This window comes from Rattus norvegicus, chromosome 7, assembly GCF_021556685.1.
Source record: "Rattus norvegicus strain SHRSP/BbbUtx chromosome 7, alternate assembly SHRSP_T2T, whole genome shotgun sequence".
Lineage (NCBI taxonomy): Eukaryota > Metazoa > Chordata > Mammalia > Rodentia > Muridae > Rattus > Rattus norvegicus.
The window spans coordinates 107,020,267-107,264,059 of NC_141540.1; the positions used below are offsets into that span (position 1 = coordinate 107,020,267).

A 243,793-nucleotide genomic window follows, 5' to 3' on the forward strand; every position below is an offset into this window, starting at 1 on the left:
GCATTGGCAAAGAAATTCTCAAAAAAGCCCAGCAGAAACTTCTTTTTGTGGTGTAATTTTATGAACAGCATTTTGATCAGGCATATAAAGCTTCAAAATAAAAAGTACAAAATGTATGGGTCAAAGAATCAAGGGGCATGAAGAAATAGAATGAAGCTGAATACTATGTCGAAGGAGATAAGCAGATTAAGAGACTGGTGACCTCAGTGCAAAGATTCACCCAGCCTAGCTTATTGTTTATTCATTTGCATTGAACAGGGAATAATTATATCCTTGATCCACTTGAACTTCATCATTGTACAAGGTGAAAAGAATGGATCGATTTGCATTCTTCTACATGCTGACCTCCAGTTCAACCAGCACCATTTGCTGAAAATGCTGTCTTTTGTTCGCTGGATGGTTTCAGCCCCTTTGTAAAGGATTAAGTGACCATAGGTGTGTGGGTTCATTTCTGGGTCTTCAATTCTATTCCATTGATCTACCTGCTTGTCTCTGTACCAGCATCATGCCGTTTTTATCACTATTGCTCTGTAATACAGCTTGAGGTCAGAGATGGTGATTCGACCAGAAGTTCTATTACTGTTGAAAACCGTTTTCACTCTCCTAGGTTTTTGCTTATTCCAAATGAATCTGCAAATTGCTCTTTCTAACTCGGTGAAGAATTGAGTGGGTATCCTTAGTCATCAGGGAAATGCAAATCAAAACCTGAGATTACACCTCACACCAGTTAGAATGGCTAAGATCAAAAACTCAGGTAACAGTAGGTCCTGGCAAGGTTGTGAAGAAGGAGGAACACTCCACCATTGTGGGTGTATTGTAAGCTGATACAACCACTGGGGAATTCAGTCTGGAGGTTCCTCAGAAAATTGGACATAGTATTACCTGAAGACCCAGCTATACCACTCCTGGACTTATACCCAAAAGATACTACAACATATAACAAGGACACATGCTCCACTATGTTCATAGAAGCCTTATTTATAATAGCCAGAAGCTGAAAAGAACCCAGATGTAGTTCAAGAGAGAAATGGATACAGAAAATGTGGTACATTTACACAATGGAGTACTACTCAACTATTAAAAACAATGGCTTTATGAAATTCTTAGGCAAATGGATGGAACTAGAAAATATCATCCTGAGTGAGGTAAACCCAATCACAAAAGAACACACATGGTATGCACTCATTGATAAGTGGATATTAGCCCAAAAGCTCAGAAGACTCAAGATAAAATTCAGAGACCACATGAAGCTCAAGAAAAAGAAAGAACAAAGTATGGATCCTTCAGCCCTTCTTAGAAGGGGGAACAAAATATTCACAGAAGGAAATATGGGAACAAAGTGTGCACAGAGACTGAAGGAAAGGCCATCCAGAGACTGCCCCAACTGGGGATCCTTCCCATATACAGTCACCAAACCCAGTCACTATTGCTGATGCCAAGAAGTGCTTGTTGAGAGGAGCCTGATATAGCTGTCTCCTGAGAGGCTCTGCCAGAGCCTGACAAATACAGAGGCAGATGCTCACAGCCAACCATTGGACTGAGCATGGGATTCCCAATGGAGGAGTTAGAGAAAGGACTGAAGGAGCTAAAGGGGTTTGCAACAGCAATATCAACCAACCAGACCTACCAGAGTTCCCAGGAATTAAACCACCAACCAAAGAGTACACATGGAGGGAGCCATAGCTCCAGCCATATATGTAGCAGAGGATGGCCTTATCAGGCATCAAACAGAAGAGAGGCCCTTGGTCCTGTGAAGGCTCAATGCTCCAGTGTAGGGGCATGCCATGGTGGGGAGGAGGGAGGAAGGGAGTGGGTGAGTAGATAGGGAAACACCCTCATAGAAGCAGGAGTAGTGGGGGATGGTATAGGGAGTTCCAGAGGGGAAAACAGGAAAGAAGATAACATTTGAAATATAGATAAAGAAAATATCTAATAAAAAATAAAAAGAAAAATTTTAATGTCCAAAAAGGAATAGTTATGTCTAGGCATTATTATTATTATCTGGTTATTGCTTTCACTTGAACTTTTCATCTGAAATGAAGTACAAACCAGAAATGGAGAATGTATGGTTTTGATGCAGATCTTAAGAAATAGTGGCCATGAAAAGCTTTGACCCAGGCATGGTGGTACACATCTTTAATCCCAGCATTCAAGAGACAGCCTTATAGATCTCTGAGTTCCAGGTCAATCTACAGAGCAAGTTTCAGGACAGCCAAGCTTAGGCAATGAAGGAGTTGAAAAATAGAAAGCTGGTGACAATGTAATAGAACAATGGGGTATGTTCCATCCCCAGCAAGCAACAGAACTCAGCAGATTTGGCCGTGTGGTCCTGGCTTAAGTGTTTAGAACTGAAGAGGTTACTAGGATAATTGGTGGTGGTTACCTCCAGCTAAGAAATTAGTGGTAATTAAAAAGAGACTAGCATCACTGAGATGAAATCCTGTGGGAAGTGTTTTCTGAGACCACAAAGAAACTGAGTTCCAGAGATAACCATGATTGCACCTTATGCTACAGCTAGACTTGGTAATGTGTAAGAATTACCTGGGGTTGGGGATTTAGCTCAGTGGTAGAGCACTTGCCTAGGAAGCGCAAGGCCCTGGGTTTGGTCCCCAGCTCCAAAAAAAAAAGAACCAAAAAAAAAAAAAAAAAAGAATTACCTAAGTTGTGAAGGCATGAAAGAGTCGTGGGAGCAGCTGAGAATTGGACCAAGGAAGGTCATTGAAGAAGGTGCAGCTTCATTTGCCATTGATGGCCCAGAACTGAAGGGGCCAAGTAAAGAAGATGAGACTTGGCACCATGAGGAGACCCCATGAAAGGCTATTGGTAAAGCCTAGTTGCAGCAGAAGACCCCAGTATATTGGAGATGCCAGTACTGTGGGATGACCACCAAGAATAACAGCTCAAGTGGAGTGAATCAACCTGAGCTTAGAGTAATACAGAGGGCAGAGCTGGAGAAGTGACCCAAGCTTTTTGTAGGTGCCCAGAAGATCAAGTATGAGTCTTAGACATTGGAACAAGACTCTGTAAAGTTGAAGTTGCCTTGGATATGGCAAGTTTTTAGAGATGTCAGAACCATGGAATGAATGCCTGCCAAGGAAAGCTGCTAACAGTGAGTGTAGCCATCCTCAGAGAATGAAGTTTGTTGCTTCTGAATGCCAGATCTGCCAACAGCAGTCAACTCTATGAAAGGAGTTGGAGATCTAAAGATCACTTTGACATAGGACAGGGAGATGTGCTATTTGGTGTTTGACCAGTTGGCTTTTGCTCTTGTTTTGGTCCAGTATTTCCTTGCTATTACATTTGGAAGGGCAATGTATTTACTATGCCATGAGATGTTAGAGGTATGTGATCTGCTTTTTCTATTTTGATTTTATAGAGGATTACAGTTAAGAGATTGGATGAATCTCAGGAGAAACTATGATCTTTGGATTTTTAAACATTGTTGAGACTGTGATAGACTATAGGAACTTTTGAAGTTGGACTAAACATATTTTTGATTATGCTACCGGTAGGTATGGCTCCTGTAGACTCATGTGTTGAAAGGGTATGGAGTACCCTTGAAGGGTATGGAGTAGAATGTGATGTTTTGAATATGCTTGGCCCAGGGAGTGGCACTATTAGGAAGCATGGCCTTATTGGAGTAGGTGAGGCCTTGTTGGAGGACACTGTGGGGATGAGCTTTGAGACCATCCTTTAAGTCACATGAGAGTCAGTCTTCTCTAGTTTGCCTTCAGAACATGATGTAGAACTCTCAGCTCCTCCAGTGCCATGCCTGCCTGGGTGCTGCCAACCTTCTTACCTTGATGATAATGCACTGAACCTCTGAACCTATAAACTATCCCCAATTAAATGTTGTCCTTTATAAGAGTTGCCTTGGTCATGGTATCCCTGCATCACAATGGAAACCCTAACACACACACACACACACACACACACACACACACACACACACACTAATCAGGGAACATCATATAAGAGTTGAAGGAGATGAGATAAAGGAGTGCTGAGAAAAGTTCTTCTGGAGATGACATAGCCATTGACTCATGGACTCACAACAGCTGCATAAGACCAATGCAAGATGGGACTCCCAACATTTTATCACTGATAGGGAAAGAATGCATAAGGTTCCATACTTTCCTGATGAGATTTTGACCAATAACTGTTGCTGGGAGGGAGGGGGAGGTAGATTTTCATCAGTATCTTGCTAAGTCCACTGCTAGGTTACTCATACACACAAATAATAACCCCACCCATGCTCACACAAGCAACTTTAGTTAAATGAGTTATAAAAAAGACTTAAAAGGAGGAGGACTTTCTAAGAAGGAGGAGTTCCAGAGGGTGTTAGAGGGATTACAGACAGTATGGAGGTAAATATGATCAAAATAATATACATATATATGCATGTATATACATATGTATGTATGTATGAAATAGTGAAGCAATAAATGCCAATTGTCTGTTCATTTCTTATGATGAATGATGAGAGTTCTGTTTTTCTCCCTCTTACATCTGATCTATTTGTGTCACTGACTCCCCTCAGCACTCCCACTACAGAGACACTTGCCTCTCCTGTCCCATCCACATGTCTGCATCAGTCAAATCACTGTCCCAGTTTTCAACCATAAAGCCAATGTAAGCATCCTTTAATATTAAAAAACAACAAAACATTTAGAGCTATTTGACTTTGTTTCCTCTTTTTTGTATGCTGGATCATATGGTAAAATGTCTAATTAATAGGCATGGAAAATAAGTTTCCTCACTTTTTCAGCAGCTCCAGTACACCAGAGCATCTTTGTTCTCTGCCTGTGCTCTCTGATCCAATCTAGACAAATTGCCTTCTACATCCTTTTTATCCTGTCCTTCTGGGCAGTAACCATATCAACCCAGGGACTCTGCTTCTCATTATACTGGATCCTGTTTGCTCAACTGTTTATTGCTTTAACGTTTGGGTTACCTCCTTATATGTGGGAAGCTAATCCTCCTTTCACAGCTTTGAGAGCGAACTTGAGATTTCACAGACTGAATTTCTTGAAGTCTTTTCTCCGTTTTTTCTATTAATTGGTAGGGTTTTTGTTTTGTTTTGTTTTGTTCTGCTGAGTACAAAATTCTCTGTTGAGAATGGCTCTCTTTTGGACCTTTTGAAAATATTTCCTACCAGTTTTAGGTCATGAGGCTGAAAATACTGCCTGCCTGCTAATACTATAGACTTTGTATGTAAACCCTTGATAATTGGGACAGGGATTGTTTGCCTGGATAGTTTTCCATCTGTTTGGAAGGTTCTAGATTTATTCACTGTTTCTTATCTCTTTTAGTCTGCAAATGACCTTTGATCATTTCATTTTGTAATTCTGTTTTTAAATTTTCAATTATATCACTTTTTAATTACATCATTTTTTAAATTTATTTTATTAAAAAATTTTCCTGTCTGCAAGGAGATGCTCCCACACACACTGCACCAGGCCTCCCCAGTTCCCAGGGCTTCAAGTCTCTCAAGAGTTAGGTGCATCATCTCTCACTGAGGCCAGACCAGGCAGTCCTCTGCTATATATGTGTCCTGGGCCTCAGACCAGGAGGTGTATGCTGCCTGGTTAATGACTCAGTGTCTTTGAGATCTTTGAGGTCCATCTTACTTGAGACTGATGATCTTCCTATGGGGTTGCCCTCCTCCTCAGCTTCTTCCAGCCTTTCCTAATTTTTCCTAATTCAACCACAGGGGTTCCCAACTTAGTCCATTGATTTGGTGTAAGTGTATGCATCTGTCTCAGTCAGTTGCTTGTTGGGCCTCTCCGAGGGCAGCCATGCTAGGCTCCAGTCTGTAAGTACAGCATAGTATCAGTGCCAAGCCTTGGAGCCTCACCTTGAGATGTATCCCCTTGAGATGGGCTGGTCACTAGACCTTCTTTCCCTCAGTCTCTTCTGCAATTTTCGCCCTTGTAGTTATTTTACACAGGAACAATTCTGGGTCAGAGTTTTTGACTGTGAGATGGCAAACCCATCACCCCACTTGAAGCCCTGTTCTCCTGGAGGTGGATCTACAAGCTCCCTCTCCCCATTGTTGGGCATTTCATCGAAGGTCCATCCCTTTGAGTTCTGAGAGTCTCTCCCCTCCCAGGTCTCTGGTATATTCAAGAATAATGTTCCACTCCCCTGTCTTCCCTACAGTCTCTCATGACCCCTTCCTCCAATTTCTGCTATGTCTCTCTCCCCCTGTCAAATTGATGGATTCTTTTTATTATTGCTGTAGTCATATTAATATATAAATATATTAAATGCTAAATCTCATTAATGTGGCTTCTATGTATATAATTTCAGAGCTAACTAACTGGGGCACATCTATGGAAGAGACTAATTCTCTCTCTCCTGGCAGTCATTTGTTGACTATAGTTTTTTGTCTAGGGGTAGAACTCTGTAAAATTTTACCCTTATATGTTAGCATGCCTATTGATATAGACAAATAACAACCTTATTTAGATTAAGTTAGGCAGCCATAGTATTGTGATATCACAGGAATAGTTTTCATTCATTTCTAGGAGACATGTTTTCTCACAGACTTTCTCATCCTCTGAGTCTTACATTCTTTCTTTTCCCTCTTCCATGATGTTCTCTGCGCCTTAGGTACAGACTGTTTTGTAAATGTATACATTAGAGCCAGGTTAAACACAATCTGTTGATCTCGTCACTCTGGTCTCTTGTGGTGTTTTTGAATTGGTCTCCAGCAAACAGAGATCATTAATTGTTTCTTACATGAGTTATGGAAGGTTAAATTGAGAAAAGATGAATTTCTAAACTTCAGCACTTAGGGTGTGACCCCTTGAACAGTTTATAAACTGAGTTATGTCATCTTTACTCAAATAAAGTTATTTTAAATAAAAAGTACCTCAAATGACACTTTTTGAGTTACTAGCAGAAAAGTTAGTAACTATTAGATGGCAGAACTATTTTTTTTTCTCCATCTTTATTAACTTGGGTATTTCTTATTTAAATTTCGATTGTTATTCCCTTTCCCAGTTTCCAGGCCAACATCCCCCTAACTCCTCCCCCTCCCCTTTTATATAGGTGTTCCCCTCCCCATCCTCCCCCCATTACCGCCCTCCCCCCAACAATCACGTTCACTGGGGGTTCAGTCTTGGCAGGACCAAGTGCTTCCCTTTCCACTGGTGCTCTTACTAGGCTATTCATTGCTACCTATGAATTTGGAACCCAGGGTCAGTCCATGTATAGTCTTTGGGTAGTGGCTTAGTCCCTGGAAGCTCTGGTTGGTTGGCATTGTTGTTCATATGGGGTCTCGAGCCCCTTCAAGCTCTTTCAGTCCTTTCTCTGATTCCTTCAACTGGGGTCCCGTTCTCTGTTCAGTGGTTTGCTGCTGGCATTCGCCTATGTATTTGCTGTATTCTGGCTGTGTCTCTCAGGACAGATCTACATCCGGTTCCTGTCAGCCTGTTCTTCTTTGCTTCATCCATCTTATCTAGTTTGGTGGCTGTATATGTATGGGCCACATGTGGGGCAGGCTCTGAATAGGTGCTCCTTCTGAGATGGCAGAACTATTAAGCTGAAGAAGATTTGATTCTCTAATATAATGTATGCATGTACCACAGATAGGAAACCACGATATGTTGTCAAATATTGATTCATACCTGGCATTGTAATTGCATAACAAATAGGAAGTGTAGATTCAATAGATGTCACATTCTTTCAATGATATGGTTGCATTTAATTCTCATGATTTTATAAAATGTGTTTTAATCTTATTTTTACAGGGAAAAAAATTAAGCTCAGGAAGGGAGAAGTATGTCTAATGCCATATTGTTACAGGTGGAGATAGCAGGAATAGAGTTTGAACTTGTGATTCCAAATGATCAGAATGTTAGGCACTAAATAGAGAAGTCTCTGCAGGGAGGATGCTTCTTTGCACATGAAGAGAGCCAATAGTATGAGAAAATTCAACAAACACACACACACACACACACACACACACACACAAATGGGTTCTGCCACCAATTTAGAATGCATCTAAAAGGTTCTTCTGGTATAGCTCAGAAAATAATCAGTCACAAACACTGGCTCTGGGGAATGTGATCTGACTCACCTAAAGTCATTCAGTAACTATGTACTTTGGCAAGAACAATAATATGTTCCATGACTCTTAAATTTACTGCTTCATTTTGTTTAACTTTTCCCATTATATTGTAATTTTTTAAATAGCAGCCAAAATGTAATTACCTGTGTGACCTTGCACAAAGACCTACCACTGAGCCAGCAGAAGAATAATATTTTACCTAACATAATGAACCAGGAAAGTGATTTCAAAGTTGAAGCAAAAGGGTAGGTGATAATGTTGTTAAATATTATGTGGATAGAAAGATAGAAGTAGAAAGGTGATAGATGATATAGATGGAAAATAATTGATTGATGCCTAGATGTTAGTGAGATAGATTGATTATTGATGGATGGGGCAATTATGTATTTAGAGGGTAGAATTGTCGGGGGGGGGGGGGGGGGGATTCTGACAGTCAGTGCCCTCCTCTTGGTTCATATGTTAAAAACATAATCACCATTTTAATAGTATCGGTAAAAAGGACCTCTAAGAGATGAGTTGCCTCATTTACCTCTGTAAAGGGGCCTTAGAAAGTTGCCTTGCCTTTTCTACCATGTGAAGCTTGCAGCAAGAAGGCATCATCCAAGAACAAGAGAGAGGAAACTCACTACACACTAAATTTAACAGTAACTAGATCTTGGACTTCTCAGTAGGTAAAACTGTGAGAAATAATTTTCTTTTCTATTTGAGACACATATTTAGATCATTTTCCTATAAGAGCTTAAATGTATTAAGAAAAAAGAGCAGAAGGCAGATGCAGTAAGAAGAGTAAATCAGTTTTATACACACACACACACACACACACACACACACACACACACACACATTTTCTTCTTGCTTCCCCTAGATAACTAATATCAGTCTGTCCAGGGAGCTGTTGGTATCTGATCCAACCATATTTACAACATCATAACCTAGATATGATATAAGCCAAAGAGGTCATAATGCTGAATCTACTCGGAGTACTGACATGCTGCTAAATTAAAACACTTTTGAGTGTCATAACTTCTCACCTCCTCCACCACCTTTGCATACTAGAAGAAAACACACATTGAGTTTGTGCTTTTCTTGAATAGCTTTCCTTAACGCTAGGGAGTAACTACATTTCTCAAGAAGGTCCAGCACCCTGTAAGCTGCCTTGCTCCCGATTGGTCCTTCAGGAGCCTAGCAGAACTCTGATTCAACTCCTTGAGAGTTAGTATATAAATTCTACATTTCTTTACTTTGGTTTCTCTTAGAGATAATCTTGCCAAATTCTTCGAGCTATTTAACTTTTATTTCATCATTTATTTATGGTTTTCATTTCTGAGTTACAGATATAGTTATATCAGCTTACTTTAACTTAATTTTCATGATTTTTTTTCATACAATTTGTCTCATTCCTGGTGAAATAATTGCTCATGTATTCCTTTAATAATGTGCCTTAAATGACATTTTGTATTTCTCAATAACTACAAAGATGGTTTATTTTAAACAGTATTTAAATAGCATGTAAAATTTGCCCAAATAGCATTACTTTATAAGCTTCCAAATTGTCTTAGGCCACATGTAAAAACTGACATGTAATGAAATATTGAAACTGAATTTTAATTTATAAGTATGGCTATTGGGTATTCCAATATGCCATACTGAAACAGAGTTAGAAATACAAGGAGTTTATTAAAAGTAACAGTTGTAAAATATTAAAGAGGTAGAGAGAGCAGTGTGGGAGACAGGGTGCTAGAATTCATGATAGAAATCTAATAGTCTCAAGACAGACGTGGAAGTTTCCTAGCAAAGGAAAGGCTCGGCCTCATATGTCATTGGCTGTGGCTGCCTACAAAGAAGGTAGCCTTGGCTGCATTCCTAATACAGATAGATGCTAAGCACATTGACAGTGTTACGCAGCAGTAGCAGCAGCAGCAGCAGCACGCATGGCATGGCATGGCATGGCATAGGATATGAATCCAGGTGTGATTTACGACCTAGTTGGCCCTCCACAGCTGCAGACTCCACATCAACAACCTGAGCCAAATTCAAATGACCAATGTCCAAAAGGAAATCTTTCCTTTGCATGACGAATGTGCAGAGAATCCAGGCACAAGAAAATGGCTGCACCTCCAATATCTGCAGAATATAGATTCACTCACAGGTGGAGCACATGGGCCTTAATGCTACATGGTCTCCAAGAGGTTCCCTAAGTGCAGTGAAGGCCCAAACAGTCTTTCTTTGGAATTAGCAATTCGAAAGTTACATTAAGAGAAATTACATGTTTTTCGCTAAACAATAGAAAAATAAATCCCTTAGCAAGAGCCTTAGAAAAGCTTATTACTTTCGGAAAAATAATATATTTCTTTCCTCTTCAGTGCTTAGTGAAGATTAAAACCAGAAGAAAAATTGCACATCATTGCTTGGTTTTATATGCATTAACAAAAAAAAATCTGTGAAGATTCCATTTAAATCAATAAAGTTTCTGGAAAATTTGTATAATATGAAGTTGCCTGGTATAGCCTCACCATTTACATGGAGAGGAATCTATAGAATTACTAATTAAATAAATCAATTCAGAAGCATCAAGTCTAGATGGTCAGAACAGGGACGTGAGAGACTCAGAAAACTCAGGAAAAAAAATGCTGTATTGTGTGGATGCACCACCTGTCTATTTAAAAGCCTATGGCCTGTGCCTTAGGCAGGAAATGGAAGCTGGAACATCTGGGAGGTAGAAAGAATTCTGGGACAGATCCAGGCACAGGAAGAGCTGCCCTAGAAGCTATGAGGAGACAGATGCATGGTATGTGAGCACAGGTAACCAACCACACAACATAATATAGATTAAAATGAATGGGTTATCTTAAGTTACGATTCTATAGCCGAGCTATATGGCCAAGGTATTGTCTATGTATTTTGAGTCTGAGTCTTATTTCTGGGAGCATGGCTAGAAGAACCAGAACCTACCTCTCCAGTACATCCTCTTCCATAACCCTCTGGAAAATAAAAGAGCTTTTCTCCTCTCTTGATAGTCCAACTCAGCAGTCAATCAAGTCTGCTGATCATCCAGTTCAATATTAATTGACAGCGATTGTTAACATGATTGGGCAAGCACAAGAGTTGAAGCATTCTAGTATATCAGCCTGGTAGGTTTTAGAATGAAGACCTAGATGTACCCATTTTTATTGCTTATTATCCTGAATTTCCTCAGTAATTTGAAGAAAAAGATACTCTTGACTTCACAATGTCCAGTTGTTATGAGAAGATTACAGAAAGAACAGAGGCTTCAAGTTCAAACACCCTTGACCAGGATTTAAAATCTAGCTTACCCTTTTCATTGTGATAACTGTCAATTTTTTTAATACTCTGCTCATTTTCCTAACTGAAAAATGACAGAGAGAAATACCATAATGAGAGATTGTGAAAATTTAAAAATAATCTATGAAATATAAAAGTCACTAGCCTAATAAATGAGACAGTGCTGTCTTGAAAGTGAACTATAAGGTTCTGCATAAGTTTTGAGAATTCTTCTCGCTATTGAAAGCCTCTGTTGTAATATCCTGGAGTTGGTCTATTGAATTGTCCTAATGTGGCTGCACATAAGTATAGCTGTGTTCTTACCATCACTGTTCTTCCTCAGTGCTCACTACCAAAGGCTCGTCTCAAAGCCACGGTGGCTTGTTTGTCTGTCCTCGCTGCTAAAGCCTGGTTATGGTGAGGAGGAATTACCTCCTACTTTTATGAACCAAACAGGGAAACATAAGTCAATCTCTCCACCTACCCTCTGTCAGGACATTCTTGTCACCTACTCAGTTGGGCTCAGACAATTAAATCAACTGATGCGGTCAGTAAGCAGAGTCTAACCAGAGCGCCTACCCTTCCCTTTTTCATCACCTCTGCTTCTGTGAGTTTTCTCAAAGCCTCTACAACCTGGACTTGTGGTAGGAGCAGTGGACACTCCAGCACAAATGCACACACACACACACACACACACACACACACACACACACACACACACACCAAGAAACCCATAAACCTCATTGATATGGAGGTTACACTCAGTTCATCTTCAATAAAATTGAGAGTGTCAAAGACCCCTTCATCCCATCACCGTATGTACAGGGTAAGATCATGAGATCATGAGAGGAACAGTGGCTGAAGAACCACCTCAGTTTGAGCCACAACTTAATAAGCCAGAGAAAGATGTCCTCACCCACAGTCTATTGACTCCCTACTGCTGTCTGGTCCTTTACACTTTCCTTTGTTCTCCTCTTTAGATTGTAGCTAGCCATCAGCTTATCATCCTATGATGCTTGACTCACCATGAATGCTCTCAGAAAATGTCAGCTGTGTCAAAGGGATGCAAAATTTCAAGACAGCAGTAGTATCAACATCCCACTAAGGAAACACAAGACAGATGGAAATAAAATGGAACTAACTCAAGAACTCTTATACTTATTTTGGCCAGAAGTATAAAGTAAAATTTCCTCTTCTTCCAGCTAAACAATACATTGGGAGTTAAGACATATTTGTCTCCACCTCCACACAAAAACTTGACTTCTTTCCCACTGTCTATCTTGGGTAAGATTTTATAAATTTTGGTTGTGAAGTCCATTCTTATTGCCAGGCATGAAAACACATGCTTTGCCAAATACCAGTTCATTTCTGTCTTCACAATCACTCTGTGAAGTAATTATTTTTCCTTTTTTTCTAATTTTTTTAATTATTCACTATACACCCCACTCACTGTCCCCCTTCTAGTCATCTCCTCCCACAATCTTTCCCCTTCCCCTTTTCCTCTGAGTGGGCAGGGGGGCAGGGCTAGGTATGCTCACCAACCCTGGCACGTCAAGTCTCTTCAAAAGGCTAGATGCTTCCTTTCCTACTGAAACCAGACAAAGCAGCTGCGCTAGAAGAACATATCCCATGAACAGGCAACAACAGCCTTTAGGGATAACCCCCATTCCAGATGTGCAAATCAAGCTGCACCTTTGCTACATCTGAGCAGGGAGGCCTCGGTCCAGCCTGTGTAAATTCTTTGGTTGATCAGACTTGATGAGCCCCAGGGGTCCAGGTTAGTTGACTTTGTCATTGTTCCTGTGGAATTTCTATACCCTTGCAGGCCCACAATCCTTCCTCCTATTCTTCCATAAGAGTCCCCAAACTCTGTCCACTGTTGCTGGGAGTGTCTGCATCTGAGTCAGCTGAGCCAGCTATTGGTTGGCCATTCCCTCAGTCTCTGTTCCCTCTGCCATGCCTGCATTTCTTAAAGACAGGATAAATTTTGAGTTCAAAGTTTTGTGGGTCGGTTGGTGTCAATATTGCTCCACTTAGAGTTCCTGTCTGGACACAAGAGGTGGTCTCTTCAGGTTCCACATCCCCTCATAGTAAGTCACAGCTAAGGTCACCCCCTATGATTCTTGGGTGCTTCCCCTTGTCTTTCCTCCAGATGCTCCTACCTTCTCATTCCCATTAATTGCAGATTTCCATTCACTTTCATGGCCATCTAGTCATCTCTCCTGTCCTTCCCCATACCGGATCCTGAATGCCCCATTCCCCTGACCATCACTCTCCCTCCATCTGCCTCTTATGACTGTTTTATTTTCCTTTCTAAATGGGATTCAAGCTTCCTCACTTGGGCCTTCCTTATGTAGCTTCTTTGAGTCTGTGGAGTGTAACACGGTACCTGCATTGTATGACTAATATCCACTTCTATGTGAGTACATACCATGCATGTTATTTTGAGACTGGGTGACCTCATTAACGATGATGTTCTCAAGATACATCCATTTGCCTGCAAAATTTATGATGTCATGGTTTTTAATTGCTGACTTGTGTAGATGTACCATATTTTCTTTATCCATTCTTCAGTTGAGGAACATCTAGGCTTTTCCAGTTTCTAGCTATTATGAATAAAACTGCTATGAACATTTGTTGAGCAAGTATCTTTGTGAGTTGTTGGGGCATCTTTTGGGTATATGCCCAGGAGTGGTATAGCTGGGTCTTGAGGTAGAACTATTCCCAGTTTTCTGGGAAAAGGCCAAATTGATTTTGAAAATAGTTGTACTAGTTTGCACTGTCACCATCAATGGAAGAGTGTTCCCCTTGCTTCACATCTCCAACAGCATATGCTATCTCCTGAGTTTTTTATCTTAGCCACTTTGATGGGTGTAAGATTGAACCTCAGAGTTGTTTTGATAAAGAAGTATGGCCTGTGGGAAATTTGAAACCTGGGTAATTGCTTATCTCCTGTGCAAATACAACTTTTCCCACTCCATCTTTTAAATTCCTTCTAGATCCCGGTGTGCTGCCTTAAATATACTTACAGCTACTTCGCAAAGGCTGCTTTCTTGAGACACTGGAAGAGGAATTTCTGCAGGGTCTTTGGTTAATAAAGGGTGTATCACCAGTTCCAGTATAGAAACCAGTGATTTCTCTGAATCTGTATCTTTATTGTAAAGAGAACCAGGGTGGTGCCTTCTTGAGAATTGCCAAAATCAAATGCAATTCTGAATCTGAAAGGTGCTGTATGAGCAGCAAAGATCTCTATGGAAGTTAAGTACCTACTTCTTCACTGTCATGTCTTGGTGTTGCCTATTTTACCTTTCTGTGTCATCTACACTGTATCTAACAAAACCTTCATTCTCTCCCCATCCTGATCAGTCATTGTAGACATACATGCGCGCGCGCGCGCACACACACACACACACACACACACACACACATGCACACGTATGTATGTCTCTATGTATGTATGTATGTATTATGTGTGTGTATGTATGTATGTATGTATGTATGTATAATCTCTGTCTCTGAAAAAAAACTTCAAGGTTCTTGAAAACAATCAATAAAAAGAAACCAGGTTTTCTTGTGCATGTGGAACCCCTTCAGATTGCTTGAATTCTATCTCCCTTCCTTTAATTTCCTCTCCATGGTCCCTTGTATGTTTCCTGAATTCCAAGAGCACTGCAATTAAAACACACACCTCTAAAGATTGAAAGCCAGCATCCACCTGTGAGCAAGCACATGAAGCATTTGTCTTTCAGGACATGGGTTACTGCAGTCAGAATAATTGTTTCTAGTTCCATCCATTTAGCTACACATTTCATAATTTCAGTAAGTCAGAACACTTGTAAAAAATAATGAGGCTGGAGTTCATGGGAATGGGGAATATAAATCATGTGGTATGAAGGCAGAAAGGAAATAATAAGATAGAAAGGGTTAAATGGGGTCAGAAATGGAAGGGCAAAGTAAAGAGAATTGGAAGTGATGTCTAACATTAAATCATTGGAAATATTATATGAAAACCTACTACTCTGGAAGCTTCCTAAAATATATGCATGCAACTACACCATAATAAGGACAATTCCTCTCCCAGACACCATATGCTATAAAATAAAATCCCAAATAAAAGTTATGGCTTATTTCTTTTGGAGTTTTTGGCCAACAGGTTTCCATAGGAACCCCTGCCCCTAAAAGAAAAGTGTTAGGTATCTTAGTTTGGAATAGCAAGGGAGGAAAACAATCAACACTATTCAGCTATGAATACTGTGCATTATAACAATTACTGGTCTGGTAGAATGATCCTACTGGTATTCAACAGTAGCACAGTGTTATGAGAAAAACCATCCATTTTCTTATTGTTTAAACCCAGTCCACAGGACAGAACACATGTTTGGCACTGTTAATGGGGCCTAGAACTTCTGTCTACATTGGCCATAAGCCCCAGAGGAATACGGAATACTATTACTCTCCTAAATGAACATAGTACTGAATTGCCTATGTTCTTATCTTTTATCCACAGGTTAAAGCTTCTCTCAACCCTAATCAGAGGAGCTTCCTTTTGTAGTATATGGCTGTTACTACAGAGATCTGCAACAGTGCATCCTGCAGAGAAAAATACCATGAAATGCTTAGCTCTAAACGGTATTATCAGTATCACATTTCTTTTCTTCAAAACAAGAACCATTGCACAAGCAGTGGTGACACACACCTTTAATTCCAGCACCTAGGTGGCAAAGGCAGATAGATTTCTGAGTTCAAGGTCAGCCTGGTCAACAGAGTAAGTTCCAGGACAGCTGTGGTTACATAGAAAACACCTGACTTGGAGGAGGGGAAAGGTATTTGAAGAATAAGTAAAAATAATTCATTGCAAAGGAAGAAGTGGGTGAAGATTGTAAAAGTCAGAAATAACAGACATCTGTAACAAAATAGTATGTGCAGGATGTGGCAGTGCCAATACACACAGGCACTCATAGCAACTATGACTGTGCAATATCAATCACACCAAAATCCTAAAATGGATATAAGAGGTCTCATTAAGTCCATTTCTGATAAGGAACTACTGACCAGTGATGTTCTCTGTGGGTGGGTAGCATCAGTTTCCTTCAGGAATGTGAGTCCTGAGAAGCTACTCATGCTGCAGATGGCTCTGCTTCCATGTATATATAGACATCACTATGTGGACCTGTTTGTTTGTTTGTTTGTTTGTTTGAGTACATTAAATTGGAAAGGAAACTGGATAAAGAAAACAGGAAAAACTGGAAGTTTATCCCAAAAAAGTAGGATATTGATCAAAACACATTATATGCACATATAAAATTCACAAACACAAAGTTTTAAAAAAGTAAAGAGCTTGTGTGTGTGTGTGTGTGTGTGTGTGTGTGTGTGTGTGTACGTGCGCGCATGCGTGCACGCACACATGCATGCACATATGTATTAAGTAGGAACCAGAAGTCTGTCACTCTCGGCTTTAATTTTTAGACTGGGTTTCTCACTGAACGGATCAGTAATCTACTGGCTATATAAGCCCTCCCCCTCATGCACTCTACAAGCACACTTCATCACACCCAGCTTTTTATGTGAGTGTTGAGATCCAAACTCAGATAACATATCAGATAACATATTGTATGGCAAGCATTTTATCTGTTGAGCCATCACTTCAATCCCTGGAAGTTACATTGTTTTTTGTTTGGTTGGTTGGTTGGGTTTTTTCCACTTATATTTATTTATTTTCTATTAGTTTAAAACTGGGAAATCTAAGGCATCCCACAGATTGTGCATCCAATGACGCTTGCAGGAAGGTTGCTTCAGAATTTGGCAGGAACCATGACACTGTTTCCATGGGCCCGATTTACTTTCCTCCAGATCACTCTGCTTTTGTTTGGTTTGCCTCCAGGAGCCACTGTATTGTTTTTTGCTTTATACACACAAGCACATCTCTTGCTTAAGTAGAACTCAGTTTCGTCTCAGGCATAAACACCTTCAATTTTAAGAAGAGCTGTATATTCTCTTTGGTTTTCGAGACCCCGGCATGCAGCCAGCAAAAATGGCCTTGCACCGCAGACTTTCAGACATATTGGCGTTTTTAGAAGTCCTGTTCCCAGCAGTCCTCCACAGGCACCAAGATGTCGGAAAGAGAGCTACATTGTCTTTAATTAAAGACTTCTTACAGCATAAAAAATAAATATGCAGTAAAGATACCCATCAGTCCCCATTTCTCCTGGACTGTTGATGCCTTGGATACAGTAACTATTCAAGCAGCTACAGCCTGAGTCATTATGAAACAGAAATGTAGATATAGAGACCAGTGTGGATAGCAAAATATACACACTTACATTTTTCACACTGATATCCTCAGTTAATGTATTCATCCACATGTCTTGTATAATTTCTGCAAACTGGATGGTTCTACTACAACATAATGCCTGGACAAACATTTCTTGGTTAATTTTAAAATACAATATTATTTTCTTTTATTTTTTATAAAGCAAGGGAAAACACATTAGATGGTAGAAAAGACTTATATCTACAGAATCATTTCTTTAATTCTGTAAAAACTTATATATACTTTTATATTTGTGGGTGTGCTTGCTCCTTTCTATGTATATTACATCTGTGAAAGTTTCGAGGGAGGCAGAAGAGGGCATTGGATATGTTGTAAGTAAAGATATGTGCAGTTTTGAAGTACCCAGTATGAGTGCTGGGAACCAAACCCAGGTCCTCTTCAAGAGTGGCAAATGGTCTTAGTGGCTGAGTCATATCTCCAGCCCTAAGAATTGTTTCTTATAGATTGTCTCAGGAATTTGTAGGACTGCAATGACAATGAGTTAACCACATCTGGAACAATACTGTCTCCTGGTGTATATGGTTCTATTGTTGTTTGCTTTATTTTGTTTCTCTTTTAATAACTATTCTTAATTTCTTGGACATGTCTTTAGATCTGCAGGTGATCTGGAGGTGGAAGAAAATCTAAATATAAGCATATAGTCATGAGCCTTAGTAGACACAAATGGATACAACTGTCAGCTGATAGTCAAAGGAATGGTCCATAGTGAACAATGCCTTAGGAAACTGTGAAAGAGGCACCAGGAAAAAAGGCAAACGTGCATTTTGTTCCCTGGATTGTGATTCTGTGCCTCCAATGACAAACATTTATATTCAATTTATGAGTTCATTCTTGTTGGATATCAGATCATAGCTATAGAATCTAATCTGGTCAGTGTGCCCTGAATTTAGCTATAGCCTTCTTTCTTATTCTCATGACTTCCTAGATATAATCTACGGTATGTATCAGATAATTGTGCTTAAATTGGTCTATGCTGAGAAAGTTCTGGAAAGGGCTGCTCTGTTAATGTTTAGTATGTGCTTACTGGTATTCACATGATTTTCCGATCATGTTTTCTTGAAATCAAATTGTCCTTGGATCATTGAGGTTTTCTGCCACATTCATATATAAAAGCACAGTGAAGTTGAAGTAAGGTTGTCTACAGCTTTAAACTAGAGGCTGCCCCATCTTTCAGGTCCTCAGATCTCAGGCCCAGTAACAAGGGCTGCATGGGTGGGCTGAAAAGTCAACAGCATCTTCCAGAGCTACTCTCTCTAATCCTGTATTTTGCAGTCCTAGAAGTCACAGCTACTTAAAGTCCCTCACAGACACCATACTCATCATGTTTCAAAATTCTTAGTGTCTAATGTTCTCCCTGCCTTCCACAGCTCCCTCTGACCTACTTTCCAGGGAAAGGCAAAGGACTCTATTTGTCCTCATCACTGAACTTGAACCTCATTTCTTTCAGAAAGACTTCTCTGATTCCTGAAATAACAGTCATCCCCTGGTTGGTGGTCTTACAGCAACTGTATGTCTGCATGGAAAATATATAAGTCCTCGACATAAACTAGAAATCTTGAGTACAGAGCTCCTGGGTTTTTTTATTTGGTTAGTTGGGTTTTTTTTTCTTGTTGTTGTTCTTTGTTTTTGCGATTTTTGTTGTTTTCTCATTTGCTTGCTTTATCTCCGCATCCCAAGAATTGTAAATATCTAACATATTAGAGGTACTCAATCAGTTCTTACTGCGTTTTATTGATATGACTAGCTAACAGAAATCCATAGCAGGAAACACAAATGCAACTTATAATCTATTAACAAGGCAAAGAATTGAGTGTTAGAAGATACAGCATAAGGATGTTTTTCTATTGTTTAACATAAAAAGGGGCCTACCCTATGAAATGGGTATATCGTAGTGTTTACTTGAACACATCCACAACAGTTCTATCCTTGCAGTTAACTGGAACTCTCTCAGAGAAAATGTCACTCTGAGCTAAAACTGACTTTGGACATGGGGTTCTGTACTGAAACACTGGATCATTCTGAGTAGTATTCATTCTCTACGATTTAGCTTGTTTCTGACTAATAATGACTTTGTTGCCTATTCCTAGAGAAATGTATTTGTACTAAAACCTAAGAGAATTGTTTAGGTAAAGCATGGCAGAGTGGGGAGTCCCTGAGGCAGAGGGGTAGGCAATTTCCCGTCTTGAATTAGCTCAGCGCATAGAACTGATCAGACACCTAGAAAGCTATCTGAACAATCTTCTCTTTCAAGTGAAGAAGCATAGCAGGTACCAATCTTTGGTGAACTTTTGGTGAGTTTGTGACCACCCACAAAAGGACATCAAAACAGGGAGAGTCAGAGTATGGTGGAGTGCAGAGGGTTTGCTCGTACACACACACACACACACACACACACACACACACACACACACACACACGGAAAAAAAACAATCTCAGTGTCTCCCAAAAAATACTGTATGGGGTGAAATTTGAATCACATGGGAGTTTTATAATAGTTTATGAAAGAAGCAAAAATACTCCTGAGAGACACAGCCAGAATACAGCAAATATAGAGGCGAATGCCAGCAGCAAACCACTGAACTGAGAATAGGTCCCCTATTGAAGGAATCAGAGAAAGAACTGGAAGAGCTTGAAGGGGCTCGAGACCCCAAAAGTACAACAATGCCAAGCAACCAGAGCTTCCAGGGACTAAGCCACTACCTAAAGACTATACATGGACTGACCCTGGACTCTGACCCCATAGGTAGCAATGAATATCCTAGTAAGAGCACCAGTGGAAGGGGAAGCCCTGGGTCCTGCTAAGACTGAACCCACAGTGAACTAGTGTATGGGGGGAGGGCGGCAATGGGGGGAGGGTTGGGAGGGGAACACCCATAAGGAAGGGGAGGAGGGAGGGGGATGTTTGCCCGGAAACCGGGAAAGGGAATAACACTCGAAATGTATATAAGAAATACTCAAGTTAATAAAAAAAAAATAAATAAAAAAAAATTTAAACATTCAAAAAAAAAAAAAAGAAGCAAAAATATACCTTTTTATTAATGGTTAAATGCAGTTTTTCTCCTGCTGAGTTTATTTGTAATTGCTTACATGAATATGAATGGTGGTTGTTTACTGAAACACAGGCATCTTATTAGTTGACTGTTAAAAAAAATGACTCTTCTTCCCTCAGCACTGATTAACCACCTACAGTTCCACAGAAAAGGGTGTGGCCTCCTGACTTCTTTCTGCATACACGATGACATGCTGACAGGTACCAACCATCTTGTGCAGGTAACAAAAAGCTGCACTGGGTTAAGAAAATTCTATTTTTAATTGTTCTGTTATGTATCTATGCAGGGAAATCTTACTTATGGTTTAAGTAGAACATATTTTTAATAAGCAAAGTCGATTCTATTGAACATCAAATTGGGATATTACAATCACGCATGATAATTTGAAATGATTCACTTGGAAACTTGGAGGAGGTGGTCAAAATCCATGATGGGGCAATTTACAATCCATTCCCATCAAAGAAGAGAAATGATAGTATGTCATTTATGGATTCCTCCCCATGTCATGCTGTAACACAAACAAACAAACCAAATATCTCTCCAGAAATCAATTCCTAAGCAGCCATAAGAGCACAGGGTTCTGGGTAAAAAACAGCAGGGCTTTGAACAAAATCAATAGCATCAAACTAGTCTGTTTGCCTTCTGTGACAGAGTGATGGGAAAATTGAAACACAATATATTTCGACTTTGCTTTTGATTTTCCTCAATGAGAATTTCTTTTCAACAAAGAGGATCATTTGCTAGATATTTTTGAGTGCTTAGTGTGTATGCTAGCAGGTAATCTGATAACTGTCCTCCATTGTTGAGAGGAGATTAACGGAGGGACCAAAAGACATATGGGTAGATTAACAAAAATCAGGGTTAAGAGCACTTAACACAATTAGGAGCAAAACATTGTGGTTGCATACTTGTAAAGCTTCTGATCCTCTGAAGCTTCGTCAAATATGGAAAGGCTTCAAAAATGGCTGGAGGGATAATAAAAGAGCATGAGCTAAAGACTTACAAGAAAAATGAGTCTCTTACAACTTAGGACACTCACACACAAAAGATGCCAAAAGTTTCCCCTGGAAATAGTTGCCATTTTCCTTCAGGTTCTAATAAGTCAGTTTATATTTAGATTGCTTTCCACCTCCAGACCCTGAAGATATGCATTTGTCTCCAAGGAATTTTCCAAAAGAAAGTTCTATAACCCTAACTACATGCCACATAAACAAAAGACAATGAATTCCTTTGACTTAGTAAAATACTTGCAAGTAAAGATAGATATTCAACAGAGACACATTCTCTGTTACATTCCTTGACACTTGGTGACTCTCCTTCCAGGTCCTTTATATCATTGTTATATGCCATTGATAGTTCCACATCCGTACCCCAGAATACTACCAGGAAAGGAACATACATACCTGCTGAAGGCTTTGTGATGACAGTCATGCCAATATGCCATCTCTGGCCCAGGGTGACTTCAATAGCTTTCATATTTGGTCAGATTCCTCATGTGTTTAAGTTTAAAAGACTATCCCTCAAAGCAGCATCTGGCCACTTATTAAATACACCATGTTTTCTTCATTCCTATGATAATACAAACATAATGATGTAAGAACACCCAATATATTAGAACTGACTAAACACCAAAACAGAAACCAACTCAGTGGATTTGTAGCATTCATAATTACTTTACATGCAGACTTCAGCATCCAGCATTTTGTCCCTCATGGTCATTCATGTATCCATGATCTATCTAAGCAATTTTTCTCCCTTTTTTAAATGTGTATTAATTTTACAAAATAATGGATTTCAGAGATCACTCTTAAAAGTTCTGTAGAAGGGAAAAGACAAAGAAAGTTCCATGGTAAATCTGGGTACTTGCTTAGGAATGACATGTATCTCTCATGCATGTATTCCTATGTCAAGAGTTTAGTCACAAAACCTTAAATTAAGTACTAGAGAACCTTAACGATAAAGGTATTCTGTGTGCTCATCTAAAAAAATGACATAAATAAGGGTAGACATCTGATATTACTTCAGACACATGAGTGAAGAAAAAGCTAGGGCTGAACATATTTTTTCAGTATAGATCAAAAACTATAGAGTCATTGCCCATAGTATTTTTGTGATGAATAGCAGGCCATTTCTTTTTGATAACTTCAGAGTGGGTATGATATCTTGTACATTAAGAAATACTAATACAGAGGTTGGGGATTTAGCTCAGTGGTAGAGCCCTTGCCTAGCAAGTGCAAGGCCCTGGGTTCGGTCCCCAGCTCCAAAAAAAAAAAAAAAGGAAATACTAATACAAACGTCTGTACCTCTAGACCTAGATACATAAGTATGTGACAGCTAAATATTTCTAAGACTTGCAAGGCACTACACAGACCAGAGGGAAGATGATATTTGTAGGTGGTAAGGGTCTGCATCCTACTGATAAGAACTATACTCTGAGAAAAAGGCCTTAGCATATTCTCTCTAATCTATATCATTTAAGGATCCTAACAAAATTTTCCAGATAACACATATAACATTATATCTAGCAATTATCATTTCCACAAACTATTCCTCATTGGCCATTGCTACAGTAAAATCAAATCAAATTTAGGAGAGAAAATGTAACTTTGCCTCCTCCAAGAGCAAATATCTACCAAATGGCAGGCCTCACCTGACATTTGCACGTAAACCTAAAATATGAGGATCTTGGGAGAATGATAGTAAATGGCCAAGGTCGTGATGAGTCATTACATCAGGTTTCTTACACAGCTTTGCAAGCTTCTGAGCTAATTTACATGTCTATATTTATTATTTTATTGCTTACACAGATTTATAGAGTTGGCCTTCTTTATTAGGTCACCAAAAATGTCACAACACATTTTATGAGGCTTTAGATGTTATGTGGGAATAGAAAGCAAATAGTTTATGTAGAGAAAATACACCTCAAAAGTAATTTTATATGTTCTCTTATTGCAAAAATGGCATCTGTAAGTTAAAGTCATTTGAGATATCTTCACTTTAGAAAAGATTCAGAGAGGAATTCCTGGAAGTCTGGATAAAATGATCAATGTTGAAGCAGACTAATAATAAAATGCATAACATATTGTATAACTAAACATGAGATTTTAAAGGTAAAGTTGGGGAGACTGACAAAGAAGGAGCTCAGACCATGAGACCAAGGTACAGGAATTTGGGGATGAATAGAAATTGATGAGGGTGAGACCCAGTTAAGTATAGGCCAGAACCATGAAATGTGTCATTTTTAATCCGCAATTAAACTCTAATTCAAGCAGAACATCATTTCCTTATTGTCATCACTAAGACTCAGGAAAGGAAGAGAAACGCAATGGGAAGTGAGAGTGGGCTTATCCCTGACAAAGTAGAAACTTCTGGGCATTTCAGTTCTTACTCTGCATTCACTAGAACTACTTCCAGATCTTTCTACTAAAATTGGGTTAACGGAAGCTTGAATATTGGTTATTTAAATCTGTTATTTTACTTTTGGGACCTTGCTGGTCTTGTGAGGTATAGAACTCTGTTTTGAGCCATCTTTCTCTTGAAGAGTCATATAAACTTTCCATTTTCTCTCTCCTCCCACAGTCATCAAGTGTCCTTCATAACACATCTGCCATCCACCCTCTCTATGTCAGTTAGCATCTTACTTGGAAGATTGACAGTTGCTATGTCGACTCTGTGGTTAACTCAACCACGGTTCACATGCTGTCCTTCTCCCTGCTTCAGCCAGCCAATGATCTGCATTTTATTGAAGACAATTTGTATGTGAGATACAACACAGAAAGATTTATCAATTTCATATGTATTAATTACTATTGTGGAGGCCAGAATGGAAGATACTTTATATTTGTGGGTTGACACTTTTAACACTATCCTTATGACACGCATTCCTTTACCATCCTCAGTCAGTTACCAGTAAATGCCTATCTTATAGACTCTAATAGCTGAGATTGGGTTGGTTTTTTTTTTTTTTTTTATCTTTCTACTTGCCTATTTGTCTTAGTTAGGGTTTCACTACCATGAACAGACACCATGACCAAAGAAACTCTTATAAGGACAACATTTAATTGGGGCTGGCTTACAGGTTCAGAGGTTCAGTTTATTATCATCAAGGCAGGAGCACAGCAGTATCCAAGCAGGCATGGTGTAGGAGGAGCTGAGAGTTCTACATCTTTATCTGAAAGTTCCTAGGAGAAGACTAGCTCCCAGGCAGCTAGGACAAGGGTCTTAAAGCCCATGCCCATAGTGACACACCTACTCCAACAAGACCACACTTTCCAATAGTGCCACTCCCTGGGCTGAGCATATATGAACCATCACACTATTGACACTTTGTTTTGCAAAGTAAAATTCAGATACATTGGTTCTCCAGATCGGTTATGGTTTTGTTTTCTGACCTTGCCTCCACGTCCAGAAACTGTCTGAATAAGCCCAAGACATACTTTTCTTCTTCACTCACCTTCAGCCAGATAAAAGTTGTCACAAGATAACGAGTAAAATGGCATGTCACTACAGAAGTTCACAGAATTCAGACCTGTTTTTAAACAATTGTTTTAATGTTTTTAATTAATTTTAAAAGTAACAGTTTACAGATGAGATTATCAAACATATTTCATTTCAGTTGACTCCCCTGATGACCACTCAGTTCTTATCTCTCATTTCTCACCTCCTCCCACCCCTTCTTCGATGTAACTTTTCACCTCCATAGTTCTTCCACTTTGCTTTACTGTGTTTTGAATCTTCTGTTCGGCTGCCTTTGCTCAACTATCTTGAATAGTAATTGGCGTGTGAAGGATAGATGTGCAAAACCAACAGGATAGAAGTGAGAGTGCTTACAGAAGCTTTTCAGTTTCATGAGGTTCTATTTACTAACTGTTGATCTTATTGCCTGAGCCATTAATGTCCTGTTCTCAATAGGACAAAATGATAGCCTACAGATTGGGAAAAGATCTTTACTAACCCTACATCTGACAGAGGGCCAATATCCAAAATATATAAACAATTCAAAGTTAGACACCAACAACACAAATAACCCTATTAGAAAATGGGGTACAGTGCTAAACAGAATTCTATTATATTTTTGGTTGTGAGCCTAACCTTTAACAGCTGAGCCATCTCTCCAGCCCCTAAACAGAATTCTCAACAGAGGAATCTGGAATGACTGAGAAACACTTTAAATAAAAAATGTTCAACATCCTTAGTCATCATGTAAAGGCAAATAAAATGACTAAAAGATTCTACCTTACAACCATCAGAATGGGAATAAAATAACTCAAGGGATTAAAAAAAAACTCAATGGCCAGCACATGCTGTTGAGGATGTGGAGCAAGGGAAACACTCCTCCATTGCTAAGTGGGAGTGCGAACTTGTACAACCACTCTGGAAATCAATCTGGCAGCTTCTCAGAAAAATGGAAACAGTTCTACCTCAAGACCCTGGGCGTAAACCCAAAAGATGCTCCACCATCCCACAAAGACACTTGCTCAACTATGTTCATAGCAGCTTTATTTGTAACAGCCAGAAACTGGAAATAGCCTGGATGTCCTTCAACTGAGAAATGCATAAAGAAAATGTGGTTTATTTGCAGAGTGGAATATTACTTGGCTATTAAGAACAAGGACATCATGAATTTTTCACGCAAATGGTTGGAACTAGATAATATCATTCTAAGTGAAGAAACCCACACCTAAAAGCATATGTATGGTATATACTCAACTTATAAGTAAATATTAGTCATAAAGTACAGAATAACCACGCTGTGCAATCTGTAGAAACAAAGAAGACAAATAGCAAGGAGGGTCCAAGGGAGGATGGTTGAATCCTTCTCAGAAGGGGAAATAAAATAGATATTGAAGGTGGAGAGAAATGAGTAGGAGTAGAGAGGGATATGGGAGAAGGGAGAAGAGAAAAGAGAGAAGGGAGGGGGTATCATGTGTAGGAAGAGCAGGGGACAAAGAACAGAAATCAGTGGTGGGGCTCCGTGCATCTCATGGACATGTTAGAGACTTGTGATGGTGGATGGGGGGAGGCCCCAGGATGCTATGAGGTTGACTCTAGCTGAGACTTCTAGCAATGGGGAATACAGATCTTGGAGTGGTCAGTTCCTGCAGCTAGGATTCCCAGAGGAAGGTTAAGGGCAGCAACCCACCCACAAAACCTTCTACCCAAAATGTGTCCTACCTTCAAGAGTTGAGAGAAGGATTGAGGGACCTGGAGGGGATAGGAACTCTACAGATAGACCAACAGAGTCAACTAACCTGAACCCTTAGGGGCTCCCAGAAACTGAATCACCAACCAAAGAGTGAACACAGGTTGGACCTAGGTCCCTTACTCACATGCAGCAGATATGCAGCTTGGTCTTCATGAGGGCTCCCAACAATGAAAGCAAGACTGTCCTTGAAGTTGTTACCTGACTATGAATCATGTTCACCTATGTCTGGCCTCAATGGGAGAGGATGCACCTAGTCCTGCAGTGACTTGATGTGCCAGAGTGGGGAGGGGGCAAGGAGACTCCCCTTTTTCAGAGGAGAAGAGGAAGGGAATGAAGAAAAGATCTGTGTGAGGGAGTACTGGGAGGATGAGGCTGACATTGGGATGTAAAGTGGATAAATAAGTAAATAAAAATATTTTTAAGATATTTGGATTTAAAAGAAGAAGAAGAAGTTAATAGTACATAGAAATGAGCCCTTACCTTCCCAGTCAGTTTTTGTCAAGGTTGCCCACATAACTGAAGTGGTGGAAGAAGGGTATGCTGAGTAATCCGGCAAGGGAGTACCACATTCACAAAGAGAAAAGGAGCATCCCAAATATGTACTATGAAAAAGCCAACTGAATATGGATCAAATACATAGGAACTAAAACTGTGACTCTCAGGAGAAAACAAAATGGTAAGTCTTCATAGCCTCATATTTGCAAATAATTCTTTTAGACATGACCCTAAATAATGATATGAAGAAGAAGGAGGAGGAGGAGGGGGAGGGGAGGGGGGAGGAGGGAGGAGGAGGAGAAGGAGGAGGAGGAGGAGAAGGAGGAGGAGGAGGAGAAGGAGGAGGAGGAGGAGGAGGAGGAGGAGGAGGAGGAGGAGGAGGAGGAGGAGGAGGAGAAGAAGAAGAAGAAGAAGAAGAAGAAGAAGAAGAAGAAGAAGAAGAAGAAGAAGAAGAAGAAGAAGAAGAAGAAGAAGAAGAAGAAGAAGACAACGACTGGATACATTAGACTTTATCAAAAATAAATCTTTGTGTTTCAAAAGAGAAATCTAGGAAGTGATATAGAGCCCATCGAATGAGAAGAAACATTTGTAAATCACATACCTAACAAAATGAGGAGAATCTAAAATACTGCAAGAACTCTTAAAACTCAGTTATTCAAAGACAACCTGACTTAAAAATGGAACTAAAAGATATGGGGAGTAGGCTCAATAGGTAAATGCACTTTCCTCTAAGTCTGGTAATCTGAGTTCAATCCCCAGGTCCCATATGGCAGAAGAAACTGACTCTGCAAGTTGATCTATCTATCTATCTATCTACCTATCTATCTATCTATCTATCTATCTATCTATCTATCCATCCATCTATCTATCTATCCATCCATCTATCTCTCACACAGAGAGAGACAGAGAGTGAGAAAGAGAGAAAGAGAGCATATTGTACAAAGCTAGGCCAATTGTTTTCTATTGTTTTGGTTTATATATGTGCTCTTTTCAAAGATGAACACTTGCATGATGACATATGACACCTTCTTTATGGCCTATCAGTAGGTGTTCCTCAGTGTCTGTTCCTTATATATTGGGCTTTGCCATGAAAGCCTTCTTCATGATGCACAAGCTATTCCTATCACAGAAAGGTTCACAGGAGGCTACAGAGCTCAATTTCTTGACTCTCAGTTTGGTTGAAAAAATGCAGGTTTTCTCCTTGTCCTTGGATGCTTCTTTTAGAACCCAGCCACTATGCTGAAAGGCATGGCCACATAGATGACCAGTTGACAATCTCAGCTCAGCACAGCTGCTGAGTCACACTTGTGAATGAAGACACCTCCAGATAATTCAGTCTTCAGCTGGCTGAGTCACCCAAGTAAAGGACTCAGATACCAGAAAGAAGTCAAGTTCAAGGCATTCTGTCTGAACTCTTGAAAGTTGGTTAGTATAATCAAATGATTGTTACTGTCAGCCGGTATGTTGTTGTCAATATAACTGTAACTAAGATGGTCTCCATTTTACAAAGGCACACTGACTGACTGCTGTGAAACATGTTTGTAGAAATCTAAGTCTGCACAAAGCAGACAGAAAGAAGCAAACATAGAAAATAACACTTCCTGTAAGTGAAATAGAGTCACTCCTCTTAGAGTATGAGTCCATAATCACTGTAGTAAAGAACACAGAAGCAAGCATGCAGGAATGGAGCTTAGAGGTTACATCCTGATCTACGTGCAGTAGGCAGAGGGAGAGATACTAGACCTGGTATGGGCTTTTGAAACCTCAAAGCTGCACCCACCTCCAGTAATACACAGTAATTCTCCAACAAGGCCACATCTACCACAACAAGTCCACAATCCTAATCCTTCTCAAACAGTGCCATGCCCTGGTGACTAAGCATTCAAAGATATGAGCTTATGGAGGCCATTCTTACTCAAACCACCACACCTCCAGGAACAAAATTCAGAAGCATGGCCTAACACAGAAGTCTAGAGGTAAGGAGAAGCAGAAAGCCTGCCGCAGACTGTAAGACAAAGGCTTAGCCTGGCAGGTGAGTTCAGCTTGCATTGGAGAAGAAACTAAAGGATAGTACAGAAGTAATGATGATTGTTTCATGTTCAGTTAAGACCAAAAAGATAGGATGTTGTCCCTGAGATATCAGTACTTTACAGTGGAATCTACCAGATTATGTTACCTCTGTGCTGTCTATCTGAGACACTTTTCAAAGTCTATCCCCACTCTAATACCAAGAGACAGTAAAGCACGTGTACTACTGAATGATTCCCAGCTCCCTGGTTTTGATTCCCACCAGCCATTGACTGTGATTCCCACTTTCTGGCTGTGAATTGATGAGCCTCATTTATCATCTCCAAAACTTATGTCCACATTGATAAGAAAAAAAATTTAATAGCGGCTGCCTTATGAGATGCTTTGTAAGGCTGTATGAATTGAGCAGTGTCTGGAACACACTGATTCCTAATTTGTTCTATTGACCCAGTCAGTGAACTACCTGTGACCATCACATTCTTGACAATGCTTCTGATGTGTGCTCTCTTCTCATTCTTTTTGCTTCTCCTTGTCTAACTCACTATCCACTATCACTCTGGTATTCTCCATCTATCAAACAGCTCACCATCACCCATATTGAAAGCAAGCAAACATTCCCGTCATTGCCCGTTAGAGCCATAAGCACCTTCCTAGTTTTCTGACCTCTGTGTCTCTCATTTTGTCTCCTTCCACTGGGATGCCTCTGGCGTTTCTTCTGTTATCTGCACTGATCTGTTCTAATGTACTTATTTCCTTTCCCAGAAATGCCCTTGGCCTCACTTTCCTCCATCTACCTCGGTCACCTCTGAGGGACTATGTTTGGAAAGCATACTGCAATCTTAATGAGAACCCACTGACAGAAATTCTCAGAATTTTTTCTGCTCAATTCTGAAGCAGAAAGTGGAAAGGGGGAATAGAGATAAGCTCAGGCACATCAGCGAGACTGCTTCTAATGAGTGGTGTTGGAGTTCCTTTCCAGGAGCAGTTGAGCTAAACAACCTGCTGTAGGGCCACACTGCCCACTATTTTGGACCTCAATCTCACACCATAGGGCTGTGAAGAAAATGCTTAGCCACTGCTGCAGAACTGCAGTATTTTCCAACCCTCTGGAAGGAAGAAAATATGGAAGGATGTAGACAGCAGTTGAGCAAAAGCAATCATGATGTTAAAGAAGCCCATAACTTTATGATTGTGGTGCAAGTGCTTAGCTTGCCTGTGTTTATCTTGACACTCACCCAAGACAACGCACGCATAAAAGGAATGTGTACACACACACACACCAGAACGATGTGCTCTCTTGACAAGTTAAACTGTTTTCAGACTGTTCACTGTCTGCTTTCCTTCCCTCCTGTCATTAAAGCACAAACCCCTCCCTCCCACCGAGAGATGTAGTATTTTGCTGACTGTAATAGTTAAGTGCTTAGCACAGCAGCAACATAGATAGCATGTACCCAAAAACATGGATGAAAAAAATAATAAATGATAGAATGGCAGAATAAAAAGCATTAGGCTGAGTAGAAGTTTCACTACTTAATTTCACAATCTTAGGTCAGGCTCCCAAAGTCCAAGAATCAATTTTGGAATAAAAAGGGTCTTAGAGTAAATAAAACACTCTCAATGGATGTAGCATGGCCCAGCTCCACACATCCCTATGGAGAAGTCATCTGTTCCTGCCAACAGTATCAGGATCATCTTCCACTGGCTTATCTGAATTGTCTCTAGACTTGCTACAGATCTTCATTGCTATCTTTGCTACTGATTGATAATTGATTTCCAGGAATGTGCTTTTAAAGACTAAGAACCGTAGAAGAAAGCCAGAAATATACCAGAGTGTACCACAAGGGCTCCTTAACAATAATTTCAAAATCCACCAGGAAAAACAGAGAAAGTAACAAGAAAAAGAAAAGATAGATGTGGTCCTAACCTTCAAATATTGGACTGTCATGATGCAAGCAGCCAATATTTATATAACATGTATGATGCTGAGAGCAACTGCTAGCTCCAGGTATGTTAGATCATCCTAGAAAAGGCCACAGGGGCATCATCCATTCCATCAAGACAAAGAAGGAGATGCTGTCATGTCAGTGAGTCACCTTTGTCCCACCAGGCATACTTAATTTCACCAGGGCTCAAGCTAAGGTCTTAGCAATCTTGGAATGGTCCCTCTGAATGGATGTCCTCTTGGAAGGGAAATAGTGCCACCCAGTGTCCTTATCTTACACTTGTACACCCCATCACATTTTTCACAAATCAAAGAACATGAGGATTTTTTTTTTCTTTCTACTAAGACAGTGGCTCTCAATCTGTGGGTCTCAATCCATTTGAGGTCAAATGATCTTTTCAAATGATGAGAAGAGACCAGAGACAAGAAAGCCCCTCCAGGGCGAATCCCATGACCCACTTCTCCGAGTTAGGCTCTGCCTTCTAATAGTCTCTTCAACTGTAAACTCACCAGTGAATTGATGAAGTTAATGCCCTCATGACTAATCCTCTCTTAATAGTGTCAAGAAATGAAAACCAAGCCTCCAATGAATGAGCCTTTGGAAGGGCCACTTCATATGTAACCTATTTCCTCTAGTCAAGTAGAGACATTGATAATGAGTGCTCCATATTGCAAGAAAGATTAAAGTTGTATGCCAGAAAGAGTCTAACACAATACCTAAGACAATTGGAAAACAAAGATATTTATTATTCATAACAGCTACAAAATTACAGCTATGAAGCAGCAACAAAAATGATTTTATGGTTGGGGGTTGCCACAACATGAGGAGCCATATTAAAGGGTCCCAGCATTAGGAAAGGTAAGAATCATGTACTAAGGCATATCACCAATATAGTAAAAGCTCTTGGCTCATAGCCAAGTAGCATGGAGGAAATCATTCATTTTATACTTTGGGAAAATTGGAAAAGGAAATCAAGATGATGTTGTGGAATCTATTAGGCCTGATAGGGTAGCCCTGCAGGAACTCCAAGGAAAAGGAACTGATACAGAAAACACTGCTCAAAGGGGCCTAATTTTGAAGGCTGTCTCTTAAATGAACAAGGGCAAATAGAACGTATGCACTGAAATCCTTACTACACTAAAGTATAGTTAAAGGGGATCTGGGGAGGGGGGAAGCTATATAATAAGCTACCCACTGAAAATGAATGTTAAGGTCTTTAGGACCAGAAGGTGGTGAGATTAATTTGACATGTATAATAGGGAAAAATAAAATGCTAGTCAGAATCCTGATTCTGGTTATACCATTTTCTCAATGCTGGTCTTAAAACAAATTACCTTAAATCTCACTGCTCATAATTTCTTACTACTGTGACAAAATACAACACATGAACAACTTAAAAGAAGAAAAAATGTGTTTTGAGCCACAATTTCAGCTCATGGCTATTGGCCTCATTGTTTATGGGCTGTGATAGGCTGGAACATCGTAGTATAAATGTATGATAGAGCAAATGTGCTCATGCTCATCTCATGGCTGTCAAGAAGCAAAGAGAGATGAGAAGAGACCAGAGACAAGAAAAGCCCTTCTAGTGCATATCCCATGACCCATTTCTCCCAGTTAGTTAAGCTTTTCCAATAATCTATTCAACTGTAAACTCACCAGTGAATTGATGAAGTTAATGCCCTCATGATTAATCATCTCTCAATAGTGTCAACAAATGAAAATCAAGCCTCCAATGAATGAGCCTTTAGGAAGGCCACTTCATATGTAACCTGTTTCCTCTAATCAAGTAGAGATGTTGATACTGAGTGATCCACATTGCAAGAAAGATTAAAGTTGTATGCCAGAAAGAGCCTAACACAGTACCTATGTCTTGTAAACTCTTCAGGAAATATTGGTCTTTCTATCAAGGAAGCTTGAAGGAATGTGTCACTAGAAGAATGAGTTTTGAACTAAAGTCTGAAGAATAAGAGCTTGCCTTTCCTTTGCTGAAGAATTCTCACTCCTTACTAGGCAGGGTAGTACAGGAGGAAGAGACAGCTTGTCCCTCTAGCTAGAAAGGTCAAATAATGCATTCTATAGTGATGGTGGTCAAAGACTGTCACAAGAAGGCTGCCCAAACACCCACAAAGAACATATAGAGAGTCATCCAACTAACAAACCCTCTTTCTGTGGGCCGCAGTTAAAGCATAGAGTATGCAAACTGGGGTGCTTTCTTTACAGACTTATGAGCTATAACTGAAAACAGCAGATCTGGAAGATACTTGTTAAAGTCATCCAGGAAGTTTATTCTTGTAATTCATGAGTTTGACCTGCTGTTTTCCACCTGTAATGGAGTCAGAAGACTTTGTTGCTAGAGAACATTAGGTTTATTATATTCTGATTCTCAGAAATGCCTTTTCCCTGGCTGGAGAGCAATATATATTTAAATATTTCTCAGCCCAACACTGGAATTTGCAGATTCTTTCAATTCCTGATCAACACTCACAGCACCACCTAAGGAGAGAGAAAGCAAGCTCTACTGTGAAAAGGCATTTCTCCACACAGCAAAGTCTAAGAAAATACTATGGTCTCCATGCCTCGCCTGCACCGCCATCTTCTGGTCAGCAGCATGAACTTCCCCGTGCCTGTTTCTTCAGAATAGATGCTGTTACTTTAAACAAGCCATTCAAGAAAAATAGAGCTAAGTGCTTTATTAGACACAGGAATGTGTCAAAAGGAGTGGAGGAGTTACGTACAATCTAAATGTCATTTTTTATTCTATTTTGAAGGCAAAAAGAGACATCAGTGTACAGAAGTAAATTTGTGGAATGCCACAGTTAAAAAGAATTCAAAATGTGAAAGTAACAGCTGGAACAACTACTGGAAGCTTAGAATTGCAAGGTGCTGGTGGTACTGTTCTGCCAAAGAGGACACTAGTTGCGCCTACCAAAAAAAGTTAACTTCAATACAGAGCATTCAAGATAGATGATGACTAAGTGTGGAGTCGTTACAAGCTGGCTACTTAGGGACTTAGATACTGTACTTGCTCAATGTCTGATGTGAGAGGGTCCAGACCAACAGACAGGGTGCCACCACCAACAGACAGGACTGTGTAAGAAATCAGACTGACTAACTCAGAAAAACACACTCCATTCCATTAGTCAGATTTTTCTCTCTGACAAATACCCTGAAGAAACAATTCAAAGGAGGGAGGATTCCTTTTGTTTGCCCTCTTCAGTCAGTCTAAGGTCAGTTGTTTGGGTCTGAAATGGCATTATGGTGATAGAAGCATAGTAAAGCAGAAAGGGTTAACTCATTGTAGCTGGAGAGTAGAGGAGACCGGGAGGCCAGGAAAAAGATTTGCCCTTCCAGATGGAAAGAGCTGAAGGGGGTTGCAACCCCATAAGAACAACAATGCCAACCAACCAGAGCTTCCAGGGACTAAACCACTACCGAAAGACTATACATGGACTGACCCAGGGCTCCAACTGTATATGTAGCAGAGAATAGCCTTGTTGGGGCACCAGTGGAAGGGGAAGCCCTTGGTCCTGCCAAAGTTGGACCCCCAGTGCAGGGGAATGGTGTGGTAATGGGGGATGGATGGGGGAACACCCTTATGGAGGAGGGGGAGAGGAGAGGGAGCTTATGAACAGGAAACTGGGAAAGGGAATAACATTTGAAATGTAAGTAAAGAAAGAAAGAAAGAAAGAAAGAAAGAAAGAAAGAAAGAAAGAAAGAAAGAAAGAAAGAAAGAAAGAAAGAAAGATAGGTAGATAGATAGATATGCCAAAAAAAAGATTTGCCTTTCTAAATTACTCCTCAAGGAACCTGCTCTGCCCACAACTAGGTCCCACCTCTCTCTCAACATCAGATTGAACTACTAATCTATCATGTGATTAAAGCATAGATGAAACAGGAGACTTCACAATCTCATCACTCACCAAAGGCTGCATCTCTGGGCACTGATGGAGTGAGAACCAACCTTCAACTTGTAAACCTTTTAGATATCTCCTCCACTAGCCATAAGGTAATGACATAAGAACAGTCATGGGAGTCTGAAATGAGCTTTTAAACAGGTAAGTGCAGAAAGAGAAGAGGAAGTCTTCAGATTATAGGGGTTAGTGGATATATTCGGGGGTTTCAGTCAAACCTTGAATGATCAAGAGCTGCCTAGACTCTGGTGAGGTTCTATCCCCTGTTGAGTTATATCCTCCCTCCTATGACCACAACTCTTCCCACTACCTCTGAATGGAACAGTGTTTCAAGGTAACTCTAGCAGAGAACACACGTGGATACTCCTAAGGCTCAATAGAAAGCCTGCTTGTGGTTGTGTGGAACTTGCCTAAATCACACTATTCTTTGTCTTTTATACACAAAGCCCATATCTTGGTTGGCACACTTCAGTTAGCAAGAATAGTTGGTGAGAAGTGAAACTACAGAAACCAGAAAGCAAGGCTATTATAGTCTAAGACTTTCCTGAGTCCTGGAGCTATGCACTAGGTCTTTGAAAAAATAGCACTTTGTTCTGGTTTTGGCAGGTGTTGAGAGCTATGTGCTAGGTTCTAAGGCCAGAATGGTGCCCCAAACATGGTGTCAGTTGTGCTAAGGTCTGGGGGCCTATTACATAAGGATGACTAACCTGATCCAGCTTAACCGACCTGATCCCAGAATGCAGACCAGAGGTCCCACAACCTTTGCACAAGAATGGAAAAATTTGAATGAAAGGCTATCTTGAATCATAGTAACAGAATTGTATCCCATTTTCCTTGGTAATTTTATGAATTTGACACAATCTAGAATCACCTGAGAAGAGAAAACCTAAATTGGAAAAAAGTAGGGGGTGGGATCTTAATCAAATTGCTCTGTATGTGAGTCTGTGAGACACTTTCCTAATGACTGATATGGAAAGGCCCCAGACCAGTGGAGAGGTGGTGCCACCCTGGACAGATGACCCTGGATTATATAAGAAAGCAAGCTGAGCAAGCCACAAGGAGCAAGTCTGTAAACAACATTCCTCCAAGATTCTGCTTTAGATTATGCTTTCAGTTTCCTGCATTGAGTCCCTACTCTGTCTTTCCTCAGTGGTAGATTATAACCTAAGAACTGTAAGAAGAAGTAAAGCTTTGTTCTCACCAAAGAGTCACGAGTGCTTCACCACAACAACATAAAAAACAACAGGACATCCTCCAACAAATCTCTACCTTTGAATGAAGGGAAGACCAGCTCCCATTTTGGAAGGGCTATTCTATCTTACTGAAATTTCACTATTTACCTCTTTCCCAAAGGGAAACTATGGCCCTTCATTAGGGTAACTGTAAACTGAGGTAAAGGCAATAATCAGATGGAGATGGGCTACTAGATAATGGCTCTAAATTGACACCAATTATAGTACACCCTAATGAGCATCATGGCCCTCCAGTTAAAGTAGCAGCTTATAAAGATCGGTGTTCAGTGGAATTTCAGCCCAAGTCCGACCCACAGTAGGTTCAGTGAGCCCAGTGGGTCCCAAATTCATCCTGTAGTTATCTCCCAAGTTCCAGAATGCATAATTAGGATAGAAATTCATAGAATTTTTTCTGGGGTCTAATTTTCTGATGCCTCATCACCACCTCCTTTGTCATCCCATCTAGTGTCCCTGACTTTGCTGCTGTGATTCAAACTTGATACTCAGAATCTTTGCATATGTTGTTCCCCAGCATTGATTCCCCTCATCTAACAAACCTTCCTTCCTTATATTGCTTTTGTCATGCATTTTTGTCACATTAAAAAGAAAAGTATCTTCCCTCATTTGGAGTTTGTGATGGTTTGCTTATGCTTGTTCCAGGGAGTGGCATTATTTGGAGATGTGGCCTGATTGGAGTAGGTGTGTCACTGTGGGTGTGGGCTTTAAGACCTTCATCCTAGCTGCCTGGAAGTCAATCAGCAGCCTTCAGATGAAGATGTAGAACTCTCAGCTCCTCTTGCACCGTGCCTGCCTGGATGCTGCCATGTTCCCACCTTGATAATAATGGACTGAACCACTGAACCTGTAAGCCAGCCCCAAATATATGTTCTCTTTATAAGAGTTGTCTTGGTCATGGTGTCTGTTCACAGGAGTAAAACTATAAAACATAGTTTGCCTAAATGTCAACTTTTTTTCATTTGTTTTTATTCTTTGGTGATTTCATAGATGTGCACAATGTATCTTTTTTTCCATCTTTATTAACTTGAGTATTTCTTATTTACATTTCTATTGTTATTCCCTTTCCTGGTTTCCGGGCCAACATCCTCCTAGCCCCTCCCCCTCCCTTCTCTATGGATGTTCCCCTCCCCATTTTCCCCCATTACCGCCCTCCCCCCAACAATCACGTTCACTGGGGATTCAGTCTTGGCAGGACCAAGGGCTTCCCCTTCCACTGGTGCTCTTACTAGGCTATTCATTGCTACCTATGAGGTTGGAGCCCAGCATCAATCCATGTATAGTCTTTGGGTAGTGACTTAGTCCCTGGAAGCTCTGGTTGGTTGGCATTGTTGTTCATATGGGGTCTCGAGCACCTTCAAGCTCTTCCCGTCCTTTCTCTGATTCCTGCAACGGGGGTCCCGGTCTCAGTTCAGTGGTTTGCTGCTGGCATTCGCCTATGTACTTGCTGTATTCTGGCTGTGTCTCTCTCAGGAGAGATCTACATCCGGTGCCTGTCGGCCTGCACTTCTTTGCTTCATCCATCTTATCTAATTGGGTGGCTGTATATCACAATGTATCTTAATTGTCCCTGCCCCCATCTTTTCTTCCACCTCTCTCTGTCTTCATCCCCATTGTAGCTCTCTGTTTCAAGTTCTTTCCAGATTGTTCAGCTATAAATTAAAACACTGTGCATTATAGAATTCTCTACCATTCATTTTCACTTTATCTTTCTCCACAGATTATACAGTCATTCAACATTCTGCCTATTTTCATTATGCATTATTTGGTTTTTGTCTACTTTTGTCTCTACAGAACCTGACACTGACACTGTAAAATACTTCAATTAACTAACTAGCTAAAGGTGAAAAGATGTGTACTCTAAGAAGTCCTGAAGACTGGGTTCTGGTTCTGGAAGCTATTTTGGTTCCTAGTTCTAGACTCGTCATAACATCTACCAGCCACTGAGCTATTTGTGATGATTTGAGTGAACCCCCTACCCCCATAGTCTCATAGAGAGTAGCATTATTGGGGGTGTGGCCCTGTTGGAGATAATGTACCTCTGAGGGGGTGTGCTTTGAGATTTTAGCTCAAGCCATGCTGAAGGTGCCTCTCTCTTCATGCTGATTCAGATGTAGAACTCTCAGCTACTCTCCAACACCAAGTTGGTCTGTGTGCCAGCATGATTCCAAACCATGCTAATGAATGGCTTTATAAAATCTCCCTCTGTGACTGAGGAAAGCTACTGAGACCAGACATGTGTCATGGGTGTCCCTGCATGGAGGCTTAAAGAAGCCATTTTGTGATACTATGAAGATAAAACCTGCATTTCCTTGAAAATCACAAAATCCAGGAATTGCTCCACAAATCATGCAAACACCAATCTCAGTCAGACAGGGATGGTTTATTGAACACATACCCTAAGACAGATTGATCAAAGCCATAGATCAGCATTCAGGAGCTGAGGCTATGATCACAACATTTTTCTATGTCAGCTTATAAATGCTAAACTGCAAAAAATGCAGTGACCTTATACACAAGTAATGGAAGTGACTCAAGCCATTTTAGACATAACAGTTCATATTGACCTTTAATTTAATGGGTCCTTCATGAAGCCTATAGTTGTGAAATTTCTTAAGATTAATAAACCTCATAACAAACAGAATATAAGAGTGTGTGGGGGCAGCATGACCCTTGTATGTTTTGTAAAATGCAGTATGATACTGTGGGAGGGGGTGCTTTAGTGGGCCCAATCTGAGGCATCTCCCCCTGAGGTACTAGTGGGCATGGAAAAGTGAGATTGAGAAGGGAATAGAAGCAGAGAAAGAGAGGGAACAGAGAAGAAGAAGAAGAAGAAGAAGAAGAAGAAGAAGAAGAAGAAGAAGAAGAAGAAGAAGAAGAAGAAGAAGAAGAAGAAGAAGAAGAGGAGGAGGAGGAGGAGGAGGAGGAAGAAGAGGAGGAGGAGGAGGAGGAGGAGGGGGGAGGGGGAGGAGGGGGAGGAGGGGGAGGAGGAGGAGGGGGAGGAGGGGGAGGGGGAGGGGAGGGGGAGGGGAGGGGAGGGGGAGGGGAGGGGAGAAGGGAGGGGGGAGGGGAGGGGAGGGGAGAAGGGAGGGGAGGGGAGGGGGAGGGGAGGGAGGGGAGGGGGAGGGGGAGGGGGAGGGGGAGAAGGGAGGGGGAGAGAGAGACTGACTAGTAAGAGGGAGAGGTCAGAGAGCAAGAGAGGCTCAAAATCCTTGTATAGCAAGTACCAAACTAGGCTTGTACCTGGCTGTTGCTAGGTAACTGTTTGGCAGAACCTAGAAGAAATGCTAACATTCTTCTATTTGGGTTTAATTAAAAAATGAGAAACTAGAAAGTGGTGATGGGGGAGCAGGAATAGTCTCATGGTGATCTTTAGTTGCTTCCTGCTGAATTTAGGACAAGGTGTCTCTAAGAAACCTAAGAAAATGAATGGAGATGTTGGTGTTTCATTCCTGTCCAGGGTTTGTGGGACCATCTGTGTTGGAAGGTGCAAGAGCAGTAGATGCATCTGGGAGAATACACTGCAGCATCTGTGGGTTGCTTCTCTGGAAATGTCCTGGATGTAGATTTTGAATAAATGTCTGGATTTGGCAAGATACTGAAACATACATACACACACATACACACACACACACACACACACACACACACACACACACACACACACACACACACTGTGTACAATTGAAGCCCTTAGGTCTTGGTGGTTGAGGTGAGGAAAGTCCCAAAAGCAGGGAAGAGGGGAAGAATGACACCCTATAGAAGAGGCAACAGAGAGGAACTTAAGCTATGGATTGGCAAGTGTACTTATCTGAATGGAGTATATTTGGTCCATGAGAGGTAAATCGAAGTGGGTTTCCTGAAGCTTATAAGTTTACAAAAGAGATAAAATCATTAACGTCATGAACAGTCTTTAAGTTGAGCTTAGGAAAGACAAAAAAATTTTTGGAGTAGAAGGGGCAAGAGGGGTATTTTCTCACTGTCTAGAAGTCTGAATGTACATTAATTTAGCAAAATGAGTAATATTTTTACATTTTCATTTTAAAGTAATTAAAGGAAACTCAAATTTGTGACCTTGGGAATATGATAGTTGGTCATATAAATTTAGTTTGAGAAACACTTTAAGTTTATAGTTAAAAGACAACCAAAGGAAATTTAAATTTTGAACTTGTGATTATAAAAGCATATCATATACTAGAAGGTTTTATTAGGGTTAGGCTAGTTTATAAGAACTCCATCGATTAATATTAGGATTTTGAACCTTTGAAGTCTCAATATATCATTGGCATAGCAAGGGGAAGAAAATGAAGCATTTAGTCGCTGAAAACTAAGGATTTTATAGATAAAGAACTAGCAGAAAGCTACATTTGTGAAAAGTTTCATCTGAACTTGTGTATCCTTCATCATTAAGCCTATGAGAAAGATAAACATGTCTGTCTTTTTGATAAGAAATCTGATAGTCTTAACTAGTTACCTAATTAACTAATGAGTTAATAGGGTGGTGGATTACCTTGCGCTAAGAAGCTAGTTGTCTGTTTCCTAGCTGCCAAGCTGCAGTTAGTTTAGCTATCAATCTAATGAGAAATCTGGGAAGAATAAATTATAATCTAGATGTCAAATATTAATTAAAATGACAGAGGTTAGTCTATAGTTCACTACATAAACAGTTTTCGCAGGACCCTGTGGTCTCCAATGAAACTTGAGCGGAGGCACTCTGGCCATCGGGTGCAGAAGATGAAAGGCACATGTTTGTTTGTTTGTTTGTTTGTTTGTTTGTTTGTTTGTTTTTCTAGGATGAGAAACATGAGAAATGACTCACCTTGTTTAAGGCAATATGTGATAGACAATTCTCCAGGTATCCGCTGTCCACAGGTTAGATCAAGCTGTGGCAACAGGCAAGGCAGTGGAGGAATCTTTCTCAGTGGTTATTGTACCACAATCCAGGTAGAGTTCTTTGTCTCTGTGCATCATCTTCTTGGAGACCTTGAGGGATTACTGTTAGGACTTGGGAGTATCTGTCATAGTAAGCTTAAACATTTAATCTTATATTTAGCAGATTAAGACAAGATTGAGAGCTAGAATCTATTAAGCATATATATGTTAGACAATTTGTGTCTGTTTTTATTTGCTCTAGACTGGATTTAGCAAAGATGTTACATTGTAACTTAATAACATAGTAAAAAAGCCAAACAAACCTTTAAGGTAGTGATCTTTAACCTTTTTAATGTAAATATTTAAAGTAATATTAAAATTACTATTTGCTGAAGCACTATAGAAAAACCTTATCTTAGTTGAGACATGCCTTTGGAGACTTTTTCTTAAGTCAGGTTTTTCTCCTCAAGTAAAACAGCAGTGAAGTGTGGATTGCCCATAACAAAGATGGCTGACAGTCACATAATTGTCTTAACCAAGATGGCATTGATGCTACAGCCAGCCATGTGACTGCCCTTAGCTAAGATGGCCCTGAAACTGTAGGCCTGCCTGTCATATTTATTATATCTTTGAGTGGAACAGCATTTATTTACATTGATGTGGCTATTTATCAGCAAAGAGACAAATAGTTAAACATACTAAGAGACACATTTTGCCTGATGGGTAGGGCATTATACAAATGTGAGGAGATCTCTCCCTGTCATTCCAGGCAACCTCTGCTGGAGGGCAGGTCCAAGCAGCACATAGTGAGGTTCAGCTGCTTTTGTATGCAGGGATATAGTAACTGCCTAGCCCTTCTCCCACCACAGCTGTCTTAAAGCTAGTGTGGATCAGAGTGGAAAGAAATCAGAGAGAAAAATTTTCAGAAAGTAGAAATTTATGACTGCCTGCTGGAGCAAATGGATGGCAGCTGTGGTTTGCAGAGTAGGGCATCAGGCAGGGAGCGAGAACAAGAGTGAGTTCAACAAAATCTTGAGAGCATTTTTAGAGTCTAAAGAACAGGGACTGAGAATGAGAGACCAAGCTAGCAGCATCAAGGATAGGAACTGAGTTGGATAATAGGAGGAATAAAGAGGTTTTGAGAGAAGGGAAGGGAAAGCCTGCACATAGGAAACCGTCCATATTCTAGATGGCTGGCAAGAGTTGTAAAAGTTTCAAAAGTATCATTAAGTGGTGTTTTAGAGTTATTATCTAATTGGATATTGGGGCCAAATTTAGGGTGTAAATTTGGAAGGCTTTAAGTTGAGGTGGCATCCTAGTAGGGAGCCTGGAAGTAGCTGGAAAGAGGACATACCCACTGGGTAAGATAAAGTTATTATTCCTATTGCTAGTGGTAACCCAACACTAAATTAATAACTGAGCAAGCAACACAGGGTAGATTACCAGGTCACCATGTGGCAACTAGAGTCTGGGGCCAGTGCCTGAGAGAAACTAGATCACCCAGTATTAGATTTTCTAGCAAAAAGAGAGGAACCATGTCTTGAGAAGAGAGAGATCTCACCCATGGGAAAATGTCCTAAGGTATCGGGTGTGGGGGGGATCAACAAGAAGGGCGAACCATGAAGACTATGAATACCTTGGGTCCCCAATGGCCAGAAGCTCAACAGCACTCCCTTAGGACCAGTGGCCATTTATACCAACCAGTGGGGTAGCTTATCAAATCTCTGATGTTTGAATGAGATGTCTAGTGATCCAGTGGCTGGAATGTCCATGAGGAGGAAAGACCATGAATCTTCAAGTTTATGAGTCTGATTAAAGACACCATCAATATGTTTTGTAAAATGCTGTAGGATGTGACCAGAGGGGATGCTGTAGCAGATCCATGCTAAGGCATCTCTCCCATCCCCTGAAATGGGTCTAGTATAAAATGAAAATGATGTTTATTTGGGGGCATGAGAAAGTGGGATAGAGAAGGGAGTAGAGGGAGTAGAGGGAGAGAAAGAGAGGGGAGAGAGAATGACAGAGAAAGAGAGACAGAGACAGAGACAGAGAGACAGAGACAGAGACTAGGGAGAGGCCATAAAGAAAGAGAGAGAGGGATCAGAGAAAGCAATGGGAGTAGAATATGGTAGATTGAATGAAAATGGCTCCCATAGACTCATAGGAAGTGGCAGTATTGAAGGTATGGCATTGTTGGACGAATTATGTCACTGGAGTCAAGTTTTGGTGTTATACAAGCTCAAGCTGAGCCCAGTATAACTCTCTCTTCCTGCTGTCTGTCATCCAGATATAGAACTCTTAGTTTCCCTCCAGCACCATGTCTGCCTGTATGCTATCATGCTTCTCACCATGCTGATTACTGTAAGCCAGCCCTAATATTAATTAATATGTATATATGAGTTAATGTGGTCATGGTTTCTTTTCATACCAATAAAACCCTAAGACACTATGGGAAATAGTCCTGTATCATTTTCAGTAATATTTCTGTGCCTTAAAATAATATCAGTTCATTTTTTGTTGTATTTTCCAACTAAAAATTACTAGCTGACACAACGGAGGAACAGTCTTTGAATCTGAACTATTTATAGTAACATATCCTTAAGGCTTGCTTGCATAACTGCAGTTTTTACCCTTTTGTTTGTTGCAGAAGTCTTCTCTGATCACCCTATCTGCAGGAGCCTCTCTTGACCCAATCACACTCTGTTTGTCTTTGTACTTTTATTCTCTTCATCCCACAAATGACTAGCCTGCTACCTTTTTATCCTTTCATGGTTTAGAGCCACCACTGGAAGACCAACTCCATAAGGAATGGAATTCTGGTTTTTTAAAACACCATTATCTTCAGTGTTTAGAACAGTTCAACATGTGATGGGTACCAGATTAATGTGTAGTCATGTGCTCAAAAATACCTGTTTGTAATGCTTATTATTATCAACTGGACAGGTTCTAGAATCACCAAGGAAACAAACCTCTGAACACATCTGTGAGGAAGTTGTTAGGTTAGCTGAGGTGGGAAGACCCATCTTAACAGCATCCAACACCAATTCATGAGCTGGGGTCTGGCACCGAGTGAAAATCAAGCTAAGCTTTCATCTAATTTGCTTCCTGTCAGATGTCACCATGTGTCCAACTGCCTTATGGTCTTACTACTTTGCCCTCATTGACAAGATGGACTCTATTCCTTCAAACCTTGAACTAAAATAAACCCTTCCTCCCTTAAATTATTTCCTGTAATGTACTTTGTCACATAGAGGAGAAAAGTGACTAATATATACTGCCAGCCACATTCCAAGTGCAGGGAAAGGAGTTTCCTGGAACCTACACTCTAATGGACAAGTTTTTTCACTATGAGTTCAGTGAACTCAGAGGTGAGAGACAGTATCTTTGAAAGGCATCACTAAAACATGAAGACAGAGGTAGGAATTAAAGACTGCCACTGAAGTCCTAGTGAGTTGCAGGCTTCTGTTACTGGTTTCACCTGTATTTAGGCTCCCTGTTTCAAATACATGAACTTTGCTTTGAAGAATCACCTGTCCCTCACTTTCAGCAGCACAGTTCGGACAATATCAATTTCAACTTTACTGTAAGCAATCAGCAAAGTTATGCTTTGCTTTCTGACTTTTGCCTCCCAGAGAGGAAAATAAAAAAGGCAGGAAGGAAGTGGGAATGAAATGTTAGAGGAAGAAATGGTCTACTTTCCCCTAGAAGCCTCCCTTCATGGATTAAACTTCTTTTATGTTTTTCAAGCCATAAAATTAGTACATGGCTGTTGCAATATGAGAAATAACAAAATTTCATATAAGGTAAAGCTACTAGCCTCTCCCATATCCCTTTTCATTCTGTCCCCTGGATATTGAATGTTAAGAGGTGGGCATTGTTATGGATGGATTATGTCTTCCAAAATTTCACACACTGGAATCCTTGCCACCAGAATACACAGTGTGGCTGTGTTCAGGGTCAAAAGGTGATTACCATGCAAACTAGACAGAATAGCCTATGAGGCCTCAACCCTGGACAAATAACTGTAGGCCACTGAGGAAAATGGAGAGTGGGAGAGGCTGTTCTCCCTAGGAAGAGTGCACCAACTGGTTGTCCAATACAAAATAGTGAGCCCTGAAAATGTGTGTGTGTGTGTGTGTGTGTGTGTGTGTGTGTGTGTGTGTGTGTGTGTAACATTATATAAACTGAGAATGTTATATTTAGGAATATATGGGTATACATATACACATACACATTCAGATATACATGCAATAACAATCAGTGAAAAAAAGAGCCCATGAGTTTGAAGGAGAGTAGGGTGGGACATGTAAGGGTTTGAAGGAAGGAAAGAAAGAAAATGTTATTAAATTATAATCTCAGTAAGTATTTTAAAGGTGATTAGGGTGATGTGGACTTGATCTTTAACTTGTATAATCTAGAACTAAGAAAATAAATTCCTACCACATAAGCTATTTACTGAAGTTTGTATCCAAACTTCTTTTGAAACCTAATCTCCAATTTGATGGTGTTCTAGTTTATTTTCATTGTTGTAATAAAAACCATGGCACAAAGCATCTTGGAGGACCACTTAGTCACTGTGAAGAGACACTATGAACAGGGCAACTCTTTTAAAAAGGAAGCATTTAACTGGGAGCTTTCTTACAGTTTTAGAAGGTTAGTGCATTATCATCACAGCAGGAAGTAGGATAGGCACTTCCTGGAGGAGCCACTGAGAGCTTTATATCCTGATACAAAGGCAGCAGGCAAAGGCAGAGAGATTGGGCTTGGCATTGGCTTTTGAAACATCAAAGCCCACATCTAGTGGCACACCTTGTCCAATGAGGACATACATACTCCTACCATACCTCCCAAGTTGTCCCAACAGTCCACTAACTAGGAACCAAGCGTTCAAATATATGGCCTGTGGAGGTCATTCTAATTCAAACTACCACAGGGAGGAAAGGATTTATGATTTACACTTGGATGTCACAGTGTTATCAGTAAAAAAAAAAAAAGTCAGGGAAGGACCCCGAACAGAAATTCAGAGGCAAGAATCAAAGCAGAGACTGTGCAGGAACGATGCTCACTGCCCTGATCGAGATCACTCAGCTACTTATTCAAGCCAGGTCCACTTTCTAAGAGATGCACCTCCTACAGTAGGCTCAGGCTCCTACATCAATTAACTCTCAGGAAAATTCCCCACAGGCATGCCTCAACCTAATCTAACAGAGGTAATTCATCAACTTAGAATCTTCTAGAATAGGTCTGGATTTGTGTTAAATTGACAAAAATCTCACCAATGCAAATGGTATTTGGAGATGGGGCTTTAGGGAGATAATTAGGTTTAGGTGAGGTTATGAGACTGAAAGCTCCAAGATGATTCCTTCTTCCCCTCCGTCTCCCCCTCCGCCTCGCCCTACCTTTGTATGTTTCTCTCTCTCTCTCTCTCTCTCTCTCTCTCTCTCTCTCTCTCTCTCTCTCTCTCTCTCCCTCCCTCCCTCCCTCCCTCCCTCCCTCCCTCCCTCTCTCTCTCTCTCTCTCTCTCTCCTTCCCTTCTTCACTCCTCCTCTCACTCCCTCCCTTCTCCCCTCATGTTAAAATACAATATAAAAGAGATTTCCTGCCAACCATGAAGCAGATGAAGAGATGACACAGTCTTCAGAACTGTAAGAACTGCATCTTAGTTTTTTAAGACCCAGTATGTGGTGCATTGTCATAGCAACTCTAGAAGACTAAAATAAATCTGCGTCTTTTCATACCTGTCTCCTTTTCACATGCACTGGCATCATGTCTCATATGATTAGAATTCTGTGGTTTGTACGTTTAAATAGGGGTGTGCTATACTCATTCTATAATCATTTCTTGTCACGAAAAGGAAAAAATACAGATGCTGCTTGAAAAATAGTTGAAACCAATTTAATCCTGTTTTCTAATTTCTTAATGCACATAAATTTATATTATGTTACATAAATGTAATAATATTGTTCAGATGCTTTTTTATTTCTTTTTCTTAATTTTTTTATTTGATTTTGCTCATATATTCCCCATCCCTCATACCTGAAATATACCAATATTAATAATTATAGTTCCTTGAAGGATACTTTTTTTAAGCCATGTAATGCTTTGGCAGTGGCACAAAGATAAGTTTTGACCTATGATGTATGTGGCTAATATCACAGTGTTGGGGAGGACCAGAAACAGAATGATCCCTAGAGCTCTCTGACCAGCTTATGCCACAGATTGAATGAGAACTACACTCCCAAAAACAGCAAAGTAAATTTTTCTGGTGGAGTTTTTAAGCTCTTTTATGTATAGAGCATATCATCTTCACATAAAGATACTTTGACTTCTTTCTTTCTTATCTCTATTTGCTTTATCTTTTTCACATGCCTTATTGCTCTAGCTAAGATTTCAAGTGCTATGTTGAACAAGAAGAAGGAAGTAGACATCATTTTCTTGTTGCTAATGTTAATGGAAATGCTTTGCACTTTTCTCAAATCACCGAGATGTTGGCTGTAGGTTTGTTCTATATTCTTTTATTATGTTGGGGTGTTCCTAGATTTTATTTAATTATGAAGGAATGTTGGGGTTTTGTCAAAAGTTTTTTTTTCTGAATCTAATTAGATAATCATGTGGTTCTCTTCCTGTGTCTATGATGGACTACATATATTGAGTTATAAAATACAAAGAAAAATCTTGAAGAAATGACGTAGAAGCTTCATCCCTATTGGATAGCTTTTATAGTATTGGAAGGTGCTACATGTGCCACCAGGGAACAAAACTAATCATCAAACTTAGTCAGATATGAATTTTATGATATGAGTAATGATGGTCCAGCAAAGATATAATCCATCACCACAATAGTGGCATGGATGTTATGGCAGTAACCTGTGGGATGATGTCACAGGTGAGGCAGGTTCAAGATAGAATGAGGCCTGTCACTGAACAAGAAGGAAGGATGGGTGGGAGAAAAGTTTGAGGGAAGGGGAGGACACTAGAACAGGAAGGAGGAAGAGACAGGAGGGACAGAGAGTAGCTGCAGGACAACATGGAGGCTGACGTTTAGATTCCACGCTGTACCTTTACAGGTTGTGATGAATGTTCTTAAGGGATGGATGTGTACCGGGCTTGTATATTTAGGTGGGCAATTATATCTTATCGATTGGATCAGAGGTTATTGTGTTGTGTGTTTATGCATGTGGAGAATTGATTTTGGGAGAGTGTGTGGGACACCACTGGAGTTGGGATGTGTGCTTCTGGCAAGATATCTAGCAGATAGCTTGGGGCACTGCAGTGCTGGACCTAGTTTGGAATAAATGACAGTCTTTTATTTTTTTATATTTTTACAACAGTAACCATTTTTCTGGCTGAATTTAAGGCCCATTCCACAGAATGAAACACATACTTGGCATTGTTGTTGGAGATAAGAAACTGTTAGGAGTGTCATTGGCCATAAGGAGAACCTACTACTATTATTCTACCATATGGACATAGCATTAAACAACAATATATATCCATAAATTAATGAATCTCTCACTACTCAAAAAATATCTACGGTACATAACACTGAGACCCATGACTGTTCGTGGACAAAGACTAAGAGACTGTGGAGTTCTCAGTCCTGAATGGGACATCTACTTTACATCTCTGCCCAAAGCTCAGGGACAATCACAGAAAGGTGAGGTAAAACAATCTGAAGAGAAAGTAAGATTTTAAGGCAGAGATGACTAAGAAAACAGTGTTTACCAGATACTTCAGCAAAGTTGAACAGTGAATATAGCAGTTGTGACAGCAGGCACAAGACCTGTGCAGACTAAAATCAGACAAAATTTCAGCATGGAGCACAAAATCTCATTTCTACCTCAGAAGCTATTGACAACTGACAACTTCTAGGAGAGGCAAAGTCAGGTTTTTTCAAGCGCAATCCCAAACAAATCACATCAGCCTCAGGTCTCACATGGAAGGTTTTAGTGGCAGAGGTGGCGTCTGGTTTGGGCTGGGTGTGAGAGGGAAGAAGAGAAGGAAGGATGAGTCTTTTATCCAGGCATACACAAGGGGATGTGCTGCGGGTGCCACGGCAACGGTCACAGGAGCAACTTAGAGATGGCATGTCTCATCGCTGGGTCCAGGAGCTGGGTACGGATGCACCTGATGCTAACAGTCTGTTATTTGAGAAGTAAACCATGTTCCAAAGCAGACCTCACACAGAAGTACTTGGACAACACAAATTGATCCTGATGGCCAGAGGAGAGAGTCTGTGTTGTAGAAAGTATTTAAATCCCAGCCTGAGGTTTCTACCCTGTCTTAGACCATTTAAGTTCTTGGATGAAAGAGACACAGGAAACCTTTATATTTACAAAAAGCAGAAAACAGTACCATAGCTGGGAAGGTGTCTACCCTCTGTGCTCTTAGAACCTACTTTGCTATCAGTAACCCCAAGTTATTACTTATTATTTACTATGTTTCATCTGGACTGCTCTTAACACGAATCAGCCAGCCCTCAGAGCCATGTTTTTATGGCTCACCTAACCCATGTCTCTTCTCTCTTTCATTAACCTTCTTTTTCTTTCTTTTTTCCTCCAACCCCAAGCCTGAGAAACTCCACCTATCTCTTCTACCCAACTAATGGCTGTTGGCATCTTTGTTTACCAATCAGAAATAACTTAGGAGCTGGGTCATTCAGCATCTACCTACAGACTCTCTCATCTCTGGGATATCTTAGGGACCCGAAATTAGGCCAACTACCCACACACATACACGGTGTGGTAAGAGAACACAATTGTGTGAATAGGAAAGTGGGAGTGTATCTGGCAAGACTTGGGAGAAAATATGACCAATATCCATTGTACTGTATTCTCAAAGAATTAATAAATTGTTATTTAAAAACTATGGTGGAGAGACACTAAAGAAGATGCTGTTATTGTCCTCCAGCATCCACACTCTTGTATACTTTAACACATATACACCACATGCACATAAACAGAATAGGAATAGAAAAGGCTCAAAGTGAAAGGTGTCCAGAGGACATATGAGCAATTAATATAGTCATTGCTCTAGACTTTTATATGCAAACACTTCCATTGCCAGCAGCAGCAGAGAAAGAGAGAGAGAGCATAATCCTTCTGTCTTTGATATGACTATGCTTTTGAGCACACAGGTGGTTTTTCACAGATAATCTCGAGTTTGTTTAAAAAAGCAAAATATATGGTGGTTGCTAGACTTTGTAATAGATAGTGAACTCTACTAAAACTAGTTTTTACTCCCTTATTATTTTTTCTTCTGTCCGACAATTAGATTTAGTTGATGTAAGCAAACACTAGACAACCAGTTCAACAATCTTTTTAAACAACTCCGATGAATGAAATTAATAGCAATCAGTTGGCACTGTTTTCATGTAAATGTGATTCATTGAATTTGACAGCAACATTGTAGATCCAAAGTTTTAGACTCTTAGAAGGCAGTGCAGTGTAAGAATAAGACAGGCAGCTCTAACTCATAGTCCCTTTTAAGATCTGAGATCTTGATGCAGCTTTTTTCCCTTTGCTCAATGTAACCTGCTTTTAACAGAACGAAAACAAAATGCATGATAGGTTCCACATATATCAACATGCTGGATTTTTGTCTTCTCAAAAATCAAATATTGAAATGCTGTCCGACCCCAGGTTTTGCCACTATTAGAAGGTTACCCCTTTGAGAGGTAACTAGATCACAAGAAAAGATCCTTTGTGTGAAGAATTAAGTCCTGTGTTGACTAACTTTGATTGTCAGCTTGACATAACCACAGTGTGTGCGTATTCATCTACTATACTCAAGTGTTTTCCATATATTACTTCACTAAAATGTATGAGGGACTACACAAAGGAGTGTACTCTGTTAAGAAGGTGACTTTTTTTTCTTTCTATAGTACTTAGTATCTTAAACTTATCTTCTCATTTATTTTGCTAAATATTTTTTATCTTTTGCACTTTGGCTGATCTAGTCAAAGACAGATACCATGTTTGTCTTTCTCTATGCATCTAGAACACTATCTGGAATATAGTTGCTTCCAACAAATATTTGTGAAAGAGAAAAATGGACAAAGAGAAGACATTCTCTTCTGAAAAGAATCAAACATCCTAAGTCAGAGAAGCCATTCATGAGACCTAGATAATAGGTTTTCTTGGAAAATTATTTGATTTTTGAGAGTATATTAAAACATAAACCTATGATTTAGTAGAAAAATTACCTCTTATTGAGAATATATTAAAAGTCTTACACTGAGTGATCTTAGATACTCAGGAGGCTGAGACAGGAAGACTACAAATTTAAGGCCAGCATGGGGTACAGAATGAGTTCAGGCTAGCGTGAGCAACTTAATGAGAACCTGTCTCAAAATATAAAGTGAAAAACAACACTAGAGAGAGAGAGAGAGAGAGAGAGAGAGAGAGAGAGAGAGAGAGAGAAGAAAGGAAGAGAGAAGAGGAAAAACCAACCAGGAACATGTGGAGGTGGGAAGGAAGGGTTAAAAGGGAGAAAGGGGTCAAAGAGAGAAAGGGCAGAGAGAGTAAAAGAGTAAGAGAGTAAAGGAGAAAGTGGGTAAGAGAGAGAGAAGAGGCCGAACATCTCCTTTTATGGAAAGCCAGCCCTACCTGACTTGTTGCCAGACAACTATTGGGCGGAGCCTAGAAAGAATGCAAACATTGGACCTGCTTGCCTTTAAGATCCCTGACTCAGAAAGGTTAACTTTTCATTTTTTTTTTCTTCTATATCTCTCTTTCAGATTCTGTCCAAAGCCTAAGTATGCTTTGTCTGGTTCTTTGGGCTCTTTGTTTTTTCTCTAAGTTTCTCCTCCGTACTATGGCGCTTCCTGTCTGCCATGTGTCTGACCTCCATGCTGATGTAAGTTAAACAGTTTGGCTTTTATACCTTCTCATTTTTAGTCTCCTCCTCCAGGCAGTTGCCAGAAAACTGCAACTTGCCTGCCCTAGGGTTGTTTTTTTAACTCTAATAAAAATTATTCTCAAGCTTCCATAGAGTCTATTATTGAAGTATTTTTGTTAGTGAGACTAACGACCCTGAAAGGGGATCGTCATTTTCCTGGTAACATGTGGTGACTTTGCTAAGAGACCTCACAGTTTCTATAATGACTAGTAGACAAAGATCCAGCCCACAGAAACGCACTTGTGAAGTTCCTGACATTTTGTTTCTTGTTTGCTTGTTTTTCCATCTTCTTTGATTTAATAGTAATTAATTTAATCCTCTCTTTATTATAGTGGGGAAGAATCTAGCAACATATATCTATTTTCTCCATTCAACAAGGAGAAAACTGAAACAAGTCAAGCTTTGCTCCAGTTCAACAACCAAAATGAGTCCATACGCTGGAAAGGTGCTATTTTAAATTTTAGTTATTATGAAAATAATAGAAACAAGCAAAACAGATTTTCCAAATATAAAAGTCAAATCCTAGCATCTTACTGGCTAGGTCCAAGGAAACTCCAGTTCCTGAAACTCCAAAAGGCTGTTCAAATATCCATAAATGAGCTCAGCCTAGATTATAGAAGGATTGCTGGGGGCTAGATAAAAGGCAGAATTCCTCTGGAATTTGTAAAACTGGTAACTATCTGCTAAAACGAGTCAATTTCTGGCAAAAGGGACATAAGGCTACCTGTGGTGCCTACGAACACATAACGTCCATGCTGGTCTCCAGGTTCCTTCAGTATTACGAGTGTCTGTTATACATTTCAAAGTCCATGCTAACCCTTCTCACCTTCTCCTCTACCCTTAACTCCCCCCAGCTCACAGGCTACAAGTTCCTCCTGCAACTCTTCTTACTTATAATCCAGCTACTTTCTCTCTCTCTCTCTCTCTCTCTCTCTCTTTCTCTCTCTCTCTCTCTCTCACACACACACACACACACACACACACACACACACACTCTTATATCTACAATAAAAACCTTAACTATGTCATGGAGCAATCATATCATCAGTTTCTTTAATGCCACTCCCCTTACCAAGTACATCTTATGCCCAAACCCTCACATAGATTCCTTAGTAGATGAATTTCTTCCATGCAAGTACTGAAGGCAAGATGAGGAGGATAGATGAGTTCCAATTTGATTTTCCTCAAAACTACCAGATTTGATTATGACAGTGGATGTGAGGAGAAGGAAATTAGAAACTGAAGAATCCCAGATCACTCGGACTTGAGTGAATTCGTAAGTACTTGTGATGGCTAACTTTGACTATCAATGCAATGCAACTGGGAAACATGTAGGGCATTAATAAGGTACACTATTGGGTATATATACAGTCATATTTCCAGAGGGAAGTAACTGGGAAGAGAAGACCCATTCTGAATGTAAGTGGCACTACTGTCTCAAATGGAATCCTTGACTAAATAAGAAGAGAAAAAGGCAAAAGCATGGTGAGTGCCAACATTCCATATTCTACTTCCTCTTCCTCTGAGATGGTAAAAAAGAATCCCAGCCACACACTGCCATTGTTGTGCCTCCCTCGTATGATGGACTGTACCCTTAAAACCCTGAGGCAGGATCAATCCTCCTTTCCTTAAATTGTTTCTATTAGGTATTTTGTCATAACATAAGAGAAACAGCAGATGCAACACGATACAAGTTCCATAAGTCAAAGGGAAAAAAAGCAGGATCATATTTTTCAACCTATTGCTTATGTAAGACTCATTTATATGACATACACTCTACCAAAGAGGTGTACCAGTACAAGATAGCTATTCAAAAGTGAGCAATTCGGCCCTACATAGCTTAGCTATATCACCCTCTGTAAGGCCCAAAGAAACTTGCAAAGGAGAGGGAAGAATAATGTAAGAACCAAAGGAAGCGTACGGTGCCACAGAATACTGTTTTCCTTGTAGAACACGATCATTGTATCCTTGCACTCTTGATGGTTGTGACTGGCTTCATAAAATCTATACACTATTGAGACTTGTCAATTCTGTCATTGAGAGGGAAGGAGCTCATAAGGCCTCAGCATGGTTTAAAGGATATACAGCCCATTGATGGTGGCTGGGAAAAAAAAAGATAGACTTCATTGGTGTAGCCACTGGTAGGTAATCTATGCTTCAGTAAATAAATCTTTATTCATATGCCTATAAGTTTTGCCAATTAAACTCATTGGGTCATGTCCCACGCGACCTCTCGCCAGCAAGAATACGCGGGAACACATGAATCCTTCTGTAGCCAAAATGCTTATATTTTATTAATAATAGAGAGGGCGGGGCTGGGGATTTAGCTCAGTGGTAGAGCGCTTGCCTAGGAAGCGCAAGGCCCTGGGTTCGGTCCCCAGCTCCGAAAAAAAGAACCAAAAAAAAAAAAAATAATAATAGAGAGGGCGGCCGGGCGCCAGCATGGCGCGGCTTATATACACCCTAGCGCGGCGCATCCACACCTGATTGGTTGCTTACCCATGATCTCATTAGGCACGCCCCGGAGTGGGCAAAGACCTGGCATGAAGGCACTCTTGCACATGTGCACACAGTTAACTTCCTGAAAGGAGGTTGGCTGGCGTGGCGGAGGTCAGCACCATCTTGTAATGGCAAAGCTATCTCGGCCTTCCACGTGGGGTGCAGTGGAAGCCAGCGCCATCTTGTGGTGGTGAATGTTATTGCGGCCCTCTACATCTCCCCCTTATTATTTTATGAATTAATAACAATAAATTATTGTCTAGGCTGGTCTAGGTCCCTGCAGTTACGTCCATCTGCTGTGGCTCCTGTCTTATGTCGTTCCTCTATGTCACAGCCTTATCCGTTGAAGGGTAACCCTATCGCCACCGGGCCCCGTGTCTTAGATTGGTCTGTGCATGAGGAAAGTTGCCCATCTCTGGATACCGCAGTGCTGTGTGACAGTAACTGTTAATGACCTAGGGTGAACTCTAAAAAGAGGCCAGCCAGAAGATGAGTTAGTGGGGGAATCATGATCACCCTATCGCGTGCAGTGAGGAAACCTCAACGATGTATAAGGGCTGATCAAAGAGTCATTGAGTCTCTCTCATCCCAGTGCAATGGATCCACAGATCCATGGGGTGCAAGAGCAGAGAACTCAGATACTGACTAATTTTTGAGGATAGATAACCAAATTTTAGGGGAGGCCCCTTGTTCAATGGCCACAAGTGCTTGAGTGATAAAGGCCTTGTCACGTTTCTGTTGAGATCTGAGTTTGCAAACCAACCATAGCATGAACACTAATCCACAGCATAGGGCTGCACCAAACAGAGCCACCCCCACCCATTCTTTGAAGTACTAGGAATCCAAATCCAAAGAGGCAGTGTGAGGGCTAGAGGTAGTTTCCGAGGGATCCATCCGGGAGTCATTTCTAGGCGTCAGAATTCTCCATGTCAGTCGTTCCGGTAGCCAGAATGGGTTGTCTTCTTCCTGCGGGAAAACACAAACCGCTCCCCTGGATCTTATTAAAATAGGATCCGGGCCTTTCCATAGACCAGTTAAAACATCTTTCCATTTTACCATCTCTTTTGGTCTATCAGGCTCTGAATAGTGACGTTTGGCCGCAGTATGGCCTTGGGCATCAAGATTTAAAAAATTAAGGGTGAAGAGTGCCATGGAAACAGCTACTCTTGGTACTGAGGGTAGAGCCTCCTCAACTCCCCCTTTTTGTTTAATTAAATAGGATTTGAGAGTGCGATGGGCACGTTCTACAATGCCCTGTCCCTGAGGATTATATGGGAGACCAGTCAGATGAGTCACATCCATCTGGTGGCAGAATTGTTGAAATTTTTGAGAAGTATAAGCTGGTCCATTGTCTGTCTTAAGGAGTTTGGATTTACCCCAAGCACTCCACGCCTCGAGGCAATGTTGAATTGCATGCGAGGCCTTTTCTCCTGTTAGAGGTGTAGCAAACATGATGCCAGAGCATGTATCAATAGAAACATGCAGATACTGAAGTCTTCCAAAAGAAGGGATATGAGTAACATCCATTTGCCAGACCTGTAGCGGTCGGATTCCTCGTGGGTTAACTCCCACATGGGGTACAGGCAGGAATTGACAATTTTGACATTGGGTAACTATCTCCCTAGCTTCTTTTCTAGTCAAAGCAAATTGGCGGCGTAAAGTTTCAGCCGTCACGTGAAATTGTCTGTGAAATTCTTTTGCTACATCTAATTGAGGGGACAAGGCAACTGCAATCACTCTTGTAGCTTTGTCCGCTAGGTCATTTCCGCGGGATATTGGACCAGGAAGGCACAAGTGAGCTCTAATATGTGTTATAACTACAGGGGATCTCCTGCCGAGAAGGGTAGATTGAATTTGTTGAAAAATTTGAGCAAGTTTGCTGGAAGGCCTGATTTATCCAGCCACCTCAAGAATCTTAACTGCATTAACCACATAGGAGGAATCTGACACAATGTTAAGCGGGCCTGGGAAGGTCTCGAGGACCTCTAGCACCACTAAACATTCTACAACTTGAGGTGAGGTTTCATTATACTGCTTAGATACTACCTTATTATTGACCACATAAGCACCTATACCAGTTTTTGACCCATCTGTATACACTACAACTCCATCAACAAGTGGTTTCTGAGACATTATGTGTGGGAACACAATGGCTTGGCTTAAAGCAAATTGTAGGATCGGGTGTTTTGGATAATGATTATCAATCTGTCCAGCAAAGGAAGTAACTAACACTACCCAAGCATTTGAGGTAGCAGCTAATGTTTGAACCTGAATGGCTGTATATGGTACTATCAAGGTTTTGGGTTCTTTCCCAAAATGAGTAATAGCGGCCTTCAACCCACGGAGTGCAAGCTGAGCAACCGCATCGGGATACCAGTCAATAATCTTAGCAGGAGATGCATTGGGATGGATCCATAATAAAGGCCCATCCTGCCACAAGACAGCTGTTGGTAATTGCATAGTTTTGAAAACACACAAATCAAAAGGCTTGGTTTCATCAATGCACTGCAATTGAGCATCCTATAAGGCTTTTTCTACAACTTGTAAGGCCTGGTTTGCGGCTGGCGTCAATGCTCTCGGAGAGGAGATATGAGAGTCCCCTTCCAAAATATCAAATAAAGGTTTCAACTCAGCAGAGGAAATCTTTAAAAATGGTCTCAGCCAATTTATAACTCCCAATAATTTTTGGAAATCATTTAAGGTACGTAAATGATCTCTGCGAATCTCTAATTTCTGGGGAACTATTTTTTCAGGATAAATGACCGATCCCAGAAATGAGCCAATTTCTGCAATTTGAACCTTTTCTGTAGCGACTTGTAGTCCCCATTGTCCCAATGTTCTGATTAAGATGGGATATGAGGTCTGTAAGGTTGTTAAATCTCTATCACACATTAAAATATCATCCATGTAATGAGCCAGAAGCAACGATGGAAATTGCTTTCTTATAGGTTCAAGGGCTCGTTGCACATATAGTTGGCAAATAGTGGGGCTATTGGCCATGCCTTGAGGCAGGACTTTCCACTGAAATCTCTTATTAGGTTCAAGATGATTAATAGCTGGTATAGTAAATGCAAACCTCTGTCTGTCCTGTGGACACAAGGGGATGGAAAAGAAACAATCCTTAATGTCTATAATTATTATCTTCCATTGCTTAGGTAAGGCGGAGAGTAAGGGTAGGCCTCGTTGGATCGAGCCAAATAAACGCATCTGTGCATTAATAGCTCTCAAATCATGGAGAAGTCTCCATTTTCCTGATTTTTTCTTTATCACAAAAATAGGAGTATTCCATGGTGAAATGGACGGTTCTAAATGACCAAGCTGTAATTGTTCATTAAACAATTTAGTGGCAGCTTCTAATTTTTCAGAGGATAGATGCCATTGAGGAACCCATATTGCCTCCTCCGTGAGCCAGGGTATGGGCATAGAACCCTCAATGGCACCTAGGAAAAACCCAGGCCCTGCCTTTCTATATTACCTTCTTGAGGGACCAGTTCTAATTTCCTTGTTCCTTTTTTCCTAATCCCTTCCCTTCCTTGTAGCCCATTCTCTTCATAATCTCGACAGCTTGTCGAGAGTACTCGTTGGTCAATGTCAGACCTAGACCCTGTAAGACATCCCTCCCTCAAAGGTTAACAGGAAGAGGGAGGACATAAGGAATAAACCTTCCTGATTGGCCTTCTGGAGCATGCCAGATCAAGGAGCGTGAGCTGATAGTGGGGCTGGCCTTATACCCTAGTCCTTGTAAGGAATGGGATGATTGAGTGACAGGCCATGCCTTAGGCCACCAACTAGAGGAGATAATGCTCTTATCAGCCCCTGTATCTAGAATTCCCGTAAAAGTTTTCCCTTCTATATTCAACTCTAAAGAGGGTCTGGAATTAAGGTCCATCATTAAATAAGCAGAATCAGTCTCGGAAGAGCCAAATTTCGCGGTGCCTCTAGGGACCCTGGAAGAAGGAAAATGATCATGTACGCTTGGAAGAATAATCAACTGAGCAATCCTGTCACCTGAGGAGATGGAAAAAACGCCTTGAGGGCAAGAGCAGAGAACTTGAAGTTCTCCCGTGTAATCTTGATCTATTATTCCAGGGTGAACAATAAGTCCCTTTAAGGTTAAGGAGGATCAACCCATAATAAGGCTGACACTTCCCACGGGTAGGGGGCCTTTGTAGTCAGTGGGGACAGGTTGCACACCCATCAGTGGCATTAATATGAATTGGGTGGTGGAACAGAGGTCCACTCCTGCTGAGCCTTTTGTGGCTCTGTGAACCGTGGTGTCCGTCTGTTGTAAGCTGGAGTCCCATATGTTTTGGGGCCCTGAGACTTGGGGCCCAGATACCCATTTTTTAGAGTGTTTTCACCCCCTTCTGCCTGGGGAGGCTCGGGCTGAATAAGCCTGCCTCTGATATCTTTAACTGAGTGACACTCACTAGCCCAATGATAGCCTTTCCACACTTAGTACACAGTCCTGGTGCTCTCTTCTTTTTGAGGGCCTGACACTCCTTTTTCAGATGTCCTGGTTTGCCACAGTTATAGCAGACCCTGCGATCACCTGTACCTGAGCACTTTTGGCCCTGTAGGATAGCAGCCGCGAGGCCAGCATTAGTAAGCGGGCCTCCAAGTTCTCGGCAAACTCTCAGCCAGTCCTGTAATCCTTTGCTCTTCCTAGGTGTAATAGCTGCTCTTCATTCCTGTGTGGCTTGCTCATAGACCAACTGTTCCACTAAAGCCATTGCCTGTTCAGGGTCTCCAAAGATCCTGCCCTGCTGCCTCTGTCAGGGGCTGAGGCCACAGACAACATGGAGAAGAAAGCAAATCAATCCATTCTTATCTCCTTGTATGGAGCTCAAGCTCAAGTGGATCAGATGAAACCACGTGCACTGAAACTAATAGAAGGAAAGTAGGCAAGGGCCTCGAACACATTGGCACAGGGAAAAGATTCCTGAACAGAACACCAATGGCACATGCTCTAAGTCAAGAATTGACAAATGGGACCTCATAAAATAGCAAAGCTTCTGTAAGGCAATGATACTGTCAACAGAACAAAACTGCAACCAACAGGTTGGGAAAAGGTCTTTACCAATCCTACATCAAATAGAGGGTTACTATCCAATATATACAAAGAACTCAGGAAGTTAGACTCCAGAGAATGAAATAACCCTATTAAAAATGGGGTACAGAGCTAAACAAAAGAATTCTCAAATAAGGAATATGGAATGACTGAGAAGCACCTAAAGAAATGTTCAACATCTTAGTCAGCAGGGAAATGTAAATTAAAACAACCCTGAGATTCCACCTCACACCAGTTAGAATGGTGAAGATCAAAAAATTCAGGTGACAGAAGATGGTGGCATAGATGTGGAGCAAGAAGAATACTCCTCCATTCTTGGTGGGATTGCTAATTGTACAACCACTGTGGAAATAAGTCTGGTGGTTCCTCAGAAAATTGGTCATAGTCCTACTTTAGGACTCAGATATACCACTTCTGGCATCCAAACGATGCTCCAACATATAACAAGGACACAAGCTCCGCTATGTTCATAGCAGCCTTAGTTATAATAGGCAGAAGCTGGAAAGAACCCAGATGTCCTTCAACAGAGGAATGGATACAGAAAATGTGCATTTACACAATGTGATACTACTCAGCTTTTAAAAACAATGACTTCATAAGATTCTTAGGTAAATGATTGGAACTAGAAAATATCCTGAGTGAGGTAACCCAGTCACAAAAGAACATAGACCATATGCACTCACTTAAGTGAAAATTAGCCCAAAAGTTCAGAATATTCCAGATACACATGAAGCTCAACAAGAAGGAAGAGCAAAGAATGGATGCTTCAGTCCTTCTTAGTAGGGGGAACAACATACTCAAGGGAGGAAATACAAAGTGTGGAGCATAGACTAAAGGGAAGGCCATCCAGAGACTGCTCCTCCTGGGGATCCATCCCATATACAGACACCAAACCCAGACGATATTGCTGATGCCAAGAAGTGCTTGCTGAAAGGAGCTGGCTATTGCTGTCTCCTGAGAGGTTCTGACAGAGTCTGACAAATACAGAGGCGGATGCTCACAGACAACCATTGGACTGAGCACAGGGAACCTAAGGGAGGAGTTAGAGAAAGGATTGAAGGAGATGAAGGGGTTTACAACCCATAGGAAGAACAATATCAACCAAGCAGACACCCCCCCACTCCCAAGACCTCCCAGGGACCAACCAAAGAGTACCCATGATTCCAGTCGCATATGTAGCAGAGGATGATCTCATTGGACATCAAAGGAAGGAGAGGCCCTTGGTCCTGTGAAAGTTGAATGCCCTAGTCTAGAGAAATGCCAGGGCAGGGAGGTGGGAGTGGGTATGTGAGTGCAGGAGCACCCTCATAGAAGCAGGGGGAGGGAGGATTGGATAGGGGGTTTCCAGAGGGGAAACGGGGTAAGAGGATACCATTTGAAATGTAAATAAATAAAAGAACCAATTTAAAAAAAAACTGGTCAGAACTTCATGACTAGGAAGATTTGGAATGTTGCAGATTCAAAATCAAATTATCACAGGCATCCACTACCCACCTCTGTGACTATTTTTACATTTTCTGAAAGAAGTTAGTTAGTAGATCATGAGCTTCCACCAAACCCAAAGGTCAGAATGTCATCAGATAGGTTCTAAAACCTTCTAACAGGGGTCTACTGATCTCCTTTCCTACAACCTGCTTACCTGATATTTCTAACAACGTATTTGAAAAATACCTTGATTTATGATTTTCATTTGTTCTATGACCAGGAGAACTTCATGAAACTGTTTTCACATTCGGGCATACTATCTGGGGCAGCCTAAATCTGGATTCCTGGGCTTGAGAGTACATTCTTGCCTCTGAGGTGAGACTTGTGCTTTATGTCAACAGACTTAAACAGTGTTGAATACGCCACGTCATTGATTCCAGAGCCTCCAGCCAAAATCTGATCACATCTACATGAGCTGTACTAGGCCAGAACTGCATATATCAGCTATCCAAACATAGAGCCATGAGATCAAAACATGACCTGATTTTAGACACCATCTCAGGTGTTGGTTACAACACAGTAATGGATGACCAAAGCCAAAGACTTGTTCTTGCAAATAAGGACTTGGCTTTTGCCATTTCCTCTTTCCTCTGTTTCCATGGTTAGATAAGTTTGCTGAGGGACATGGCCCCTTTTCATCTCTGACCCCCTCTTACAATGGCTGTTATTGTTGCAGCGTGCACTAAATAACATGTTTCCCTGCTTAAATCTCTTTTTGGACAGATTGGATTTAAATAAAATAAAAACAACAAATTGTATGCAAAGCATGCCCATCAAACTGAATTAAATATTTTTATCTAATAACTGCTTCTCAAGAGTATTTGCTTCTGATTGTTTCCACAGACACATACACTGCAAAAAATTTCCCCACAGTTTAAAACCTAAACACATGAAATGGTGTTTAGAGAGGACTGAGATTGTTTTATGTTTTGGAAACCATTTCTGTCTTCTGCTCTTGGGTTCCTGGGCATTCTACACTGATGTTCTCTTCAGGTGATATACTGTGGCCTTTATCACATTCATAATACAGCGGTGCTCCCTATTTTTTGCTGTAGTGACCTCTTTAATAACCATCCTTGTGCCACTGCAAAGACTAAAACAAAACGATTAGTCACAGGAAAAAAAAATCCTGCTTTCCGAAGAGACCGATCATTTCGTCTCTCTGGAACATCCATCTGTCTCTGTGTGTGTGACAATCACCAGATTATGTTTTTGTAGACACATACTGTCCTCTGCTTCAACTTGGCTTCTCCATTCCCTTGGCAGATTACTGACTCAGAGGTTTAGAGTTGAAAGCCAGCCAGACACGATTTTCATGATTTCTTTCCACTAGTAAATGCCTTTTAGATGCAGTTTCAAGTTGAACTTTGGAAACTTACAGATGCTTTGTCTAGTTGATGTGGCTCCTTCCTGGTATAATTAGTCTCTAACAGGAAGGCTCTGCAAACCTGGCTGGTAACATCAATATTCTGCCTTTCTTCGTATCCACTTTTACCCATTTCTACCCCCAAATTGGGAATCAGCAAAGCAGCAGGGAAAAGATGGCTGCAAAGGGACTCCTATATAGAAAAAACAAAAAGAAAACAAGCAAACAAAAAACAGGCTACATCATGTGGTCCAGGCAGGCCACCTTGTGTCTGGCTGTCTAAATACTCTGACTTACTAAGTTATCTATGGAGCTTGGAATATCTGCTTAGTGATAGGAAATAGAACGTATTTCAACAAGTTAGAGGAAGTAGGACTTGGAAAATTCTTTCATAGTCACGGCATTGCATATGAGGGGAAAGCTAGTGGAAGTTGTAAATTTGAGACAGCAAAGAAACCTTAAATGGTGAGAATGTAGTTGATCCCTGGTTTATGAATTGTGAGGTGGGGGTGGGGTTCTGACTGTAAGTGTTGAGTCAGTGCCCCTTCTGTGTACTGTCCTATTCAAGAAAACACTGACAACAAAAACATTCTGCTTCTGCTATATTTCCACCTCCCACCCAAGACTTTATTTACATCTTAAAGAAACTTTTAAGGACATAGAGATAGATAAAAGTCTGTTAATGTACATAGCCTTACAATAGTTAAAAAAAAATCCGAAAAAAACAACAGGTTTCAACCCTCACTAGCTATACTGCTTAAATGTTATCTACTGTATATTGATAATAAATCCATTCTAACAGATATGACCCAAGCAACAGGTTTATATATGACCACAGAATACAGAAATAAATGTGTTCTATCTATTATGAGAGCTAACAAAAGGTACAAGCTGTAAAGGATTCAGACTAAAATGATATCTGCTCTTTTGGTAGAACATGCTTGAACTTTAAATCCTTTTCTGAAGGACCTGCCTTGCAACTAGCTGGTACTAAGGGGCTCTTGTCATCAAAGTTGGTGACATCACAACAGACTCTACAAAATACACAGAATAAGGCTCAAAGACTGCCTGCTTCAGTTTTTAGTTAAGAGCGAAGAGATTTGACAACGGTAATGTTCAAAGATTCTTAAGAAACCAAAGATATGTTTGTACATAACTCATTTTAGATAGGGATGAATTATCTTGCTGGTAGATAGCTACTGAACAGAAATAGCAAAATGTTATTCAAGAGTTACAGCACCTGTAAACATAGGTATTAATAATTGCAAGTGATAAGGGTCAAAAATGGGAAATCGAGATGAATACAGAAATGCTCCATGAGTCATTTGTGGCTTTTTTTTAACACTTATACTCTCGGGAAGGCATAAAGCCAATGGCAGAAGTGTAACCACATGAGGCAAAGGGGAAGAAAGAAGAGGAAAAGGAGGTACCAAAAAGGAAAGAAACAGGAGGTGGGGATGAAGAAAGTGCATGAAGATGAGCAGGGTGGTGGGAAGACTTCGCAGTGGAAGTTGAATAGCCTCTGCAGAAATGAGACAGTGTTTGGAGAACAGAATACACAGCAGACGTGAACTACATCAGAATGAAGGGAGCACGCTGCTCATCCAACAGTTATATACTTAATACTTGCCTGTACCCAGTGTGTGGAAAAGCCAGTATGGTCCTTTCCCTTGTGGAATGTTAAGTGCAACAAAAAGAAACAGCTTATCTTAAAGGATACACATTATTGGAGAGTTTTGTAATACTATGATGTTGATTTGGGAAAGTTAGCCTGAACCAGAAACATCTAAGGTTATCTGCAAATGCTTCTACCTGGCATTTAGGAGGATGAGGATACTGAAAACTACTTAACCAATATAAATGTCAGACTCGAGCCTGGCAGATGATAATGATGAGAGTACCTTGCTGGGAGCAGCCTCAAGATGGTGGAAGCAGCCTTCATGTTAAAAAGCAATTGTATTTTGGCCTTATGTTAGATCAAAGCAGTCATACCTAAGCCTGCACCTGCAGTTCTGCTTGAACTCAATAGATAGAATAAATCTGGTTGTCAGGTCGCTTAGCACTAGTGGTCAGGTCACTTGGCACTGGTGGTTGGGTCACTAAGCAACCCACCCTACTGTTACCCCCACTGGCCGATTTACCCAGCCAATATCCTGGTCATCAAACCAGACCCATTCTTTTGTGATTACCCACCCCTCCCCACATCTTACATCTACCAATATATCTTCTGCCTGAGAAAAGTTAAAAATTGTCAACTTGATTAGACTTCTTGACTTGCTGTCTGTTTTTTGCGTCTTTTGTTCCCCGTTCTCTCCTAGGTGGACCCCAGACCCTGGCCGACTGCCCTGCGGGTCAGGGCATTACTTGGTCATGTGTTTAAGAAATCTTCACAAGCTGTATAAAGTATTATGACCCATGTTTGAGCTCCACATTCTAAACTCGTCTTCATTCAGGAGGCAGAAGACAAAGATCTCAGTTTGTCCATAATGCCCCTTTCCTAAATCTTCAATGACAATAGAATTATACATTTTTGCCATCCTTTTGTAAGGCAGCATGTTATTCTTATTCACAAGTGATATACTGTAGAAAAGGAAGAAGTAAGAGGAAATTACCATCTAGACAGGAATGTGACTGTGAAACTTTTATATGGAAGTTATAAGTCTGGGATTTTGATGTCCATGGAGGAAAGCAGACTAGTGTGTTCCCCAATGACACCAAATGTTAGTCACAAAGTATTTATTATACTTCCTCTACTTTACATTATCCTGGGAAGTTTTTTATTTGTTTTTTTTTAATGCAGCTACCCAGTTCAGGTGATCACAGTGTTCCCAGAGATAAGAACTATGATGTTCCTGTCAAACAGAAGCTCCTATAGGAGTTGCCCACACTTTTCCTCATGGCTTCCCATGCTCCTATGTTTTCCGTTCCTATGAATTTAAAATTCATCCCACCAATGGAATGGTCCTATTTAAGTCCCACGCCTTGAAAGGGAGCTCACACCTGAAACTGGATAGTCAGAAACCAGAGGCTGGATACACCAGGAACCTAGGATAGAACTAAACACGGCCCGAAAAAAAAAGTCAATAAAGTGAACTGATTCCTGAGATATTCTGCCATACTCATAGATTGTTGCCTAGTCCAATTGTCATCAGAGAGGCTTCATCCTGCAATGGATGGGAACAGATGAAGAGATAGATCCTCTAGGCAAACATTAGGCAGAGCTCAGTGAACCCCATAAAGAGGAAGAGGAAGGATTGTAGAAGTCAGAAGGTTAGAGGACAACAGGAAACATGGCCCACAGAATCAACTATGTGGGGCTGATATGGCCTCATATCAGGGAGTGACAATCAGGGAGCCTATATGGATCTGACCTAGGTCCTGTGCATACTTGTTATGGTTGTATAGCTTGATCTTCTTCTGGGACTCTTAATAGTGGGTGTTGAGGTGTCTCTGACTCTTTTGCCTGCTCTTGGGTCCCTTTTTCTCCTACTAGATTGCCTCTTCCAGCCTCAATATGAAGGGGTGTGCTTAGTCTTAACTTGTTATACTGAATTTGGGTTGGCAATCCTGGGAAGCCTGTTGATCTGGTCAAGGCATATCGAAATTAAGCTGGTGTATGTATCTCATTCATTTGCGAATCCAGAGGGCTCTGGTGGGTAGCTGGAAGAGTGACCAGTGGAGACCCAAAGCAGTTTAACTAATTCACCACTACACGTCATTGTTCTTTCTATGTATGAAGACAATGAAAAGATGAAGATCCATGAATTTGAAAGAAGCCCCTTACGAGATATTGAACCTGCTGCTGTAGTGATCATGGACTTTATAGCCTCTGGAGCTATGGGGAATATATTCTGTTATTTATAAGCCATATAGTTTGTAGTATTTGCAATATCAGGCAGATCGGAGGCATGTATCAGCACAGTGAGATGAATACAAAGACAGAGGTAATACACTCCCTGAACACAGAGCACTTACCCATTCCTTCAGCTTGTGAAAGGAACCCAGCTGTCAGTAGAATCCTAGATAAGGTTAGTGTATAGGAAGGATCTGACTAGTGACAGGCATTGGGAAGATAGTCGAAGTAGAGAGATTATGTGCCAAGGCTAGAAAACAAGAGACCTTTAAGAAGGTTATGAGGGCTGAATTTATTATTTTGAGATAGGATTTCTCTATATAGCTCTGGCTATCCTGGAACTTACTATGTAGACCAGGATGGCCTTGAGATTCTCTTCCCTCTGCCTTCTGAAAGCTGGGATCAAAGGTGTGTGCCACCACACTGGGCTTTGGGTTGGAGTTTGAACAAAAGATGAAAAAACAGCAAAAGACAAGACTGTATGTAGACTGAGGTCATGGTATATTAAATTCATCCTAAGTACCTGGAATGTACTGCAAAAGCCATGAGGCACCAAGAAAAATGTTTGCCAGAGAAGAAACATGCAAAGATTTGTATTGGAGGATGGCGGAGGATGGGCCAAGGTGGACTCTCCCCTTCAACTAATTTTAAACCCTTTGTGGCTGCTCTACAATCAGCAAAGGTCAAAACATGTCTTAAGGATCTTAAATAGTTAACACTGTTTTTATATCAATTCATATGCATTTTCATAACAAAGGGCCATAAAGTAGACAACAGAAACTTAGTATCTCTTGAGCTGGTAGCCAGGTTAGTTTCTATTGGGGTCATTTTCTGCTTATATGGCTTCCCTCCTGCTGTGTCTTCATGATTCTTCCTCTGAACATTTGTTCTCTAATATTCTCTAGGATGCCAATTAGACTGAATTATAGTCCACTCTAATGACCTCATTTTAATTTACTTGTTTATTTAAGACCTGTTTATCTAATTAATCATACTCTGGGGTACTGAAGGTTAAGTGTTTAAACATACAAATTTTATGATACAACCTACCCTACAAGAGTCTGGACTCCAGTTTCTACCATGTGACGATGCTAGAAGAGCATATCATCAAAGAACTATGTTGGTAGACTCCAATAACCGTCTTCATATACAACCCAAGTCCACCCTCCCCATGGGTTTTCCTTTGTCTTTTGCAAAGACCTGACCCAATTTCTTCCCTAATTGTATTCCAAGTCTTGATATATTGGAAATTATTGTATATCATAATCCCTCATTTAGATATCATTTCAATCTGTTCAAAAGAGAAACTCTTTATACAAGCTGACCAAAATAGAACAGACCTTTGCCCATCTCATCCCACATCTCCCACTTTCTACCTACTCTCTATGCTCTGATTTGGGCTTTGGCTATCATTCCACCCTTGACTCCCCATGAACATTGTTTCCTTGTAAGAATCTCTCCTTTTGTCTGGAAAGAAGGAAAGTGAAACATTTATGGAACCCTGCCCTGTGCCCTATTGCCCTTGGAGTTCTGGTTTCTGGAACAGTGGCGAGCTTTTGAAATAACAGTTATGATGCCAATTAGACTCCATTGCAGGGTTGAGTTAGAGTTGTGTATGTAAAACTGTAATACACATTCTGAGGTAGATAATAATCATAGACTGTTTCTTCTACAGCCAGTGTACGTTGTATTCCATTTCCACAACTCTGCAATTTAATGACTTAGAAAACTTAGTGACCAAATGACAAATGTTTCTCTTAAGACACACAGCACTATTTTCTTTGAAATGAAGCTCTGTCACCATCTAACTATTTTAGGCTTCTCCATTTTAAGTATGGGGGAAGTGAGATCTAGGACATTGTTTGGTGTGATTGATTCTGATAAAGTAGTGGAGACTGAACCACTTTATCCCACAGTGGGGTAATGTAGGCTATTTTTAACAGCTCAGGGGACCTACTGTAGTCTTCGTTCTACTGCTTTGGATGTAATCAAAGTTAATGGAAGATAATGACAGCCCATGTAAGTGGAACATAAAGGATGTACTTCTCCAGAGGGGAAAATCAATGTCTTTGACAAAGTATGGGACCTCAAACATTAGAGATGCTAACTGAGGTCAAAGATAACAGCAAATAAATTCTCATCTGTCATAAATTCCAACTATGGCCCTATGCACAATTACAGTAGCTAGTGCTAAATACTCATTATTCTTTTCCCTCATTGCCTATCTTTCATGTATACATAAATAATGATAATTTCTGTTTTCCCATTCATTCATTCATTCATTAACTTTACATTCTGATTGAGACTCCCCTCTCCTCCCAGTCTCCCCTTCACACACACACTCCTCCCATCCCTCCCTCCCCTTCAACTCTGAGAACGGTGAGGTCCCCCCTGAGTACCAACCCACCCTGACACCTCAAGTCACTTAGGACTAGGTTCAGCCTCTCCCTCTGAGGTCAGACAAGACAGCCCAGTTAGGTGAGCAGGATCCACAGTCAGGCAACAGAGTCAGGTTAAGCTCCAGCTCCAATTGTTGAGGGACCTGCATGAAGAACAAGGTGCACATTTACTGCATGTATGCAGAGATGGGGGCTACCATTGTATGTTCTTTTGTTGGTGGTTCAGTCTCTTAGAGTCCCCCTGGAGTCCAGGTTATTTAACTATGTTGGTCTTCTTGTGGAGTTCCTATCCCCTCTGGGTTTGTTAATCCTTCTCCCAACTCTTCTACAGAACTTCATGAGCTCCTTCTATTTGGCTGTGGATCTTTGTATCTGTTTCAGTCAGCTGCTAGGTAGAGCCTCTCAGAGGACAGTTATGTCAGGCTCATGTCTGCAAGCATAATAGAGTATTATTTATAGTGTCAGGAATTGGCTCTTGCCCATGGGATGGATCTCAAATTGGGCCAGTTATTGGTTGGTCAGACAATTCACTTTTTGTTCTCTGCCCTCCAGAGTTTTATGAGACATAGCATTGGTGTGATGATTTACTTCATTGATTATTTCCAGAGAATACAATATATTGAGAAAAGAATTCCAACTGGGCTAGAAGAATAAAAAGGATCAGACACCCTAGACTTGGAGTTAGATTGGCAACTAAAATGATATGGTGGTTTTCTCGTGGGAGGAATATTTACGTTCTATAAGATGAAGTTGTTATTATTTGGTTGGTTTTAATGGCAAAAAACTTGGGGAAAACAAAGCAGTTATGTTGATCTTGAGCAGCCAAATGTGCATGTTTTGTCTGTCTGACATCTAAACTTTTCTATGTATAAAGAATTGCTACAAGTTAGATTTAAATTGTCTCCAAGTGATGGATATTAAAGGTTTGGCCCCAAGGATGGGCTATTGGGAAATGCCAGAAGATGGAGCCCAGTGAGAAGTGCTTTGGTAACTTGGGCCTGCCCTTGGAAAGGACTATGTGGTCCTGACCTTTTTCTCGTTACTTTCTGGTCACTAAGTCTATCTCATGGTCTTTGCCATGGTCATTTGATACCATGAGAGGATGCTCAGTCTAAAACTGTGGATTAAATAAGTCTTTAACCTCTGTAAACTAATTAATCTCAGTGTTTTGTTATAGGGAGAGAAAGCTGACTAACACAGGAATCCACCCCTGAAAAGCAAACCTTTCTTCTACTAGGATCTTACATGGAAGTTCTATGTCTTGCTTTATCAACTAAGTGTTTGACTTCCATGAAACTCTGAAATAGAGAATTATAATGAAAATGAAAAGAGGGCAGGGAAACCTTTGCATATTTGCTTAGAATAGGTGACAGCAGACATAGCAGAAGATATTCTAAGCCCTACAGGCAAGGGTAGCATTGTTCAGAATCAGGGCTCAGAACAATACTACCAGGACTGCAGGCAGTAGTCCTGTGACCATGTACTAGGCCAGTTTCACATACTAGGATCCCTGAGTCGAAACCTTGAGCTTTCCTGATTATTCTGGGAATTATCTAGTATTTTTAAGTGCATTTTTTTCACTTAAATCTTTGGGAAATGGTTTCTGATTATTGAATTTAGTACTGAGCCTGATACATAGCCTTCATTTTGTGAGTATTCACCATGTGTCAGACGCTATTAGCTACTAAAGATGTGGCTACATACAGTTTACACTCTGGAGCAGGAGAGAGCAAATGAGTGATAGAAAGCGTACATCAGCAATGGATTCTGTTGACGTCTGCATGTTTATGCTTTTTCAAAGTCCATAACATTACCTTTACTTGATACCAAAACTCAAGTGTCTAAATGATAAATAAAGAGGGAAAATCATATTTATAAATAGGAATAGGGTAAATTTCACCACAATGATCTTTTCTCCTTTATATTCATCTACTGTTTATACATCCCTTGTAGCTGGCATGCATTTCTTTTAAGACATCTTTTCTTCTAGACTGTGTGTACTTCTATTTTCCAGTTGGAACCACTGAAGGCCCAAAGACTGCCAGTTAAATAAAAAAATACTTTCCACTAGCCTATATCATCACAATAGCAGTTGGAAACTGATGGTAGCTTGTAAAATCTTACGCTAAATTTATTAATGTGTCTTTATATGATTTAGATTGTATGTTTTGTTTTTCTGTGAGTATAATACAGGTTAGACCACGGTAATGTCAGGTTTGTTGAATATGAGAATGAATAACTCTGGTGCAAACTACTCTTAAAAGTTTGCAATTGAATTAGATCATTTTTAGGCTGACTAAATGTCTAAACTCTGGCACCTACCTAGTTATATAAAATTCTATTCCCTCATGTTTGTGGATGAAAACTCATATCCACAGAAATCCATGACATTTTCCAACTTCCCTTCCCATACAGTCTATTCGTCATGCTGTGTTTATCTGAGTCATCTAATGGTCCCTTATGTTCAGACTTCTGTATCCCACCAAGCTTGCCTTTTGTAGTGCCATTAAAAGTGTGTCAAACTTTATGTGATTTTGCATAATTAGTTGAGAGCTAAGTTTAATATCAAAATTGGGAAGGGGGTGTTTTCACCTGCCACTTTTCACAAACCATTGGAGATTGTCGCAGCAGGCCATCCTGTCCTTGGGAGGTTTTATTTCTTTTGATTTTGCTCACAAATCTGTTACTAGTCTTTTCTCTTTCCAAAGTTTTTTTTCCCTCATTTGTTTGTTGATTACTCAATCACAGATGCTCTGATTATGAAGACTAGTGGTCTTCATTGGAGATTTCTCTAAATTATGATGATGTCCAGGTTCATTAAAAAAATAAAAGCAGTCCCAACTCCTGTGAGGTTGTCAGTTGGAGGTAAAAACTTAATATGAAAATGGAAGTTACCCTTAGAAGTGCTCACCTGTTGTCTATTGAAATTTCTGTAGTTTCTGAGAGATTCTACTTCACTCCTTATCAAAATCCAATAGATCAGACAGGATGGAGGGCACATTGAATAGAAAGGGATTTACTCAGCTCTAAGTCTTGGGACATGATTGCCTCCTTATTTTCTCATAACATCTCAAGCAAAACTGCTCACCTCCACTGCTGTAACTAACTTTTGGCTTTCTGGATCACTAGGTCATATCCAAGTGGACAGGGAACTGAGCTAAGTCATGGGCCCAATCCCTCTGTAGAACCCAGGATCCTTTCTTAACATGTTTCTCCTCATAGGACAAGAATATTCACGCCATAGCACAATCAAATATAATATTATTCATGTTTACTTTTAAAGCAAATTAACAATCATTTTATGCTCGAATAGTATTCAAAAACCAATAAAAAACAGTTCATGTAGGGAATATCTGACTTACAAAATAATATGCCACCCACTTTGCAATATGCTGTTTTAAATTTTAAGCTCAAATAAAAAGTATTTCAAGTTCTGCTTTGGAGCCATGCTGCTGTCACTCTTTATTTAAAACCCACTTTTAAGTTGCAGGGATATGTTGTGCCATAGAGTTTGAAGACAGGTGACTCAGAATGGCATTTGAACAATCCAGGCCCACTGTGTTTGACAGAAGGAACATGTTCCCTGGTATAAAACGCCTTGCCCCATTCCTTTCTTTCCTAACTCCTGCCTGCCCCGCCCTCCCCTCCCCTCCCCTCCCCTCCCCTTCCCTCCTTTCTTTCTTTCTTTCTTTCTTTCTTTCTTTCTTTCTTTCTTTTCTCTCTCTCTCTCTATCTCTCTCTCCTTTCTTTATCCTTTTCCATTTCCTGTCCTCCTGTTCTCTCTTCTCTAGTTCTTCTCTCTTTTTTTCTCTTCTTTCCAAGCCAGAGGCTGGGTTCAGTATCGTAGCTCAAGCAGTCATCTTGCCTCAGCTTGTGGAGTAGTTAGGGCTATAGGAATATGCCACTAAAACTAGCTACGATCCAACTTTTTAACTAGTTCTTTAAAGTAACTTCCATATAGAATGGTAAATTAAGGGATAAGCCAAACATATGCTAATTGCACAAAACCTTTTAGAATTCAACAAGAACTTCAGAAATTATTGTTGAACCAGACAAAAGAGTTTGCCAGAGAGCATTCTATTGCTGACACTGTTTACAGCAGTCAGCATGTAGTCAAAATGAAAGAGCAGACAGAGTTTAAATGGTTTTATTATTGCTATTAGGTTCTCTGTAACCTACCTGTATACCACTTTGTAGGGTGTATCTTAAATGCACCTACCTACGGGCATGCCATAGAGAGGCAGCCCAAGCCCCTATGTAATAAATCGACCTATGGACTTGAATATCTCTTTTATCAACTCAAGTTGCTTTGCAGCACTTAAAATTTGGATATTTTTCTGAGTACTCATTTAAGGTCTGCCTCACTACACTGTTGTCACTGTGAATCAGTGGTCCTTGTGTCTTGGCACCCAACATGGTACCTTACACTACACTATACGTTGTACAGTGTTTTAAGATTTTATTTTAAGCATGTGTGTGGTTCATGTTGGGGAAAGAGAGAGAGAGAGAGAGAGAGAGAGAGAGAGAGAGAGAGAGAGAGAGATAGGAGGAGAGAGATTGGGGACAAATAGATCTTGTTGCATTTGTTCAGGATCAGAAAACGACTTTTAGGAGTTGATTCTTTCCTTTTACTGACAGAGTTGCAGAACAAACTCAGGTCACCAGTCACAGCACACAACACATACCCTTTCCTATACGTAGGCATCTCTCTGGCCCCCAACTATTTTGAATGGATGGATAGATGGATGGATGGATGAATTGATGGATGGGTGGATGGATGACTGGAGAGTGTTCAGTTAGAAGTAGCCATGATGATAAGATCAACTGTCAAATTATCCCAAAGCTAAGAGGATGTCCCTCATGCATCAGCTCCCTCACTCTAAATAAAGCCCTGAAAGGTCAAAGTTCATTAAACAGATGTCCAGTGATGAGAACTGCAGCCCAATCCCCTTTGTAGTAACACAGATAAGAAAGCTAAATATAGATAAGAAAGCTAACCAACACTGTTTAGCAACTTAGTGACATAGTATTGGGACGATGAGAATAAAGTTCGTGTTTCAGATGCTTAGGTAATTAGTGACTTGTTCAGAAAGACTCCTTAGTCTGGGGAAGGAGGGATAGGGCTGATGACAGCAATGCCTCATTTTGCTCAGTGAGATGCAAGAAGTACTTTTTTTTGTTGGGGGTACAGACATACTCCTCACAGGCTACAATTGTTCTCCATATTCTTTTCCTCTACTTTTCTATTTTAATGGATTAGAAGATTTCTTCAACCAAAGTAGCTCACAGCCATGTCCATGGCAGAAATCAGGATATAGCACTGGTATAGTGCTGGGAGGAGGGAAAAGGCCAACAGTAGCAACTGCTAGAAGATGTGGGAGGATGTGTTGCCCTGTTAGTTCTCCACGTGGTACTTGGCCCTCTTAAGTATTCCTGATAATCCACAAGATTCATCCCATGTTCTCAGGCAATGCTAAAGACTGAGAGTGATGCATTGATCAACTGGTAAGAGCACAGCCACACACATAGCATCAGCATGTCCCCAGTTCTATACAAAAATTTAAGAAACTATCAGATCCCTTTGAGTAGTGTATTTCCTAAGCCTAACTAGAGTACCCAAAGGGATGTGTCCTGGACAGCAAAGACCAGTTCTCAAGTATCCCTTAGCAACATTTTCAATTTCAGAGAGCTTTAGAATCATTAAACATTAAAGGAGATTCTCTTTTTCACAGCAATCATTTTGAGGCAGAATCTGACATTCTTCATTGCACCATGACAGAGTGCCGGTCAGTCCTTATCTGAGTGATCATTTTCCCAAGGACTCTAAGGGCCTCTCTTCCTGGGCAGGGTGAGTGCTCACCAACTAACAGACTCTTAAACTAAAGAGAAATTAGCAAGAAAATGAGTGATTGGAGTGCTTAAGTCAAAGTCATCACCATTAATCTGTTCAGAGGCCCCACCTTCCTATTAACCCTTCCTGGATTTAGTAAGGAGACTCAGGGGTGTGGGAATCAATAGTGATCCATATTAAGTTAGGAGAAAATGGAAAGGGTTTTGGTACTCATAAAACAACACCACAAATCAGTCTTACACTCAGGAGCCTATCTTAGTCCATTGGTGCCTGTGTAACAAAGTGCCACAGTCTGCATTAACTATAAAGAAAATAGAGGTTTGTTTCTTACCATTCTGAAGACCAGGGACTCTAAGGTGCTTGTATTGGCACTAGGACCTGATGAAAGCTTTCTTCATATATGATGGAAGGTCCAAGCATATACATTAGAGCCTCATATGGCAGGGGAGTAGAAGGACAAGAGAAAAAAAATCTTACCCTGATACTTAGAAAAACAATCCATTCATGAAAGCAAAGCCATCAGAACTTAATCACCCTGGTGTGTATGTGTGTATATACAAGTGTATACACATTGAGGTCAGAGGTCAAGCTCAGGTCTTGCTTCTTGGTCCTGTATGTATGTATGAGACAGGGTCTCTCACTGGTTCCTGAGTCTCACCTATTAAGCTAGACTAGATGACCAGCAAACTCTAGGTAGAGATTGTGCTGTGTGTGCCTGCACAGTGCTGAGATTTCATAGGCAAATACCATCATGCCTATCTTAAAATAAAAGTTAATGGGTACTAGGAATCATACCCAGGTCCTCATGCTTGGACAGGAAGTACTTTATGGACTAAATTCTCCCCAGGTTCCTTGGCACTTCTTGAGGGTCCGATCTTTTATTATTACCATAGTGGTCATCTACAAGAAATTTGGAAGGAACACATCTAAACCAAAACAGAAACAAATGCATTGTATATACAAAGAGTATTTTGATCTTAGAGTCTAGACCTTTGTCCTTAAAATAATCTTCAGTGAATTTATTAAAGCACAGCTTACTCTACTAAGCAAATGATTTACAAGCTGTATGGACAGACAGAATGGTCTAGAATCTTAGCCCTTATTTCTCTTTGATTCAGCTTCCTTATTTATAAAAATGGATAAATGATCACTATCTCATAGAGCACTAATGAGGAATAAGAGTGATTTTTCTATTAAATGAAGTAGTTTGAGAATGATCAATGCAATTTACAATGATCATCTTAACTTTATCTCTTACATGTAAGTATCGTTTTAGGCAGATGGATTTATATTATATTGCCCACTTAAGTTAACTCTATTGATGGCTTCAATTTATGGTCTGCCTTTCTGTATCCTTCTTGCTCTCTGATTTTTATTTCCTCCTTTTGGATGACAGGGAACGTCACATGATCTGCTTTTGCAATAAGCCTTTATTAAAGCAAAGCTTGAAAACTGCTGCATATCAGTACTCTCTCCTGTGGAACCCTGCAACTGCCACGTGAACCGCTACAAACTCGTGTGGTGAGAGATGAAAAAGACCCATCTTTGATGTCCCAGACAACGCGATGCAAAGTCAGCCGTTCCCAGCTTGGCCTACCAACGGACTGAGGATGCGCAGGTAGAGCTGGCCAAATTCCTTCATGTACAGTCCAGATCAGGAGACCGCCCGGAGGACACACAGATCCATAAGAAACAATGGATGGTTGTTGTTTTCTAACTCTGAGTCTCAGCTGGTTTGTCTTATTGCACTGTTATGGCAGGAAGTAACTGATATATCATTTGTTTATTGAAGCAAGAGGGGTGCTTGTTTCAAGCTTATAACAGTCCAATCAGCTCTTCTGATTCAGGGATAGGGCTAACAGAGACATGTTCAGACTGTATCGATGTTTTGAGAGGTGTCTTCTGGTCACCTCTAGTATGAAGTGTACAGAAAGAGAAATTAGCAAGTGAGATATGAGAGAAACAGATCTTTCTGCTACCTTTGACACAATTCCATTTTATAAGCTCAATCTTTTGAGGTTTTGGAATTTCTTCCCATTATCCACATATTCTTACATAAATTCCCTTCCTTTTTAATGCTAGTTTTAAACTAGCTTAAAATTATCATTGATTACTGAAAATGAAAGTGATTTAGATGTAAATTTTTAATCTAGCTGATTATCCTATTTTGATAGGTAATAAATAATGGTTCTCAGAGTAGTTTATTCTATCAACATTAAATAAATTTCCTTCCTCCATATTTAGCCAAGACAATTTTGGTCCTGACATATATTGCACTTGTGATTTTATGCAATTTTTTTCTCAATTGTAAAATACCAGGCTTAATTGGTCTTTTTGAAAGGGATAAGCAACTCAGTAATGTAGTCCATAGTTTTTAAGACCTAATAAAGAGGAACACAGATTTATCTATGATGCTACAGGGTACTTTCTTATAATACTCATGAGTGTTTAGCCCTTTTTCACATCAAAGTATTCTTCTGAGTTTAGCTGTGCATATCACGTGCAAAAACATTTTTTATGAATTTTATCATATAGGTAGTCAGATATTTAGGCTTATAGTGTAGCAGGGTGTGTGTGTGTGTGTGTGTGTGTGTGTGTGTGTGACAAAGATCAGGCTAAGTGTTGGTCCTCGGTTGTGAGCCACCTTGTTTTATGAGTCAGGGTTTTACACTGGCCTGGAGCTTTCCAAATATGTGAGGTTTGCTGACCACGAAGACCCAAGTCTAGTCCTTTCTTTACCTTCCCTGTGCCGAGATAGCAAATGAGCACTAGCTCTCATGGATAGAACATGATAATGGATATCATGTGGGCTCTCAGGATAGAACTAATGTCCTAATGCAACTGTGAAGCTCTGTACCGACTGAACCATTTTCTCAGTTTCCATATTTCAGTGTTTTAACTACATTTTATATCTGCTTAAATCCACAGCATCATGAGATTTTTGGTTTTGTCTTTTCCTTAATTGAATTTCCAACCACATTTCTCAGTGTTAGTTGGAAGCATTGTCAGATGACAAGTGCTAGTTTCTGCATGATTAAGTCAGGCCAATGCTCCATGCTCTGAATAGTTTATTGCTATTATTACCTGCTTCTTGTAATCGAAACAGAGCATGAGTCAGAGGCATATTTCTACTATTTGCCTCATCACCGACACAAAAGCCTTTTGTTTAAACGCTGCATTATACTGTGGCCATTTAAAAACCAGATGTAAGCAACAATCACAGTTAAGAATATAAACTTATGCAAAAATTATGCCACCTCTTGTCCTACTTATAAGAACAACTGTTAAGTCAACTGCAGGGAAGGAGTGATGGTTCATATACAGTGACAAAAACTATTAAACAGACACTTAGACTTATCCAAAGCTTACAGCGTTCAACTGATATCCGACACCAGGAAATTAAGCATAAAAGGAAAAAAAACTTAAAATAAATCTGATTTATTTATTTATTTATTTATTTACTGGCTCAAGGTCTAGCTATGTTTCTTAAACTGATCTTAGACTCACATGATCTTGTCTCCCAAGTAACTTGTACTGTGTATGCCAAAATACCTAATTCTTACGTTCTTAAACATTTAAAATCTAGGGCCCAAAGAGAACCACAGAGCTCTCAAAGTGCCATCCATACTATTGCCTCTAGGCTCTCTAACAGTGGTACACAAAGAGGATTCCGCACACTGGTCTCAGCTATCTGCTTGTGATATCTTATTTTATTTTATCTTTTCTTGTTTCTATATAAGTCTACACTCTTCCATTCCATGTCATTGCATATGAATAGGGCAGTCCTGATTTCTACTAAGCTTTATGTCCACCTCTTCCCCAGATAAATACCATAACTTGTGATAATATCTAACTACAACAGTATTGCCTTTAGGCAAATTTAACAGGCAGGTTCTACTCAGGTTCCAAGTTATACTTGAGAACAGGGCGTCACAATCAAAGGGCAACAATTGCATGTTCCTCTGGCAGAAATATTTTACATTTTATTTTTCAAAGAAGAGCATAAGCATAAGCAGAATTTATTTGGAAAACACGGGTGAATGCTCACAACCTTCTATTTCTAGCTCATTCTCAAGTGAGAGGCAAACAAACAATAATTGTGATTGTAATTTAGCTTCTAGCCCATAAAAGAAGAATCAATATTCTTCTAATTCCTGCCAGCATTCTTTAAGGAATTAGAAACCAGTGGCAAGTATGTGTCTCTTTGTATAACCTGTATCTGCAGCACCTGATGGACCCATATACTCTTCAGCTAACTCTGTCTTCTCTGGTTAACAGCTGGGCTTTAAGGGCAGACAGATGAGAATTCAAATTTCAAGATTATCCCTCACTTGTATGACTTTCAGAAACTCATTTAATAGCTCCAAGTTTTGATTTCCTTATGACAAAATTGAAGGCAGCAGTGTGTGTACAGCTGTGGGGAGTAGGGTTGGGGCTGTTTCTTTAGCTTATCACAGGGACCATCTTCTAATCCTTCACTTGTCTGTGCTTTTTATCCGTATACACTGTGAGTTAGTGTGTACTTTCTTTTTTCTTCTCCCCCTTTCTCTTTCCCACTTTCCTACAGTGTTCCTTAAGTATCTAATGAATGCCATGACAGGAAATGAGGCAATAAGGATGATGTACTCCAAGGGTCATGAAAGTCTTGTACAGACCCTTACTACCTAGAATGCTGTTGTATTAAAGAGGGTGTTTTCTCTTCCTTTTAGGAAATTCATTCTACTCAGTGTTAAATGCTAAAGCTAGTTGGCATTTTAGTAAATAACAATGAGAGACAATGCTTCCTTCTAATTGTTTAAAATGATAGTGTTTCTTAAGGAAGGGTTTCCAGCTGTTTTGTCTGGTTTAATTAAAAACTTTTAACCTTATTGTTTCAGGATTTTGCTCCCTCTCCACTTGTGGTTCCTTGTTGAAGGCATAGATGACTGAGATGTTTGCTTAGGAAATAGTCAGGAGTGTATGCATTACACAATGTACAGGTTGACTCAGAAAGGCTGGGCAATGAATAGAAGTCTGTCCTTTTCATTTGGTCTCATGACAATTTCCAGTTACTTTAGCTAATGCATGGGTAAAAAAAAATCACTCTGGAATTCAGATGTCTGTAATCTCAACATGGAGAAGCGTAATCCCCCTCAGAAATGGCCTCATGAGGTATAGGATTGGATGAAATAGATCCCTCGTGCTTCACGTCTTTCCAGTGCCAACTGATCTCATTCACGGTTGATAACAGACATAAAAACAAATGGGGAAGTTAAGATCTTTCCATCAGATCTAGACCCAGACTGTGCATACTAAATATCATCTGAAAGCCTCAGGATTGGGATCCTAATATTTGCACCTTGGGCCATTCCCATGGTGGCAACAAAGTACAAGCAAGATTGAAAACTACTTGGGGCTAAAGAGATGGCTCAGGGGTTATGCGTACTGTCTGCTTTTCCAAGGACCCTGATTCAATTCCCAGCACCCACATGGCAGTCTTACAACTGTCTGTAACTTTAAGATCTGACAACCTCAGAGATACGTATGTGGAGGCAACAATGTACCAATGTGCATAAAATAAAAATAAATAAATTTTAAAAAGAGATTGAGAACTAGTGCCTTGGAAACCAAGGAAGTTATTTCTTTATTGACATTCCCAAATTGACAGTAAGTAAACTAGGATTAAAAGTATCAAAGGAACAGACAGAATGTCCTCCAATAACCATGATTTCACGAGCACTGAGAGCACTGATCAGTTAGTTAGGTTTATAATACCAAGCATGCATTCCTCTTGTTGAGTGGGCCCTAAGTCCAACTAAAGAGCAGTTGGTCACCACCAAGGTATGTGTACCACTACCCCTCCCATAGTGTTATTGTGCCATGCTAATTAATGATATGGTTCATAGGCACCATAGCTAGGTTGGTCTGTTGATTGCTTCCCTCCTTTTGAAGCTTACATGGTGTTTTTCTGGTACTATGAAATCTAGTCCTCAGGGAGGGGGCTTTCATGTTAGTTTTGCAACCACCAATTTAGTAAACCAGAATAATCCTTAACAACAATCTATAAACATTTGTCCTTATACTCCCAGGTAAATATGGTATTCACAACTCATGAAGGAAACTCCTCTTCCCAATAGACAGTGACCACCACAGCAAACCAATCAATACACAGAGTGGTGAAACTCAGTTACAATGGAGACATCTACAAAATACTTCCATATCTAAGGTTCAAGGAACATGGCAAACGTTTGTAAGATACAGGTATCAAGGCTTTTTCTGAGATTGTGTCTCCTAGAAACATCAGAAACTATACTGATAACATCTTACCCACACAACTGCCCAAACAGGAGTTAAACAAGGAGGCATCAATGAACATGTGGAACTGGAGAGGGCAAAAATCATGAAGCCTCAACTGTATATCAAGAACTACAGGTAACTGAGTACAGCTGGGAGAGGGAGAAGTTGTCCTTCCTGGGGAAGAGCACACCAATTGGTTGTCCAGTACCAAATAGCCAGAAAAAAAATACATACAAGTAACATTATATGGACTCCACAGCTTATACCTAGGGATACAAATGAATATACAAATACATGTATTCATGCAATAACAATTGATGAAAAGAGAGGCCATGTAATAGAAAGCAAGCAAGGAGGAATATGCAGAAAGATTTGGACAGAGGAAAGGGAAGAGAGAAATGTAATTAAAATACATTCTCAAAAATAAAATCAACAAGCAAACACACCAAAAAGACAGAATAAGTGGAAGGCACAACTCAAATACAGGGCTTGTAAGTCTCAAATACATGCAATGTTTGTCTCATAAGAATTGGAAAGCTGTGTCATTAAGTAATGGAGGTGGTGGTGAAAGGAATTAAACTTTCAAAGGAAGAAAATTATTGCTGTTAATACTTATTTTGAAAAATGACTAAGGAGTGGGAACATAGGATTACATCTTAACTTTTTGGGAAGATAGTTTCAGGAGAATAGTTACAATTATCTCTTATAACCTGCAAGTTTGTTTCCAGCTGCCGTGGAAGCACTCAGATGCATGCTAATTAAAAATGAATCATTCTAGGGCAGGGTACAGAACCTGGAGCACATACTGGCCTAATCTTGGAGCAGAGCTATTTTGAGGAATTGGGGCTAAAAGCTGATGCCCTAGTAGGAATGTGGACAATGACCTTTCTAATATTATTTTGATCTTTTAATTATTTTCTAAGAAGGGATAAGACACCAAGGAACAAAGGACTTCTATTTTTAATGGCCTATATTATGAAAGTGTACCAGTAAATATAGAAATGAAAATGCCTCCATATTGAAGTACTAATGAATGTTTTTCTTGATTCGATGCTAACACTTTTCTAAGACTATAAATATAATAAAGAGGCCTTATTTTTACAGACTGCCATCAGCAAATAAATGTCTCAGGCCTTCCCAGCAGAGAATTAGGAAGGAGCTTGTGCTAAGCTCAAATCCCATTGCCTCTTTGCACACTTCTTTGAAGAACCTGTTACAGTTATTTCTTTGAGTCTCTGCTGCCCATACAAGTCTCATGTGCCATACAAGGCAAGAGGTATTTGAGGAGTACATTGAGGTATGGACACATGGGGGTAAGAAGTACCTTAAGATCAATTTATGACTCTAGGTAATGGACTCCTTTCCTTATAGACCTATGGGCTCTTCTAAGAAAAAAAATTCAGGATATATGCCAGGGAGAGTAATGACTTGATTTTGAGCATTCTTAATCACATGAAATACTCACAGGAGTTTGGGAGAATGAACCAAAGTTTCCTTGAGTAAAGGATGCAGGAGAGGCAGGTTTTGAAAGGCCTCTCCATTCCTGTAGTAAGTGAAGAGAAGGGATTTTGATGCTGAGATATAATGAGTTTTAAGCAAAGCATAGGTATAGTTAGATTTGCATATTTGTGTGCTCTTCTTCCTCAATACCCTGACAAAAACATAATCTCAAATACCCATGGCTCACACACCAACAGAATGTATCCTTTCATGAAGAGAAATCTAAAAGTCCACCCCGTGTTTGGCACACCCACCTTGTTCCTGGACAAGTGATGCAAACTGCCATGATGGAAGGGAATGCCTAGATCTCAAGCCCTACTTGCTGAGATTGACCCAGAAAGGATAATTGAAAAGGGAAAAACATTTGCAAGAGGAAACAAGAAAGCGGCTTGGGAGAGGTTAGCCATTTGCTTAGTTTATATAGTTCAAGGAGTGGTGACGGATTCATTGCTCTGAGCAGTATGATATGAGAAGATACTTAGGCATTCCTTGAGTCAATTTTTAAAAGCAACAATACTGCTATATGGGAGAAGGGCTACCCAAATCTTATGTGCACTCACTCAGAAAAAGGTATGACATTCCAAATGTTATGAAACTCATGTCTCCTGCCTTTCAACTGCCCTTGCTCAGAATCCTCGGCTGCTGATTTCACTTTTGGCAATCATACAAAACCCAAAAGACCAAGGGGACAAAAAGACAAAGATATTATACGCCAGACTCTCTCTCAGTGCTTTGGGTTTTGTATCTATTTTTTTGGTAATGTAAGCAGAGATGTCTGCTTTGGGGAATCATACCTGCCCTCTAGGGCACAGTGTCCTCCAAGTCTGTCTGTTTGTCTGTCTGTCTGTGTCTCTCTCTCTTTTTCTCTCTCTCTCTCCCCCTCCCTCCCTCCCCTTCCCCTCCCCTTCACCTTCTCCCTCTCTTCTGTTTCTCTATGTGTGCCTTTGTTGTCTCCATATCCTTCTTCAGAGGACTCTAACATCTACATTTAGCAGCTTCTGTCTCTGGGACGATAATTTCCAAATTTTCCTTCCTGAGATCTTTAGAATGGGGATTTTCAATCTGGTATACCCTGCTGGCTTCAGTCCTTTCTACTTGGATGTCTCTTCTGGGTGACTCTTCAAGCTCAATATAGCCAAGATAAGCTCACATCCTATCCTTGTACTGCTCTAAGACAGCATCCCTTTCCAATTTTTCTACTGCTCTCCTGGCACCACAAATTTCCTTGTTCCAACCTTGGCGTTACATAACTAACAGATGCCTCTCTATTGCTTCCAGCTCAGCAGCCAACAAATCCCAGGGATTCTTTTTCAAAAAGTCAAGCTCTGACTCTTTCTTTTTGTACAGCTAAGCAGTGCTAAGTACCCAAGAGTCTTTTCTGCACCAGTATTGAGGCCTCCTAAGTGGCCAATTACCATCAAGATTTCTATACCAGGTAGCCAGTCTACTCCTCAGTTCTCTGCTACTGATAATTTGATGCTATTGCTCTAATAAAGAACATAGAATGTTTGTCAAATAATGAATCCAGAGCTTGAATACAAGGTTGATTATTAACTCCTTTTTTTTTTTACCTTCACTGTTTTTGTACTCTTAAATAAATAGAACCATACCTTCTTATCTAGAGGGATTAGTCCAGGATCCCCTTTGAATACAGAATTGCTTAGATTTAAAGTCCCTTATATAAGATACCATTACATTTGCATATAGCATGCACACATTCTTCCTAATACTTTAAAATTATCTCTAGATTACTTATAACAAGTACAATGTAAATGCTATGTGAAAAGTTGTCATATTGTTTAGGAAAAAAATAAGAAATGCAACTTTTTGTTCTCATCACAGGTAAAAATGGTGTTTTTCTGTTATATGTTTTCAATTTAACTTTGGTTAAGTCTGAGGAAATGGAACAAGAAAAACCAACTTGTGTGTAGAGTTATTGAATTAATGTGCTTTAGCTCACCACTGTCTGCCAGGCCAGAATATGGGTGTTACGATATACATTTGTGTTCCTATTTATAAGTATGGACAGTCTTCCATTCCTTTAAAACTATGTATCCCTGTGGCACACTATCACTGCTTGTGACAGTATCATTAATATTACAAGGGTAAAAGTATAGGCATACAAAGACAATAAAAGTCTTGGGGAGACACATGGGACTAGAAAATAATTTAGAGGTCCCAGTTCATTGGAGCCTGTCCAAGTTACTTTTTCTGTTACCATGATAAATAATCTGATAAAAGTTGTCGTTTCTTTTGTTTGTTTTTTTAATATAGGGTTCTCACTGTTTAGCTCTAGCTTGCCTGAAACTTTATATACAAATCCAGCCTGACCTTAAAGTCACAGAGAACTGCCTGCCCTGGCTGGAACCAAGGGCTCACACCACCACATTGAATCTCATAGAAAGGGTTTATTCCGGTTTACAGTTCAAGGTTGCAATCAGTTCTGGTGAGGAAGCAGCAGAGACTCTATTGCAGGGAAGCAGAGTAGTGTGTGTGTGTTCTGCTGCTGAGCTGTCCCTTTGCACTTACACAGTCCAGGTTTCCCCCTCTATTGATCCAATCAAGATAATCCTCATGGGCATGGCCAGACACATGGATCCCAGGTAATTCTAGATTCTGTCAAACTGACAACACTACCATCACAGAATCTGTTTAAGTCCAGGCTACATCCTTGTTGGTTTGTCCTTTGCTGTCAGCAAGTGTCTCATATCTTTTATGCGTACTTCCCTTTCACTAGCTTCTATGACTCACTCTAAATTGCTTCTACACCTCCTCCCCCCTTCCTCCAAGGCCTTTGCTAATTCAAATTCTGCTTTATTCCAAGTTGACTCAAAGAGTAATTGCCCTCAAGTCTTTCTGGTTACTTCATCTTCTTTATCTCCTCCTAAGACTTCATAATCTCGTTTCTTAAGCAGAAAGTTGGCACTATACTCCAGGATATAGATCTGCAAATGTAAGTGTACAGTTACATCATCCCATATGCCGTTTAGCATCATTAGCTCAGGACCTAGTAATATACTCATTAGCAGATTCTATGTCTCCTAAATGAACCACTTTGAAAACATAGCATCGGATTTCTGGGCATTGCTTTTATTTCTCTAAAAGGGTTATGGGCCTCGTATGGTGTCTGGCCAATGTTATGTGTATTGCCCACATTAGGGATGCCCTGGCTCCAAGGTTGAACTAGATTTGAGACTCCTAATAGATCCCTCAAGTAGAATATTATGGATACCCAGAACTAAGAACAGGTTTAGCACGTTCTAAAGGAGGAGACCAAGTCCTGAGGACTGTTTCACTTTGAAAGTTACTGGAAACCCCAGAGGGAAGGACATTTTCTTCTGTCCTCTGAGAAAACGCTCAACCATCACCCCAGGTAACCCTAGTGCCTTTCAAAGGCATTGGGCTTTCAGACACTGCCAGATGGAAGCTCTGCCAGTTAAATAGATCCAAATGGGAGCCTGGGGAAAGTCACTACGCTCAAGACCACCATCCTTACCCTCACAGTTCTAAGGTGACCTTGGGGTAAACAGAATGCCTTCCTGCTGCCCACACTGCAGGTAAGGGCAGAGTCAGGCAGTCACCGCTTGGGGGCGGAGCTTAGAGACTCGGGGCGGGGCCTTCCAGCGGCAACGCGCTGACGTCAGGGGCGTGGGTCGGCCCAACGCGTCGTCGACGGGGCGCGGATCGCGGCCGGTGGTAGCTGTACCCGGTCAGCGTCCGCTCGCTCGGCTATTCGTCCTCCGCCCCGACGAGGCGTCCGTGGCCGGGCTTCCGCAGTCATGCTGTGGTCGACGCGGCTCGCGCTGCCCCTCTGAGTCCCGGGACGGCGGCGAGCGCGGCGAGCTCGGGTCGCCATGCCTACCCGTGAGTGTCGGGCCAGGCCGGGCGGGGAGCGTCGTCAGGAAGCGCTGGTCCGCCTTGAGTTAGTTTCGCTTAGACTTAAGCGTCCCATGGGCCGGGAGCGCGGGATCTCTGTGCACCTCCAGGGAAACTTAAGGGAGAGCATTACGGGAACTGACGGCAGCCCGCGGTGACGGCGCGGTAACGGAGACCAGTGCCACCCGGGAAGCCCGGGCTGGTCAGCTTGCCGCGCGGCCCACCGCGACCGTGGCCCCGAGGTCGAGGCCTGTGCTGCCTTAGGGACTTAGGTCTGAGGGACAGACTGGAGCCCTCCCTGCGGCTCAAGGCCGGGCTGCCTCAAGTGTGTCAGTCTGACTACTTAGCTGACTCGAACGCGGTTTTGGCTTGCCCGCCTGCGGTGGGACCGGGGCTCCACTCATAGCAAGCATCCCAGCTGTCCCAGAGGGAGGATAGGTTTGGAGATGACCCGGTAGTGGAGGCTTCGGGAGAGACACTGTACTACAAGGTACTACAGTTGCTAAGAGTGACCCAGATACTCGCGCTGAGGTTTTAAAACCTGTGGCCCACATTGCTTACGTGCTAACTGGTTGGCTGATCTCGGACGGAGAGGAAGCGTGATGCTGGCTATGGGTTTGAGGGTCTTTGCAAGTAGGACTCTTTTAAGTGTGTCCTGCCATAGAATTTTTAAAGACTTGTGAATGTTTTTCTCGGAATTCCTAACTAGCCCTATTTGGGACCCGGAAAGGTAGTGAGTGTGGCCCCTGCTTGAGCTAAGCGGGAACTATCACCCTACAGCCTTACCTGGTTTCTGTAGACACAGGTACGGGATTTCTAGGCAGCTTCAAATGCACAATTTCTTCTAGTGTTGGATTTCTTTCTCAATAATAGAACTGTTTGCCTCGTAGCTGTGTCAAATCTTTAATATAAAGATCACTTTCACCCCTCAAACACCAAGTGGGTTCTATTTTATTTACACGTTATGCTGTTTTTCTTACTTTATATTTCTGCTGGATTCAGCCAGCCTAGAGGAATATCTTCTGCCATCGTGTTCATGATCATTATTTCAGTTTATTATTTCTGATGCTCATGCTCTGTTATTTGACAATCTGAAATTATCACCGTGCCTATCTTCTGAGAAAGTAAAGGGGAGAAAGATAAAGGTCATCAAAAGATGATGTGGATTGTCTTGGTAAAATGCTCATTAACATTCTGCAAAATCATCAAGCTTTTAGTTAGTTCCGTGCTAGCATTATCCAGTTTCCTACAGAGGATGCTGAAAGTTATATTTTAGGAAGTTTGATTTATTTCCTCTGTTCAGTGAGTTGTGGATGAACCTCTGGTGTCAGATTGCTCACCATGAGTGGAAGGTCAAGAGAGATGTTTGTGTATCATTCCTCAGTTTGTTGCTGTACATCTCCTGTAATTGAAGGAAGATACTGTTGTAGACAGAGATTCAGCTTTGAAATGGCAGCTCGTGCTTTTTTTCTCCTGATGGCCAGAGCCCTCCAGGTGTCTGAGATACTTCAGTGAGCAGGAGTGCTTCTTAGGCGTCCTATAAGGAGACCAAATGTATAAGCAGAGACCGACACAAGTCACTGTATTATTGGATGCTTTTAGGAAAAGAAATTTATTTTTTAAAAAATGTTATTTAGATGCTCAGCCACTTGACCTTTAAGTGTTTTAGCTGATGAACCGTAATGCTTTTCTACAAAATTGAAGGCTTGAAGAGTATCGCTTTAGTCTCTTGGGTTCTAGAACTCTGTAAGCATCTCACAGATAAATAATTCTATTGTTTTTGTTGTTCACTTGGAATTGAAATGACATTCATAGTAGAAGCTGCCTTCACGAACGTGTGTCTAGGGAATATTGTTTCATTGGAGTTGTTGAGTGAGCCAAGGACTCCTTGAGAAAGCAACTGGATGTCTGTAAGGAAGGTCTGACACAGAACAGTTCCTGTCCTTGTCCTTCTGTGTTTAGCCTGTAGTTGGCTGACTGATATCAGGGCAGGGATTAGATGATCTTTTCAAATCTATGTTTAATAGACTGTTGTTAAGCTTTTCATTTCAAAGGCTTTCTAATTTTGTGTATTTGAGTCAGAAGGAAAGTTGAGGTTTCTTAATCCAATTTTTTTTGTTTAGTTTTCAAGATCAGGAAGCAGAGGCACAGATTTTTTTTTTTTAATCACAATTTCATTTTGTTTTTAGACAGTGGCTCATTGTATAGAGCAGGCTAGCCTAGAGTGATCCTTCTGCCACTGCTAAATAAAGGATTGTAGAAGTGTAACACCATGTATGGATTTTAGTGAGTTTTGATGATTTCTTGAGGTCAGAAATGGAGAAGAACCAGCTCTTGAACATATATTTGGCCCCTTTACCCAGTATCCACATTGAACGCAGATAATGTTTATTTGTCCTTAGCCAAAGTTGAATAAACTATTTTTTGTTTTACTATAAGCTATATTAGCAAAAATCTAAGATATGCCAAAATTCTATGAAATTTTTTCTAAGCTTAAGACATTTGTTTATAAAAATGTTCATTTGTTGAACTTCAGTCTTGCCACAGGAAGAAGGCAGGATTCTGCAGATGTGCTAAGTAGATGCTTCATTATAAAGGCACCGATTTAAAGTCTGACAAATTGCTTTTATGAAGGGGCTCCTTAGTTCATCCATATCTCATGCATGAAAACAGGTCCAATAAAATGTGCTCTTATGTATGAGAAATTGTTAGATACTAGCTGGGGGAATTCAAACACTGAACTGTTGTTTGTTATTAAACTGTTTTCTGTGTGTGGCTGGTGCTTTCTTTTGACACTTAGATATCAGCATTGCTATCTGGTTAGGTCTGTTAGACTGTGGTAATGTGGGTGTCCCCCATCCTTGAATAAGGCTAGTTATATTGAACTGTTTTCACTGTCTTACAGACAAAGTACAGGACTGTGTTCTTGAACTCTTGAGCCAGAATAAACCCTTTCTTCCTTGAACTGATTTGTCTGACTTTTATCACAGGAACAAGAAAAGAAACTTAAAGCTTTATTTAGCAAATGAGGCCAGTGGGCATTTTAACATTGAGACTGTAGGACAGACAAACTTATACATTCATATTATTTGGTTTGGAGTCTTGATGTTCATTCATATTTATATCATCATTTGTCTGTGTTTCTTTCCTTGTGCTTGTCCATATTCCCCCTTTTTTCTCTTCAGCCTTTCTTTCACCCAGGGTTGTATTAAAGACATGAGTAAGCAGAGCTGTTTTAAAGACTATGCAAATGTTGAGATCAGGCTGGAGGAGGTGGCAGCCAGAAATGGAATAGTTTCATTTGCCCTTGTAGTGCAGAGAAATGGAATAGTTTCATGTGCTATTGTAGGGCAGAGAAGCAATTAAGGACTGAAACTATGTTCACAGTCACAGTGACTATTTGTAGGAATACTCACACTTTCCAACTTACTGTTTTGGTTTTTTTATAAAGATCTGTTATAATCAGCTTTTTTACCTGACTTTCCAGGATTTGTTTTTGAGGTGGAAGACAGTGCAAATGTCTGCACTTCATACTATAAATGAGAATTTTTCAGTCTCTGTACCATTCATTCCTTAGACCAGCTATTTTGGAGGTGGTGGTGGCTAAAGGAGGAAGTGGTAGCGGAAGCCTGTGTTTTATAGAATACTTAGCGACATCTTTGGCTTTTATCTTTGAAGGCCAGTAGCAGCACCTGCCTCCCCACAACCACCCGCACAGTCGTAAGAACCAAAAAATGTTTACAGACATTACTATATATCTCCTGGAGGACAGAATTAAAATTATAACCTCATTAAGAACTGCTCTAGTTCTAAATATTTAAATATTACAGACCAAGTTGTGTTCACAGCCTGTCCTGCTTTCAGACTATTAGGATGTTCAGTCAGCCTGTGCCCCAGAAATGACTTCTGAACCCAGAGGCTCAGACATCCTCTAGGCCTGATCCCTTGGAATTGACTCTGATCAGTTTCCTTCAGGGAACAGGATGGGTAGCAACTCCCTTGCAGTATCTCATTTTTTCATCAGGATTTAAGGAATGTTTTATGCATCTCAGTAAACCGTCTGAATAATTGGGCAGATGAGAGGAAGAAGCTAGTTTTTGGGGGGAACTCAGTTTCTACTACTTTATTTAATATTGAATGAGCAACTTAAAAGCAAGACCAGCAGAAGCCAAGTTCCTCTGATTTTCTAAGGCAATAATAATAGATTATTTATTATTAATTATTCTTCTTATTGCCAGTTGTCCCTTACCCTTCCACATACATAAAAGAAAAAAAAGTCCTTTGTGGTTTAGTAGGCAGAACTAGAGTGTGTGTGTGTGTGTGTGTGTGTGTGTTAATTATTTCTCTTTTACAGACTCCAATTTTGTATGACATTAAGTTTGTCTCCTGGAACTTTCTGCATGAAATGATTGTTTTCTTATTCTATGGTAGTAGGAAGAATTTTATGGATATAATTAGTGAAAAAGGGGTCTTAAATTTTCAGAAGTAGAGGACATGAAAAGGCCCAGAAAGTGCACCAACTACTTCAGGAAAGATGACTAAGAAGATAGGATTTCAACAATTTATCCAGGTTAAAGCTCTTACATATTTTGCTAAATGAACCCTATTGGGAATCTAACAAATGTCCTAATGGCGATTCTTCATCAGAAAAATGAAAAATGTTACTCTAAAGTTTCCATATAATTTGAAATGACTTGCAGACAGAGGCAGAATTTGCTAGAAAAAAAAACAAAACAGATACCACAATGGAGTGAAGTCCATGTTAGTCAACAGAAAGATGCCATTCTAAGTATTCTGCTTTTGTTTTTTCTCTGCTGAGTTTTACATATTTTTCCGGTTAATTTTTTTCTTTGCTTACCAAAATATTTTAATTATGTGGCTGAATCATCAGCATGCCTTTGTTAAAATAATGTGTATCAAGAATTCTAACTCAAGAATCGCCTAAGACGGTAGTTGACAGCAGACTAGATAGAGTTTTGAGCTGTGAGGATATTGTACTGGCAGGTTTTGTGTGTCAACCTGACATAAGCTGACCTTACCACAGAGAAAGGAGCCACAGTTGAGGAAATGCCTCTATGAGACCCAGCTGTAAGACATTTTCTCAACTAATTATCAAGGGAGGAGGACCCAGCCATTATGGGTGGTGCCATCCCTGGGATGGTGGTCTTGGGTTCTATAAGAGAGCAAGGTGAACAAGCCAGGGGAAGCAAGTCAGTAAGTAACATCTCTGTGGCCTCTGCATCAGCTCCTGCTTCCTGACCTGCTTGAGTTCCAGTCCTGACTTCATTTAGTGATGAACAGCAATGTGGAAGTGTAAGCTGAATAAACCCTTTCCTCCCCAACTTGCTTCTTGATCGTGATGTTTGTACAGAAATAGAAACCCTGACTAAGACAGATAATTAATCCAGTTGGCAAAGGGGCAGCTGAACTTTGTGTGCCATTCATCTGGGTCATGCTTTGCCTCTAGAACCCAGGCTGTCTGAATTCTGAGAGTGTGCTCACTACATATGTCACATTCCTCCATGACAGAAAGAGTTGACAATAGTATGGTAGAATCATGGCTAACTCAGGAGATAAGATAATTTATTAAATTAAAAACTGACAGCATTATTTATACAAATCTAAAGCAAAATACTACCAGCCTTATGTAGTTAAGAGAACACACTTACACTTATTATCCATTTCATTAATAAAGAATTGCAGATTAAAAGCTGCTGGGGAGTAATGCTTTGATTTAATTGGGAATCTGCAAGTCCAAATGCTGAAGGTCTTTGTCCCCTATTGTTTTTTGACCAATCAATAAAGATGCCAGAGGCTGGGCAAAGGGAAATGAGATGGGGCCTTTAGATTTGGGCAGACTGAGAACTGGGAAAAAGCAAACAGAGAATCGCCATGACTCAGGGACGAGAGATGGATCAGATTTAGAGCTGCAGAGGGAAGATCATCTGAAATCTAGGAGGAAAGGGGAAGTGGCTCCCCAGAAGGGTTGCTGCCCAGAATCATGGGCCTCACAGAAGGTAACAGGGCACCAAAGTTGAAAGTAGCTTTAGAAGGTGTTGAGCCGTGAGTACCAGAGGGAAAGTGTGCTGGCCTTGGGAGAATTAGAGCTGCCCAGCTTATAAGTAGCCAAGGCATTTCAAAAATAAGCTACTGTGTGTGTATGTGTGTGTGTGTGTTCATTGGAGGATCCAAAGAGTTCCTGGGGGAGTGGCTGGAAGGGCTTGACCTACTGGGAGCCAAAGTGGAGTAGCTAAACTCACAGCTACAAAAAGTCAAAACCGTTTTTAGTTTGATAGGTTGTCCGAACAGTAATATATAGAGGCAGTGAAGTTCAATAGTAATGCCAGAAGTGGAAATTGGTTCAAATTTCTTTGGAAAGCAGGTTGAAAATGTATTACCAACTGGTCCAGGGTTTATATCCATTGGCCTAGAGACTTCACTACTCGGAATTTATTCTTTAATGATTTTTTTAAAAAAAATTTATGAATCCTGTTATTTTTTACATTTCAAATATTATCCCCCTTCCTCGTCTCCCCTCCACAACTCCCCCCATCCCCATCTCCTTTTCCTCTAAAAGGGTGTTCCCCTACCTACCTATTCACTCCCGCCTCACCTCTCTAGCATCCCCCTTCTCTTGAGGCATCAAGCCTCAGCAGGACCAAACACCTCTCCTCCCAGATAATACAGTCCTCTGCTACCTATGTAGTGGGAGCCATGGACTGGCCAATGTATACTTTTTGGTTAGTGGTTTAAGTCCCTGGAAGCTCTGAGGTCTCTGCTTAATTGATATTGTTGTTTCAATGCCCTTCAGCTCCTTCCCCTAACTCTTCCATTGGGGTCCCTGGACTCGGTTCACATGTTGGCTGTGAGCATCTGCATCTGTCTTAGGTGCTGGCAGAGCATCTCAGGATTGTCATGCCAAGCTCTAGTCTGAAGCACATCTTACAAAAACAATCAAAATTTTTTTGCATCAAAGTTTTGTGAAAACCCAGAAACGTGTGTCCAGTAACAGAGAATTGGTACATATTGATAATAGAACATCCTTTGAACAAAATATTGTGCATCAATTAAAAACAGTAGTCATGAAGCCATGCTATAGTAATCCCAGCTTTTGGGAGGCTATACTTAAATTTCAGGCAACCTTAGGCCACATATTGGGATCTTATTTCTAATCAAACCAAAATAACACCAAGCAGACACAGTGTTTTACCCCATAACACAGGCTGAACTGAAACTAGCATTTCCACTGTCTCAGCTTCCCAAGAGCTGGGAATTATAGTTGTGTACTAGTATGCCTGGGGAGTTTGTTTCCTTAATTTGTGATTTCCAGATTTTCTACAGTTAGCACTCTATAATTAGGAAAAAAAAAAGAGCTTAAGGTTACAGCTTTAATGCAACTTTTACAAAACCCAAAATAAGACATTGACCTATTGAACAGGTTCCTTTTGTAGCCTGCAGACTAGGAAACTAACCAACACCCAGCCAGCCACATGGTGTTAACTACAGGACATCTGATGGCTGTGAGATGTTCAGACACGTGCACTGCAGTGAATACTTTGCCGAGGTTGGTGCAGTGTGTTGTTGGACAGGAAGCACAGGACGGGGAATCTATCACTTGTCTCTTCCACTTGAAGTGTTTTATGCTTTATTAAGTAGTAGTTTTAGTCTTGAAATCCTGAACTGGTAAGATGAGTCACTGTGGGGGAGTTCAGTTTATGCGAGTTGATACTTTTTTGTATCTTCTTCCTAATGGTTGTCTATTGTGAATACAGTTTTAGGCAAGTGGGATCACAGAGTGAATGTTGGCAGTTCCTGCTATGATTAATGTCAGACCTGTCAAAATCCTGCCAAGTTCATTCAGTTCTTGAAATGAGCCAGCTCTTGAGGATGTTCTGAAGAAAATAGGAGCTAATAGTATTCTTCTTTCCGTGGAGGCATCCCATGACCCCCCATGGCACCTCCATCTTCTTGTTCTCTAACTCTGGATGTGATTGTTGGCATAATTCTAAATTTTATTAAGAAAGGAACCACTTTCCCATTGTACCTCGAACTAAATTTATCTATTCTAAATTTAGTCTTTAATGTATTTGCTTCATAGCCTTCAAGAGGAGTTTTCTCTTAAGTGCCATCACCCCCCACACACACACACACACACACTCTCCCCTTACTTGGTGAGTTAGTCAGCTGTACCTTTCCTTTTTACCGCCTGCACTTCAGTAGTTTTCTGGATAATGGTAAGTATTCCTCACAGCTACTCCCTGATGGGCATTTTTGAACAGCTGTCTTATTTTTGGTGCTGTAGTTGCAGGTTAATGTTAAACAGCTCTCACTCCTGCTGAATAGACTGAAGCACAAGGTACCACATTTGCCATTATGATTCCTTGGATCTCATAAACATGCTTATTAGCACACATCCTGAGAAATGAGAGATGTGCCCCTTTTTTGTGACATCTAACTAAAGTTGTTGGTTTTAGGAACTTAATTAAAAGGGTTTTTTGTTTTCTTTTGTTGTTTTGGTTTTTTTTTTCTAGATATTTGACTCAATAACTGGGAAAAGATAATATCTCTTAAAAATTTGTAGATGCAATATTATGTTTATGTAATTGTTTGGTTTTTCAGGTAGAAATACTTGTTAATGTATTAGGACAAGCATGTTGACAGAAAAGATTAGTTACTTCAGATCTTGTATTGACTTCAGCTGGGTGAAATTGGGCATTTGAAGAGAAAGGGCATTCAAGGCAGGGTCATATCTATTGAGATTCCAGTCTGAATCCATAAAGCTTCCTCTTTTTCTTGCTCGCCTGTGTAAATTTTCAAAGTTCATTTTCTTTAATTTGCAATACTTCTGAGAAACACATGGATAACTTCTCCACTCCTTGTCCCCTTTCCCTTCACTCCACGATTGGCTTTAAAAGGGAATATGCTTGGCAAACAATGGACACAGTCTTAGTCTTGTTGTAACCCAGCACTTAACAAAATGGAACAGTCTAGATCCCAGAGAGAGATGCAGGTAGATGGCCCAGTTTTTTTCATAGGGACTTTATTTGCGAAATTCCATTCCCTTGTCTGACACAGGATGTTTGCTGCTTTTAACCTTCATTGGCAGGTAGAGGAAGAGAATCCTGAGGTGCCTCTGAAACAAAGGTTTCCAAAATGCCTCTTTCCATGCCAGGTGTAACAATGTGAAAAAGATGTTGAAGAGATTGAGCAGGTAGCACACCCATCGTCTGTTGGAGTAGCTTTGTTTTTTTGTTTTTGTTTTTTTTTATCTCATTTATATGTGATATTCTAATTTAATTTCAGTAGGAAAGTGACATTGACTGTTTTTAAAAAGTAGATAGAAAATACAAGATGTTTAGAGTTAAAAGCTCATGAACTCTGAGGAGAAACCCAAGCAATTTAGCTGATGGCCTCTCACCATTTTGGTTTACTAGTCTCCAGGACTGAATATATTATAGCTCCTCTTTGTGGTTATTTCTGTCACAGACGATGCAGGTGTGCTAGTAGATTCAGGAATGTTCTCTTTCAATTTTGCTTTTCTAGTGAATATGTTAGGGACATACTTATTTAATGCCTACATTTGCATGCACTAGACAAGGCAGAGAATGAAGGGTTGGATAAAGTAGTCCCTAGCTTCAAAAAGGTTATATCATTTTTTATGCATGTAGCTGTAACATAGAAGGAGAAAAAAAAATAAAGCCTTGAGAATGGGTTTGTGGTAGTTCATGAGAGAGTGTCCATGACACTAACAGGAAAATAAATAGACAATACTTTCAAAAAACAGAGTACCTCAAATGATATGACAGAAAAAGTGAGCATAGCAGAAAGGCTAGCATAGGGGAAATACTCAAATCATAAGAGTGGGAAAATGACCGCAGACAAAAGAAAGACTGAAGTCCTAGAAAATGTGTGTGTGAATGTATTTACACACACACACACACACACACATGGCGTGGGGGATATAGAAATTCTATGTTTTGTTCAACACCAGATGAATCTTGCCATAGCTCTTGTCTTTGCTAGTGAAGCAAAATCTAATGGGTTATCACAGTCTATTGGGGAAGAAAGATGTTTAGCAAATTAATCCTAACCAGAGAGTTAGATGAAGGCTTGTACTTGTTTCCTATGCTAGTCAGGCTGTCTGAATAGTCCATGACCACTTTTGAATAGTCCAAAGTAGCAAGAAATAGTAGTAGTAACATTCTCTTACAGTCTGATCTGATGTTAAAACAATAGAGAAAATTTATAGAGCATCAGGGAAGATGTTTTAAAATTGTTTTGAACTTCAAAGTAGTTGTCATATTTCAGACCTAATACATGTAATCCTATACTTTTGTTCTTAACTGTCTTGCCACTGCTTCCTGTCTGGAAGAAGAGACTGTCAAATTATAGTAAGTGTGTACAAACTGGTAGTTGTGAAGTTTGCAAATAGAACTTAGGGCACCTCAATATGCGTAATCTAAAATGAAGTATATAGAACCAGACTACTAGTAGCTTATTCTATTGCTGCCATGTTCAAGCCTCATTGCATTATGTATTTGTGAAAGAATTGAGTGGTTTTCAGGCAGTAGATGGCTGTCTGTGTATAATAAGGTTCTTGAGGAAAAGCTTATTTCAAAGACAGAACTGAAGAGTGTTTAGAGACTTGATTGTCACTTGACTGTCTGCCTCATTGAGACTTTTCTCCTCTTATACTGCTAATACTGCTCTTTCTTCCTTCCCTGTGTGCTCCTTAGTGTGGTGATCAGGACTCTGTCTGCTCTTTAAACTATGTAGAATTATTGTTCTTTCTGTTGAGCCTTCCTTGATAGGTACAGCAGTGTGTAGGTAAAAGATGGAAAAATCATAGGAGTTCCCAGAACAATGGAGAGGGCCAGATGTAATTGCATGTAGTTTAGCTGCTGTGCTTTTGCCACAGTGGCAGTTGATTCAACCACTTTGACATTTCTGTCTAAAATTGTATTGTGACTCTGTGTTCTTAAATTATATTTAAGAACACTTAGTGCTTAATGATATTTGTACAGAGGTGAGATGATTTTCTATTGATCCTTTCCATTTTTAAGAGTAAACCTATTATTTATAGGTATGAAAATTTAAAGTGCCACAAATACTTAGTTTTCTAGTTTCTTTGTGTAAAATGTCTCAAAAAATAGGTTGCTTTGCTTATATTTCACCTTTACTTTTAGACTTGAGAAATTTTAGTAGTAGATTGAAATCTTATGCTAATATGTTAGTTTTATGATCCATTCAAAAGTTCTTATACTCTTGGATATATATCCAACTTGAAGTCAAATCATGGGTTACAAGCTGATGGCTTATATTCTGCTTAAGACAGCTTTCCAGACACCCACCTCTCTCTCTCTTGAGACAGCTTTCTCTTGCAATTCTAAAAATTCTCTTTATAGCTTATTTCTTGCAGATCAAAAGCTCAGTCTTTTATTTACATATCAATTCAGTCATTACTCCAAGTTCCTTTTTGATTATCCCATGAATCAGGATCCCTTAATGACCCTCCTTTGATTCTTAGAAAGATATAGCAAGCTATTTATTTTTAACATTACAAATGTTTAGAGATCTGCCTGCCTTGGTAAGCACAGACAATGAACTAGCTCGCTGGGATCCAGTCCTGAAATTACCATTTCTACCATGCCTGGGCCCAACCTAACTTTGTCTCAGGTTGACATTGAATTTAGGAATTTGCCTGCCTTTGTATTTTTCTGATAAGCTGGCTCCCAGTCCAGCCACCTCTGTTCTTTTAGGTCTATGAAGCTCCTTATATAATTCATATTGCATCCTTATATTTTTCATAGTTGAGAAGTTTTATATTCTTTCTTGAACTCATGTTTTCAGAGTTCTTTCCCACAGCCATAAGGGCTGTCCTGAAGGTCTCTCAGTATTTACCATTTTGCTGAGACATTAGCCACACCCTTGCCTCTTGAACTTGTGCTGTCTGTGATTGTCAGGGCATCAGTAACCTAAGCAGAGAGGACATTCCTAAAAGAAAGAACATGAAAATATGTACATTATTACACAAACAAGTCTTATGCACACAGTAACCATCAACACTTATGGAGGCCTACACCCTGCTGACTCTGTTCCAGGGACAAGAAACCATGTTACACTTGTCCCTTCCACATGGCCAAGCAGGACTCTGCAATATTTTTATTAATCCTTAAGAGAATTCCATAAATTATGTCTTGATCATATTTACCCCTGCTCCTGCTCCAACTCTTCCCAGAACTGTTCTACCTCTGGCCAATCAGTGTTGTCATCATAGGTATTGGTATAGTCCTCCTCCTCCTCCTCCTCTTCTTCCTTATTTAGAAGAGAATGTCTCAAAAGAGATAATCCTTGTCCTCTGGGTCATAATAGTCTATTCCCTTCCTTCCATGATGTTTCTTGAGCCTTAAGTGTAGGGGTTATTTTGTAAATGTATTGATCCTCCTACCTTATAGTTAGTTTATATCTGCATTTGGCCACTTTGGCTTTCTGTAATATTTTCTGTTTGGTGCAAGAAATTTTTTTTTTTTTTTTGTGAGAGGTAAGAGCTATACTTTATAGTAGCTATAAGACTAGGTATTTAGAATGCAGTTAGAGCTTATACTAGTTTACAAAAATGGCAGTGGAAACTTTGTCCTCGAGTTCAGTGACCTCATCAACTATGAGCAGTTGGCTAATTTTACAGTGCCTTGTATGAGTTCTTTCCTATTAAGTGTACCTTAAGTCCAGTTAGGTTTTTGTTGGTTACTCCCAGAATATAAGTGTCACTGCTGTATCTTTTAGAATACCTTGCCATGCTGGTTATTGTTGTGGTCCATTCGTGTTAGAGCTGGATAAAATTATTGATTGCTTTCTTCAGTTGACAATTTGCTTGACTCCTTCCAAAACTATAAGAGATAGTTCTCAGTGAGGAAGTCTTCAGGCCAAATCCAGGTTGATTACTTCAGATCGTATATCTGGTATGTAGTGTCTTCAGCAATAGGGTGTTACCTTCATTTCTGGAAAGCACTGACAACCATATAGTCTGGGGGATCCTCTTAGATTCCCCTGATCAACAGCTCAGAAGGAGCTTTTCCATGCCTGGTACTGGATTTTTTGTTACATATTCTTATTGGAGGGGGGCATTAAGCAGCATATCTTTAATTAAACTACACACAGCACTCCCTCCCCATGAACACAGTGCTTATAAAGTAGCCATAAAATAATATAATTCCCATGGCTTTTTTCATAATCCTTAATGTGATTTATCCTTTTTCCTTATCTCTTCCTCTGTATTGTTATTACTTCTCCTTCCTTAGTTAAGTTTTCCTATTCATTTTTGTCCCTGCTCCCCGCTTCAGAGCAACTATGTCCTGAGTTTTAGTTATTGGAAAAATCAATTATTTGTGTATTCAGTGGCCACTGTATTTGTGATAAGAGAATATGTGTAAATTTGAGCTTTTGAACTTCTGACTGTATCTTGTGACATAGCTCATGCGTGGCTTGGGAAGGCTTTAGAAGACTGTTGCTATAGCTCAGTGATGTAGCTCTTTCCTGGAATGGATAAGGTCATGAGTTCAGTCCCCAACACTGAGAGAGAAAGAGAGGGGAGCTGGTGTGGGGGAGGAAGGGAACAGAGATGGGGAGAATAGGAATGTTCAAGGTTTCTGTATTTGGAAGTTTGGGGGAATATATCAGAATGAATCTTGAAGGCTGAAATTACATTTTTGTTGAACTTTTCCTTTAGCCCAACAAATTTTATGCTGTTTTTCCTTTTCTAATTTAAATTTAAATAATGGAGATATTATTTAAAATATTTTATTTAGGCTTATAATCGAGACCCTACCATAGAGTTTAGCCAGACATCTTAATCATTCAGTTAAAAGGAAAATCTTTTAACATATGTTGTAGATGCAGTGGGTGTTCTAGAATCTATAAGAAGAATCAGTGCTGCTGGTATATTAAATGTATTTCTTCTAAGAATAATCTTGGAATTTACAAATACTCCCACAGATTTAACACTTTTGTTACATTATGACTAACAAGGAAATAAAATATTGTTGAAACTTAAATAGTCAATTAGAAAGCTGTTTTGAAGTTTTCCCAAAATACCTCATATTTTATTTGTCAAATATTCATAGGACGTTTAATTTAGAATAACCTAAACCAGCCTTATCATCCTGGCTAGACTCATGTGAAAGACATCTGTGAATGGTCACTGTCTGTGAAAGGCCTCTTATATTTGGGAAGAGTTGCTTTTCCTTAATTCAAGGGTTCCTTTCTCAAAACTATTTTACCTTGGTTTATTTAACTGGACATTTGTCTTTTTTTTTTCTTTCTTCATTTTTTTTTTTTAATGCTCAACTAAAAATCCACAGAAAAACTCAACTGGTGGACAGTAGGGTACCAGTGCATTGATACTACATACATGTTTGCAGAGTCACGATAAAACTGTATTAGAAGAGATTTTAAGACATAGCATTTACAACATATAATTTGAAAAATTAACCACAAAGCATTCATGGGTTTAATGTGTAGTAAAGATTTTTTTATGTTATTGATTTATCTGGTCTCCTTTTCCCAAAATACATTAATAAGCTTGCTAAAATGAAAGATTCTGAAATTTCAGTTCTTCTAGATCTCTTAATTCAAAATATTTATGTTTGGATTTAAAAAAATCATATAATATGGTTTTTTTAGTTTAAAATCTGGAAAGTATTCATTTTCAGACTACTATAATTGCTACTGGCTTAATGTGTAGGCAAGGAGAACTAAATGGAGTCTGTGTCCTTAGGTTATAATAAATCAAAGGGTACTGACTCTATAAATAAAATGAGCCTTAAGCTTTGTTGGAGCTTGTGTGTGGATGGATTTACTGACAGAACTTTTGTGAATGATTTTTAGAAATACGTAATTTTTCCTGTTTGTCTTGAGACATTTTTGCAGTTGACCTATGGGTGGGAGAGCCTTAAGATGTCTGAGGTCCTAGATGGCGGTGGACATTTGGTGATACTGTGCAGTAATAGGGTTCTCTCCACTTTTCCTAAGAGGTGCCTGTACCAAGGATGGTTGAAGTTCCTGTAGCTTTCTTTCTGATCAGTACACTGGAAGCTACCCAGGTGTCCTTTCTTGGTGCTACCCAGGTGACTTCCCATGGGAGCAAACCCCTCTCTTCTTCCTTTTTGATAGTCACATAGGTATCTAGAGCCAGAATTGAATTTGTAGCCTCTCTGCCTGTTCCTGTATTCTTACATTTATACAGGTATTTTAGAATACAGCACTAACCTATAATAGGAAAAAAAATATTTTCTTTGGAAATGTTAAATTCTGTGGTTTGGTAAATTCTCTGGTAGACTTTCACTTCTCATTTTGCTGCTGTCTTCTGAATGTTTGTGTCCCTGGGGAGCAATGGTAATGATTGTTTAAGCTTTTGTAAGTTCCCAAATACTTTAAATATGCTTTACTCTTCAAATTAGTTTAATCCCTCCTCTTCCTCAAGCTGTCTCAGGGTATCAGTAGAGTATATTGCGATAATTAAGAGCACAGGTTAACTAATCTACCATATCTAGCTGTATGTATGGCACTGTATAATTTATTTTACCTTTCTGTCTCCTTTTGTGAAGTTTTTTATATTAGGGTTATTCTGAAGATTAAATAGGAAGAACCTAGATGTAGTGGACACTCAAACGTTTGTTGAATGCATTCTGAAAGAATGAGGCTGGGGGATGAGGGATAGATAGGAACTGGGATGTCTGGGTGGAATAGGTCCTGGACCCAGTTAGAAGCCCTAAGGCTTCAGGATTTGCGTTTTGCACTCTTATCTAGGAAATCAGGGTTTGTGCTTCTGTGGAACACTGCATGTACTGATGTTGTGTTAGTCTGTCATGGCTGCTGTACCAAGTACCACAACCTGAAGAGTTCAAGCAACAGCCATTATTTGGCTAGAACCTCAGGGGCTAGAAATCTGAAGTAAAGGTACTAGCAAGATTGGTTCTTTGAGAGCCCTATGAGGAAAGTAGCTGTTAAAGGCCTTTCTCTGGTTTGTAGATGCTTATACACTTGTAATTCTCCTGGGTGCCTGCCCCTAAATTTACTTCTTTCGTAAGAGTGAACACTAATCACTTGGACTACAGACCACCTTGATGACTTCATTTAATTAGATGACCTTTGCAAAGACCTAATCTACAAACTTGGGCACATTTAGAGGGACCAGAAGTTAGGGGTTCAACCTAGAAATTTTAGAGGGAAGTTTATCCCATACCAAGTGTATTTCAGATGCTTAATGAAGCAAATATATTCACTCAACAGTGCTTTTATTTATTAAACTTTGGTATGAACTGATGGCATAGTATTTTTTTCTTTTTCTCAGATAGTATGTATTTATTTATCTAAGCTTAATAAATAAACTATATTTAACACTTGAAGAAATTTGCTAGAATTGAACAGAGTCCTTATTGTTGCTCTGTTTGCTTTGAATGGAACGAGAATGGAATATATAACTTTGCCCAAAATATCAAGAAGTGAATGTAGTTCTCTTAAGGCCAGCTTCGTTTGTTTTGAATTTGAGTTAATTTCAGAAATGCTTTCTTTGTATTATGTACAGAATTTTTTTTTTTTTTTTTTTTGGTTCTATTTTTCGGAGCTGGGGACCGAACCCAGGGCCTTGCGCTTCCTAGGCAAGCGCTCTACCACTGAGCTAAATCCCCAACCCCCAGAATTTAAGTTGAACATTTACTGATCTTCATGATATATGAAATGTATGAGCCGCCTTAACCTCAAGGAAGCACAAGTAAGTGGCTTAAGACAAAGTCAGGTCCAGACAGAGTTGTTGGCATTGTGCCTGAAGACTGAGAAAAATCTTGCCCTCTCCAGGTTCTGGTGTGGCCAGCAGCGCTTGCTGGGGCAGCACATCTCTTACATTCGTAATGCTTTTCTTTCATGTCTCTATTTTCTTCCTTCTTGTAGGGATAGCAGTCATTAAATTGGGGCTTCTTAATCTAACATGGCTCACCTTAACTTGATTGCGTCTAGCTACAAAAAGCCTTATTTGCAAATAGAACAGAGTCCCAGGTATTTTTAAAGGAAACAGTTTCAACTCACAGCAGTTGTTCATTACTTTAAAATTAGCTGTGCTTCTAACTCGTTTTGTTGACACAAAATGTGCTTGAGCTTGGGCTCTTATAGAACATAGTTGTTCTTTCTGCTTTTAAATTTTGTCTTTCTGTTTCAGCAGTTTGTTTGGAAGCTATGTTAATCTTACAGTTTTCTTTTCTCTCTCTCTCTCTCTCTCTCTCTCTCTGTCTCTCTCTTTATTTCTTCATGACTTACTGTGGATATTACCTCTTAAAGCTTTTTATAAGTAGAACTGATATCTCACTTCTAAGTGCTTATTATCTGTAATTTAAAACTTTTCTTTAGTTTAAATCAAGTGTATTCTGTACAGAGCTGAATGAACATTGATATGGAATGAGAAAGTGTGAGGCTTCGTTGTTGTGTTTATGGATGCCTTGATTGGGTTCATGCTGGGGTGACTTTTTCCAGTAGAGAAGAAATCCGTGTGAGTAGCAGGTGAGGTGGTAGCAGTTGTGCCATGGAGATTTGCTGGTGTTGAAAGTGTGAGAGAATGATCCACATGTTTGGGTATACACAGTTCTACCAGGAGACTGAGGCTATTCAAATCTGTCCTTGTGCCATTTGTATGATTTTCCTTTCAATCTCTTGTATACAGGGAAGGAATTACTGTTCTGTAAGACTTGTTTCTTACAGTCTAGATAAGTTGTTGGGATTCTGATGTTAAGAACCATTTGTATGATTATTTTTGCAGTTTATATTTGCCTACTGTAGGACCTTAAACATGTAGGTATTCTGCATGAATTCTTATAATGAGCCATCTACAGAGCTTACTGTATTATTTGATATACTGTGGTTATAGTTACTGAATACCAGAAAAATGAAAACAATTAAAGCTAAGTAAATGCTTACAGATCTCTTGTTTTATTTCCTAGGTTTCTTTTTGATTTCCTGCCTTCCTGTGTCCTGGCAAGATTATTGCTTCTTTTTGTCAGTGTTTAGCATACATAAGAATTCAACTGCTTTATTCATTGCCTTTAGGAGTATCTCAGTATTTAAAAAAGAATAAGTTGGATAATCTTGGTTTGCCTAAGATGTCCAAAGTCCGTGCCACTGGTTCCAACATAATTATCAGTAACATTCTGCCTCTCACAATAGTAAATTACTTTAGGACCTTGAAACCTGAGTTTTGGACTTATAGGGACATATTTGTTATTGACCTTGTAGCATCATTCTTCCTGGGTACTTGAATATGATGTGAACATTTTGTAGTCCTTCAATGGTAAGTATGCTTTGATAAGCATCTTTATTTTGTATAAGCATTTTTGTGTTTTCTATGTGAGACTGTTAATATAGTTGTTAATTAGTTATACTTTAGAGCTGTGAAAAGTTCAGACAGTGTCATGAAGTTATTACTCTTGTACAATGTATTTAATAAGGGGAGAGTTCCCAGGATAATGTCCAGTTACCCACGTACAAACCACTTCAGAAATCACTGAAGTGTGGATGAAGAGATGGCTCTCATGGTAAAGTGTCCACTGTGCTGAGTTTGGTCCCTAGCACCCACATCAGTACAGCCAGATGTCATGGTATGGATTTGTAATCTTGGTTCTTGGGATGAAACATCCAGATTCTGTGTGTTTCGTGAATATTCATTGAGTGAGAAAGCTTAAGGGTCTTTTGTAGGAATGTATAACCTGTGAGCAGGTTGAATGAAGGCGAAGTTATAAATTCATTTTCTTTGGTCTTTTAAATTAAAGGAAGTTGTCACCAGCTATTGTACATACACTTTGTCTTTTTTTTTAAATGTTATCAATAGCTATATTTTGGATTAGCTATCTTTTGGATTTTATGTATTTATCACAATTTGCTCTGAGAAGTTAAAAGCTGAATTCCAGCAAAGAGATTCGAGAGTCTGAGGTGTTGATATATACTCCAAAGACAAGAAACTGCCCTCTTGACTTTCTCCAGCTTGCCCTGACTGGACATTAAAAACATTTTTTTGAAGCTAATGGGTAGTTTCCTCATCCCACTTTTAAATTTTTTTCTAGCTAGTATTTTCACTGATTGAAATTGGTGCTTTGATATTTAATATTTCATTTTCTGTTCCAACATTAATTTTCTATAGCCTTTGCCTTTTCTCTGTTTTTTCGTTTTCATTCTTTTTTTTTTTTAAGTCATGGTTCCTAACTTTTATCTGAGATAATTATAGAACTACCTCTTCTCTTTAAACACATCATCTCTGCAGTGTGTAGTAGTTTGAGTTAAAGAGAAAAGCCATTGTTTACTTAACTGCTGTAAACAATTACACTCCAAAAAAAAATCTTTTAATACTTCTAATAGTGCTGTTAACATTATGTAGAGGACATTAATACACACATGCAATATCATGCCACTTTAATTTTCGACTCTGTGCAATCTTCTTACCTCCTTTTAAAAAATGTGTTTAAGAAAACTTTATTATGTTGAACTTGCAAATCAAAAAAATAGCACACAAGCAAATGAACCACCTACTTACCTCTTGACACTTCTGATTTACTCTCTTTGCCATGACTGCCACCCAAGCGGTTTTGAAGTTGGTCTGTGACTTTCAGGGTCCGGGGACATGCTCTCAGAATTAGGAGTGAGCTACAGTCTGTCCACTGGGTGCTGCAGAGACTGGAGCTTCTCTCTCCTGGCCACAACTCTGCTCCAGTTTCTGTCTCATTCACTGGATCCCTGCATATTTGTTTGCAGACAGCTAGATCAGATAAATTGAGAAGGAAATTCTATCTTCTGATTTTAATACATCCATTAATTTTTCCCAAATGATGGTTTCTGACAGTTTTCAGATAAAATCTATTGTGTTATTTTCTCAAAGTCAGCATTATTCAATGTTGTATTGCTCTTGTCACTGGATACCTCTGGTATTATTTTAGAAAATTTTTAGTTAGTATACTATGCAATACAGTTAAATGTAGTTGTAAATCTATATGCTGACTTCCTTTAAATAGAGTTTCTAGTACTCAATTTTATTTTTAAACTAAAATTGCAATAATATGGAGGGAAAGTTGTTGGATATAGGTCAATAACAGGCTGACTGAAGAAAAGCTAACTTTTTAAAAAATGCAGATGGCATCTGTCTCAGAAGAGTTTGAGAAAATAAATGTGCAGGAGGAGTTTTATACAAGCTTTCCTACTTCAAAGAACTTACAAGCCCTGAAGGCCATCTTCTAAACAGCACTGGTGCTTTAGTTCATACACTACACTATTGCCTTTTCCACCTTTAAGACTGATGTGCCTTGGAATAAAAACCAAGTGGTGAAATTGAGACAGAAAGGAGAGGTGGTGCATAATTACATGTGGAAAGACTTGTAATCAAATACTCCTCTAATGGATTAAAATCCTTTTAGAGGGAACTCACTCCTGAAGGTAATAGTTTCTTTGCCTCTTCTTTGACCCCACATGTAGTCACCCAGTTCTTCCCATGATTTCTTTGGGACTGTTCTTTCAAGGCCATGTCTCTAGAATGCATTTTGATTTTCCCTTTGCATTCCCACTTGTTCTCTTTCTGTGGAATTGTTTCACTGCCTCACGATTCCTGTACCTCAGTCCTGCTCATTCTTTACCAAGCCTCACATTCCAGTTAAAGTGCAGGGTCCTCAGTGGGTCCTTGCTTGACTTGAGCCCTAAGTATTTTCCTCTGCTTTGAGTTTCTGTGGCTCTCATGGCTGTGTAGTCCATTTGACACTCATATCTCTTGTCCTCATATGTTTATGTCTCATTTTAAAACTTACGTTTTAACCACTGTGTCTAGTAGGTGGTTACTTTTTTATTCCTATAATTCTTATTCTTAATGCAGTATTCTTATGTATATACACATGTACATTGAAGTGGAGTCATATCATGAATACAGTCAGAACAAGAGACCAAGAGGTGGACCAGATATGGGTGTCTCCTGAAAGGCTCTGCCAGAGCCCTACTGATACAGATGAAGATGGTTGCAGCCAACCATTGGACTGAACAAAGGGACTCCAATGGAGGAGTTAGAGAAAGGACTGAAGGAGCTGAAGGGGTTTGCACCCCATAGGAAGAACAACAATATCAACCAACCAGACCCCACCAGAGCTCCCAGAGACTAAACCACCAACCAATGAGTGCACATGGTAGAACCCATGACTCCAGCCACATATGTAACAGAGGATGGCATTTTCTATCTAGCATCAGTAAGAGGAAAAGCCCTTGGTCCTGTGAAAGCTCTTTTGCTCAATGTAGGTTAATGCCAGGGTGTTGAGGTTGGAGTGAGTGGATGGGAATGGGAGCATCTTCATAAAAGCAGGTGCAGGGGGGAGGGGGAATGAGTGAGGGGGAAAGGAGATAACATTTGAAATGTAAATACATAAAATATCCAAGAAAAATGTAATTAAAAAGAGAGAGAGAGCAAGAGGTGTACTGGAAAGGGCATGGGTGAATAGGACTGTAAGTTTACTGATTTTGATTGCATGAGGCAAACATCTTTCTTTGACAATAAGCTAATGACTAGCTTAAGCAGTCTCTTCTAAAAAGGTTTTAGGTATCACAGAGCTGGAGATCTTAAAAGCGGTGATGTTTTTAAAATATCAAATAGGAAGTTTGTCTCTTTTGACCTTATTAATTTTATCAACTTGGGATGTTAACAATTACTCAGCTGACAGAGTCATTTGTTTTCTAGAGAAATAATTGTCCATTGGTTTTTTTTTTTTTTTAATCATACTCTGTGGGGAGTAGGTTTCTTTATTGTTGCTGACTTGATTTTAACAGTGTAGCAGCAGGTATTACATACTCTTTAAAAATCAGTTAATTTGTGTCTTTGTTCATTTGCTGAGTAACACTTTTGTCAATGTCTGCTCTATGCCACAGTGTTCAGTGAGAGTGTGAGGGACTGGTGTTCTACTGGTCAAGGTAGACATGCGTGTAAACAAGTGCAGCAGTAGAGGTGTCGTGATGGAAATAGTTTAGTGGGCAGATGAGTTATCATGACCTTTCCTGCTGGGAAGCATGTATAGTAGGGGTTATAAGAAAGCTGTTAGGAAAGTACTGAGTCTTTTGCTTTGTAAATAATTTATTTTATTTTAAATTCTGTATATGTACACATAAGTGCAAGTGTTCAAGGAGGCCATGGAACTGAAGTCACAGACAGTTATGAGCTGCCTAATGTGGGTTCACGGAATCAAATTCAGGCCTCTGGAAGAACAGTATACACTCTTAACCGTAAGCCACCTCACCAGTCCTAATGACCTCAGTTTGATCCCAAGAAAACAAAAGAAAAAACCAAAAAACAGATGTGGCACACAAGGAATCTTAATGCTTGGGCGGCTGAGACAGGAAGATCATAGGGGTTGGGTGGCCAGTTGTTCTATACACCTTGGTGACATCTAGGACAATTAAGAGACCTGTCTCAAAAGAAAAAAAGATGTAGAGGTGCATAGCACCTGAGGATCAACACTGAAGATGCCCTTTGGCTTCCACAGGTCTGGTCATAAAGGTATACCTGCAAACACAGACACATAGCCCTCATGTATACACATTAACACATACCAAAACAGTATGGAATATAATAGCCTATAAATATATCAGTGAAATTTTCATGTTACATTTACGAACTGAAAAGGTTTACATATTATTTAATAACTGAACAACAAAAAGACAAGTGTTTTACTACAACTTACGATAATGAGAAGTAGTATAGTTAGAGTTTTCCTGTTCATATCCTTAGGCTCAAATTGTCACTAAATATGTCCATACATTGCTGGAATATATTGCCTGGTCCTGTTTTTCGTTTGTTTTGTTTAGAGGTGGCGACGCTGGCTTGTTTTGCTGCTGTTGTATTTTATTTGTTTGTTTATTGTGTGTATCTTTCCTTAAATGTGTGGGAATCTGAGCATGTTCATCGGGGGCAGAAGAGGACGCCTATTGTCCTCTCTATCATTCTGTGCCTAGTTTTCTGAGGCAGGGTCTCTTCTTGTGAACCTGAGGCTTATGTTTCCTCAGGTGGCTGAAAGAGAGGCTTTCCTATTAGAGCATTGGTTACAGGCAAATGCAGGATAACCAGTTTGAAATATAGAAGTTGGTATTTAAAACAACAAGCACAGTTAATGACTCAACTATCTCTCCAGCCTTCTGAGTCTGCTTCGGATCATAATTTTCCATTTCTAGTATACTTGAGTTTCATTTCCTATTCCTCTTGAGCCTTCTAAACATAGACTATAATAGCTTTTAAAAATTATTTCTATTTTTAGGTAATATAATTGCATATTTCCCCTTTCTCTCCTTCCAAACCCTCCCATATACCTCTCCTTGTTCTTATGTATATGCCAAAGTTGAATTAATTAAAAATTCATATTTTTTGAATCTATTTACCCAGCATTTTTGTTTTGTTGCTTGTTTATATGCATAGTCTCTTTGCTTTTCCAAAGAGAACCCTGGACAAGCAAAGTGAACCCTGGAAAAGTTCAAATAGATGTGACAAGGGCTGGAGTGAGTTGTTTTTTTGTTGGTTTTTTTTTTTTTTGAGCCAAAATTTTATGTATTCATTTCTTGCATTTGAAGTACTTTGCCATTGTCCTTAACCATACTACACATCTGCAACCAACCTCTTTCCGTGGCTTCCCCTCTAGATCAGTTTTACAGAGGTCTGCCCATTCCCCTAGTTTCTTGTCGTCAACCTTTATCAGGTTGATTTTGGTGCTCAGCACAGAGTGCCTCCACCAGCTTGATATACATGGACTCATCACAGTTGGATGCAAGCACACAGAGATGGGCTTGGTGCTTGTCTAAGACTTTGGCAGTTTCACATATGCCACATGCTAAGCCATCGTGGATGAGGGCGGTCTTCAGCACTTCTTGTAGAGCAGTGTTGACAGCCGTTACACCTCCAGCAGGTCTGCCTTCCTGGGCCATGGTGGTGGATTACTTATGACACCAACTCAGACTAAAACTTCCAATACCCACCATCCCCTAAGAACTGACAAAAGGCACAGACACTGATCCTTCAGGAGAAAGGAACTGGCTAAAGCAGAACTACAGCTGCAAATCCCTTTTATCCAAAGACCGCCTCCATGTCTAGTTAACTTTCTCTCTCGTTTCACTATGATTGATTTACTTTAGTTTGCTGTTCACAATCTATATACATTTTTATCCTTGCCAAATAAAACAAAACAAAACAAAAAAAAAAAAGGGAAAAGGGCACAAAATAGGCTCCCTTCTTATTTAAATTCCAGAAAGACATTTCTATTAAGTAGCTGTATAGTTGTTTTCCGGTCTTACTGAAAGCTAATTGGTCTCAGCAGAATTTGATAAGGATATTATCAAGTTCCGAATAGCTTTGTCTTTAATGTCAGCAAGAACTTAGATAAGTCCCAGAGCTCTGCTCTCTTTTAATTAATTAGCAGTAAAACGAACCTGATACTTCCTCACCAGTAGGCCACAGGATCATGAAGCAGGAAGATGGACTAGAAAACAGTCTCACAACATGAAGGACTATGTTCAGGTGCCTGCAGTTGAGCTGGAGAAACCTTATGAGTTTACTTCACAAGGAGAGTCATCCACATGTCTTTACCTGAGTAGGTCTAGTGATTCTTATCTTGCATGTTTACTGTGTTTATGCATACAGCATTCTCTTATTTGACTATTTAGAATAGTTGCTTCTGTAATTTTTATTGCCATATGCTTTTTTAGCCTTTAATCTATTTTTCCAGAAATTTGAGTAAATTGAAATTTTTAATTAATTTCTTATGTTGTGTGTGTTTTTATTTATGTAAGTAATTGCAAAGTGTTTGCTTGAGATTTTTCTGAGAAAGTCTCTGTAATTATTCATTTTCTAATGTGTGACAGTACATTCCTTACCCATATGTCACTGTGCTAAGTTTTGTAGAAAGAAATTGGTATATGAATTAGTGGAACAGTTTCTGTTTGAAGCCATCAAGTCTGGGCTGGGGATTGTAGGACCCTTCACCCTTACTAGCTTTGGGGTAGGTGAGCTTCTGGGAGCACTTCCTTGGTGTAGGTAATAACTTCTTCTGAGACTGGATAGAGGAATCATTCTATGAAGTCCTAAGTACAGTGCTGTACAGGTCATGCTCTGAACATAGCGCTTACCCCTCCTTGTTCTTATTGAAGCTGTTGTGAACCCTATATAACATGTATTGCTGATGAATTTACAGCAAAGATTTCCCACTGTTGCCAGTATTCTCTAAAAGATTCTCCATCTCCTGCTTACTCTTATTGTGAAACTGCTTTCACTTTATCACTAATAATAGCATTTTCTTGAATTCTTCCTTACTGAGAGCTTAATATACATTTAATTAATGTAGGTTCTAGTCATAGTCATGTCATCTTTATACAAGGAGAGAACTTGGGTATAGGTAGGTAAGTCACCCACCTGGCTGGTTGTATCTTTTCCACTTTTCCCTTTTTCTCATCTGTGGTCATAGTTAGGTCATGGCTTATTTTAAGTGAGGACCAAAACTGTCGTGTGCAGTGCAAATTCAACTTTGTTTTTCAAGTTCTTCAACCAGAAAGTACCCTCGTAAGTGAAGTTAGCTTGCTGAGATCTTCTCACAGGCAGTACTGCAGTGTGGAGGAGACTAGGCCCCATGTACAGCTCCACTGCCCATCCTTTCCAGGACACTGCATTGGGTCTTCCATCGGTGCTAGCCGAGTGTGCACCACAGTCTTCTCACTGGTTGTTGGCTTCATCATCTTCTCAGCACCTCAGTGACTGTGGGGCAGTGGCATGGTACACATTCAATTTTAATATTTATTAGAAATCAGAGCTTTGCCATTTAGCTGTGTGAGCCAGCACTCCAGCTTTTCTACCTCACCCCCAGATTTGTGCATCTGTGAAGCAGTAGTTTAGCTGTCTGCATCCCCTCTCCCTACTACTCAAAGGATTGCCTTATTTTGGTGTTTAAGGATTTGAATATCGTTGATGTTAATCTGAAACTTTAACTCTAGTATTTGAATTATATGGAATTTTTTTCTTATTGGGAAAACCTTTTGAATAGTGGGTAACATTAAATAGTATCAGATACCATGCCCAAGAAGTGTTGCTAAATTGTTTGCGGTTTTTATGACAGTTTATAACTTCCTCAAAAATACACTTTTTATATCTTCTTATATCTTCAGTGTTGGGAAGAGCCTGGAATTTTAATTTTAGACACTGACTTCTATTATTGCCCAAGTTGCTGATTTCTTTTGCTATAGACTTTTTTAACCTTAAAATTTGTACTTTTTTCTTTTTGGTTTTTCAAGACAAGGTATACAAGTGCGTACTATCAGAAAGGGTAACAGTCCTGGCTGTCCTGGAACTCTCTTTGTAGACTAGCTCGGCCTCGAACTCACAGAGATCTGTCTGCCTCTGCCTCCTGAGTGCTGGAGTTAAAGGTCTGCACAATCACCTCTTGGTTTTGTTTCATTATTTTAAGTAAATATAAGTATTTGCCTTCATGTGTGTCTCTGCCCTGTGTGCATGTTTTGTGCCTATGGAAATCACAAGAAGATCCCCTGGGACTGAAGTTGCAAATGGTTTTGAGCTGTCATGTATGTGGGTGCTGGGAATGGAACATGGGACTTTTGGAAGAGTAGTCAGTGATCTTAACTACTGAGCCAGCTCTCTAGCGTCTCCATCCTCAGCTCCAAGATTCTTGCTTTATGAAGTAGCAATGATAATCAAGCCTTGTTTGCTAGGAATGCTGAGTGCTAGATACACCATGGTTTCTGGTTGGGAAGGATGAGGGACAGATCCCCTTCGGATGCACTCTTGCTCATCATCGCTTTAAGTCTCACTTTATTGCAACCCTAGTCTCCCCTTTTTTCTTTTTTGGGGTAGTAGTAGGGGTGCTGTGCTGAACAGTTATTTGCAAATTGGTAAATAGCACATACTCCATGAAGAATTTGAGTCTCTAGAAAATTGCTTCATACTTAGTATTACTTGATACAAGGACAAGTTTTCTTCTGTTTTACGTGTTTTCCATATCTTGTCTTGGTTTCTAAATCCATGTAAATGCATAGTGACACAGTTCCCAACTCAGCTCATAAGTCAGGGGAACAACCATTTTATAATGTTTCAAGGCCAATATTCCTATTAAGTTATTGGTGTGCAGGGCAAGTCCTTTCCAAATAGCTGAAGTGCCTTACCCAGGCCATGTAGCCATCCACAGGAGGACCAGGTCTTGTTGGTCATTCATGTCTTTTTCTATCTGTTAGTCTTGTTTCTGTGGAAGGCTGCAAGACAAATACATTTGTTTTATTTGTTGCAGATTCTTCAGTGCTTGTTTCATTTACAGTTTCAAGCTCATCTTATTTTTGACATATTTTCATAGTCTAGAATATATCCATTGAAAAAATAAGCTATTTTGGAATATGCTGTTTGTGAAGTATGAAGAATGGTTAGTAACACAAAGGCTATAGTTTTTTGTTTTTTTTTTTTTAATTCTTTTTTTTTAATTCTTTTTTTTTTTTTCCCGGAGCTGGGGACTGAACCCAGGGCCTTGCGCTTCCTAGGCAAGCACTCTACCACTGAGCTAAATCCCCAACCCCAAGGCTATAGTTTTGAAGAACGCTATAAAATACTAGAACATTTTAATGTATTTAATCAAGTATCAGTGAACTCTTAAAAGCATCAGTGCAAAAAAAAAATTTCTAAAAATGAGCTACAATTACCATTCCTGTCTTAGAGCCACAGAGGGAGATAGGAAAACATGTCGGAAGCCATAGAAAAGGTAAGCTGGGACTTGGAGGCAGAAGTGAAGAGTACAGCAACAGAGGCCTGGTGGAGATAAAGTCACACACTCATTCAGGAAATATTCCAGTGCCTCTTGTGTTTTGTTCCAGTTGCTTGGGATTTATGAGTAAGCAAAAGAATGGTTTCTGCCTTCCTCTGAGCTTTTGGTGAAGGTGGCTGATGATAACTAGTAAGCATAATAGGAAAGTTACTTAGTATGTTGAGTGAGAAGCACGTTTAGCAAAAGTAGGAGACCGGCAGGGCAGCCAGTGAATTAAATGAGGAGTTAGGTAGTTGGCCGTGTTCTGGGCAGAGGAATCAGGAGAGGTTCCTAGCTTCTTAGAATAGCAGGGCCACTATTTTGGCTGCAGGGAAGTAGATGAGGCAGATAGATGAAGGTTGGAGGTGGGCAGGAGATAAGGTAGGTGCTGCCATGAATACCTAGCACATTCGATGTGAGGGTGTGTGTTCATGCAGTCTTAGCAAGTGCTGTTTTTCAAGATAGAAAAAGTAAAGTCCTTCTTTTTGAATTTGCATGCCTTTTTTTCTTGCTACCAGTTTAAACTTACCTTTTTGTTTCTTCAGTATTCTTTATTGCTCGAGACAATGTCTGTCACTTAGTAGGAATTCAATACATATTTGATGAATGAGCAGATATGATCTGTGTGAGCAGAAAAATGTTCTGCACATTCATGAGGGATGTAATAGAACATGATGCATGATGAGAGACACATGAGTCACATTCCTGACTATAGCTCAGCACTTTGTTCAGAGGTGAGCACAGAAAGCCTGAGACCATAGCTCTCCTGACATTCATTTGTTCATTCTTTACCGACATTTACTGAATTCACCCAGTATTACACCAGCAGAGCTTAGAGATGAAAGATAAGACTGTTCATAATAAAGACAGGAAAGACAGATGAGCCATTAAATTAGAGGTGTTAAATGCTGCAGTAGGATTTGTGAGCGTCTGTGCATGTGTACCGCTGTATTAGTTTGTTGCAGCTGATTTTGTCTTCTGACTCCTCAAGTAAATTGAGTAGAGAAGAATCTACTAAATTGATCTCTCAGGTTAACTATTTCTGAACTTACTTTCAGTTCTACATAAAACTGCATCCTTAATTTTTATGTCATACTGAATGATAAAATTATCCGCAACAATCTCCAAATTCGGTGTGTGACTGAAGATGTAAAAATTAATAGACCCTATATACCCCCTGTTAAACTTCTCTTTAAATGGACAGTGAGTGTTCAGAAACATGAATTTCTGCATCATTTTACAATACTAATCTTTATATTCTCTTTTGCTTTTATTTCTTTAAACAGGAGTGTGCTGCTGCTGCTCTGCTTTGCGTCCTCGATACAAACGTCTGGTGGACAACATATTCCCTGAAGATCCCAAAGTAACTTGACCTCCATCTACTGCTCCTCTTTCTGCCCCCTTCTGCCCCCTGCTGAGCTCCCTAAGGATTCCCTCATTTCATTGCTCTTTTGTCCCCACATCTCACCAAGTCAACTTTAAACTTTTAATCTTTACATGCCCATTACTTGCTTCTGTTTTTCAGACGATAGGAACACATCTGAAATGACAGATGCACAGTGTCCGTTTTCATTTAGTAGGTTAGTCACACTCATCAGACATTCATCCTGTGCCTTATACTGTGTGCTCAGGATGCAACTGAGCAGTGAGTGGTTTCTGCACTCACTATCATAGACTGAATGTCAGCAATTTTAATACCCTGCTTGAGTAGATAAGAATGATAGCCAGTTTGGGATTAGGAGAAAAAGACAAAGGAAATGAAATCTAAGCTTAGATCCAAACCACAAGTTAACAACAATTAGGGATAGGTCATCTATTCTTTTGTTTTTTTTTTTTTTTTTTTTTTTAAAGAGAGAATTGAGATCATGAGAGACTATTGTAGACAGAAACTATTTGCCTTTTAAAAAAAGTAGTTCTTAGCCAGGTGTGTTGGCTGCTAGCTTTATGTTACCTTGACACAACTGGAGTCATTGGAAAGAGGGAACCTCAGTTAAGAAAGTGTCCTCACTAGATTGGCCAGACAAATCTACGGTTGTTGTTGACATTGCCACCTCTAGGCTGGTGCTCCTGAATTGTGTAAGAAAACAAGCTGGGCAAGCCGTGAGGAACAAGCCACTGACCAACATTCCTTCATGGCCTCTGGGTCAGTCCTGCCTCAAGGATGCTGCCTTGAGTTTCTGCCCTGACTTTCCTTGTAGATGGACCACAAGCTATAAAATAAATAAACCCTTTTTTCCCTAAGTTGCTTTTGGTTGTGGCATTTTGTAATAAAAATAGAAATCCTAACTAAGATGCTAGGTGTGGTGGTGGTGTGTAATTATATTCACAACATTTGTGATGCTAAGTCAGAAAGAATGTGAGTTTGGGGCCAGCCTGGCCTATATAATGAAACTCTGCCCAAAAAAGTAAAATAAACCAATTGGAGTCTGTAGGATAGCTAGGCTGACTGCTTTCAGGGAGACTGGGTTTGCTGGATACTGCTCAGCTTTTCTAAGGCTCTTAGCTTTCTGATAAAGAGACATAAAGTGTTATGCAAATTGATTTCTAGAAAAATTTTTAGTGGAACCAACTGACTTTTGGTTATGTTAACATTAGTTTAAGGTTGATATGTTCTTCTTTTGAAGAAAAATTTAATGGGTCATCTATATATAGGAAGTTAGCCTAAATACTATTAGCTGTCAATCATCCTGGATCATTTGTGCTATATAAAAACCCTGAAAGACGTAGTATCTGCTTTTCGTTAGGTGTCCCATTGACTCACATAAAGCATACTAAATACCAAATCATGGTATGTAAATTAGTAAAAAAAATGCAGTTGGTAATAGTATTGTCTCTAATGTAAGAGACATGTTGTGTTGATATTCTCTGGGAATCATTCTTAGAGGAAATAAGATCTGCTAAGCATTGAAAGATGCCCTCATCTTGAGAAACAGATTAGTGTCTTCCTTGCAAGTGAGAAGACAGAGAGAAAAGTTCTTGGAAACTTAGTTGTATTCAAGGTAAAGACAAATTGATCAATTTGACTATCCAAATTAAAGTTCTCTTGTTGTATCTGTAGGGTATAGTGGATAGTTAAGTTGTTGGCCACAAATAGACTGCGTAGTCACATAATCGTGTTCCACAGAAGTGTGGTGTACATAGTTATTAAAGCCCAGGTAGATGGCAGAGTATGAAGAAATGTGAAGCAGGCCAAGGTATCTAAATCATTCTTTTTAACTTAGTACTAAGTGCTGAGTTTTGAACACTTGTAATGGCGCCAACAACAGGTAAACCGAGGAATGATTACAAAACTAATATTTTGTCAAAGATTCAAATACTTATTGAAGTAACAGTCATCTATAAAATAGATTTTAAAAACAATTTTCACAAACTTAACCTGCATGTGGCAGATAATACTCAGTTGTCAATTTGCTGTTTTATTAAGCACAAGCATCTTGTAATGCATTCAGAATGGTTTAGTGGGGGCTTAGATGCAGAAAGGCATGTGCCCTAATCTCTGCCTTCAAAGAGCTGAGGGAGACAGATAAATGGTTTCCTATAATTATCATGTGTCATTTTATGGAAGCAATTAATAGAACCTATCTCAGCTCTCAGGGGCTCTCACTGAGCAAATACAGGTCTTTGCTGAGTATAGCTTCTGTGATGTCTGTGCTGTCACAGTGCCTGGCATATGGTTGGCACTCAGTATCTGTTTAATGAATAAGACAACTGCATGCTAAAACATAGCAGTGTAGGTAAGCCCTATGAGCTAAAAGATATTACATACTGTACAAGCATCCCAGCTATCTCTGAAGAGCTTGTGTTGGGCATGGTGGAGAAGGCATGTGACAGGTATTTAGAGGAAGCTGAGAGCTAGAAGAAAGTGCTTCTACTACTAGGATATAAGCTGAGTGAAAGAAGTCATGCGCAGTGGAATTGCAGTCTGGCTGCAGAGTAGCAAGTTTTAGCAAAATAAAGTACAAGATATGCTTGCGTTACTTCACTAAAGAGGCATTCAGACTGTCAGGTAGCAGATAAAGGTGAGAGCACAGACTTAGAAAATTCGTCATCTGACTTACCTGCCTGTTTCCTTTCTCACCCCATCTGATAGATGTAAGCAGCATAGTCACTTGGACCATACCTAGCCAAGAAGTTGCGGGTGGTGGTTGACTTACTTGCATTAAGATAAGAATCATTAGGCTGGTTATGGAGACACCCCACTGTGGTGGTATCCATCTTTAATCTCATTTCTTAGAGGTAGAGGTACATGGGTCTCAGTTCAAGGCCAGCCTGGTCCAGGTAGTGACTACCAAAACAACCAGAGCTGTATAGGTAGATCCTATCTCAAAGAACAACAAACAAAAAAGAATCATAGCAACTATCTTTAGAAGCTAGGGAAAGAAGAAAGGAGTAATAGTCCACATCAGGGATGAGTTGTTGATACTAGTTATAAACACAGTTCTCAATATGTTTTAATTGATTAATTACAACAGAGCTTTATGATACTAGCAAGTTCTGAATTGTTTGAAAAGCTGTATGTAGGGGATGGAATTTAGTTCCTTGGGAGACCTCTTACAAGGCAAGCTTTGGGTTCAGTCCTCAGCTCTGGAGATGGGGAGAAAGCTATATGTATGTTCACTGTGTAGATATTATAAAGTACAGACTACATATAACATTTAAAACATTGAAGCAAATTTTGTTTGAAAAAATTCTTTTTAGTAAAACATATTTCATTGCCTACATACTGCTAGCTACTTCATTATTAAAGAAAGTTCTGTAAACATTCATTGTTGGTGATGATCCTTTAGTGGATTTTTTTTTTTTTTTAGCTTTTAAAAAGTTCTGAGCATGTAGAATTTTTAATATTAGCACCACAGAGTTTATACCCAAAGACAGTCAAATGTGTATTTACAGTCTTCGGAGAAGAGATGTAAATTAGGCACACTTTGAATAAATGAATAAATAAGTTAAAAAATATAGATCATGTACTTGTTATTATTATTTTCAGGATGGCCTTGTTAAAGCTGATATGGAGAAACTGACATTTTATGCAGTGTCTGCACCAGAGAAGCTCGATCGGATTGGTGCCTACCTGGCAGAGAGGCTGAGCAGGGATGTTGTCAGACACCGCTCTGGGTAAGAACACTGATCGTGAGTGAGCTCTTATCTTAGAAACATATTTCTAGGTGAAGTCATCTCATAAATTTTTGTACCAGATAGGCAAACAAACAAACAAACAAACATAAACAAATCAATACACAGAGGATAAACCCTGGGGCAGTATGCAAAGGAAAGTATGAGAGCCCTTTAACTACTGCAGCTGCCCTTTCCTGTGGCTCAGGTTCTTATGTGGGAACTCAGCTTGTAACCATTGCCTCTAGCTTTAACATCTATCAGTTTTGTTAACTTCTAATGGAAAATAGCTTTAAAGATGTGATACTGTGTTTAAAAATAGATATCTAAATTGAAAACAAACTAATATTCTGTTACCAAATAGTTTTTGACACTGCAGAGTGAGAGTGAGTCCTGTCAGACCTCGATGCTCAAGTGCTGACCCTGTTTGTGCCAGCATCTGCTGATAAGGGAATCCCAGCCTAGCCATTCTCCGCCTGAACAGCTATCACTTCCCAGTTTACACTGAAAGTACTCTGTATTGTGACAGTGTGTCAGCCTGATTTCTCAGAGTACCATGTTTTGCAAGTGACACACTGGTTTGTTGTGCCTCTGCTCTGTCACCTCTTAAGACCCATTTCATGGGTTTGTATAAGCAGTTTAAAAGTTGATCATTGAATGTCAACTAAAATGGAATCTAAATTTTATTGTGTAAAATCTTTAAAAATCTGTTGTTTTAAAAAGTGAATTTTGTTCAAATATTCCCTTTATTGCCTTATTGTTCCTGACACTATTATATTTTAAATATAAGTTTATTCACAATAATTATATATTTATATTAAGTAAATATATTTTTATTTACAGATATAAGGAGGTCATGTTGGAGATAGACAGAAACTGTTGTACTACTATTAAGAACATATACAAATAAAGATGGTTAAAATCATGGAAAATGTCCATGGTGTTCTAGACAGATTACAGACAGGTAGTGTCGTTGTAGCCCTGAGGTTTCCTGGAGGAAGTAGACTAGAGCAGTCTAGCTTTGGTGTACTTCATCTCGAGTACCTTTATATCTAAACTAGGCTTTTCTTAGTTTACTTTACCTTTTTTTGTGTGTGTGCATCTAGTTATAACATAGTTATTTCAGTGCAAAGCAGTTGGAAGAATTAAAAGCACTAGAACCCTGGAAATGGTTTCACATTTTTCTTTTTTAACTTAGATACGTTCTAATCGCTATGGAGGCGTTGGACCAGCTTCTCATGGCCTGCCATTCTCAAAGCATCAAGCCATTTGTAGAAAGCTTCCTTCACATGGTAGCAAAGCTCCTGGAATCAGGGGAACCAAAGCTTCAAGTTCTTGGAACAAATTCTGTAAGCAAAGCAGTTGTTTTCTTACTAAGTTTAATCAGCATATCTGTAGTTAATCTCTTCTTAGAATGATTCTGTCTGAAGGAAGGCCATTTCCCAGTCAGGGTGTTTGGACACACAGTGCAGATGACAGTGATTAAAACACTTCGTCTCCAGTGTGTTGGTCTGTATAGAATCTGTTGTTAATGTATCGTCATGGAACACCTGGGTCTAATTGAGTCTAATCCTGTCAGTTTGATTTTCTCTGACTTGCTTGTTAGAATGCTAACCTTGCATATTACTGTTTTACTTTATTGCTTCTTTTAAAAGCAAGAGCTTTTATTGAGTTGCGTCTGATTTGTAATCAACAGTTACACAGTTACCATACGACTCAACAATACACTACTTAGCATTTATCACCGCAGTGGAATGCCTGGGTCTATGCATAGACTTAAACCAGTGTTGACTGTAGCCAAAAATGTGACGATATCCTAATGTCCATGGACATCATGGTTAGATGAATGGATAAATCAGAACATAGTGTGGTGTTTCATTGTGGTTTTGGTTCTTTGTTTTTCTTAGATTTTTTTTGTTAATAGGTTTTCTGTTTGTTCTTGAATAAACACCTATTCAAGTCCTTAATTTTTAAAATTAGATTGCCTTTTAAAATTCTTCACCTATTCTTGATACAAGTACTTTATCAGATATATAACTTGTAGTACTTTTTCTAGTTCCATGTTTTGTTTTATATTTTATTGTTGAGTTGCTTCAATGATGGCTGATTCATTTTTTTTATTTATCACTTTTTAATGTGCTTTTAGTATCTCTTATAAGAAACATTGCCTAATCCACGGTCAAAGATTTACCCCTAAGATTTCTTCTAAGTCTTTTATAGTTCTGGTCTGTTGTCTACTTTGAGGTATTTTGCATATGCTTACATGTGACTTAGGGATTCAATTTTGTCTATATTATGCATATTCATTCAGATATTCTGTTGTTATTTGTTAAATATACAGTTTTCTCTCTACTACTTGGCTATAAAATCAGAATTTATGTGACTTTTCTTAGGCCACTTCTGAATTGTTGCTTCTCACTATATTCACTTCCTTCTATTCTGAACATAGTTTTTAAATTAAAGATGGGAAATAGCATGTTATAATAATAAAAATAAAAGTGACATTTTAACCTTTCATTTCTGCCTTTGTTTTATATTTTCAGTCTTTCTGAGTAAGCTTTAAGTTATTCACCTTATGTGGATATTTTGAATACCTACCTATAGTTTACTAAAACTAACAGAATCCCATGATTTGTTGGTGTTTAGGGATTGTCTTAATTAGTGTTCTACTGATGTAAAAGATGTCATGAATAAGGCATCTTATAGAGGAAAACATTTAGCTGGGGGCTTGCTTACATTTTAAGAGTGTTAGTCTATAATCATCATGGTGGGAAGCAAAAGGCATGGCCATGGAGCAGTAGCTCTGAGAGAGCTTTACATTCTGATCCACAGACAAAGCGTGAGACTGCTCTGGCCTGGGCTTTTGAAACCAGTTACAAAGCCTAATCCAAGTTACACACCTCCACCAACAAGGCAGTGCCTGCTACAAAAAGCCACCCTGCCTAATCTTTCTACTACCCTAGATTTAATGATCTAGATTTCTACTACCCTAGATTCTACTAATCATTTAAACATATGAGCCTTTGGGGGCCATTCTCATTCAGAACACCACATTCACAATTTCAGATATAGGAAAATATATAGGTTGTGAACTCCCAGTGTGAGTCTGTGTTGCATGTGTACTTATAGTTTTGTAGTTTAGACAAGTTAAACTTTTGTCTCAGTTTCTCATCTATGAAATAAAAACAGTAGTTCCAGTCCAATGAGATCTCACTGTGTGTGTGTAAAGCTCCTAGAGTAGGGTATAGCATTATTAATATGATCATAGTGGATAGCTATAAAAGCTCCAATGTGTAATTCTGTAATTCATTCAAAACCTCTGTCATGATTTTATCTCGGAGACAAATAGTGGCTATTTCCAGATTCAGTTAGATGATGTTAGGGTCTTACTTTCAGGCATGGGAGATCCTAAAGGCCTCTCCCATTTTCTTTACAATTAGATGAGGAAGTTTAGGCTGACTAGCTGGGGGTAATGTGGAGCGAGGAAATGTGCATTTCCAGAAGTTTCTTTACTTGTAGCCAGCAATGCTATTATACTGCGTCAGTGAGTCATTCAGGCAAAAGATTACAACCCTCATAACCTACCTTTAGTGAATATATTAAATTAAATGTGGTATTATCTTAGTCATCTTTTAAAATCTATTTGCTGAAAATCTAATTTTAATTTTGTAGAGTTGCTTATCAAATATCCTTATCAAATATGGTAAAAGTTGATTTGTTAATTATGTTCAGTATTCATGGTATTTGTGTATTTTATTCTACTTTGTCACATTTATCTTTTTATATTAATGAGCCAGTATGATAGTAATAGACAAAATTTATCTAGGTTCTCTGTTGTGTTAGAAATTGTGCCAGACAAAAAAGGCATGAAGTTGGAAGTGGGTGTAGGGAGTGAATCTGAGAGGAGGGAATAATGGCTATGATTAAAATACATCTAATGCACATGTAAGATTCTAAAGAATTAATAAAACATAGTAAATAGTTTAAATTTTTAAGAGGTAGTGTACCAGGAATTCTTATTCTTACTCCTTTTTTGTTGTACATAGCTTCAAAAATGAAAAAAACTATAGAAAATATTACATTATACCCACATATACACTGATTTACAAATGTTTAAAATATACATAAAGTGGTATAGATATACTTTAGTCATTTCTAATCTGAAATCAGAATTGCTCTAGAAACTACACCCTTTGAGCTCTATAATAGATTGTCAGATTTAAATGCTCCATGCAAAGCTAAACAAATATCCCATGCATTCTGTACAAATGTTATAAGATCTGAAACATTTTGAATTTGAATAAGAGATATGTGTCTTATAATAAAAAATCTTTGTGAGTAGGCCTGGGGAGATGGGCCAGTGCACAAACACGAGGACTGAAGTTCAAATCCTCAGAGCCCACATAACAAGCCTGCTGTGCTCTCATGCGTACCTGTAATCCCATCCCTGTATTGGGTTGTGACAGGAGGATCTCCCTGGCTTGTTGACCACCATCTTTGCTGCAGATTCAGTGAAAGATCCTGCTTTCAGAGAATAAAGCAGAGAGTGCTGGAACACCATTCAGATATGCTCCCCTGGCCTCCATGCACATATATGGGCACATGTATATACACTCACATACACAGACACAGACAACAACTAAAACATAGCTTGTTAAATATAATATAATGTAATAGTTATAAATGTCAACAGTGTGCAACTTTGAATCAAATGTATTTTGTTTATCCTTTTAGAGAAACAACATGTTGTATACTAGGCTTTTCAAATATATTACATTATTTAGTTCAGAATTGAAAATAATATTTTTATTTTATGTGTGAGGAATCACATTTAAATAATTTTCAAGAGACGAAAAGAATATTGGACCTCTAGAGATTCAGCCCTAGGTCTTACTCCAGAGCTTGTGTTTATATGGTTTGTGATATAAAAGTACTCCAGAGCTTCAAGTATTTTCAAGGAACATACTTTATGTTTTCCTTTAAACATTGCTTTATGTTTTTACTTGGCTGATCCTTGCTACTATTTCAGGCCTCATCCCTATTCTTAATAATTTTCTGTAAGCATTGTTGAAGGATATCCAGAAGGAACTGTCAACAAGATTAGTCATTACTGTAAAGCATTGGCCCTCAACCTGCCTGCCCTCCCATGTATGATGAGTGTCTTCAGGCGTATTGGTTTGTTGTGCAGTGGAGACTGAAGTGTTGGTGTAATCCAGGAAATGAGAGTACTGTTCAATATCCTCCAGTCCCAGGAGGAGGTCCTGTAGCAAAAGTTTTATCTAGCCCTCGATTTTGATAGTGTTCAGAATGAGGAGGCCTGCACCTAAAGTATTACATGCTAATGCTTCATTGTATCTCTTAAACATCTATTTCCCAGTTAGTTTTTTATTATTATTATTATTATTATTGAGTGATATATGAATAAATGGAGGCATATGCATATGTATATGAGTTCTCATACCCATGCATATGTATGTGGAGGAAAGGGCTAGGCATATGTATCTTTCTCTGTTGTCTTCCACCCCATTTAAGAAGTTAGCACAAAAGAACTTCTAGTTTGCAGAATTAGAACATCTGTGAACTGGGCGAGCTCCTCTGGAGTTTCCTTACATTTTATATTTAGCTCTTATATATGCAATAGGCAGTTTCTTAGGTTGTCTTTGTATTTATAACCTTCAATAACTAACAAAAGAATAAAGGTTTATCCTCTGAAACTAACCCCTCACATTTAAGGAAGGTCTTTAAGTGTCCATGTTTGTTTTGTTTCTACCTTTTTATTCTATTTTAAAAGTGATGTGTTTACTATAGCAAATTTTAAAAATAGCAAAAAAGTGTTAATATCTCATAGAAAATCATCTAGGTTGCAAGGTATTTATTTAAAAGGCTGTATCATTGGTTTTCTAAAAGATCGTATGCAATATGTACATATGCAATATTTGTTGGTTTATGTGTTCCATTTGCTTATTTGGTGTTGCTTGTTGGCGTAATAGATAAGGAGGGTAAATGTGTTTACTCACTTCTAAAAGGTGACATATTTTGTTTGTATTGTTATTTTTGTTTTTTAGTTTGTCAAATTTGCAAATATTGAAGAAGATACACCGTCCTATCATAGACGTTATGACTTCTTTGTATCTCGATTCAGTGCCATGTGTCACTCCTGTCATAGTGATCCAGAAATACGAACCGAGTATGTACTGTTTTACCTCATGATTTCCCTTAAGTAATTATACGGGAATTTACTGAGTATTGTGCTTCTGTAGTTTACAATGATTAGCAAAAGGCATGAAAGATGCTCATGAAACAGTCTTCCATTGTTAGAACAGTAAAGCATCCTACTGAATTTGCAAAATGAAAGTGAATGAAATTCAGACTCCTTACTCTTGCCCAGAATGACCCATCATTCTCCCCTTCCTGTTTCAGTTTCTGTTATCCTGTCATTTCTCTTACTTTCTGTCTGGCCCAGGCACCTGGATCTTCTTGCTGTCTGTGGAAGACTCTGGGCATGCCCCTCTTCAGTCCATTTGAAAGCTGTGTTCTCTGTCTAGGGCAGTTCCCAGGGACTCCTGACTCTGTCAGTGTATTCAGCTTGTCCTCACCTCACTCAAGTTTCTCTCATGGATGACTTAAATTACTAACCTCATCCTCCCTTTACTTAACCTACTTGTGGTTATTGCTTATCTTTTCTTTTTTTATTTTGCTTTTGTTTTTTGATTTAGGGCCTCTCTATGTCATCCTAGCCACTCTGGAACTTGTAATGTAGGTCAGGCTGGCCAGGAGCTCATAGAGATCCTCTTGTCTCTGCTTCTCAAGTGCTGGGATTAAAGGTGTGCACCACCACTCCAACTGAACCTTCCCCCTCTCTCCTTTTCTTTTATCATAGGGCAGAACAGGAGGCCAAGGGTTTTGTTCTGAGCACTGCTATATTAATGAGTACTTTGACTAGTGTCAAAAGGCACTAGTTAAGTGTTAAAAGTTAAAGTCAAAGTGATGCTGATAAATGATATTAGTTTGCGCATTACTGGTAACTTAATTCAGAGAATTATTATGTTAGTAATGGAGAGTCACTGTATTTTCTCTGAACCACTTTAGAGTGGGCAGAACCTTAATCAGGAATTGGCATGCCCTAGCAGGTGCACACAGTGAAAGCAAGCATGGGTCTTATGGGTCATTGGAGAAAGGAGGCAGTGGAGAGATTTAACAGTCATTTTCTTAGACATGATTTCCCTGACTATAATTTCTCCTCATTCAATCCAAGCCACTTATCACTATGTGATGCCTTAGATAGAAGAATATTGTAATGACTTAAACGCTCCTGGCCACCTCATCACTACCAAAATTTTATTTCCTAAGAAAATGTGTTTGAATAATTTAAACATGAAATTATCTTATATTTAACTATTTATCGCCCCCTGGTGGAAAACCTTGTCTTTTGGACATACTATTTATATCTAAATTTAGTATCAGTATAAAAAATTAAGTATTTTAGTATCAGTATAAAAAATTAAGTACATAAAATGTTATTAAATTAATTAAAATTTTTATATATGTGTACTATATTTGCACAATTTCCTCTCCCACTCTTACCTCCAGCCTTTTCTATCTTCTATCAAATTCATCATCTTTTTCTTTAATTATGATTATTTTATATTTGTGTGGAACTGCATGCATGTATGTATGTGTGTGTTTGTGTGTGTGTGTGTATAAATGTATAAATACAACCCATTGGGTCCATTTAATGTTGTATGTCTATTTATTATGGCTGACTAGTTGGGGGTCATATATTAGCACATATTCTAAGTTTCTGAAGTTTCAAGAAACTTGCCAAGTTTCATTTGAATCACTGTTAAAACAATGAGTAAATTAAAGTGCTTGAAGATACAAGTTGTAATTTTTTTCTACTGTTCCTTGAGTAAAAGTCAATTCAGTTTCCTCAGTTTATGTATGTTTCTTTTCAGGTTCCAACTTAGATTCTTGTTTTTTATCCTTTTACATTTTAGTAAAACTTAAGTCATATAGAACCTTCAGATTTGGACAGTAGATGAGTCTAGAAGTTATTATCTTCTTCTCCTCCCTACCCACTCAACTTTAGTTTCTTTCTCAAAAACAATTAAAAATCAAATACAAAAACATGCTCCTAAACCAAACCACGAAACAAAATAAAACAACAATTCACCAACTGTGAACAAATGTGTGTAGCATCTCTTGCACATAGACATTTGTGCGCATGCACAACACTCATACTGTGGAGTCCATTATATGGAGTTCATCTACTCCAGTCCTGGAGGGGCTGATATACACATTGTCACACTCTATTGGAGGAAACTTATTTTCTCAGTTATCCCTAGTAGGTATAAGTAACAATTCAGTTGTTAACCTTACCCTAGTTGCTAGGTTTTTAATCCATCCATCTCTCCATCCATCTATTCATTTTTGTTCGTTTATTTTTTACTTATTCACTTTATATTCTGCTCACTGCCCCCTCCCATAATCCTTCCTCCTCCCCCTCCTTCTTCTCTTCTTCTCTGATCAAATAGAGGATCCCCTTGGTGGTCTCCACTTCACGTCTCTGTGAGACTAGGTGCCTCCTCTCTCACTGAGGACAGACAAGGCAGCCCAGCTAGAACAATGTATCCCATATGCAAGCAACCGATTTTGGAATAGCTCCCACTCCAGTTGTTTAGGACCCACATGAAGACCAAACTGCACATCTGTTACATATGTGTGGGGAGGCCTAGGCCCAGTTCATGTATATTCTTTGGTTGATGGATCAGTTTCTGAGAGCCCCAAGGGTCCAGGTTAGTTGACTCTATTGGTCTTCCCGTTGAGTTCCTGACCCCTTAGGGGCTGCAATCCTATTCTTCCATAAGAGTTCCCAAGCTCCATCCTCTGTTTGGCTGTTGGTGTCTGAATCTTTCTGAGTCAGTTTGTGGATCCAGCCTCTCAGAGGACAGCCATGTTAGACTCCTGTCTATAAGCAAAACAGAGTATCATTAATCATCAGAGATTGGTACTTGCCAGTGGGATGAGTCTCAAGTTGTACTGTTCCCTCAGTCTCTGCTAGATCTCCAATCCCTGCATTTCTTGTACACAGGATAAGTTTTGTGGATGAGTTGATGTCTCTATCACTCCACCAGGATTTTCTGCCTGGCTATAGGAGGCAGCCTCCCCAGGCTTCATATCCCCAATGCTGTGAGTCACAGATAAGAATACCCCCATTTAAAAAATGAATTAAAATATAAAATAAAACAAAAAGGAACATGTTGAAGTTGTATAGACAAATCAACAGAAGGAAAAGAGCCCAAGAGATGGCACAAGTATCAGAGACCCACTCATTTCCACACTCAGGAATCCCATAAAAACACTAAACTGGAGGCCATAATATGTAGGCATAGGACCTGGTGCAGACACATGCAGGCCCCACGCTTGCTGCTTGAGTCTCTTGCATTGATATGAGCTGTGCTCAGTTGATTAAGAGGGACTTGTTTTCTTGGTGTCCTCCACCCCTCCAGCTCTTATACTCTTCTTACTTCTTCTCAAGGGTTTTCTGACTTTGAGGGGAGGTTTGATGGAGATATCACATTTAAGGCTATTCTAAGGACTTTCACTCTTTCTATAATGTCTGACTGTGGGTCTGTATATTTGTTCTCATCTTTATGAGGAAGCTACTCTGATGATGACTGTATGAGGCACTGATCTGTGAATATAGCAGAATAGCATTGGGAATCATTTTGTCACTACATTTGTTTTTCTTTTTTTAGACCAGTATTATTTAGTTTTGTCTTAGGTGCCTGAGGTATCTAGTCTTAGGTTCTCGGTCACTCAAGCAGTGCTGGGTATGGGTTCCATCTTATGGAGTGGACCTTAAGTCAAATTAGTTTATTAGTTCATTACTCCTACTTGCTTTGTGCCACCATTGCCCTAGCATATCTTGCAGGAAAGACACCAAAGGGTTTGTACTGTATTAAGATTTTCTTGTAGGTCTTTAGAGAAATAGTTATAGAGAAATACTTGTAAATTTATACATTATAGTCTCATTTCTCTAAGAACTTCCAGCTATAAGGGAAGTCCTCATCATTATAGTGACTGACACTCAAATAGCTAATGCTTGTTGGCTGTTTACTGTGAGGAAGTTCTTGTTCAGCTTATCACTCAACTGTTCACAGCACCCTTAAGCTGATATGATACAAGTGGTCAAGTTTATCATGTGGAAACTAAATTGTCTTGGAGACCAAGACTAGAATGTACTTTTCAGGGAAGGTGTTAGAGCTGGATTAACTGACATGACTCATAATGGTCACCAGCATGCACCCTCTACCCTACAACAGGTTGCACCATCTCCTGCTCCACTTAGTCCTTTATATAACTTTGTGCTTGTCTTTCTCCCCAGGGAATAGCATCAGCTATGTAGAGCAGTCACCCTTGGTAGTGCTTATTAGATTTGCCCTCTTGTGATCAGGAAGCCTGTATAGACAGAACTTAGAAATAGGCAGAATTTGTCTTAATTTCTTAATTTCACTTCCTGGTGGTGTCTTATTTCTGCCATCCCCATTTTCCCTATCTGTTGCTCTTGAATGCCTTACTATATCCTCATGGGTTTGTAAAACACTACCATTTCCTTCTCCACATTTTGTATTCTTTAAACATGTTAAGACAGTGTTGGGTGAGCAGAACAGAATTCCAATTGTTAATAAAGTGGTTGAAAGGAAAGGAGAGAAGAGGACAGAAGGAGGTAATTTGAGCAGAAGTACCTTGTAAGAGAAATGGACTGGCAGGCTAACTTCTCTGGAGATGGTGTCCATCTGCAATTTGTGCACATTTAGTCACTTCTCGGTTTTGAACCTACAGTTTTCTTTTTTCTTCCCCAAGGAGAATCAAGACTGTGAGGAAACTGGGGCTTCTGAGTTGTGATAGGACATTAGGGCAACACTGATAAACTACAGTGCTGTGTTCATGTAGACAACTGTTTAATGAAACAGCTCTCTTTCTAAGAGGTGAGGGGTTCCTGGGGAACAGTGGGTAGGGTATGCAGAAGCACAGTGCCACCAGGACCTAGGAACTCCTCACTCGGCTCGGAGACTTCACAGTAGCTTATGTTAGAAGAAGCTATGCTTTTGCTGCTTTTTATTAACAGATATTAGATTTACTAATCTTTTTTGTAGATTACAGCCTTTAAGCTTTACTTTATAATATATCTTTTTAATATATCTAACCACGTTATATTTTTGAAATTTCAATTTCATACCTATATTATGTATAAATTTTAAAACATTTTGTGGTTGAAAGAGCCATATCAACATATGTCTCTTAGGTAGATAAACAGACTTGTTTCAATAACCTGTTTTCATGGATCTTTCCCCGTCCTTATAGGATTCGCATTGCTGGAATAAGAGGTATTCAAGGTGTGGTTCGCAAAACAGTTAATGATGAACTTCGGGCTACCATTTGGGAACCACAGCATATGGATAAGATTGTTCCATCCCTTTTGTTTAACATGCAGAAGATAGAAGAAGTTGACAGGTATTGTATAAAGATACTAAAGTTGGGACTGCTGAAAAGGGTCAGCATTTAAGAAGGCATACTGTTCTTGCAAAGGACCACAGTTCTGTTCTAGTCATCTAATTTGGGCAGCTTAAGGTTGTCTTAACTGCAGCTCCTGGTGGATCCATTGCTCTCCATGGACACCTGCATTCACATACACATACACACACATGCACACAGACATTTACATGACATTAAAAATAAAAATCTCTTTTCAAAAGATACTATAGGCTGTATTGTATGTGCTTGCTAGGATAAGAATATTTGGTTTCTATGATTGTATATGCGGTAGTCTCATAAAGTTAAGTGTGTTTAAATGTATGTATCTTTCTAGAAATTTATTAGAGTTGTTAATCACAGGTGCTTATTTACATAGTAATGACTTTATTCTCTATTAGAATACATTTAAATTTGGGCTGATGAGATAGCTCACAGGGTGAAGGTGCTTGCCATGATCCAAGTTCAATCCCTGGGTTACACATGTTGAAAGAAAAAAAAAATGACTCCTATAACCTGTCTTCTGACTTCCTCACCTGTGCTATACCATGTATATAAACACAAAACACAAGCACACTGCATCAATAAATGTAATAATAATTTTTTTAAATGAAAACTGTATGTGTGTGTGTGTGAGTGTGTGTGTGTGTGTGTGTGTGTGTGTGTGTGTGTGTGTGTGTTTGTATAAATATATACTGGACATATAAATTACTATTTTAGTTTTTAGTACTAAAAGTTATAACCATGAGAAACAGAAATTATAGTTGAACTTCTATTCTTCCTTAAAGATCTACTCTGCTTTATCATGGGGAGTTAAAACTAATCAAAATAAAATAATAATGACTATTCATGCATTTTCTTTTTTATTAAAAGTAAATTTATACAATATATTTGGATCACAATTTAATCTCGTTATTTCTTTCCCACCTCCCCATTCATATGACTCTATGTGTGAGCTCTCTCTCTCTCTTCTCTCTCTCTCTCTCTCTCTCTCTCTCTCTCTCTCTCTAACTCTAACAAACAGGCAAAAGAAAAGAAACAGAAAAAGAGCATAAGAAACACATATGCATACAGAGACACAAACACCATAATACATAAACAAAGACCTGTAATTAAAAAAATACTCAAACAAAGCATTATGAGACAAAAACATCTCAAAAATCCCCAGGAGGTTATTTTGTGTTGGCTCTCTCCTGCTGGTCACGGGGCCTCTCCTTAAGTACTGTTTTTGTACTCAGTGAGACTCCATTGGAGAAAACTAATTGTTCTTTCCTAAGCAGTTGACACTTGGAGAGATGGCTTGTGGGTTAGTGATGGTGCCTTGTGTTCCCTCCCCCACTCAACTCTCTGATCCCTGAGAGGATTTTGATGATGAGATCCCATTTAGGACTAAGTGTTCCAAGATCTCTTACTCTGCACATTGTCCAGCTGTGGGTCTCTATGTTTGACCCCATTTACCTCTTGTGAGAACTTCTGTCACAGTGGCAGAGCAAAACACTTATTTTTTTTTTAACTAACAATCAGACATGGTTGGTTTTTAATTAACATCTCTAACATATTTGGAATGATACTAGCTTTGGGTATATGTTGGATTTCTTCTTACCCCCAAAGTGCTCAGGTGCACTTGGCATTTTGAATGTTATCCACCTTCTTAAGTGCCAGAAGCATGCAGTCTCCCACACGTTGTTACTTATGCAGGAAGAATGTGTCTCAGCAGCTAAAACAGAAGTGTCCAGTTTTGCTTATGGTTCACCCTGGTTCCTGCTCTTTGAAGAGGAAGAGTCTAGAATAGATTTTAAAAGGATTTTTATCATAGTTACAAATAACAAATTTGCTTATAACTTTCATGATTCTATACACAGCATTAAAATGGATTCGGAAAGTGTGGTGCAGTTGATAATTCTGTGCTAACACAGATGGGATAATATGTATTCTGGTTAATGCCAACTGCAGGAAGCATTGATTTGTAAGCCCCGGATGTGACTATCTCTAGCTTTGTAATCCTCCTAAAAGTGTGATATCTTCTAGAACCTTCTGTATTTTTCTTATTTTTAGTGCTGTAGCTAAGGCTTAAGATTTTCCTATCTGAAATATTTACCATATAAAGATCTCTAGCTAATCAGGGACCTGTTTTCCAATGAGACCTGATGTTATCATCAGTAAGTTAGAGGAAGTACACTGGGGACACAAACTACTCTAAAAGAGCAGGCCCATGGCCAGCAGTGTGTGGCCAATAGAAAGTGAATTCAGTGGCATCTTTGGGGGTGTCTTGTCTTATAATGCCTTTGTCACAGTTCTTCCCTTTTTGCATAGTTTATTATAATATATGTATGTATTATATGTATATTCTTCTCTCTTTTTACCCTATAGGTCCTTTGCTTATGGCTTCCAGTTTAGTGTTTTTATGAGATTACTGAGTTTGCAGATGAGCATGTTTCTTATCCCTTTTTCTTTTTTCGTTTCTTTTGCCCAATCTCAGTGTGTTAGATTTTGTTTTAGTATGTTGTATTTGTTATTCTTCCTTAAAAGCCTGTTCATTTTCTAATGAGAGACAGACAGAAAGGGGGTGTGTCCGGATGGGAGGGGAGGTAGGGAGGAGTTGGAAGGAGTACAGAGAGGGGAGACATAACCAGGGTATACTGTGTGAGAGGGAAAAACCTTCAATAAAAGGAAAGGAAAAATGAAACAGACACTGTGGATGCCAGATCATAAATTGTATCTTTCTGGTGTAATCCCAGTGCAACATATAAGTGTGTTGCAAAAAAAGCATAAAATGTTGTTTCAAGATATGGACAAAACATACTTGCTACTGAAAATGTCTCTATATGCAACTATTCTTATTAGTTTAAACTTTTTCATTTTTAATTCTGATTCTCTCTGGATATATTTTCAGCTGTTTTTATTTGCCCCCAGTTGTAGTTACATAGGGGATGGCTACAGATGCTTTCTCTGGGCCTGTACTGACTCAGACCTGTACTGGTATGAATGTTGAGACCGTTTATGAAAGTGAGCAAATCGGAGCTGTTCCATTCTCCTGCTTTGTTTTTGAGACAGGGTCTCACTGTGCAGCTCTGGCTGGCCTGACATTGCTTATGTAGACCAAGCTGCCCCTGAACTCACACAGATCTTCCAGCTGGGGTTAAAGGTAAATGTCACTACACCCAGCCTCTGAGTGTTTTACTGGCATAAAGGACAGTCTGTTAGAAACAAGTTACTACCTATTGGAAAGATTATATGCTTAGCTCTGAGGATACTAAGTTCATGAATATGAACTTAATATTAAACTTTAATATTACTTGGGAATAAAACAGAAAATGTTTTTAACATTTCAGAGAAGTAAAGTGTATTCTGTTTACCCTTTAGAACTAAAATAGAATTTTTTTGTATTGGCATTTTTAATTTCTTTTTCAGTCGCCTAGGCCCACCTTCTTCCCCCTCTGCAGCTGACAAAGAAGAGAACCCTGCAGTGCTGGCAGAGAGCTGTTTCAGAGAATTGCTGGGCAGAGCAACTTTTGGGAATATGAATAATGCCGTTAGGCCAGTTTTTGCGTGAGTAATTGCCATTTTTCTAGTTGTCCATAAAGGTAGCATTGGACATTCATTATGTGTTTGGTTTTTCTCCTGTAAGTGTGAATACCATGTATTATATCACTTAGCATGCATATCTCCTTACATTCCCTGAAATACATATGTGCAGTGAGAAATTAGACCGTGTCTCCACTGTGTAATGCACACTGCTGCTCTTCCTCCTTCCTGCCCTTTTGTTTCTTCTTCCAGTTCTAGGAATTGAACCTAGCACCCTCCTATAGAGCTAAAGCTTGTCCTTCAACTTTTCTTTTTGCCTTTACTGGGAGCTTAAGAGTCTGTTCACTTTTCTGAACAATTCTCCTATTTTACTCAGAGTCTTATCAAGGTAGAATATTGAAGACCACTGACCCTTATTTGGTTTCCTCTAGGCTCTTATGCAGTATGTTCCTCTGCATAATCAGTGTCCTGCAGGCAGGGCTTTCAAGTCTTGTGTTCCTAATTCCGTCATAGCATAATTCAGTGTACTCTTAATATCCTATGTACTTACTGGGTGGTTTTCATGCTGATCTATCCTTTGTTATAATTCATCACCATCTCCTCTTTACCCTCTGGCTATAGTGGAGAAGAGTATACACAATATTTTCATACAACATTTAGAATTCTTATTTGGGGGGCAGGCATTTTTTCTTCAGGGTTCAAAGCTAACCTTTAAATACAAGAATTATTAAGTTACAAAACTATTAAAAATCAAGAGTATCATCAACTCTTCAAAACAACTTGTGCTCTTTCCTCTTCCCTATCACAGTAGCTTTATAGAAATACTACTAAAAAGTAATCAAATTGTGTTAAATATGGTAAGGCAAATTATTTTGATTTACATCAAAATATTAGGCCAAATAATAGAATCCAGCTAGCTAGATATGGATAAGTGCTCTCTGGACATGAGCCTGTCATTCTACACTGAATTTAAAAACAGTCCACTTTCACTTCTGAAATTCTTCTGGATTATTTGATTCTGTTTCTTTGACATTTCTGGAAAGATGTGCTTCTTATAGCTCCCTGATTCAGAGCCCAGGGTAAGACAAGCAGCACTTTGACAGTCTCTTTCTACAGATGATACCTCTGCTTTTTGTTTAGGTTTGTTTAATTTCTTCTACATTTGCTTGTCTATGTGGAGGATCCTGTCTTCTAGGATTCTGAGCAGGGGAAAGAACTTTGTAGTCTGATCTCACAGCCTGCCTTTCACAAGTGCTTCCTAAACTTACCTGTAACTTTATACATATGGAACTCATGACTTCACTAGTGTTGGACATGTGTCTCTTAAGGAATAGTTTTCTTTCTAACTACTTCATTTATATAGTCTAATATTTGTTACTGTTATTACTGCTAAGGTCGGCAGTTCTGAAAGTAGACCCTTGTTTGTTTGTTTGTTTGTTTGTTTGTTTGTTTGTTTGTTTTTTGAGACAGTATTTCTCTGTGTAGCCCTGACTGTCCTGGAACTCTCTCTGTACTGTTGACCAAGCTGGCCTTGAACATAGAGATCCACCTGCCTCTGTCTTCTGAGTGTGGGGATTAAAAGTGTGTGTCACCATGCCTGGCTTTTGTCGAAGGTTTTAAAGTAAGGTGTAATTAAAATCAAGTTCTTAATTTTTAATTGTTATTTTCAGGCATTTAGATCATCACAAGCTGTGGGATCCTAATGAGTTTGCAGTTCACTGCTTTAAGATTATAATGTATTCTATTCAGGTAAGGTTTAATCAACTGTATGTTTATTATATAAGTAATGATCATTTTGATGGATGAGCATAGCATCAAACAGGTGGAAAACCAACACTCAAAGCATTGTTTGCGTTTTGTTGGGTTTTTGTTTTTTGAGATAGTCTCACTTTGTAGCTCTGGCTGTCTCAGAACTTGTAGTGTAGATCATGCTGGCCTTGAGCTCAAAGAGAACTGAACTGCTCGCCTCTGCCTCTTGAATGCTGGGATTAAAAGCCTACACTATCACACCTGGCACAGGCGTGCATACATCTATATATATATTTTTTTTTCTCCTCATTTACTGCTTGTTGTCTTATTACCAAGACGAAAAATATCTAATAGGATTAGATAATGTTATTGGGCCACTTTTAATTGTACAGCTATTTAAATCATGTGTTTTGTGTCTCTGTTACACAGGTGAATTGGTATTGGTTTAATGTGTTATAACTTCTAGTCTTTATAGAATTTTCTGTGCATTGTCCTCCACAAAGGACCACTTTGGGGCTTTTTTTCTTGTCAGAATATGGAAAAATTTGATTAACTCTTAATTGAGAGATGTGATTTCATTTCTTCAATTTTGAATTTTTTTACTCTACTATTTTAAGCAAATCTCTTGTAAGTAAAATGAGTACAGGTGCTAGTTTGGGTCTGATAGCCTTAACATAGATAGTTACTAAGAACATCCTTATCTTCAATTACAGAAGTGCCCTGGTCAGACAGTACATTAGATAGCTACAGCAAGGCAGACCTAGCTACATCAGGTTCATGAAGGAGCATGCAGTTTCCCAGGCAAAAAGCTCAATTTCAGGTTGTTGTTGGTGGTGGTGGTGATGGTAATGGTGTGTGTGTGTGTGTGTGTGTGTGTGTGTGTGTGTGTGTGTGTCTCCTCAGTTTAAACAGAGCTCTAAATAAACCTAAGTAAACATTGACTGGGTTCTTATTTGAGGCTATTAACGAAGTATCAGTGTGAGGATGGAATGTCAGAAATGTCTAGAGATGCCAGTGGCATCAGTACACATGGACAGAATTTTCTGCTTTTGAGCATTATAGCTTCTTTTTAATTTTTATTATACTGAATGAACGCTCTGTTTCCATGTACACTTACCTGCCAGAAGATGGCATAAGATCCCTTTATAGATGGTCATGAGCCACCATGTGGTTGCTGGGAGTTGAACTCAGAAACTCTAAAAGAGCACACAGTTCTCTTAACCACTGAGTCAGCTCACCAGCCCCTTCTTTTTAATTTTTCTCTATAATTTTATTATTATACAGCTTGAGTATTTTATGCAGTATTACATACATTAGTCAGTTTCCTTTCCTTATCATTCTACTTCTCTTTGCCCCTCTAGTTAGTCCTCTTATTTCACCTAGACAGTTTGCTTCATTTTCTCTTCTGTATATATAATGTATAAATGTGCATATACAATCTAGGACTCACAGTTAATTAATTCACTTAGTATAATTAGGTACATCCAGTTGCAGACTCTATTTTCCTTCAAACAAAATAACCTCATTCTTAATGGCTGATAAAAAAATTGCATTGCATATGTATATACATAGATATTCTTAATATAAAGTCACCCACTGCAGACATGAGAAAGGAAACCTTGGGAACAGGAATGCGCGTCTGTTGAAGGAAGGCAGAGACTGAGATTTGAGGATAGTGTCACTTTGTTCTCTTTGTTCTATTACAGTGCAAACAAGTGGACTCACTCATGAGCAGGGGGTACGGATAGGTTTTGAGCTCAGGAGGGAGAGCTCTGTTGGTAAAGTTCTTACATGTAAATGTGAACACCTGAGTTTGAGCCTTCGAACCTGTAAAAAGTCAAGCATCGTAGCACAAGTTTATGGTCAGGGCATAGGAGAGGCCGTCCTAGCTGAATCACTGAGTTCCGGGGCAGTGTGACTGTTGAAAAAGACAGGGTGGATGTCATACCTAAAAAAGTATACCTGAGACTTACGTATGCGTGCACACACACACACACACAGTACAGATTTTGGAAAAGAAAAAGAAGAGTCTTCATGTAAAAGAGTTCAATCAGGAATGGAGATGCACATGTTTTATTACATGGGAGGCAGAAGTAGTTCGATCTCTGAATTTGGTGCCAGCTCAGTCTACACAGCAAACTTTATAACAGCAAGGACTACAGAGGAAAAACATGTCTCAAAAACAAACAAACAAACAAACAGAGGAAGGAAGGAAGACAAAGAAAACAAATTAACTAGTGTTAAATGCTTTCTTTCCTAGGTATACTGTTAGCTCATTTGCATGTTTGTTTTAGGTCCTAATATTTTTTTACGTTACATATCAAAGTCATTAGAGAATCCTCTGCTTTAAGTTTTGTCAGTTACACTCTGATAGTATTTTCCTTTTGACACTGGCTTGTGATTATACAGGCTTTGACTAGAGAATGCTAAGGTGGTCATAGTAGAATTTATCTATTGGTGATAGAGAAGTATTATAACTTTTATAATTGATTTTTCATTTTTTGTCCTATTATCAAATTACAGGAGTATATTCGGTATTGTTTATGAAAGTCGCTAAAAGTATAAAAAGATTAAAATTTCTCATAAATCTTTTGGGTACCAGTGCTTAATATTTAGTTACCTATAGTTTTGGTCATCTTTGCTTCTAATATACTTATTATGTATGTGTCTTTGAGTGTTGGTTGTGTGCACATGTGTGCTATGACATGCATGTAGAAATCAGGACAACTCAAGACTCAGCTCTCATCTTATACTTGTCAAAGTAGGTTCTCTCTCTCTCTCTCTCTCTCTCTCTCTCTCTCTCTGCCTCTCTCTCTCTCCCTTCCCTCTCTCGTTTTTAAGATTATTTCTATTTTATTCATGTGAGTGTTTCGCATGCATGTATGTACACCTCATGCATGCCCAGTGTCTACAGAATCCAGAGGTAGCAATCAGATCCTTTGGAACTAGAGTTGAAATCACTTGTGAGCTAGCAAGTGTATGCTGGGAACTAAAGCCAGAGTCCTCCAGAATAGTGAGTGATCTTAATACCTGAGCCATCTCTTTAGCGCCCACCCCACCACCACTGAGTTAAATACAGCATTTGGTAATTTCCTGTTTTTATTCAGGATGTCATAAATTAGTTTACAATATCACTGTTTATTCTTTGAAGAATTGGTTTTGGGCAGTCACATGTTATAAATACCAGTTCTTTATAAGGCATGGTGAAGTACCATATTTTGCCTTTTCATTCTTAAGGATATACCATGTGCATTTACTTGCTCACACATGTTTATGCTGTTTGCTTCCTTTAGGCCCAGTATTCTCACCATGTGATCCAGGAAATTCTTGGACACCTTGATGCTCGTAAGAAGGATTCTCCACGGGTTCGAGCAGGTATCATTCAGGTTCTGTTAGAGGCTGTCGCCATTGCTGCTAAAGGTTCTATAGGTGAGTATCAATAAAACACAAAATGAATAAGTGATAATATAGTCTCCCCAGTATTTGTATACAAAGTAACCTTTAAAATCAGATCGCTCCACATATTTTCACATGTCCTATGATTTGAGTGCACGTGTGATCAGTCTTTCCGTTTTTTTCTCCCCTCAGTCATTTTCTTGTATTTCTTTTAATAAAGGCTTTAGGATATGATTTGTATACTGAGCATTGTATAAATACAGACTTACAAAGTGATGCAAGTCAACTCACACACACTCACTCTCTCTCTCTCTCTCTCTCTCTCTCTCTCTCTCTCTCTGTCTCTCTCTCTCTATCTCTCTCTCTCAATATTACTAAGTATTCAACCCAGGGCCTTGCACATCCTAGACAAGTGTTCTACTCCTGACATACATTCGAGCTCTTTGTAGTTGTTATTTTGAAATGACATCTTAGTAAACATTCTAGGCTAGCACTCACTGTGATGACTGTGTGGGCCTTACGCATGAACCCTCCCTACCTTAACTTCCTGAGTAGCTGGGATTTTAGGCATGCACTGCCAAACCTAATTTAGGTTCAAAGTTCCTAGTCCAAAAGTCCAAAATCTGAACTGCTTCAGTGTTGGAGCCTACTGAGACCGAAAAGTTGTTTTAGTGCAGCAACAGTACAACCTCACAGTGTTGTGCTGAGGAGCATAGGAGACATTGATAATTTGGTTGTTTGTATGTGAATCCTGTCTCTAAACTATGCACATATAGCTGTTACTAACACATACACAAACATATACATGAAGGCCTTCTTCCATGTGTAGTTTACTTAGACAATTCTAATTCTATACTATAAAGAGACTTTGATCACATGGGCCTGAGATAACCAGGGGTCAGAAAACTTGAGGAATGTATATTAGCAAAATCAGAATATTCTGTGGTCCATTTATCTGGAATGTGTGGGAGAAACAAGAAGTTACAGTGCAAGCAAGTCATTCTGCAGTTCAGGAGAGCTTTAAAGACTGACTACAGGTGTGCTGCAAAGTGGAGGGTTGGCTGAAGAGAAGTGCCGTCATTGTTTCAGGAGTGAGGACAAGAGCTTGACCTTGCTCAGCATGCCTAGGAAGCTGGCCAGTTGTAGGGTAACCTAGTCAAAGATCTTGATGTGTCTTGCATATGTGACTAGGGAAATGAGGGAGTGTGATAAAAGTACGGAAGTCAGGGAGAACCTGGCTATTGTTTTACTGTTTAAAATTGAAGTGGAATCCTTGTTTATTGGGTATTCTGATATTCAATGCTAAATAAGAGTAAACATTTTGGGATGTGTACTTCTCATTGTTTATCTTATAAAGGTGAAGATAGCTGAGTCTAGTGGTGTACATGCTTAATCATAGCACTTGGGAGACAGAACAGGTTGATTTCTGTGAATTCAAGGCTAGCCTGTTCCATACAGAGAGTTCCATAGTAATACCCTGTCTCTCTCTCTCTCTCTCTCTCTCTCTCTCTCTCTCTCTATATATATATATATATATATATATATATATATATAGTATATATACATATATATGTATATGTTGTGTGTGTGTGTGTATGTGTATGTATAGGAAAGATATTAATTGGCAGATTAGTTTGGCATATGAAATGGAGCACAGGTGACATATTGAATCATCATGTTTACTGATGCCCACTGTATGTTAGGTGTAGTAAACTAAGATCTATGATTACGGGGCAGTATTTAACAATGGCTTCATTTCTGGATAAGTTTGTAATTGTGTGTGCATAACAGCTATGGAACCTTTAACATGTAATATGATTGAGGGAAAAAAAGCAAAGAAAAATCAGTTCACTAGCTTGGCAGAGTTTCTTATAATTGGAAATTCTTCTGTTTTTAATCTCAGAATAAATAAAAAAATTGTTACAGTTCTTTATGAATTTAGCCCTCAGTCAAATTACATGTTGTTTTAGTAAACATTTTATGTAGATAAAGTTAGATCAGTAGAATGACTTGGATAGTCCTTTGTGTATACGTATTTCTGTAGGCATAGGTGTGAATTCGTGAGGAGCAGCTAGTTCCTCACAGATGCCAAGAACTTGTTTGTAGTGTGACTGTGAGACTTTGTTATTTAGACAACTTCAGAAAAATGAACGTGATATCTCATAAATTATTAGTACTGTTGACAGAAAAAGAAAGTAACTGTAAAGTCTTCTGTGAAGTTTGACAGTCACTCTTGGGTACATGGACTCACAAAGACGATGTGTCACAGGTCCAACTGTGTTAGAAGTCTTCAACACCCTGTTGAAGCACCTGCGGCTCAGCGTGGAACTGGAAGCCAGTGACTCCCAGAAGGGCTCTGTAGGCAGCGTCTCCCTAAGCTCCAAAGACAACGATGAGAAGATTGTGCAGAACGCTGTCATCCAGACAATAGGTGTGTGATTTCAGTTCTCAAGTCACTGCATGAAAGCCAGTGCACCAAGATGCAAGGTGTTCTCACATGCGCTACTTGGCTTGTGGTGTGCATTTGTCAAAGTGTGTTTGAAGAAAACAAGGCATAAGAAGTTGTCCTTTATTCATTGGTACCTGCTGTTGACACTTTTAACTCTCTCCTCCATCTCTCTTATGTACACATGTGTACATGAATGTTTATGAATATTTGTCTGTAATAAAAACATACATATACATTTATTTTTTTAAAAATAAATTTACTGGGTAGTATGAGTTACATCCATTATGGTCTTTTACTGCTAAATTCTTTTAATTGAAAAGAATTTCTGTACAGTATATTTTGATCAAAGTTGCCCCTTCTCTATCTCCTCTCAGATCTTTCTCACATCCCTGCCCACCACCAGGCCTCATGTCCAAGAAAGCAAACATGCAAATAAACTAGAATTTTAAATAAGAAAAACAAGGAATGAACACAAGTATAAGCACCCAAAGAAAACCCATAAAAATGCAAGATTTGAAATCATAATACACAGACAAGACAAATAAGACAAAAAAACAAAAACAAAACAAAAATCAAAACAAAGCAATAAGTAATAAAAAGTCCACAAAAACACCACCGAATTTGTTTTGGCTGTCTATTGCGGGGCATTTGGCCTGCCCTTAAGTGTGCTTAATATACCCAGTGAGATCCCATTGAAGAAAACTAAGTTTTCCTTTACTACTTAACTCTTAAATGTTTTTCCACAGAAAATGATTTTTTTTAAAGATTTATTTATTTATTATATATGAGTACACTGTAGCTGTCTTCAGACACACCAGAAGAGGGCATCAGATCTCATTATAGATGGTTGCGAGCCACCATGTGGTTGCTGGGATTTGAATTCAGGACCTCTGGAAGAGCAGTCAGTGCTCTTAACCGCTGAGCCATCTCTCCAGCTCGAAAAAGATTTTTTTTAACATAATCAAAGTTTTCAAAATTGGTAAACATCACTATTATTTGTGAGTGCTTACCTTTTTTATTCCCATTTCTGTGAGAGGAAACTAAAGCAAGGATATTGTGAAAGAAGTTTATTGTGAAATTCTGATTTTTAGGTGTTGCCTAGAGTAATCTACAGATGGGTATTACTCTGCATGTAATAAATGCTAAGGTCATTAGGTGCTGAGTGTAGATGCTATACAGTTTAGGGAATTGATGTTTTCTGGTGTTTACCAGGTTTAACAGCATGGGAATTTAGGTTCACAGTCTGCAGATCTGCTAAAAACGACTAACAAGTTTATCTGTTTATTTCTGCTTTATTATTTATATTATATTTAATGTTGGGTAGGGGAAATTATAATTTATTTAGCTTATATGTAGCTTGAACACAGTCATTGTTTTAATCTACAAGCTCTGTTTAAAATTCAACTCTGTGGCTTATAGAGATGTTCTGGAGAGATGGCCCAGGGGTTAAGAACACTTCTTCCAGAGGACCTAGATTCAATTTCCAGCACTCACATGGAGGTTAACTACCGTTTGTTAGCCCAACTTCAGAATTCCTCCTCTGGCCTCCCTGGGCTCCAAGCATGCAAGTGGTGCCCAGACATCCGGGTAGTCAAAATGTCTATGTATTCAAAGTATAATAAAATAATTTTAAAAATAGTTTTGGGTTATGTGGGGAAGTTACCATTTTCCAATTTCTTAAATTGTCTTCATATATTTATAGGATTTTTTGGAAGTAACTTACCAGACTATCAGAGGTCAGAGATCATGATGTTCATCATGGGGAAAGTGCCTGTTTTTGGAACATCCACTCATACTTTGGATATCAGCCAACTAGGGTAAGTACTCAGACTGTAAATGAAATCATTTTTAGATTACATTTTTTTAACTCAAATGTTAGAGTTTTGAAATTTTAGTAATAAAGAGCAACAGTGTTTTCTTTGGTAGTAAATCATTAAACTATTAAATCAATGTTTAACATACATTTTGGATCATTTTACAGTTTAAAATTCTTGTATTTTTGGTCTTTTTTTATTTACAAAGTGAAGGATTTATTTGGCCTGTGCTTTGTGTGTCTTCACATATGCGTGGTAAAACTGAACATTTCCTGAAATCTTAAAACATTGTTAGTGAATCAGGAATATGATTTAGGATGTTACTGATCCCTTTTTATAGATTTGATTTGGTAATATACTTAACCCTTAGGTAACATGTTAAAATGATCTCATTATGCCTTATAAGTACATAACTGTTGGGTTGTCATAGAAAAAATTTTAAACTTTTTAAAAAAGATTTATTTTTATTTTATGTACGTGAGTACACTGTTGCTGTCACTTTCTTCAGACACACCAGAAGAAGGTATGGGATCCCTTTACAGATGGTTGTGAGCCACCATGTGGTTGCTGGGAATTGAACTCAGGACCTCTAGAAAAGCAGTCACTGAGCTATCACTCCAGTCCCGCTCTTATAACTTTTTAGGAGATGGAAATCCACATGTACAGCGTACTGTAGCCCATTGGTCCATATAGTCAATCCAGAGCTCAAAAAGCACTATCAGCTGGAGAAAGTAGGATAAGTGTGGTAGTTGAGCATGCTTCCTTAGCAAGTGGCCAAGAGTGATAGCCATAAGAGTTAATAAATAAAAAAGGGTTATTAGTGGCACAAAGGTTAAAAGCCAACTAGAGAATACTCTATTCTCAGAAAAGTTACTATAGTTCTATCTTTTTATGGGGAATAGTGTAAGAATGTGTGCAATGTGCGATGTTCAAATAGATAAAAGAAGCATTTCCATTTTCAATAAACATAACTGTCATGTTCATGGAGGACAGTTCGCATATCTGCACACTCCTGTCACTTGTCTTATATTTGGAGGATTTAATATTCATATCATCATATCAGTTTTTGTTCTTGAAGACCCAATTCAGTAACTGAATTTTTTTGTTTAAATTATTTTTATATATAATCTACTTAATTTATATGAAATTTATTTTAGTGTATGAAGTGAGTCATGGCATAAGCAATTGTAAAAATAAATAAAATCTAGCCAGTAAGAATGAAGTTTTAAAATCAGAAAAAAATGTATTTTAAGTACATAAAGTTATAAATGTAAATTAGCATTGATAACACCAATACTTTATATATTTCAGGGATTTAGGAACCAGGAGGATTCAGATAATGTTGCTGAGGTCTTTGCTCATGGTAAGGAGTTTAATAGACGTGAGGGACACATCCCTTAAATTACTGATTAGAGTGGAGTCACTGCCAGCCTCCTTCCTTCTGGCCGCAGTAAGAATCGGGCTGGCTGTTTCTGCATTTGTTCACTTGAGTACCTCTCCCTTCATCTCTGTTCTGCCATACTTCTCTCTAGTCGGTGGCATTCTGTTTGATCTTAATTATGATTAAATTTACAGAAGTCAGAAACAATTTCCATTTTATAGATAGAGATATGTACTGTGTTCAAAGGAGTTAGGTGGACAGAGTTGAGGAAGTCTAATGTCACTGAGCCAGAGACTAGAATTCAGATACGAAAATCCATGGTGCCTTCTATATACTGACCAGAAAATGGTTTATTGCTGACAGTATTTGTTGTTTTAAGTTTATAGTGGCAATAGATAACAGAAAAGGAAGTAACAGAGGTCCTCTGTATGATAAATATGCTCACTTTTCCTTTCTTAGTTTTTGAATTAAAATGTAGTTACTTAATTTTTCCCCTACCTCCAACTCCTTCTTTCCTCCTTGTCTTCAAATTCGTGGGCTCTTATTCTTCAATTATTAACCTTACATACATATGCAAGTGAATGAACAAAAGTGCAACTTACTGAATCCATTTATTGTTGCTCATATGTATACATTTCAGAGTGACAATATAGGGAGCTTGTCTCTGGTGAAGATTGCTTCTTCCTCTCTCAGCAGTCTCCAATTCCCTATAGCTCTTGGTCTAGTGGGTGTGGTCGTGTGAGATTCCCTACACCCATTTGGCTTATCAGTTGCTGTTGACTGACATGTCAAACCCTGTTTAAGTTACATTATTTTCATTTACCTCCTGGCATCCTGCTAAGGACAAACAGGGACTGGCTTTCCAACCAGAGTCTTAGAAGTTCATTTCAGAGACCTTTCTTGTGCATTTTATTATACCCTGTTTCACACTTGGGCACAAAAGACTCTTATATTGTTTCAGTTTTAATTCTCTCTCTGGTCCTTGTTATATAGGATTTTGAATCTAATTGAAGTGATGCTTATCAATCCTTTCCCATGTGTCTGTTTTATTTATTGTGTCTTAACTTTAAAATATCTCCATGTTCTGATGACATAAACACTGTTGTTTTGGTGTGCTTATAAAATTTTCTTAGATATGGCTATAATTCTTTATTCTACAAATATATTGTACAAATATAAAAATATTAAAATATCACCATGCTTCTTATTCTAATTATACCATTCAGCTTTGTGAATTCCACTGTCCATAGTTTTTAAATGTTTAATAGCATGTAAGCATATTTTCCTTCAAAATTTAAAAATGGAAAGGTTAAATATTATCCTAAGTATCAAATTGAATAACAGAATACAATTTTCCAAAATGAAAATATGTTCCTATTCCCCAGTAGTTTTGTTGGAAACAACAGTTTACAGGGTCAGATTTTGCTGTTTTCCACCTGCTTTCCCTGTAAATGTCTTCCACCCTTCCTGTGCCCTGGCTTTCTCTATGTAAGGGAGTATCAGCCTGTCTGACAGACAGCAGTCAGGACACAGTTGACAGGCACATAGTTGAGCCTGCACATGGGACCACATACCACATGTACGATGTTCATCTTAAACTTATTTCAAATACTGTTCCTGACATACTAACATCTTGTCTGCCCTACAGGTTTCTTTCATAGATTTCTTTAGGCTTATGCCTATAGTTCTGTTTCCTAAACAGAATTTTGTGAGGTGATATTTTACCTAAGGACTCATGAGAACATCATTTGTTAATTTTCCCCTTGTAATCAGGTGACGTCTGGATACAAAGCCAAGACAATTGTTACTGCACTGCCTGGGTCATTTCTGGATCCTCTATTGTCACCATCCCTCATGGAAGACTATGAGCTGAGGCAGTTAGTCTTGGAAGTGATGCACAACCTAATGGACCGCCATGACAACAGAGCGAAGCTCCGTGGCATCAGGTTAATCCACCGCCCTGGGAGGGCCTTCAGGAGTGTTTTCAGTTTTCTCAATCAGTGTGTTAGAGAGAGAGAGAGAGAGAGAGAGAGAGGAGAGAGAGAGAGAGAGTGTCTGTGTATGTGTGTCTGTGTGTGTGTGTCTGTGTGTGTGTGTGTGTTGGGGGGTATGTTTAGTTGGTGTCAAAATGATTTATTAGTTTGCTTTAATATAATGTGTTTGAGTATCATCCTCTGTGCTCTCCAGGGTCTAATATGGTGATAACTGTACACATGGAGTAAAAACTGGTTTTGCATTTGTTTTAAGCCTGTGAATAACACTATGAAGGAAAATGATGTAATTCTTAATTAAGCATGAATATCCAGGAATATCATTTCATATAAACATTCTAAATGTTTGTAGATGTGTCACCACTCAAACTTCTTAGTTCAAATAATTCTCTACAAAGTACAGGATATCAGAGCCAAATGTGCTATTCACTAAAAATGATTGATTATATTGCTTCTAGAATAATTCCAGATGTGGCTGACTTGAAGATAAAAAGAGAGAAAATCTGTAGACAAGATACAAGCTTCATGAAAAAGGTGAGGTCACCGTTAGAGTGTTAAATGTAACTGCAGTGTTTTAAATGTTTATTAGTCTGCAGCCTTAAATGAAGACATAGCATTTGGAGTAAATGTCCTCTCACTGCCAGCTCCAGCCAGCCACAGTCCCACCACAGTTCCTCACCTTTCAGAAGTGTGCATGTTAGTTTAGGAAACAATGACTATTTATTATGAAATGCAAATGCATACGCGTTGCTATTTTACTTATTTTAAAGTGAACGACCACGTAACAAAAACATCCCTTGTACCCCATTTTCTAAGTCAATATTCTTTCTCAGAGGGAATCAATGTCTGACTTCCATATATTACTATCTTGTTTTGTCAGTTTTTATATGTTGGATGAAGAGTCATAAATCATGTTATTTTATACTTAACTTGCTTTTTCAATTTAGTTGTGTTTTGGTGAAATTCATCTTGTGTATTGGTGACACCATAGATATTATAATATATGTGGTGTAAGATAATCCAGATTATGCTTTTGTTGGCTGATATTTGGATTTGTTCTGTTAGAATGCCATAAGTAACTCTGCTGCACCTACACTTGTACAAGCCTTATGCTGTGCAATTCCATTTTTCCATGGCGTCCCATATTGGGGATTCCTGAGTAATAGCTTTAAATGATACAAATGCACTAGAGAATATGAATTTGCTTGGTGCAGTCATTGCTCTTACGTGAACTACAGTGTTATACAAAATTACCTTTTCTGTATCTTTCAGAATGGGCAACAGCTATATAGGCACATATATCTGGGCTGCAAAGAAGAAGACAACGTTCAGAAAAACTATGAGCTTCTTTATACATCTCTCGCTCTGATAACTATCGAACTTGCCAATGAAGAGGTGGTTATCGACCTCATTCGATTGGCCATTGCTTTACAGGTATGCTTTCCTAACATTCCACTGAAGAAAGTAAGTATCACTTAGAGAGAGGCATGATTTCTAGTTATAGATTCAATTACAGTAAATAGAAGCTGAATATAAAATCTTTTAGCATTTGATTAAAAAGACAGTCCTTGTACTTATGCTTCCAGTCTTTTGGAAAGCATAGTCATTAGTAATTATTACATATGTGCCATTTTTTAAAAGATCTCTTTATTTTATGTATATTAGTGTTCTATTTGCATGCATACCTGCATGTCAGAAGAGACCATCAGATCCCATTATAGATGGTTTTGAGCCACAATGTGGTTGTTGGGATTTGAACTCAGGACCTCCATTAGAGCAGCCAGTGCTCTTAACCACTGAGCCTTTTCTCCAGCCCATCAACTGGCATTGTTTAGTTGGAGCTGAGTGTCCTATAATAAAAGGGCAGCATGTAATGCATTTGCACACACACCATGTGTTCATGTCGGCTATCTAGACTATCTTCAGTTTCTCAGTGGAATGAATCAGAGAATATGATGGAATGTGAGAACTTTATCTTTCTAATGTATCTGTTTTCTACTTAAGGACAGTGCAATTATCAATGAAGATAATCTGCCAATGTTTCATCGTTGTGGGATTATGGCACTGGTTGCAGCCTATCTCAACTTTGTGAGTCAAATGATAGCTGTTCCAGCATTCTGCCAGCATGTTAGCAAGGTGAGAGATTGAGAAAAGTGCTTCAGCCTGGTTTTGTATAAAAAGAGCTGATTTCTGAGTAGTAGCTGATTTCGATAGATGGATGGATGGATGGTTGGATGGATGGGTTCTGTGAAAATGTGAGGTTCTAAGTCAGAAGTACAGTTAACATTGTCATGTTTAGGTTGTTACTGTTTTTAAGGTTGTTGTTGAGTAGAGTAGAGTGCTTTCCTGTCTTCCATTGAGCCATTGTGAATCTTGTCATCTTCAGTTCTATTGTTGTTTATTTGTACATTCTGGGGTAATGTTGAATGATTAATGTGCCTCCTTGAATTATACTGTCTTTCAGCAGTGTTTAGCTTTTTTCAGTGGTCATTCCAGTTATTGACATTATTTCATATCTATTTCAGAGTCCTTAACTTAATGTAACAGAACATGCCACCACTAAAAGCCTTTGTCAAAGAACCTCATTTTTATGAGACCTTGTACATTTTGCTAAATGTAGGTTTTTGGTACATTGTAAAAGACAAAACTCATTCATTTACTTAAGACTCATTTGCATATTTGAGGTGTGTGTGTGTGTGTGTGTGTGTGTGTGTGTGTGTGTGTGTGTGTGTATTATTCAAGAAATCAGACCCTTTAGGGAGCCACTCTTCCCAGGGCTCTGAGCTTTGAGCAACTACTGAGCACACAGAGGGGAAAATAACTCCTGAAGAGATTTCTAAAGTAAGTCTGTATTATTTTGCTACATGCTCTGTTTCTTCCTAGTGTGTTTAAGCAAATATAACATCATTTTTCACTTCATATATTTTATTATCAGGCTTTTGATAGTTGATGACTCTTTAGTATTATGTGAAAACAAAATGAACTTAGTTGAATTCAGAGGTAGACTTAATAGTGCTTAAAGGTATTTTTCAGGGTTTTTCTTCATTATTTTGTAAATGTTCACTGCAATGCCCTAAGAAGGGAGACTTCTACTTTCAGTTTTGTTTTGTGTTTGCTTGTTTTCAGGTTATTGAAACTCGAACTATGGAAGCCCCTTATTTTCTACCAGAGCATATTTTCAGAGATAAGTGCATGTATGTGAATTCTTTATATATGAAGGAATATAGAGAGAGAATATATAGACTGGCCAGAGAGGCCAGTTTCTAATGATTGCAATGGAGTAGTTATTGTTCTATGTTCATTATTAGCCTAATTGTCTCATTTCTGTCACTTAATTCATACAACCTTTCTCTTATGTTATAAAGTACTTGTACTCTGTAGATGTAGATATGCACATAGTCCTGAAAATACCAACTTTATCCCACTTTGTAAAACATGGTAATATATTTCTTAATGGTGGCATTGTTTTGGTGTTTGTTCTCATGTGAATGAAAACTTCTCTTCAATTTTCCTGTTGAAGGTTTTTTTTGATAACATAACAAAACATAAAATTAAGGGACAGAAATAAAAGCAAATTCATGTTGTACATCCTTCCTTGTGTTACACAGGGAAAAAACTGCACCTTGATAACACTTGATGCACACTTTGGGCTTTAAGAGCAGGGGGCTCAGTACTGAAAGCAACAGCATAGGATGACAACCACAGGGGCAAGAGAGCATAGGGCCTCCTGTGCCTAGACATGGGCTTCCTGTCATCCGTGGCTCTGGGCTTTGCACTCATTCAGCTCTGTTTTCACTTTCACCCTCTATATGTAAAAAGTAAAACGAGGTTAGTGTGGTTTGTCCCTTAATGTGCAGTAATGTTCAGACAGTAGCATAGTGCCAAGGATCAGTTTACTAGTGATGCAACACTGAGAGAAGAGTCCTAACAACAGGGATTTGGTCCCTTAAAACACGTGGGCTTTCTCTAATCTCCAGGTAACTTGTACTTCTGTCTTTCAGTGTAGAAGTCTGTGCTATTTTACCTAATTTTGTTCAGGAATCAGTTTTGAATAATTGTTGTTTTGATCAACTTGACAGGCTTCCGAAATCTTTAGAGAAGCATGACAAAAATTTATATTTTCTGACCAACAAGATTGCAGAATCCCTGGGTGGAAGCGGGTACAGTGTGGAGAGGCTGTCGGTTCCTTATGTGCCACAGGTGACAGGTATGTCCAGTAAACTTTCTGCCGTGCAGGGAAGAGTCAGTGCTGATTCTAGATATCTTAGGATCTCACGGTTTCGTTTTTAAGACGCCTTTTAATTTTATGTGTGTAAGTGATGCCTACATGTGTATTTGTGCACCATGTGTGTACAGTGTTTGAGCTGTCCAGAAGAGAGCTTCGGAACCTCTGAAACTGGACGTACATATGGGTGTGACCCACCATGTGGATGCGTGGAACTGAGCTCAGGTCCTCTCAGGAGCGCTCAGTGCTTTTAACCACTACCCCTGAGCCATCTCTCCAGCCTCAATTTTTTGGTTTTGGTTTTGGTTTTGGTTTTGGTTTTGGTTTTGGTTTTTCAATACATGCTTCTGCAAGCATGTGTGTGTGTGTGTGTGTGTGTGTGTGTGTGTGTGTGTGTGTGTGTGTGTGTGTGCATGTGCATGCATGTCTGTGCGTGTGTGTTTGGTTTGGTTTTACTTATTCTTCAAAGCTATTTTTAAATATTTTCTGTTTTTAAGTACCACATTAGAAACTTTCTGTAAATCTCTAAAAATGTAGATGGGATGTTAACATAAGAAAATCAAGTGTTTGGTTTTACTGTTATTTTTAATCTATTATTTGTTCTTTTCTAAGTTTGTACTTAAATATTTCTTAAACACGCAAAATGAAATATTTTTTAAACAATCAGTTTCACATTTGTCATTTAAAAGACAAAAAGCAAAAGATAAAACCATAGTAGAGCACTGTAATTAAGTTTTTTGTTTTTTTAAAAGAATTTAAAAGATTAAATAATTTCACTTTGGCTTTAGCTGTCTTTTCTTCAGGCCCAAAGCCACATAAACCCAGGCGGAAATACAAAGGTAACTAAGTGTCACTCCACCTGGTGTCGCCTGCCCCCCTGTAGGGAAAGAAAGCACTCCCTGGATTTAGAAAGGAGCCCTGTGCCATGTGTGCATTTAGGTGCCTGTCATTAGCTGTAGTTCTGCTCTGTCCTTTTCCCATAGAGTACTTTCTTGTCTTTCCTTTCCCCTCTTCCCTTAACTGCAGTTTATAGTAAAAGGTCTTGTACTTGTCTCACATGCGACCTTGCTTCCTTTAGTTCCTTCTCCCTCAGAACAAGCTACAATCTCTTTCACGGTGCCTCCTTATCATGGCTTCAGAGGACTCTGAATATCTCAAGATATAATTAGTTACATGGTCAGATAGAAATCCCTAAGTACCAATAGACCTTTTCCATTTATAAAGACTGATGTGTTAAATGAGTCTCATGTGTGGACCTTGTGTCATGTAAGAGTCCTAAGAGGGATATTTTATGGCATTCTCAGTTTTACTCAGCTATTACTTTTTTTCTTGAGTAGCAGTTGTTCACTATTGATTCTAAAAATTATGTGCAGTTAAGAACAATAAAATAAAAGCAAAATGTATTTAGCATGTTGGGTAGCTTGCACCACCTATCTTCAGTGTCATATTAGCTCTATCTGTCATATTTTGTGCCTGACATTGATAGCAGCACTATGTTCATGGTCCTACTTAATCCTACAGCTCAGTGAAGAAGGTAGCATTGCCTCCTTTCCAAACTAGAACACTGAGTTGAGAGGAAGTAGTTTGATTAGCACTAAATCTAACTGTCTGTCTTTGTGCTCTTTGAAGTGCTTAGTAATTTTATTTCACTAACTTTTTAATGAGATCAAAATTGGCACACATTCAGAATGATCCATGACAGCAATGAGCAATAATCACCATCTTTGAGTTTCATGACTATGAAGCCAACTCATGCACAACTCTAAGACCTGACAGCAAGGTCAGTGGTAGAACATTTGACTGCAAAATGATCCAGATTGCAGTTTTGTTCCCATTCGGGATAACAAAAATACTAAGATATTAGCAGAAGGCCAGGCATGGTAGCATATGCTAATAACCCCAGCATCTAGAGGGCTGAGGTAGGAGGATTGCTACTTTGCAGTGCTTCTTAACTGATTAGGCTGACTGTGTGTCAGACATTGAGAGAGGTGGTAATGGAAAGATGTTAAGTGTGATTACTATCTTGAGGGATTACAACCTCATGGGGGAAGCCAGATGAACAACTTTGTAGTTCAGAGAAAGAATGATAATCTGCCTGATACTGCTGAACCACTGGTGTCTGAGCAAGTACTGGCTAACCCTGCATTGTTTCTTAGACAAGCTAGAATTTGATTTAACTAGTGAAGGCGTCACTGTATACTGCATACCACTATATGACAACTAGACAATGCTCTATCTGGAATAGTTAGTGGTAACTGTCTCATAATGCAATTAGTATATAGCTCTATGCACACAGAACCTAAAGCAAGCAAGGTGGGTAGAAGTTCTGATTCTCATAAATTCAGGTTTCAGTATTTCCTTCTTAAGTGTGGTCCTGAACCCTAAAACACAGGTGGTTGAATGACTTTGATAATATTATTCTAGCTCCATAAGAAGTTTGATCCAGTGTATAATTTGGTTTTAATATGACAGCCAGTGGGGCAATTATAGTAGTTCTTAACGGGGATAATGAGGATGTGGAGTGAAATCACAGTGCATACATCCACTGGATGGATTCCAAAGAGAATGTTGCTAAATGTTGAAGTAACTCTGTGTTACTGGTATTCTCTAAACAAAGGCATCTTTGGTACTGGTTATAAAGGTGTGTCTGGACATTGCTCTTATTAGGTAATTTGGCAGTCAGAACCTGTTATGAGCAGCTTTTTTCCATGTCTCTATCTTACACAAACATTATAATTTATGTATGTGCAGTGACACAGAAGTCTCGGGAAAATGTGCATTAGTCAGTGGGCTGTACAGCTATGTTTGTATGTCATAGCTAGGACAGAAGTCATTTACTTCAGAAAAAGTTCCCCTAGCAGGAGAATGGAAGGAAACATATATTAGAAGATTATCCTTAATAAGAGTCTAGGTAATGCAGATGAAGAAGTGATGGCACTCTGGAAAGAACAATATAGAGATAAAGATGACTTGCTAGACACAGAATTGGGATGGGGGCTTTCCAAACAAAATTGATGACTTAGAAGTTGGAGATGTTAAATTGGCATTTAGTAGAGATGGAGTTGAGTCCTGGTCAGCCTCGAGGGTATCTGTAGAGTGCCTCTCAGGTGCCTGTTACAGCCAGAGTCTTATTTGGCTAGATAGATCCTTATAGCAATGAGAGTAGAACAGGACCCAACTAGGTTCATTGTTACCATATGTCAGTGGTTATCCACACCACAGAGGAAACACGGTAAGCTATGCTTTCCAGGTGCCTCTCTCTCCTGTAGTTCCTAGTGAGAGAAGGCATTGGAAAGTACTTGTGTGGTTCTGAAAGTCAGAGAGAAAGTCAGAGAGATAACTCTCTCCTTCAGGACTGAGGCATATGGAGGATAAGCATGTGCCTTAGAGTCCTGACAGCTGTCCTGATCTGTTCCAGCAGGGGTTGAGTAAGCTGCTGATTCTATGCGTTAGGATGCACGGTGCATTTTCCTTTTTCCTTATAGGACCATGGTCATTAGCTGTTCTTGCATCCTGTCCTTTCCTATTACGATGTTTGAAAGAAACATACGGAAAACACATAGTTATGTGAAAACCTCAACCCTATATCTATAATCAAAAAAGAAAAAGCAGGACAAGATGATATCTTATTACCTCTTAGGTTTGCTGTTATCACAAAAGTAAAAGATGACAAGTGTCAAGAGTGTTTGTAAAGGAGCCTTCTACATTGACAGCTCTCATGATTAGTGATACTGTAAATTATTATAGCAACGTTGGAAAATAGGATTGAGGGTTTTTTTCTCATAAAACTGAAAACATAACTGTCATATGACCCCAGTAATCCCACTTATAAACACATGCATAATAGTTGAAATTAGTGTTTGAGCTACCTGCACACCATGTCCCCTGTAGCACTCACTGCTCACAAAAGCCAACATGCAGAAAAAGCTGAGGTATTATCATCCTGACAGTGATGTTCATATACAGTGCCAGCACTATTTGGAAAAACAAGCAGTTCTCACATATGTATCAACAAGGGTGAATCGAGGACATTGGCCTGGGGGCAGGACAAATACCAAACTACTATATAGCTACCTCCAGTCATACAGGAAGACTTATGATCTGATGTTTTATTGCAAAACATGGTTACCATTGGTAGTTATTGTGTATATTTCAAATTAGCTAAAAGAGGGATTTAAGCTGGCAAGATGACTCAGCAGGTAATTGCCCTTACTCTCAAGCCTGATAACCTGAGTTCAAGTCCTACAATCTACATGGTAGAAGGACAGAACTGGTTCTCCTTTCTGCTGTGACCTCCATGTGTGAACCAACATATAAGTGTTGTATATGTGTTTGGGCGTGCACGTGTATACATACAGACACATACACATACAAAATAAATACAAAACAAGTTTAGAATAAATTGGAGGATTTTAAATGTTCTTACTGCAAAGATATGGCTATGGTTGAGGTGGATGTTGCTGATCAGCTTTTGTACACTCTGTGCAGTCCAACATTGTACTACACCCCAGGGATAATAAACAGTTACTGTACAATCTAAACAAAATATCTTCAAAGTCGCTTTAAATATTTAGAAAGACCAACACCCCCAACTCACTTTTCTACATTTTTTTGCAGTCTAAATTAGTTATCTTAAAACTCAACATTTATTACTAAGGAATAATAGAAGAAATTAATTTTCATTTCAGATGAAGATCGCCTTTCTAGAAGAAAAAGTATTGTGGATACTGTATCTATTCAGGTGGATATTTTATCCAACAGTGTGCCTTCTGATGATGTGGTAAGTTGCTGGAAGGTTGTGGTGGAAAACTGTCTAAAGTAGTCATTATTTAAAAGAAAATTTCCCTTCACACCTGTAAGTCGAAGAAACTACAAATCTAAATTATCTCCAAGTCAACTGAATTGTTAGAAGAAATTAATATAATTTAATTTGTGTGAAGTCATTCCAACTGTCTGTCAAGTTATATAAAGTTAATACATATTGTTGGACTTTTGCATTGGCATTCTGTATGATAGAAATAGCTATGAAACAGAACCAGGTTCTCTGTGTTGTTTTGTTATGTTTTGTTTTTTGTTTTTTGTTTTACTTTAACTATGATATGTATACCCTCTTAAGCTCGCCAAGTCCTGTTTGTTTGTTTTTTTTAATTTGTGAAATATAAAATACAAAGACAGATGGAACTGTGCACCTCCCAAGAGGCCATTCTCACCTCAGAAGGTCACTTGTAAGGAAGAACTGTTTTTCCTTTTAGAGATTAGCTCTTACGAATATGACTTAAGCCATCTTAGTGAACTGATTTTTAAGCCCTGGGGGCTTGCATTGCCATCAACTGGATGCTTTCTCCTCTTTCAGTAGAACATAGAAGAGTATCCTGCCAAATTAGAGAAAGAAAAATCAGCCAGCACTCTCAGAACTTGTTTCACAAGTTGAGAGCCAATTCAGAGTTACACAGTGCTAGCCTCTCAGCTGAGCTTTCTCTTCCTGACTTGTACATTGTTTTTCTTCCTAGCTATTTCATTATTTCTCACTGATACAGTATAAAGGGTTATCCACAAAAGAAACAAGGGAACTGAGTTACCTGAATTCATACCCATACTTCTCTCAGTCCCTTGGCTTTCAGCCCTTATCAGTATATTTGTAATTACTTAGTGCTCAGGAAACAAACAGCTTAGATCTTCTTTGCTATTCAGCTCTCCATTATACAGAGTTATTTCATCTTCTCAATCACTTATTAGTAGAGTTCAAGAGCATTGAAGTGGGCTCAGGAGAAAGCTTAGTTGGTAAAGTGCTTATGCAAGTATGAGGACCTATTTTCTGAGTCCCCAGTATCCACATAAAAAGCCAAGTGCTGAGATTGGAGACAGGAAAATCCTTGAGGCTCAAGGCCAGCCAGTCTAGCCCAAAAGTCAAGCTTCAAATTTAGGGAGGAGACATTGTCTCAAAAAAAAAAAAAAAAAAAAAAAGGTAGACTACAGGAGATGGCAGAGTAGACAAAGCACTTACCAGGTATTCATGAAGGCTAGAGTTGGGGTCTCAGGTACCTCATGAAATGCTAACAGATGTGGCATCTACCTTAGTTTCCGCATTCAGAAGGTAAAGACGGGATCACTTGGGCAAGCTACCTAACTGGAATTGGCAAAATCAGGGTTCATGAAGAGACCCTATCACAGTATCACAGTTTAAAAGGTGGAGAGTAATCAAGGAAGATATCAGACATCAATTTTTTTGCTTTCACACCTGCATACAAGTGACTTCTACACACGTGGTATTTTGCATATACATGTGCACACACAAACATGGAGGAAAAAAGGAATAGTGCTGCTTTGATGGGCACCTGATTGGGCAGTGAGGGAATGAAGAAAGAATAGTGATGTATAGAGAAGACAAGCTAGTGTCAGTGGGAGGTCTGTATGGGAGGTCTGTATCGGGGAGCAGTCTTAGGTTGTGGTCATTTGTGAGGAGGAAGCTGCACTTGCCAGTTTTTGCACACACTGCCATTTTCCTGAGCCTGACCTAAGGAAGGCCAATTCCCAGAGGCCTGAGGGATTGGTCCTTTCTGGTAGCACACATTCACTCAGGACGTGCATTCCCTGCATACTCCCTCAAGGTTGTCCTCTGCTCCCCACACTGAAGGTAGGTAGAAGAGCATTCAGAGAAGACATCCCAGCACCAACTTTGGCCGAAGCATCCTGTACTCTCCAGCAGTGTGCACACATATATGCATGCACACAGGGTACTTCAGAGGCCAAACCATCCTGCTCAAATCTACCTCTTTCTTCAAAGCCACTATAGTGTATACACTTCTATTATAAAGAGGTATCCTGCTAGCTCTTTTAATGAGTTTGCATTTCACTTGTTACTTTTTCAGTGAGGAAATTTATTCAGAGCCTTGGCTTCTAGGCTTAATTTTAATTAGGAACATGGTGTATTTTAATGGTTGTGCTTTTGATTACCTTTTTGTTTGTTTGTTTGGCATTTGAGACTATTGTAAACAGTCTGTTTTAATAAAATAAACTGAATAATATTTACATGAAGACATAGGAGGGAAGATTCTCCGTGAATTTTACATTAAAAGTTTATTAAGACATTAACTTTTCAAAGACAGTGTACTGTTTTAAGTCCTCAGTTATGTACATCAAACACTGGATGTCTGATAAGTACAGTTTAGTGTCACATTTACTTAAGCACATTTGAGTTTTAAACTTACTGGCCTCATTGGAATATGCTTTTATACATTAGTAATGATTATTCAAATGCCAAAAGAACTGACAGAATTGCTTTGTGGGCAAAAGTAAGTAGCTTATAGCGAGGACAGGATAATCATATCAGTTAGCTGTTTTCAGTTACTGGTAAATATTTATTTCGCATTGATGAGTAAAAGTTAATATACCAAGAATACCAGCCTTCTAACTTTTTCCATGTTCTTTGTCCTATACTATATATAGGTTTTTTGTTTTTAATCTGAAGTTATTTAGCCCAGTCTAAGAAGAGTGAGTTTTGTTTACTTCATTAAAATGCTAGTGCTAGTGCTTCTAGTACAAATGATTAGCCAGAGCCTAATCTTGTATATCTGCTCCAAATATCTAGAACGCAACTGAAGATTCCAAAGTTTAATCTGACTTCAACTGTAGCTGTGGCCCTCAGTAACAAAGCTGAGGTAGTGGGACTCTTGCTGCCTGACTTCCAGCTAAAGCCTTTATTAAGAGACGCTAAGGTGCAGAACACGAAGTCTTGCTTTTCTTAGTCTTGCTGCCTTAGACTTAGCAAAAGACGCTCATGAGCTAAAATTAGGGATGACCAAAGTGCCAGGCAAGTACTCATGTATCATATCATTGCTTAACTTTTATTCAGAAATACTATAGTAATGATTTATTACTCATTGTGAAATGTTTAATACCTCATAAAGTACCACTCTTTCAACCACAAAAGTACTAACTTTTAAAAATCATAAAACATTTAACTTTATAGTTTGTACATATTTCAAAGCAAGAAATATTTAAGAGCCCAAACTAAAGGGTATTCATAGGAAATTAAAAAAAGAATAAAAAACAAAAACAAAAACAAAGAAAAACCTGATGGTTGACCTCAGAAAACCCAGAATATGCTTGTTTTACAGTAAACACTTCTCAATATAGTCCTTGAAAGCTTCATTTTTTTTTTTAATGTGTGTGAATGTTTTGCCTGCATGTATGAGGCCAGGAGAGGGTCCTGAGTCCACTAGAGCAGGAGTTAAGGGCAGATGTGAGCCAGTTTATGAGTGCTGGAAACCAAACTGATCCTGTGCAAAAGCAGCAAAGAGAAGCAAATGCTCTCAACCACTGGCCATCTCTGCAGACCATTCTTATAACCATTTAAAATTTTAGGTTATTCGATGCTTGATTTTTGTACACTATCTGTAGTACTAAAATTATAAAGGTTCTTTACTGATCACTTCTTATTTACCACTTAGCTAAAAGTGTATTTGTAATCTTGGCTTTGATTACTTCAAAGGGTCCTCTCACCAAACACAGTTCAGTCGCTGGGTGTCTTATGGGCCTTTGTATACACTGGAGTCTGTGCCTCATCCAAAGGTACCGAGGTGCTGCCTACTGTGCCAGGAAGATACCCTTCTTTGTATCCAGTCAGGAATCCACTGCAGTAGGCCATTTTTATGGCTAGTGAAGAAGTCCAGAGCCTTTCTATTTGGAATATAATCTCAGATCAAGCCAATCAAAAGAAGGAAAAAATAATTGTGAAAATATGTAGCTGACTTGTACTTTGGTAGAATGTTAGTTGTAATTATACCCACTTGTCTTGACTCTGTTCTGCTTACACTCTTTCTAGGTTAGCAACACTGAAGAAATCACTTTTGAAGCACTGAAGAAAGCAATTGGTGAGCTGTAGCATCGTTAGCTCTCCTGAACGCATCTCTGCTTTGGAGATGTTTTAGAAGACACGATATGAAAGAGAAAAAAGGAAAAATACTGTTGGTCTCTATATAAATTATATTAGATCATTTATTTAAATACATTGCTTAAGATTTCTAAATTGTCTAATATATATGGACACATAAGCAAGCAAGGTAGACATTACTTTAATAGACTTTGTCTAAATCATCATGGCCTTAAGATTTAAAAGAAAAAACAAACAAACAAACAAAAAACCCCTTATGTTCTCAGGGGACTTTATATTGACTATAAATGAGCCAGCTGTATTTTAGTTCTGTAGTCATTGGGATCAATATGCAGTTTAACAAATACTTAGCACCTCATGTGTATCAAGGGCAGCATAGTTCTGCATAAAAGAGTTAATTCAAAAAAGCCCTAATAGCCCTTTGATTTGTAGTAAGTTATTTTCTCTTGTATATGTCAGTATATATGGGTGTTGGTGTGGATGTGTGGGTGTGTGTAGGTATGTGTGTGTGTGTTTATCCATATTTACGTGTGTCTGGTATGTTTATACATTTGTATATGTATGTATTTGGTAGGAGATGCAGGAATTACTTGAAAGTAGGGTGTAGAACTTTAACTCTTTCTTAGATTTAACTCTTTTCCCCAAAAATTTGTGTCTAATATTAAGTGAAACATTTAAGGAATGTTACCCATTTTGCATTTTCCCAAATAAAGGTAGCCCTTTAATCATTCTTATTTGTGGGTTTATAGATCATTGGCTCTCATGGTCTTTGGTGGGATTTTGTGACACTCTTTAACTGGCCCTCATATAGATACCAATGGAATGGAAGAACAGGAAAAGGAAAAGAGACGTCTTGTGATAGAGAAGTTCCAGAAAGCACCATTTGAAGAAATAGCAGCACAGTGTGAATCCAAAGTGAGTGACTCTGTGGGGAATGGCTCTTTGGAGCTCATTCTGGTCACTGGGTGGCAGGACCCCAGCTTTAAGGCACATGTCGCACCTCCAGCCTCGCAGGCAGAGGTGGTAAACCTAAAGAATGGGTTCCTGTGATGAGAGGGTGGAAGCAGCAGCTCCTCAGCTGGGTGTTAATGGCCGTCATTGCTTTGGTGTTCTGTTTTGTTTCCAGTGGATTTCAGTGATTTGCAGCTTGTGTCTATAGAACTTGAAAGGTGTGGGGATGGGGAAAAGACCAACATTAAATTCCAATAGATATTGCAGATTAAAGCATTAAATCAGCCTCATAGTTACAGCTGTGCTTTGTCTACTGGGTGTCTGGAAAACAGTAAATTTTTTTAACTTTTTTTTTCCTTTACAGGCAAATTTGCTTCATGATAGACTTGCTCAAATATTGGAGCTCACCATACGGTAAGGGTTTGTTAGCATAGCAGTTAACAACACAGAGACAATTAGAAGCTGTGCATGGCTGTTTGTGTTTCATAACTGCTTTGCATTAACTTTAAACAAGATCTGACTGGCAACCCTTTGTCTCTGTTTATGGGGGGGGGAGACTGAACAATTTCTTGTTCAATCATTTCCTGACATTCCTAGGTTTCTCTTTTAGACCACCCTTTCCTCCGTGAGGACCCTAAAATCTGGTTGATTTGGAAGACCCACATTCTAGTGTTCCTTTTAACTAGGATGTCATTTGTATTTTACCTATCTATCTCTAGTTTAATGTGATCCCTTCTATCTAGAGCAGTAGTACTGCCACCAGTATGGATGGGTCATTTCAGTCACTGGCTTTCCTTGAGCTTTCCTATGTCCTTTCAAGTTATTGTGAGAATTATTCTCTGAGGTTTGCAATATATCACCACGGTTGGTCATTCTGAGTCTGGCTCTCCTGAAGTAATTCGGCCTGAGAAGGAGGAAAAGGCTCTCTGTACCCCTGCAGAGGAGCAGCAGCCACATGGTCTTACATGACATCAGTGTGGAAGTTGGCCTTTGGGTAAGGTAGAGGATACACGTGGAGCCTTGCTTCTGAAATTTTTTACCTTAGCCACATCTTTCATCTTTTGACTTGACTAAAACCCAACCCCACCCCACTCCCTCTCTCTTTCTCTCAAGTCTATATCTTAGGCCTGGGAGATACTCATCTACTTGTTTTTATTCTGCAGTTTCTTGCTTTCACATGTAAGACAAGTTTTTTGTCAATATCACACATTTCTCACTGTTTTCATGTTGCTAAGGAGAGAATTGCTCATTTACACAAGTTCAGAAGAGAGATGACTAAAATATAAGATGTGCGATAGACTTTCTTTTCAAAGAAAAATGCCAAATAAGGAATATTTAAAACTGTCTGTTAGTTAAAATTCCAAATACCTACTGTGTACTTGGCCTTAGGCTGTACACATTATGTCAGTTTTTTCTGCTGTCAGCACAGCCTGAAATGTAAGTTAATGCTGCATCTCAGTTTACAGACGAAGACACCAGAACTAGACAAGTAACATAACGTGCTGGCGATGTACTTAGAGACAAGTAGAATCCAAAACCTGGGTTCTCAGGTGGACTAGGGATCACCTAGTTAACTTGGGTCACATTTCTCTGGGTTAAAAATGTTAACACCATTCTAGTTTTTTTTCTTCTTGATTTCATGAATTCCTCTGAGCTTGAACACTTGGTGGTAGTTAATATTCAGCAATACTTGGAGCGTGCCAGACACAGTGCTGGGTGCACTATTTCAGTAGCAGCCCATTCACAGCTGCCTCTTTGGAAGATGTTCTGGGACAGCCTGTGTGATACACAGAGGCTAAAGCACAGTGGTGCACTGTAGGTTTCAGGCCTGTCTGTAGTTTCTCCTGTTTATCTGATCAGCCAGAGATAAGAGTTTGTGCCCTGCAAAAGTGAAGCGGAACCATGTTATACCCAGTCCATGGCTTGGATACAGAGGAGATAAAGGAGAAGCACGAAGTAATTGTAAAATGAGCAGCAGCAGCAGCAGCAGCAGCAGCAGCCGATATGGCAGTCGTGTAACACGAGGCTCAGTTGCCCTCACTCTTGTTTCCTACCTTTGTTTACTGACTCTCGCTCTCTTTACACAATCATAATCATAAACCTTAACATTCTATCTCAAGTATTAAAGCATTATAATAGATAAAATGCAAATGCAGAAATGATGTACAAGATTTAAATAGTGTCAGTAGCTTTCATGGCCCCTAAGGGCAGCAGAGGCTTCCTGATAGGGCTTTCCCCTTCCACCGGCACATGCTCATTCTCATATCCGGTCATCAGTAGCTGCCCGACCTCGCTCAGAAATTCCTGTTACTTCTTTAACAATAATGAATGTCCATGCTTAGGTTTATTTGTGTGTATACATATGTCAGTTTTTATTAAATAACACACTTAAGATATGTGCATTTCACTGAAAATGATCCATTGCTAAAATGTCAAAAGGTGTTACAAATATTAGAACCCTCTCAAATTTATTTGCTAGAACAGTATATCATGGAAATAGGAAAAAAAAACACAGCTGTATAATATAGTTCAATGTAGTTCAGAATTAAAGATAATAATATGAAGCTAATACTTATACAAATTATTAATTAGTAAAAACTTCATAACCATAGGATGCTAATTAGCACTATGAAATCACATAATTCTGAGTTATACTTAATATTTATATACAGAAACCTCATACTTTGTCCTTTTTTTAAACATTTATTTACTGTTTTAGACTTGACTTTGCCCACACAGTGCCGCAGCTGGCCTCACACCTCCGCTGCATCAAGCCCTTCAGTTAAAGAACCTTTCCTTGCTGCTTGCAGGCAATAGTCGAGTGCCTGTACCTGCTGATGGCTCCATGTTCTTATTTTACAGGCCTCCTCCCAGTCCATCTGGAACATTGACTGTTACTTCTGGGCATGCCCAATACCAGTCCGTCCCGGTCTATGAGATGAAGTTTCCAGATCTGTGTGTATATTAACTGGCTCATGAAGACTACAGCATTTAAAAAGGATCTTAAAACCTGAAAAACAGGGCCAAGACGAGTTTCAGGATTTGCATAAGGCTTACTGGAATGTCCTGAAGTGTTATGGGACTTGTCTCTACCAACACTTGTCATGCTGTATTAGAGGTTTAGGGCCCCTGATTTAGTACCTCTGGAGATAAGCTTATACCACATTAATTTGTTTCGAGGTTCCTGTTAGATTTAAGACTGAACATGTATTGCTTTCACATTATGCTCTTGTTTAATAGTATATTTTAAACTTTGCACAAACATGATTTTAAAAAATGATTGAAAAATGTATTAAGTGTCTGCTCCACTGCTTAAAAATGGATTGCTTTTATTTTCTTTTCTTCAAAAGTAAATATATTCCTAATTTTAGGGTTGCAAATTCTCTCGTGCTTTCTCAATCCATGCTTCAGATGGACTGTGTAGGCATCCCGTCAGTCCTCCATAGTAACATGCGGCAGGCATTCCTAGGGAGCCCGTGTAGACTGTGTAGACATCCCATCAGTCCTCCATAGTAACATGCGGCAGGCATTCCTAGGGTGCCCGTGTAGACTGTGTAGGCATCCCGTCAGTCCTCCATAGTAACATGTGGCAGGCATCCCTGGGGTGCCCGTGATAGAAAATATCTCGTGGATAGCATTCCACCCAGGTTCCCATCTGGAACTGGTCTTGTGATACTATGTTTTCTGCTTCAAGTTGAGCTCTTGAGCCCCTTAAAGCTCACTCTTGGAGTGGGAAAAAGGTAAAGTGTTTTTCATATATAATGTGTTAGTTTACAGACTGCGCTTTGAAACTATAGTTGTATTTTCCTGTGATTCCATTAAATGAAATATATATTTACTATAGAAAAGAAAGACATTTAAAACAGCTACCTGTTCACCTGTGCAGAGTCCATAAATTTCAGTTTCTTAATGAATTAATTTACATTTTATATTGACGTTTTAAGTCTTCATTGTACAAAAATTCTCCCAGTGAATCTTTTAATTTGTAAGAGTTGAACCAAAACTTATATACATCTCTATGAAGATTAGTTATATACTTCAAAATAGTCTGTGTGTTCTTGCTACGTTGTGTGAGTGTAAGCTGCCTGTCACTTGTGAGACTTGTAAGACTACAAGGGCAGTATGTACTGCACATGCTAGCGACACCACCGCATGCTAAACAGAAGAATTCTGCAGTTAGAAAATTCTCCTAGCACAGTTTTGTGGAATCACTTTGTATAACTCTACCTTTTCAAATTCAGTTTCTTTTTACATAAAACAGTATTCCTGTCAAAAAGTATAGATCAAAAATAATTCAGTTTTAGTTTTGTTTTTGTTTGAAGAAACGAGATAAAATATAGGGTGTTTTATCAGTGTGTTTTTTGGTTATTTGGGCATCATTAGTAGAAAAAGGGAAAAAAAAAAGAAAGAAAAAGAAAAAAGAAAGAGACCAGGCATGCCCAAAGCTCTGAATATTTACAGCCAAGTAGACCATCTTGAAGAGGGGTCCATTTGCTATCACCTCTGACAGGACAGCCCAGGCTGCTGACCAAGTGCAGATCTACCAGACCTTGTTCTCAAGAGGGACACCGCAGCTGCCACTGGAAGGCCAGTGCTCTGCTCCAGCTCTCACTGTACTTCCCTCACACCGGGAATATGTTGCCAGTTATGAAAAACCTAATGCACTTTTGTTTCCCTTTTTTCTTCTTCATTTTAAAAGAAGGATATTATTTTTTGATTGCATTTAAAATCTAGACAGGGGGACATGCAAAAACAATCATCATCCACTTGGATGTCATTTTATAAATTAACACTGTGTGCTTTTGTATGGAAAAATATATAATTTAATAGTATAAGAAAAGATATATATTCACTGGCATTCATGCAGAACACAAACTTTGCTGTACACATTTTGTGTTTCTTAGTGGTTTAAAATGGCATGCTTTGCATGCAAAGGAAAACCATTGCAATTAGTCTTTTATTATACCTGTATCTTGGGTTTTATAAACTGCTGGCTTGAGTTTTGTTGCTCTTAAACCACAGTACATGTCTGGATATCTTAGGTCCAACAGACTGAACTAGTTTTGTTGACAAGGGTTCCCAAGCAATGGATGTTTGTCTGTCTGATTCTTCCACATTTACAGGAATCACATTTGGGCGCGTGTGCAAGCTATGCTGTAGCTAGTTCAGGTACTGAATCTTTAGGACTTGCAGAAGTTCATTTTGGCAGGTACATGATACTCAAAGCATTTATCATTCTCCTTGCTGTATACAGTTGATTATATTCTTTTGTGTGACACCAAGCTGTTAATTTAAACATTCCTCCTACGCTAGTGTCTAGGAATTTTACCTGAACTCTCATACTCATTCTCTCTCATTTCCTTTTTCCTCCCCCTGGTCCTCTCAGTTCCCTCCAACCTCCTGTAGAACTCATTATCCTTTAGAGTAATACCACCCTTAACCAGCAGTTTAACTCCCCACTCCCTCAAAGGGGATTCATTTGTCTCACTAATGCTTATATGTATACACATATAACATTACTGTATTACTGTAACAAAGTATGTTTTTTAAGTGTAAATTTTCATTGTGCAATCATATGTAAGCAATAAAACAAATAGAAAAATAACATCACTTGTGTATAAGTACATTTTTATTATAGCATTATGTATGTCGAAATAAGTTTCTTCAACAATCAAATTACTCAGGTGGATTCTTTTCCACATATATGAGAGACACTAGAACCATAACTTATGAGCTTGAAGAAAGCCTAGATTAAGCCTATTGGTTGCCTCATCTAGGAAAGGCTAAAGGCATGCATGTAAATTTTCTGTAGATGGCCTACCACATTAGCATGCAATGGGTAAGCTCTGTATTGTAGAACCTTCAAAGATTTCATCCCAGGATTGCTTCTTACTATTGATATGCCTTTGCTGTCACTATTACATAGTCTAATGGTTCCTGGGCATTAGCCCACCCTATTGGACAAATTTCCTGCAGATCAAAATAAAGATGAATTTTCATGAATTAACACTGTTTAGATAAATTAATGATTTTATAAAATTCCTGATTTGATTCACAAAATTTTAGGAAGAAATTTTTAAGAGATGGTTTTAGTTGGTTTGCTAGAAAAATAAAGTTAGAACCAAAAATAGAATATGCCCATTCCTCATGAATATTAACTAAAGATTACTTAATAAAGAATACAGTGAAGCTTTTACAATTTCACTAAAAAGAGAATTAGGCTTGTGACAAATTTGTGATCAGGGGAAAACATTCTAGATCCGGTCCTAGGATGAAGCCACAGGTGTGCACTATGGTAAAGCAAGGCCATGTGAAACTGTTGCTTTGAACTTATAATGAACTTACAAAGTGAAACACTACTTTGAATATAACATTCTTCTGTAACTTCCTGGTTCACAAATAGTTAGCAAGTCCAAGCCTCTCACTTGGCCAGTGAGAAGTCCTTAAGCAACAGGAAAAAAGATACTAATGTTTATTAGCATAAAGTAATAGTAGTTACAGAGAAAAGAAACTAGCACTTATTTGCATGGAACAGTAAGAAAGAGTTAGGTTTCCAGGGACTATCAGCCTTTGGCTCCCAGAACAGTAAGAGATGGTTATAAGGCCATAGATCATCCATCTTTTCCTTTGTCCAACTCTTATGTCCTACCTCAGTGCTTATGATGCCTTTGAAATTTCAGGAAGATCCCTGGTACTTCATAGTTGCCACGTCCTTTTTAACCCTGGTGAATTTTTCTCACTACACTTCCTTGCCCAATAAATTACAGAGAGCTCAACAGAAGCAACTGTTGTCTAGTAGTTTATGCCACCCCAAGCTTAAGTCTTCCCTGCAGAACTACCCTGCAGTTGTAGTTCATGGGCCTCTTGGATTAGCCACTGTAGCACAGTGACATGAGCTTGGGTTCTGGTTCAAATCTAACCCAAGCTCCTGGCTAAACAGTCATAGATAAGTGCTTGTCACTCATCTGTGAAAGGACAACAGTATGATCTGCCCTCACTGCCTAGCTGAGAAGTGTGAACCACTGTGTCATGCCTGCATTATATAATATGCCTCTGGTAAATTTAATGACAATTGTCCTTGGGATCTAGTGTTCTCTGAAACCATATCCAAAAGTAACACCTGTATATAAACGTGGTCATAGCTCTGCCTTGGGGTAACCTACACACTGCCTTCCTAATACAGCACTAGACTGCCACTGTCTTAGCTTTGTAGTTTTACGACAGTCATTCCACGTCTCTGACCCTGTACCCACTAATATACCGCGAGCACTGTACAGATGTTGTCCCAGGCTTTCCACTATGCGATCCTAGCTTTTGTCATCTAGTACGAAAAGCAAAGCCAGGGTCTGAAGATAAAAACTGCATCTCGGTTGAGCTGTGTGCAGCCATTAGCTTACACTTGAGTTAAAGGCAGTGTCGCATCTAGGCTTTCTTATGACAGCCTGTGGCAAGGCTTATGTGCAGATTCTATGTTGAGAAGTGATCTCAGAGACCCTTAGCAAGGGGATGTACTGTGAAATGGAAGGACAAAGCTAAGTGCCTCATTTTTAGTGATCACTAATGCCTGAAGAGATCTATCCTAGGCATTCTAGAGAGTCAGTCTCATAGCTCCCTACTTAAGACAAAGTCAAGAAAGCATTTTCTAACACCTGAATACCATGTTTGTGAGTGCTAATCTATTGCTCCAAACCCCTTACTCTCAGAAATCACATCAGAACTCAGAGACGGCAGGAAGCAGACCTGTGGGCTCCAATTCCATGAGATAAGTTTGCCCTGCAGAAGTGGTCCTTGTAAGTATAAAGTGGGGATGAAAGTATGTGAAAAAAACAGTAATCTTCATTCATAAGAAAAGGCCTAGGGCCAAGGATAGTGATGGATGGTTTCTCATAGTTATGGCTGTGTCTCATGGTTGCTCTCCTATCTGACCATACAGAAGCAGTGTCGTCGTCTTTAGTGGGCCATTGACAACCACAGGCAGCCATACTCCCTTACTCTCAAACAGAAGAGAAAGGTAGCTTTTAGACGTTAGAAAATCGAGCCCTTTCTACAGTTGTTCCTGTCTCCTTTCACCTTTGCAAGGCACTCAAGCACCCATCCATCTGCAGAGTCAGCTCTCAGACATGACACAAGTCATATGGCATGGAGAATTTATTGAGCTTCCATAACGAACTACAGGAAAAAGGGAAGTGCTGTCATCTGCATTCAGTCTCCAGACACACGTGTCTGTAGGCTGACAAGTTTCAGGAGGCTTATGGGTAAAGAGGTGGCTGTCCCTGCTCCCTTGGATATCCTGCTAAGGCTCTTATGGACAGAGGACTGAGGGCCAAAAAGCTCAGGCAGCTCAGAACTACTGGCACAGCATGTAGCATCTTATCTTCCACCAAGGGTCCTGATCCCCAAGGGACCAGAAGGCTTCTCCTGCAATCTGCTTCTTAGGGGTTCCATCTGAGGTGCAGCTTCCTCACTATTCTCCTCAGAACTGGAATCCACAGAAGAGGCCAAGGTTCCCCCGAGCATGCCATCCTCACAGGACACAGGCTCGCCTTGGCACTCAGGTTGGTCAGGTGACTTGAGGCTTTGATTAAAGAAGGCAGAGGCCATGCACTCAGCCGCCATCTGGTCACAGGCGCATAGTAGCTTCTCACACAGGCTCTGCCCCACACCTTAGCAAGAGCAGAGGAGCAGACGTGACACACCGGGTCGGGCACATAAAGCCACTTGTCCAAATCCCATTTATTCACCATCTCTGACCCCATCTTGCATAGTTCTTCTGGTGGCATGTAGTGAAGGGTCTAGTCTGTTCCTCCTGCTAGAAAGTAGCCCTTTGTGTTTCTTTTCTGAGGCTGGTTTCCAGAATCACTCCACCTCGTCACACATTCTGCCTCACTTCTTGTTTAAGCTCTTGAATACTCCAGAATACTGTGGACTGCCCATGCCATCTCAGAACCTGTTAGCCTCCTGTCAGTCTCACCTCCTCTCCTGACCTCCCAAGTCTCTGGTGTGAACAATTTGAGGCAAGGGTTAGACACATTTATTATTGTTACAGTTTGGATCTTAAATGGCCTCCAAAGACCGAGAGCCCCGGTTATGGGGTTTAGGATGATTCAATTCTGAAGGCTCTGACCTTGTTAGTGAATTAACACATTGATGGATTTGGAATTGCATGGCATTGGGTGATTAAAAACAAACAGTGAAGATTAGTGGAGAAAACAGGTCATAGTACGAGTGGTTGTTTGACTATTTCAGGTGTGACCCCATAGACTCGTGTTTGAATGTTCAGTTCATGGGAAGTGGCATGATTATGAGGTATGGCCTTTTTGGAGTAGGCGTGGCCTTGTTGGAGGAGTAGGTGTCATTATGGGGCAGGCTTAGAGCTCTCCTAAGCTCAAGCTCTGCCCAGTGTAGGAGACAGTTTCCTGCTGTCTATGAATCAAGATCGAGAACTCTCAGCTCCTCCAGCACCATATCTGCTTACAGGTTGCCATGTTTCCCACCATGATGATTATGGACTGACCCTCTGAAACTATAAGCCATTCTCAATTAAATGTTTTCCTTTATAAAAGTTGTCTTGGTCATAGTGTCTCTTCATAGCAATAAAACTAAGTCTCTATCTCTGTCTCAGTCTCTCTGCCTCTATGTCTCTGTCTCTTTCCCCCACCCTCGTGTGTGTGTGTGTGTGTGTGTGTGTGTGTGTGTGTGTGTGTGTGTGTGTGTTTATGCTCCATAAGAGTATCATCCCTGGCCTACCTGACCTCCATCCATCCATCTCCCCACCATCTTTCAACCTCCATGAAGAGAGCCACTTTGCCATGATGATCTGCCTCTATATAAGCTCTTAGGAATAGGACCATTATGACCATGGACTAAACACATAAGTCAAACTACATCTTGTTGTTAAAAGTTCATTATTCTCAGATGTTTGGTCCCAGTTATCTCCATAGTTCCAAATGAAGGTTTCTTGGGTAAGTGGACATCAGTGAGTGAGCAAGTGACCCATAGGCATTCCCATTAATTATGGCACAAGCAGTGTCATGGAGACTTATGGCATGTACAAATAGCAGAGGACAATAGGCCCATCCAGTTGCTTCCCTGATTAAAAATAAGGAGAAAACTTTGCAGAGCCCTTGTGAAACTCCACAGGAATCCTTCCCTTCTGAGCTACAGAGCAGCCCAGCAGAAACACATTCACTGCTGAGCAGTGTCCATGGGAGTCAGTGCTCAGGGATGATGTTTACAGAGGTGGTACACATGGTGGGGTGCATGACAGGGAGTAGGGCTGTGTGTTAGGCCCACCTTCAGCCAGAGCTTTCCACCCCTCTCCTTCATGACATTCTTTAGATGATCAAATATGGAACAGAGTCTGCTCATTAGGAGAAGGCAGAATACTTTACAACCCACTGGATAGCTTAAGAAGAGGTCTGAGGCGATGCTATTTTCTTGCCCAGATCTCACCTCTCCCACTTCCCTCTGCCTGTGTGATGGTGAGCAGCATTCGCTTCCTCTGTGAAGTAGACCAAGCAATAGGGTTGCTGCCTAGGACTGGTTTGAAGATTGACTGTGCCTTTCATGGACTTAGAGTCACACACAGCATGGACTCAGTAGACATAAGTTACTGAGACCATCAATTAGTTTTTAGCTGACTCTGGCTCTTCAACATGAGCCCCTCATCCATGGAAAGGGATGTGTCTTGAAGTAAAAAATATGAGACCATGCTACAGATGAAGGTATGCTAGGGTAAGTATCTGTAACCCAGGTCCAGCCAGGATACAGACACAGAAACAGGACTCTAGGCAGCCACCATACTTACATTTGGGTGTGTGGTGTTCACATACCACAGATGACCGAGAATGCCTTCCATGGAGACAGCCCAGCTGTCTCATCTGCTCCAAACAGCAGTGATGGGACAAACAGCACCTAAGACCAAGGAAGCCTTTTATTTGCTAGACTTCCCCACTGATCCAGGTCTTTTTTTCTCTACACTGCACAGGGTACTGAAATTTACCAAGGGTTCTTTTGTCAGAGTATGTAAGACTGGTTACTAAGTGCCCTAAAGGCTATTAAGGTCCTGTATAGCACCAGGGGGCAGCCTCCAACATAGCATCAACCATTTTGTGTATACCCAAATTTCTACATTTTTCTTTTCTTTTACCATGAGTTTTGATGGCAAATCCACCTGTCACCATACATTTCCAGCAGATGGGAATGAAGGGTTTTTTTTAAGAGGGGTGCCTCTTTAGTTTGCACAAATGTCCACAATAATGCAGTGACCCAACTGCATCCAACTTGCTATGTAATAGAACAGTTGGCTTCACATATATAGGTCACCTCCTTAACTCTCTACCTAAAAGAATATGGGAGCCATGAAGATCTGCATCCAACACAAGTCTCAGCATAAAGCAGGGCCCGAGTAAACTGAAGAGAATGAGTCACTGTCTTGTATTCAGATCCACCTTTCTGGCCTGATATACCAGGATCTTCAGTGTCTTCCTTGGCCAGATGATGTCTGTTGAACTCTTGTGAAGATGCCAGTCAATAGAGACCTATGATTATTCCTTAGAACGGCATTTTTAGCTAGCCACAGACCTTTAAAATCCACTGGATATACACATGGAGGGACCCATGGCTCCAACTGCATATATAGCAAAGGATGGCCTTGTCTGGCATCAATGAGAGGGGAAGCCCTTGGTCCTGTAAAAGCCTGATGCCCCAGTATAGGGGTATGATAGGGCAGTGGGGCAGGAGTGGGAGCACCCTCGTGGAGTCAGGGGAGGAGGGTGGAATGGGGAGGTTTGGGGAGGGGAAACTGGATAGGGGATAACATTTGAAATGTAAATAAGCAAAATAATAAAAAATTTTAAAAATATCCACTGGATAGCTGAAGAGGTTTCAGATCTAAGGCAATGCTGTTTTCCAGCCCACACCCCAACTTTCCAAATTTATTCTGTCTTTTACATAGGTTGTTTCCTCTGTGAAGTAAGAGTAATGGAACTGCCTCCTTGGATTTGGTCTGAGGATTAATTAATTAACTGCCTTTCAAGCAGTCTCCTCCTGGAGACCACTGCCCAACCAAGGGTGACCAGACTTGTAACTTGTTCTGAGCCATACAGCAGCCTTACCAATGTTGCCAGGAAGAATGATCCTACCTCACACGCACAGTACCTGAGGTCAATGTCTGACCCATTTTCCCCTACAGAGGAGCCATGCTATCTTACATGTGTATTTTCTAGGGTTACAGGGGTGGGGTGGAAAATGAATACTGGTTACAGCCTACAGTCAGTGTCATTAGGAATCATAAGTGACTTACATAATACATGGTAGTGAGATTATGTTCATGCAGAGCACGACATCAATATGACAAACTGCCATTCAGAGATTCCACCTAGAGCTTTTAGGTTTTAATTTCTTCCTGTAGATGTCAGAAAGCCATACCAACATTTTCCCAACCACTCAAATTTCATATTTTCATGTATTAGAAAGCACCCTCAGAATTGCCCCAAAATTTTCACATGAGATTTAATGGGCTGTAGAGGGTGCTGTTGGCTATGTCCCCATCTCACTGAAGAGTTCTGTGTACTCTGAAATCTTGACATTATTTAAGCTGTGCCTGTCATGAAGGACAGAGGGCATGCTATGGAACCTCATTATATAACCTCGTTATATATAATAATTGATACTGCTGTACCTTTTACTACTACAATTAAAATTTCAGTAGTGTCTTGTGAGAGCTTCTTTGGGGTCAGGGGTGGCCCTTGATTTCCTTCACTGAAAGCCTGAATGGCTATGCAGTAGAGAAAGAGCAAACAATCTTAGTGGTAAACACTATATGGGTATATGGGTGGATGATGGGTGGATGGATGGATGGATGGATGGATGGATGGATGGATGGATGGATGATGGGTAGATGGCTAGATAAGTGGACACGTGAATGGGTGAGCAAACTATAATCAATCTTCCAGATCCTATCAATTATGCTCTTGGAATACCCTTTCTACTCAGGGTGACTTTCATGTAATTGCTTATTTCATCAATATACTTCTGTCTAATTGGCTATCTGTTTCACTGGGAAATATCTTGTGGACAAGAGGTTTGGGCTTGTTTTGCTTTTATTTTTCTGTTTTGTTTACTATAATTATGTTTGTATCTCTACTACCTTGCTTGATACCTGGCATGCAAAAGTGCCCCCAGAGATATGAGCAGAATTTATATGTATGTGAATAGGTATATATGTGAAGTCAAGGAAATTCCCTGAAAAGTGGTGGTTATAAAATTTAGCAAATACACTTAAAAGTTGTTAAGAAGGCAAACATTGCCTTCTTCTGAGTTAACCAAATGCATACCCCCATTCTCTATGTAGGCCATTGCACAAGAGGTCAGTCTAGATTCATTCAAAATGTGTTAGCAAGCCAGCCTTTCTAAGATGCAGGACAGTCTGTGGTTATAATGAAACATCAAGAGATCTGGCCCAGGCTAACATGTCCCTTTACTAGAGGAATACTAACCTTAGCTACTCATTAGGAAAGTTGGTGTGTTATGTTATCATGCCAACCTGAGTGAGAACAGATGTCCAGAGCTCATTCTTTGAGAGACTTGGTGTAAACCCCAGTGCAGATGAGGGTCCTTACAGATATTAGCAACCTCCTTGGCCATTTGTGCCCTACCCTTCCCCATCCATACCTATCAAGGGTGTCCCTTGGCACTCCTCTTCCTTCTCTTCCACAGTAGCAGCCATAAGATTCAAATTCCTCTGGGCAGTGGGATGTTAGACAGAAGAGCATCTCTCCAAGGTGCAGCATGGCCTTCATGCTGCCCCCATCACCCAGATGCAGGAAGGCCAATCTGCCACAGGCTGGTTAAAAACACAGACTCTCAGGAGAGACAGGGCTGAGTTCCAAAGAGGAATGATGTTCCACATTACCTGAGAACTACTTTGGGTGGACCCCTAATCACCACTTTTGTGTGCCTTGTTCTCTTTGTTTCAGAGAAAAGCTCTTCTTCAGCTTCTGATGTTCTACTGATTTCCGTGTTAAATCTCCATAAGGAAAGGGATTCCTTAGAACTAAAGATGCTCTGTGGACCATACCTTATTGTTGAGATGATCCTAGCAGCTGGCAAGGCCTTAGCTATCCTCTTAGGCTTTGTAGGTGCATCATATTAGCAAACATGGTGGCTTTACATTTCAAGGCCCTGGCTTTTCTCCCCATGTTTCTGTCTCTCTGTCTTCCTCATACCCTTTCTCATCTGCTTGCAACTTTCATATGTATGACCCATAGCCCTGCACTGAAAGACATTGGGGTTTTCCCAGATGGGGACGGGAGACTCTTCCCAGGTCCTTTGGAAAAGCATCCAAGGGAGAGAGACAGGATGATCATTAATACCCACATATTTCATCCTTGTAGTTAGCTACCCACATACAATTTGGTTTTGGCCAAGATTCTGAATTCTAGGTCAGTAGCAGCAGTGATGAGAGGGCAGAGCCAGGAGGCAAAAAAGCCTGGTTCTTGCCCCGTCTCAGCCTCAGCAGCTGGGTGGCAAAGGTAAATTTTGTATCCTTGAGCCTCAAAGAGCTTATCTAGTAAGGGGTGGGAATAATGCCTTCTACTTGCACCAACAGGACATGGTCATAATCTATAAGGTGACTTAAAAGGCTTTGTTAACAGATAGCTATAATATACCAAGTATCAGGAGGCCATACACTCCGAGATGCTGGCCCTCACCTACCTTTTCCAGTTGTTTCCCGAGAACTATTGTCAACAGACGATACTTCCAACCTCACTGACTTAATGCCAGCAGAACCATGGGTTGTACCTTTAGCTATGGCAATAATCTCTGCAGATCCTGAAAATATACAGCTTGATCATCGAGAGTTAAAGAATCACTCAGAGACACTTGCAGATGAACACATACATGGTCAAGGCCAAATGCAGACAGAGACTCTCGAAACATTGCCATAGAAGAAGCATGCACCTCACATTGTGTTTTCCGACATAGAGGAAGATTCTTAGACACTCACAAGTTCTATATGAGTACCTCCAAGTTTCTAAACTTAGCACTGCTGGGATCCTGGGATAAATCATCTGCATGTCAGCTCATGGCTGTGAACGGTGGGGGTTTTTCAGGCCTGAGATTGTATTATGTTTACAGAATTGTACACCTACCACAGGACACATCTAGAGGCTCAAAGCAAGTAAAGATGCAAAGAGAAGGAGAGAAAATATAATCTGCCACATGGCAAGCAGAGTCCCCATCCTTAAACCTTAAATCCTTGACTTTCTTGTTCAAATACTGCAGCTGTTTCTCATATTCAAGATTATGTCAAGGTCCTTCGTCCCACTTGCAGGCTCCCTGTTTGCATCCTTTGCCCAGTAAAGGTGCTTGGGGCAAGGTGTGGTTGTTTGAATGAGAATGGCTCTTATGTTTAAATACTTGGAATTGTTTGTGTAAGATTAGAAGGTATGGTATGCATGAGGAGGTATGTCACTGGGGGCAGGCTTTGAGGTATTTATGATTGGCACCATTTTGAATTAGCTCTGTTTCTTGCTTGCTGTTTGAAATGGGAGCTCTCCACATTTGCTGCTGCTCCAGTCACCTACCACCTGCTACCTCTATGCTGTCATCATGGACTCTAGCCCTCTGATATTGCAAGCCCCAAATCAACTCTTCTACAAGTTTTCTTTGTTAATGGTGTATCTCAGCAATAGGAAGGTTACTAAGACAAGAGGCTACTAGAAAATACTTTGAGTATTAAAAGTATCTGATTTTACATAGTGGAATGACAGTTGATTTTAAAGGAGAAATTAAATGTAATTTTACAAACACATCTTTACCTGAGACCTTCTCATTGCTTCCTGTTAATGTGTCTTTTAATTCCACATTTGTACTTTATGGAGGAATGTAGAGACATATTTTTTCAATCCCTTCTTCCATTTAGGGCTTGGTCCAAAGCTCTTTTGGAATGCATTTATTTCAGAAGTTTATATATACAAAGGCAGAGGGAGTTAAACGTCCTTACCGGGACTTGATGTGGTCCTAGAAGCTTGTATATCTTGAAGATCTTGGACAGATTCTACTCAGAAGAGAAGACAGACAGAATGAGTGTCAACTCTACCCTATGTGCCCTGGTCTCTGGAGGCATAGCTCTGGGCCCAGAATGACCTGAACTGCTCCCACTCTGAGATTTCTAGGACAGCTGATGTTATCAGAGTCACCAGGGGACTAAAAGGAACCCTGAGACATGCTTGTTGGCAAATGTCCCAGCACTTTGCAAGACGGGGAAATTGCAGAAAGGCTTTCAGACTGGGTGTTATGCAGAAATTGGAGGGGGGAATACTGAAAGAAAATGAAATCATGTATTTTAAAAAATCAGTAGGCAGTCCAGGAGATTGGAATTGCATGTTCTTGTTTACTCTAGGAGAGTAGTTGAGCCATGAGTCCTTCTTAACTCTTACAAAGCTCCTATTGTGTTTCAAAATATATTTTGTTCTTCTGCCTCACTTAATGGCAGCTCACAAGTAGGGGTCTCCTGCTCACTCCTCTCACTTTTCTTTGAGAGATGAGAAGACAAATATACAAGAGAGTTAAGACACTCCTCAAGAATTATGAAGTTAGGTAGTGGTGAGATGAAAAGTCATGATAGCTGAGGTCGAAATTCAGGAACTATGCTAAGTCCCAATTTCACTTCCCACTGTACCAAACAGAAGAGTGACAGCAGCTTAAAGAGTATAAGGGTGGGGAAGCACTGACTTCAACTTAACATACTTGTGGATGAAGACAAAGTGTTGAATAAAACTCAGGCTTGGGAGCTAACTTGTGTGAGCACAGTTGCCACATCAAATGGACATCTGGACCATCCTGTGTTGGGACAGACTGATCTTTTCAAAGCAAAACCTGCCAGCTCAGACCCAAGGCGTTCTGAACTAACACATCCTGGGTGAGTGATAACCCTCTCACATTTTCTTTTTCATAGGGTAATAACAGGATTCCTGGGAAAGTGGGGGAATCCAGGGTATCTATCTGGTAACTAATGCCTACACATTGAAGACCTTCAGTGATGGTACTTCCCATCAACAAGTATTCACTTACTTATTCATTCTGAGTAACTAGTGAATAATTATTGTCAGTTGCTTGCACTCATTATGGTAGTTTGAATATGCTTGCCGTAAAAAGCACTATTAGGAGGTGTTGGAATAGGTGTGTCACTCTGGGCATGGGCTTAAGACCCTCATCCTAGCTACCCAGAAGCCAGTTGTCTCCTGTTTGCTTTCGGAAAAGATGTTGAACATTCAGCTCCTCCTGCACCATGCCTGACTAGAAGCTGCTATGCTCCTGCCTTGGTGATAATGGAATAAACTTCTGAACCTGTAAGCCAGCCCCAATTAAATGTTGTCCTTATAAGAATTGCCCTGATCATGGTGTCTGTTCACAACAGTAAAACCCTAACTAAGATGCTCATTAATAAAGAAATGGTTGCTAATCACCACAAGCATGTATGGGTAAGTCAGGTTCACCAACTAAAATTTGGCCAAGATAGTTTTAGGTTTTATGGTCATGCTTGCATTGAATTCAGAGCTGAGGCTACCTCACCATGTATTTCTGGCTGAGTGACAGAGATTTTAAGATTCCTGAGCTTTAGTGTCCTATATAGTATAAAAATGGGCATCGTATTTCTCCTGGATCCCTGTCCAATAATAACCACTGAAAAAGAACACATGGATTTGGATAGCATCTCCACTGTGCCCTATGCCTCCCTCTTGGATGCTAGCTTCAGCTTACTTGTCCTGGAGAGTGTTGTTAGTGTGTCTGCTCTTCTCTCACCCGCCACTGTGGAAAGGAGACATCATTTCATTATGGATCAGTAAAACAGATCGTAAGGACAGAAAAATTCAGTCTCTCTGAGGGAGAGCTCTGTAGAGTGACTGTGCCAAGAGCTACTCAAATATTTAGTATGCTTACTAAATTTGGATTTCAGATGAGCAACACATGACTTTTGGGCATAAGTGTATCCCAAGCAAGACTTGGAGGGCACATTAAAATATATGTGTTGTCCATCTGGACAAACCTGAAGCTGTGCCTCTGGGCCAGCCTGCAGCATTGTATCTCTGGTCCTCCGGATGTGAAGACAGGGGGCAGGAGAAAGCTGAGGGAGAGGAAAAGGGGTCCTTGCTCAGAAAGGACCAGGGCCTCTTAAAATTACTTGGCTCCATAACAAAGCAGGCAGGGAACATTTAGGGGAACTAATGTCATAAGCCAGTGGAGTGGCACAAATGGACATGGTGGTTAGGTCACATGTTGCTTCATGCTTACCTTCTCCTGACTGGGCTATCTGACTGGTGTCTGTGGGCTTTTCAGGAACCCCTGGGAAAACAGAGCCCCCAACCACAATGACACCACAATTCCTTGTAAAAACAAAACCTCAAGGGCTCCAATCTGAGCAGGCTGGGGACTAAGGGGCCAAGAGAGGAAGGATCTAAGAAGAATGTCACCGTGGAAGCATTATCCATTCTAGCTGAGGGTTCCCTGGCTCTCATTTTCCTCTGGGAGCATGGGCTACCCAGCACTCCAGACTTAGGAAGAATCCCAGCCACTGCTGGATTCTGGTGGAGGAAAGTGCTATCTGAGACAGGAAGTGAAGGCAGTGAGGGGCCTATGGATCCTGAAGGTGTTCCAATATGAAAAGACTTTTGCTAAGAAGATAGAGCAAAAATGATAGAAACACTAAGAGTACTGAATGTGGAAGGTACACAGAGATACACATATGTACACACATCTTTTATACACTACACCTTCATGCATTCACCCAACGCATACATACACACTCACTCCTATGCAGGCACCATTGGTAGCCAGGCACACACACACACACACACACACACACACACACACACACACACACACACATTCTCTTCATACCTATGCACGGTCCCCACTTATATCCACCCTGCTACACACCAACCCTCACACTGTGGCTTGCTCCTCAAGAAAATTGCACAATTTGAGAAAGGAGACCTTGGCCCAAGGAAAGGATACATGAGATGCCAAAGTGACAGTGGCCCCATCCATGGGTGCCTAAAGGTATTGGGAATGAGAGTGAAGGGAACTCTGATGGACAAGTAAACCTGTTCTTATTGTTTTCATAAGACCCATATTTTAGAGTAAGAATTATGAATTATATAAGTCCCACGAAAACTCACAGAACAAACAACCTCTCCTTCTGAAAGAGTCACTTGAGTTAGGCTATGTTTTCTGCTCAGGCTCTGGGGAGGTGAGGAGGAAATTGGGAGAGAAGAAGCAGGATCCACTTCAGGAAGACCTAATAGCGAGGAAGTCAGGGAGTGGGAGCCATCTTCATTTGAACCTGAGATGCTGCCCCAGTCCTGATATGTTCCAGTCCTCTGACCACACAGAGAGAGAGGGTGGACTCTGTACCCTCACCAGATTAATTCACATTCACCACTAGCAAGGGTAGAGTTGCACTAGCACCCTTTGATACTGGATATTTGTATTAGTCTCTTAACAAAGGGAGGCAGAGTCAATGTCTTTGGTGGCTACAGCCTCTGTGAGCCCGGTCTCCACAAGAGATGCCTGTAGCAGCTGCTACCAACACAAGTCCTCTACAGTCCAGAAAGAACCAGCTATGCTGAGAACTTTACCTCTAGGCGGCGGTGTCACAGCCTTCCCACTAGTTGTCTCTGTAAGAAAACACATGGGGATATAGATAAAGCAGTGGGCTTGGAAGTGGAAGGGCTGTACTTGTTATCTGAAGACACCCACTGCAGCTCCTGCCCACTCCTCAGCCCTCCTGCAGGGTTTAGGCCCATCTGTCCCACCTGGAGTCTGAACCAGGCAGAAGGAAGCATCCAGGAAATTCAGGGAAGAGTTGATGCCAGACTGAGCCAGGCATTCCACGGCAGCCTTGTCACAGGTACACAGAAGGCGCTCACAGGGATCCTCGGACTCTGCATACAGCAAGGGCAGAGCAAGGTAGAAAGATCAAACTTGGAATCCCAATAGGCAATGGTTTTTCCAACACAGGGCTCCTGATCTGAGCTGTCCAAACTTGCTCCCCCTGAAACTTTCTAATGACAGTGTCACCTCTTTCGTTTAGTGGATCCAACTTGGAGGTCCTCCACACACTATATGTCTCACATGTCCAAAGCACCAGTCTGCTGTCCTGGTTCACTTGTATCCACTTTGGGAACTGGCCACATCCCTACAAACTATCTACCACCATCTTCCAACCACTCATGTCAGTGGCCCCTAGACTAGGCTTCCCAGTTCTGTCATCTACTGTCGTGAAGAACCTAGAATATGTCAAGGGCTAGAACAAGATGATAGGGGCGTCTCAGTGGTACAAAGAACGTATCTAGCATATGAAAGGCCCTGGGTGCCATCCTTAGGGATATTAAAAAAAAACAAAAACAAAAACAAAAACAAAAAAACCCCAACAACAACAACAAAACCAAAAACACTTGAAGTATGTCTATTAATTCAGAACCTCTTTCTGACCTTCCAGAGTCATCCAGGGAGTTCATGGCCATGGCCTCCATTTCTCCTTGGATGTCATCTTTCCCCACACTTCTTGCCACTCTCCTCTGTTTCCTATTCCACACTGGGCGCCTCAGTCCTGTACATGTTCTGCTTGCTCGCTTTTTACCCACACAGCCATTTAGAGTAAGAATCGCTTACTACCTCTTTAAATCTTTGCTCAAAGAAGCCTTTACTCCCCTTCCTGTTTAAACAGAGTGCCACTCATCCCACCCTGCATCATCTCCCTGACCTACATAACTCCAGTCACTAACATATTTGCAGTGTCTGACTACCATGCTTTGAATGTGAAATGACCTGCAGAAACTCATGCGCATTATTACCTGGTTTCCACTGATGTCATTGTTTTGGTAGAGCATGGTACAATTAGAACGTCTAGCCTTGTTAGAGGAAATGGATCATTGAAGGTCTGTTGAGGACCTCAACCCTCCAGGTGTGCTATGAATGTTTCCATCTTAAGATTAGAACAACCATGATAATCCACACAAGACCTTCACAAGATTAGACCTATCAAATTTCCTCCAGAGAGAGGAGGGAGGGTTCATGAATTGGGGGCTTACAAGGAGATGCAGGAGAGCACTCAGGAGATTCTCTAGGAGATCAGCAGTTGCAGGAGACCCTGTTTCTGTCTGCCGTGATACAGAACCAGTTAAAAATTGCTGGATGAAAGACAGATCTTCAATGGAGTCCTTAGAACTTGCCAATGTTCCTGTAGATCCCAATTAAACTCACTGGTTCACTAACTAGGCTTGGGTGGAATTATTCTTGGGTCTATTGTTGGTGCCCTGTCAGAGGTATACAGATGTTTATTCATCTCCCCATTAAAAAATTAGTATAGTAAGATACTAGTCTGGCTCTGCTTCTAGCCTGAGTGTTCTGCTTTCAGACTGATGCCATATATATATAACCAACTGCTTTGTTCTCCTGATGCCACAGCATCCACTTCCACTGCTATGCTTTCCCCACTACTGTGGACTTTGTACTCCGACCCTGAAGCCAACTTCAAGCTTTCTAAGTTGTTCCTATCAGATACCCTGTCAATGGGTGACAAAGGTAACTATGCACTGACCATGCAGAGAGACGTGCAGAAGGTCAGGAGGCCCCTCACATGGTTGCAGACATCAAAGTATCTGTTTGCTGCACGCATGAATGGATGTCCTTTTCTCCTTCCACTGGCTTCTCTGCCCTCCTCCTTCCAGTCCCTCCCTCTATCTACTGTTAGTGCCCCAGGCTCCACAAGGCTGTGGACCTGGACTTGGGAGTCACTGGGGCCTGCTTCAACGTCTGCCTCTGCAACTGAGCACCTCTGACTTTAGCCAGGTTGTTGAGTCTCTCAGAACTTTCCTTCTCTTGCCTGAAAAATTAGAACAGTGGTTTCCATGTAACAGGTTGTTGGGAGGGACGATCAGAGTTGCTGTGCATGAAGACCAAAGTCTCTATCAGGCACACGGGAGACTAGCTAAATCTAAAACCTTGACCTGCAGGACTCTCAGCACTCCATGCCTTGGCCTATATGACTTCATCCAGAGCTGCCTAGACATGTGAAATAATATTCCTAGAGTCTCATGGTAAGCAAGGTGCTCACACAGGAACACAAGCTTTGCACCCACTTCTTACAAAAAGCAGCCACCGCCAGCCTGACCCCCTCACCTCTATTTCTACCTCCACACAAGACCATAAGTTCTACTATACACCAGCCACTGCATCACTTCTGAAGCAGGCTTAATGTAATTTCCATAACATGTCTTTGAAAGGATGCTTTTCTCCTTTCTGTTCCGTAGTTAAGGGAAGTTAAGGAATTATTCCACTGTTGCATGGTGCATAGATCGCAAACAATTTGCCACTTACTACAGTTGCCACAAGTATAAATAAATTATAAATCAGAGGATAGTCCAATAAACTGTTTCAATCATAAAAAAAAGCAGTCATTGCACATTAACTGCATGTGAACCACAAATGCATCAATCAATTATGTATCCACAATGGCATTGTTGTCAGAGCGGATGGTTCCCATGTGGATCACGTGGGCATTTTGTGCCCCTGCTCTGGGAGGCCTGAAAATGCTCACCACATGTGATCTGTTTGCTGATGCAATCCACATCTGCACTGAGCTTGGCAGGGTCCTGGAGACAGTCCATCTCAACAGCTTCCTCATAGCACCTGCGATGCTGGAAGCAGCAGCTAAGGCAGGTCAGGCAGGATCAAGAGAGACGGTGGTTAGGATCCAGACAGGCAGGAATGGTGGGATCATATTGATGTCTCGATGGTACCAGCACTGATCTGTTTCAATACTCAGCAGGTGTGCACATGCGCACACAATGCCCTCGCGCCACCTGCCATCCTACATGCTCCAGATGGAAGCGTGCGTCACCCATGCCCAACGTGCAGCCGTACGTGGTGAGCCACATGGCCCCGGATCTCAGCTGGAGAGCGTAGTGTGGAACGGTCCAGGGAAGGTGAAGATGGGCTTGTACCATGTACGGCATGTCTGAGCACTGGTTTCGGATGCTACTTTCGCTATTGTCAACACATTCTGTATCCATTGAGTCAGTTTTAAGAGCAGAAGTTGCCCTTGTCCATCTGTCTGTATCACTCTTTTTAGCCTCAGGCAGGAGCTGACTTCTCTAAAAATAATCTACCTTTGCTAGAGATTTCACGGGCACCTCTATGACTTGCTTAAAATAACCAGTGGTGACAAAGGCAAGGCCATTTTGTAGGGTAATTTCACACCCCCAAATAAAGAAACCAACACTAAAAGTCAGCTATGATAGTACCTATCTCTCCTCTCACTGGAGAGGCTTTAAGGTTACAAGTTCAAGACTAGCCTGGGCTATGTAGGAAACTCTGCCTCAAGAAGGCAGAGAAGGAAAGGGAAGAAAAGAGGGATCGGATGAAGAGAAGAAAAGAGGGCCATCAGGATGAGAAAGAGGGGCTGGGTTAGCATTTAATCAGGGTCAAGGTGAGAGATATCCTAGAAACTATGCAGAAAACAGAAAGTGACAAACACTAGTCAGTGAGCCAGGGAGTTTCAGTTTCCTATATGCGGATTCCTGTGTGAGATATACAAGCCCTCTTGCAGCACAAGTGGTTTCCATATTGCAAAACTGTCTCTCTCCCACCATGTGGATGAGTGAGAGGTCCACATGGGATATGTGAGATGATAAGCAAGTGAGGAACAGGAAGGGAGCTCATGTTCTGTGGGCCAGTCAAGAATGTATCAATCAGAGTAGTGTCTGTAAACAGTAGCTTGGATTCTGTGAAACGGTGATATTAAAGAGAACATTAAAGGTAACATTTTAATGCAAATATGCAGCTTCTTTCTGTGTGTGCAAGCAGGACTTTCAGGACCCAGGGGCCCAAGGGACTGCTATGAGGTTACACAGTGAGATGTGACAGAGTATCTAGTATATATCAATTCTGAGGAAAATATAGGCGACAGTTAATGCTCAGGGTGGTTCCAAAGATCGAACACAGAACAAAATCTCAGCTAGAGAAAAGCGGGAACTAAGGAAGTCTGTGGTCTTTGGTTGTAAATAGGGGAAACCTCAGACTTCAGGAGAGTGTGGGAGGTTCCAAGGCTCCAGCTTGATTCATTGAGAACTCAAGTGTCTGAAGACCATGGAACGGAGACAGCCTTTCAACGGTCACTGGCTTACAGACTGCAGGTAAGAGCTACTGCCTCTCTTACAGAGAGAGTTGTGGGTGGCTATCCACTGCCTTTCTCTGAGGTCTTAGGCCACAGGAAGAGGAAGGATGAGACCTCACTTGTACTAGCAACCTTGGTGTTCAAGTTCGGGGTGTAGGGAGCTGTCGATCGGGGCTCTGCAGCTGTACAAACTCCAGTAAGCACCAGGGATTTGCCTTGGGCAAGTTACTTACCTACTTTTAAAAATGAATGTTTCATGAGTCTCATAGTAAGAGCCGATACCTTTGAGTATTCCGAGAACTGGAGCATTTCCAAGTAATGTTCCTCTAGTGACCCTGCTGTGGATGGTAAGTCTGGAGATCAGGGCTCAGGCACAAACCCAGTCCTGGGCCTAGGGAGGAATGGATGTGCTGCCTAGGAAGTCACAATGGGAACTATAGCATGGGTCAGGACTTGGAGTTGGGCTGGCAAAGGAGTTCCTGATTATCACCGCCATTTCCTCAGAGGGAATGAGGACGATGTTTATTGCTGCTTTTGTTACAGTGGCTAACATTTGCAGAGCCTTCTCTGGGCACTGGACATGTATAGCACATCTCCACCTCCCCTGAGTGCTGCTTGGCAGGTGTGACCATTACTGTGAACATTTACATATGCAGACTCTGAAAAGCACAGCTCTATAACCTGGCCAAGACCACCCAGCAAGGTGACACTGTGTGATGCTCACAGAAACAGTGGAGAACATTGAAACAAACAAAACATGCCGGGGTATGATGACCTTGGATATATTTTTTTCATCTTGCCTAAGGAGGAATTATTGGATTTAAGAAACATCCATTTCAATAAACAACAACAGGGAATCAAGGTATGTAAGTTCAAGATGGAAACAATCTGTCTTCCAGGGTTTTGGAAACACCCACCCCATTAACCAACATGGACAAAGTAACTGAAATTAGATTCAGCCGGCTAGTCCACCTTGGGGACACAGGTCCTTTGATCATTCTTTCTGGATAGGAGACAGTGATGAATGACTCCTTTATTTATCTGACTCCTTGTTTTCTTGGGTGTTCAAAGCATTAAAGGAAGCAAGAATGAGGGACCTAACAGAAAATTATGTTCTCAGAAATGGACCTGGCCTCACAAGCCCTGCAGAACCAGTCTTTCCCATCCCAGTGTCAACTCCCTGACTCTGGTCCCTAAAATGGAAAACTAGCCCTTTGCTCTAAATACAACACATATCTTCTCCTGAAGGTTTGGAGGTGGGAATAGTTTATAGTTTATTGTTTAACTGTGAAGCTATTATTCTATGTCAACCAAGAATGTATCCTTTTTATCTGTCTTTAAGCTATGAAAAATTGTTAAAGGTTGGTCACTTCCTCAGTACTGGGAGCACAAGGAAAGAGCATAATGAACTCCCAACTTAGAGGGCAATGTGTGGAGTACAGAGACAGATCCTGTGTTCACACTTGCTTATGTAGCACATACAAGCAAGGGAAGATTTGGAGAACAGAGAACCAAGGCAACTGGAAAAGGATGTCTTTTAAGAAATGCCAGGGCCAAGTATGAGCTGTCTAACATGGGGATTCCAAAGAGATCCTGTCCTGCCTTCGCTTAGCCTACCCACACAAATGAAAAAATGTACATGTCCTGTGGCATTTCATTTGGGGCTCAGGATAATGCCAGAGGGATAGGACATTAATTATGGAATAGACTTCAGATCCAGGTTCAGTTTTCTATTTCTGAGTGCTTTCTGTTGCTGGTGCTGTTGCCATAGTTACAGCCAATCTTACTACTCTACTAGCCCTGTTCCTCCTGTGCTATGGCTGCTGCTATTGCTGCTATTACTCCAGTGGTATTATTGTCAGTATTGATACTGCTATAGCTACCTCACTACAGCCATTGCTACTGTTACTGCTTCTACGAGCCCAGTTTTGCTTCCATGGTTACTGCTACCCTTGAGCACCTCATGACTAGGCACAGTCACAAGGCCTCCTTCAGTTTGTATTTAATCATTTAATCCAACATAGTGACTCTGAAGTAAGCATTAAAATTACCTTCATTTTTAAAGCTAAAGAAAATGGGATGTAAGCAAGTTAAGTAACTGAGTAAGGAGCAGTGAATGGGAATTGCTGAGTCATGGATAATTGTACTTGAATTTGAAAACATAGCAGCAGATTTCCCAAGTCAGTGAATAGCTCAGTCGGATCTGCTACTCCCATGCCTGTTGACCACACCCTTGTTAAAGCTTGCCATTCTTAGGTTTCAGTTGTCTTTGCCCACCTTGCTACTTTGCTCAAGGGTGCAGTTTCCTTGTCCATAGGGATGGAGCACATCTTTGGTGGCCATGCACGTTTTCTTGCACTCTACACTAAGGCAGGACTAGTGTTTTTATTATCTTAGGCACAGCACGCATGGGTTGTTGCTGTTTATATTTATTGAAGGTTGAATAGCAACCTCCATGGCTGCTTTTTGTCTAGTTGGCAGAAATGCACTGGATAAGGCTTCCACGTTCCACCTCAATGTATCTTGTGTCAATAGGGCTGTGATATATAAAAAGGATCTTATGGTTATTAATTCAGGAAACCTCATCTTAGAACAACATAGACAATATAGTTGTCATGACAGAGGCTCTTGATACCCATCTACAACATCACTATTTACACTGCACTATGAAGAGATGAGTGTCTGCTACCCTCCAGTAGGTAACATAATTAGATCTCTCCCGAGTCTCTCCTCCAGGTCTCTCTCTCTATTTGTTCTATCCAAGGTGTCCTTAGGCTATGGTTTATACTCACCTATCAGACTCATCCAGAGGCAGCCCTTCCATCTCAAACCTGCAGGCACAACCATAGTCTTCAAAGTCCCGGGGACAGAGGCCAGCCACACACCTCATACTGTTTACAAACTGGAGCAGCAGAGGGAAGTTGGTGAAGACAGCCTGCAGCCAGGTGAAGTGAGAGCCTAGACAGTCTGTGGGTGGGGAGAGCAGGTCATGGTGGGCACAGGGAACCAAGTGCACAAGGAGTTCCTTCCTTGGGACTTCCTGCCACCCTGGCTGATGGGACATCCTGAATGTAGTTACTATATGCTGTGCAGTCAATCAAAAACAGGTATATAGCCCCAGCCATGGTCCACCCATCTGACCTCTTCCTTACTGATGAAACTGAAAAGGTCACAGGAAAATGAGCCCATTTGCAAAGTTTCTGAGTGAATTTCACTATTATTCTTAGCCAGTGACTAGACCAGTGTACCTTCATGATAGTTACTGGACTCTGACCTAATACATCTCCCAGATCTGGGCTGAGAAAGACTGGGGAGATGGCCCAGCTCCTAAACTGCTTGCATTTTCAGAATTCATATAATGTCAAGGGGGTATGGCCAATCCCTGTAATTCCAGCCTTAGAGAGTAGAGCCAGTAAATCTCTAGAGCACGCTGACGAGTGGGACTATGCCTATTGGTGAGCTCTCCATTTAATAGAGTTACCCTGAGTCAGAGAACAAGATAGGAAGCACTTGAGGAAGAACATTAATATTTAAAACATCAATATTGGGCCTCTGTAGGCATATGCATATATGCACACTCATATACACTTTACCACTTGCCAATATACACACACACATGTACATACCACATGCATGCATACATATCTACATCTACATATCTACATCTACATACACACACACACACACACACACACACACACGAAAAAAAAAACCCAAAAGAAAACACTTCTTGCATATACAAAGTTCATGCACTCATCTTGCTATATTCAGACTGTTGGATGAGCCTATGTATACAGCAAGGACACACACAGTCCACAGAATCAACTAATCAGGGTTCAGAGGGGCTCATAGAAACTGAGGTGACAGTTGTGGAGCCCACATGGCCTGATCTAGGTCCTGTGCACATATGTTATGATTGGGTAGTTTGTGTTCTAGTGAGACTCTTAACAGTGAGAGTAGATTCTGTCGCTGACTCTTCTCTGCTTTCAAGACCCTTTTCCTCTTATTGGGTTACCTAGTCCAGCCTCAGTATGAGGGGAGGTGCCTAGTCTTACTGCAATCTAATATGTCATGTTTGGTTGGTATCTATGGGAAGCCTGTACTTTTTGGAAGGGAAACATAAGAGTGGATTTGGAAGAGAAGTTGGGTGGGGGCTGGAACTTGGAAGAGATGAGGAAGGGGAAACTATGATTGGTATACAATATATGAGAGGAGAATAAATTAAAAAGAAAAAAGAAAAGTATGACATGCCTTTATGATCTATGGAATAGTTAGTTTGCTGAGCGAATTTCTATTGGCTTGGTGATGGAACTATAACATTATAAGCCAGTGTACAGAGCAGAAGTGGAGCACAAGCAGACACGCAGTATTTAAGCATGTAGTCTGCACCAGAAACTGCACTGGATATTTCCAATTGTTCCACAATAGCTCATGCATGTGGTATATAACAAAGCTTTTGTTTTCAGTGCGATAAACTTCACAGAAATCCTGCCAGGTAAGCGCTGTTATGTTGTCTCCACAGAGGTACAGGCAACCAATAGTCAGAAACATGCTCAGATCACCAGCTGATGATCTACCTTCAAGTACACAGCGCACAAACTGGTAAGAAAAAACACTGCTTGTTTCAACTTTAAACCTCAAGCTTCATGTTCCCTTCCTCTCCTTTCCAGATGAGAGGGCAATTTCATGTTGAAGGAGGTGATCAAACATTGTCACTCAGAGTGTACAAGATAACAAAATGAACTGATGGGCTAGAGGTGTGCTCCTTGAGGACCAGTCTCACTTGGCTGTTCTGGATTCTTTCTACATAATTCAAACTTCCCTCAACTTCTATGAGGCCTCAGTAATGTTGGAAAACCTTTCTAAAGTTTGCATGTACATACATGCTTACATAGATGTGCATTTTCATTGAAAGACCCCAAAGGCATCAACACTGAGTCATGGGTACCATTCTCAGCCTCTTCTAACCAAACAACAGGCTCCAGTGGTCTCGCCTGGGCCAATCACAGTATAGCATTACTTATTGGCATTATCCATTTCCGATGGTAGCAACCCTTGTGCTATACCAATAGTTGTTTAATTGAAATGAAACACACAAAGATTGTGTGGCAATTTTTTGAAATTTTTAAGATTCACATGGACTTGCTAGTTGGGGAGAGGAAACCAAACCAAATTGATATAGGGGATAAAGGTCTAGGCATAAAGAATGTCTCCCTTCTTGCTTTGCGGTCTTGAGCAATCCACAAAACTTCTATGGGCTCAGCATCCACACTTGTACAACAGGGATACCACCCTCTTTCCAGAATAAGGAATTGAGGAAAAGTAAAGCACGTAATGACTCTCTAATGTGCCTTCCATAGCATCACTGACCTCTTAGATGCTAGCTACATGTTAGCAGTTGGCTGAGGAGGCCAAGGAAATTAGAAACAGAGAGCAAGACCCTAAAGACTTTTTCCAGCTTCCAACACCTATTCAGTCCTGATCCTCAATGGATAAAAGCAACTTCAGATATCACTTACCAAAAATTTCGGTCACACTTTCCACGTTTTTAAACACTCCGTTGAAGAAAGTGATATCTAAATAGAAGGAAGACAAACATGAGTCTTGTTTTGGTCTCTACTTCTCTTTCTATCCAGAGATGTTAAACCTTTTCTCTTTTCTGAAGAACAAATTTAACCTTAAGCTAATGGTTTTGTAACATGGGCTACCATGGAAACCAATGCAGATGTGATTGGAGCAATATTTCTAGGCAACTTTGCTCGCCTGTTATAAAGAAAACCAATAACTTCTGTGTGGTATAGTATGTTTCAACCAAGAAGTGTTGTGGAGGATAATGCATGGAGCCTATGGACATGGTATTTAGGGTATCCAGTAGAAAAATATGTAGTTATGAGTGTTATCACAGTGATAGGATCCCAGTGTTCTCTTCACACAGAACAAGCACTGTACCAGGACTCTGCAATTGCCATCCATTTCTTTCTTACCAGGAAAACCAGAGTGAATTTAAAAATTATTTTTCTTTTTTTTGAGATAATATAATTACCAAAATTTTTTTCCCTCTTCTCCCTCCAAATGGTCACATATACCCTTTCCTGTTTGCTTTCAAATTCAAAGCCACTTTTTCCTTATTTGTTACATCCAAACATTGCATTTTAAAGCTAAGATTCAGTCTCCACAGTAACCCTCAACATCACTCCGTATACTATCTTCCCTGGTTTAGTATTTCCACTGAAATCCGTCTCAGTTGAGAGAGCACTAAAGCATGAGACATCAGGAGGAAAAGCTGGAGAGATACTTTGAGTACCATCTAAGTGACTACTTGCAGATGCTAAAGCAATTAGGATCCCAGGGTATATTCAAGAAGGGTTGTTGTCTCTGTTGTTGTCTTTGCCAGTATCCTTGACAACTTTTTACTTAGCTTCTGGGCAAAGGTCAAAGGATTCTTACTGATATTTTTTGACAATCCTGGAGGCAGTTCCTGGGGATTTGGTGTGTCCAGAGCATGGCCCCCTGGAAGTAAGTCAGACACAGAGAGCGCAAAGTTATCACAAACATTGTACTGTTCCTTGCTCGGTTAAAAAGGCTGAGAGGTGCTAAACAAGAAGACAATGAGTATGCTTCCCAACCCCAATTCAATTCCATATGGGTTTTTATAATGTGCTGTGCTCAGTCTAGGTGGATCTCAGGACATAAAGAGGCTACACGAAGGCCCCTGGTGTTTCCTAGTGGTTGACGTTAATGGTTGCATTCCGACTCGGGAGGGAAAGCCACGGTAACTGGTTAGTTGTCCTCCCATGAGAAGCTACAGTGTTGTTGAAATTGACTGTTGTCTGGAGGCTTCTGGAGATAAGGAACCAGCAGAAAGAAGTGAAGGCACAAAACCTCAGTACCCAAGGAATTCATATTTATGGGTACGACTACCCTCTGACTCTTAGGATCTAAATCTCTTTGATACAGGGCCAGTATACATTTTGATCCAACCAATATAGTGTAGGATCCAATGTAGGCTCAGGTTTCACAAATTCTTCAGCTGATTTTGTAGACAATCCCTAAAAGCTTTGTCTTGAACCATGCTGCCTAGAGGTATATGACAGAATGGGGTGGGCTTTATCTTACCTATCTCACCATGGTAGAAATATGGATGAACATGGGCTAGCCAATAGAATGAGACTGGTCACAGACCTATTCCTGAATGCAACTGTGCCAATTTTTCCTCAAAGATATAAAGCATGTGGGTTGCCTGACACAATCATTAGATTGTGTGTGTGTGTGTGTGTGTGTGTGTGTGTGTGTGTGTGTGTTGGCACCTGTGTGGGGTATGTGCAAGTAAGTACAGGTGCTCACAGAGCCTAGAGACATCAGACACCCTGAAGCTGTAGTTACAGACAGTTGTGAGCCCACAGACTTATTGAGAACAGAGTCCTCTGCAAAACCGTACATGCTTTCTCCCTATTTCAATACTATTTATTATTCTTTCATGAGTATGTACTCTTTTAACTTCTGAGCCCTCTCTTTAGCCCCTGTCACATCAACTTTGTCTTTCTCCATCAAGCTGACAAACTCAAGCCTGCAATTTTGTCACGGTTTGGAAACCTTGTTCATCTGAAAGCTGTAAGAATCAGTCCTCAAGGAAGCATGGGGGATTCAGTCTGTTCATGAAGATGCCCTGTCTGGCCCTCTGCTTGATTCTGGTTTGGGCTCTGTTTGGCTCAAAAAAGCTTCTCAGCCTTATGTGATTGGCACTGGGAGTTGGGGGGATGTGCTAGAGAGGGGGTTGTCTTGTGTATATAAGATGTTGAGGCAGGATCTCATTGAGTGACAGTTGTACCAAGGTAGTAGTTTATGGTGTGTGTGTGTGTGTGTGTGTGTGTGTGTGTGTGTGTGTGTGTGTGTGGGTGGGTGTGTGGGTGGGTGTGTAAAGTACTATAAGAAAGAGAGACAGAGACAGAGAGAGACAGAGACAGAGAGACAGAGAGAGATACAGAGAGAGACAGAGACAGAGAGAGACAGAGAGGTTTGCCATTCTCTCTCTCCTTTTCCCCAACACCAAGTCAGTCTTTCAGGGCTGGCATCAAACCCAGGGCCGCACATAGCTAGGCAAGCACTGAGTGGACCATTGAGCTACATCTCCAGTCTTGCCTCTCCCACTCCTTTATTACAAGGTTACCTGAACCTCGCTGTGTTACAGTGCTTCCAGCTCAAACTTCTGCATTCGTAGGATCTCAGGTGTAAGTCAATATTTCCTGCAGGCCTTCTTCTTCTGATAACCTCTTGACTAAGATTTGAGAGCTGCCATGTTAAATGTCTTCTTATTTAGTGGCTCAAAGCTGGGCTGAGATGGCAACTAATACTGGCTCTGAGTCAGCTGTGCTGCCTGTGGCTTTTGTACACATTTTAGCCTCTCTATCTTGCCTGGTTTTCACCTTTAAGGATAGAACTGGAGCTGAAAACTTTCCATGGGCTTTACAGGTCCCATATCAGTGCCCTTGATTTTCTGCCTGTTCCTTTGCTGATACCTGCTGATGACAAGAGAAAGGCAGGGAGCAAGCCTGACTATCAGACAATCATCACCGAGTCCATAGGGGCTCTCTGAAGATGACCTGGAACGGCGAAGAGTTTTTCAGATAAAAAAAGAGATGTGAGCTAATAAGTTCAGCTATAAAACTCCATGCTGCATTAGAGGACCCAACCACACCAGACTGCTCCAGGTAAGACTCTGCTCCTCTGGGTCTCTATCCTTCATCTGCAGAACCTCTCTCCATTCTTCTGACATGTTCTGAATCTTTGTACCATGTGTGGTCTCTGTTCAAAAGCCTTGACCTTGTCTCAGTCTGGCTGAGTCTACTTCCCATGAGGCATAATCAAAAAGCACTGAAGACTTCCCTCCCTCTCCCCCATCTCTGAATTCCTTGTGTGTTTTCTGCTCTTCTCACCTCCCAGCCCTCACCTCTAGCAGCTGAGTTCTTTCCATGTTTATTCTCAAGGCTTCTTCCTACATGTGTCTTTACAATGTAGCTGTGGAACTCTTGAGGACAGAAACCTCCTCATGGCTGCTGTCCCATGCCCTAGTGTCCACTGGACATGGTAAGAGGTAACTCACGTTTTCATGTGGATGAAGGGAGACTGTGAAGCATGACTTGGAGGGGAATGAGATAGGAGGCCCAGAACCCAATCCTTCTGCTATGCCTGTCCTTGTCCCGAGTTGTGAAAATGCAGATCCTTTCTACTGCCCAAGGTTCAAATACATCTTCCTGGGGCTAGGCGGAGAAGGAACAAAGGGGCATGAGTTTGAGCCTGCTTACCAGTAAAGGAACAGTGGGGACTGTGGAGATGTAGGGGGCATCTGTGTCACAGTGACAACCCAACTGTGACACTGCCTTAGGCTCTAAGGAACGGGACTTGAATCTTTCAAATGTTGCTGCTAACCTGAATTCGTTGCATAAGAAAACATTCTAGTTTTAAGCTACTGGTTGATATTTAAAATAACATAAAGAATCCAGAAAGCAAGTCATCAGTTTAGGGAGTGAAAGAAAGATACTTTGCCTTGAGTCAGGGCAGGTCAAAGAGGTTGTGAATGTACTGTAGATCTGGGAGCTCCAGCAGAGCACCTACTTTCTAGGCTATATGAATGACTTTCATAGAGAATGGATTGCTTCCTATTTGAGATTGATGGGCTTTGGAGGTGAGCCCTGCAAAACCCTCCTCCTGTGGGGCTGCAGAGATTTTTTGGGCTTGCTTTCCATTTAAGTCTTTGTCCTAGACCCTAAGCAAAGCCTTCAGTGCAATAGTAACTGGCATGATTGCCAAACCTACTGCTTACTACTACTGCAAAGAGTGCCTAATGGTGAAAGCCTTTGATGGTGTCTTTGGTGTTGTCTGTGCATTCAAGCAGCATTGCCTTCCTCTATGTGGAACAGGAAAACACTCGCTGCCCAGGCAGGTTGTAAGGTCTGTAAACCTCCACCAACATACCCACATTGTATACTTTGAATGTTGACATCCATGCCATTGCACTGGGGACTGAAAAAGCCATCCCAGATTCTAAATTATTTGTTCTAGACCTGCTTTAGATCGTGAAGGAAATATAGGCAGAGATGGGGCAGGTGTGTAGGGAGGACAACAGTAGAAGATCCTAGGCAGAAGCAGGAGCAGCCCTGTCAAGAGCATTGGTAGTGCTGTAGTTTGTCTGCATCGTTTTGTCTAATTTCTCCAGGATGCAGTCTATACCACTGTATAGACAATACACATGAAACTCAGCAGTGAAGCAGCAGTCTAACCCAGCACACAAAGCTTTTCTCTATCTGGTTCATAGCCTATCCTGCCCCGCTGTAAGCTTTACTCTCCTGCAGTGCCAAGGCATCAAAGGTCATCTGCTTCTTACCTTACTTACCTTAGCTTGTGCTGTATCTGGACGTGGGGGCCGGCTCAGAGTCTCCTGCCATTGTCTCCTTTTCTTGACAACTTGATGTCTACAAAGCCCTACTTGATTCCTAACCTGGACAACCTTCCTTTATTGTGCACCCCTCTGTGTTGAACTAACCTACATATGCAACTATTTCTACATTATACTTGGGACCTACTGAAGGTAAGTACTATCATATGTCATATGCATACATTGAAATTTTGCTGACAATCTGAATTCTTTGTATAAAAAATTTTAAATTTAGACTACTGGTTCAAATTTAAAATTGCATGTTTTGCAATCTTGAGAAAACTAGTTTGTGATGTATCATTAGTATAGGGAGTGAAAAAAGTATATATACATATTGTGACGGTTTGTATATGCTTGGCCCAGGGAATGGCACTATTAGGAGATGTGGCCTTGTTGGAGTGGGACTGTTACTGTGGGTGTGGGCTTAAGACACCCTAGCTGCCTGGAATTCAGTCGTCCACTAGAAGGCCTTCAGATGAAGATGTAGAACTCTCAGCTCTGCCTAGATGCTGCCATGCTCCCACCTTGATGATAATGGACTGAACTTCTAAACCTGTAAGCTAATCCCAATTAAATGCTGTCCTTTTTAAGTCTTGCCTTAGTCATGGTGTCTGTTCACAGCAGTAAAACCTTAACTAAGGTATTCATTCAGTATATTATTGAATGAATAAATTATTATATAACAATAGAACCACACACTGAGTGGTCAATGTGCACTAGAATGATAGAATCCTCAAATAAAGTAATATTTTTCAAGACAGGGTTTTTCTGTGACACCCTGGATGTGCTGAAACTCCCTCTGTAGATCAGGCTGCCCTTGAACTCAGAGATCTGCCTGCCCTTGTCTCCTTGGTGCTAGGATTAAAGGTGTGCACCACCACCACCCAGCTAGTAGCTTTTGGCAGTGGTGGTAGGGAATAGAAAACTTGAAATATATTTTTTAATCTTGTGTATGTTAACATTTGTCTTTATCTATACCACACATTTGTAGAGCCCACGAAGGTGAGAGAGAACACAGGGTCCTCTGGAACTGGAGTTGTGAGCCCCCCATGTCAGTGTTGAGAACTGAACCCAGGTCCTCAGCAAGAACAACCAGTGCTCTTAACCACTGAGCAGTCTCTCCAGCCCCTGAACCTATGCTGGAAGTTGGTTTTTCTCAAGTACTCTTCAACAGTAATAGAAAACTAACATGACAAATAGGGCATTTTGAAATTTTACCTCAGTGACCTCAGGGACAGATGTAGATGTTATCTCTTGGGGAATTGAAGCTCAGCTTATTGAGGGCCCTGTGGCATCTTCAGACAGGTCTTATCTTCTCCATCCTCCATAAACTCTATAGTTCTCTCCAGCCTAAGAACTGTCAGCAGGTATACCAGCAGACCAGGGAACTGGGACTGCTGAGGTAGACTTCTAGATGGCCTTTCCAGATTCCTCAGACCAAGCTTCAACTTCAGAATGCATTCACTGCCCCCACCTCCCTTGCTGCAGAGCTGGAAGCAGGCCTTCCTGCCTTCTGCTCTACTTCTTTTGGACATTTCTTCTGATGAGAGGCTTTTGTGCCATGATAAGGCCTTAGTCTCTTTTTCTCAGAAGATACAGACTAACAACATTTCTTTCAATCCTCTCAGCAGAGCCTCTGAAATGTCCCTTTGTATTCTAGGATCTGGCAAGTTGATTGGTTATGCAACCCCATATCAGTGGCCACCAAACCCTGCAAAACCTGGGAGTGTGGACAGAACATGTTCAAATCCGCACACGAATTGGCATATTGGCACTTAGAATGTCCATGACTGTCATGTTTCCAAGGCCAAGTGTTTATGTTTGAGGATTAACATCTCCCAGAGAACAATAAAAATATTTGTCAAATGATTCCTTATAGTAGAGGATATCAATTTTTGTTTTATTATTGAAATGTAGCAGCCAAGGGATAAAGGAGGTAAAAGAAAGCAAGAATAACAGAAGGAAATATTTATACTGCTCACAATTTTATAGGGAAAATATATAAATGGTACACATAAAAAGGCAGCTTTGAGCAAAAGGGAATTTACTCTTTAGAAAATAGTAAATGTTAGCTACCAAGGAGAATAAGCTTTTAAAAATATGAGGGGATTTAAATCCTGATAAGAATGTTTAATCTGGAAAAAGCATAGGGATGGAGGCTAGGGAAGAAGCTGTTGGCCAGTTCTGTTCCAGTGGAATGGTTATCAGCAGGTGAGGAGCAGGAGTCCTCTCTCAAACTTTAGATTGCTGCTGCCATTCTCAACTTCTGTGCTTCTGGGCCAGAATGAAACCTCATGTGTTTCATCTGCTTGTTTGGGCTTGGTTGGGCAGTCATGTACAACACATGGTACCATTGTCCCTGCCATTGGAAGAGATGCCTAAAGAGCCTCTCAGAGGCAGTATATAGATTGAGAGTGTCTCTGAACATGAGAAAACAAGGAACAAAGAACAAGGAGCCCGATCAATGAGTGATGGGAACCGCCTTGGGAGAAGGGAAGCAGTGGGTTTATGTGTTTAATTGAACTTCCATTTGGCTGGTGTGTAAGGAATGGAAATGTTTGCCTTAGTGGCTCACATGCCCATGGAGATGAAAAGAATTCTGTTTTGTGTCAGGAAGGCCAATGTGCCCCAAGAAATTAGCAAATTGGAGGGGAATATGTAGTAGTTCACAATCCGAGGGGAGAGGAACTACAATCCTAAAAGGAGGGAGGGAGCTTACCAACAAGACACTTTGTTTTCGACCCAACTCTTCTCCCTTCTCCAATACTTTTAAGTCATGGACAGGGGTTTATATCTCTTTTAGTTATTTTTTTACGTATAATATATTTTGATCATACTATTTTCCATCCCCCAGCTACTCCCCACAAACTTAACCAACCCTACTTCACATTCTCTTTTTCTCTTCCTCCCTCTCAAAAAAAGAACATAAAACAAAAAGCAAAGGTCAAAATAAACATGCAAAATAACCCCTAAGACAAAAATATGAAAACAAAACACATACACACACTACACAACACAACACATATACTGCATACACACAACACACAAACACCACACACACAAAACACACTATATACACACTACACTACACCAAAATGCAACACACTATACACATACATCTCACACACAGACACACACACACATATTCACACACACACACACACACACACACACACACACACACCACATACACACAAACAACAACAGTATCAACACAAACATGGAGTCTGCATTTCATTGGTTAACTACTCCTGGGAATGGGACCTGCCCTGAGGTGATTGTTATGATCAGTAACACTTAATTGATTTTCCCAGTAAAAATCAAATGCAGAGTGTCTTGGGAAAGGGGACTGAGTATCTACTTCCTCTCCTCTATGCTGAGATTTTCTGAGCAGAGGTCTAAATAGTTAACATTAACTCTATAAACGTAATACTGATGTTTGGTTCCCTTCACTGACTGGGTAGAGGAATGAAGAGGATTTAATGAGCAAATCAGCTGGAGGCCAAACACAACATCCCTGCATTCCTGTGAAGTTATCAAATGCTAAACTGGAAAGACAGTACTCACCAACACAGGGGATCGTCAGCATACTGACCATGAGCAGCACAATCATTGTTGCCATGCAGAGGACAAGGTGTAGGCGTAGGCTAGAGCAGCTTCCTGGGAGAGCCAGCAAAACATGACAAGGATATTTTTTAAAAAATCCTATATGAGAATCACCAGCACCTTCATGCTCCCTTTGTGCCAAAGGACCAAATTCTGGAAGGGTTTCTGTCCCAGCTTCTATACTAACTAGCACTTTGAAATGAAGAGATAATGTTCCCTATGGTAACTCAGCTTATCCAACTCTAAAATGGTTAAGTTAACCAGGCTCTCCCTGAAGACATGACGGTGTATTGTTCCTTCACTCATTTATTCCATAAGCATTTACGGCAGACCCAGCATGAGGAAGGTGGGTTCGAACCCTATCAACACCACTGCATATATGAATAAATCTGATGACCACATGGTGGTGCTGCCTGCTAACAAATGGTGTGCCCCCACCCCCCACCGTTCACACAGCATCTCACCCTTTCTTCCTTGAGTTTTGAGCACCTGGATTATATGGTTGCTGTCCTATTATATCAGTGGATATCCTCAGGGGCTGCTCTGGGGACAAAGGAACAAGGTGGGAGCAAAAGTCCTGGAATGCTGCCACATTATCATTATAGTTTCTTGTGTCCAGGTCACCAAGTATTTGACTTCAATAGGCACCCTAATGCCCAACAACTGTATAGTTAACAGGAGGCAAGAGATCAGAGGGATTTTAGAATAATTTTCTCCCTAGTTATAATCCCCTAAGCAGTGGGAAATGATTGGTTGATTTGTGCATATTCTGCTTTAGATCATGATTCCAGAACATTGTATGAATGACAATAAAGCATGTTCCAGGCTGCTGGATAGATTTGTAGATGTGCATTGCACAAAGGTGCATGGCCAGGGGGACATTAGGAAACCCGCAAACAACTAGACTAAACTCTTAAGTGTGCCCCCTGTAGAGCACTTTTATAATGTGCTTCTCCAGAGCAAAGGAGGTATCCCACAGTTTAGGGGTTGCCATGTTAGGGCCACCCTGACTGTGAACCCAGTTTACTGTGGAGAGCCCTGAGTGAGGAGACTTGAAGACTGCAAGGTGGCTGTTTTACAAACCTGTCTCTAGCATGGCCTCTGGTGGCTGCAAAATGAATGGGTATTATATGAAAGAAAGCACAAGATGTGAATGCTTGAGCATCCTGACTGGACTGAGTGCCCTTTAGTAACTGACTGCTGTCTGATTTTCCTTCAGCACAACACTCTACTTGTAATCATCTAAAACAGACAAGCTCTTGCCATCTGACATGCTCTCCTAGCGCTTTTCAGTCAGCTTTGCCTTCAGTTCAGGCTGAAGCCAGATTGAAATAAATGGATGATGAGACAAGTCTCTCAAAGGACTGCGCTAAGGACCTCCACTAGTGCAAATGCCTCTCAAAAGAGGGGAATGGAGACCTTTTTAGAATTAAAACTCACAAGCCTGTGGCTATCATCCCTTGGGCAATCCACTCACCATCGAACACTTATGGCATCTTATCGTTACTGTTACTTAACTTGGAAGGGTATCATTTAGTCAAATCACAAGTTTTAAGATGAACCCTTTGAAGTTTGAAGACTGATGAATTATGGCACAAAGGTTTCAATTGTTCCTGACTCCCAGTCAAGCAGCTGCCTGGTAGGTCTTACGGGGTCCAAGTGATTTAACCTCCACCCCCAAAGTGTGATACTGAAGTACAGAAGTTGCTCATGAAACCAGGGACTGCAACTGCAGCACCTGGCTATGCTGTAGCCAAAGGCTCATGCTGTTCCCTGCCCCCTGTTTGTGATGAATCCCTTCTTTGGAAGACAAAGTAGTGGTTTCAGTTACAGCAGCCACCTTTGACCCAGGTCTCAGGAGTGCACTCCCTGAGATGTCCTGCATCTCAGGCTATATAGACTGAGGGCTACTTGACTTCTACCTCCTAGGATTTATGGGAGTGCAAATAAGAAGAGTCACTGAATCATAAGGCATGGATCTATGACTAGTCTGCGCTAAGAAATTACTTATCAGAGAAGAGAGAGTAAAGAGTGATGGGGAGGTTGCTTATACAGAGTTTCAGTTTGGGAAGGGGAAATATTCTGGAAGTGACAGCAGAGATGATGATACAAAAATAAAAACGTCACACTACTAGCCACTGAAAATGTATAAGATAGTAAAGTTATATATTACATATAATGTTATGCATAATCTAATACACAAGTTTAACTAGGTTATAAACTTATGGATATTGTTCCTTGCATTAATTGGATCATTCTTTGTGTCAGGTGGCCCACCAAGCATGCTCCATGCACTGTCCAGAAACAAAACCTTAAGACTTAAAAATAAATTTTTTTCTTTTTCCATTTAACTGATACTCAGCTAAATATCAATATGCCAAAATGCATTAAATGATGCATAAACACAAGGGAAACAACATGAATGTGAGTGCCTGTGCTTCAAACCATTAATCAACCTAACAAACTTTTGCTCTGTGGATTCTACCCTCTGCTGCCTGGCCAGCCACATGATCCAAAACAAGCAAACTCCTGATTGTTGTTACAATTCAGTCAGGAGGCCTATATCTTGTACCCTGAGACTGCCTTTTGTGGCCATTCTCCCAAGAGAATCCAGGCCACCACCTGTCAACTTATCCTGTGGCTACTTGACTGTATCTTGGAACCAGACCTTGATGGTTGGCCTGGATCAGTCAGGCTCTGTTGCTGGCTGGCTGGAGCTCATTCTTCTGAGTACCAGTTTGTCTGAGATTCCTGGAGTTGATCCAGAACAGTCTTGCCATGAGTCACAAGGCAGGAACTCTGTGTTCAGGACCACTGACCCACTAGAGGTACCGAATTGTTGACTCACAGGCTTATGGGACCCTTGCTGAAGTGGTGTGTGTAATAGGGAGGTTGGACAAGGAGTTACTAGTGCAGTTTAGCAAGTGTTGTCAACTTGGCACTACATCTCTTTCTACCAGGACCCAGAATGCCTTTGGAGTCCAGCGACATCCTGAGTACTATCCAGGACTCACACAGTGCTAAAGACCCAACCCTTCTTCTCTTCCCATCCTTTCTCTTCTTATTCCCCCTTTCATTCATCCACTTCTGCCATCTAGTTCTCTTTTACTTTCCTCTTTCCCTCTCTCCCTTCTCCTATACATTCTCTCCATCTTCCCCCATTTCTTCCATCTCTCTTGTCCTTTCCCATTTCTCTGTCATCCTTGTCTCTCTGTCTCTTTATGCCATCATAAGAAGTAGGTACCTACTGTGAAGTGAAGCTCCACTCAAAGGCTGTTGGATGATCCAGTGTTGCTTGGCTTTGAGTAAATGGGGACAGGGTCTTCTTTTATATCTCAGGCAAAGACCCTTGGTCATGTGAGCACCTTCCCTGACTCACATCCAGAGCTTTTCATGCACTCTGGCAGGTGGGTTGCATGGGAGGGGAGGAGGTATCATAATGCTATGCCTTGGCACAGGTGAAGGCTCTATATTAAATGGTTTCATCTTGAGCCCTATGAGGAGACCCGGGCTCTAATTAAAGAACAATGGCTGCCTTGTTCTACATACCCCACCCCACTGCAATGTCTCAGAGACTCTCTGATTATGTCTGAGGATCACAAGGGAACAACTCTGGAGGCTGAAAGATGTTGAAAGTCACAGGGTCCCTTGCTAGGAAAAAGGCAGGCTTTGTCTTGCCTAGTCATTGCGACAGTGACTCTTTACAAGTCCTTGCTTAGACGTGGGGATTTGATTTCTCTTTCCTTTACAGTTTTATGTCCAAGTTGTGGGGTATACAAATGGGGCTTTATAATTAAAGCCCCTAGGTTCTACTGCCAATCCCATTGAACCCTATCTTGGCTTTCATGTCTGCTATATGAAGGCCATCCTATGCACTTAAAAAAATCTTTAGGGGCTTTTCAGAGTCTTCCCTTCTCTGCATAACCCTTTATAGAGTGCTTTCCTTCCCAATAATGTGCCGCCAGTGGTCATGAGGACTTTGTCCTTGCCTCTACAGCCATCACAGCAGGATGCTTATGTAATCTTAGGAGGAAAGAACCAAGAAGCAACGGTTTGGAGAGGTATTTGTCCTTTCTCACTTGTGCTATCATATTTGACACAGATTAAGTCACTTGGCCATGAACCCTCTAAACTGCAGGCTCCAACTTTGCCTCTTGATGGATCAGAACAAGTCAGACGATTGCATCAGGGTCAGTAGAGTCTTCCTAGCAGACTCCATTGAAGGGCTTCCCCACATAAGAAATTGTTCCTGGGTGTTCTTGTGTCTGTCTGTTTTTGTCATTAGGTTACTGGGATGCACTGAGGGTCTGAGTTATATTTGCTTAAGTCTTAGTCAACAATTACAGACAAGCTATTGTCTCTAAAATTGTCAAGTCAGTGGGCCACATGTTTCTGTGGATCTCAAGAGCATTGCTACTAAATGATGCTAAGGCATGAGCAACCTACCTAGGAGCGAAGTTCTAGATTAGAAGATTTTTCTCCCATAGCTTGTAAAAGAATGGTATAGTTTAGCCTGTAAAAGGATGTTATGGTTTAAATATGAATTATGCTCCACCATAGGCAAGTGTGGCGAGCACTTGAACCACAACTAGTGGCACTATTTTCAAAGATGTTGGAAACTTTGGGAGGTAGAACCTATGTAGAGGAAGTAGATTAGTAGACTACTAGCAGACAGATCTTGTTCATGGCTCTTTGACTGTCTGTCTGCCTCCCTGTCTTTGTCTGTCTTTCTGAGTCTCTGTCTCTTTCTATGTCTCTCTTTCTCTGCTCCTTTTCTCTCCTTCCCTCTCTACCTCCTTGCCTCTCTTACTCTGCTTCTAGTCAGCCATGTGGCAAAACCTCTCTGCTATGCACTTCCATTGTGCTAATCAAATTAGGCCAAGCAAAGTCTAAATTCTCAGAAACCATGTGCTTAAACAAATTGTTCCTATTTAAGATTTTCTATCAGGTAAGTTTTCCACAAGTGGGTAAATATACTTAACACAAAGAATGTATTTTAGAATCTGTTATTGATACTCTTGGTCAAAGGATTTTTTTCCTTGGGCAATGTCTTGGGCATTGAAAGATTGCCCATGCACCTACTGGATGCCTGTAACAATCCCCACCACACCCTCTAAACAACATAACTAGATCTTTCCAAAATGCTAAATATTGTCTAGAGCCAAAGCTTTCTATTTTCTTATGGTAGAATAGAGTGAAAGGTAAGTTTTCCCAGAAACACAGACAGAAGAAGACAGAGTTTAATGACAGATTCCACTATGAAGGCAGCTTAATTCCTTACTTACATAAGCCCAGAACTAAACTTTGCAGAAGGAGGAAAATACATGCAATTATACAGAGACACTCTCTGGGACTGAAATGCACAGACATGCTTTTTCCTCTCTCTCCCCTTCTCTTTGTCTCTCTGTCTCTGTCTCTAACTGTCTCTATCTTTGTCTCTGTCTCTGTCTCTCTCTCTGTCTCTCTAAACCCTTCTATACCCCCCTTCTACTACTTTCTTTTATCTTCTCCTCCACTCTTTCTTTTGCTAGCCTAGCTTTATCTTTTGAGCATGGAATATATAGAAAAGTTCCTCCCTTTCCTTCCAGGAAGAGTATAGTTTAATAAAGTTGCCCAGTTAACTACAGTCTTCTTGGCATCTGGGACATACAAATGTCCCATCCAGTTTACCTAAACAGTCAAGCACTGGTAGCCATATATCCATGAATTATCCCAGTTATGTGTCATCTCCCAAGGCTTGTTACTCTTTTTCCCTGTCACATAAGTCTTGTCTGAAGTCTTTCTTAGGCTCTGGGAGACCAGCAGACTCCACCATTGGGCAGGTAGTTTGCATGTAGCCTTTATGTCCTTTCCACATTTGATCTGTTACATAGGAGTTATGACTGTAGAGAACTAGTCCCATATGGACCTCTGAGCTCTTGTTGAAATTCTCTATCAGATCCTTACATGAACTTCATAAGTACTCCGCATTTGAGCCTTTTCAAAGTATAGTCATAGTTGGTTAATATTCTCAATAAGCAGAGTAGTTGACTCCACATGGACTCGCCTCAAGAAAATAGCCTTTCATGTAGGCTTGAGCTGCTAGCCTATCCTAGGAGATAAGTTGCTTTCTGGAGAACTTTGGTCATCTTTTTGTGAGATAATTCAACCAGAGTATAAATAGACAATCTAAAAGCTGAATTTAAAAAATCTGTTTTGCCAGCTTATAACAAGCATGCGAGAATTTGCCCAAAATGTGAAGTCCTGAGCTTTATTGTTCCTTGTCTTTTGTGCACAAATACTACACATTGGTTGACACACCAATGTGAGGAAACTACAGAAGTCAAAAAGCAAGGTTATTATATTTAGATGCTTCCACAGATCCTGGCCTAGGTCTTTTTTAATGGATTAAAACCAATCTCCCATTTTGGCAGGTAGTGGGGTCTACATTGCTGGGTTCTAAGGTCAGAATGCTGCCTCTAACATGGCGTCAATTGTGCTAAGGTCTCAGGGCCTGTTACTCTTTCCTGCCAAAAGCCTTTAATTGATATGAACTTTGTCCATTAAAAAATTGCTCAGAGGAATTCACTTACACAAACTAAAAGGGACATCTTTTTGACTCCTATTGAGGTCAGGATTCTTTTTGCTTCTTAGAATACTGGCTTCAATTACCTCATCTTTACAAACTCAAAGGTCATTTTGTAACCCCCCAAATCATAACAACAGGTACTAATGAACTTGACAACCATGTAATTAGAAAAGTCTCTCAAGTGTTCAGACTAAAAATGAACCTTTCGTCTATCTGGATGAGAGTACACATGCTGCTTCTCTGACCAAGTCTGAGCTCTATATCCTGAGCATCTTCTTGTTCACACAAAGCATCAGGATATCCAACTATCTTCTGGAAGAAAGGACAGTTTAGTTTTTGAATTATGAAAATAAAGACTGCTTTAGGCAGAGACCTACAGAGTAGGACCATAGCACACCAGGAGTAAAACTGTCCTTGGCAGTGAAGAGCAAAGGCTTCTCCATAGGCCTATTGAAGAAAGCAAAGCTACTTGGTTGTGCTTTGTACAGAACTGTGCATTTACAGGGAAATCAGAAGACTAGGAATAGGGAAAGGGGACATGATAAAATTAAGGGGCCTTTTTAATTTGTGGGTGTGCAGAAAACTCTGGTTCAGCAGGTAGCAGATATTCAAAGGAAGTCTGACCCCCAGCTCCCAAGAAATCACTCATAAAGTCTTGGAATAATTCAAAAGGAGCATCTTTACATAATAAACACCAGGTTGCATATGAGGTTTACATAACCATGTGACTTATAATGAGGGCCTTGGGCCATGCAGTGTCAACTTAACTTCTGGAGACTGAGTATTCAAATACAGCCCTTCAGTCACCCCATACTTAAATGACCAGACACCTAGGTTCATGAGCTTCTGTGTTGGCAACACTCCATATGCATTATGTATTATCCATATATATATAGTATGCATTATCCTGTATTATTGCTCGAGAGTGATGTGTAATGTCTGCATATGCAAACAAATGTCAAGAACAAGAAACTCATGCCTGAGCTCTTCTGGAAGCTTCTTTACCTGTCTTTTTCTATGATACACAGTGTGAATATGTCAGTTTTTCTGAGTCTGTCTACTGAGTGTCTGAGCCCCAGGGTTTTCTAGAGGATGCCAGAACAGAGTGGGGCATGCAAAAGGGAAGTCCAGATAAGAGGGAAGTCAAGATCTCCACATCTCCAAGCTCACAGGAAATGTTTCCATCACCTCCTCTTTTGGAATTTGGAAGAAAATCTTGATGCTGTAGAACTGTAAGTCTGACTTGTTGTATGTAGCCAAGTAGTCCTCAGTTGCACAGTGCCATGTTGAGAGCTCTCTGGAGTGCATCAAGTTTGTTCAATTTATTCTCTTATATGCTGTGTGCACATTGATATGAAGCCTGCAACCAAGTCTTCCTGGTATCAGGACTGCTGCCGGCATAATGGTAGGTTACCAAACCCAGATCATAGGTTTCCTTTGCTCTGAAGCAGGCAGAGAAGCCTGGTGTACTCCACTGATTGTAATGCTTCAGCCTTTGGTGCATTATACAGATTGACAGGAGATAAACGCTCTCTGCTTCCAAAGAGAAACCCTTCCCTTCTACAGATGACTTGGCTGGAGCGTGCCTGGATTCTGAAAACTACAGCCGAGCTGGAAACAAAACCAGGGCGAAGGTTTGGTGCCAGAAGTTGCTGTTACAAGCTTACACAGACTTGAAGGTGCTGTTACAGGCTTACACAGACTTGAAGGTGCTGTTACATGCTTACACAGACTTGAAGGTGCTGTTACATGCTTACACAGACTTGAAGGTGTTGTTACATGCTTACACAGACTTGAAGGTGCTGTTACATGCTTACACAGACTTGAAGGTACTGTTACATGCTTACACAGACTTGAAGTTGCTGTTACATGCTTACACAGACTTGAAGGTGCTGTTACATGCTTACACAACTTGAAGTTGCTGTTACATGCTTACACAGACTTGAAGGTGCTGTTACAGGCTTACACAGACCTGCAGACATTCTCAAGACACTTTTGCTTCAAGGCTGAAAGAGCAAGAAAGGGACTCAGGGCACTAAGATTGGAACAGAACAGAGACATAAAATCAAATAATACCAGCCACAGTTCAGGTTCTTCTTGAGGGAAAGCGCAGGTCGGGTCCATTCTAAAGGATTCCCATGAGATTGCCTTGCAGCCAGCAGCAGGGTGGAGGAACACACAGCTATGTTTTTTTCACTATCTTCCATGCTACTGTTGTCTCAATACTCAACTGTGTCCAACTCATCTCCCCAATTTGCATTATGGCCATTTAAACTCAATAATCAACTGCTCAGTAAACATAACATGTATGTTTAGAAGGTTTCAGCAGGGCAGGGAGGAAAGACAAGATATTAGATAATGTTCTGGTAAGCTGTTATATTCTATGCCCACACACCAAAGTGAGGGATTTCTGCCCTTGACTCTGGAACCCTCACCCAGTAAATGGAGGACTTCTTTCCTCTCTGCCTTAAATTATTTGCATACACTTTGGGTGTTTTCTGGGGTTTGTCTTTTTAGCTTGCATCAGAACTCAGAGCCTAAGAGCCTTGCTTGGCTTCACGCAGAGGCAGAAATGAATGGTCAGCAGACTCCAAAGCTTTCTGTAATTCCTGCAAACTCTGAGAGGCTGACTGAACACTAGGTTGCCTTGATTTGATCACGTCTCCATGAGCCACAGCAGTCCTCTGGTCTCTGCCAAGGTAAGGCAACCTATCAGAGTCATGGAACCTTTCAACAAATGCACTCACTGCTGAGTGATCACATCAGTAAGCTGGGTACTTACTTTGAGAATGGGATACTCTCTTTATCTTCTGACAGATCAGTGTAGCATTCTTCAAAAACCAAGAATAGTATTCCACACAATACCTACAGGTTCAATCAGAGTTGTGAGTGGTCACTTTCCTGTGATGACCATAAGACAGCCAGAATAAAAAAGAATATGAACAACACAGTAAGCAAGGCCCTAATTTACATCAAAGAACTCTATAGGGTATCGGAAGAAGGGTAGAGGAGAATGCTTGCAAGGAAAGAGCTCAGACTTTGGGGCCAATGAGATTAATTTTAAACTTAGATCTACAGTTTATTAGGATGTGTGAGTTTACGTTGGCTACTTAATGCTCTAGGCCTTAGTGTCTTCATATGTAAGTAAAAGGCAATAATAGAAGAATTAGTGAAATGGTCTGTGTGAAGTTCCTGAATTATACCAGTGTCTATGTGTTCAGTAAGTAAAAATGTTCATTTGTAATTGTGGGAGAAGGAGCAAGGAGGGAAGAATGCATAATTAGCCCATATAGGAAATACATTACAAAGAGATACTCAAGAGTTGATCAAGGCACTCAAAGTTGCTTCACTCCACAGTGGAGAGCTTACAAGCATGCTATCAGGAGAGTTGTCAGCCTAGACTGTCAGTGGCTTATTGTGACATATCTGGCATCTGAGGTGGTTGAGCCAGGCATGTTGGAATTCAACCTCAATCCTCTGCAAGAACCGGCAGGTGCTCTGAACTGCCGAGCCATCCCTTCAGCCCCAGCTGTGTGGATTTTAACCTGGGTAGTCCAGCCTGTGCTAGAAAATATTGTCATTCCCATAGTCAAGAAGACCAATATTTCAGTCAGGACCTCATCAGGAAAGTGAAAACAACAAGGTGCTTTAACAAAGCAAATTCACACTGGAAAGTGGCCCCAAACAGGTTAAAAGAGAAGAAAGGAACCAAGGCAAGAAGGAAGGAGGCACCCCTATGTCTACTGGACAGTGAACGACCAGCCCCAGAAGAGACAAGAAGCAAGTGTGTGAGAAGCACAGAAAGGAAGGGGTGTTCTTCATTGTTAGGGTATCTGGAGCCTCAGAAGAGACACCTACTTCTGGGTATGCAGAAGTGTAGAAAAATTGTCTGGCCTCTCCATTCTGCCAGTGTCTTCATTTGCATGAACAAATAGGACACTGGATGGCTGGGCATTCTGGGAAATGGAGTTTGCACAGACCAGATTGTTCAGTATAAAGCTGGCCAGAACCAGAACAGGGGTGTGTGTATCTAGTGATGGACACAATGGGATCACTCTTCTCATGAACCTGGACCGGCTCAAGGACACTTCAAGAAGGAATATGTCAAAACTGGCCAGCTCAGTACAGCTCAACACAGTATCTAAGCATCTGGTTGCCATAGCCACATGCCAAGTGTGCCAGGGAAGGATCCATGCAGCAAGTGTAAGAGAGCAATGCATAAATTCCAGAATAGTCACTAGTCCAACAGTACAGCATTCCTGGTGCTAGTCAGAGTACCAGCTATGTTGTCTCTTTTCATTTCCCCAACAGTGTCACAGTAGCAAGGGTATTGCAGTCTTTCTGTGAACAGAGCTCTTGGAATTATGTGACATGTGGCCTGGAATATGGGCAGGATTAGGTACATTATGGGATAAATCAGATAAGGCTCAAGAGAATATGTGAGTAGACCCCCAACACCACATTGCTTGTAAGTTACAGAAACTAATTCTAAACTGAAGCCTGCCCAACTTCCAGCCCAATACAGTATTTAGCCAGCTAGATGCGTGCTTTTGGACCCTTGACTCATATCCTACCCTCAACCCTTCTTAGCCAGGGCGATCGTGTATAGGTATTTTTAAAAACAATTTTAACAAGTCTGGTCTGTTTCCAGTGCAGCAAGGATGTCAAACTATGCTGTGAAGGAGTCTGCAGCAGGATGTGGTACTACTAAATGAGGTGCTTTGTGAATCTTCAGACAGGACCAGAAATTCCATGGTCTTGTGGCCTGTTCTCATAAAGCCAAAGTAGCCTTTTGTAGTATTAATTCATATACTTTATTTGTTAAATAGAAAGTTTCTGCCGCACTGATTGGAAAGAGTACTTTATGATAACATGGCCATGACCAAACCTGAGGCAGAATATCTAGGTCCACCTCCAACTTAATATGGCAAAGCAAAAAAGTAGTAGGCAGGGAATAGAGTAAAAGTTGTGTTAACAATGAAGTTTGTTGGATTACTTAGAGGATATATTTCTCAAACAGAAAAGACTAAACTAGTGGTTTTCAACCTTCCCAATGCTATGAAGACAATTTCTCAAGTTGTGGAGACCCTGAATCATAAAAAATTATTTTTGTTGCCACTTCATAACTGTAACTCTCCTACTGTTATGAACCATAATCTGAATACTTTTCAAGATAGAAGTTTACAACCCAGAGGTTTGAAATCCACAGGCTGAGCTAAATAATCACGGAGGAAAAGCTGTAGTGTCTGCTGTGTCTGTGTATGGGCTTTGGTATCAGGACCAGCTTCAATGCCATCAATATGAGCTAGACTCTGAAGAACTCATCAATGTCCAAGTTCCTTCCATCAGAAGCCACAGATACCAGACAACCCTGGAGATGTCAGCATTTGTCACCCATTAGAAGCTAAATGGACTCAGTTTCTGTCATCCTATAAGATAGGAAGTCATGTCCTCAGTATTGTGCTAGGGACCTCAAAATTGGAAAAGTCTCAATATAGGACTCTACTGGAAGAGACTTTAGGTGAGAAAGGGAAATTAAGGAACCTGAATTTTACAGCTGACAGAATAAGTGGTTGAGCATCGAGGGTTCTATATGTTTTATTTCTTCTAAGTTAAGGGAATAGATTAGAAAGACACCAGAACTCTATGGAAAGACTTGAACGGACTGAGTTTACAAGCAACAATGAGAATGATTGAAATAACACGGTCATTTTGAACAGGAATAAAGGCAGCATCAGGGGACTACCATTGCTGCTGCAGACACAGTGAGCACCCCAGAAGCCCTGACATGCTTCAAGGTATCTTTCTTTCTATCTCTGCACATTCCATTTCGTGTGTGTGTGTGTGTGTGTGTGTGTGTGTGTGTGTGTGTGTGTGTGTGTGTGTGTGTGTGTGTGCTCATGCAGAAGCCACAAGCAGATTTGGAACTGAAGTAATAGACATTTGTGAGCCACCTGATATAGATGCTGGGATCTAACCTCGACTCCTCTAGAACAGCATCAAGTGCTCTTAACTGCTGAACCATCACCCTAAACCCATATGAATGTTTTCATTTGTGATATGTGTCAAGGGAGTATGACTAATATATTTTTGCTTGGATAAATGACTTAGTCCTATCCATTTTATTTTAACTTGAGCTTTACAACTACTGTATCTCACCAGCTATGGCCCAGTTTCTTGATCTATTTGTAATTCATCTGTACAATGCTTGTTTTAATATAATACGTCACTGGCAGATAGGAGAGACCCAATACATGTTCAGTTAGTGAGAAAAGGATCTATTGAAGTGGGCTGATTCTAGATAATACAAAAAGCATTGTTTTGAAACTTTTCTTTTTGTTTACTGTGAAGAAATACCCCTTCCTTGTCTGTTTACACTACTGAGTCTGTCAACTTGTTTATTATTCTCTTTATGTAAATAAAATCCCCAAGGCTATTGAGGCTAGATCAAACCTAAAAATAGATTAGGGGAAAAGGAACAAACCTGGGTTTGGTGCTCAGATTTGGTGGGTAATGGAGATTTTAAAACATGAAAGACATGTTAGTAAGCTTTTAAGATGACACTGAGACTTGAGAAATTGGTCCTCGGCAAGGATATGCATTTCTCTTGTTTGGTTCTGGGTTTAGCAATCAAAAAATAAATCCCGCAAGCATTTTCTGTCAGTACTGGGAGATAGGAGCACATCAATGCTTAGATCACCCAATAAAGTGTGTGATCCGCCTCCTGATTTTCTCTGGCAGGCAACAACTACTGTGAATGAAAGGTCTGTAATTTAGATAGGTAAATATTTTGATTATATTTGTCTTAGAAAATTCCATCAAATATAGGACACTGGTATCCAAAGTCCTTGGTAGTAAGTAATTCTACCACACATCTCTGTGGATTCATCTGTGTGGATTCATCTCTGTGTAATTCAAACTCAACTCACCCCACCTAAGCTCATGTCAACTCAACTATGTCATCATTTCATCTTAATCCAACCCAGCACATCTAAGCACAACTCTTCTTTACTTAACTCATTTCATCTAAAATCTTAACATAGCTCCAGTAGGGCAATTGAGACCAACTCAATCAGTTCATTCCAACCCAACCCATCTCAATTCATCTCAGACAAAAATCAGCTCAGTGGGGCTCAGCTCGACTAGATTTACCAGATCCTGCATTTTGTTTTGAGGATGTAGAGATGAATAAATCCCTGTTATGGAGCTCAGAGACGTAAAAGTCTAGCATGGGCACACTATAGAGTAAGCTCTCTTATGTTACCTGTCACCAGCCTGGGAATTATTCAATGTCTGGCAACCTGATAAGATGCAGAGAAACCACACACAGTAAGAAGACTATAACTATTGGGTATGCATCACCTGTCTTGGAATTTTTTAGTGCCTGGCTACCTAATAACTTACAGAGCGATCACGCACAAAGTGAAGTGTGCATTTGAGTGTGCGAGGGAGTCACTGTCAAAGATTACCTGGTGGCTTCTGAACTGAAATCCCGCTTTCGGACTGAGCAGAGGCATTGCTGGAAGAAGCGGCACAGTTCCATCAGGCATGGATTGAGTTTCTTCATGGTCAGAGGCAGAGGAGTATCTGTAATGGCCTCTTCTTTGGGGAGTGGCCGAGGACAGTCTGGAACATGCAATCTCAGACATGTGAAATCAGTCAGAGCTCAGCAAACATCTCTTTAGTATATCCTCTCATAGGTGAGTACAGTCTAGCCCTTATTATAGGTAGATTGGAAATAGAAAATAGAGAGTGGGCTTTCATTGTTGTTCAGTGAAACTACTGTGGGAATGTCAATAGACAGGTAAAGAATGACAGTAATAGGGTTTAGGTGGAGACCAGACATGGGTTCTCTGAGTTTCATGCATCCAAATTGTGGAACATAAAGGCACTGGGGCAGGGCAACACTGGTACAGAGGATAACTATCATGTAAGGGGATAGCTGGCGGGGAATGTGGATGGAGAATACTTTAAATACAGAAAGTGTGTTGTAGTATGTGTGTGTGTGTGTGTGTGTGTGTGTGTGTGTGCGCACACATGTGTAAGACATCAAGAAGGTGTGATGATTAGTATTGACTGTCAACTTGAAAGGATCTAAAATTACTTAGACTGGATTAACTGATGTGTGATGACTCATTTTAAGGGTGGGTGACACCATTCCATGAGGTGAAGTTCTGGGCTGAATAAAAAGCAGGAAGTATTATGAGCACCAAGATTCATCTCCCTCTGTTTCCCAGCAGTAGACACAATTGAACAGCTGTCTCCAAGCTGCCCCTGCCAAGATGAACTGTACCTTTGAACTGGGAGCCCAAATAAATCTTTCTATTCATAAGTCACTTTTGTCAGGTAGTTCGTCACAGCAATGGGGAACTAATGCAAAAGGGAATAGTAGATTTGAAAATGAATATAGCAATCCAAGTCTAGCAAGCTGTACAATGGGTTCTGAGCTCTCCTTGAGATGTAGGTTGACTATTCACCATGTATCCAGATTTTCATTATTGTTTAGTATGGGACATTTAGGAAAAGAATACAAATATTAAGCAAAGAAGAAAATAAGTTCTTAAAGCTCTCATCCTATCAGATCTTCTGAAACTGAATCAAATTCCTGAGGCTGTACCCAGGCAACCTCAAAAGAAGAATGACATGAGATGCAGACTCAGCATGCAGAGCAACTGAGAGGACTCAGTAAGTCCTTCTACACAGAACATATGACATTATCCTTGCTATGGAACAGACACAAATACTAGCTAGTATTCCCGATTTACTTAGTGAAAAGTTTTGAGAGTCCACCATGTGCCAGGCACTAACAGACTAGTAGTATAGCAACAAACAAGAAAGAACAGGGTCCTCCTCTCACAGGGCTTGTTATCTAGGACTAGAAATCATATTAGGATGTTACAGTTACACAGGACGGGCCACTCATTGCCATTAAACAAAATGACAAACATCTAGAAATGAGCAGACAGGAATAGTGGCTTCTCTTTAATGTCGTTTTGGCGGTTGCCTAGCAGGCAGCCTGGGACTATCTGGATATATAGGAGAATGAAGCTTTTGATTTGATTTGATTTGATTTGATTTGATTGTTTTGAGACAGAGTCTCATGAAGTTCAGACTGGCTTAAAACTTGTTATATAGCTGAGGTAATTTAGGACTCCTGATGCTTCTGCCTCCACTTTCTGAGTTGTAAGAATACAAGAACACTCCACTGTACCCAATTTCTCTGGTGCTGGTTATTGAGTGCAGGGCTTCATGAGTGCTGGGCAAGCACTCTATCAACTGAGACACAGCACAGGAATGTAACTCTTTGTAAGCATGACTGGTTTTCTATTGAGCATTTTTCTTTGGTTATAGCTCTGTAGTAGTACAAGTTAACTGATACTGTTAACTTGCTGTCTGAAAACACGGCAGATAACTCATGTTCATAGCAATGTAAGTGACTGTGGTCTGGCAAGTGTACAGTTGGTTTTCGCCCCACTTCAAGTAGAAGAATTATGACTATAAGTTATAAATTGGCAAGCTCCTTTGAAATTACTTCCCTATATTACCCTGTAAATCTGGTTCTCTATTGATACAGTTTTAAGACCTTTCTGATTTCCTCATCAACTACTGAGTTGAGTAGCATCTTTAATATACTGACACACTTACATTCTAAATTTTATGAGACTTTAAATTTTATGGAAACTTAGGTTTCCATTCTTAGCCAGAGGCCAACAACTGAACCTAACCCCACTATGAGAGTTTATAAATGATAATTTATCAGCAACATTTAGCAACTAAAGAGAAGGTTCACAAAGCTATGGACTTTTAAAACATATAGAAACAAAATATTTTTCCATGAGTCTACTAACATTAACTAACCCCACACCACAGCGCATGCCTATCCTTCCATCAATGTGGCATTTAGCATTTACCATGCACCAGTTATTTCCTAAGCTTTTCACCCATATTACCTCATTTAGTCCTTGTAACAACCGTTAAGCAGATATTGCAAGTCTGGAAATATAGAAGAGGTTACTGAGCATGAAGCAGATCAGTCACACCATAGGGAGGAAGTGATTAAGCAGAGACCTGACTCTGGGCCCATGCTCAATAAGAGCCACATCCCTGTTAAATAATCAGCATCCTTAGGGATGGATTTGTACACATCACTTCCATGCTGCACATTATCTGTACTTCTTGGCCTCAGGAAGTGACCTCAGGAACCTACACAATCTGAATTAGGTCACTCCTATGGCTCACTTGAGTACCAACACATCACTTTGATTCTGATTCCTAACTGTAGCCCCAATCTCCCTGCCTAGGTAATTATGCCTTACTTTTAGTCACATAATCATATATGAGTCCCTCCACTGCACCCATCATCCTAGCATCTCTGTAGTTTCCACTTTGAGGTCAGGGATATCATTGCATGGGACATACTAGGCCATATGGCGTTCCCAAGCCTCAGAACATGGAACAGACTCCTGGTCATGGTAGCAACTTGCTCTTAATTTCACTCTTTTTGGCCTCAGTTCCTATGACTCGTACCTTTACCGAAAGAATTCTAGCTATAGAGGCCCTGTTCAGTCCTGGAAATGTCAATCTTCTCACTTCTGTGGGTTTGCTTATGCCAAGGCTCTGTAGGAGTACATGCTTAGCAGTATCTTGTCAAAAAGTACCTGCTCGCTTGGGCTCCTGCATGACTTCTTCAGCTGAAAGGATTCTCTTCCTCACTTGCTGTACTAAGTACTGTCTGCTTATTCACTCAAGAACATTATAATGCTTCTCCTTTAATAGTCATTTGCAGTGTGTGTGTGTGTGTGTGTGTGTGTGTGTGTGTGTGTGTGTGTGTGTGTGTGTGTTACATCTTAGGAATAATACAAAGAGAGAAAATGATTACAGATGTTGGAGTTAGGCATATATGACCTCCAGACTCAGCCTCTTGTCTATAGGACTCACCAGAATCCTTTAATGAAGATAGCATTATCTACCTTCCAGAATTGTTGGACAGAGAAACTGAGGTGGTCTTAGCCTTAGACCTTGTACATAGTAGGTGCTCAATATATGTTCAATGAAGGGATAATTGGATGGTTAATAAAACCTTTGTGGAATATTTTTCATGATCTATTTATTTATTTTATGTATATGACTACACTGTCACTGCTTCAGACACACCAGAAGAGGGCATCAGATTCCATAACAGATGGTTGTGAGCCACCATGTGGTTGCTGGGAATTGAACTCAGGACCTCTGGAAGAGCAGTCAGTGCTTTTAATCGCTGAGCCATCTCTCCAGCCCCGTGGAATATTTTTAAAAATGATATTTGGATGAGCAAAATAATTTACTGGAAGATGTCAGAGCCTCTTTTATAAAATGAATGCATCTGTCTTCTGAAGATAGACAGAAGGATGGAGATGTTACACCATAGATAGGCAGATAGCGATCTATCAGACATGTATTAAAGAATTATCAGCAGAAATGGATAGGAGTATATAGACAGATGATACATGATATTCAGGTGGGTAGATGGACAGAGATAGCTATGTAGATACAGCTGTAAATATAGTTAACGAGTGTCTTAGAACTCAACCTGACAATATTGCTGGCACCACTGGTATTTCTCTTTAGATTTTCTAGGACAAGAGACGCAATTTCTTGGTAGCACAGTTGCGCCTTTGTGTCTGAAAGGCCCATTCATCATTCACTGGAGGCTGTAAGGATTGAAGTAGGTCTGAGGATTTATAAAACAAGAGACTGGGCAGGCTCCAGCAACTTAATTATGCCCTGTTGACATATGACTGACCAGTGCTGTAACATTCAGGAAGCTTGTATAGCAAGATGTTCAGGAGAAGGTAAGGCCTAACAACCTGCCAATCTTTGAGGACTTACTTTGTCTTCCTTTTGTCAGGAGCTAATAGCCCAGAAAAGGTAAGTATGTGAGAGTCAAAAGCTGAGAAAAGAAATTCAAGTCCTGGGAGTTTTGTGAACCATGTCTAGGAAGTCGCTGCTTCTCAAATCCATGGAGTATTCAGTGATATGGCCAGCAGGGCATCCTTTAAAACACAGCCACAGGGAGTTGCATCCAGCAATTGGGGCTTAGATTGGAGCAGTTGTTTATGCATTCTCTCTCTGATCAGCCAGCCACCAGCCAGCAGGCTCATCATGAGAGCGGCTTTTGCAAAGTGATCGGCACATTTTTCTAGATGTTCACACAATGAACGTTGATCAAATTAAATAGCATAGAGCTTTAAAATCCTAAGTCAACTCAGCACACATTATCTAAATATAAAACCATGTAAAAGAGAATAAAGAGAACAGATGTTTTTAGTGCTCACAGTAATTGCCATTGTTCTTGCTTTAAATTGAGGGTATCAATCCTGGAGGCCACCCATCACAAAAGTAGTTGAGCTGAGATTTGCATCCTAACAGTCTGAGTCTACATTGATCAAACAATCCTCTTTATTAGTGTAGCCAACCACATATATAAAACACAAGCTTAAGCAATGACTGGGTGTTCCTACTCACTTGAAACGTGATGGGTTGCTGGGACCCGGGCTGGCTCTTTCTCAGGGGTGATTGGCCACCCTGCAGGAATACCATCTGTAAATATTAAAGGGAACATTCTCCAAACTGAAATAAGATGGCCTTGGACTATTATACATGAACAGTCAGAGAATCCTAACACCTTCAAGGTGAGGGTTCTTAAAAGTCCATATGGAAATGACAGCCAAAGGGAAAGAAGTGGTTTAGCCATGATTACACAGCTTTGCAGTAAAGCAATGCCATGAAACCACTTCTGACTCGTTCCCTGTAATAACGTGCACCAACAGCATGCTTGCAGGTCTTTTTGTACCCACGTTTCTTTTCTCTCAGCCTACACTTTCCTCAGGTATGCAGTTTCTTGATCTGGCTGCACAGTCTCACCTGTCTGTGGGACTCTAGGAGCTGGTGCTTTAGTTGGATTTGTAGTCTGTGTTCCAGGCATGAGTGTTCCTGGGAAGAAAAGAGAAAGAGCATCGTCTCTTAAATCTGAAGAAGATGCTCCATAGTCTTACCAGTATGACTGGCTAGGCCAGATACCAAGAGGGATGTTGAAGGTGCAGGATTAAGAAATGTAGCCATAATCAAGTTCTTCCTGGAGTACCTAGTGGAATGAACGAGTTCCACCAGTAACTGGTAAAGTATGATGAGGCTATTGGGAACTTGCCAATATCAATAAGATATGGTGACACTATATGGAACACCAATGGTACTGAACAGGAATGTGTTTGAATGTGGGCCCTTTGAGACAAAGAGAACATGGCTTGCTTGTCATTGATCTGAGTCACGGTATGCACATGGACTCCATCCACACTCATCATTTGTCAATTAATTAATTAATCACTGGTCAATCATTTTAACAATGGCCTAGGCTCTCAGTTCATCATCTGTCTTTCATGCTCATAATGCTTTGGATTTAGGACCACTTCAGGACCTGATCCCCACTGACATGACTCTAGCAAGTCAGCAAAACAGCCGTCTTTTCTAGAAAGATGAGAGAGAGAGAGAGAGAGAGAGAGAGAGAGAGAGAGAGAGAGAGAGAGAGAGAGAAAGAGAGAGAGAAGAGGGGGGAATCTGGGAGTTACATGCCAAAGATGAATGAAAGGAGTAAGTCTGGGATACAACCTGGTCCAATAGATAGGCACCCATTTTAGTAGGAGCCATTGTTGATTGCAAAAAGAAACCGAGCTAGTGAGAATAGGCCTGCAAAGCTGAGCAAAATGTTTGTGCAGAGAGGAATGAACAATTAATACTATTCTGTGGGTGGACTCCAGAGAATAAAATGGAATGTGGGGGAATTCTGGGGAACCCATGTTCCAGCCAACACTACTATAATGTATTCCATTATTTGTGACTGCTCTTCTGCTGGGACTATGTTTTTGTGGCAACCAGATTGGTATGGCTGTCACTCCACGGTCCTCTGAGTGAATTGCAGAGGTGAATGCTATAGATGAATGCTCATTCACATTCATCCCCATAACTAGCAGGAATCCCCAACTCCAATGGAAATCTTTCATTTTCTCAGGAAGGGTCAACATCATCTGAGTTCTCGTCAAGTATTGACTAGACTATCACCTCCACTAAAGAAGGTATCAGTAATGCTTGCTTCCTTGATGGTTTTCTGTGTAAATCTTGAGCAATTTGAGCCACATCCAACTTCTCTATGACTTCGTTTAGTTTGATTGAATGGCTCTGTGATCTCAGAATATGGAAGTTTGTAAAGGACTCAGAGCCCTTGACAGTGCCTGGTGTAAATAACTTGGTCAGCTTACAAGAGTTGCAACAAATGACTCATGTCCAAATGCTTACATCCTAAACCAAACTCTTTGCCCTGACATCTCTTAACTAATTATGCAAAAATGAAAATTCAGAGGAAGAAGAAAAATTTCTGTGAATAGTGTATGTAGTTAAGGCAAGATCGAAGTCCAGCTGTGTCTGAATCTGAGACAGAGCTGAGTTTCACGGTGACTGTGGTCCATTGATAACAGCAAAGTTAATTTATTTAATTTTCCTGTGCACTAGTATAGGGGAAAGGGGGAGAGAAAGTAAAATGAAGAGGGGTAGAAGAGTGAATATGGTTGAAGCTTGTTATCACAGACAGTGCAACAGCATTATGAAATGCTTTACTCTACAAATATGGAAAAGGAAAGAGAGGCAGTTGGAGAACCCTGTTATGAAGAAGCATTTGTTTTTAATTCATAAATGAGAATAAAGGAGTGGAATAAAGAAAAGGAGAAGAATGAATTTGTTTTATAATCATTTATGAAATCAGCACTTTTTTCTACTTTTTAGCATGTGTATTAGATTTCAAAACATTAAAAAGGCTTTCAAGGAACCCCAGTGAAGTGATAAAGACAAGAACCCACCCACAATAACTTTCAACCCCAAATTTATCCTGTCTACAAGTAATGAAGGCATAGGGGCAGAAGCAGAGACTGAGGGAATGGCCAACCAATAACCGGCCCAACTTGAGACCCATCCCATGGGCAAGCACCAATTACTAACGCTATTAATGATGGTGCTCTGCTATGCTTGAAGACAGGAGTCTAGCATGGCTGTCCTCTGAGAGGCTCCACCCAGCAAGTGACTCAGACCAATACAGACATCCAAAGTCAAACAGTGGATGGAGCTTGGGGATTCTTACAGAAGTATAGAGGAAGAATTGCAGGCCTTTAAGTGAATAGGAACTCCATAGGAAAACAAACAGAGTCAATTAACCTGGACCCTTAGGCCTCTCAGAGTCTGAACCATCAACCAAGTAACATACATGGACTGGACGTAGGCCTCCCCACTCATAGAAGATGTGCAGTTTGACCTTCATGTGGGTCCTGAACAACTGTAGTGGTGATTACCTCAAAAGCTGTTGCCTGTGTGTGAGATATGTTCTACTACCTGGGATGCCTTGTCTGGCCTCAGTAGGAGAGGAAGTGCCTATCCTCAAAGGGACTTGAAGTGCCAGGGTAAGGAGAGGATACCCAGGGGACCTCTATCTGCCCAGACAAGGGAACTGGGAGGGTGAATGATTGTGGGAGGAAGTGACCAGGAGGGAGACTGTGAGAGGGATATAAAGTGAATAAGTAAAATAAAATTAAATATAAAAAGGAAGATTTCAAAACAGATGTTTTCAAGTGTGGTTGCCAAGAAGATGAATGTCTCTCACCTGAGACTATGCTGGGCTGTGCTAGTCTGCTGGGTGTGGTCAGTATCCCAGTAGGATGCAACTGGCTTTCTGTGCTGCTGAGCTCCTGGGCATCTTCAGTGGAGGCTGATGTGGAGGGTGGCCCTCCAGGTGTGCTATCATCCACAGTCAGTGGCACAGACATGGATCCAGACAAGACAGTAGGTGCTTGTGTGGATCTACGTGTCACCCATGGTGTTCTGGTCATGTTCCCTGTAGTATGTCAAAAATGACGACCATTGGTTTCGCTGTATTTTACCCGATCATGGGTAAAACTACAGACATATCAAATGCTCTCAAAGGGCAAGGGAAATATTTATGGATACCACATATAGTTCTGACATTTAACTGTGGACTGGAATAGGCAGATTAAACTGAATTTTTTATCTTTGGCAACAAGTCAAAAGAAACATCTGGATAGATGGCCTGGTCCTTAAGAAAACCTGTTAGTTTTGCCGAAGACCCAGGATCTGTTCCCAGAACCCACACTGTGGCTCTCAATCACCTGTATCTCCACCTCCAGGGAATCAGCTGTCCTATTCTGGCCTCTGATGGCACTGCGTGCATACACATAAGATAAAAATAAATCAGCCTTTGAAAATAAAACCCCAATCATTCTCTGTAAACTCCTTAGAACCCCAGAAAGCTAGTGTATGTGATTGGAGATTGGGTAGATGTCTCAAATGTATGAGATATATTTCTAATCATGCAGTAGGCTGGGAAGGTTATTTGAGATGTGGAGATCTGGAGGCATTGACATGGGCTTGTTGTCTTCACACTGTGAAGCAAGCTATTTATTTTAATTAGGCAAGTTGTTTGTTCTTATTTTCAGTGTTGGAGATGGAACTCAGGGCCACGTCCATGCTGTGTATAATTTTGAATACGAACTGCTGAAACATTGTTGTTTTACATTGCTTCTTGTATTCAGTTACATCAACAAAGAAGGCAGCCAATACACCAAAGAGGCACTTACCACTGAGATACAGTCACTGCCCCTTTTAGCCTTGACTTTAAACTGATGATAATTGAAAATGATGATGATGATGATGATGATGATGATGATGACGCAAGCTTTCTATTGTTAAGTAAGTATTCCCTAATTATCCTTTGAAGATGATAGTTTCACATTTGTTCACACGAAAGAAAGTTAATAATCTTTTCTCTCAAAGTTTATAGAACTAGTCATGATGGATGATTTTCCAGCCATGAGTTAAGTGGGGGAACATTTGCCTTATCCAGAACACAAGTTGTTCCTTTGTGTATTGTTGTCATTACTCTCAATAAAGTTCTGTGGTTTTGCTTATAGGAAGCAGTGTTTCCTTTAAGGACTATGGCTGGTGCTTTATGGCTTTTCTTGCCTCCAGCAATCATCTATTTTTACATGTAGAAAATATAAGTTCTAGTTGCTAGAGTTGCATTCTATTCCTCTCCACTGTTGAGACACACCCTTTTCATAGCTTGCTTGTCTCTTGTCCATCCTTACCTCCTTGAGGGAAGGCTTTGTGCCCTGCTATACTGAGTAGGATGTCCTCCATGGGCTTGTGCATAAAAGAGCTCAATGTAAGTTGGATCATGACTATAGTTTGCTTTCCTGTATCTCCCTTCTATCTGTGAGCTTGAGAGACAATGGGGAAATTTAAAGATACATTTTCAAACTGTCGTACTGGCTGGAAGCAATGATGTCTTTTGATGAGTGAGTTAGTGAATGAGTTCTATTAACTCTGATCCATCCTTGGCATAGATAATACTGACTGTTACTGGCAGAGATCACTCAGTTTTATATATTTTTCAGGTCACTGTACCTTTTGTGTTTGGATACAATACTATCGATATTGAACACAACTTGGTAGGATTGATTAGGAAAAATCTTGACCAGCCACTGGTGGCATCATTTCAAGTTGGGATGGAGTCACTAACACATTTTTGGTATGAATATTTAACCAGGTGCAAATTAACCAAACTGTTCCTTAAAATGTTGACCTTGCCATTCCCTGTGAATTTCCAGAGAAAGATATCTACCTACACTGTTGAAATAAAAATGTCATATTCCAACAATAATTATGCAAGACATTGCCATTGGGGAGACTGGGTTAATGATATCAGAGAACTCTTGGTATTATTTTTGGGACTTATTAAGACAGTGTATTTCAGTAGAGAAATCTGTTAATAGGAATTGTAGACGTATATATCATCCGTTCAATTTCTATCCTTGACTGGCCCTTCTGAACTCTCCTACATTAAGTCATGGCATCATTTAAGGTGGTTGGAAGAGTTAAATGGAGGTAATTTATTTAATTATGTGATACTAGAGGAAAAAGAAGAGAGACACAGTAAAGAAAAAAAAAACAAGAAAGCATCTTACTTGAGGTCGGGACACTACTCCGTGTGCCTATGGACTCAACAGGAAGCTCTGGAAACATCTGTTCATTTTCTGTCACCTCTTTCTCTGAAGGAGTAGTTGTCTTTGTCCAGGGGAAGGTCTTCAGAGCAGATACCCATTGTGTGGTCCAGCGTGTAGTATATGATCTTAGAAGTGAATGTTGGCTTTGAGTTGTGAGCCTTGAAGTCCTTACTGTTCCCCTGGTAGTTGCTCCTCAAAGGAAACAGCCAATGGCAGTTTTAACTTACTTGCCACTTTGGGCAAATAGAACTGTTGAGTCATGAAAAGACAATTAGATAGTAGCTATATAAAATGCAAATATATTACTGTGAATAGTACCAAATGTCACCAAAGGATGTTTTCTCTTGAATGAACTATGGGGTTAAATATCACACAATTGCTGCGTGATAAACTGTTATGCACAGAATATAAAGTTGTCAGATCTAAGAGTGCCAGTCTCTCAGTCACTGTCACAGTCATTAGTAACTGATGATACGCAGGGACTTGTCAGAGGCACATGTCTCTTTGCAGTCCTTAGCTGCTCCATGACTCAGATATTTATCTCTGCAAGAGTAATAAGGCCTATGCTATTTGCCTTATGGCTACATGTAGGAACATCCAGAGAAGTTGGGTTTTCCAAAAGAAACTACTCAAAAGACTGACCTTCAGCAAGACTGGTGAATTTTTTTAAATAAGAATTTGTCTAATGACCCTGTTTATTCCACAAGGGATAGGAAAAAGAGGCACACATGTTAAGTTGACTAATGCTTTCTTTTAGGAAGACTGAGATGATGCGAGGCTGAGGAGTCTGGACCTAAAGTGAGAGGTACCCATTAGCCTATAAGGTTGCTTTTCCTGGGTAGAAAAGGCCTGATCTTCACTTAGCCTGTGTTGGATTTTATTTACTACTTGTCCTTTGGCAGGTCTTGAATATAGGGAACTTACTATGTAGCTGTAGGTGGTGATACTATTGGAGGGGGATCTTGTAGATTGTGTATTCAGATGCTGATTTCCATGTCCTGAGATCTAGTTGTAGTCTTGACATGGCCATTGTCATGAATACTGAAGAATCCCCCATATCAATGTGATGTAAAATAAGCTCCCCAGTTATCTCTGATTGGTTAATAAAAAGCCGAAAAGCAATGTGGTGGTTTGAATATGTGTGTCCACTGGAAGGTTGCACTATTAGGAGGCATGGCCTTATTGGAGTAGGTCTGGCCTTGTTTGAGGGGCTAAGTCACTGTGGATGTGGGCTTTGAGGTCTCCTGGACTCAGGCTCCACTAAATGTGGAATCAGACCCTTCTTCTGGATGCCTATGAATCAAGATATAGAACTCTCATGGCTTCTACTACCATGTCTGCCTGAACACTGCCATGCTTCCTGCCATCACGATGATGATGATGATGATGATGATGATGATGATGATGATGATGATGATGATGGACTGAACGTCTGAAACCATAAGCCAGCCCCAATATAATGCTCTCCTTTATAAGAGTTGCATTGGTCATGGTGTCACTTCACAGCAGTAACACCCTAATAAATCCCCTATTGGGGATCTGTTCTTACTGAAAGAGCACTGGCTGGGCAGAGGAGACAAAAAGGTTAGACTTCTAATCCTAGCCTGGGAGATGAGCCAGGTAGAAGGAGTTCACCAGGAGGCAGATGAGGGTCCAGGAGAAGAAGAGCCACAAGGTGAAGGAAGGAGACAGTAGCCATGAAGTCTGATAAGGAGGTTGCCAAAAAGGTTCTCCATGAAGACAGACAGCTAAAGCAGAGTGAACCAAGAGACCAAATGCACATAACTCAGGGAATGTTGTTGATAGCTAGGTAGTATAGAACATTAGAAACATCTGTTCAGTTATTGTGCTTAAAGATTGTTGAATAAATCTATAAGTCTCCATCTCAATCATTTGGAGCTAGCCAGGTCAGAAACAACTGCCTCTTTTAAATATCATTTTATAGACTCCCAAATCCTCCTTTCTTCTTTCATGTTTCACATTTAGACCTCAAACTCCTCACATCACTCTTAATTCCAAGAGTTAGACACGTACTAGGTACTCTCAGTCTAACTGTCACCTAGCCAGGTAAGTGCCCATCAGGTATTTCAACAGTAGTGCCAATGTATAGATAGTTTCCCTTTGCCAGAGGATCTGTCCTTACAGAAAGAGCACTAATGGGAGCCAGGATTGAGACTGGGGGTGAAAAGACAAGGCTGACTCAGCCCTCATTTCTTTCCTCAGAAGCAATCATGGAAAGGTAAGTTGCTATAGCTTAGTTCATATCCTTACGAGGTGGCTCTGTCTCTTACAAAATAAGTGCTTTCTTTTATGGCATGACCAAAAGATGCTCTGAACTAAAACAAACCAGAAAAACCTACTGTCACAGAACTGGAACATCATTGAGTGTGTTTATCCATTCACTGTGGAAACACTGATGAAAAAGCTTACTCTGTGCAGATGCCATGTGACACACTGATCAATAGGCACTCTGTGTGACAACAGGTAGTTGTTCTCCTTCCAGGTTCATTCACTGAGGAGGTACACATGCAAATGTAACCATGGTGTAACCTAGAGTAAATGAGTTCAGATGACAGACAATGGGTTGAACCACAAAAGATGGATTTTGGTTGGGAATCTTTAGGACATCAGAAGATAGCATCCAGGGTGACAAATGATAGACTCTCAGCCCTATAAAACACCACAGAGTAGAACAGGGCCTCCACACAGAATATACAAGCTTGTACAGAATGTTGGCAAAGTGTTTTCTGCTACCAACATGGACCTTGATTCCAAACTGAATGTAGATGATGAATCATGGGAAAACAACAAATATATGAAGAAGAAAATGTGTTATCTTTAAGGATTCTGGACTCTCTGTTATCGCTGACTGTTGGATTTGACAGGTAAGGAACATAACCTAGCTCATATCTAAGGACCATTGTTCTTGTGCCCATGCACGGATAGTTTCAAGAAAGAATGCAAGAGTGTGACAAAAGGAGCTTGGTCATAAGTTGCTCTATGTAAATGATGAGGACTGAAGACACATACACACATCACGTGGACTCAGAAGAGCAGCCAGATCATGGGCACTAAGTGTGAAGAAGAAAGAGGACTTAGCAGTCGTTCCTAAATGGCACCTGGTAACACAGAACATAGATGGTTGTTGAGAGAAGATGTATGGGTAGAGCCTGAGAATTACAGAGGGGCGATGACTATAGAATGTGAATCAAAATTTCAAATAGCTTCAAGAGTCCAATAGTGAACACCAGAAAAAAATATGTAATGTGACAGTGTGGAAGTAAAGTGACAGGTATCCCTCACTGGGGAGAAAGGAGACAACAGCTTCTCAGCTCTAAGTTCATTGTCATCGAGAGGAATATCCAGGATGGCCATTCCCCCTCCCCCTGAAATACTCCAGAAATCAATTTCTTTTAAATCAAAAAGAAAAACCATCTGATTTTTAACACCACCTAATTATAAAAAAAATACCTGAAGACTTTTCCTATAGTAAGCTGAGGCATGGTGAAGGGTGGGGGTGCTCTGACATCTTTAATAATTTAGACTCACCCAAAGCACTGGACACACCACTAGTAAATGTGTAGTTGATAACAGGGGATTTCTCCACCATTTCCCAGAAGTCAGAAAGATTCCTTCCTGAAAAAAATAAATAAATCACACCACGGAGATGAAATCTTGTGTTTGCCTACTGGAGTGTGAAGCTCAATGCTCACCCAGAGAACTTCCAGATCATTGCTGCTCACCTGACTTTCCCACCATCACACAGATGAAGACACAGTCTGATTCATTGGTCTGACTCACTGCAAAACAAATCAGAACACAACCACAATGTTGCAATGACCAATAAGGCACGGTCTCTAAAATCAGCTCTAAGGCTACAATGTTGCTTCTGTCTGTCTAATTCCCCCATTCAGCATATCATGTATACAGTGTCACTGAATTCTCATTACCCTCCTATATGGAAGCTGTAAGCACATGTCTGCAGACCTTTAACAGGGCATCCCCAGTGTATTTAGAGAATACTGTATTTACAAACACAGAAGTTTTATATTTTGAATGTTTCCTAGCATGTTTGTACCATACTTACAGAGTCAGCAGCCACCAGGGAAGCCTGTAGCAATCCCATTCATCCCAGTCATTATTCATTTGTGAAAATGTTTGACCCTTTGAGTATGTAGAAAATAGTCACCTTCCCCAAGACTGCCTTTTTGTCTTTAAAGGGGAAGGGGAAGTTACACCCACTGTGAGAGTCTGCTGATACCCTCCCTGTGTTGATTGTAGTATTTGCCTTTCAATTTGTGGGACTCCAGGAAGATCCCTGTTTAGATGGAACCATCAAGGTTAGAAATAAGCTAACACCTAAAACCTAAATAGAGCTTACCTGAGGTTGCCTGATACTCTAACCCATAACAGGGCTTGGGATGTGGACCTATCAGGCTTGGCTATATGTATTTTTTTATGAATACCGGACCTAAAGCTTGCCAGGAACCCTGAAAATACACACCAGAGAGGATGGAGGTTGATTTAAAAATCTCAGTGAGGTAGCTCGTAGAATTTCCAACAACGTCCACCAGCAATGCTGTGAAATCTGCAAGACAAATTGGAGAAGCTCTCTGAATTTTGAAGCCAAGACACAAGGGGGAAAGAGGTTCCAATTAGATTTTCCTTTTCTCAGAATGAATTTTACAATTATAATTTAAATTAATCTGCTAAAGTCTATTGATACTCACACATAGGAAAATACGATTTCAAAAAATATTAAAGGCAAATTCAAGCAGAGAACTTTTATAATTCAAATCTATCTCTTGTACTATCCAAGAGCTACCAAAGACCTCCACTGCTTCATCTAAGTTCGTTAAGTTATCAAATCTATTCAGGAGGAATCAGGTCCATAAACATGTAAGATCTATTTACACAAAGTTGAAAGTTGAAAATTTAATGTCAGGTTGTGAACTAGACATCAGAAAAGACCTCTGTAAAATATCAACAAGAATGTTCTCTTTTGCCCACTGTATTTAGAGCATGGAAGGAGAAGTTTGGGAGACTTTTATAACACTTTATGCTGCAGAACCACTGAATACATTCTGGACATGAAGCCTACTGGATGACTTCTCATCATGCTTCACACAGATGCTTCTTTTCTCATCAATGGGATGGGAAGTTGCTTGTAAGAACAGACTGGAAAACACATACCCTGTAGATGCGGATTAATGTCCTATGATAATCAGTAATTGGTGCAGTAAATCAACACTACTAGGTAGAGATAAGCCCGAGTTACAACATGACTGTGTGGTCACATGGTTACCCTGTGTGCTGGCTGGTCTTGTGTGTTAACTTGGCACAAGCCAGTCATCAGATACGAAGAAGCCTTACTTACCTGAGGCAATGCCACCATGAGATCCAGCTATAAGGCATTTTCTCAATTAGTGAAAAAATGGGCAAGGTGGGCAAGCCCATTGTGAGTGGCGTTGTCCCTGGGCTGGTGGTCTTGGGTTTTATAAGAAAGAAGGCTGAGCAAGACATGTGAGCAAGCCAGTAAGTATCATTTTCCATGGACCTTGTAGCAGCCTCTGCCTCTAGGTCCCTGTTCTGCATACGTTTCTGCCCTGGATTTCCTCCATGATGAACTGCAGCGTGTACCAATGTGGAACTGGAAGTCAAATAAACCCTTTCCTCCCCAACTTGGTTTTTGGTTATAGTGTTTCCTTGTAGCAATAGAAATCATAATTGTGACCCCTGGATGGAAAAGTGCTATGTAGTATACCTCTGTAGATGTTGATACCACTCTGTCCAGAAGGCTGGAGACCATGAGTCTCTTCTTTCTATATTATATTGTAGAGTCTATTAATGTGCTCAATCTCATTACTCATCCATCTATCTTCCTTCTGCTTCTCAAAACTCTTCTTTCATTAATTCACTTACTCAATATATATCCATAGAATGTCCATAGTGTGCCAGATACCTGCTAGGTACTAGAGATGTTTGTAATACATACAGCAGAAGTTAAAGTTGATTGTGGGTGAGGGGAATCAAAATGGATCAGCATGCAAACGTATTTGTCAGCAAGCCTGCTGACTTGTTTTGAATGTCCAGGCAGGACTCACATGATGGAAGGAGAAAATCTACTCCTGAAAGTTCTCCTCTGACCTCTGCAGGTGTGCTATGGCATACTACTGTTGCATGTGCATTCTTCCCCTCCAATAAATGCATAAGTAAATGGATATTTGAAATACTGTAAAATGAATGGAAAAAAAAGATTCACAAGTTGAATGATAAAATGCAAAGCTGCATAGAAGCTATGAGCAGCACTCTCTCAATACAGACGCCAAGGATCAATCCTAGTTCTGCCTAAGGATTAAAAAAAATTGATGGTACCTGGCCCGAGTCCTATAACATATTATAGAGTTTGGATTTGAGCTGAGGTTTGCCTTAACCAAAAGTCCCCTCCTCCCAAGATCCCTACCACCCATTCACACAACCTGTCACTCAATATCCTCTGTCCATTCCTCTTTCAAAGTATGTTTAGAACTATTTCATTTGGGTTTGAAAGAAAGCCAGTTATTGTTACTTTGAAGATATTCTTTGTTTCCACAGAAATTCAATTAGTTGATTTACTATCAATGCTCTGAGATGCTTTGTGTCTAAGACCCTTTATATAAAAATAGAAGACGGAAACAAATTTTTGTCTAGCCCATTAGTGATGATTTAAGACCACCTTTTAATATTCAATGTGAACAGCCTGTGGAATCCATTTGAGCATTGCTGACAAGAGGGCAAATGCCTGTAATATTTCTAGAAGTTTTAACAAATTGAATCACAACAATATTGTTTCCCTGTCAGCCAACAATTTCATTTCAAGGGCTTTATCCTACAGAGATAATTTGCCTAGTGCTTCAAGTGATTCTGCACAGGTGCTTACCACAGCACTGATTATAATAGTAAAGGTTGTCAGTAAAAGGAGACAGGTAAATAACCATCACCTTGTCTTTCAGTGAATAGTGAACATCTTTTTGAAGAACTGGGCATAATTACATATCTTGGGACATTTTAAGAGACACACTCCAAAATCAGTTACCAATTGCACATATGATGGCGCATCAGGGCATGACTACACCCTCACCAAAATAACTTCTTCTTGTAGTAGATGGAAATGAATACAGAGACTCACAACTGGACAATGTACAGACAGCAGCTTTGGAGCATCCAGCTCTAAATTGCATTTCTACACTTGATCTTAGCCAAAAGGCCGAGAAGCGATCTAAATTGCATTTCATTATCAAACCCTCTCACAACTCAGAAATGGATTTTGAGGAGGAGACAGCAAGATTGTAAGAGCCGGAGTTGATAAACCATGGCAAGGAAGTAACACAACAGGACCAATGTCTGAGTACTTTCAGAGACTGCGAGAGAACACTCATGGCTTGCACAGACTCAAACTAGATGGGCTCACCCACTGAGAAGGATAAGTGTACAAAGTGCCACCTTTAGAATCTATTTGCAATTAACAACTTTTTGGGAAAAGGAAAATTACCTCTCTGCAATGGAGTGTCATTGAGTACATCAACCACATTTCATGGAAGACCCTAGGCTCAGAAATGATTGAATTCTATGTTTGTTTGTTTTTGTGCACTCTTCATTTTGTTTTGGTAATTTTCTTTTGTTTTTGTTTTGTCTTGTGATGTTGTTTTAGTTCTTTGGCTTATTTTCTTTTGCTTTTTTTTAGACCATGATGTTGGTTGCATAAGGAGATGTAGAGATCCTGGGAGAAGTCAATGTGGGAAGGTATGATCAAAATAAACTGTAAGAAAAATTTTAACAGTAAATTAGATAGTTAGAAAGTTAGTTAAAATATTATGCTCTGTTGGGTATATTCCCAGGAGTGGAATAGCTGGGTCCTCAGGTAGTACCATGTCCAGTTTTCTGAGGAACCTCCAGACTGATTTCCAGAGTTGTTTTTTTTTCCAGAGCTGGGGACCGAACCCAGGGCCTTGCGCTTGCTTGGCAAGCACTCTACCACTGAGCTAAATCCCCAACCCCCTCCAGAGTTGTTTTACCAGCTTGCAATCCCACCAAAAATCGAAGTGTGTTCCTCTTTCTCCACATCCTCACCAGCATCTGCTGTTACCTGATTTTTGATCTTAGCCATTCTGACTGGTGGAATATCAGTGTTATTTTGATTTCCCTGATGACTAAGGATTTTGAACATTTCTTTATATGCTTCTTGGCCATTCGAGTTTCCTCAGTTGAGAATTCTCTATTTAGCTCTGTACCCCATTTTGTAATAGGGCTATTTGGTTCTCTGGAGTCTAACTTCTTGAGTTCTTTGTATCTATTGGATATTAGCCCTCTATTGGATGCAGGATGTAGATTTCCCAATCTGTTGGTTGCTGTTTTGTTCTATTGACAGTGTCCTTTGCCTTACAGAAGCTTTTCAATTTTATAAGGTCCTGTTCGTTGATTCTTGATCTTAGAGCATAAGCCATTGGTGTTCCGTTCAGAAAAATTTTCCCAGTGCCCATGTGTTCGAAGCTTTTGCCCACTTTTTCTTCTATTACTTGGAGTGTATCCGGTTTTATGTGGAGGTCCTTCATCCACTTGGACTTAAGCTTTGTACAGGGATATAAGAATGGATTGATTTGCATTCTTCTACATGCTGACTGCCAGTTGAATCAGCACCATTTGTTGAAAATGCTATCTTTTATCTTTTTTTCCATTGGATGGTTTTAGCTCCTCTGTCAAAGATCAAGTGATCAAAAGTGTGTGGGTTCATTTTTGGGTCTTCAATTCTATTCCACTGATCTATCTGCCTGTCTCTGTATCAATGCCATGCAGTGTTCTCTGTAGTACAGCTTGAGGTCAGAGATGGTAATTCCCCCAGAAGTTCTTTTACTGCTGAGAATGTTTTTTGCTATCCTGGGTTGTTATTCCAAATGAACTTGCAAATTGCTCGTTCTAACTGCATAAAGAATTGAATTGGAATTTTGATGGGGATTGCATTGGCTCTAGATGGTCATTTTACAATATTAATCCTGTCAATCCATGAGCATAGGAGTTCTTTCCATCTCTGAGGTCTTTAATTTTTTTCCTCAGATGCTCCAACATGTAATAAGAACACACACTTCACTATGTTCATAGTAGCCATATTTATAATAGCCAGAAACTTAACATAACCCAGATGTCCCTCTACAGAGGAATGGATACAGAAAATGTGGTACATTTACACAATAGAATACTACTCAGCTATTAAAAATAATGACTTCATGAAATTCAAAGGCAAATGGACAGATCTAGAAAATATCCTGAGTGAGGTAACTCAGTCACAAAAGAACATATATGATATGTATTCACTGATAAGTGGATATTATGTAAAGAGCTTGGAACACCCATGATATAACTCATGGGCCACATGAAGCTGAAGCAGAAGGAAGACCAAAGAGTGGATGCTTCAATCCTACTTAGAAGGGGGAACAAAATAATCAAGGGTGGGAGGGACTTGGGAGGAAAAGAGAAGGTGTAGGGGAAAGCAAGTGGCAGAATCAAATATGGGAGGAGACAGAAGAGGTGTACAAAGGGTCAGGAAATTGAACAGAGGTGTGTAGCAATGGGGGATTAGAAACTCGGGATAGCAACCAGAAAGTCCTAGATGCGAGGAGAGCAAGAGCCTCCCCACAGGGATGACATTAGCTGAAATACCTCACAAAGGGGAGGCAGAACCTGTTCAGATCCTATCCAGAGGTTAGGCACGCCCCTGCTCCAGTTGAGGCATGGGACCACCTACCCATCTCCAAAATTTTAACCCAGAATTGCTCCTGTCTAAAGGACATACACGGACAAAAGAGTCAAGCAGAGTCTGAAGGAAAGGTCATCCAGAGACTGCCTCATCTAGAGATCCATCGCACATGCAGATACCAAACCTAGATGCTATTGCTGATGCCAAGAAGTTCTTGCTTACTGGAGCCTGATTCAACTGTCTCCTGAGAGGCTCTGCCAGATCTTGACCAATACAGATGCAGATGCTTGAAGCCAACCATCAGACAGATTATAGGGACCCCAATGGAGGTGTTAGGGGAAGGACTGAAGGAGCTCAAGGGGCCTTATCTGGAAGGGGAGGCCTTTGATCCTGTGAAGGCTTGATGCCCCAGTATACAGGAATGCTAGGATGGAGAGACAGGAATAAGTGGGTGGGTGGGGGAACACCCTCATAGAAGCAGGGTAAGGGGAGATGGGATAGGAAGACTGAAGAAAGGAAACCAGGAAAGAGAATAACATTTGAAATGTAAATAAATAAAATATCAAATTTTTTTTAAAAAAGAGTATATTGTATGAAATATTTTTCAATTAAAAACTCAAAAAATAGAAAAATTATACTCTAACATTATTTTAGTAAAAGAATGTTAAATTTTAGTTAGGGCATAGCTTATTTTTTCTTTTTATCAAAACTATATCTTCAAGCCTTCTTTGCAGGGGTCTGGTCATATCCCTAAATTCTGCACTATGGAATGTGAATGGTGTCTGCATTGTAAGTGTATGGCAAGTGATTATGCCTTCCGATTCTTTTCACCCTTATAGATAGAGTGTGGTGATAAACTATCTTGCATCCTGAGGACAAAGGCAACACTTTATAGTAGCAGAGCAACAAGTTACAGGGAACCTGGGCTTTTACATTTATAGGTTATATAGCTAGTTTAAATGTTTCCAAGAAATATTAATATAAAAATACATTAAATAGTTAAGCAGAACAGAGAACAAAGAAAAGAACCTCTCACTTCTTTTGCAATCTGTATTTTAGCAAGTAACCAGAGGAATCCTTTTGCAGACATGGTACGAACTGGTACGAAGTTGGTCTGGTGTTGCAATATATACAAATGCTAAATTCTGTTCCTTATAATCTTGTTTCTCCAAATGAGCAGATCCCCACGTACACCCACTTTTGTTGTATAAACCTAGCCCTCTAAGTTATCCCTGATTGGTTAATAAAGATGCCTCCAGCCTGGGCTGTGTAGAAGAGATGGGGCAGGGTGGAGGTTCCCCTCTTCTTAGGCAGGGAACAGAAGGAGAGGAGACAGGACAAGGAGGAGAAGGAAGAAGTTGTCATGGGGTAATGGATCATGAGCACATGGCCATAAGGGCCAGCCTGTTAGGAAGGAGTGGTCTAAGAAGGGCATGGCAAGTGATCTCAGGGTTACTGAGACGGAAGTAGGCAAAATAGCACAGAGCGTTGATATCGGCCCACTTCTCTTGTTTTAAGGATTGTTATAAATATAAAGTTTTTTTTAATTTGGGAACTAAATGATCTAAGGTGGGGTAGAGACTCCCAAATAATATGTACCACTATAACAAACCTTGTCATTCCTTGGCACCAGAGAAACACACTATTGCACTGAGTTTCTGAGTTGTTGGCCTTGTGGTCTGTTAGCTGCCAGGAATTTATAGTGCCTTCATCTAGACCAGGGCTTCTCAACTTTCCTAATGCTGAAACCCTTTCATATAGTTTCTCATGCTCTAGTGACCCCCATCCATAAAATTATTTCATTGCTATTTTATAACTGTATTTTTGCTAGTGTTTTGAATTGTAATATAGCTGTCTGATATGTAGGATATCCGATATTTGGCCGCTCCCAATATGACATATAGGTTGAGAATTATGCAATATATTTGGATTATAAAAGTAATATATATAATGTCATTGAAAATAATTCCAAATATTGCAAGTCCATATTGATGAATTTTCTTTCATTTAAAACACTTCAATCTTTTCATCAGAGATAATAGCCTTTGTGGTGTTCAAATAAGTGCATATTTTATCATTGATAGTGCTGTATTCTAGAAAATATTTAGAATTTCTCTTCCTATCTGAAAATTGTTGTGAACATTGATTCCCTCTTAGAGGCAATATCTGGCCACACACAATCATTGTTCACTGTACATGACTATGTTTCTAAGTTTCCCAGTAGTGAATATTTACAATTTCTCATGATTTTGCCACATAAACAATAGTAATGAATACCTGTTTGTGTATACATATTTCTCTATAGTAAAAATGACAAGATTTTTCTATAGTAAAAAGAGACAAGGTTATATGCATACATTTAAGTGTAATAAGCATCACTATGTTTTATTTTACTATGAGAAAAAAAAATATACCCAAATGACAAAATCAAAATTGGAAAAGTCACAAGGGTATGGGGACTCAACTTACCTGATAAGTCATTGGTCCTGTTGCTCAAACAGTAGCAATACCTGGTAGGGAATTTGGCTGGGTCAACTGTCTTTGGGTTGGAAACTGTAAAGAGAAAGTATTTCCTTAGTGCCACGATACTGGGCCTGGCTCTAAGTCCCTCACCCACCACATAAAAACAGAAGAACTGCTGTCACTTACTGTTGTAGATGGCCACGGAAACCTTATGAAAGGCAAATGAACTGTAAGAAGTGATGCTAAGCACGGAGAAGAATTGCTTGCTATCTGCTGAAGAGGGAGAGAAAGAAGCACAAATGCTTACTGACAGAGTTTTAAATAAATTGATAAATGAAGTCAATACCTGTTACTCCAGTTCTGGGGGTGCTGAGGTAGGAGGATTGCATGTTTGTAGCCAGTCAAAGTGATCTAATGAGACTGTGTCTTGAAAGTAAAGAAAAAAAGTATGTGTGAGGGAGAGTGAATATGAGCAAGGTAAAGGATGTTTTTTATATAAAAATGTTGTAAACAGACATCTAGGCCAGTGTAATAAAATAGACACAAACATGAATACATGTATGGTCACATGATATATTTTGGTTTTGATTTCTTTTGCTTTTACCAAATAGCATGACCCAAAGAAGTTTGGAGAGAAAGGAATTTATTTCTTCTTACAGTGTGTGCCCATTATCCAGGTAGGTCAGTCAGAAAATAAAGGCAGGAACCTGGAGACAGAAACTGAAGCAGAGGCCATGGAGGAATACTGCTCATTGACTTGCTCACTTGCAACTTTCTCAATCTGCTTTTGGATAACCTCCAGTGCTATCAGCCAAGGGATGGCACCACCTATGCTGAGCTTTGCCACATCAATTATCAATCAAGAATATATACCACAGGCTTGCTTATAGACCAATCTGGTAAAGGCATGGCTACAATTGAGGTTCCCTCTTCCAAAATTACTCTAGCCTATTTCAAGTCAACATAAAATAGGCCAATACATGATATTTGCCAAAGGCACCAAAAACACCCATTAGAGAAAAGATAGTATGTTCAAGAAGTAATGCAGAATAAACTGGATGTCCACAAGCAGAAGAATGAAATTAGACTCATATCTATCACCTTGCATGAAAATTAACTCCAAGTTGAGCAAAGATCTCAATGAAAACTGTTGGAAGGTATAAAGATATGGCTATAGGCAAGGACTTTCTGAATAGGACTCCTTTTGCCTAGTAATTAAGGATGCAATCAACACCTGAGCCATTGCAAAACCTCTGAACTCTGGACAACTAAGAAAACAATCGAGTGAAGAAGAAATACACATATTATGGGATAATCTTCGTCAGCTATGCATTTTACAGAGGACAGAGAAGTTCATGTAGACATGGTATTAAAATGCGTGGTTACCTTTTAAAGCCCTACTGAGCATCCCATTCACAAGCTCTGTCAGGTTGAGTGCAGACAGATCAACTGACCTTGCTGGGAGTTCTGAAAGAGATTTAAAAAACATTTATGATAGGATCTGCTCTGCAACAGAACCAGTTTCTCATTTCCAAACTTGGTCCGGAACTTCTTCAGACACATGCTGAACACAGACTAAGTGCCAGACACAAGGGCCTCAGAAGTAAGCAGCAAGTCATGTCGGGAGCTCAGTAGGGGACAGTCAATGACACATACTGTGACTCATACAGCACTTGTTTTTAGTGATTCTTTTATCTTTGTGTTTGAAAAGAGAGCATTAATTGACAAACTGCCCCTCATCCACAGAAGGAGGCTCGGGGTCATCATGAGTGTTCTCAGCATCTCTGAATTTGGAGTTGCTATACTGATCATATGTGGACACAAGCATGGCAGGATACTGGCTTCTGCTAAAGTATTATTATATTTTAAAAATTCCACAATTTCAACATATGGATTTCATCCCCAGAGAAGCAGATTTAATAGAACTTGAATAAGACCTAAAGACCAGTATGGAACAACAAAGTCCCCCAGGTATTGGTGTGTATGGTCATATAAAGAGAGGCTGCCAGAAACATTCCCTTCTATCAGCTGTTACTTGTGAGCAAAAAAAAACAAGGTAGACAAAGTAGTTGATAGCCCTTAGCCCTTTTCATTGTACTTTATTGTAAACATTATCTTTTCCAATTTTTACTTTATACTTAGATTACATTATCCTGGCTGTGCCAATTGGGAATTCTGTTAGAGATGTGGAGAAAACTTGCTCAGCAGTCTGGATTCCCATACCATAGTGGAGGGAAGGAGAAAACTCACCTGTAGTTGCAAGGACCTCTACCCCCTTCACCGTCTTTTTTTCTCTGAAGGCAGACTCTGGGAAAAGAAAACAATTATGACAAAGCATAAATCTTTATTCCCAGTTCTGGGAGTAAGATCAATGAGAAATCCTGAGAAGGGAAGAGACTGGGTCTTCCTACACTTGCTCCTCTAATTCAGTTTTAGTTCTAATTGGCTGACTGGCTGTGGTCTAGAGAACCATATACTCATAAATAAAATGCAAATAATGCAGACTGTGTGAATTACCTTCCTCGTTGACTGAGTCATAAAACTGGGCTTTAGAGGAAAGAACAACTAGTCTGACTTTGTGCAACTTTAACCTGCTGGGGAGAGGCCGGCATTGTGTGAAGGGCTCAAAATTCACTTCGTAGAACTGCAGTGCAGTGGGCCTTCATAACATCAGGCCTCTTGCCTGTGAGTTTCTGGCCTCATGAAGCTTCTTGTCTGGGGCATTGGAAGGAGGATTCCCATGAGCAATGGCAGTAGGAGTTGTAATGGCACTAACCAGGTCATAGTGGAGGAAAAGGCCTCTTTGAGACAGTGACTGTCCTGGAGGACTAGTCACTTGAATCAGAGAGTGGACAATCATACTGTAACTGTTGCTATCACGCTGCAGAGATGACTGTTTATGGAAATTAAAATGAAAAAAATGCAGAAGATTAAAGTCTAGGAAATGTTCACAGTGTTCCCGAGTAAGGCCAGAGTAGGGCAGGACTGTATGAAGGAAGGATCCATATTTCTCATTCTTGAGTCCTTCGTTCCCAGATACTGAAACAGAAGTTTCCAGCAGTGAAATGTTCCCTAGGGCACCTCTCACACAATATGTAACATCCTTAAAAATCATCTTGTTTATCACTTCCTTTCAAGGAAGGAGATACAAAAAACCATGAAGATTTGAGTGATAGACCCAAGTTCCACAACAGGCAGAAACCAATATAAAACTGAAACACAGGCTGAAGAAATCTTCAGTAAGGCAACTCTGCTATCAGTTTCATCTTGGTTCAATTTAGAATATTTAGTATACTATATTTATAAATATATATAAATATATATTTAGTATTATATATTATACTAGTATATTTCATTATAGTGTGAAGATGTAATATGAAATCACCTCCTTTACAGTATTTTAAAATTTTATTCATTTACAATTTCATACATGTAAGTAGTTAAAGCCCAGTCATTTTTATACCTCTATCTTCTCCCCTTATTCCAGATGCCAAGTCTTTCCTTTTGTTTTGTAATTCACTGAGTATAATGAGAGCCACTCTGGTTACACTGGATAGACTGGGAAACTTTTCACTGAGTACCTCACTAAAGAAAATGATGTCCTCTCTTCCAGCATGCCTCAACTGCTGTAAGCTATGGAATGTTCCTCGTGAGATATGTTATTGACAACTGTGATTAAGCCAATGTAGTGGGTTGGCCTGATGCTGTTTGTATTCTATTGTGAATACTGGTTCTATAAGAGAAGAGGTGGTTGAGCAGACCATTACATAATCAACTGATGCCATGTGAAACTTCTTCCCATTTTAATTGCTTAATAATTGACTAGAGCCTGTGCCAGGGTAATAGAGCACAAAGGTGGTAGTGGAGGCTCAAGGTAGGGTGAAAGGTAGAGAGGAGAGAGAGGGAAGAGTACAGATAGGAAGAAGCTGCCATAGGCCAGAAATTCATGACCAGGAAAAACAGCAACCAACGAGGGACCTTATAGCTTGGGAATAAGTTAATGTAGTCCTAGATCTGCCCAATATAGGTATATGGCTTATAATTAAAATATCTAAATTGTGTGTCTCTTATATGGACTTATTAGGATTGAAAAAAATCCAGCAACAAGGCATCTTAAGTATTTAGTTCTTTTATTAATGACTGGACTTAGAGTGGGACTCGTGACTCTGAAAAGTCTCTTGGTGTTGAAGCTCAAGCACAAGATTTTAAAAGATAAATCCACAATTAAGTCGGTCTTCGAATAGAAGGTTACATTAGTGAGGGATTTGGGAAAGCCTAGTAAAATCCACTTTCTTTGTATAGCTCAGCAGTATTTTCCAGACACCACATAATATATTTGGACCATGGTAAAGGCCATGGATAGTCTCAGAAGGCTTGCCAAGGAGAATGCAACTGTCAGGAGTGGAAGGCTGAGAGGTGACCTGGCAGGCACAAAATAAAGTTAGTATGGGATGGCATTACCCTAGTCATTTCAGCTATTTTGTGCAGGTCTCATGAGCTGCTCCCCCAACTATGACTGATGGTTTATTGGCTTAGTCTGGTGTGGGTCCTATGAAAGCAAATGCAATTGTTTTGAGTTTATAAGTGCACAGCCACACCATTGCCATAAAATAGCCTTCTGGCCATCTTCCTTATTGCCAGCTCTGACAGTCTTTCTGCTCCATTTTCCATGATACTCCCAAAGCCTCCTTCATACAAAATTTTGCTTGAAGAAAGCTATGACCCAACATCCATCTTCTTTCCTTCCTCCCTTCCTCCCTTTCTTTCTTTCTTTCTTTCTTTCTTTCTTTCTTTCTTTCTTTCTTTCTTTCTCTTTCTTTCTATCTTTATATCATTTTCCTCCCTTTCTTCCTCCCTTCCTCCATTTCTTTCTTTTGACATTATTCTGGTTGATTTTTTTAATCCAGTATAACATTTATATTAGTTGTTTGGGAATTTCATACATGCATATATTGAATTTTCACATACACCCATGCTACAACACACACGCGCACACACACATGCACACACACACACACACACAAACATGTATATACTTCTCATAATTCTTTCCAGTTCCATCTCCCATTCCTGTTATGTAGTATTCTATTCTGCAGACAAACCCATTAAGAAAAGAAGTAAACAACTTAAAATAGCTTTAGGAAAATTCTTAAACTGATTATATTCACTAGAGTATATTATATTCTCTACCTGAGTATAGTATATTATAGAGTATAGTATATTCTTCAAGAGTGTATAACCAGCAAAGACTGCTGAGAGTTACTTTTAGCCAAGCCCACCACCTTGGCAGAAGCAGGAACCACTAGCTCAACTGCCTGTGAGAAACAAAGACCAGCTGAGCTGCCTTGTAAGAGGGTCAGAGCAACTCTTCATCCTGTTGAACTTCCTTAAGGATGTTCTGTGCACTCCAGGTTTTCATTTTTTTGTGAGCTGTCAACATGTTCAGATGGGCTTTGGTGGTGTAGCTATCTTTGAATGGTTTCTGTTCCCATAAGTGACCCCCTTACTCATATTACCCTAGTTACTCACAGTTAAAACTCATTAGTTCACAAAGTTAGACTTTTGTGATATCTGTACTTTGCCAGGTTGTAAGCTGTGCATCTGTGATGAGTAGACATATGTCTTTCATCTCCCTAAGAAAAGTCTGTCTCATAACATTCTAGAACACCCCTCTTCACCTGCTAACAACTTGTTCTTCTTTATTTATGAGGCCAGAATTTAGTTTGTGCTGCCCATATGCTCCTGGGTGTGGGACCATCCAGTGGAGTGTGTTTGACATCGCAGGAATAACATCTTTAAAGAAAATTGACTCTTCCCCTTCTATAAGGCATCTTCTGTGAGTAGCTCCTCAGAAAGGGATGGAGCTCATGGACCCTTCTAACCCCACAAAGCATAAGCGTTGAACATCAATAGTTACACACACCACTCTCTTCAAGTTAGAAATCCTTGTTTTGCAGTATCTGGAAACAAATTTGAAGCATACGGTAAATGTCCCTGAAAACCAGAAATGGTTTTCTGTGGAAGCATGTACCTGTTGTATTTTTGCCTTTCAGACTGTCCTATTTGTGTGTGTGTGTGTGTGTGTGTGTGTGTGTGTGTGTGTGTGTGTGTGTGTTCGTACATGTTCACATGTGTGCTGGTACATATACATGTGAGTGAGGATAGAAGATAATCTTGACTGCTATACCTTAGACAATGCCCATCCTTGCTCTTTTTAAAAATAACATACTTGCAACCTAGGGAGACTAAGCTGGCTGGCTAAGGAGCTCCAGAAGTTTACCAATCTCTGGCTCCCCAGCACTGGAATTACAGGTCACCTCACCATGTTTGCCTTCAAACCAAATCAAGCCAAACCAAACCAAAACCCAAAAACATGGCCTGTGGGAATTGACCTGAGGTCTGTGGGTAATCACATTACTGATTGAGCTATCCTACCAATTGTTATTTTTTTCCTGAGGCCATTTCAATGTAGCCCAGGCTATCTTCAAACATGCAGCTAACTTCCTGCCCTCACCTCAATGCTGGGATTATAGGCATGTGCCACCGTATCTGGAAAAACTGTAAGTGTCATGCAGAAGCTGATTTCAAATAATTGCTAGACAGTTTATAACTCTATTTTGGATAAAAGCAAAACAACAAACAAACAAACAACCCACCACATTAACATTTTACAATAGCTTGTATCTGAGAGTTTTCATACCCAACACCTAATATTTTTCTTAGAATAAATACCTTTTCTTCTTTCTAATTTTTTATGGCATTGGAGTTATTCTCATTTAAAATGGAGAAACTTGGAGACTCAAGTAGAGTAAGTAATTGTGAATAATTATCACACTCACACACAGGATATTGGTACAGCTGGTGGCTTGGGAGAGAGAAAAGTGGTTTTCCGTGGAAGTATTTCATGCCCATTTTGTACCATCTGACTTTTGAAGCACTGGATGCTGTGCTTAAAAGGAAAATTAAGAAAATAAGAAAAACTTCCACCGTTCCTGAAAGTCCAAATGAAAACTGAGGAAGTTATCCTGCTTATATTTTTAAAAGTTCCAAATGGATGTGCAGTATCTGTTTGTCCTGTGAGCTGTTGTAAGTCACATTTTGTAAGTCAAGTTCATACCATGTAAACCAGGAAAGGTAAAGGCAAGAGAGCTGTTTCACAAGTGATGATGTCAAACAGCAATGCTTCCATTATAAAATTTCATCCTCTGATGGAAAACCACAGATTGTGAAAATTTAGTAGGATCCCCAGAATGAATGACTCAGAGAGCTCCAGGAAACCCCTGGAGGTAAGTGAGCTGGGGAGATGGCAACTACCTACCAGCTGCAGGTAGCAGGGCCATTT

The 243,793-nt window shown here is 40.1% G+C and overlaps 3 protein-coding genes across 3 annotated transcripts; 1 reads left to right on the top strand and 2 right to left on the bottom strand.

Annotated features, from left to right (window-relative positions):
* The first annotated feature begins 86,288 nt into the window (after positions 1–86,288).
* Efr3a (EFR3 homolog A) lies at positions 86,289–166,978 on the top strand. The gene is made up of 23 exons (NM_001130564.1): positions 86,289–86,504; positions 115,633–115,709; positions 119,334–119,461; positions 120,657–120,807; positions 125,524–125,645; positions 130,826–130,975; positions 134,405–134,542; positions 136,189–136,267; positions 139,561–139,696; positions 141,933–142,094; positions 143,815–143,929; positions 145,238–145,289; positions 147,081–147,253; positions 147,757–147,832; positions 148,571–148,732; positions 149,303–149,434; positions 150,425–150,492; positions 151,378–151,505; positions 156,212–156,303; positions 160,348–160,396; positions 161,228–161,331; positions 161,732–161,781; positions 164,230–166,978. Exons 1-23 carry the CDS (start codon positions 86,495–86,497, stop codon positions 164,333–164,335), a joined length of 2,460 nt encoding a protein of 819 aa, NP_001124036.1. The 5' UTR covers positions 86,289–86,494; the 3' UTR covers positions 164,336–166,978.
* A 2,520-nt stretch (positions 166,979–169,498) lies between these two features.
* Oc90 (otoconin 90) lies at positions 169,499–202,889 on the bottom strand. Its single transcript, NM_001134765.2, has 15 exons — positions 202,841–202,889; positions 199,554–199,646; positions 192,002–192,064; positions 191,074–191,130; positions 188,347–188,521; positions 183,977–184,089; positions 181,191–181,319; positions 181,014–181,052; positions 179,668–179,718; positions 179,137–179,184; positions 177,377–177,430; positions 176,086–176,202; positions 175,042–175,213; positions 172,175–172,281; positions 169,499–170,030 (listed from the first exon to the last, which is right to left on the bottom strand). Exons 2-15 carry the CDS (start codon positions 199,606–199,608, stop codon positions 169,738–169,740), a joined length of 1,473 nt encoding a protein of 490 aa, NP_001128237.2. The 5' UTR covers positions 199,609–199,646; positions 202,841–202,889; the 3' UTR covers positions 169,499–169,737.
* Positions 202,890–208,122: 5,233 nt separating this feature from the next.
* Positions 208,123–238,789, bottom strand: Hhla1 (HHLA1 neighbor of OC90). Its single transcript, XM_087559363.1, has 14 exons — positions 238,702–238,789; positions 237,838–237,918; positions 236,638–236,721; positions 236,458–236,541; positions 228,763–228,846; positions 228,002–228,058; positions 227,808–227,894; positions 224,220–224,450; positions 221,840–222,070; positions 219,064–219,132; positions 218,665–218,739; positions 213,630–213,786; positions 208,943–209,025; positions 208,123–208,166 (listed from the first exon to the last, which is right to left on the bottom strand). Exons 1-14 carry the CDS (start codon positions 238,787–238,789, stop codon positions 208,123–208,125), a joined length of 1,455 nt encoding a protein of 484 aa, XP_087415489.1.
* Positions 238,790–243,793: the final 5,004 nt, after the last annotated feature.

Excerpts from the sequence above, each read along its gene's own strand:
- Efr3a (NM_001130564.1), top strand. Across the intron at positions 119,462-120,656 it reads GTTGTCAGACACCGCTCTGG|ATACGTTCTAATCGCTATGG; the intron begins GTAAGAACACTG and ends TTTTTAACTTAG. Across the intron at positions 136,268-139,560 it reads TTATAATGTATTCTATTCAG|GCCCAGTATTCTCACCATGT; the intron begins GTAAGGTTTAAT and ends TGCTTCCTTTAG.
- Oc90 (NM_001134765.2), bottom strand. The coding sequence starts at position 199,608 with ATGGCAACAATGATTGTGCTGCTCATGGTCAGTATGCTGACGATCCCC. Across the intron at positions 172,282-175,041 it reads CCAAGGGACACCCTTGATAG|GTGCTGTTTGTCCCATCACT; the intron begins GTATGGATGGGG and ends CCTTGGTCTTAG. Across the intron at positions 170,031-172,174 it reads TGAACACCACACACCCAAAT|GTGTGGGGCAGAGCCTGTGT; the intron begins GTAAGTATGGTG and ends GCTCTTGCTAAG.
- Hhla1 (XM_087559363.1), bottom strand. The coding sequence starts at position 238,789 with ATGCTTTGTCATAATTGTTTTCTTTTCCCAGAGTCTGCCTTCAGAGAA. Across the intron at positions 237,919-238,701 it reads AGAGGTCCTTGCAACTACAG|AACTCCCAGCAAGGTCAGTT; the intron begins GTGAGTTTTCTC and ends AATCTCTTTCAG. Across the intron at positions 224,451-227,807 it reads TGGTGTGTCCAGTGCTTTGG|GAGCAACTACCAGGGGAACA; the intron begins GTGAGTCTAAAT and ends GTTTCCTTTGAG.